The sequence below is a fragment of the Pantherophis guttatus genome, chromosome 3 (assembly GCF_059756535.1).
Source record: "Pantherophis guttatus breed Tessera chromosome 3, ASM5975653v1, whole genome shotgun sequence".
Lineage (NCBI taxonomy): Eukaryota > Metazoa > Chordata > Lepidosauria > Squamata > Colubridae > Pantherophis > Pantherophis guttatus.
The window spans coordinates 122,942,850-123,231,207 of NC_142065.1; the positions used below are offsets into that span (position 1 = coordinate 122,942,850).

Below are 288,358 nucleotides of genomic sequence, written 5' to 3' on the forward strand. Positions count from 1 at the left end.
TCTATATTTGAAAAACTACAAAAATGTTTTGCATCGAGAATTGACATCTGACAGGTCAGCAAGACAGGAAAAAATGTACCATTGTAGATTGAATGCAGAATTTAAAAAATTAATGAAGATAATCAAATGGATTTGAGAAACAAGTGAAAGAAAAAAGATTAAAATTAAACTCAAGCTAACAGTATCAATAATAACAACAATGATAATGACAGCAACCATACACGGAACAAATATGTGTTTTCTAGCAACTAATAAAATAACATTTGGTTATTTCATCATATATAAAAAGTAGGGGACCTAGATAAACAAACTAAACACAAAATTGGAAAAAAAACCTATTTCTTTTTTGAGTCTCCAAATCCCATATTTTCCTCATGCATCTCATATTGGATCTATCAGTTTGAAGCAACAGAATTGAATCTTTCCTAGCATGAGTCTGAAAACTAGAACTAATTAAAGCTAATTAAGTACAAGAATGGCCTACATGGCAGGATGAAGCTAGCAAACCTAACCCTCACAGATATCTGTCCATAAATTACATATTATTGAACCATGAAGAAAATCTAAAGTTGCTGATTCTTGTTAAATAATTGGCTTTCTTTTTTGGCCATATCTGGTTATGCTTCCATTATCAAGTCCCTTTTAGGATTTATAACTTTAGCCATAGCATTTTTGCTTTTCATTATGTAAGTTATTTAAAACAACAATTGCCAGTTCTATAAAACAATCGAAGTGACTTATTTGCCATGATGCTGTTAGGTTTTCAGAGGCAACTCTTTCATCCAGAGTAATTCAGTTGTCTATACTTTAAATTTGTATTATTTAAGTGTATAAAGGAACTTCACTGTTGTAAAAGGGCTTCTCAAGAATCAAATTGTAAATTACCTGTTATTTTAAAAATGTATTCAGTTTTAGCCTTTGCCTTATCATACAATGTAGGGTCATTTACATAAATATCTATCTGTACATTATTGTTTTCCATAGGTTTTTTTTTAATTTTGAGAGTAGACAAACTGAAGATTTCCTTGTTTGACAAATTAATTTAGCTGCAATGCACTAGTGCAAGGAACATATTGCAACATGATTATGGCCTGTTTTCTGGCTTTATTAATCCAGAAACCTAAATGATAAACAACACTTGTGTCATTGTCTACACAAATGTAATTTGTTTATGCAGAAGTTCAGTTAATCCTACCATCTGCTTTTCTCAAATGAGAACAGATAATGGAGACACAGCTCCTCACAGGTCTTCAGGCTTTTAAATTCTGATAAAATCAGGATTCTTCACTGGCTCTTGCCACAGCTCTGAATTAAGCCACTTTAAATGTAATTACTGAAGCTGGCTGTACATCAGGAACATCCATTAAAAGAATTGATTGACCATGCTGTTATGGCAGGCATTTTATGAACAAACTATCATGATGGGTCCAGAACTGTAATTTATGAAAGCAAAAAAAGCAGGTAAACACTTTATTAGCCGTTAATGAGAGGCACACTGGGTAACTAAATTTTGTCTTTTTTAACCAGCTACTTTAAGGAACCTTGGGCCTTGGCCATCTATCACGATCGTTTTAGTGATCTGAAGAAGGAACTACGTCAGATCTTAGTATCTGCCCAGGTAAAAAAATCCCTCCTACATGCATTTAATATATGCATTTATTATTGCTGATTGTTTGCTTTCATATTTCAACAAACTGGAAGTTTGTTGCTTCTTCTTTACTCTTAAACTATAAAGATTCAGAATATTATCAGAGCCAGGTTGGTCTAGTAGTTAAGGCACCATGCTAAAAAGCAGGAGACTGTGAGTTCTAGCCATGATAGCCAGCTGCGCAACTTTGGGCTAGTCACTCTGTTTCATCCCAATTCACCTCACCGGGTTGTTGTTGTGGGGGAAAAAACTGAGGGTTTTGGATATTTCTGCCACTTTGAGTTATTTGTTAAAATAATAAAGGTGGTATACAAGCAAACAAACAAACAAATAATTACTTTAGGAAAAGTTTTATATACAGCTCATATCAATTACAGTGCTCTGATGTTTCTGTTACTGTACGTGCATTGCATTCTTTTGAATGGATTAATTGCTTTAATTTTCTTAGAGTAATTACTTAAGAACATAAGAGGCCTACAGGATCAGTTCAACAGTTTATTAATGCAAAGTCCTGTTTCCATAGCTGGCACCTAGAAAGCCCATAGCCAAGCTGTGAAGGTAATTGTTAATAGAGCTGTGTAAAGCATTCAAATGAGGTACTTCTCCACGCATGGGAGCAAGAAGGAAACGGGAAACACCTCTTATTAACTCACAAAGTAGTGTCTCATAGCCTAGTATGATTGCTTGGAAAGTTGCTCCCACATGCCTCTACCTGTATGTCCATGCATAGTTATACTTGCTTTTCAGCAACTACTCAGTATATTTGATATACACTTCCCAGAGTCACTTGTTAAGATGTACAGCTATAGAAATAAAATAAAAAAAATAAAAAATAAAATAAAATAAAAATGGTTTTTGCATTCACTGAATTTTACCAGATGTAGAGTTATTTTACTTGCAGATGTTTAATTACCTGACTAGGTAACATCGTCAGTGCTTGTAAGTGTGGGGTTTGCTCTCTGTTTATATACAGTAACTTGCCCTACCAGTGTTGGTAGGGATGCCATTTTCTCCTTGGTGGTTCCTTGATTATTGATTACCCCTCCCCTGGATCCCTGCAGGCCTTTTCTCTCCCATGCCAGGTCCCCTCAGGCTTTTTCACCCTCACTTGGTCCCCACAGGGTTTGGGCCTCCATCCCACCCTCATTACCCATAGTGCACTTACCTTTTGAAGATCTCTGAAGCTCCAGAGCTTCCACAGTGCTGCATAGAGCGGTTTAGGAAAACAGAATGGAATGGCCCATCCTAGAAGTGGCCACCATTTCAGCGTAACCACAAGTAATTGTGGGCACACTAAAAATGGTGGCCATTTCCAGGAGTCAGCCACATGGCCTGGGAAAACTGGTCTGCCCTCCTTTCCCAATATGAGGTTTTGTGATCTTCAAAAGATAAGTGTGCAATGGGTGATGGGAAGTGGGGAGCAGGCCTAGTAAATTGGGATGGGGGTGAGAGAGATGGGGATGCTACACATTCCTGCAATTAGTTGTAAAGGCGAATGACCACTGAGGGCAGTGCAGAAGCTGTAACTTCAGAAACAGTATCATAAGTAGTTTTTGTGGGGTCTGGTTGTTAAGAGAGGGCAATCTGTGCTTGTTTATACAAAGTCTACATCTACAGGCAATATGCTTATAAGTGGCAAGTGCAATCAGATCTTCAATCTATTGAATAAATGGAACCATGCATTTATTTTCCCAAAACTACAATATCAGTCTTTTAGTCATAAAAGGAAATGGACAATCATCTGAGTCTCAAATATCATGTATTACGTATGGATAGTCCTAGACTTATAACTGTTCATTTAGTGACCATTTAAAGTTACAGTGGTACTGAAAAAAGTTACTTATGACCATTTTTCAGACTTATGACTGTTGCAGCATCACCAAGGTCACATGATTAAAATTTGAATGCTTGGCAACTGACTCATATTTATGACAGTTACAGTGTCCTGGAGTCATGTGATCACCTTTTGCAATTTTCTGACAAGCAAGGTCAATTGGGGAGCGAGATTCATTTAACAAACACGTTACCAACTTAACAATTGCAGCAATTCACTTAACAACTACGGCAAGGAAAGTAATAAAATGGGGCAAAATTCATTTAACATCTTGTTTAACAACAGAAATTTTGGGCTTAAATGTGTTTGTAAATTGAGGACTACCTGTATATAGTTCAAAAGAATATTATCTTCTGAAAATGTCCAATAAGTTTTAAAAGTTTTTTGTTGTGCAAAAAATAATTTGAGGCCCATTACACTTGCTATAAAAGTTAAACACCCATTGTCTAGGCAATATAAGAACCACTAATACTTTATTTCACTCATTACTAAACATCTGCATATCAAATTAATTTTTTGATAACATATATATATATAAACTAATAGGTATTTTAGTTTTAAAGGATTTAATAGTTGTTCTAGTATCCCAAGTGTTTCAGAAGCTATAATGCTACTGGTCCAAACAAAGTGGCTAACAAACGTTGTAATTGTAAATATTGCTATTGGGTTATATCTGGTAGATCAGGAGTGAAACTGGTGGCCTGCGGGCCAGATGTGTCACGTGCAGGCCACGCCCACCCCGGCTCCACAAAGGCAAAAAACATTGTGATACATCGCAATACGTCCCAGGATGCGATTGAGTTTGGCACCCATGTGATAGATTATATTTGTCTCTTAACACAGAGTATTTTGTGGTAGTACAGTGGTTAGAATGCAGTACTGCAGGCTAATTCTGCTGACTGTTGGCTGCCAGCACTTTGGCAGTTTGAGTCTCACTGGCTCCTTACAAGGTTGGAAAAATGAGGACCCAGATTGTAGGGAGCAATATGCTGACTCTGTAAACCGTTTAAAGAGGGCTGTAAAGCACTGAGAAGCGGTATATAAATCTAAATGCTATTGCTACTGCTATCTTCAAAATTCATCTTCAATATCTATCAGTTGGTCTAAAGACAACATCACAGTTTCTATTCAATTTTTCTAAACTACCATCTTTTTCCTAATTTTTGAAGTTAGGTTTTCCCATAAAGTCAAATTGGCATGAGAAAAAGGGTGAAATATTTATTACACATTGAGAGTTTTCTAATTGACATAATTGTTTCCAGAGATAGTAGATTTTTAGTATATTTAGATGCTAGTACTGTCCATCCAACCAAAGGTGTTATATATGTATGTTCCAAAGTTGTCCCAATTGGAAAACTAACAATGATTATTGACTTCCAATATTTAATACTTGACAATAGGTAAGCATGATAATATAGCTCCAGATTTGGAAAGCTAAACCCTCCCTCATTAACTCGTAACTGAGTTTTCTATTATTCTCTGAATTGAAAAACCGATAAAAATTTTCTAAACAGGAAATATAATTTCTGAAAATGTTTTCCAGGTATATAAACTGAAATTCCTTTCAGAATATAATTAATCTGAGAATAATATTCATTCTGACAGCATTTACCTTTCCCCAGAAAGGGTTATGTTAAGGTTTAATTACTTCTGTAAATCAATTTCTGAGGAAATCTCTTTATATATTTTATTTATTTAATATAATTAAAATTATGTGTTAGTAACCGAGATATTCTTTAGTATGCACATACCAAGATAATTAATGGAGATGGTAAAATGCAGAATTAATATTCCTTAAATGGATGGGTAACTTAACTTATTGGCATCAATTCTGATTTGGACCAATAGTAGAGTAATCTGTTATTTTGCTAAAGGCATCTATCTTTTGCATCAACACTGGGATAGTAGAGTGAGGTTTAGAAAATGGGTGTTCCAGATGTAAGAGAAATCTTTAAAAAATGCAATTCAGTGTTTGCCTTCTTTAATTAATCATGATTTTTAAAAAGAGGAGGCAATAGAAAATCATAGATACAGATGAAAATAACTGATATCTGGACCACTCTCCATGAAAGTTCTAATTTCAAAATATTTGTGAAGTTTCTGAATCTGAAAGCTCCTGGTAGCCTTCATGACTAATAACTCTGAATAAATCCATCTGTACTGCAGTCCTAGTTCAAAATACACAAATGTAATCTAAAATATACTTAGTACAGCATCTCTGTCATACTTTTTTGGAGGAAGAGCAGTGGTGGATTTCTACCAGTTTGCCCCAGTTCAGGCGAACTGGTAGTGGTGGCGGTGGGAGGCTCTGCCCACCCACCCGGATGTCATCATGGATGCTCTACGCATGCGCAAGGGTTGTGCACATGCGCAGAAGAGCCACGTATTTGAGCTCACAGTTCCAAACTGGTAGCGAACCCACTACTAGGGAAGAAGGATTTCTGTGCTAATCATTTTTAGCAAAAGCAGCAATAGAAATTGGGATAAAGATTAATAAATTGTAATGGGTAGTTTGCCTATAATGGAATAACCTGTACATTTTGAGGCAAAAATTCTGTAAGTAAATTAAAGATTCCATTAATAAGTTCTTTTTTCTATTGATCTTCAATTGTCTGTCTATCAGTTTTATAGTATAAGACAAAGTTCTGATCTCAGTTCTTTCAAAGTAGGGGACGGGAGCTAATATGTTATTTTTAAATGCGCACTTATTCTAGATTAAACCAAGATTTAGATCTTGGTTGCCTATGTCCTAGGATGTGAGCTCTTTACTCTGACTTCCAGCAGGGGGCTCTACAGACTTCAAGTCAAAAATTTAAACTTTGCTAAATTAGTGGTCCCTCATTCATTACAATAGTTTAAATGAAATTTGTTATATCTGGTGTGAATGGAACAAATGCATAACTTTTATTCAACCTATTAATTCATTTGATCCTCATTGCAATGCATCCCTTCTGAATCAGTATGGTGAAATTTGTCAAGATATATGCAGATGTGAGGAAACTATAAATCCAGGGTCAATGGAAGGTGACCACCATCTGGACTGTTCATTATCACCTAAAATGAGTCCAATAAGTTAAACTCATTGGTTGAAATAATGATGTAATCAATTGTGTTGGTACCCAATTCCCAAAAAGTGTTGTATAACTATTACAATTAACTTACAATTAACAATTAATTTAAGCCCAGTATTCTTCAATATCTTCATAAATTATTTAGATGAGGGAATAGAAGTGACACTCATCAAATTTGCAGAAGACACTAAGTTGGCAGGAATAGCCAACACCCCAGAAGATGAGCTCAGGATCCAAAAAGATCTTGACAGACTTGAAGAATGGGCCCTATCCAACAAAATGAAATTTAGTGGTGAGGGGGGAAAAAAGCAAGGTTTTACACCTAGGTAGGAAAAAACAAAGGTACAACTACAGACTAGGTGAAACCTGGCTCAGAAACAGTAACTGAGAGGGACCTTGGAATCCTAGTGGATGATCACTTAAATATGAGACAGCAGTGTGCAGCAGCTGCCAAAAAAATGAAGTCAATCCTTGGATGTATAAACAGAGGCATAAAATCAAAATCATGTGAAGTATTAGTACCACTTTATAAATCCTTAGTAAGACCACACCTGGAATACTGACTCCAGTTTTGGTCACCACATTACAAAAAAGATGGTGAGATTTTGGAAAAAATGCAAAGAAGAGCAACTAAGATGATTAAAGGCCTGGAGACAAAAACATATGAAGAACAATTGCAGGATTTGGGTATGGCTATACAATTATGTTAATAACTATCTTTTTATTTTTATTTTTGGAAATAATAGAGTAGATGTGAGTCATGAATACTGCTTTAAGTTAAGAGGAACTATTAGAGTATAATTGGACCAAAACATCTTTTAAAACATTCAAATTTAATCAGTACTGTCTAAATATATAATTCAACTATGAAAAGAGATTTCATTGTTTGGTTATTCACATAGAAACCCAAACAATCATTTGAAACCAAAAATCCTTAGCAAATTGTGGCTACTGTTCATTGTTTTAATGTTTTAAATAAGTGTTTGTATGAATGCTATAAAACTGTCTTCCTATTATTCATCTAATGGTGGAATGGAGGATTTTAGAAGGAAACTGCTGGCTCAGTTTTGGATTTTGGACCGTGGTTTACATTACATATAGGAAGGGCTTTGGGGAAGAGATGGGCTGCACCTCACAAGGACCGGGAAGAATGTGTTTGAAAAACAACTGGCTTGGTTCATCGAAAACCCTAACCCTAAACTAAAACCGGAAGGCGAGGGAGATCAATCTTTAAGACCAAACATAATCCACAAGTCAACCAATCAGAAAATGAGAAGTGATGAGAAGGAAGAGGAACTCATGTATAAAACAGGAGACATAGGATTCAAATGCAAGGTCAGCCATAAAAAGCTTTGATGCCTTTATACTAATGCTCAAAATGTGGATATCAAACAGGGAGAACTTAAAGTTTTAGTACATCAAGGCAGATACGATACGGTTGCTATTACTGAAACTTGATGGGATGGCACCCATGACTGAAACATGCTACTAGAACGATATAAATTGTTTGAAAGAAACAGGACCAAGTCAAAAAGGGAGGGAGAGGAATTGCGTTGTATGTAAAGAATTACTACACCTTTACAGAAATACACAATACTAGGGATGAAAGTCTTCTTGAAAGCATTTGGGTGACTATCAAGGGAAAAATAAATTAAATTGTAATACAGATCACCAACCAAGAAGAACTTTTTGCTAATCAATTATCCAAAGTACACAGGAAACATACCACTGTACTAATGTGGGACTTTTAATTACCCTAACATCGTGGGAAACAAACTCTTCAGTGAGTGGGGGATTAAACAGGTTTCTGATGTGCTTAGTTGACAACTTTGTCACTCAAAAGGTGGAGGTGGGAACTAAAGGGTCAGCTATATTGGACTTAATCCTAACTAATCGGGATGAAATGATTGAGGGATGAAGAAGTTGTAGGAACTTTGGGGGAGAGTGACCATGTCATACTAGAATTCACTATAATGCAGACACTAAGGGATTGAACAACTCAGACTCTTAGACTTTAGGAGAGCTGACTTCAACAAATTAAGAGAGAGATTAGGAAGTGTAGGTAGTCCTCGACTTAACAACCACAATTGAGCCCAAAATGTCTGTTGTTAAGTAAGACATTTGTTAAATGAGTTTTACCCCATTTTATGACTTTTCTGGCCACAGTTGTTAAGTGAATCATTATAGTTCATAGGTTAGTAACCTGGTTGTTAAGTGAATTTGGCTTCCCCATGGACTTTTCTTGTAAGAAGGTTGCAAAATTTGATTATATGATCCTGAGACACAGCAAAGGTCATAAATATGAACCACTTGCCAAGCATCTGAATTTTGATCACATGATCATGGGGATGCTGCAAAGGTCAGTACTATAAAAAACGGTCATAAGTCACATTTTTCAGTGCTGTTGTAACTTTGAATAGTCACTAAACAAACTGTTGTAAATCAAGGACTAACTGTGTTCCATGGATGGAAATTCTAGAAGGAAAAGCAGTTCAGGATGCATCGGAAACTCTGAAAAATGAAATGTTAAAGGCCTAAACAAAAATAATACAGAGAAGGAAAAACAAAAGACATCCAGACAAGACCAGTATGGTTTCTTGGTCTTACTGAGATTTTTGAATTGAAGTTGTTAGGATTAATTCTTAAATCTTTTTGAATGCTATATGTATATATTTAAATTGTTTTATTGGTTGCTTCATTTGTGTTGTCTGGAAAAGGTGCTACCTTTAATATAAAATGGTTTGAGAGTTATCTGGAATATCTGGCCTTAATTTATGTTACTTACTTTTGTTTGGTAGCCTTAATTTACTTACTGAGGATTTTACTGAATATTGTCTTTACTCTTGATGCTTTGGTATTAGCAGCTTTCTCCAACAAAATATAATGCAGCAACTTAATCCATTTTCGCAGAATGCAATTTTGTGAAATATCTTTATTACAACTCATCTGCATTATTATAATGCACTTTACCATGGACTATATTATTGCAATCTTTGCTTTTGTGCTATTATTTTATTAATGTTTTACTTTATTATTATTCATTGTGCCTTTTAAAAAGGTGGATATAAATATACAAACATATATTTAATATATATATATTTGATCTCTTAATCCTTGATAAATACATGTTTTATTTTCTGAGAAACTATTTTCTATGTCGCTATTTTCTGAGTAATTTCTATACTATTCAGTATGGTCTATTTTTAATGTATGGTTATTAGGTATTTCATTTTATTTTCTCCTTACTCTTTGTACTTGAGAACGGCAATTTTTCTCCATGTGTGAATTTTTCTACTAATATTAAATCCCATTGTGTTTAATTTTTCTCCTTGTGTGATTTTTCTACTAATATTAAATCCCTTTCTGTTTATATTCTTAATCCTCCCATTAAACCCAGTGGCATTCCTGCTTCCTTAGTTTTCCTTAGTCTGGATACTACTATACAATTATTATTATCATCATCATTTTCATCATGAGATTCAGCCTGATTGGCTGCTGTTCCAATATTTCTCTATTTCGATGGATTCCATGAACAAGAGAATAATCATGGAAACCATCGAAATAGAGAAACACCCCCATAACATGAATAAACGTGACAATACCTCCCGCCTACCAGACATCTGGAAACTAGTCCTAGTCAACAAATGAGCCCCAGGCACAAACATTGACACCAGACCCAGGATAACACATTATGCCACCACCAATCATCCTCACCAGATTCAAACCCAAACCCATCCCATAGACGAAATGCAGCCACCGTCCAAGGGCCAGACCGTGGTGGTATCGCCAGCTGCTGCACCCCCCTCGATCCCCACAGAAAGCAAACTAACACAAGCCATGAGCACATGACAAGACCTCAGACTCGAAGCCAAACCAGGGCCCGGGATGTTGAATCGCAGCCATCTGCTCGAGACAGTGCATCACAGAACTCAGGATGTTACAACACTGAAGCTCAGGATGTTACAACGCAGCCAACTACCCAGGATGTTGCAGCACAGGACTCAGGCTGCTGCCACACGGCCCATTACCCAGGTTGTTATAACACAAAAGCCTAATGGGCACACAGCTAGGACCTCGCCCACACAGGATGTTACGAAATAGCCGACTAATCTGCAAACATCAACTCCATCAACTAATCAAGATGTAACAACACAGCCAACCAACCTGCTTACAACAACAAAGCCAGCGCTCCACACCCCACCACTATTTATAGAGAGACGGCATCTCCGCTCACGCTTTGCTCACACATGCACGAAGCCCAAGACACCAGCCTGAATATGACGAGTGGGACCTCATCGAAACGTCGCCAAGATACTCCAATCTTACACAGGAAAAGACCTGAATACACCAAGACTTGCATTTTTTTATATATATATACACCCCGTATTTTCCAGTGTATAAGACGACTTTTTAACACATGAAAATCTTCTCAAAAGTCGGGGGTCGTCTTATACGCCAGGTGTCGTTCTCCTGTAACCAGGCAGACCAGCCCGAAAGACTCTGACGAGCCTTAAATGGCTCTGGCGATCCAAGCTCTGACGATCCCAGCTTTGCCTGCTAATCAGGCAACTCAGCTGGGATGCCAGAGCCCTGTAAAAGGAAAAAAGTTTTCCCCCTCCAGCTTGCTTACCTTAGCTGCTAATCGCAACGCTTGCCTTGCTTCGCTTGCCTGAATCCATTCCATCAGCAAGCCACTCCCTGCCTGCAATCAAGCAGGCAGGGAGTTGTGGACTTCAACTCCCAGAATTCCTCAGCCAGCAAAACAAAGCTGGCTGAGGAATTCTGGGAGTTGAAGTCTACAAGCCTTAAAGTTGCCAAGGTTGGAGACCCCTGTTCTATAAGTTTTTTCCCCCTTTGGGAGCTTTAAAAAAAATAGTTAATTGGTTTTTTTTTTAGTTGTTCTTTTTTAGACCTAGCCATTTAAAATTTAGGAAGTTTTAAATTTAGTTTTCATATAAAAATAAAAATAAAATAATATTTGTGCAGCTTTCTGAGATTTAGTGTGTTTCTGTAGTGTTTCACTCTAACTACACAAACACACAAAATCTCACAAAGCTGTATGTGGAATTTTGTGTGTGTAAAGTATGAAAGTTGTTTTTTTGGGCTTTTTGTGGCTGTGAGGTTCCTGCTTGTTGCAGAGGCCATTTTGGGTCTAGCACAGCTGCTTTTACATTGTGGGTGAGCCAGTTGTGTTGTGTGTGTGTAAAGTGTGAAAGTTGTTTTTTTTGGGCTTTTTGTGGCTGTGTGAGGTTCCTGCTTGTTGCAGGGGCCATTTTGGGTCTAGCATAGCTGCTTTTACATTGTGGGTGAGCCAGTTGTGTTGTGTTGTGTGTGTGTAAAGTGTGAAAGTTGTTTTTTGGGGGCTTTTTGTGGCTGTGTGAGGTTCCTGCTTGTTGCGGGGCCATTTTGGGTCTAGCACAGCTGCTTTTACATTGTGGGTGAGCCAGTTGTGTTGTGTTGTGTGTGTGTAAAGTGTGAAAGTTGTTTTTTTGGGCTTTTTGTGGCTATGTGAGGTTCCTGCTTGTTGCAGGGGCCATTTCGGGTCTAGCACAGCTGCTTTTATATTGTGGGTGAGCCAGTTGATGTTTTTTAATTTTTATTTGGTGTGCGTTGGAAGAGGGGTAGTCTTATACGGCGAGTATAGCCCAAACCCTATATTTTAACAGGAAAAGTCGGGGGTCGTCTTATACGCCCAGTCGTCTTATACGCCGGAAAATACGGTATACATATATATATATAATTTAATTAATTTCAATACAGTGACACATCTTTAATTTTTTTCCTCAGTTATAATTCAAATGGTTCTTTTGAAGAAAGCAAGTACATCTGGGCATTAATCCTATATGTATACATATATGTATAATTTCAGTCTGTCCTATTAATATGGTTTGAAACAGAAAATATTGTTTTTTGGTGTAATATAGTACAACCTTCATTAATGGTGCTTTACAAAATATCTTAAAAGTAAACCTTGTGAGTTTAAATAGATGATGTAATTGATAAAGGATTGGGAAAGAAAAATGGGGATGGAAGAAATAGTAATAAGAATGTAGCATGCGTACATTTTCCTTTCTCATTATAAATTAATGAGAAATTATCCTCTCGCACTCAGTTTATCACATGCTTGTGCGATAAACTCTGCACTTTCACTGGTGTCAGGCTTCCCCAAATGTGAGTAATAAAAGTGTTCTGTCAACAGCGATTCTATTGAAATGAACATGGCATGTGCTAGGCAGCACTTTGTGGATCAACTGGCATGTCTGCCTGCGTTCCAGGGAATGTGGTGAGCAGCTGCTTCTCTGAATTTGTTGTCAGGGCTTTGGGAATAAGTGAAGGTGAAAGAGAGGCTTAAGAGGGAGCCTGTGGCTAAAGACACAAAGCAATAAATCCCAGGTTGACTTTGGTTTTAGATTAGAATTCTCTTTTTGGTGAAGCATTTTACTAATGCGTGCTAAATTTATTTATCTGTGGGTTATTTGGAAATCCTTGTGCATTACTGTTATTAGACTGATAGAAGATGGTGATGCTGCACTGAACACTTCAATCTAGATAATGATTATCTTCAGACATTTACTTTTCTCATTTCTTGCTTGTAGGAAGAAGATATGCCTTCAATGCAAGAACTTGTGCGTCAAATAGTAGAAGGTGAAATTTCATTACTTGAAAGGCCAAAGACATATCTCAAACAATCCTTTAAACAAAGTATATGCAATAACATGGTACAAAAAAGCATTCTCAATTATCTGAATTATAATAATTATCATTTACCAATGTTTGCCTGGCCAGGAATAGTTTAGGTATAAATGACTAAATATGATTATTTTGCAATGAATATACAATTCAGCAAAGTGTTTAGGAATGAAGTGTAAATAGTTAAGCTCTAACTTTTTATGATTAGCCAATGAATAAGATAGAGCTTGCCATTCAAGTATCCATGCTATTTGTACATGTTAAATAATTAAAAATAAAAACAAAACCACCAAACTATACTGTTAGACAATGGTACATAACCATGCATGCAGATATATTAAAATAATAAAATCAAATATAGTTCTATTTATCTGATCTGAGGCCAACATCAATAAATAAGATATATCTAAGTGATACAAACGCAATGATGAAGTAAAATAAAGTATTTCATTTCATCAATCTGACTCTGCTTCTAAATTTTGCTGCTTTTAAATCCTGTAGCCTCCTGGGCAGTGCTGGGGACTCCCTCCCAAGCAGAACTTGACAGATGGCTAGTGAGATTTGCATATTGCATTTTAGCTTTTTAATTGTTCATTCAAAATGCGAACTTTGTATCTCTCTGTCTTCCTGGACAGAAGGTACATTGTAATAGGAGGAAGGTCAGTTTTCTAATGTACTGGTTAGTGACCTGGCAGCTGCAGGGTTAACTCTCTTTCAAGGGGCAGTTCAGAAACTCTGACCAATTGCAGTTTAGCTGCAGAAAGTAGTGGATTGTTTCAGCCAATAGGAAGGGAAAAACCACCAAAGTAAGGAAAATAAAGTGAATAAAGTGACTTCTATGTATACCAAATGGTGAAAATGAATTGGTATAGTCAGGGGCAGAACTAAAGAGTTATCAAGAATTCTGGAATAAACTAAAATCTTTTAAAAGAGATGGGGTAATAGTATGAAGAGATAGTCAAAGATGGAAGGTGGAGATTATAAAACAAAGTCTATCAAGTATCTGCAGGCATTTTCCCACTAACTGCTGTATTCAGTCAGAAAGTATAATCTTATACATATCCAGTCACAAAGCAATCCCATAACATCAGTGGGACTTATGAGGAATAGGATTATTTCTTATTTGAGGTCATGTCATGTAATGTGAAAAGGTGTGTATTGTTTCATTTTAACACTAAAACAAAAGTACACAAAAAGCTTTAGAGAAGTAAAAAAAAGGTTGCATATACTGTTTAACAAATTGTACAGTTTATTTGTTTGATTTAAACAATTTCTCTGTACTTGCCATATCAGTGACATCGCAAACCAATCAGTGTACAATAAATTTAAAAATGAAACAAGTTGAAACTATTAAAATAATAGTTAAATTAAAAAAAAATTAAAATCACAAATAAAAGAATACCTCAGCCTATGGAGCTAAGTAAATTGGTCTAAAGGAGCATGGATAACTTTCCTTGAATTAACACTCAGATGCAGTACCCAATTGTTGCATCAAAACATTATACAAAACTCAACAAAAATTTGAATTCTGAGTTTGCACCTAAATCTGTTTTCATTAAAATTATTTACCGATACTTTTTTTAAAAAAAAAAAGTTCATTAGAATTTTATTACATAAAATGTAAAAATGTAAACAAAAATAAGAAAAAAGGAAAAGGAAAAGGAAAAGAAAAAAAAAAGAAGCGGAAAAAGAAAAAAACACAGAAAGTTGACTTCTGCCCTTGAAAATTATGTACTAATTCCAAAGGATGGCTGCTAATGAGAGAGATATCTTATAATTTTGGGTATTGATTCAAACTACGCCAAGAAAAGTGAACTTCGGTTTAGTTACTCTCTGAAAAACTGATTGAAGGCAATGAGCTTAAGTGCTCCAAGTTCTATGCAAGTCTATACAATTTATTCAATTCAGGTAAACATATTTAGTCTGATTCAGTGTGATTATGGTTGATATTAAATTAAGATATTTGAGAACCTGTTCTATTTGCTAGGAAGAAAATTAGTTTTCCTTGCCTAAGGTATTTTTCTGCTTAAACCTGGAGATGATTGAAACTGGATTACAAAATAGTTTTTTCAAAATTATATACATTTAAATAAAAAGCAATTGGTCTGTGCTTGAAAGTAAATCAAGAAGTAAATGACATAAAAGAAAGATTTTATTAATAGTTAAGGTTTATAAAATAATTAAATAATAAAAATAAAACATTGGAAATTATAAGAAATTGTGATACTGATAGTATTATATCAAGAAAAACTAATTATTTTACATGACATCTGCATTTTGACCTTTCCATGATTTTATTTCTGAAATTATAACTTATATTTGTAAAACACATATTTTCTTCATTTTAATACTATATTGATGGCTTCTTTTGTTTTCTGTTTGCCTATCTTTTTTTCCTAAATTGACAAAAATAAAGAGATGCTAATTCCTTAGAGTTCAATAGCTTTTGTTCCTTTTGAAATAAAAATAAAAAAGAATAAAATCTATTGTTTGAATAAACTATTTACTAAAATGGGGTTTATTCTATTGCTTTAAATTTTTCAAAAGTGTTATATCCCTAGTCCAATTTCATTCAATAGAACATACTTGTCTGTATTCAGTTGAGTTTGGGGAGGGTGTACAAAGAGAAATTCTGCTTGCATTACTTCAGTTTCTTAGACTTAGATCAGGGGTGTCAAACTCTATTTAATTGAGGGCCACATCAGGGTTGTGTTTGATCTCGGAGGTCCAGGGTGGTGGTGTATGGCTGGCGGTGATGTGGCCATGGTGGATGTTTGACACAGTCTCAAGATGCATTTTTTCGCCTTCTTTCTTTCCACAGTTCTTTACTATAACCATTTTCCTCTCTCTTCTACCAGATATTACTGGCAAACATATATTACTTATTCTTCATACTCCACTAAACTTTTTATTTCTAAATTTATACCCCATTGTTTAATAGTAAATTGCTTTTCCAGGCATTATAATAATCCAGAATTATTAACAACTAATAATAAAAATACAATAGCATAAATAACATAATACAAGACCTAACAGCAGAGGTAAATTTCCAGGGTAGTAAATAGAAATGGCTGTCAATTATAGATAATTGATTGTAGATTAAATGGACCTACAGTATGTAAAATCTGGCATTAAACTGTAGGATTAATAAAGGATGTTGCTTGTTTTCTATCCAAATCAGGCACTTACTTGAAGCCACATAATTGTAATCCAGTCCAATCCAGTCCTCCTGCAACACTCTGCCGGCTGAAAACGGGCCACGTGGGAGCCTCGCAGCAGCCCATTTTCGGCTGGCAGAGTGCTGCTGGAGGCTGGGGAGGTGAAAAACAGGCTGCGCTCTGCGGGGCCTGTTATGGCTGGCAGAGGCACTGCAGACCGGTCCTTTGATATTTCCAGGCCAGCCTCGCGGGGCAGATTTAAGCACCCCACAAGCCAAATCCTACTCACGGCCCTTGAGTTTGTCACCCCTGACTTAAATAATTATAATTTTGGTTTGGAGTGATAATAAAATGCTTACTATCTACTGAAAGAGCCTCAATTTCTTTCAGAAGAAACTCTTTCTCTTGCTTGTTGTTCCCTATTCTCTACAAGTTTTCTTATAATATGCTTTTTGGTCTTTGTGTACATAAAACTGCTATCTTCATTAGTAGTGTATGTTGACATAATGGACCAATTGTACATCATCTGGGTATGCATGCCATGAAGCTTCTGAGGTCTCCAGAGTGTGTGGAGGAATGCTTGGTGTGCTGACTTATCAGTCCTGCTTCCCCATCACATTCTTCCTAGATTTAGTATCTTCTCCTTTTACCTACTCAAATGCTTCTTGTCCATCAGTTCCAGTATTTTCAATACAGTGCCATAGGCGCCATTCTGCTCATGGACATATTGAGGTTCCTGCTAGGCTATTTATCTCATATATGTGGTCAAAGGAAAATATCTATTTATTTGAATGGTGAGGAAGCATCCCAATTAAATATAATTCTGGGAAGTCAGAATTCCACTGCAGCAAGGATTCTCCCTTAGTAGGAAGCAACCCTCTCCTACCAGACATCAACTGAGGAGTTAGTTGCATACACATGCTATCTTCAATGGGAGAAGGCTTTAAATGATAGAATTGTTAAATATAATAAGTAAAAGTGAGTCACCATGGTGTAGTGGTTAAGATTCTGGACTAAAATCATGGAGACCCAGACTCTAGTTCTCCTATAGGTATGAAAGCCAACTGGGTGACCTTGAGCAAATCACTTCCTCTCATTCCAAATTAAGGTCAAGGTCAGTCTGCAAGAAACTGATTAATCACATCAAGCATAACATCAAGCAAAATCAAAATTTGTTGTAAGAAGTAGGCAAGATAATGCAAAAACATGCAGGATAGACAGTAACAACAACAATATAAATAATTGTTTCACAATGGTGGCAATTTTAAGATGTGTGGACTTCAACTCCCAGAATTCCCCAGCCAACATGCAAGCTAGGAGCTTCTGGGAATTGAAGTCTACACATCATAAAATTGCTAAAGTTGAGAAATACTGGTATAAATAAACAATAGTAGAGAATAATTATTGGAAAGCCAGAGATCATCTTGAAAGAGTTATAAGAGAACAGTTACAAAAGCACATTAAGACTAAGAAATGAAGAGAACCCTAGAAACTTGACTCCACCTTAACTATCTGGATATAAGAATGAGTGAAGGAAAAACAGAGACAGGTTTTCAAGATTAAAGTTAGACCCTATCAGGAAACAGACTCCACAGGAATGCTGAAACCTTATTGATGTAGGGCAGGCTAAACTGTACATGAAAGAGAACTTGAAAGAGGATTTTAGGTTTTTTTAACCTTTCCCCATGGATCCGAATTTATAAGTTTGTCTTTCTGAATGTATGTGTTTCATTGTGCATGCTCTTCACTGGCTGGATTTCCACATTAAGCTTCATTGGTTACTAAATTATTCCTACATTTTGGGTTTGCATGATCATTTAAAGTTCAAAATGAACTATTAAATATTTAGCTACAAAAAAGACAAAACAAAAACCACGAGTTCAACTTTTTATTGACCTGTTCAATGGCATTTTGCAAATTCTTTTTCTCTATGTGTCCCTATTTGCCTATCTGATCTTTATGTCTATGTGTGGTCCTTGGGCTCTTGTCATTATATGCAAAGTTATTTCACATTTGTACTTCAGTCTGTTAGGCTTCCATAAAGGGAACTTAGTTCCATAGAGGCTACAAAGAGATCTTCCCCTGAATAATGTCCCTCAACCTCTAAGACTAAGAGGTATATAGTGGAAGCATTCTTTACTTTTATTGGTTGACCATACTCCTGTCCATTATTTTATCAGCAGTGATGATCTTTCACATGGCCCTTTTAAAAAGTATCACATAGCAGACCAGATGTCCACAAGACGACCATAAAGACACCTCCCAATCAATCTTCAAAACAATTTCTACTGAGAATCCAACTGGCGGTAACACACATAGCTATTTTTAAAACTGCCTATTAACAGTCTAATTCCCATAAATTATTCTAATAATCTTGCTAAGATAAACAGATTTGTACTTTTGCTGTATTTAGCATATTTCATAGGATAACCATCTGTTAGAAAATATGTTATCTGAACTTAATTTCTCACAGTTTTATTTAAATGTTCTATATTTTAATATTCAAGTCTTTTTTTTTCACTGCATTTTTAAAAGATTTTTGGTATGTTTTTTCTGTTTTTCAATTGTAAGCTTCCCAGAGTAATTTGGGAGTCAGTAAGCTCTAAATCCAAAAAATAAATGAATGTATAACTAAAATGCTTTCATATATACAGAACATTTTCCATATCTACTTTCTCAGAGCATGGAGCTATTCTTTGTCCCTATTAGTTGCTTAATTATTTTGTGAAGGCAAAAAGAGCAAATTTGCTGCTCAATTCTCATTCTAGAAAATTAACAAGCAGGTAAAATTATTAATTCCAATACAGAGCCTTATTCATTTATTTAATCAATTGATATAGCTGCTCAATCAACATGCAGCTCAGGGCAGTTTACAGAATTGAAAAGAGCAAAGGCATTAAAATTCAGTAAAACACATTGCACAAAAAGCACTTTCAAGCAACCAAAGACAACTAAAACCAATTAAAAATTAGTCAAGACCAGCATAAAAACTCTCAACCTGGTGGAAAGAAAAAGGTCTTTGGGCCACCACAAATCAGTCAGGCCTAATACTTAAGAGGGCTATACATGCTTCAAAACTATTTTAGTTTTTAGATTTCACATGAGCACAGCACTTGGAAAAAGATGCATCTGGTTTAAGTAGTCAAATCTATTAAAATTAGTGCGATTTTTAAAGCAACTGCATTTTTATCAAAATGTCAGGCTCATGTAGAAACCTGAAAAAATATGGATTGATATATTTAGTAGCAATGAGGTGCTGTGCACAAGAACAAAAGCATTTTTCCAAATCTTCAAAGGGAAGAACAATGATTAACACTTAATCATTTGTTTTGTAGTAGCTTCACTAAACAACCACTACTAAGCTAACTCTAGTAATTTCCTGGATTCTTAAATCACATGCGTTCACAAATGAATTTTCTGAACAAAAAAACCCATGTGTTCTGTAATGTTCATTCTCTAAGAGCATACATGAGACAATTCCCTTATGGGATGGTTTTTTTTAGCAGGACTGAGGTCAGATTTAGCTACATTCAGTGAAAGAATCCTTCCCCACTGCTGAGTTAAAAGTTCTATCCACACATTCCTGAATCATTAGAAACCATTTTGGTATGTAATTTGCTGTTTTCATTGCTGATTTCAATTTTGGTCTGTTTCAAGTCAGTACAATAGCCAGACTTCTTTCTAAGGAGGTCAATGACAAAACCAAAATGAAGGTTGCACATCTTCAAGCTGCCTATGGACAGTGCCAGAATGGAGGCACTAATACCAATACAGCTAAGGGTGACTTAAGCCTATCTTATTGATGAGCTCGCAGCAAAATTAAGATCAACCATGAATGCAAGGAGGGAGAAAAAACATGTTGCCAATGCCAGGGCTTGTCTAATTGTATGTTTTACTAAAGAGCAAGACAGAAAAGGGTATTTTATATCACTTTCCCAACTAGAGTAGTGCAATGGACATGATTTGGTTCTATGTTTGCCAGTATCGGCAAGGTCTGAATCTAAAGAGAGCCCAGCTTTTGAGTGATCCCCAGTAGATTGTGGAGATAGGTGAAGTAGAACTGCAAAATGCCTCTTTTCTGAAAAGAGGTCACAGGTCACAAACTTAGCCAATCTTTTCCAACTGTGAATCTCCAACCACAAACCAACTCTGGCACAGAATCAGCGCTTGAGATGCTTGGAAGATGTTATACACTCTTCCTTCTCAGCAAGTAAGAAGGAAAGATCCGAAGAAGATGTAAACCACGCTTATGCTATTTTCTGACTGGGGGGGGAGAGAAAGGAGGCGGGCTGAGGGCAGAGCTGGGAGTAAACTCAGTCATGTATGAGAAGCTGTTGATTGTTCTAGTTGAGGAAAGAGATGATAAGGCCGGATAAAGTGTGCTTCGCCCATAAGGGAGGAGGAGGGACCGCAGCTGTATGCTAATGGGACACGAAGCGACGGCCTCCCTCATTAAGTAGAGACTAGGCAGGGAAGGCACACATCGCTGAGCAAACACATTTGCGCCGGACAAATGAAACACGCGCGCCCTTGACGCACCGCACTCCCGCACACGCCGCCACAGAGCAAAGGACAAAGAGCCCGCGAAGTAGAGGGCCAGAGATTCGGGAGGGGCGCCCAAAGCCTCGCTGCATCTCCTGCCGCGGGGGCGGGCAGCTGGCGCCTGACCTTTCCGCTGCAATTGCCTGGAACTGTCTGTCTCTAAGCAGCTTCACTCGAAAGTTAGCGCCGAGGTGGCTTGAGCTGCAACTCCACCAGTCCCCCCGCCCCCGCCCCTTCTGAGCGATTTTTTCCCCCCCAGGTTTCTCGAAACAGTTTCTTCAGGCTGAAAAGGGCGATGGAAATAAGGCTCCGCCTGTCGGGAAAGTCTTTGGCCCCGGCTTCGTTGAGGTGGGAAATACGGCCCAACGTATTTGCCTGCGGCCAACTGGGCTGTTTCTCTTCCTTATCTTCAGGACGCTTGACTCTGACCCTTCCCGTGGGGAGGAGAGGGGGGCCGGCGGCTTCAACCTCATTTGCCACCAAAGCAGTCAAATGTCTCCTCAGGGTCACCTAAATTGCAGTGGGACCCAAGTTGGGCCCGGCATTCAATGGGCGGACATGAAGATGGAACAAGAAAAAACAGATCTCTTCCTCCCTCCCTTCCTCTGTTTCGTGGGTTTTGTTTTTTCTTGTTTTCGTTCTTTCATATCCCCCCTTCTTTACGGCGTAATTATTTAAACGGGAGATCCGTGGCAGCTTTATGCTAATAGTGCCGAACAAAAGGGGGGGGGGGGATTGACAAGCGAGGGAGGGCGCGCAGCTTAGAAGGAGAATAAAGGCCGAGGCCGGGCACAGGGAGGCGGGCGGAGGACGTTCGCGTGTCTCTCGCGTGTCCCTCGGGCTGGCACAACAATCGCTAATTCCTGTGAACACAAAGGCCTCTCTCCCGAGGCCCCGCTTGGCCCGGGTCAAATAATACTCAGCAATACCACCATTGTTTCCGCCGCGCAGGGAGTAAGAGGAGTGGCTCCAAAGCCGAGGAAGGTGCAAGACTAGCCCGCCGAAGAACAGCAGGGAGGAGGTGGAGGACAGAAAAGATGCGGAAGGCTGCTCGGATCAAGGGGTAGGCAAATGCGGCCTTCCAAATCTACTCAGCGAAGTGCTGTTGCCCCTCAATCTGTACTGCATGGTTTCTTTCCCCTCCCCACTACACATAGATGCTGCTGGCTTTTGTTTCTTTCTTTAGCACATGTAATACAAATATTAAGTGTGACTAACAAGGTAATGACTCTTTCGATTTCTGAGATTTATTGTAATTATACTAAAACATAGCAGCCCAACTGGCAGTCAATGCGCATGTAAGAGGAGTTGTGAGGAGGGTTGGGAGAGCACCTTTCCATTTTATCACCTTCCAGCTTTTCAGAAAAGTTCTGCTCTTTCCACTTTAAATTATCCTCATCCTGAGCCCATATTAAGGAGATTGGTGGATGTCTTTCCATCCAGCAGGTGGATCTTGATGGAAGGGGAAACAAAGCCAGGGAATCAACAATCACTCTCCTTCAATTGCTTGGGCTAGAACAATGAGTAAGGGGAAGACCATTTGCCAACCTCATTATTATGACAGAACGAGGTCTGGCAACATGAGGAAACAAAATTTATGCCAGCAAATTTCTGATCCTCATGTATTGATGGAGAACAGTTTAACTTGGCTGTCGGGAACAATCCAGAGATAGAAGTCATTAGCAATGATTTGCACTATATTTTAAAGTGAACGAAAATACTAAGCTGAGCTTCTTGCAAAGCAAGAATAGTGGGAATAATGAGCATTTTTTGATAGATTGATAGCATAGATTGATTCTCGGTCATTGAATAGATGTTTCCCTTGACTTAAATGGAAGACTAGCTCAAATATGCTACTTTATATTAACTCTACTAAGTGCCTTCCTATCTAGTGATTGTCAGTCTCAGCTTCAGTTAAATTCTGAGTACTAGCTTATGTGCATGCAGGGTCAGATTTAGATGAAAAGAGGCCCTAGGCTATTCCACTTATGAGGCCCTTTCACCTATAGTGAAAGTGTAATTTTAATTTTGCTAACAATTTGAATGTAGGCCCCTCTTGATCTTGAGGCCCTAGGCTGAAGCCTAGTTAGCCTATAGGAAAATCCGGCCCTGTGTGCATGACATCTTTTTCACTTTTCAAGCTCCTTTATCGTGTACAGTTAATAATGGCCATTTCTTTTCTACTGATTTAATCAGCTCTTATTGTAGCAAGTTAATCCTGTGCTCATTACTGATGTAATCAACATAGTGATGAAGTCATAAAGCACTCATATATGCCTGATGCTGGAAACAAGATAGGAACAGTGTGCTAAGACAGAACACAGGAGATGCCAGGACATTCTGATGCTGATGTCAATTTTAAGTGAAAGACTTCAAGGCAATACATGGCCATACTTTGTTTATTGTCATCATGCTGGAGGTGGCAGAAACATTTGTGATATGGTAGAGAATTCTGGTCTTCCCCATTTTAATGTTTCTACCACACCAGACTTGTTTTAGTCCTGTTTTAGTGCCTAAAAAAACAGCCTCAAGCCTGAACATGGTGCATCCTAGTACAAGGATGCACCATGTGGCTGCAGAAAATCTAGGCAACATTTTTTTCTGCTAAACCAAACACTTCCCATTTTCATAGGAAGCAATCATAAAGTCTGCTGCAATAGGACCACAATCAGACCACAGGGACTCAACTAGAGAGACTTATAGGCTGCAAATCTTGTGTGTGCACTAAGGATGGAGCAAGAGTGGGCAAACTGAGAGAAAATGCCAAGGATCTAAACATTTACAGCCTCCTCTGTTGGAAAGGACTTTGTGACATTCAATAATATTTTGACTCCTATTAGTTAGCAATGCCAGTTGGCCATGATGCTGGAAGGCAAGCATAACAGATCAGATTTATGTCTTGCTGAACGTTCAGATTTCCTGGTACTTCTACAAATAAGAGAGACTTAATTATTGCCTTAAAAATGGCAATAATTCTGAAAAGGAGCTTGGAGTCCTGGCTTCCTAGTTGTCTTATTGAACTCCAATACATGATTTGTTTTTAGAAAGAGTATGATTTGTGCAAGTATGATTTTTTAAAGGCATATGATGTTAGTAAGGGGAAATTCATGTAAGAAATGGGAGAAAAAAATCTACTCTGCTCTGCCCACTTCAGTGGAGTGCCTTGGTGATTGAAGGGAAGCCTTCAGATGGCACCAATCTTTGTATGTACTCAGAGACACAGTATTTTCTATTTTAAAGATCCCAAGTACTGAAAATAGTATTTTCCTGTTAATCCTCCATTTGAATAACACACAAGTAAGCAATTTAGCTAAAAGCTGTCAGTGACTCATTTAATAATATATAGGTTCAAACAGCACACTGCATCAGGCTGAAATGGTGTTGGATAAAGTGTTCAACATATTGCAAGAAATTCTATGATTGTCTTAAGCATATTGAGTGATCCAGATTACTGTATTGAGCATAGCATGTGTTATAATCACAGCTATTGCATTTAGTTAACCTGGTTTAGGGCCAACTGTACTGTGTGAATCCAGCCAACCAATATTTCTTTACAGTACTTTGGCTTGCAAAGTACTGTAAATCTTCCATTAATGAGAGTGATTGAGTCACAATTCAAGCCAAGCTCAGAGCACTTCATGGTACAATGCTATACAAGTTTATTTAAGGCTGGCTGATTCCAAATGATGCTTAATTTCCAGGTAAATTGATTTAGAAAGTCTCATTTATTTTAGTGGGAGAAAGAGAAAATTTAGTATTTCTCATTGGAATGTTTTAGTGGTGGATTCTATTCTTTCTTAATCATGCATACATATGCTCAACCTGATACTTCTCATGTTTTAGCCTAAATTGATGGGATCTACATTCCAATAGACAAGACTGAAAATTCTCCAAGCTTTTTCCATTAGTGATTAACTATCTTTAGCATTATTTCACAGCATCACTGTGACATTCTGAAGCCCATTCTCAGGATTATTGCATGGTTGAATGAGCTAGAAGATGTCATAAATCACTACTGGGAATCACTCTGTTTGCATATTTTGGGGGGCTTTGTGCTTGACTGGAATGGCACAGGAAACACCATTTTTCATCCTCTAAGAGCCTTAAAATCCTTAGAAACCAACAGAGTTTTACTTCATAAATAAATAATTTGTGAAGTACAACATCTCTAGCCCTAATCTCTGCTACTTGCATTAGAGACATTCCTCATTGTTGTTGCTGTTCCACCTGTTTTATAAGCTGCAGAAAAAATTGCTTTGCCCACTGCTGATCCATCTGCTGCTCCTACTGCCAGTCTTCTGACTAGTGGCTGAGTAGTGTTGTTCTGCATGGACAGCATAGAAGTGGCAAGGCTGTTGGTTAAGATCTCTGAATCTACTGCCACCTCTTTCAGTATAACACCATCAAGCAAGAAAAACAGTCACTAGCACAGATATCTACTTATGGATTCCTCTGTGCTGTTTGGGAGGCAAGGTGGGGGAATGTACCATCCCATCAGTTTTATGCTATTTCAACCTATTACAATATTCTATTACATAATTTCACTGTTATTCTACTTCAAGCCCAGACAGGTAGTTGTGTTTCATGTGCTACAGTGTCCAGTTCCCTAGGGAGACAGCAGCAGAATGGTGGCTGGCAAGGTCAAGTAGGGACCAGGGAAGAGGGTGTGCCCTATTAGCCTGAAATGGCCAATAAGCACCTCTCTGGCCCCATTGGTTGCTGGTCACCTGACTTTGTCTCTGATATAATGGGTGGAGCTTTGACTCACACATGGTAAGGTGGAAAAGGCAATTTTTAACAACAGTCCAGCTGAGTTCATCTTATCTTAGGGGAGCAGAGAGCTTCAGAGTATGTTCCCAAAAGGGTTACATGCAAGTGGAGGAAGGCCTTAGGCTGCAAGGCATCCTAAAATGCTTGCTTGCAAAAATGAGAGAAACTGGGTTCTCCCTGACTAGTTGCACACATTTCTACAAGAGCTGCTTGCACTTGCTTTGAAAAATGATGCTTCCCATGTTTCTCCTTTTTCTCCCTTCTCATTGCAAAACAGACTGTTCTTTTCAAATACTTTTGAAAGGACAAGATCTTAAACTAAGGGGGTTCATATTTACTTTCATGTGGCATGGATAAAAGGCAAAAAATCCCAAGCGTAATCAAGAGTTTACTGTGTATTTTGTGTGTGTGTGTGTGTGTTAAAACCTCTTACATCTTTTGAGTCCCCAGTGATTTAAATTAAAATAACCCACTTTGTCTTTTAAATCCATCTAAAATTTAATAACTGTATAGTACAGTACAGGGATCAAATTTAATTGGGACAAATTACCAGTGCATTTAATTTCCTGGCAATTGGAAAGCTCCCTAAATCTAAATGAAGAGACTAATTACATTTATATTAGTGGTGTGTGTTGGGGGAGAAGAGAGAAAGTATCTGATTCACTACAGAGAATGGTTGAGAGAATACTTGGAATCCATACCCAAACTATAGATTACAATACTGAATGTTGATAAAGCTTGGGTTTAATATAGAAGGACATAACTCAATACAGTTAAAGAAGAGTTATTTTTCGTTTTTTCTTTATTTTTTTACCAGCTTTAAGTGAGGAAAAGGGTCCTTTTGAGGGAAACAAGATCTCCGGAAACGATTCTGTTCATCTCTTCGAGGTTTTGGGGAGAGATTGGGAAATTGACCTGCGTAGAGCTGAGAGACACTTTGCAGCTAATGTTTGAAAAGGTTGCTGATTGACTGACCAGGGGGGGGGATGTCACTTATAGCGGGAAGTACCGGGTTAGGTGGCTCTTATTCCTTTCTCTTCGGCTTAGTGCCGTAGTCGGCCCTGAACAAATCCACGTTCTGGTTAACTTCATAGCAGTCAGCAAAACGAAACGCGCGGGGCCTCGAATGCTGCCCATGAAAGCCCTTGAAGGACGGCTTGTAGAGGAGCGGGGCAGCGTCGGTAAAGCGGACAGGAAACCGCGCTTCTACTCCCTCTCCGCTCTTCTTTCCCCGATTACGCCGCCCGGTTTGCTTTTTTTTTTTTTTTTTAAACGGGCCAAGCGTAAGATCTGACAAGAGAAACTTCTTGTTCTAAGGCCTCCCAGCGCCCGAAGACCCGAACCGGCTAGTGGTGGCTTTGGGTTTGCGCATCCGCTGAGGAAGGCTTAGCACGGAGTCTCTCCAGTCGCTGCCCCCCCACCCCCCACCCCCCCACCCCCAGCAGCACGCGCCTCTTGCTGCTCCAGATTGGCCGCGGTTCCCTTTCAATACCCAGAGGTTAATTTCCTTGACAAAGGTGGCGGGGCAGACAGAGGAAGACCTCCTTGGGCAGACAGACCCTTTCTCTCTCCCCCGCTTTGGCTACTTGATTAGAACCCTTGATTTAGCATCAGATGTCAAACAGCAAAATGCCCTCACTGGATTAAAATGCATGAGCCCCCTCCGGCTCCGTCCTTTCTCTCGCTCCCTCCCTGAGACGCCAAGGGCGCCTTCATCAACTTTAAAGAGTCTGTATCAGAATGGCGACCCACCATCAGCCCACTTAAACCGAATGAATTCGGTTTTGAACCATCTGGTGCTTTGAGGAGGAGGGGGCGATTCTCTGCCCCTTTTGAAATGCAGCCCAGCTCCTCCTCGAAGATTGCTCAGGAGAATATCGGATCAAGGCCAGAAGGTGGAAAGAAACAATCCGATCTACCGACAGGAAGCCGAAATAAACGGGCACGGTTTCCAAAGAATTCGGCTCACTATAATTACACCTTACAGGGGGGCAAAGCAGTTAGAAAATAGAATTTCGAACCTGGCAGGCAGAAGGCAGAAGATTCCAGACGCGGCAGATTGGAGGGGTCCTGGGGTGTTGTTTGGGGGCCCCCGAGAGCCTCTGATTGCAAGAGTAGGGAAAATGGTGTCGCTGCTTCCCTAGCCGGGTGGAAAGCTAGCCAGGAGGGGAATTTAAGCCGCGGAGCTGCACAGTCGCTGTTGTTCCAGAAAGCCCCTGGGTTTTGAGTCGGACTTGTTGCAAAGACTTGTAGTCAGATCCTGTCCCTAACTAGAATCCGAAGATGGCTGGAAGAGAAGGAGCCCTCCCTCCCACCCGGATGGTCTTAGAAAAGCAAGTAAAAGCTTCATTACTCAGGATGCTCTTAGGCCCAAGGTGTTACCTGTATTTACAGTACAATTCCATATCAAAATGTCTTATCGAGTCAAGGCACAAAAGCTCATTCCACTCTGCTCAATATGGCCTGTACACATTTATAAATGCATTAATGCTTGAACGTGGTAAACAGTTGAAGCAGCAGGGACATGACATGCGCACCCTCCAAGGCAGCGGCGGTTCCTTCCTGAGCGTCTACGCTACAGCGCACATCTTTGCGGTCTGAAACAGCCACAGGTCTCCCCGGCTGTCCTCTGCCTGCGGTTCTTCGAACTGGAAAGGAAATCGCCTATGAGCGCCTGGGATTTCGCTTCCTCACCACCACCACACCGGTTGGCCTGATAAATTAAAAATGGCAATACCCCACTGAACTTTATGGGTTTACTGTTGAGTAGGTTTGCACAGGATTAAGCTGGACAGCAGGGAAGAGAGTTGCGAGAGGAGGCGGCTTTTTTCCTCAAAAGCGCCAGCGCAGCCGCAATGCTTTCTGCGGACAAAGCTCTTCGCCGCGAGAAACCTTTGCCTTGGCAAAGACAACAAGCGGCTGGAGGCGAGGCCGGGCTGGCGCGCGTCGCCTTGTCCTCATTTCCTCCCCTCCCCACCTCCCTCCCACCCCCACCCATGTGTGACGCTGGGCTGCTTCTGTTCCGCCACTAAAAGCTCGCGCGCCCCACGATTTCTATAGCCGTCCCTTTCCTCAGGATTTTCCTGGCCCCGGAGGGCTTTTAAACAATTGCCGCCCTTCTCTTGGTCAGCATCGTTCGTGGCTCCCTCCTTTTCTCCCGCCTGCATTTTGCCCTCTCCTCGACATATTTCGACTCATTCTTCTCTTTTGTTGCTATTTTGCTCGCGGAGGTGTGGGCAACTTTCCCCCCCCCCAACTGCCAACACACTCGTCCTCCCCATCCCTTATTGTCATGCTGATGGCTATTTCGATTTGGCAGCTCTTGTGCCCCGCCTGGAGAAAAGACACAAAAGGGAGGCACGTGCGCCTTCCCATAGAAAAGCAGCAGACCGTGAAAGGAGGCGGAGCTGGGCGTGTGCCTTTTGGGGGACGAGGAGGGGAGGGGGAAGGGAGGCCTAAGAAAAGAAAAGGAGGGGGAGGAAAAACAAAAAGAAAAGAGAAGCGCCGAACCCCTCAGGTACATCTGCTGCGCTCTACCTAGCTCAGCCACTCGCTCGGCGGGCGCCTGCCCCCTTTCTGCCTCAAAGCCAATGGAGCAGCCGCGGGAAGCGCTGATTGGCTCCGGGGAGGAGCAGGAGGCCAGAACAATGCTGTCCTTCCCCCTTAAAAAGCGGGCGGTGAGGCTGGGCGACTGGGGGGGCAACATCACCGAGACTCGGCGGCCGTGGCGCTCTGGCGGGGACGCTCGGGGAGTCCGCCGCAGTACAGACTGACAGCTGCGAAGTGAGGAGGCGAAGCGAGGCCTCCTCCTCCTCCTCCTCGGTTTCTCTCGCTCTCGTTTGGCTCGGCTGACGGAAGGAAGGCGGGCTGGTCGAAGAAGGACCCGGCTGGATGCTAGCACCGCGCTTGCCGCTCAGAGACTGAGGAAGTAGCATCACCAGCCGCAGACGCCTTCCGGAGCTGCCCGAGGATGCCCCGGGGCTTTTTGGTGAAGAGGAGTCGCAGACCTACGCCCATCTCTTACCGGACGCGTTGCTCCTGCTACCCGGCCGCTGGGCTGGAAGGAGGCGATCCGGTGCAGCTCTTGGTTCCTCCACCTTTTCCCGCCCCTCAGTTCCCCAGCGCGGCTTCTGTCTCGGAATCCGTTGAAGCGGCGCTTCTGCCTGCGCCCGCGGTGCCGCAGTTTGGGACGCCGGAGGGCCCCTCTTCGCCGGCGCCGCTGCACAGTCCAGCGCGAGCGGTGAGCGAGGAGCGTAGCCTCCACCTGGCCTCGCCCGTCTCGGCCGAGTCCTTTCCGGCGCCGGAACCGTTACTCTTGGGCCCTGGAGGAGAGCTCAAGCTTTGGGCAGTCGCGGCCGCCGCCGCCGCCGCCCTCGCTTCTGGCCCGCCGCCCGGCCCTCAGCGCAGCCATGGGCCGAGCCCAGGCGCGTCGAAGCGGTCTCAGGGCAGAAAGGCCAAGGCGGCGCGCAAGTTGCACTTCGAGGACGAGGTGACTACGTCGCCGGTGCTGGGGCTGCGGATCAAAGAAGGGCCGCCGGAGCCTGCTCTAGCCACGCAGCAACTGCAGCAGCAGCCGCCGCCTGGCTCGGCCGCGGGGCTGAGAGCGGGGAGCGCGCAGCCGCTGGGCGAATTCATCTGCCAACTGTGCAAGGAACGCTACCCGGACCCGCTGGCTCTGGCTCAGCACAAGTGCTCGCGTATCGTGCGCGTCGAATACCGCTGTCCCGAGTGCGACAAGCTCTTCAGCTGTCCGGCCAACCTGGCCTCGCATCGCCGGTGGCACAAACCGCGGCCAGTCAACGGCCCCCCGACCAAGGTCAAGCCTGTTCCGGAGGAGACGGCCAAAGGAGGGGGCGGCGGCGGCGGCAACAGTAGTAGCAGCAGCGAGCGGGATACGCCGAGTCCCGGGAGTGGTGGGGGCGGCAGCAGTGGAGAACCGGAGGCCGCCGGAGCCGAGGAATTCGCCTGCCCGCGTTGCGCCAAGCGCTTCCGACGCCAGAGCGCCCTGCGTAAGCACCTGCCGCTCCACCACGAGCCCCTTGACGGCTTGTCCCAGGCTCGGCCGCCTCCCGAGGCCTGTCTGGAAGAGGCGGCGGCCGGCCACAGCCCGCTGAGCTTGTCCGGGGAGTGCCACCTCTGCCCAGTGTGCGGGGAGACCTTTCCCAGTAAGAGTGGTCAGGAGCGTCACCTCCGCGTGCTCCATGCTGCCCAGGCCTTCCCCTGCAAATACTGCCCAGCGACGTTTTACAGCTCGCCAGGCCTCACCCGACACATCAATAAATGCCATCCGTCGGAGAACCGGCAGGTCATCTTGCTCCAGGTTCCCGTTCGCCCAGCCTGCTAGAGGGAGTCCCGCAGTGCCTTGCCTCCAGCACCAACACCACCGCCGCCCCGCCCGCCCGCCCGCTCGCTCGCTAGACCGACCTGCGGAATGGCAAGGACTGTTAGACTTGGCTGGCCCTTCCTGCGGGAATCCGGCCGGGTCAGTTTGCCAACCAGCGACGATCCTTCTTCAGCTGCTGCTGCTGCTGTTTCGTAGGGCTCCCACCCACCCCCGACCCCTGCCAGCCACTGAGCATCAGTTTGATGCTGGGGTTTATGGCGCCTAGCAGTGCCGCTCGGAGGGCGCGCTCTGGAGCAGCCCCTTCCCTCTTTTCCCTGCACCCGGGAGCTGCTCCAAGGTCCGAGCTGTTTTAATGGGAAAAAATCCCCGCTCTCTCTCCCGCTGCCCCAAGTGAATCTTAAGGAATGATGATGGATGCCTTTACATTTCACAGGCTGTGAACTGAACATTTACCTACTTGATTAGCTTTATTATGGCTTGTGAACTGCTGGGATCTGGCTTTACCTTTTCGTTGTTGTTGGTTGGTTTGTTTCCTTAAATTTTATTTTGTATGTGAACAAAATCAAACCGCTTAAAGATATAACTTTGGTTAGTATAGCCACAATTGCCTTGACTTTATTGTTGTTGAAAAATGTTGTAGACGCTGCCTTAATATTATAAAATGCCAACCGTTCCGGTTTCTTTCTTTTTTGAACTAGAGATATTTGTTGACACTCTGTGTATATGTTGATTTATGCGCAATGGTTATTTATTGGTTATTTATTAATTATGGTGTTTATATCATTTTTGATGTGCTTTGCCTTTCTCTTACCATTTCACTGTGCTCTTAAGTGCTGCAGTCCCAAACTCACCTCCCTGGACGTAAGTCCTTCTGAAATCTGTGGGGCTCATTTCTAGGTAAAGATACATGGGGTTGCACCATTACCTTCTTTTTAAAAAAAAAACAAAAAACAAATCTGCTGAAAGGGATTTAACTTTTATATCTAGAATAAACATACAACTGCAACTCTTATTCTTGCTTGGAGAGCTCTCAAACAGCTCAGCTTACTTTTAGATGCAATCTCTTTTCTACACACATTATTTTCTTAACTGTTAGCTATTTATAGAATGCTTCAATAGAACTGTTTTAACTGTATAATTATTTATTATTCAAATAAAATATTTTCAAATTCAAGTGTACATTGTTTCCTTTTTTTCATTTTTCTATGCTTTATCCATTCCTACAGAATGGCCATTAACCATTCTGGTTGGCCAAATTTACTCCATTGGGATTGCTGAGGCTTCAATTGAAAAAGAAAAGTTTTGTGCTTTTTAGCAGTTAAATAAGTCTGAGTTGGCGATCATGAATTATCTGCAATTTGAGGGGAGCATCTATTTCTTCAACCTAGGGGCAAACGCCTAAAAGTATCAGAGCTCATCACGTTCATTCCTGATTTCTTATTTCAGTGTCTTGAGCTCAGCCCCAGAAGCAGAAAGAGGAGGTAAAAAATGCTCTTGAATAAAATGCAGAGTAACCTTAATGACAGCACTACCCTGGTGGCCATTCTTTGAGTTAGACTAAGGGAGTTTCTGGTAGAAAGGCACTAAAAACAGTTAATAGGGTGCTTCTTAGAAAAGCCCTCTAGAGCCTTCAAGCTCTCTTTCCTGCTTCAGCTCACCTTTCAGAGACCTCTTTTTCACCGGCACCTAGATTTCATTTTCCTCTTATTGCTTTATTTTACTGAATGCAAGAAACCACTCCAAAGTCCTGAATTTATTAATATTTTACTGCAGAAAAACTTATTTTCGGCAAATTTTCCAAATGATTTGGAAGTTCTTTGTTGGAAAACTAGGGGTTTTCTTCTGGATGCTGTGGAGCATGGAAGGAGATGAAATGTCTTCCAGAACAATTCGTTGGGCACAACATACTAGCGGGAGTCCACCAGTTTCAGGGAAAGAAAACGCGACCAGGCTCCATAGAATTCAATGGTGAGTAGAGAATTACAGCCCAGTCCTTTGCGGGTTTGTTCCAGCTGAGTCTCATTCATTTTGATGGAGTTTCCTGGCTGGATGTGAACGTGATTGGTCAGAGAAAACAAAACAAGGGGAAAACTCCTTTTGGCTTGAACCCTCATTCATTCCCCCAAAAATCCTTTCCCCCCCTTGCAGACCAGTCTCCCTTCCATGGAGGCCTGCAGAAAGCCGCCTTCTCTTAGCTGGTGTCCCTTCCAAAGCCAGGGACTCTAGTGGCCAGAGCCGGCGCCCATGGAAGCCCTGCCTGCACACCCATTGGCCAGGGGGTTAAGGCTGCCCTCCAGAGACCGAGGCAGGAACTGCGCAGAAGGGGAGCCGCGCAGGTTGTGCCAGGCCAGGTGACCCCGAGGACCACTCTCTGGGTTTTCATATAGCTTCACCCATTTCCGGCCTGGCCACCGCCCCCTTCGCTACAGGCAGCTGCAGCTCCACAGCCGAGGAGACGCGTCGTGCAAGGCGCGCCTCAGAAGGAAGGCCACACGCAAAAGGCGGGGACTCCTAGTAATTCCTCCCAGATATGTCAGAGGCAGGGGATGCTGGAGGCGCAACAGCAAATCGGCAGGGCTTGGCTTGTTCTAAGAAATACAACCCCCCCCCAACGCTCCTGCCCGCCCTCCCCGCTTTGTCTGCGGCCTTCAGGAGCCCTTCCGCCTCCCCGAGGGCGAGGTTCGCCGCCGGTCTCCAGGGCAGCAGTTCTAGGAGCCCCATCCTCTCTCCTGAGGCGCTCTCGAGCTCAGCGCGGGCTGCCTGGACAGACCGCCCCCCCTCCCCCCGCACACCCCCCCCCCCGGGCTGTAAAATCTTTACCGGGCGTTCTGACGTGAAAGGTTAGGAGGATTGTTTCGTCATCCGGCGCTGTCTCTGGCCCAGGGCTGCCTTCCTTGCTTGATCTTAAATTTCGGAGAAAACAGAGAGCTCTAGAACAGGTTTCTCTTGGAAGTATTTTGTATTTTGCCAATACTACGCCTTATCCGAGAGGATTTTAGTTTTTTCAGCGGCACTGAGCAATTTCTATGTAATCTCAGACATTTCTCTCCTGGGCAGAGAGTTTAGAATTTCCTCTCGGATGGCTGCTAGGATGCCAGCAGGTGCGCTTTTCTTACCCTGCACCCACAAGGGCCGGGGTGGGTGGGGAAAGTGTCTGAAAAGTCAAATGGGTGGCCACTGCTACACAATTGAAGCCTCATCTCTTTTCACTATTTATAATTTGTGATAATTATTTCTATGCCAATAACTTGGATGACTTCAAAGGACTTAAAATTAGAATGAAAACCTTCATTAGGGCATTGGAATAGTCTTTTGTTTCTATTTCAAACATATTACTTGCACTCAAAATTATAATAAAAGAATAACTTCTGCTGTGACACTTTCAAGACAAACCTATTTAATGTTGCTTAAGTAACCATGGATCCATTTTAAGCAGGTGTATGTCATCCAGGGAATAAATTATGTGTTATATATGCAATTTATATCAACTTTTGTTGGGATGAGAAAAGGTATGTTCTTGCATTGTTGATTCTTGTGCTGGGCAGAAATTTTTGCATTAATGAGCTGGTTAAATGTAAAAAGGAAGAATCAAGAGAAGTATTAAATCTTCCAATGTCTCTTTTGTGGTGACACCGGTCCTATAATTATTTTCCTCAAGGTTGGTTTCTTTGAGGTCAATAATGGATATGCAGGGTTTTGTCTTCATTCAGAAAGAGGAAACAAATCCACCCGCATACCTAAACGTCAGCTTTGTAATAAGATGGCAAAAGTTGGAAAAATTAAAAAAAAATCCCTTTCCCCCTAGAACTATGTGCTGTTTTCTGAAAGTTACAAAAATGGAAAGATTTATTACTGATATTCAAAATTCAGGCCATAGCAGCGTCCCTATAGTCACGTGATATTAATTTGGGCCTACCCGCATTTACAATAATGTTCATTAAAATATACAAATATAAAGATAAAAATACAAACTTAGAAGAATATAAAAAGTAAAAATAAAGGGCAAAAAAAGAAAATAATGAAGAAAAAAGATAAAGAAATTACTTCTTCCTCCATCAAAGCAAATACAAAATTCAGTAACTTATCACCTCTGATATTTCAACAGAAGATACCTTCTTTAATCTTTAAAGCCTTATCATTCAATCTGATCAACAAAAGTCCATTAAGAGTTACTAGATATAATAACATATATTTTAACCTTAACCCCAAAAGTCGGTTTTACTTTCCTTTCCTTTTAATGCAGTAATTTACCGCTTTCTCTCAAAACATGGACCCCCCACCTTCTTCCAATATTTTATCTATCTATTCACATACTACTAAAACTCTTGTGTTGGTAACCTTTAACCAGATGAAGTGGGGCATCATAAGGCAAAGCAGAGAAAAAAATAGAGTATAGTGAAGGCTATGGTTTTCCCAGTTGCAATGTATGGCTGGGAAAGTTGGGCCATAAGGAAGGCTGAGTGCCAAAAAATTGAGGCTTTTGAACTATGGTGCTGGAGAAGACTCCTGCGAATCCCTTGGACTGCAAGGCGATCAAATTGGTCAATCGTAGAGGAGATCAACCCTGACTGCTCTTTAGAAGGCCAGATCCTGAAGATGAAACTCAAATACTTTGGCCACCTAATGAGAAGGAAGGGCTCACTGGAGAAGTGCGTAATGCTGGGAAAGATTGAGGGCAAAAGAAGAAGGGGACGACAGAGAATGAGGTGGCTGGATGGAATCATTGAAGCAGTCAGCGTGATCTTAAATGGACTCTGGGGGATGGTAGAGGACAGGAAGGCTTGGAGGAACGTTGTCCATGGGGTTGCGATGGGTTGGACATGACTTCGTGACTAACAGCAACAACAAAGGCAAAACATTTTCAACCAAGGTATTTCAAATGGGGTATTATAGAATGCAACCAAAATCTCGGACCTATGACTCATGTGGAATTGAAATTTGGCACATTATAAAATATGACATAAAATTTATCAGAAAGCATTTTATTATTTCATACAAAATGCCATAAAACATTTTCTGTGGTCACCTCCTGAAGTTTGACTATACTATACAGTTCAACATGAGCTACCTTCAAGGCAGATACCTCTCTGAATATTTCCCTGAATTTTAAAAAACTTTTCCAGTGAATGCAGTACATTAGAAGCCCTGGAAAGCATCATTTTCTGTCTCCTCTCAGAAACTCCTTTACAAGTTTAACACCCCTCTTTTGTAAACATAAGATAAAGCTATCCAAATCATTCTTCTGATGTATTACTTGTAGGTCCCCTTTAACTATTAAAATATCAGCTGGTTTTTCATTTATAAATTTAGTGTAACATTGTTTTCCATTTCATTCTTGTAGCCTGACATTTTAAAATCCATTTTCAGATCCACATTCAAACCAGTATCAATCTCTGTTTTATCCAGTAAAATCTTTGTCTTCCATAAATTCTTCCAAATCCATTTTTATAATAGCACACATTCTTAACAGTAATTTCCTGGTGCATTGTTCTGAAATATTAAATTTCAATTCTTCCAAAGTCAAATAAAGTTACTCCATTCTGTAGCAAAAGGTCTCTTCTTTTAGTTTTCTGTCTCCCTCTAGTCAACTTTTTAGGTCCTCTCCTATCATATTTTTTTCCAAATTCATCCAGCCCCATATTTCATTCATAACTTTTGGTTGATAGCTAGTGCCTGCCAATCTGTCTGAATCTGGAAGTCCCATAGGATCTTAGCTTTCTTATTTCCCATGATTTTCTGTGGAATCTCCCATCTGAACTTAGGAAGATCTAGCCCATATTCTGTGCAGATGTTTCTGTACACAATACTAGCTACTTGGTTGTGCTGTTCAGTGTATGCTGTTCCTGTCTGCATCTTACATCCCACCACTATGTGTTGAACTGTCTCTGAGGCCTCTGTACATCATCTACACCTTTGATCCTGTCAGGTGTGGTAGACCCTTCTTTCTATGGGTCTGGTGCTTAGTGCTTGTTTTTGTGTTGCTATGATCAGTGCCTCAGTGCTGCCTTTTAGTCCAGCCTTTTCTAGGCACTAGTGGGGTTCCCCCAAGTCTGCTACCTCACAGCTATCTGGTACATCCCATTTAGGGTCTTGTCTTGCCATAGCATTTCCTCTGTTTGATCTTCCTCCCATGTCTGCTGCTGCCTCAGGCATTTTCTCAGCAGCTTAGTTTTGGGTGCATCTTACTGATGTATTCCTGGATGCTCTGTGTTTTGTCTAGAATAGAGGTTTTGACCACGACTACCCTGTTTCCAGCTAGTGTACAGTCTCTAGGTGTTGAACTTGGGTGGAAACCTCTGTACATTGTGAGGAGCTACCTGATCTTCATATCAGCAGCTTCCATTTCTTTCTTTGGCCAACTCACTATACTGGCAAAGTAGATGATGATTGGCAGGGCATACATATTGATGGGATGGCTCTTGTTCTTCTCATTGAACAGGCTCTTAAGAACCTGTCAGAACTTTAGTGATACTTGGATTTTGCTGTCTTCTTGCCTCATCATCATGCTTTCCATGTGATTGGGATACCAAGGAAATTGAAATTGGCCTGTATATCTGCTATATATATTTAGTGGGAATATATGCACCCAATCAACAACAAGACAGATTTTACAAGTTGCTACATACAAAATTGATAAACTGGGACTATAAATCTTGCATAATGTTGGGTGACTGGAATTGAGTATTGGATACTAGAATGGACAAGAAGAGACTTTTGCAAAATACTCAAATGCGAGCAAGATTGCCCAAATCCTTTTTCGACATGATGGAGGATATGGAGCTGAGAGACATTTGGCGTGAACGGAATTTTAAAGAACAAGACTTTACATTTTTCTCAGATAGGCACCAATCTTTCTCCAGAATTGATTTTATATTAATTACAAATGATTTCCTTTCTAGGGTGAAGAAGACGAAAATATGTCCAAGAACTCTAACAGATCATAATCCGGTGTGGATGGAATTGGAACATGGAGAGGTGTCTAGGAGATCTTGGCGATTAAATGAAAATTTATTTAGATACGAGGGAAATGTGAGAGAATGTAAAAAATTAATGAAAGAATTTTTTGTTTTAAATAGTCCCATTAGTCTTAACTACTTTCCCTCTCTTGATCATCTGACCACATTTCTCTGCTTTGAATGACATCCCAATGTCCTGATTGTACATACATGTCAGATGCATCTGCAAGTTGGTATCTCATTCACTCTTAGCATATAAGTTGATGTTATCCACATATAGGAAGTGGCTAATGGAAGTTCCACTCTTGAACTTGTATCCATATCTAGTCCTTGTGATTATCTGGCCGAGGGGATTCAAGCCTATGCAGAACAGCAGTTTGGTATATGCATCTCTTGATGTTCCCTTGTGTGAGCTCTCTTGAGCTGACTTCCAATGTTGTCCTCCACAGTCACTCTGAGTTCTTGAGGAGGGCCCTGTTGACTTTGAATAGCCCCAGGCATTCACATAGCCCCAGATCCATATGTGTGGCAGTGAGTTGTAGGTTTTCCTGTAGTCCATGTCCTGTGGTCCTGTGCTCAGATTGGTCTGTCTAGAGTCTCGGACAACTGTTTTACCTATGAGCACCTGGTGTTTTGAGCCTCTGGTGTCATTGCCAATGCCTTTCTGAGCTGTGATCATGTATTGGTTCATATGGTCCTATAGCCTGGTGGTTATGATGCCTGATAGGACTTTCCATGTTGTGGGGAGGCAGGTTATTGGCCCATAACTGGTTGGTGCTGTTCCCTTGTGGGGGCCTTTTATGATGAGCACTGTCCTTTGTGTTAGCCAGTCTGGGTAGTATCCTGCTGCTGGTACTTGGTTTGTACAGTATGTGCTACTAGGCCTTTATGCACTGCTATTAGTTTGTTTAGCTAGTAGGTGTGGATAATATCCAGGCTGTGTTAATGCACTTTGAATGGTTCTTTGGAAAACAGGGCATTTATAGTCTTGGCCTTTGCTTCTCTAGTGTATCTTCTTAGCCTGGTAGCCTTTGTTTAACTGTCTTCAGGGCTTCAGATGAAATCAGGTTCTTTTTTCAATAGCCGAGTCTGATCCCTAATCTTCACACCTTTCTGTAATTCTACCAACCAAAAACTGTCCCCAAGTTGCCTTGATTTTAGCCTCTAACCTTATTTCCTCTGTGTGTGTGTGTGTGTGTGTGTGTGTGTGTGTGTGTGTGTGTGTGTATGTGTGTTATATCTCCAGCATTATAGCAGCTGTAGCATTTATCAGTTTACTGGTTTGAGTTATTGTGGTAGTAGGGTTTGTTATGAGGGCTCTATTGGCATCCTTTAACATACTATCTGATGTTACTTCTCTACTGACCCTTGGTAACTAGTCTCAAGGATTTATTGTATTGTAGCTAGTTTATCCATGTCCTTATACCAGCTGTTGTGCTCTGTAATAGAGAGGGTGGTAGTGACGGGTTGGCTGCATATCCAGTTGTTCTTTCAAGTCTTCTTGAGTATGGGATGTAATGTGTAGTTAGTGTATTTCAAGTTGTGAGAGCAGTTTCCCTTTTCACTGTGTTGAAGCACTGAGTAACTAGCTGTTTCTCAGTTAGTGTGGATGCAGGTCTTCTATCCATCCATAGTTCTCTCATATGTTTCATGTAACTCCCTTCATTAGATCTGCTGTTGTAATAGCATTCCCCTCCATGAATGGTTTGTTCCAGTAGCCCACTTATCATCAGGTTGTCTTGTTCTTCAATATCTGATGCAAATATCTGAGCTGGCATGACTCTCCTAGTTCATGTCACTCTCATACTTTGAGGTAGGCAGGTGAAGCATTAGGGAGTCTTTGCCCAAGGACTCAGGACCCCTACTAGGCAACATGATTTTCTCCCTGGCTCCAAGAGCTCTAAATCCTGCCAGAGACCACTGTTTTCCAATCTCCTCATGGGGAGCCTTGTGGGTGATCCTGGTTTTCTTCTTGTTCTGAAGAGGAATTATGAGGAGCTGATCCATTCACCAAATACTCTTTCTGCTATGGTTTTCAGTCTGCCATTGGTTCCTCAGAAGTGAGGAACGCTCCCTGATGCAGTGGTTGAGATGGCACTCTGGCTGGTGCTGGGCTTGAAGTAGAGGAGGAAGTGGCAGCAGGCTTAGATTGTTGAAGACTACCACTGCAGAGTGCTGCTTCGACCATCACACACCCATACACCCTGGTGCTTGCCCACAGCACCACCTCACAGCCTGTAGCTTTCACCTGCTGGCTGGCCTGTTTTTTGTTTTTTGTTTTTTTTAAATTTGATTTATATGCCACCCTTCTCCGGAGACTCAGGGCGGCTTACAATGCGCTAAGCAATAGCCTTCATCCTTTTGTATATTTATACAAAGTCAGCTTATTGCCCCCACAACTGGGTCTTCAATTTACCTACCTTAGAAAGGATGGAAGGCTGAGTCAACCTTGAGCCTGGCGAGATTCGAACCTGCAGTAATTGCAGGCAGCTGGTCTTAATAACAGGGTGCTTTAGACCACTGTACTACCAAGGCTCTGTTTGTCTTGGGTTCTTGTCTCTTCCTCATAGGAGTCACATGAGAGCCTCATTTAACAACCCATGTGGTTCTGGGTTTAGGACAGCAACTGTCACTGCCAGCATTTCAACTGCTAAGTGACATGGTTATGTGACATCACACTTTATGACCATGTTGCTTAGCAACACATTGAGGAAATTTGCTAGGGCCTAGTTATTGAGAGGTAATTTAGGGGAAAAAAGAATTTATCTGAATTGATTTTTTTTTCTTTGTCTTGCAAACAATCGTTCAAAATCTGTCTTCCAGTTAAGAGTAAAAATTCATATCAAATGAAAATGGAAGTTTTCCAGTAAATTAGGAATATATTTTTTTCCAAGCTGGAATGTTTCATTTTTGATTTAGTACTAAGATACTATCTAGCCTTTTTGGTCTGGTTTATGTAGAGCCTGACAGAACTGCAATTTTGGTTATCCTCTGCTATGTTTGGAGTTTTTGATTTAGTTGTACTGAAATTCTTGCAGTTAAGCACCTAAGAAAGCATTACATTATATTGATTCCTTTTAAATAGATGATAACTGGCATTTATAAATGACAATGTCCTCCAGTTTTTTTGTGGGCAATCTGCCTATTTAGTACAGAAGGAATCTGGATTCAAAATTTTATTACCTCAATGCAGTTCTAAGAATTGTGGCTAATGAATTTAGAATTGCAGCTGATGTGTTTTAGCTAATAAAGTCTTTAAGAATATCTGAAATATGGAACAGCAATATTACAAAGCATGTGTCAAAGTGAAGTTAAACAAGGAAAACATTTTTTAAGGCAAAGACTGAATAAAAATCAAGAAGTTATTTGGAAACTGTTAGGGATGTAACTGTTAATTGATTCTCTTTTTAAAAAATCTTTGCTGAAAATATATACCTTTTCAAAAGTTGCATTGGCATGTCCTGATACTTTGATATTTATCATTTTGAAAAGTTATTTTTTGTTGGAACCTATTGTTGCCTTATTTATCTATTTAGATAAACACCAATGCTGGTATTACATGATATATAATCTAGGACTTGAAATAATAGATATTTATAAAGGTATTTTAGAAAATGGGATGGGGGGAATCCAAAACAAGGACCCAACAAAGTAACTGTACACAGCTTGGTGGTGGAGTTCATTTTAAATCTGTACTGTTGCGCCTGGAAAACATCAAAGTATGTTTTCCTAGTAAAATGTCATAGCAACAGCAACTATTCTATTTTCTTGCCTATCGAGTATGTAAATGGTACAGCAATGGGTCTGTCACTAACATTTGAGAAGTTCCTATTCATCAGAATCTATTATTAATATTCAAATTGTGTTTCACAACACTGAAGACTCCAAAGCCTGGCATACCATATAATGTTAGTATTCAGAAATGCCCAAATTATGTTTGATATTCTATTCCTGCATAATAAACCTACATATCACAGACGCTGTATGTGGCCTTGAACACATGAGTGACTGATGATGTTACGAATGTAATCCACAAAAAGAAATAATTCATATGTTATAATTTCATATTATAAATTAATGCTTACCTGGAAAGAATGTACTCATAGTAGTTACAAATCAAAGTGAACACGATGAGAAAGACACATATAATTTGAACATGTATCCAGGAGTCCCCATCTTTCCCATTGGATCAAAGGCAGGCTGCTTCCCAGCCCTTTTCCATTGTATGTCTCTATTTTTCTTTTTCTTATTAAATGGCAAAGACGTATAGGTACATATTTAGCTTCATAGAAATAGCTTCATAGAAATGAAGTCAGGGATATTTACTATCCTTGAATACTTCATTTTTCCATTGCAATTAGAATTGTACTAGAGGAGCTTGCTCCTGACTGCTATCCATTGTCTCTTGAGAAATTCTGGAGAAAGTTTTAAATACCAGATGACAGAGGGTAGAAATCCCCTGTTTTCAGAACAGGGAAAAAAAAAGTGTCAAGAAACCACACATGATACTTTCAAAGTCATTGGCTTCATTCTCAGACTGTCAGAAATTTTTTTGTGGTACCCCTCAACCATCATCATCCTCAATGGGAAAATGAAGTTTCAGAATAACTGCATAGTTCTCCTAGACAAGCAATATACCTTGGATAAAAGAAATTCTTTTTACTCTTAAAATTGACACTGAATGGCTTAGAATATTCTAATTCTAGCAATTCTATAATGAGAGACTCGTTGTGGAAAAAAACAGATTTCCTTGATTCTGTACCAACAAATTCCCAAAGAGCAAAGACTGAAGTAATGGAAGAGGTCAATCTTGCAACATGAGCAATTTTAGGGTAGCAGGTTGAAATCTAGCACAGCCAGGGGAGCATTCTCAGCACTTGCATAGTTACCTAGACAAGGGAGGTTCAGGAATCCTAGTGTGTAGATGAATTGGTGATACTAGCTGAAGAGCTCTGAATTTTTTGGACACGGGGAACTTTTTGGACAAGCCAAACCGCTAACTGAGAGACAAGCTCCAGGTGGAATGAAACAGAATGAAATACTGGCATGTAATGTGGGAAAACATGTTCTTAACTAGTCTCTGAGGAAATCCAACAAATGCTGAACTAGCATAGGATAAGAGCAATGTTAAATTAATACACCAATAATCAGGAGATGGAAAGGAGATAATAAGATGACAAATGCTCATGTCAACAATATTATTATAAAATAATAGCCATGTTAACGTAATAGGCAAGACGGGGTCATTGCAATACTTAGTTAGATGGCCATATATACTTATTAAACAAACAAACAAACAAATAAATAAACTAACACACTGGTAAATCTGGGTGGCTTACAACATAAAACCCATAAAATTTCACACACCTCATAGCATAGTTATTCTAAACAGCCTGTTTAGGGTTACTCAGACCTTTCCCAGTAAGGGGGAACCTGAAGTTCATCTTCAGGGCTCTGCTGAGAAATTTTCAATATACCTGGGAAATAAAATTACTCAGATCCATTCTCAGTTGGAGACCAAGCATGGTACAGGGGCTTTGTAGATGCCTGGGGTACAGAATTTCTCAAGCCAGACAAAAGTGTAGATCAGAGGTGTCAAACTCAAGGCCAGCCCGTGGGGTGTTTAAATCTGGCCCATGGGGCTGGCCCTGGAAACAGCAAAGGACCAGCCCGTGGTGCCTCTGCCAGCGAAAACAGAGCTCGTGAAGGCCAAGTGACCCCCAGAGGGTTGCAGGAAGCTGTCGCAGCTGAAAAAGGAGCTTGGGAGCCCATTTTCACAGGCAGAGCACTCGGGCCACCATAGGTGCCCCTGACACAAGTAATGTCGAGCTGGCCATGCTCACCCTGGCCCCCTAAGGCCCCCTGATGCAGCCCTCAATGAAATCAAGTTTGATACCCTGGTGTAGATGATACTAAACTATTTAGTGTGTGAAAACTAAAAATTATTATGAAAATCTCCAAAGGATCTCTTTAAATCGGGGGACCAACAAAATTTGAAATATAATTCAATTTAAATATGTGGAAAGTACATTGGGGCACTTCCCTGACCTCCCCAATGGCCAACATTGTAGTGCCCTTATATATTTTTATGGTATTTCCATATCTAGAATAGTATGTATAGTTCTTGTCAGCATAGGGATATAATAAAGCTTGAAAAATGCAGATGAGGGCAACCAAGTGATCAGTGAGAATGAACTTTTTATAGAAAGAACTGAACTATCTAGCACTGCTCAGCTTGGTAAAGAGAAGACTGAAAGGTGACAGGATTGAAATATATAAAAGAAAAAGAATAAGAAATGAACCCAGAGAATGTCCCCCTCCCTTCCATTTTATAAACAATAAAAACCAGAGGTCAGCCAATGAAGCTGAATGGATAAGGATTTAGACCAAACAAAAAGAAATACTTCTTTACACAATGCATTCTTAATTTGAGATAATAGCCATCAACCTGAATAGCATTAAAAGGAATTTGCTACAGCCACTAAAAGAGCTACTTTTATTAGTACTTCCATGGTTTGACGGTCAATTAACTGGTATAAGTAAAGTTCTACAACCTTGTAAATTAACAACATAACTTTCAATTAACCAAAATTAACAGAAGTGCCTATTTTTCTAACATAAGGGAATTGTATAGCCATCTAATCAGTTTTCAGGTAGCCCTGTTCCTGGTCAGTGGAATTTCTTGAATGTCAGGCTTAGCACTAAAACATAAATCTCTTGATTAACTACAGCTGAACTTGGCCCTTAGGCTAGAACTTGGCAGAAATCTCCGGACTGCACCTTGGCTATGAAACAATCTCAATTGTAAAGAAGAATTAATAAAACAGTTGATTGCCCTTTGCCAGTATAAGGACACAGCATGATTTACACTCATTGCTTTTCTCTCTTCCTCTTTCCATGAATTAATAGCTACTTTACTTAGTCCTTGGTGGCCCTGAAGCTAATGGGTTATTGAATGTTTACATAATTGCAATTTTTGCTTAACTATTTTTGTCTGTCTTTCTTTAACTCTCACAGATGACCATTTGTTCTGGACTTCCACTGCCTACCTTACATTTCTTTGAAAGGAATATCTCTGCAAAATTACATCAGGCTACTAGGACCAATGTAACATCCATGTGGCCTCCTACACTTTCTAATTCCAACTAGAATTCTTCATGATTGCTGCTTGTACATTTCCAGGCAGACCTCTGCCAGTGTATCAGCATTCTTCATAGGTGAGCAACATTCAGTTAGAATGTTATTAGATGTCCCACTGGATTTAACCTCAGAATGAGAACAATAAATATTTCACTTCTGGCCATCTTATTTATTAATCAATGTGAGAGATGAACTGGACTGATCCAAAGGTATCTAAATTTTAATGCTGCATGTACTGTCTCATGTAATGCAGGTAAAATTATAGTAGTTTACAAGGTGGTTCCTAGATTAGAGGTCCTACCTTGCATAAATAGGATGCTTGTGGTAAATTTGTTGAACTTAAAGTATGTTGTCCAAAACATGCCCCAGCTGCCTAGCATTCTCTTTACTATTAACAGAAATAGAATAGAATAGGTATCCTTAAGATTTATATTGACTGTTTCCCTATGACTATCATTAAGTGTTGTACCTTATGATTCTTGACGAATGTAACTTTTCTTTTATGTACACTGAGAGCGTATGCACCAAAACAAATTCCTTGTGTGTCCAATCACACTTGGCCAATAAAGAATTCTATTCTATTCTATTCTAAATACAAAGGGTACTTACTCTTTGGGAGAGGGGGAGGAACTCTGGAAAGTCCTTAAGATGTGGTTCTGTTCCAGGCCAAAGGTTAATATGAGTGTGATCTGTTGGTGGGGGTCTCTCTTGTATTTTTTTAAATTTTATGTGGTCTATATTTGCTTTAATCTGGGCTGCCTGTCTTTGTGGGTTTTCATTGTTTTATCTGTTTTAGTGTTTCTTATGGATTTTGTAGGCCCAGAGTCTTCTGGAGAAGGCTGCCATATCACTTTGAATAAATTAAATTAAAAACAGGGAATGCTGCATGTGACCTCAGTATGATTAAGGCTGACAATTTATGAATAAAAGAAAAATAGATATGATTTATGTCTATAAAACTAGGAGAAATGAGAAGGTAGACTATATCTGAACATAGGATTATAGAGCTAGAAGGGACCTTGGAAGTCTTCTGATTCAACTCCCTGCTCAAGACAAGAATCCTCATACCATATTGGATAAATGGTTGTCCAATCTTTTCTTGAAAACCTCCAGTAATGGAACATTTTCAACTCCAGGAGGCAAGCTAATCTGTTGCTTAATAGTTCTTTTTTAAAAAAATATAAACCTTTATTAACATTTAAAATCCAAAAATACAAGTTAAAATACATCTATAACAAAAATACATCCGTAATAATTATACAATTCAACGTCTTTCTGACAGTACGTAATTCTTAACTTTGTGTTTAAAGATGTTGTGTTTAAATATGTTAAATAAGTAGGAATATGTGGGACTAGATGAAGAAAGTTGAGAATTGCTTAATAGTTCTTACCAGGGGTGAAATCCAGCAGGTTCTCACAGGTTCTGGAGAACCGGTAGCGGAAATTTTGAGCAGTTCGGAGAACCAGCAAATACTACCTCTGGCTGGCCCCAGAGTGGGATGGGAATGGAGATTTTGCAATATCCTTCCCCCAGGAGTGGGGAGGGAATGGGGATTTTGCAATATCCTTCCTCCAGGAGTGGGGAGAGAATGGGGATTTTGCAGTATCCTTCCCCTGGAGTGGGGTTGGAATGGAGATTTTGCAGTATCCTTCCCCTGCCATGCCCACCAAGCCACACCCACAGAACCGGTAGTAAAAACAAATTGGATTTCACCACTGGTTTTTACTGTCAGAAAATTCTTATTTCCAGATTGTATTTCCCCTTGATGAGGTTCCACCCATTGTTTCTTGTACTACCTTCAAGTGGTATGGAGAATAAATAGATGCCATCTGCCCTCTGGCAGCCCTTTAAGGATTGGAAAACTGCTATCATGTTTCCCCTCAGTTTTCTATTTGTTAAGCTAAACATACTTAGTTCTTTTAGCCTTTCTTCATAGGATTTAGCCTCTAGGCTACTTATAATCTTTGTTGCTCCTCTCTGCACTTGGGCCTTGGCAAGTTTTTTGTATTCTGGTGACCAGAACTGGGTGGAGTCTTCCAAATATGGCCTCACTGGTGTAAGCCTGTTTTTTCTTGCCTAAGTACAAAACCATAATTTTCACACCACTGTTGGAAAGGGTCCAATGCAGTGGTGAAATCTAAAATTTATTACTACCGGTTCTGTGGGTGTGACTTGGTGGGGGGGATGTAATGTGACTGAGTGGGCGTGGCCATTTTTTTTTAACTTTTAAAACCATTTTTTCTACAACCTCTTCAGTGAAGAGGTTGTAAAAAAATGCTTTCTAAAGGCTCTGACGATCCAGCTGAGTTGCCTTACCGTCAGAGGGTTTTTTAAAAACCCTCTGCCGATCAGGCAACTCAGCTGGGATCGTCAGAGGCATTTAAAAGAAAAAAAGCCTCTGATGATTGCGCGGCTCAGCTGGGCATGGGGGGGCAGGGATTTTTGCTACCAGTTCTCCGAACCACCTGCCTCCATCGCTACTGGATCGGGCGATCCGGTCTGAACCGGGAGCATTTCATCCCTGGTCCAATGCTTAAGTCTATCAAGATCCTTCTGAATTTTGAATCTATCTTCTAATATGTTAGAAATTCCTTCCAACTTTATGACAAATTTGATGAGCATCACTTCAGTCCCTTAGGATCTATAATCTAGATAATTTATGAAGATATTGAAGAACACAGGGCCGAAGATGTACCTCACTGCATGCTTCTCTTCACATAGAGACAATTCTATTGAGGGCCACATTCTGAGTGTGGTTGGTCAGACAACTGCAGATCCATCTGGTAGTGGTACCATCTATCCCACACTGCTCTATCTTACCAAGAAATAGGCTGTGGTCTATTTTATCAAATGCGTTACTGAACTCTAGGTATTCTGCATACACAGCATTTCCTTGGTCCACTAACAGTCACTTTATCAATGAAGGCAATAAGACTTGTTTGGAATGACCTGTTCTTAATAAACATGTACTGGCTTATCTTAGTCACTTTGTTCTTTTCTAGGTGCTCACAAATCTGCTGCTGCAGATGTTAGGTATTGATGTCAAAGTAGTTTCCTGGATCCATTCCCCCCCCCTTTTTAAAAAAAAGTTGGAACCACATTATTGCTGCCAGTTCCTTCCATCTCCAGGACCTCTCAAAGATTTCATTCATTGATTTCAAGATCACATCTGCCAGCTACCTCAGCAACCTGGGATATAAACCATCTGATCAAGGAGACTTGAACTCATTCAAAGCAGTTAGGGGTTCTGTTACCAATTCCTTACCTACAGTATATCTGACATAAAATGGTTTGATCTTGTAGAGTGGAACTGATGAATACTGACAGGGAAAGTAAGATGTAATTATGAATGAAAGGCCTAAAATATAATTGTATATTATGAATTGGTGTTATCTAAATTTTTGTGAATGTATAAAAATTGAAATTTACAGGTTGGTGATAGGTCTTTTTACGCTCAAGCAAACGGTAACAATGATAGAACATGGAATGAGTTTTGGAAAAAGTTGTAGAATTTTTTGAATGAATGCAATTTGGGGAAATATTCTGTTATATGATATAAATGGGGAGAAATGAGATGAGAGAGTACAGAAAATGTTGGAGACCCAGAATGAATAAAGAAGGCATCTGCTTAGAGAAAGATATTTGTTTCAACTATGTAGTTTAAATAAAAGTGTATTTGAATAGATAGAGACATGGCAAACAATGAACATTCATTTAAAAGTATTATTGAGTTACTTATTTATGATGAAAGGTTGAAAAAATGTTTAAGGATACGAAGATGATGTGAGATTCATTATTATTTTTTATGGTATCAAAAATAGATCCTGGGGAAAACATAATATGGAATATTGGAGGAAGATAAAATATAAGCCCAATCGAAAAAATGGTAGAAGGTAATCTCACAACATGAAAAAAAGGAAATTGGACATAAGGAAAGAGGATGTGGAAACAGCTTATTAGAATAATTTACTTTCCTATCCGTGTACTCCTAGAGGTCAGGATGTTTTATATACAGTAAGTCATCAGTGATGCTTGTTCTCTTATATTTAATTTGACTTTGGAACTTTACTTCTGTTTGATTTGAAATTTCAACTATAATTTTTGTGTGAAAAGTGGCTGGTGTTGAACATTGATTATTGCAATCATTGGCATCCTTCAGTCTCAAAAGACTATGATATCGTGCTCTGGAAAAAGGTCCTAAAACAGCATCTAGTGTGACTAAAAAGGCCAATTCGAGAGTGGCAATCCCTTCAACACTGAGGCAAATACATTCTGGACCCCAGATTTCGCTGGTTCCTGAACTGCCTCTTTGCCTCAGCCTGTCGAACAAGTGTCTCTTCGAATTGGAGAAGGCCATGCTGCATCTTTAGCCTCCAAGCTGAACGATCGGAGGTCAAGGTTTCCCAGTTGTTAATGTCCATTCCCAGGGCCTTTAGGTCCCTCTTGGAGATATCCTTATATCACAGCTGTGGTCTCCCTCTGAGGCGCTTTCCCTGCACTAATTCTCCATACAGGAGATCTTTCGGAATCCAACCATCAGCCATTCTCACGACATGCCCAAGCCAGCGTAGACGTTGCTGTTTCAATAGTGTTCATTATTGCAATAATCTATAGTGATATTCTACTCTTTATTGGCAAATGTCTAAGTTTTCTACTAAAATTTAAGAATAAAGTACAATAGATCGATAAACTGTCAAATTATCCAGTTAACTGATTCAGTCACACAGTCACCTTGTGGGGGAGATGGGTGGCATAAAAATTTAATAAATAAAATAAAATAAATTGGACTAGATGTTATATACCAGCAATGGCTAACCGTTTTGCCATCGTGTGCCAAAAGCGGGAGGAATGCAGGGGGTGGCACGCATGCGCGTGCCCACACCCATAATTCTATGGCCCTGTCCCCCCATGCATGTGCGCACAACCCCCCCACACTCCCACCACTGTTGGCACACGATGGCACGGTGGACTCATTTGCCGACTTCCGGTGGGACCAGAAGGCCCATTTTTTGCTCACCCCAGGCTCCAGAGCCTTTCTAGGAGCCTGGGGAGGGTGAAAACTTAAAGCTTAAGACACCAATTTAGCTCCTCGAGAGTTCCCACAAAGGGAAAAATCTGGATTGAAGGTGTCTTGAAATATAACTGCCTCAAGCATTTTTCTTCACCCCCGCCCCCTAAAATGAAGAGATCCAAAATGTTCGGCCTCACTTGCTGTAGGGAGTTCGGTGGTGTTTGTGTCCATCTGAAATGCCTAGAGTTGGATGCCACTCACTGTCTGTGGGATATCTACTGTATCCCTGCCTTAAAGACAGACTTTGGAGCTAAAAGAGCCCAGAAATGTTGATTGTAGATTCATGTGTCTTCTAAGAAAGATGCCCTACAGCAACAATCAAGTCAAGTCAATAGGACTGTGGGCACTGTCAGGGAAGTGCACTCAAATAGATAAATTCAAATATCTGTAATCAAACTGATTATGATTTGTCTTCCCAAATATCTACCAGTTTATCCAGAATAATAAAGGGATCATTTCCCTCCCATTTTGCTTCCCTTAAAAGCAAAATGGCAAAGTTGCCAAAGTCTTCAAAAGCTATTCAGTATTGAGCTGATAAAATTATAACTTGGTCTGTATGGCTTTCACTGGGGTTAAGATGCCAGTGGAGTAAAAAATTAAGAAGTTCCTCTATGGATTTAACTAAAATAATTTTATAAATCAGTAAATATATATCATTGCTGTCATTTTTAAAATGTATGAACGGACAGCATGTTTACAAATCAATTTATTTTAATATAAATATTTGAGATATTATCTACCATGATCTGCAAGATGAAATAATTTATTATTTATTAATAGAATAATAATTTCCTGCTTTAGTAGGGCAGATGAGCCAGTATTTAAATGAGTTCAACAATACCACACATTTCTTTCTTTCTTGAGCACTTTATTTTTTATAATTTTGTTGTACTTTCTCTGACTGTTAGTCACCTACATTTGTTCAGTCAAGTGGCATACAAATACAATAAAATATTACTTATTTGTAAATGGTTATTACCTGAAAAAAAAGATCAGTAGTTTGGAGAAAATATGTCTACAATCAGTGGCATCCCTTACAAGCTGCAGTGATGTGATGACATATGTTTCATGATGTCATTGTGCAAGGAACTTGGAAGTAAATGCCAGTAAGTAAATTAAATAATTTTCATCATAAAATAATGCAGTTGCTGTGCTTTGCTCCCCTCCCCCCGCAATCTCTTTAGGCATATCTGTGGTTAATATCATTCTGGTCCGCTAAGTATTTGTAAACTGCCTACTAGTCACTTAGGTGAGATGGGTGGTGTAGAATTTTGATAAATAGTACATGTAACTAATAATACTATATTGTGTTTTTGAAAACAATAACCTTATCTACTTGTAATTATAATTTATCACATTATTTATTAATTATATCAAAAATAAATTATTTTATCAAGAAAAATTAATTCTAGGCTATTTTGTTTAATAATGAAAGACTTTATTAATCATTAAACATATTTGGTTGCTTTTAAGTAACTTTATCCCTGAAGCCAACATATGGTTTGCTTTTTATCCCCCTATGCAGAGGTGGGTTTCAGCAGGTTCTGACCAGTTCTGGAGAACCGGTAGCGGAATTTTTCAGTAGTTTGGAGAACCGGTAAATACCACCTCTGACTGTCCCTGCCCCCATCTATTCTCTGCCTCCCGAGTCCCAGCTGATCGGGAAGAAATGGAGATTTTGCAGTAAATTTCTCCTGGAGTGGGGAGGGAATGGAGATTTTACAGTATCCTTCCCCTGCCACGCCCACCAAACCATGCCACACCCACCAAGCCATGCCACACCCACAGAACTGGTAGTAAAAAATTTTGAAACCCACCACTGCCCTTATGTAGTTATAGTCAGTAAGCTACAATGAACATATGAGAAGTTTTAGAGTGTCCCAAATATCATTAAATGCCTAGAGTTTGCTGGAAGAATGTGAGTTTCTTAACCACTTAAACAAACTGCTGTTAGTAGACTGTTGCAGTTTGATTCTTTGGTTTAACATATATGCAAGACATTCACAATTCTACCTCTTCTTTTATATGCCAAGCAACTGTCATAATATGGTAATATATTTCAAAGATGCAATGCATAATTGAAAAAGTATTTTTGGAACAACCATGACCTGGATGACTGAGAATCTCCCTAGACTATGCTATATTCATGATAATTGGCCCATTCAAACCTCAGTCTAGGACTATAACTTAGTATAATAGTTATGAATTAGGTTTGCTATATACAGTTCTATGTCAGGAAAAGGGCTACATTAACTGCAAATAGTACCAGAAATAAAATGAATTAAAGCTATGCCTTCAAACAATTTTTTTTTACTCAGTCCATTCCCACCAACATTGTTCCCAAATACTGTTACTTCATCTATAAGCTTTTTTGCCTGTTACCAATTATATAGATTTAAAAACTACATGCTGGATTTTGATTTTATTATAGATCCAAAGAAATTAATGGGTATTTGGGTGACTCATGTTTCTTCTCCTATCTTTATGGTGTTTTCCTTAAATCTGCTCTGGAACCCATTTAAAGAAAGGAGCAGAGAGAATCAATTTGGAGGGAACAAGTATCCATTCTATCAGATTCCGTGATATCAATATTGTACAGACCCCTAAGAGGCAATCTGTAGCAAACAAACTGATAAAATGACTGAAAAAAAGAGAGTACAGTACCAGGGGTGAAATCTAAAATTTGTTACTACCGGTTCTGTGGGCGTGGCTTGGTGGTGGTGGGGTAATGTGACTGGGTGGGCGTGGCCCTTTTTTTTTTTACTTCTAAAACCATTTTTTACATGATCGGCAGGCAACTCAGCTGGGATCGTCAGAGCCATTTAAAAGAAAAAAAAAAGGCTCTGATGATCGCGCAGCTCAGCTGGGCATGGGGGGGCGAGGGCAAGGATTTTTGCTACCGGTTCTCCGAACTGGCCTCCGCCATCGCTACCTACTCGCCTGAGCCAGTCCGAACCAGGAGCATTTCACCCCTGTACAGTACCCTAAAAACTATTACTCCAGTCATAGGGAGCCTTTTCATGCAACTGCAGTATTTTTAAAACAGGATTCTCATAAGTGAGACCAAAAGAAAAGATTCTACAGATAGAATCAATATTTGTAGCTCAGGGTTGAATTGTGGGGTCCTTGGTGTTCTGCCCTCCAAATTGCTCTCTAAGCTTGTGGTACCACCAAGTTCAGAAAACACCAAGACTGCACAGCACAAATTTTTGCTACTCTCTTGCATTTGTGTAATAAAACTTGGCTGTCTTCATTGTAGCTATGCATGGTTGGGACTGATTGCTATTTGAATACGAAACAATCAAGAAGTCCTGGGTTTGTAAGCTCTGCTGGAAAGTCGAAAACCACCCTGGCAGAAGGGAAGGGTCAGTTACCTTCTAATGAGGTAATAAAAAACAAATCCTGCATGGATGTTATCAATAAAGTCCTCAGATTTCAAATTCAGTTTGGAGATTTTTTCTACTTCAGCAACTATATTCAGCAAATTACTAACAGTGTCTATTGTGCAAGGGCTTTGGTAGTTTGCACCGATATCCCAAACAACACTTTACAAAAAGGCTTTGTATACCTGAATCAGACTGATTCCTCTTCATATAGAAATTATTCTGCTTGTAAATTCTGAACTGGTTTCAAACAAGCTGCCAGGAAATGCGTCTTGTGCAAACCTCAAACGGTATCATGAGTTTATGATTCAGTGTATTGCATGAATCCAGGCAGATGGATTGAGCAAACCATAAGTAGTGTGCAGTATGAAATGAGTCATTATATTGATCCATATTTCCCCAGGTGATCAGTTAAGTAGCTGTTCTGTGTTGATAAAGTATCCAATATTCATAATAACAATGGATTAAAGGATTTACTTTGTAGTTTTGTCAAACAGAACGATCAGAAATAGGATCCTTGAATTGGCACGAGCCGCTAAACTACTCAGTGTAAGATTTAAATGCCATAGGTGCACACTATACATCTTTCATATGAAATAGTATTTTACCAGGCAATTTAAATGTAGGCTTTACTACTGTTGTATTTATTTAACTATATAAATATTTAAAAGTGCTATTGATTGTTAAGTAGGCATTCTTGGTTATGTGCACAACAATAAAGTTTGGAAATAAGTAATATAAAATGATGGTATATTGGAAAAGATATTGTAAAGGCATAATCACTTTTCATCTATATACTATATAGTTTGTACTTTACAGCATTTTTTATTTAATATAAAAAGGAAGTTCCTAGTCAAAAGTCCTTCATTTTGGCTAAATGTGGCTCTCCATCAATGAAATAAAACAGTACTTTCTTCCAGTAAATTTTAAATCACACTGAGATTCCAGGGGCACCATGGCTCAGTGGTTAAAGATGCTGGAGCTGGCCAGCTTTACCTTTACACTGAGATTATTAATGTTACATTTTCGAGAAGAGGGGCTTTCAGTGACTGTTCTGAATCCTCCTTTAGATGACATATATTAAGCAAACTAAAATTAGATAAAGCAAATATTTTAGCACAGAAAGATGGACTTCAATCTTTCATAGCAGCAAGTTATTAAGTGAATTCCAAGAAATAATATTGGAAAATATGAAAAAAAATTAATTTTGAAATTTAAGGAATAATGATTTCATAGCAAAAACAGAAAATAAAAAAACCCTTCATTATGCAGTCTTCAAAATTACCACCTGGAAAGAGAGAGCAGATGTGCATGTAGGTTTCTTCTATTATTTCAAATTTCCAAAATGTTTATAACTTGAAGATTTACTGAGAGTACTGGTCAATGAGTACAACCTCCCAGAAACTTTTTTTTTTCCAGTTGCTGGTATAGGTGAAATCTGCTTTGTTTATTCGGTCCTTATAGGTGCAGTAAAGTCATCAGTCAAACGTCTAGTAATGTCTGCAAAAATGAAGAATATCATATTAAAACATTTATTAAAGAACCTACAACATAGGCAACTATACATTTATTGGTCAAAAATGTTATACAATGCATGGAAGTTCCAGGGGCTGAAATAGAAGCCACAGAAGATTTAAAGCTGATCAGCTTGCTTTCATATACCACCTCTTATGTCCAGCTTTTCCTTCTACAAGCAGATGGAAAGGGCTTTCAGGGAAGTGGCATAAAACAAATCTGCAGAAGCACTGCTCTTGCCAAATGATACCTAAACCTGTTGTCCAGCTGGCACATCATTTGCCCCCCCTTTGCAAACTTTCAAACTGTCACCAAGGCTGCAAACTGAAGACATCAAAAACTAGACGCCCCAATTGTACACCTCCATGGAGAAAATGCCAGATATTTGTTCTCTCTTCTACAGAGCCTTCACAAAAATGAGGTTTGTGCTTCCGCTGACAGTCCTAAAGGTCAGATTTCAAAACATCTTTTATAATAAATGAAATTATCCTCATGGATTAGGAATAATAGAAAATGCAATTTTATTCATAAGACTTTCTGTGAGGTTAGGAGAGTCAATGCTTGCATTTTTTGCAGAGACATAGAGCTGAAATTGGCAGCTAAGTGTGATATAAAGATTTCCAAAATTCTCTTTGGAAAAAAGACAGATCTGGAAGTTGTCCATATGTATTTTAGACAGCATTTTTGTGAGCAGACAGCAGAAACATTTATTTTGCAGCCACTGGAAGTCGTAGTCCCATCTCTGAGTCGCATACTCTGAGTAGCCTTTCAGGATTAAAGGTTAACAAAACTTCATCTTTTTAGCTTTAAAAATTTGGAATTTTATCTTTAAGATGGAAAAACCTTCAGAACCATGAGTTTACCAGTTGCTGGATGGATGGGATTCTTCATCCCATCAGTTTAAAAAGAAAGAACATCAACTTTGTACGATGTTTATATTTTTAAATTTCTTCTAATATATAGCAAAGATTCTATCAAGAGTTGTTGTTGGGAAGCTTTATAAATGCTAAGGGTTGTGAAACTGACTTAAAGATTACGTTAATTAGAAAATATATCTTGCTTACAAAACAAGATTTGAAAGTTGATTCTAGAGCACAAGATAGCTTCATCTAAAGGAAATGTTTGATTTATGGGCCTATGAAGTACCATATTTTTCACACTATAAGATGCACCAGATAATAAGGCGCACATTAGCTTTAGAGGAGGAAACAGCTTGGTCAGCTTCAGCATGTTACTGCAGCCCCAGTATGTGGCTGGACAGGGCTCCACTCCGTTGTGCCCACCACCAGTCAACTGACCTGAACTGCTGCCACTGGCGGGGAACACTGGAGCCTTCACTGCCGAGCAGCTGATTGGCAGTTGGATCGGCCTCCCCGAATACTGATCAGCTGTTCTAGATGGCAGGGATTGCTGCCTCTGTTCACCGTTCCTGCCATTTGGTGGCGGCGATTGGCGGCAGCAGCGATCCCTGCCGCCCAATAGTGGGTTCCACTTACTTTCACTATTGGTTCGGAACTGTAAGCACTTGTGTGTGCTCGCTTTGCTCGCATGTGGTGCTTCTGTGCATGCGCAGAGCATCCGTGATGATGTCCGGGTGGGTGGCCAGAGCCTCCTGCTGCCATCACTACCGGTTCGCCCGAACCAGCCCGAAACCTACCACTGCCACCGCCTAGAACAGCTGATCAGCGGTATTCCAGGAGACCACTGATCAGTTGCTCAGCAGTGAAGACTCCAGGGTTCCCTGGCGGCAGCAAATGGTGGCAGCAGTGACAGGCAGTAAACAGCACCACCACACCAACCCCTGCCGCCGCAATATTCACTATTCATTCTATAAGATGCACAGACATTTCCACCCAGGTTTTCAGGCCATCTTCAAATAAATTGCGTTTCAAACAAAGTCTTTTTTGAAACAAACTTCCATTTTATTTAGCACGGCAACTTTTACACTGACTCCATGCAGCCAGCACTGACGTGCTGACCCAAAATCCCTCCTCTTCCTTCCCCCACTCCTCTGCATTCATTGGCCATCTTCCCAATCATTCACCCCTAATCTACTGCTCCAATTCAAAGAATTTCCCCCCTCCCATCATCTCCTAGGGGACATTATCTCCAGCTAAAGTAAGTAGGTGAAAGGCAACCGTCCCGTTGCAGACACTTGCGTTCTCCTTCTCATGTCAGCACTAGGATAAATGCATCTTGACGTGCTGACATTGTCTTATAGTGCAAAAAATACGGTACTAGAATGTTTTTACAGGAACCAAAAGTTACCACTGAAGATGAACAAATCCCTCTGGACATAATTGAAATGGATCTAGGGTGATTTTAAAATTATAACTTGTAGACAAAGATAGAAATACTGGATTTACAAATGTAATTGGGCGATCATTTAAAAACTGAGTAATACATTAAAAACTATCCTTTTAAACTGAAATATAACAGAATTACTGGAGTCGATTTATTGAAATTAAAAGTGGACTTGAAAGAATTTTGAGAAAAAGAAAAAGATAGAAGAAAACAAGGGTTTTATTTATCTAATCCAAGAGTGGCTGGAGGAAGGAGCGTGTATGTGTGTGTGTTGCTTTTTGATTAAACAATGAGTTCTTATTTCTGATGATGCTTAATGGTTATTTGAATTGGATAATTTGTCTTTTGAAAATGTTTAATGGTATAATGGATTAGCTTTTGATATCTAAATAAAGAGCTATTATTTTGGTAATGTTTAATAGTTTTTAATCTATTTCTGCATGTTTAATTGTTAAGAGAGGGATGAGGGGAAGTTATATTAAATAAAAAGGAAGATTATATACCTCCATTATTAGGTATTTTTGTTAATTTTTATTGGATATTTGCTGATTTGTAAGGAGAATTGAAGATTTAGATATGTTTTTATAGAAATTAGGGTGAGGTATGGAATGAAGAGGTATTTGACTGTTTTGAGAGGCACTGATAAGTTATTAATGTTGAATATATATTTCTTGGGTGTAAAATGGAAGTTTCTTCTTATTTTTTATTTCTTTTCTTTTTTAAAGTTCTGCACTTTCTAATTTTTTTCTTTTATGAATTATTTTTGTATTGTTTTTATATTTGTCTTGTCTGTTTAATATAATCCATAATAAAATTATGTTGAGAAAATGCTACTTTATGGTATCTTTTACAGACTGCATTACACTCACCCTTTTGACTTTTCCAGGTTGTAAATTCTGACAAAAATCTCATTACATATAATGTCACAAAATTCTGTGCAATAGCACATAGAACCTGACATGAGATAATGCCACTTTTGTGAATCTAATTCTGTCTTATCAGTCTTGGAGCATTTTAAATTTTAAATGTTTTTGTTTATGTAGGTTGTCTACACTGGTCAATTCTCTAACAAATGACTTACTGTACAGACTTACAAACAACACAATTGCTTAGTTATTATGCATGCTATCTTGCTTGCTTTGGCTATAATTTCTCTTTCCACTCTTCCTTCTCTGTAGACTAAATAGTGGATTAGAAAAATTGATGTGGCTTGTGATTCTGAATATCTGAATGAATGCATTTAAAGTGGATCTCTGAAACATGTACAAATGCTCAGTTACAAGAGGGTAATATGTATAATATGTATATGTATTTTTGCAGCAATTCTTCTCAGCCCCACGGAGTTTACAATCAACAAGTCTCTGTCTCTCCCGTGCGGTCTGGATTAATGGCTTCGGTGGGCCGTATCTGGCCCCCGCGTCGTAGTTTGAGGACCCTGGTGTCAGACAAAGAGATGAATGCCATCCATTTTATACTTTTGTATCAAAAATTCAACTGGCAATAGTCCTCAGATAGCTTAGCAAATGATATTGGCAGCCATTCCAGACAAACATGAAAATGTTAAGAAGAAAAAAGGAAACTAGCTGCTACCACATGATGCAATTCCTAGAAGAGTAACATGCCCACACTAACATAACAGAGACAGCATCACCAGCAAAATTAACAGTTTACCTGTGATGTGTGTCTCTGTGTCTGCCAGCTGTAAAAATGTTTGGATTCAGGTGAGCAGTAGTAAATTGATACCAACTTCTGAGTTGGATTTTTCAAACAAATACTTCAGAAGGGAAACCCCAGGGAAATATAAAGTAGCTATGATACTTCTAATAGTTATGCTTCCCATCTAGAGCTTTTAGTTTATATTTTCACTATATTGTTGATCCAAAAAAATCTGTTATTTACTGTTTATATGAACATTTATCTAAAGTCAAATAAACTTACAGTCATATAAACAATTTGTGCTGATGTAAGACCAAGTTCATAATCTTGGGATGGATGTGTATATTGGGAGGTTAAATGTGGACATTATGGAATAACAATTGTACCCTATGTTCTATTTAAGATGTAATTTTCTCTATGTAGAAACAGTTCATTTTTATATAAAACTCTAATTTCCTAAAAGATATAAAGCAGTTTCTGTTTAAATTGATATTTCTCTTGTACAGACATAATAATTTACAATGTCTATTTATTTAGAAATACATTCTAGGCTGTTTAAAATGGTTGAGTTTTTATATGTAGAATTTCAGCTAAAATTGCATCTTGTCTAACTGAAGAGAAAAAGTTACTTAATTCAAAGGCAATCAAATTTATTTAAAGTGTATATATACAATGTACATAAGACAATGAGGATGCAAGACCTCTAGTTAGTTCCTTAGCATAATTATAATCAATGCTCCCAGGAACAGAGAAATGCATGTTGCAATCAAGCACAGTTGTTGCTACTGTGTCTTTGATCTGTCCCATGAGACTTCTGTAAATGCAAATGCCATTTCATCAGCTCTCTCCTAGTAAAGAACTTTTAAACAACGTTATCCATCTCCTGCAACGTCATGTGTATGTTTATGTATGCCAAATACAATATACACATTCCTTTGAGAATGGAGTTAGTTGTATGATTCCCATAAACAGAAGAAAAAGATGGACGTATTTGTATTTAACACTGCTAGCTCTTTTTTTTTTTTTTTAATACACAGGAAAATGTGTATTCTTAAATTCTTAAATGAAAAAGTTCATTGTACATAATGCTTCATCTTGATGGAATGACAAAAGGGAATTTGTTATCATAGCAGAATAGTCTAAGTGGCCTTGCATGTTCCTCTGATACCACTTTAAGCAAAAGGGGCTAAATCATTTAAACAGAGCTGCCCATCCAGCTCTCTGGGGATGTGACAATTCACACAATCCATGACAATCCACACATAAGCCCATTTTTAGATAAGCCAACCCTCATGCTGTTGGTATTTTGGTTAAAAATTTGAAAGTCAGCTTAATTGCAGATGGATTATATGTGAGTATATACGGGGTATATGGGTATTTGAAAAAGTATTATCGTATATACTTGGAGATAAGCCCATATGTAGATAAGACAAACTCATCATCTAAAATTAGTCTAATTAAAATTAGTTTAGTCTAAAATAAGACTAAAGTTCTATAGTCTTATCTGTAAGTATATACATTAATTATATCTTGCCACTCTTTTATCAACCACAAAATAAATCTTAATAAAGAATTTTAGCCATGGTCAGTTGAATTTGTTTTTCATTCTTTTCCAGGGGTACAGTATGCACCTCTTCTGCTACTTTATCTTCTGGAGTGCCTCTGAAAACCTGAAGGCTTGCCAGGATCCACAGGTAGTGGGGGTCTGCACAATTGTGATGTGACCTGAGCCAATCATCACCTCTGCATTCTAGACAGCAACTAAGGCCTTTGTTGATTTGTCATCAAAAACAGGAAATTCTCTTTGGAAGTGAGCAAACCATCAAGCACCTGGGATAAACTGATTGAATAGGACATTCCTCTGTTAGAGGAGTCTGCTCTCCCAAAACACCAACTCTCCCCCACTTTTACCTATCACATCCTCACGTCAAAAGGCTCCATCAATAACACAATCATGGAGAAAATCTATCTAAATAAGGCCAACAATTTACTGACATACTAAGAGAGGAGCAGTTTTGCTCTCAACACTATCTCCCAACAGTGGCACTTATTGCCACTATAGCTGAATCCAGCTAGTTTGCTGCTGGCCATCCTCTTCTTCTCTTTCTTTACATTTTTCCCAGCATCAGAGCCTTCTCTAGGGATCTAAATCTTTATATAATGTGTCTGAAGTAGGATAATTTGAGCCTGACCATTTGTACCTTGACTAAGAATCTGGGTTAATTTGTTAAATAATTATGATAATGTAATTGCTAAGAGTCAATATGAATTCAACAGCACATAATCAACCAATTACTGGTGTTATTGATTCTTATCTATCTTATGGTATTAAATTTTATCTTGGTGTTTAAATTATTGATTATATATTGCTGCTGCTTTAATTGTTTGTTGTTTGACAAATTATAGTGAATCCATAGGTAAAGATAAAGGTTCCCCTTGTTCAACTTGGTGCTTATCTCCGTTTCTTAGCCGAGGGAGCCAGCATTGTCTGAAGACACTTCCGTGTCACATGGCCAGCATGACTATATGCCAAAGACGCATGGAACACCGTTACCTTCCCACTAAAGTGGTACCTATTTATCTACTCACATTTGCATGTTTTCGAACTCCTAGGTTGGCAGGAGCTGGGGCAATTCACCCTGTCATGCAGCACTTGGGTCTGAAACCCGGGCTGTCAGCTTTCCATTTGACAAGCTCGCAACATTTGTGAATCCATACTAGATGTCTAATAGTAGATACCCCTCAACCATTAAGAAGGAGAGAAGGTGCCACTCAATATACACCTCTGAACGACTGAAAAATTATAATTGATAATTCATGGCATCCACTCAAAGCAAAATCTAAGACAAGGTGCCTTGTTTGTTGTTTTAACGATAACTTGAGACAGCCTCCTGATTTCATGGATTTCGTTAAATTTGGGTTCACTTTCTGAAGTATCTTCAGCATGGATGTTAAAATTTTCTAAGAACCATAGTCCTGCAATTCTGCACCATTAGATTAGCTCCAGATAACACAGATCCAGTGCATTATGTACTACAAGTATATATGTCATGCTTCTCAAGTATATATATCTATGCATGGTGCTTGGATATAATTTTTTAAATGAAAGTGATGATTGCTTTTGAACAAGCCTATTATCAATCACCATGATGGGCAATGTTGCAGATATCCAGTTTTATGTCAAAGCTAATGTTATCCTGACAAAAACAATTTATGATGTAGATTGGCAGGCAGTACATTATTCATCAAATCACCTAGGTAGACTGAATGTAGGGTTGAATTTAGGTTTCCATTATCTTAACCAATATATCACATTGGCTGTCAACTGTAGGTTTGACATTGTTTATGGCATTCTGACCGCCTGGTTACAACCTAAATATTTCAATTATTTCAGATATGGCTTTTATATAAATAAGCAGGGAAGTGTTTTTGTTATTATTGCTCTTTATATATGTGTGAGGAATGGAGATTGTGAAGAAATACTAAAACAGACTATTTAATTCTGCTCCTTTGAGGATTCATATCCAACCTCCTCTACTTTCTTATCAGATGTTCTACAGTTAAAGTACCTTTATTTAAGTTACTATGAAAGCAAATGGAATGGAGATTTATCTTGTGACGTGTTTGCTGGTGAAGAAATTTGGCTATTTCCACCAAAAAAATATTTTGGGACAAAATTCTCTGTAGGTGTACAAATACAAATCTGAGAACGCGTAAATTATATCTGAAGCACAATTCAAGGCTAGCAGTCTGCTGATATTTCTTTTGCTATTTTTTTTATCCTGAAACCTCTTTGTTACAGATGTATTAATTTAAGTAATTTAACATGGAATACTTTTTCTGTTTGAACATTTAGATATTTCATAGAATTAGAAAGATAATTTCAATTTAATCTAGGAAATTTAAGAGAGAGAGTTAAAACAATACTTTCCCCACTCCAAGTAAGGAAACTCAAGCAAAGCTCATTCAAAAATCTGGCAAGAACAGTTCAACAAATATGGAAAACATTGCAGGACAAATAAGGAAAGATGGTCACAAATGAGACATTCCATTCAGTCATAAAACAGGTCAGTCACATAATTTCATGATCTTTTTTGGAGCAGTTGTTAAGTGACTGCTTGGTCATTAAGTGAACCAATGCTTTGCACTGGGTGCAATTTTTGCTGAAAACCAGAAATAAATGCTGAGTTTTGGCAAAACCATCATAAAAAGCAGGCCATGTGACAGTGGGACCTTACAAATGGCTGTAAATGCAGCTCAGTTGCTGAGTGCTGTGTTTGGTCACATGGTTACAGGGAGGGGGGGGACTATTGGAATTTAGTATCTCAGTCATAAGTAGACCCAGGTAGGTCCATTGGAGGTCAAGGACTGCCTATATTTGAAAAGCATACATTTAATCAATCAGCATTTTCTTATGTCATGTTAATAGGGAGGAGTGGATTAATCTGTTGAATTTGATTTTGCCTAGTTTCTCAATTTTTCAAACTTAACATCACAGTCTCGTGTTCAATTTCACTACCCTTTTTAAAAGTTCATATGTAAAGGTTCTCATACACACTTACAGATCACCATATTTTTCCTAATGAACACACTTGCACATCGTACTTTCCTTTCATAATGCAATCTTGTATTGTTTTCACTGATATAAACAGTTTCCACACATTTTTGGTTTTGAAAAATGATTGTATTGAAATGTTACTTCATTCTGGTTTGGAAAATACAAATACATTTTCTCATGTGATTGATGTGTATGAAAAAGTTGCAGATTTAAGAATAAATGCAAATAATGCAGTCCTGTTATATAAATATTTCACCTATAAGTCATATGACACAGTTTTCAGCTGCTCAGGTTTTTTTCCTCATCATTAGGAATGGAATCTTATTCATATTCTTATGTCACTATGCCGAAAAGAACAGTGCTAATGCTATTCCCATAAAATAATTCAAATTTATAGTGAGAGATTATTACAATAAGAGGCAGATAGAATGCATTTTTGCCTGGTGCAAACTATGTAAACTATTAAAAACATATTTGGTTGGAAAGTATGTCTCAACATCATTCATCTTTGATTAATAAAAGACACTGTCTCCAAATAAAATATTAGGTAATTGTCTGATTTAAGTGGAATCACTTCCAAGGAAAGCGAGCAAAGTTAAATCGATGAAACATTTATAACTATTTTTTTAAAAAAATTAGATTTATATGCCGCCCTTCTCCAGAGACTCAGGGCGGCTTACAATGCGTTAAGCAATAGCCTTCATACTTTTGTATATTTTATACAAAGTCAGCTTATTGCCCCCACAAACTGTCAAACCTTGATAGGTTACCCTCTGAAACATAAATGGCTTCATCATAGAAATTTGCTAAATGATTATGTAACTCTGATACAGAAGGCTAGTTTTCAGTTGATGCAGGGATATAATGCAGACTTAATGACCAACCTGAAGAGCTGGCCATTTAGGCAAGCTGTTCTTTGAAAACTCCTCAATTCTCTTTATCTGCAGGCTGGTTTTGCAAGAGTTAAATCAGTGCCCCAGCAACCCAGTGAGTGCATCTATCCAGCAATGCTCTGCTGCCCAGCAGCTTCCTTCTTCCTTTTCAGGATTGCACTGGAAATTGCCCAAACAAGCAGAACCAAGCAGACTGCAAAGGTCACACCTGGCGTGTGGCCAGCTTGCTCTCTGGCTCCAAAACTGCACCCCCAATTGCCAGGTTCAGGGCAGTCTATGTTTTCCCTCTTTTGTTTCCCTTTTCTTCCCCCAGCTGTTCCATTCATAGGCCCAAGCTCAGCAATCTGCCCTTCCAGAAAAAGAGCCCCTTATTAAGCTGAGCTAACTCAAAGGGCCAGCTCAGCACGTGCCACTCCTTATCGGCACCATCTCAAGATCCTATTCCATGGTGCTTAGGCAACAAAAAAAGTAAATGGTTTTAACTCCCATTGGCTCCCCTGCAGCAATTCAAACAAAAGTGCAAAGCAACAAAGACATTTTCCACCATGGCAGGTGTTGGTGTCAAATTCTGCCTGAAGCAAACAGGCGCAAGAAAAAGAAAGAAGAAAGAGAGAGAGAGAGAGAAAAGGAGAGAGAAAGAAAGAAAAGAAGGAAGGGAGAGGGTTTTCTAACAAAGCTTAGAAATTCAGGGCCAGAGGGCTACCAATAATATTCTTCCTAGTGCTCCTTAGCGAACCAGACATAAACAAGGACCATTTGATCTCAGAGCAAACCCAGTGGAAAAGCAAGAGACCAATCAAAATTAAATGACAGCTATTTCAGCTTCATGTAAGCAACAGAAGGAATGTAGTTAGTAAATTGAGAATGACGCCATGTGAGCAAACTCTTACCTTTCTCAATTACCGTAACGAGATCATTACATATTTTAATCTAAAGGGAAAGAACACAAATGTATGTAAATATGGGAATAGTGCACCTGCTGCTCTGATGACAGTCTTATACACATATTATTAGAGTTATTAGAAGAGAAGAGGACACAAGTTGGAAATAAACCTAATGAGCATCAGCAACATTATGAAATAATATGTAGATTAGTAATAATTCTACAATGCTGTTTTCGCTTATTTTAATACATTGTCTAATATAGTTTATTAAAAGCTTGAAAATTGTACCTGGAGTTATCATGCAGATAGACTAGCATATTGGTATATTCAACTTTATTACAATCTTCCCCCAAAACTCAGAGTAATGTTTCTCTTTATGCAGTTGTGAACTTGTAAATAAATATTCAGAAATGGATATCACCCAATTAAACAAACAAATCCGTCCTTACTGTTTTGTTTTTACAGCATGGTGGAAGTTTGTATTTTTGGCAAATACGATAGAATATTGTTGCACTTGTTATGTTTTCCCATCCACTCAATTTTTAAAGATTTTACAGATAGTTCTTAAGTTACGAATGTAATGGAGCCTGTCCATTCCATTTGTAACCAGAGGATTCGTGGGAGTGAATCTCATACCTTGAATGTGATCACTCCCTTTCGCTCCCTCATTCACTAATCGACTGCGCAGCTTGTTAAGTGCACATGAGATATCTCGGGGTGGGGAAGGCCATGCGGGGGGGGGCGGCTAGTGATGGAACAGGCCACGTGCTTCAGACTACCCAAGGTCTCCCCCGAGCCGCATTCTCTCTCCCTGGGGTCCTCATAATTGGTCCCCCCCCCAACCTGCCACACCAGTTCACTTACCTGATGAAGATCTGTCTCCTCTCTAGTCTGTTTCTTTGCCTACTCTCTCCTTTTCTGTTGCCAAAATCTTCCTCAAGCAGTTCAGCAGCAAGAAAGGAGGCCCGGAAGGGCGCACATGCCCTTCCAGGCCTCCTTTCTCACCACCGAACTGCTTGAGGATGGTTTTGGTGACGAAAAAGAAGGCCCAGAAGGAATGCCTGTGAAGACCTGGCAGGGGGCTGAATAGGCAGGATGAATGTTACAGAGCCTCTGCGGTCGTTCATAACGGTGAACTGCCGTGGTGCTACAAAATTCGTAATTTCAGGACTTGTTCGTAAACACTAGGGGGTGCTTATTGTGTAACTTCGAATGTTCACTAAGGGAACGCTCATAACCTGGGGATTATCTGTATAAACTAGGTTTTATACTAAAAAATATAATTCAGAATGAAGTATTTCTTTACCACTTAATTTTTGAACATGCCCCATGACAAACAATAACTTTTTAGGATTTTGATGAACTAGCAAATAATGCAAGGGACGTAGCTTGGCCCTCTGTGATAATTTTATCATATGGGAAGTTATATATCTTATATATCTACGAGGTTAATAAAATACGTACTGTAGCACACAATCACGTTTCCCATACTTTCTATTTCTCTGGCTCATCATTTTCAATCTTTTGGGTTATTAGCAAATCTACCCTTCAGAGAACAGATGGCAAAACATTACAGTGTGTCAAAATGATTACTCCTTTGCTCACAGACATGATGTTATAAACACGATGTTATAAAGCTATCAAGGCAGGAGCGAGACATCTTTAACTCTCAAAGGAATGAAGTATGAGGGGAACTGGTTGATATCCTTTTGTAATTCAATAACCCTAATATACTGACTGAAGAACCATTTTGGCACTATCAAATCCCATTAACAACATTACAGAAGATGCAAGGCTGCAACAGGTTAAAGCATAATGTAAACATTTTCTTTGGACCATTTTATCATTGTAGCCTGTACTAAGTATTTTTGAGCATTCCAAGAGCCTGAGACTTGAAAAATAACTCCTGAATATATGATGATCTAAAAATTTCCCCCTTTTGCCATTTTGTCCACCTGGTCTCTTTGCAGACCCTCCACTGGTGGAGGATAATTAATAACCAGGTTCTCATTTACACAATAGGAATTAATGGCTCCCAAAGTTCTTCTTAATCCAATACTACAAACTGCATTTCAGCAACAGCACAACAAAAGATTTACTTATCTGGTTTTGCAGATGAAATTCCTTTATCATGCGTCTCTGCACCAAATGGTTAATAAAAATTGGGTAACAATGGATCTGGAATACAAGCTTTAAGACAGGAACGAGGCTAGGCAACTGCCCATTGCTATTGTTGCCTGTAGGTGTCTTCATGCAACATCTAAAATTAATATCAGAAGCCTCTGATCCATGATCTCTCTTCTTCAGAAGCTTATTCCATCAAATAATTGTAGAACTGAAAGCTGATTCAGAGTTTACATTTAAGATTTTTCAAGGTTTATGTGTTTGTGTTTTTGTGTGTGTGTGTGTGTACACACACAGAGTATATACGGTATACTGTGTGCTGTAAACCTGAACACTGATCAGTAACAGGCCTGGTCCTCAGCTAATATAGTCTGCACAGATATTCTATAAGTTACATATAATTCCTTTACAAAAGTTATGCTAGTCAGTTATCCTGTATTACCAAGCAGCCTATTTGGTGAGACCCTATTGTAAACGTCTGGTTGACTGTAATAAATTCTATTATTTGTGCCTGTATTATGCTTTTTTGCATATGACAATATAGTATTAACCTTTTGAAAATAGTCTTTCCTATCTTCCAAATCATTAGCCTGCTTATGAATGAGCTCTTCTTGTTCTTGTTGCTGACAAGTGTATCTCTTGTCTGGCTGCCGGGCCAAGCTGGGCTTGGCTTCTTCGGCTGTGGAAAAAAAAGAGCCAAAAGCAGCCCCTGAGCTACAAGCATGCCCTTTGCCTTCGCTGCTTTTGGCTTTTTTTGTGGAACAGTTCCCGCAGCCAATCCAGGCATGCCTTGTCTTGGATAAAGAAAACACCAAAGGTCAGTTTCTGGTGAAGCACAGGGCAACAGGGGGTCAAAAGGGCATAGATGGGGAGGAATCTAGGCAACTGGAGGGGAGTTGAAGTGCCTTTGTGGTTATAAGTGTGTTTGGGCTGCCCTGTATCTGAATTTTGATCATATGATAGGGAGGTGCTGGAACAGTCATAACTTTGGGCACAGGTTGTAAGTTCCTTAAGATCTGTTTAACTCATTCCTTGCATCAGACTTCACACAAAAAGAAAGTATAGCCCAGCCTACCAAAAACATAATTGTAAAAGACAGACTAGAAATAAAAATTAAAATAAGCAAGAAAATGGAAAGAAAACACCTGTCTGATCTTGATGAATATAAATCCCTAGATCCTGATGGATTACATGCCAGAGTTCTGAAGGAGCTGCCAGATATTATTTCAGAACCATTGTACCATATTTTCCAAAAATCCTGGAGCATTGGGGAATTAACAGGATTGGAAAAGAGTTGATGTGCTTCCCATCTTAAAAAAAAAAAAAGGGTGGGGGTGGGGGTGGGGAAATAGGAAACTACATACCAATAAGCCTAATATCAATACCTGGGAAGATACTGGAAAAGGTAATAAAAAACAGATATGCAAATATCTAGAACAGGGGTGTCAAACTCGCAGCCCCTGAGCTGGATGCGTCATGTGCCGGCCACGCCCACCCCCGCTTTAGCGAAGGGGAAAAAAGTCACAATACGTCACATGTTGATGATGTGATGACGTGAGTTTGACACCCCTGACCTAGAAACTAGATAGTGATTATTATTAAGCCCAATTAGGGGACTGAAATGATATAGAGTCTTCTGCTTGGGTAGGAGGTTGGATTAGAAGACTTCCAATGTCCCTTCCAACTCTTGTTATTCTGTTTCTGTTTCACCTTCATTCAGTGCCATCATAACAGTTGCTGAAAGTACTACCTGTATATGTAAAATTAATCAGTCACATGAAAATCCAGTTATCCAACCTTGTCAGGTGTAAAAGATACATTATTATGTTAAGTTGCACACAGATTTATTCCAACCTATATACAAGAATCTAGTCAACTAATGGTGAGAACTAAATTGGCACTAGATAAAAGTAAATGGAATTCAAGTGTGGATTGTTTGTGGCAACATAAAGACAGCTAATGACATGTTTAACTGCTTCCCCCAGCTCTGCCTGCTCTTCCCCTGCAACCTTTAGCCATTGTATAATTCTCTAAAAAGAGTAAAAAAATAGACAGAATCATAGAATTGTGGGATTTCAAGGATTCATAAAAGTTACAACACTCTACAATGTACAAGTAAATATATTTGATGTTTTGCTTCCAAGCCATGAATCCCCCACCTTATATGTATGATACATATATTTCCTCCTTAAATATATTGCATTTCTTTCTGTTGAAGAATACCTTTTTCAGATATCCAGATTAAATTTCAATCCTGACCTATCATCCTAGATAGTAGTGATTCTTAGTAAAAGCATAAAAAAGAGGTTTTTTTATCTAGCTATGTATGATACAGGATCCAACACCTCTATCACAGTGGCTTGCAACAAGAAATTATATTTAGTATACAGACTTTAGTTTCACAGAATACAGTATGCTCCAGATGTCGGACTGGATAAAATGTTAGGAGTCAACGCAATAAAGCTGATATTAGTTACCCTTTTTGCCCCGACATGGTGTGGAACAATATTGTAATAAATATTAATAGGGACAAGTGATGGCAGGATCAGGGAGGGGCTGGATTTTGTCTAAATATGATACCAAGACTATTCTAATCACTTTGTGGGGGATGTATATTGAAAATTAGATGGGTGATATTTTGCTATATCTCATGAATCTCTTGGTAGCTTTCAACACCATTAACCACAGCATCCTGGCTTGTCTTGTGGGCACAGGGCTTTGAGAGAGGGCATCCTTTCAGAAGATGGTGGTGGAGGATGTCTCTCTGATGCATCTCAGGGTTCTGTCTTGTCTTCTTTGCTTTTTAACATCTACATGAACCCAATAAGGCAGGTCATTTAGGGCTTTGATACAGAATGCCATCAATATACTGATGCAGTTCTATTGTTTCTTAAATCTAATTCTGAGAAAACAATCAGTATCCTTGAATGTTGCTTAGATTTAATAATAGTCTGGGTAAGGGAGAACAAGCTGAAAATAAATTCAAGTAAGATTAGACAACCAATGACCTGTTCAGTTATCATTTTAGAGATATTTCCTTTCCAGATTCCTCAATGCCTTTAATAATGGCATTGCTTCTAATGCACTTTAAAAATAAAAAATCAGTCCTTAAAAATTCAAGGACATATTAAGAGATGTATCTGTCTTGAAAGTTAAAATGGGACAACTTGCTGCTGCCATCTTGCCACTACCTCACCTCCAGCATCTATCCATGGCCACCTCACCACAAGACATCTCAGCCCAGCCAACTCACTGTGGGGATAACTTGCTGCGATCCTGGCTCTTCCACTCTGGTTTCCAAAGCCGGCCCAGTTTAAGGGAAGCAAAAGTTCCAGCCAGACCGCACTCCTCTAAAGGCTCACTTTCCAGCACCCATCAATAAATGGCAGGCTAAGTGGGAGTTATTGTTCCGTGCATGTGCCCACTCACACACACACCCCATTCAGAGCTTGGGATCTTTTATCCGCATCCGAGCTGGATCCTGACGGCTCCCGGGTAGGGAAAGGGGCAAACAAGGACAGTGATAGGACCACTATACCTGGAACAATGACTCCCGCTTAATCAGGAGTCCCACTCAGGGTCCAGCCCAACATGCTGAAGGAAAGGTCCTTTTTCCCAAGCCCAGGCACAATTGGCAGCTTGCCAGTTTGGATGCCAAAAAAAGTCCCCAAGCTTAGAATGGTGGGTGTCTGTGTGTATGCACGGAAGAATGAGTCCCACATAATAGGCAAATTAGCTTATTTGAGGTATCTTGGTTAAAAAGGTTTTACATTATAGTGCACCATTTCACCCTGTTAAAGATTACAGACATGAAGGTTTTAGTAATATATGGATAGAGATGCTGTTGGTAAGGAGACTGGAATCAGAGACTGAGATAACCCCTGATTTGATGAGGTTGCACGCTACTTGTAAGTAAAAGTTTATCGTTTGGGGCCACTCTAAATTTGCAACTTATTCCTCCTCCCACTTTTCTCTTTCTAATTTTTTAATTCTCTCTATTGCATTTTTAAATGTACTTTTTTAGTATTTCAAGTTTGCTAAACTTGTTTTGTTTTAGTCCTTTTTTCTTCTCTTATCAAGAGCCCTTAGTCCTTCGGGAGAAGGACGGTATAAAAATTAAACAAACAAACAAACAAACAAGTATACAACACATAATCCATATTCATTCATACACATACTGCCCCCCCCCCCAGTAATAACACAATGTAGATTAATATAAAGGTATTTAGATTAGGAGATACATCTTTATTGGAAAATAAATACCTTGATATATGTTTTTTCCTTAATTTCTAAATTTCATTTCCAATGTTCTACTTAATTTTGAAAAAGTCAAATAATCATAATATATGTAATATTAATATCTTCAATTATAATATTGGTAGAAAAACTACTTTCTCTTATCTGTATACATTATTCTAAGGCACATAATTGAACATTAAGAATCTAAGTATATTATATAAATATCACTGTGTTGAAATAACATATTTCATTTAATTTGAATCATGTACTTCCAACATTTGCTCTCTTTATTATTTTTGTCAGCCAATCTTCAACTCCATATTAATCAAGACATTCCATTATTCAATTCAATCCAACACAAGTTTATTATATCTTTTTTTGAATCAACAATTGTAAAATAACCTTTCATTCTCACGTTCATGCAATTTCAGTAAGCTGTTGAAGAGCAAAAACCTAGTCTAACATCCTCTGCCCAGCATAAAACTGCACTGACCTTCCCAAATTTTGTCCATTCTAGCGCTTGTACTCTTTCAACCAAAATTCTGTCATACACCTTCCCAGCTTCACTTAATAGGTTTCTCTGTTGTTTTTGCATTTTTTCTAGTACAAGGGAATACAGCATGGACACACCATAAGTACACTTGATCTTAGCCAAGAGGCTGAGGACCAATGACATGCCATAAATAAAATCCATATTTTAACTTTTTCCCAATCACATCACCTGTACCTGCAGTCTTACCATTAAGCATGTTGAATATTCTCTCACTGCATTTAACAATGCTTGTTGAAAGGGAGAGAGATTTGATTGGCTCATTAATTTGAATTTTATGAGATTTGCTGCCCTCTATTTAAACTGACTAATTAACTTTCATATCAAAATTGCTGGGAATGTTTTCTCCCCTTCATTAATAATAATAATAATTTTATTTCTATACCGCCCTTCTCCCGTAGGACTCGGGGCGGTGTACAGCCAATTTAAAAACACAAGACACAACAATGATTAAAAATTAAAATAATTAAATAGATTTGGCTGGTTTAAAACCCCAAAAATTTAAAATACCCCAATTTAAAATCATTATGTTGATAGCCCGGCCTGGCGGAAGAACAGGGTCTTCAATGCACAACGAAACACCCGGAGGTCGGAGATCTTACGTATTTCCGGGGGCAGTTCATTCCACAGGGCTGGGGCTCCCACAGAGAAGGCCCTCCCCCTGGGTGTCACCAGCCGACATAACTTGGCCGATGGCTCCCTGAGGAGACCCTCTCTGTGGGAGCGGACTGGCCGGTGGGAGGCTACTGGTGGCAGAAGTCGGTCTCGAAGGTACCCGGGTCCTATGCCATGGAGCGCTTTAAAGATGGTAACCAGCACCTTGAATCGCACCCGGAAGACCATTGGGAGCCAGTGTAGCTCGCACAGGAGGGGTGTCACACGGGCGCAACAAGTTGCGGCCATAACCACCCGCGCGGCCGCATTCTGGACCAGTTGGAGCCTCCGAGTGCTCTTCAAGGGGAGCCCCATGTAGAGAGCATTATTATTATTATTATTTTATAATGTATTCTTTTTAATCATTCTACTACTATTGTTATATAAACAGTTCAGTTGTTCACAATGCTCAAATCATAAATTGTTCTATAAAATTATGAAACTCTTTCATAAGACAATGACAAATAATCTGTGTTTGATAGAATATATAAATAATATATACAAATCAAGTCACAGCTGCACATTTTAATAGAGAAAAGATTAATCAAAGCTTTATTTATAAGCTTGCCTAGTATTGTTTAGTATTCCAGTTCAACAAAGATCAATAGAGGCCATTCCCGTCTCTTGACGCCTCTCCAGGAAACAGAGGTGCGATTATGTAAATAGCACTAGTTCCTCTATACTTCTGCCAGCTTGCTTATCTCCAAAGCCTTCTGCCTGCTGCCATTGGCGACCAATACAGTATGTGCATCTATCCCATATCTCTTAACAAAGCTCGAGAAGTACAGCCAGTCATGTTAAACTGTGATGCATGTCTAGTTTTATTTGTAAAGTGATTCATTTCAATACCTTTAATCTCTGTTGTATTTAGTTCATATATAAAAAATAGCTGATCAGTTAGAATAAGAAAGAAAACAGATGCATCCAGACATTCACTGATGCTAGGGATAATCCATTGATTTAACAATGCAACACAGCATTGCAATATAATTAGGAAATGTCAGTGTCAGAAGATGGACATTGACTATACGGAATAAAGGAATGTTCTTCTAGAAAGGCACCTGGTTGGTTTGCTATTCTTTTGCAAGACAGCAGTAAATCAAAAAATCAAAATAAAACAATTATGTTTTAAACATTACACAATAATTAAATAAATTTATCTCATAATAAAAACAGGTTTGCAATAAATCAAACATCTAAGCACTGATATTGCCTGACAAAACATTGTAGTTATCTTGCACTCTCCTAACCTAATCTCCATTTAACATTACTAGCAATGGCTCCTACTGTGAGGGAATATTTTTTTATAAGAATGCACTGATTCACAAATAGCTTTTGCACAACATATTCTCAGCTCAGCAAGAAGTCTACACTCTTGAATGAACCAGAACACATTAGTGAGAGAAAGTTCATTAACCTTGCTAGATTCGGAGGGTTAACAGGGTACTGAAAAAAGGAATTGAGTGAAAAGCTCTGTTGCAAAACAAATTAAAATGAATGTCATCATTCCTTTTGATATTCATTAGCTAATTCACAGGGAAAGTGGGTTTTTTTTAAAATTTGCAGCTATTTATCAGTGAAAAACAGGTGAACACCTGCTGTTCAAGTCATTCTTAGCGATGATGATGATAATAGTAATAGTAGTAACTGCAGTACTAATAAATACAATACAGAGACTTACCGCATCCACTATGGGAGTAACTGGGAGAGGGAGAGAAAACCTGAGCAGCAAAATCTTCAAATGACAGTAGTTCTTTATGATTCCGGATTATTTCATCAAGATATATTGCTCTTTCCTCATAACTGTTGGAAATAGGCTAAGGAAATACATTCTGTAACCAAGCCTTAACCATTCAGCTTTGTATTTAATACATAATATACAGAAAGAAAAGTCTACCACAGTTGCTATGGTATATTTCCAAAACTACAGAATTCTAAGTGTTGCAGTAATTAACATTTAGACTTTTTCACATAAATGTAATATTTTCAGTACTAAGCAAATTATAGTATTAAAAACACTGGTTTTCAAATTAAATGTAATGGGTCTTTGTCAGTGATAAATTGATAAATTAAAATTATATAATAATGACGAAAAGTGTTATAATAGATATATACATGCAGACGTATATCTTAATATGAATATGGTCATGCACATACATTTGAGATATTATGACAGAAAAAGAATTAGAAATGTTAATTACTTCATTTAAAATAAGAATATGCTCGACTATAAGACACACTTTTCTCTCCCCCCAAAAGTGGGTGGAAATGTCTGTGCGTCTTATAGAGCGAATATGGCGGGGGAAGGGGCATTGATGCGGCACCAATCAGCTGTTCTACGTAACGGGGATTGCTGCCACCTATTGCCGCAGCCGCCCGTTCACGGCAATCTCCGGTGAATGGGCGGTGGTGGTGAGTGGGCCATGGCAAACGGGCAGTGGCGGCAAAGGCGAACAGGCCATGGCAAATGGGCTGTAGCAGCGGCGAATGGGCGGTGGAGGCAGAGGCAGATTTTTTATTTTTTGTTTTCCTCTAAAGCTAATGTGCATCTTATAGTCCGAAAAATAGGGTATATAGCTATCAATTATATTCTTAAGACATGCTAATGTTTCATGCCTGAATCTTTCCAGAAATATTGGCAATTTCTTGAGCTAGTCAAAATTTAAAAATAGAACATGTGTACACTTTAGTCTTAAGCATCTAAAATTAAAGATGTTGCCTTTAATTAAAAACCGGCAACCTGGAACACACACCATATAAATGCATAATCAAAAGCCAGTCACCAATAAAGCTTACAAGCATAACAAGCAGAAGCAACTTTCCAGCTGTCTTAACTGGACCCCTGCTTGTGATATCTTTTCATAGGAAAGACAGCAAACCTCTCTCTTTGTGTGCAGTTTCTAATTTCTTTGATGATGAGTATAGTGTTATTTACAAAACACTATTGCAGACAAATTTATCTTATATTGGATTTTATGACTTCAGTGGTCAGTTATTATGCGGTCAATCAATAATCATATATATTGTTATTTAGATTGAAAATAGGTTTTCAGTTGTATCCAATGTTTTTTTAAATATGAGAAAATTGCTTACTTTTAACTCCTTCAGGGGTGGGAACTAATGGTAAATCCTTTACTACACTCTTATCTGTGTATTTGTTACTCCTTAATATTTTACAAATGTGTTACTTACATAGCACATTCCACTTTAAAAATACAACAGAAGCAACTTGTAAACCATTTCAAAAAGGACGAATAACTTCTTTCTTGGTCATTATTATTGAAATCAACTGATTATCACATAAAACTAAATAAGGTGAATATGGTTTTTTAAGGGTTTATCTCTCTGTGTCATTATTGTGCAGTGATAGAAACTAACAGGGTATTTCACACTACATACCTGTTTATTTTTATCCCATTCCTCTGGTTTATTTATATCCCATTCCTAGGTATAGTTAGATATGTGTTTTTCTTACACGCTGAATTGCTGATGATTCGATGCCAAACTTCCTAGGAGAGAGAGCCATATGCCTAGAACCTATTCTAAAGGGACTGATGGATGCCATTCACTTCTCATTATGAACATGCTTATTCTGCCTGGTGCTTGGCTGTTGCTAGGGATCTCAATTCCACACTGACACAGCAAGTGCTGGTCCTGAACAGCAGGATGTTAGGCCTGAGTGGCCGTCTGGTGCACAGACTTTCTGACACTAAGCTGGCACGTGCTGGCGCAGCAGGGGAAAGCCAAGGCGTGACAAATTACTGAAAGAGCTAAGCTAAACTTATGGTTGAAAACCACCTGAGCCTGTGGACCTCTGTGGGCTTGCCATCTCTTCTCAATTCCTTTTCCCCTCACCCTTTAAGTCCATGGTCTGCATGCGTCCTCACTTTTGTGAAAGCAGTTAAAATAAACTTGTTTCTGTGCTATGTCGTGCTATAAACATAATAAATGGAAGAGAAGACATAACAATTTGGAGGGAGGGTGGGGATGCATTGTATATCAGGAAGTCTGATTAGGCAATTATTTTAAACAATGAAATCAATAATAGTACTTCAGAGGGGGATAAACATTCACGCAATAGTAACTTCCAATGATTAGCAACCACATCTGGAAATTATTATAGATTTACAAAATAATATCTCCTCCCCCGCCCTAGACATACACTGGGATAGGCAAAGATCCCCTTCAGTGGAGCTAATCTCATAATACCGCCAAGCACTCTTCCAAGTAGGTAGTTTTCTTGGTAGCTATGTGGAAGTGTTATTGCTACTGTCCTCTGATTTAAATTTCCCTTAAATTTCTCAGTCTAGCATACAACGGTTGTATTTCCTAGTTAACTTTCATCAAACTGAATTCTGCTAGGGTTAGGCAGTTTCAAAATCTACTAAGATCAGCTAAGTATTTCCAGTGATAAATTGTCTAAATAATAATAAATATAATATATTTTAAGTTTCCTTAAGTATAATATAGGGAAATTTTCTAATTAGACAGTAATTAGAGAATAAATTTAAATCAGTATTTCCTGCATATTGAAAAGGTAAGAATGTAAAAAAGCAGCTAAATTCACTAGCAGTGAAGCCAACAAAATTTTAAATTCCTGTTCATTTTTTATCCTAATTTTAGATAATTTATATATTCTTAGATTATTCTAGATGAAGTAATCACTAGGTATTAAGTAAGACATAGCATAATAAAGTTTAGCTTACTTTCATTTTAATTAAGTCAATGAATGTTAAAAATTTAAGGGAAAGTAAGATTTCAGTATATTTGGTGTAGTAGTTAAGGTACCAGACTAGAAATCAGGAGACCGGGAGTTCTAGTCCTGCCTTGGGCACAAAGACAGCTGGGTGATTTGGGCAAAGATTTCAAGGATTCTCATAAAATTATACCCAATTTGGCTGAGTTATTTTTTGAATGCAAATCATGCATAGTGATTTAGAACTGGCTGCAGTAAGGAAGCTGCCTGGCCAGGCGTATCTTTTAGTCTGACATATCTAAGAACTGTACTTGGAAATCATTACCTGTCTTTTGGACCAACATCCTTTCTGGTTATTAAAAGCTGTTAAAAGAATTATCTGTGTCAGGGACGGAGAACTTTTTTTGGCCATATTTTTTAGTTGCATTCACATGTGTGTAACATCCTAGGAGCTACGTGCTAGGAATGATTAGTATCTAAGCAACGTTCTGAGTGGCCCTTTCTTTTTCTCTCAGCATTAGCCATTCACAATTTCCCTGGTATTATTTGCTGCCTGCCAGGAAAAGAAGTGGAGGGGCTTGATCATAGGAGTATTCTAAAACAAAAATGGGCAACCTTTTTTAGCTACTGCAGCTGCGTCAGTTGACAGATTGATGACAGTACACATGTATGTGCATCCATTTTCTCTCTCACTCATTCACCACTGCATTGCCCTCTCTTCCCAACAATCTTGATAAGGGGCATTAGGAGGAAGTGGGAAGCGTTCTGTATTTTTTTATTTATTAGATGTATAACCTATGTTTTGTTTGGAAGTCAAGGCAGCCAACACCTTAATCACTTCACCATGCTCCACTGGTTCTCAGTAGTAAATAAGGAAGAATTCTTTCAGGTAGCTGACATCATGCTGTAGAAAACCAGTGATTATAAGCCGGATAGCTGAAGGAAGATGAATTTCTTTTTTCTCGTTCTGTGAACTTTTGCTCAAAGTATACTTCCCATACCAGTAGCAGCAAGAATCAGCATTCCTGCACAAGGATACAATGGGGGGAAGCAACAAGTTTTCCCCTAATATCCTAGTTAACATTTCCTGTTGTCAATAGCAATAGAAAATGAATGATCTATCCTTTACTGGCACCTATATTGTTGGATTGCAATACTGTTTTTAATGTTTTAAAAAGAAGATTGACACAAATAGAATGGGTTAATGTTAATGTCATTAATGTTAACATAATACACATCATGCATAACAAAAAAACAGCATACAACTGTGAAGATTTTGCTTTATTGTTTTGTGATAGTCTCTACCATCTTATGCAGCATCTGCCCTGGGCACCCTTCCATATGAAGCACCATGGCAGTGTTTTTTTTCCAGAACAGCACTACTGCTTACTAGGCTTATGATAAACAATACTACCGGTATATGATAGCTGAATATTCAAAATATGAGCACAAGTTATACATTTGTAATTGCAATATTATTTGTATTTTGTTGTAGGAAACTAGTGTTTTTTCTGAAGTTTTTTTTGGGGAGCAAGAAAATATTGTTAGTGATTAGCAGCACTGTGGTTGCAAACTCTCATTACTGTTTTCTATGAACATGCGTAGATTTTGAAAAATCACTTCAGGTAATTTAAATTTTACAAGCATATATTACCTCCAAACTCAGTAACTTCCATAACGTTTTTCAACGATTGTGCTCAGATAACTTAGTTAACCCATTTTCTGTATTTGTGCAATACTCTGAATAATAAACAAGTCAGATGAACTTGGCGTGGAAAACAAAGTGTTACAAACAATAACAACTCTAAGGTTAATACCATCAAAACTTAATCTGTACAAATCTTGCCGCTAGGTTTAAATTGATCTGGTTAGTATGTTGTGCAAACATAGCCAATGTCTACAGAAAATTTCCTATAAGGACAATAATAAATCTTTATAAAAATCAAAATGTTGAAGGCATGGGAAAAAATATTGTGGAAGGAAAACACTGCCACAATGACTGGCTAGAACATGTATTGCTCTAAGTGTAAAGTAATCCTAACACTGACAGGATATTACTCCCTATAGATTTAATTGATATAGCTAATCATCAAACAACAAACTATTATTGATCACATTAACCTTTCTGATGACTCATCAAATTTGCAGATGGCACTAAACTGGCAGGAATCGCCAATGGCCCAGAAGATAAGCTCAGTATCCAAAAGGATCTTGACAGACTTAGGCCCTATCTAACAAAATGAATTTCAATGTGGAGAAAAGTGAAGTTTGATATTTAGGCAGGAAAAATCAAAGGTATAAGTACAGATTAGGTGAGACCTGGCTCAAAAACAGTAACTGTGAGAGGGACCCTGTAGTCCTAATGAGTGATCACTTGAATATGAGCCAGCAGTGTGCAGCAGCAGCCCAAAAAGCTAATACAATCCTGGGTTGTATAAACAGAGGCATAGAATCAAGATCACGTGAAGTACTAGTACCACTTTATAAAACCCTAGTAAGACCACACCTGGAATACTACAACCAATTATGGTCACCATACTACAGAAAATGTTGAGACTTTGGAAAAAGTTCAGAGAAGAGCAACTAAGATCATCAAAGGCCTTGAGAGTAAAACATATGAAGAACGGCTGCAGGATTTGGGTTTGGCTAGTCTAAAGAAAAGAAGAATTAGGGGTAACATGATAGCAGTATTCCAGTATTTGAGGGGCTGCCACAAAGAAGAGGGGGTAAAATGATTCTCCAAAGCACCAGAAGACAGGACAAGAAACAATAGTTGGAAACTAACCAAAGAGAGAAGCAACCTGGAATCAAGGAGAAACTTCCTAACAGTGAAGACAGTTAACCAGTGTGTTCTGATCCAGCTCCCCAAACACGACAAACCCTCTGAAGTGAACTCAAAGATTTATTAGGAGTGCCAGCAGCCCCGGCAAGAACTTTCTCTCTCAACGCAGGCTAACAAGTCCGTCCTGCCAGAAGATGAATAGTTGTCTGCCACATCTATTCATCTCCATCCCCTAGGTTCTATCCCCAGAGCTAGGGTGGGGCCTCAATAGCAGTGGTGGCTCTTCCTTCCCCAGGATCGGCCTACGGCTTTCCACTGCTCTCTTCTTCTCTGCCTTCTGTGCAGCCAGCCGCGCGTCAGGCACTGGACCCAGCAGTTCATCCACTTCTTTATCAGCCACTTCCAGACCTGGGGGCTGTTGACTCTTCAACTGAGGGCTGACAGCTGGCCCAGGCTCTGCCTCTGTTTCTCACTCTGCCAGCTCCATTCCCTGTTCCCACTTGGAGCTCTCAGGTTGCCTTGATGCTGACTCTGACTCCCATGCCTCCTCCTCCTCTGATTCAAGTGCTGGAGGGGCCGGCGGCTGACAGGCCACAACACAGTGGGACAGCTTGCCTCCAGAAATTGTGGCTGCTCCATCATTGGATGTTTTTAAGAAGAATCTAGACAGTCACTTATCTAAAATGGTAGAGGTTCTCTTGCTTCAGCAGGGGGCTGGACTAGAAGACCTCCAAGGTCCCTTCCAGCTTATTCTATTCTAAAGAATGATGTCAGAGAAAGTGCAGACATTATTTTTATATTGTTTTGTAGCTAATCAGGGGATTTTACTACACCTTGAAAATAAATATAACATGTCATACCCTTAAAAGTATGATCTCATAGGTAGTTTAACTGTGAAATACCACTATGATTATAGCCACCAAAAACTATAGCTATATAATTTTAAAAAATGGTGTAAACAGAATTCTTTTCACTGCAAAGCAACTGTTACTTAACTGTTACATTTCCAAAGGAGTCTGCAAAGGACCTACTGATCAAAAATCTCAACTTATGTAATTACATCAGACATTAAATATGTACAGGCAGCATTAACATCATGAACTTACTGAACATGTCAGCATTTTGCTATAATTTGTTGCGGATATCTGTAGGTATGTCTCAACTGACTTAATCACTGCAATGGCACCTGGCATTGAGATAATGCTTTAAAATGCTTTCAACCAATTACTGTAAATCAATAGCACAAGACTAATACATGAAATTTATAATCCATTTCCATTACCTGGTTTTAGATTTTTCTGTTGGTACTGTATATGCTCCTAAAATATGCTGATGCAGGCCTACTACTGCAGGAAATAATCGTGTGAAGATGCTAAAAGGTGCGCATGATTTTAGAAGATGTGAATGACTTGGATATACAAGTAGTCCTTGAATAATAACAGTTCATTTAGTGACTGAAATTGGCATGGAAAAAAGTGATTTATGACCATTTTTCATATGATCATTTCAGCATCCTCATGGTCACATGATCAAAATTCAGACACTTGGCAATTGACTCATATTTATGATGGTTCAGTGTCCCGGGATCATGTGATCACTCATGTGAGCGTCTGACAAGCAAAGTCAATGAGAAAACCAGATTCACTTAACAACTGTGTTATTAACTTAATAACTGCAGTGATTCACTTAACAATTGTGACAAGAAAGATTGTAAAATGGAGCAAAATTCACTTAACAAATATCTCACTTAACAAGAAAAATTTTGGTGTCAATTGAGGTGGTGAGTTGAGGACTACCTGTATAAACAATTATTTGTTAATTTGGTATAGTTCCACTTAATGGGTTTGGTGAACTTGACTTTCTTCTATTATTTAGCTCTATAAGCATAGAAAACTTTCTGTTTGGTGCCTACCAAAACATCTGCATGTTTCTTTTGGTAACTTATAATTGAAAACTGAAAGGTATAATCTTGCTATATAAATCCTGTTTTTGCGTGGCTGAAATTTGGTAATGTTTATACAAATACAAATAGCAACTCAAATTCTGAATCTAAACTAGGTTTAGACTTGAAGCACTTGCCTAAAATTCTCCTACAATATGTGCAGTATGTCTCAGATACTGAGCTAAGTTTAAACACTAGAGGGGTTTAAATTGTTCAAAAGAAACAGACCTAGTAAAAGAGGAGATGGAGTTGCATTTTAAGAAATACCTACATCTGTATAAAATGCAAAAAAAAAAAAAAAAAAGCATGAAAAACTTGTGTGCATTTGGTTAATATAAAAGGAAAAAGGAATGACATCGCCGTAGGTGTATACTGCAGGTCACCCAACCAACCAAAAAAAAAAAAAAAAATAGAACTTTTTGCTAATGTGTTAGCTAAGGCGTGCAGGAAGCACATTACAATAGTAATGGGGGAGTTTGACTACCCTGACATCAACTGGAAAATAATCAGTTTTGGTCATCACCATACCCCAAAAAATGTTGCAACTCTAAAAGAGTAGAGAGAAGAGCAAAAAAATTGATTAGAGAATTGGAGGATAAAACATACTATGAATGATTGCAGGAAGTGAGTGGTGACTTGATAGCAATTTTCCAATATTTTAGGGATTGGCACATTCTAGAGGTTTTTAAGAAGAGATTGGACAGCCATTTGTCCAAAATGGTATAAGGTTTCCTGCTTGAGCAGGGGGTTCCCTTCCAACTCTGCCATACTGTTACATGTTTAGAGAACAGGATGGTAAGGTTCATAATGTCACTTATGGATTCCAACAGGGAGTGGCAACTCCATTGCTAAACAGCATGGTAGTTAAGAGTGATGTCATATGACCATATTGACTTATGTTAGTTCTGTCAATTTTGGTGTCGTTATGAAGCAAATGATTGCAGGTTGTTAAGCATGATGTCATGTGACCACAACTTATGACTTCCTACTAGCTTCCCTATTGACTTTGCATGTTGGAAGCTAGCTGTGAAAGTTGCAAATGGTGATTACATGACTGCTGGATGCTACAACTATTGTAAATGTAAGCTAGTTGTTAAGTGCTCACATCATGATCAAGTGACTACAGGGATGTTGTGATGGCTGCAACTTCAAGGACTGGTTGTATGTTTTGTTTTTCAGTACTGTCAGTGTAAATGGTCACTGAACAAATGGTTGGTAAGAGAGGACTACCTGTATTGAAGTACTCTAAGCATGAATTTCCTGTTAATTCTTGTAAACTAGTTTGTTGCTCTTACAGGTAGTTCTTGACTTACACTACAATTAGGAGTTTCTGTCATTATGGTCAGAAGTTGAGTCATCACATGACTGTACACAATTTTACAATAATTTTTATGGCAGTTATAAGTTGAGTCACTGTGATCCTAAATTGAGTCGTATAGTCCTAAGTGTGAATCCAGCTTAATCAATTTTCTGGAAACTGGCAAAAAAAAACCTTTGCAAATCATGATTGTATGACCATAGGACAATGGATGTAAATGTGAGCCAGTTGCTAAGCACCTGAATTACGACTATGTGACCGTGGGAATGGAGTAATGGTTCTAATTTTTATTTAAATTGTAAGTGACCTTTTCCATGATTAATTTAAACTGCCATTCAGTAAACAGTCATAGGTTGAAGGCCACATAGTTTTATCCCAAATATTGGCAATGAGCTAACTGAATTTAAAAGCCCATTTCATTCACTGCAATCATAATTTATTTATACAGTAAGTAATTAAGGGACAATATAGATTAAAGTGTGATTAGGATTAACATCCCTCCCCCAATTATCTAATTAATATCCTATCTGTAAATAGTGCCCTCAGCAGAAGGTACTATTAATTATAGGTAAGATAGTCATGGGACTAAGAGAAGACAACTTCTATACATGAGAGGAGGAAAAAATAGGAGGAACAAACAAATGTTTACATGTGAGCATACTAAGGGATCTGTGGATAATCTTGTAGATAGACAAGGATTTCTATTTTATAATTTTTTAGTAATACTAGTGGTAGAATAGTGAGTTCCCCTCTCTACCAATTATATTGTTGAAATAATGTAAGCATAGATGATAGGTAACAAAAATGCTTTTGTTTTGCCTTTGTTCTTCTATGGAACACTTTCATGCTCTATTCAGTTAAAACAGTATAACTTTTGCACTAGGGCTCTGTTTGATGGGATTCCTGGTTGTTCCAACAAAGTTGATCCTGTGATTCATAAGATTGCCTACTATTGATAAATGGTTAAGACTGCTGTCCTTCTCATGGTAACATCATAGATAGGTATTACTAAAATAGCATGGACCTCTCTAATCTTTACCAAGCAGATGTTGATTCTCATCTAGGGCTTGAAAGGAATCCATTGTTATAAAGAGGCTCCAAGTGACTTCATCTAGATAATGTAAAATAAAAGCAAACTAAATATAAATCAATGTATTTACAGCAGCTGCTGCTTGTGTTCTGCAATTACAGACAAATCAAACTAAGTAATTATAATTGTATAATTGCATAACGAGAGAAGACATATCACACAGTAGCCAATATTTATTCCTTGGCTGGAAAAAAAAACTGATCCACTGAACTCCCGGTGAGGTAAGGCAAGCTAGTGCCCACATTTTCTCTGCTCCATGCGGATTGCAGAGGCATTTCAGTCAAAAAGGCAACTAGATGTAAGATCCACACTGCTGAAATTCTCCCTGGAGGAAGAGAGATCTGGAGATTGCCCACGTGTATTTCAGACAGTTGATTTTTATGAGCAGACAACAGAATCCATCATTTTTACAGCCACTTGCGATCAGTCAGTAGTCGCGGGTTCCATTGTGCTCTGAGCCATAGTTGCAGCCTTCATGGACACAAGACTTGATTAACCTTGTCTTTTAATCATGCTGGAGTTTATTTTTTCTACTGCCTGTTTAAGATTGAAAAAGCCTTAGGAACTACAAGCCTACAAACCACTAGCTGTAGTTCCCTTCAGTCCATTTAAAATAAGAAAACTACGTCTTTTCAGTTTTGTAAGGTGTTTTGGGATAATCTTTTGCAATATACAGTAAAGAAATGATTTTAGAGTTATTTCTAAACAGTTTAAATGCTAAGGCTCTGTGAAACTGATTTAGAGATTTAAACAAAGATTTTGAAATTAGAGATCCCCTCATGTAAGAAAATTCTGTTTTGTTTACATTTCAATGCAAAACAAGATGCTAGAGGTCAGTTCTAAGGCATACTGTATGATGGCTATTTTAAAGGACATTTTTGATCTATGGATATATGAAATGCTTGAGTTTTTTTTAACTTTACTGGAACTAAAAGTTGTTATGGAACATGAACAAACTCTTTTGAAAATGACTAAAATGGAGTAAGGTGGACTCCATCTCCATCTATCTTTGAGTTCACAGGAAATGATGCTGGTATGAAATCTGTTGCCCAACAGATCAAGTTCTTTCTGTCATAACACAAGTTTAATATTGTTTTTAAAAATAATGAAATCAGAATAATAAAATGAATTGAGTCCCTTGCGATATATCATAAGAGTGTTTTTTTGTCACATCATTTCACTGTTCAGCCTTGCATAAAACTAGTAAGGGCAGAGAAAAAGTACTCACAATTCTAGTCTTACACATTTGTCCTACAATAAATAATTCTAAAGTTCTCTTAAATAAGGTACAGTATATGTCAGACCACAGAATTGCATTCTAATGACCAAAAGGATGCACCCTGATATTTAGATTAAGGGCATGCTTGGGAATAGAGGAAGAAATAGTGACCTGAGATTAGTAATCTCACTGACAACAAACAGACACAGATTAAGTCTTAACCTTTGACCTATACCATACTGCCCTTACAGTCAATAGATTATGAGATGCTGATGAATCAGTGCTGAAGTCACACTTTCAACTAATCTGCAATTTGCTGTATTTGCAGCATTACATCATGTCACATTTTGTCAGTTGCCTCTGCAGATGCCCATGATGCTATATAGCAGTCCACCCCCCAAAATCCTCTTGATTTTGCAAGGGCATAGATGTGCCAGGAACTACTTAAGGGCATAGCTTTAATATATGAAGCAATTTCATCTGTCCTCAGGTAATAGATGGACTATTACATCTAAGAATAGCAACTAAGGAGAAGAGAAAAAATATTTCACATATAGTTGTATCTTTCATTTGAAAGTGGGAAACCCACATCTGCTCTACAATATAAAATAAAACAGCTCATAAGAATGCAAAAGTAGCATGTTTACTTCCCTGTAACATTCAGTGAGGCCTAGGAGAACATCTGTATTCTCACATTTAGTGGCTTTTTGCCTGTGGTTGCATTTGAATATGCTACTCATATTCAAAATAACAAATTCCCCAAGAATGTTTCATGTTAACTTTTATTGAATACTTTAAACTATTGCTACTTATTTGATAGTATGATTGCTAATAGGTATAAAGAACTATCACAATGTACCCAATCTTTACTGTAATCAGATTTGAAAAGTTAATGTTTTATGGATTTGCTTATGGATAAGGGATGGGAATGTGGGCTGAAGAGATAGTGATAACCTTATGTAGGCTGAAGAGTTAATAACTTTGCCTATACTTGTTATAATGAAGGTCGGAAATCACTTCTTTAAAATTCCCAATAAAAATTATAAATAGAAACTTTCTACAGCCAAAAGGTCTGGGGGCAAGAGAGTTTATCCACCACCAGAAATATTGAGCCCTTATAGATTGATGGTGGGCATGGGGTTCCTTTTAAGTTACTTCCCCCTCTCTCTCCATGCAAAAAGGAAAATTAAACTATTAAAAATAAACATATATTTGATTGCTATGCATTGGCTTCCTGTAACGTTACAAATAAAAAGAGAATTGCTGTTATATCTTTGATTCATATTTGACATATATCAAAACTTTCTGAAATAGTACTAAATTTTTTTTGTTTTGGGTTTAAGATTTTTCTGAATTAATTTCCTAGCATGAAGCACATTAGTAAGATGGTATGTGCTCCTATTATCTATAGAACTGATGGTGAACCTTTTCCGCACTGAGTGCCCAAACCGGAACCCGCATGTGCGTGCTGGAGCCCCAGAAACTCGAAGGCCAGACCTCTCTGTGGGTATACACACGGTTGCCACCAGGTCTTCTGGTTTCTGGTTTGTGCATGTGTGCCGGCCAGCTGATATTCGCGCGTGCCAGAGCCCCAGAAACCCGAAGATCAGCTGGTGACGGTGCACATGTTCACAGAGAGGTCTCTGTGTGCCACCTCTGGCACGCCTGCCATAGGTCCACCATCACAGATCTGTAGCCTGGTTAACATGATCTTAGTTTATATAGCAGGCAAGGATGATAGTTTATGTGCAACTGTGGAAAAAAAACCCAAACCAGGGGTGAAATGCTCCTGGTTCGGACCGGATCGGCCAATCTGGTAGCGATGGCGGCGGGTGGCTCGGAGAACCAGTAGCAAAAATCCCTGCGCCCCCCCCCAATGCCCAGCTGAGCCACGTGATCATCAGAGGCTGCTTTTTTTTTACTTTTAAAAGCATTTTTTCTAAAACCCTTTGGCTGAAAAAATGCTTTTAAAAGTTAAAAAAAAGGCTCTGATGATCGCACGGCTCAGCTGGGATCGTCAGAGGCTTTTGAAAGCATTTTTCAGTCGAAGAGGTTGTAGAAAAAATGCTTTTGAAAGTAAAAAAAAAAGTTGGCCACACCCACCCAGTCACATTACCACCCTCCCCACCAAGCCACGCCCACAGAACTGGTAATAACAACTTTTACATTTCACCACTGCCCCAAACATTTGTCATTGCTGTAACAATACTTATTCTTGTTTTGTTGGAAGTAAAAGCCATGTTTTATCCAGAAATTGAATACACAAAAGATAAGCCATGCACATAGCAATGCTCTCTTGTACAGATTCACTTTCTTCTCCCCCACCCCCATAAACACAGAAATCACTGAAAGAGATGAAGACAACCAAAACAATAAGAAGGCCATGTGGAAGGAGGGCTGACAAAAAAGCATCAGTGTCCAGGATGAACTACAGGAATGCCTCCCATCTTTCACCAAATGCTTTAGGACAATTGTTACTATTAAGCCAGTGTACTTCAGAGGTTTGTTGTGAGAATGGAAATGAAGGAGAGCTTTTGTTTCCCAAGAAGATGCTGGATACAAGTTTAATAAATACATACACTATGTTACTGAAGTTCAAAGTTGGACTGATTGGCATTTACATTACTAACTATATAAATCTGATGTTTAGAAATAGCAGCTTGAGAAACACCTAGTTATAGAATAGGTGGCTTCAGAACATCCACCACTTTCCTTTGGGAAGCTGTCAGCTGTTTTCACTTTATCAGAGCAATCACCATTGTGTTGCGCTTATTGATAGCAAGGAAAAGCAGCTGGACACAGAACATTTCTGTTAGGGATGAAATGGGAGGGAGGGGTAAAGATTCTTCCATGTTCACCAGGTGACACAGGAGGAGTCAGAAAAAGGGAATAAGGGATAGGCTAGATAGGCTAAAGTGAGATGAGAAAGCAACAGGTCTGGTTGGATATGTATCATGTGGCAAGTTATTTATTTTATTTGAAGAGATTTGGATAGCCACTGGCTTTATCCCCATCAGTATTAGAGATAGAAACCATCAGAACAAAGCTGGCTTTCACTTTCACATTTCATTCTATAACTATAGAATGCAAATCACATGGCTTCAACATCAATCACCCCCTCCTTAGCTTATCTCAGCCATCTCATTCTGTGAAAATAATTCAAACATTTGCACATTATTTTCTGACACTCTGATTAAGCTTAATATGGAAATAAGCAACCTGAGCTTTAAAAAGCTATACAGGTTTTTTTTTTTTTTGTAATATAATATAATCATTCAAAATTTACAATATAAAGAAAGGTATGTTGTAATTTTTAACATTTTCAATTTTCTTGACATTTCAAAGCTCAGGCAGCATTGCTTCCAACAACATCCCTATTGAGGATGTTCTTTGATCTGTACTTTTTTGTTCTGGCTATTATTTAGTGCTAACATATTCATAGATTAACTAGGATCACACATTCATATTTTGCCAAGCTCAAGCAAAGAACTACTACAACTAGAGCAACGTTTCTATATAGAGAGACAATCTTCAGATGAAAACAATGATGGGCAGTTGTCAATGAAAAGAGTGAAAGTGAACATTAGCACATCAAAGGCACTTGTCTGTAAAAATAAAACATGACACACAGTTTAATCTTTTTTGACAACCTATTCATGAATGGAGAGACTTCTGACACAACTGTGAATACAAGGGAATCTTCGCCAAAATAAAGGATGTGCACAGTCCTACAGCTTTCAAACAGTTAATTAAGACCACAGCTTGCAAATACTCCAAATTAAAAATTATTTAATTGCAAACATTATCAGAAATTTCAGTTTCCTTAATAAAAATATGCAAAATACTGGCATACTTTAGACACAGAAACACACACACACACACACACACACCAACTGCATTACTGAGATTACAATAGCTCCAATACATGGAATCAAAAGCTCAGCAATAGATTTCCTTTCTGTGTGGCCAGGACTGATGATTGTACACTGATAGTAAACACAAAATCCCTCCTGCCCATAGTATGCCTGGTCATTTCCCAGAAAATTATTGCCCTGTGACTTGCTCATATAACAATACTTGCTGGACAACAATAGGAAAATAACGTATTTATTTGGGTATTCATCTTTTTATTTCGGTCATGGTTGATTTAGTGCTTTTATAAATTGTTACATTTTCTTATTTTTTAATTATATTGCCATACTTTGATTCTTATATTACTGCTATCATAGCATAAAGTAAAATTTATTGGTAAACCTTCAAAATTATTTGTTGTTGGTTCTTCTAGTAATATGAGACGTTTTATTGTGCTTATGGCACATATATTAACATCTAATATTTTTGCAAAAGAAACAAAGATATTCATTATTTACCAAGTATTGTGTTTAAATGGTTAGTTTTATATTTAACTGGTACTAGTAGCAAGTGGAGAGTCTTTGTTTTATAATGAAACTTTGTGTAATAATAGCTTTGGAGATAAATAATTTCTATTTTTATATATGTAGGATTTACAAGATGAAAGCTTACACTGAAGCAGAGTGGATGCCTTTTTTTAAAAATATATAATCGAAATTCACAATTTTACTTAATCATCTAAGTGCTTCATTTTGTTCTTAGATCTCTGAATTGTCATGTAGGGTGGTCTCAGAGAACATGGGTAGGCTCTCCCCCCCATTAACTTCAGTGGGAAACTACTGTCACTGCTGCTATGAGGAACTCCAAAAGACAGAGCCAGATGTAGCAGCAATGGCTCTGATATGGTATTTATGTAATTAACCAATATTGATTGCATAAATCTTTAAATCACTATATCTAAGAGTGCTTCTTTATCTGTATTAAAGACAGGATTTTCCAATTAAATCCGGAGATGTAATATTAGCGGACTTGTGACACAATACTTGGCTGTATTATTAATCATCATTATAGAGATAATGCTGACTGCAGAATGTAGCTACAGAATTTTGTATTCATCTTTACATACAAATTCTGAAGATGGAAAACCTGTTGTTTTTAGTCAATAGGAAAAATAAGACCTAGTTCCTATGATACATACTATTGGATAGTATTTATAGGGAATCAGGAGTCAACATACATTTTATAAATTGTTTACTATACACAAAAATGTGAAGTCACAGCTGCCAGTTCTTTAGCTGGTGTTGGCCTTCATATGCATTAAGTCATTTATTTATTTGATTTTTATCCCACCTCTATTTCTTTATAAGTAGCTCAAAGTTTGTTAAAGTGACAAACATACCTAATATCTTCTTCCTCCTATTGTTCCTATAACAATCCTGTCAGGTGCTTGGACTGAGAGTGAGTGAGTGACCCAAAGTCACTCAGCTGCCTTTCATGCTTAAAGTGGGCCTATAATTCATCTCCATTTTTCTCAGCCAGCAATTTAACCATTATGCAAAACTGGCTCTCTTCCCAGTAACCTAGAATGTTCTAACATATTGGCGTAATATATGTGTGGATTCAAGCACTGTGAACTAACAGGTGGAAATTTTGCCAATGTGAATATTTTCTGGGTGCCATCAGGGCCGGATTTAGATGAAAAGAGGCCCTAGGCTATTCCACTTATGAGGCCCTTTCACCAGTGGTGGGATTCAATTTTTTAAACAACAGGTTCTGTGGGCGTGGCTTAGTTGGGGGTGTGGCTTGGCAATCATGTGACTGGGTGGGCATGGCTAGCTGGTCACGTGACTGTGTAGGCGTGGGTAGCTCGTCATGTGACCGGGTGGGCATGGCTATGTGCATAGGGACTACTCAGAGGGCTGAAAAAAGTCATTTCTGACTGGGCCTCGCACTTTTGACCGGTCCTCACACTTATGACCATCCTCACATTTATGCCCGTGCAGCTTTTTTAACAACCATGTCACTCATTTCACAACTGCTTCTCTTCACCATGGTGACAAGATAGGGCAAAAACTTAAATGTGAGGACAGTCGTAAGTTCGAGGACTGGTCAAAAGTGCGAGGACCAGTCAGAAATAACTTTTTCAGCCCTCTGAGTAGTCCATATGCATAAAAGGATACAGCAATAGAGAGGGATGAAGGAAAGGAAGGGAAATTAGAGTAGGAGTGAGGGTAAGAGAGGGAGGAAGAGAGGAGGAGAAGGAGAAAGGAAGAGGAAGTAGGGAGGAGAAGAAGAGGGGGAGAAAGAGAAAGTAAGAAGGAAAGAAAAGAGAGAGGTGGTAGGTTTGAGGAGAAAGATTGCTGTACAATAAAAAAGATGAAAGGGAAGAAAGCCAACCCAAATATAAAGATATTAAGATAAAGAATGAATTGTTAAACTTTAAAGAATAAAAGAGAATAAATATGAATAAATAATTAGAAACACACATACAAACATACAATGTATTTTCTTTGAACAGAGTATTTGGCCGGTTCACAAATTTAAACAGTGTTTAGTCATTTCAATTAAATTTACAATTTCTATATTTCCTTTTTGCCATATTTATTCCTCATCTATTTTTGTAAAAAACCAATATTACCCTTCATCCTCATCTCTAATCTTAATCAAATTCAATTTTTCCCTTCTATTCTATATTATACCCCTTCCCATTGTCATCTATTTTTATATCCATCCTCACATTGGTTAATTATGTAATATTAGTTGTTTAATATAAATTCAACATTTTAATATAAATCAATTAGTTATATAACTACCTTTTTTGTATATTAATCAATATGAACATGAATATTCCAATTATTGCCATGCAATCCAATTTCTTACAAATCAATTAATTATATTTACCAATAATAATAAACCAAATAATTTCCCCCATGTATTCCTCCAAACCACAACTTAACCATTTCTGCTTTCAGAAATATACAATCAATAGTATCTCAATTATTACAATTTCCTAGTTAAATAGAGCTTTTTTTCTTTTGTGTTTTAAAATCCTGAACTCTCCTCTTTTTCCCTAAATTTCCCATTGTTTGCACCTACCTTTCTTGGTGAGGAAAAAGAATAGAATTCTGCCTGCCTAATTTTCCAACCTTGCAGCAACAGCAAAGCAGTTTCAGTTTCGTTTCTCAGCATAGCTAGGGGGAAAAAAATCAGCACTCTTTGCAAGGAAGCAGAAGAGCCCTGAGCAAAACAGCTGAGACAAATCAGCTGAGAGCAGGGAGGCCAATTAGCCTATGCTGAAGCTCCATGGGCCAATAAAGTTACAAAAAAAAAACACCGAACCCTTTGTTAAATTGCTGGCTCCCCCGCCCCTCGCCCACCACTATTTATTGGCAATAAATAGTGGTGCGGAGGGGCGGGGCAAGCCAGCAATTTAACAAAGGGTTCGGCTGCACCACTGGCTCTAGGGCGGCCCTTTGAAGACCCGCGGCAAGAATTTGAAGTTTTTTTTTCCTCTAGCCATCAGAGGCAGCAATAGATTGGGAGTGGGCGGGGTAAGCGAACGGCCGGCGATCCAACAGAGCAGAGAGTGAGGGTGAGTGAAGGCGTGGAAGCTACTTTCTCCATCCTGCTCTCTTGCGTCCGGAGCCGGTGGGGAACCACATGGCAGCCCACATGGATCCCAGGCAGCAGAACTCAGGCTAGGGAAGGGGTGGGCAATTGTGGCTCTTTTGCAACCTGTGGCCTTCAACTCCCAGAATTCCTGAGACAGCCAAGCTGTCTCAGGAATTCTGGAAGTTGAAGTCCACAGGTTGTAAAAGAGCCACAATTGCCTACCCCTGGCTACGGTAGGCTGGCGCCGTGCGGGTGGGAGGCGAGGGGCGGGCGAGCCAGCAATTTAACAAAGGGTTCGTCCGAACCCCCTAGAACCCCCAGAATCCCACCACTGTGTAGGCCCCTCTTGATCTTGAGGCCCTAGGCTGAAGCCTAGTTAGCCTATAGGAAAATCCGGCCCTGGGTGCCATCCAAGATTTTTGGATATGGCACCCAATGTGCTGACCACCATGGCTGGTTTACGCCATAATCTTTCAATTTCTATTTTCAGATCTTGATGTTTTTATGACCTTCTCCAACATTTTGTCCTCTATTCCACTACCTCTTGGCATTATGTTTATCTAGTAAGGATTTTGTCTGTTTTATCAGAAGCAGACTTAGCCGAATTATGATATAAAGGCAACTGATGCTTTAAGGTTTTCATGCACTGGAAGCCATCTTAGAGCCAATGAAATGTTTGGGCTAAGAATCAATATAACAGTTGAATCCCAAGATTGTGCTACCAATTAACTGAGATGTGACTTGTAGTTTTTGAAAAAAGAGGGGGAGAATTAGTAAAAAATCACCAGATGTAGACCCAGTAGGAAATATCAGCAGAATACTGAATTGAGCAGAGTTCTCTCAAGACCATTGTCACACAATGGACCAGGGAGATGAAAGGGATTATTGGACACTATTGTTCTGGAGTGCCATTTCTGGCCAGAGGGAGCTCAGAATGCTTCCTATTTTTGAGAAGATATGTGCAGCGAAGCAAACTGATAGATGATTAGAGTGCAGGTGGCATAAATCATGCAGCAAATACAACTGAGCAGAAGTGGGAGTGCATAATCATATCTGCCACATGGCAGTGGAAGTACTTAAGAGGGCTGACTTCTATAGTATTACTGCATGCTCAGTGAACTGCCCAGTAGTGCTTTCTTTAGTGGTGGATAGCTAATCAAGATTAGGTTAATCCAAAAGCAGCTGTCCACTTAATTAAAAATGCAATAGACAGAATGCTTACATTCACACCAAATCAATTGGCACAGTTCATACAGAACATGTGGAGATCATGGAGATACTACTAGATTTGACTTTGGAACAGTTTGTTACTGCAGCTTAAAGAACAGGACAAGATGCTGGGGTTGGTGGTCAGAACTATTACCTGACCCTTTGATCAGTTTTTCCCAAAGCTGGGTATCATTCAGATGATTGCCTATAAACGTCAACTCCCATAATTTTCTTTAATGCCCATTCTGGCAAGGAAATTCTGGAAGTTGAAATCCACATGTCTGGAAGGCTCTAGGTTGGGGGGGGGAAGCTACTTCAATTCTTACTAATAAAGGGTGGTAAAATGAAACAGAAAGGGTTTAACTGTATGGATCTGTATGGATAGATTAGGCATTGGCTAGTCAGTGATGTCTTCAGAAGAAGCCAATTTGTAGTTCTACTTCTATGTGCTAGAGGGAAAGTGTTATCTACAATTAAAACAAACAGGCATAAACATAATAATAATGCTCCAGAATGATATTCATCTATCATTGCCAAGATTAATTTCACTAATATTGACCTACATCTAATGAATTAATGATTTCAGAAAGTAGCTCATCATCTCCAGAGAATTAAATGAAATGGAAAACCAGATGTGAATTTTCTCTAAGATGATACCACACACGTCCCTCCATCAGAAAATCAACTATAAAGCCTGTTAAAGGTTCAACTCTGGATAATGTTAAAATGGTACAAACCCTCAATGATGGCAGATAGTTGGAGAACTATGAATGATACCTGCTAGTGTTTGTAGAAATTGGTGAGGGAACATACACCTACATAATTTGTTTGTAATTTTTAAAACACAGATTCACAAGTATAACATATTCAATAGTCTACATGATGCAACTTTACCATATCATCCTCATTTTTCTACAGTATAGCCAGTTAACCATAAACAAGATTAATATTCCTCTTTCTCTTTTGGAAAGAGACTATCAAGATATAAAAGGAAAAAATGTATATAAATTTGAATCTTCAGTATGTATCAGAACAATTCTCTGACAGTAATCATATATTTCAATTTTCATTCATGCCTCTCTTTCTCAGTAATGACAATTTATTGCACTCAATGTCAAATTATCATAAAGACAAAAATAAGAATTTATAAGAATTTACATTGGTGGATTCATGCTAGAAAGACTCCAATAAGATTGCTTTTTCAGTAGAATGTACAGCAAAATATGACTCTAAGAATTTTAAAAAACCTGTACAAATGTTCGCAAGCAGGTTCTGTTTAACAGTTGGGAAAAATTATATGCCTTTTACAGTGCTCAGGAACATTTAAGAATTTGTTAATTAAACTGCTTGTGGAACAGATGGAATGGTTATTTGGAATCTAATTATGTTAAGTTGTCTAGAGTTTGCAGATTTTAACAAGCTCAATAAAATGAATGATTACATATCAATCACAATTAGAGATACCAATAAGATAGACTGAATAATAATGGTAACATGTCAAGCATGGAAACACAAAGAACAACAGGCACTGGAAACTCTAATTAGGAATTAAACAACCCATCTTTACCCCTGGGAAAAAAGACTGAGGATATTTGCACAATTTCTTTCATTTCATGTACCAGTACATGGATCAATTCTTGCATTTCCCTTCTCCCATTATTTTGTCCATAACCTGAATCCACCTGCAGAAATGAACAGACTGTCAAATTTTTAATCAGCATTAAACATCCTGAATATGCTGGCTAGTAATGGCATTGCCATCTGACTTCTTAAAAGATTACGTTTCAGTCATAGGTCTAAAAAGGCCATCGTCAGTCAATTATCACTTTTATTCTTGTGTATTCTGGTATATGTTTAGATACGCTAAACTCAAACTAATCTGCTTTAATAAAAGTTTTTGATATCTGGAAATAATGTAAATAAAAAAATATGACTAATGATTATCACCTCATTGAAGACAGGTAGGTCCAGTTTCTATTAAAAAAAATTTTTTTTTGAAAAATTGTATGCAATAAAATTTCATGTATTTAAGTGCCATCTGATTTATTTATTTATTTATTATTTATATTTCTATGCTGCCCAACTCTCTGAGGACTCTGGGCGGCTTACAACAAAGACAGTATAAACAATATACAATAAAAGATGCTAAAAAACCCCATACACACCGCTCATGGCCGGATCTCGCAAGATCGCAGTGGCTAGATCAATGGCCCCAAGCCTGCTGGAAAAGCCAGGTTTTCACCATTTTCCGGTGATTTAAGACAAGTCTGGGTAGCTCACCATGTAACAAAAATAAAAACGCAATATGAATAATCAATGAAAAAGAAATAAATATAAGTAAAGAAATAAAGCACATTAGGAAAAAAATGGTGACTGGCAGCCACACACAAAATACACTCCACAAGGGCTCCATCTACTGCAGCTCAATGCTGGGAAAACAGCCAGGCCTTTAAGGCCTTCTGGAACATCATCAGGGTGGGGAGCTACACAAATTTCCAATATAGTTTCCAATTCTATTGTTATAATCAAAAACTAAAAATAACTTTAAAGCAAGTTTCAAAAAGAGTCTTATAGTATTATGGTATGTGCTGTTGTGAAGGGTTACTATAGTTTTAAAAAATTATTCTATAAACCACGGGCTTGAATATCTAATGTCACAACATGCTGCATTTCTTTATTCCAGCCATTAAGCAACATGGCTTTAAAGTAGAGCTTGGTTTGCTACTTTACATGAATGAGACATACATTGTCTTATTATCACAGTATGTTGGGCCTTATGATTGCAATTCAACATTGCATTAACTGGTTTCCACTAATGCTGATCATTGTCTTTCTTTTATTCCATCCTGCACATTCTCAATACTGAAAGTGCAAGTGTGTGTGTCTGTGTGTGTCTGTGTGTGTTCAAGGTGATAAGGGACACTGCCCCCTCCTTCCGTCAGTTTAAACCTTTCCCATTACTGGAAACATAGTATTAGATTTTATTTTTAATGTTTAAACATCACAACAAAATTACATAAATTTTTTCTTTGCGTCCTCCACCTTTTTTTTTAAGCTTTCTCCTCCCTAAATTGTGTTTATTCTCTATTCTGTCTCACGAATTAACATGCATATCCCCAGATTAAAAAAAACTGTTAAGCTGCCTCTGTATCACCACTTCAAAACACCAAAATGCAGGCATTGCTATTTGTCTTTCCTAAGATATGTACATAGCCCAAGGCTTTGAGGAACCTTTGCCCTCCCTCTTATTTTGCCAATTCTTTTGTAGTAAGCCCTTAGAAACTCTTTCTCTCTGGGTTGAGGGCTACCAGTAGTTATAAGAATTTTTTTAAAAAAACATCCAAGGCATATTTCAGATATATGGTTAAACTATGCATTTTGAATTAATTTGTTTATATATAGTCCTCAGTTAAAGATCATTCATTCAGCAAGTGTTCAAACTTCTGAAGGCGCTTAATGAGTGGTACTTATGACTGTCAGTCCTCAAGAGTTCCAGTCGTCCCAGCAGCCCCAGTCACATTATCACAATCTGGGAGTTTGGCAAACAGATGCACTTAACAACGGTTGCAGCATCCCATGGTCAAAGGTTTGTCATTTGTGACTTTCCCTGCCAGCTTCCTACCATCAAAGTCAATGGAGAAGACGGCAGGGAAGACTGCAAGTGCTCTGTTAAGTCACACTCCTGCAGTCTTTTCTCCTGAGCAGCTCCGCTACAGAGTACAAGATCAGCACACATACCACAGCACCTTTCTACCTGCAGCAGCCACCTGCGCACCCTCCTCACTTGGCAGCAGCCATTGGGAGCTCCACTGCAATGCCACAGCAGCCATTTAGCTGTCATCGGCTTGCTTGCGAGCTCCTGGGACTTGCAACTTTCTGCCAGCTTCTTTGCTGACTTTGCTTGTTGGAAGTTGCAAGGAGGTCCTCACTTAATGACAAGGACTGCTATCACTAAGTGATACGATCACGAGATTTAGTGCTTTATGACCGGATTGCTTAACAACAGAAATTCTGGTCTCAATTACCATTGTTAAGCAAGGACTACCCTGTTTCCCCCAAAATAAGACATCCCCTTATAATAAATCCAATCGGGCTTTTGAGGGCACGGCAATAAGGCCAAGCACTTATTTCAGGGTTCAAAAAAATATAAGATAGGGTCTCATTTTCAGGGAAACACAATATCTGTTTATGTTGTATATTTCAGTTGTTGTTGATAAAATGGTTTGTTTTCTTCAATTTTAAGAAAAGATATTGAGCAATGATGGCAAAGTATGATAAATGGCACAGGCTTATGATTTTCATGGCTTTCTTATATACTATTTGGACGCACTTGATTGACTACAGGGAGTTAGTACTTTCTAAATGTATTGTCTATTTACTAGTCTGCACTAAAACAATTTTATTCTAGAACTGGTTATTTTTTAATGCTGTTTTTAGCATGTCACATAAGACTGAACAACCTAGTGTTGGCTTAAAAGGGCTAGGCACCCATCATATAACTGAAACAAGAACCTAACATTCTGGTTTTGCAACTATTGATAATGACAAGATTTTTCATTTCATATTGATTATGCTTTTGTGTATTCACCATTGTTCCGATGCAATTTTCAGTGGCAGAATACTTGAACTACTGCAGACATAAAAACAAGGGTTTTAGTATACATTCATATATTGAAGGCTGTTTTAACCAACACTGACTTTTCAAATTAGTTCTTCATTACTTTGTATCAGACAATTGCAAAGCCTCTTCCTATTAATCAGAACATAACCATTTTAGATAAGCATAAGGCTGCAATATATAAGAATTCAACTAATTATCCAAGTCTAACTATATTGTTTAAAACCAGACTTTTAACAAATGTATTTTCAAATGTATTTTCATTAATATATTATTCCACTCAATGAAATTTATGGTAAAATATTTCTCATACATTTTAATTCACATTTTGTCTAAGAAGTTATTCTTTAGATTTCCAAAGATCTGTGACTGAAGCAAAAGATTTTCTCCCCGAGGGGCTAAAAGTGTGGGTGTGGAAGAGGGCTTTTGTTTGAAAAATTAGCAATGCTATGAGTCATTGTGCATTAGTGCTAGAATAGTTTTGCATCTTGTATGAACCCAGACACCATATGTCATGCGAGGACCTATTACTTTATTCGGTGCTGTTGCTGACAGGCAGACACGTGGATATCCCCAATGGAAAGACTGTCTCTTCTCTGTAGTGAGTACAGGAACCCAGTGATCTGAACACATCAGACATTGTAACTAGCAGCAGGAACAGCTGGTAAGCTAGGAAGAAGCAATGGCAATACCAAACTAGAATGTTAATGAGAATGTATGAGCTAAACCACAGTGCTAGCCTCAAAGGGGGAAAAGTCAAATTCATTTTATGTTACTCGTTCATGTAACATATCATTTAGATTTCTTTCTTTTTGAAAACATACTATTTCCTTCCAATTAAAGCATTAGTTCATATAGTTATAAAACAGGTAACTATTAATGAAGATTCTCAGGATTTCAAGGCATCTTTAGATTTACTTAAGTTGCGCTTTCCTCTAAAAATAGGAAGGTACTTTTTGAACTGAAGAACATAATTTATTTGTTTTCAATATCACAGAACCAACACTATTTTAGCTTAGTTAAGTAAATATTAAAAGGACACTAAAGGCTACTACAAATAGGAATGCAATTCAAAATACATTCATGTACCTGGCTATATATAATTAATATAATTATTCATTTGGAACAGCAAGATAAACCTTTGACTATTACTAACTTTATAAAAACCAAAGGATAACTACTTCTTTATACAAGTTCCTGTGCATGTGTGTATATGAGTGTGAGCTACCTGCTTTTTAAAAATAAGTCCACCAGTGTTTTCTCAATAATTTGAGGTGGAAGAACTCGGAACTGCAGTTTCCAGTAGAGAAACCAGTGGCTCAGAGACAGAAAAAATATTAATTCAAAACACAATACAAATACAAGAATAGTATATTTCAAGCCAGGGACATCGTATATGACAAGCAACGGCCTCTACATTTTATATGGCATTGCCATTGAGAAAGAGAAGTTGCAGCAGACCTTCTTGAGTAAACACTGGGAAAATGAGGTGAGGGAGCATTCTTGTCCCCAAACAGTAGCTGAAAATGCAGGAGTGTACAACAAAGAAAAGAACAGCAGACAAAATAGACAGCAATGTTTAGGTGACAGGCTGGAAAGCATTACATTCAACTTGGAGCAGGAAAACACGGATGGAGGCCTGGAAGCAAATAGAAAATGGCAGGACCAATTCCTGTCCTCAAGAATGTTGGAGAGGGCATGATGGAGCAACCTGGCAATATGTGGATATGCTTTGCTGTAGGAATACTGAAGCCCAATATTTATTCCATTTTGCCTATTGGTCTTTTAAGGGAAAAAGAGTAGTTGAAAAAAACAAGCCTCACTATTACATAACTGACTGTTATGGCCTGGCAGGAATGCATCTCCCAACCATGACTGACTGTAGTAGCCAAACTCTAACTAATGGTGCCTGACTGATTAATGGGGAAAGGGGGTTTGTAATATCACAAAGCCTTGCCAGTATTCCCCTGGTGCAAAGACTCATTGGGTACTAGGCACTTCCCTCATAATCCTCTCTATTATGAGCATCCATGCCCTGCTGCCTTTGCTGCTCTTCCATCTGTACTCAACAGAAGTAGCAGCAAAAAATGGGCATTTGAGGAGTAAGGCTGAAATTTTCCATCTGCTGAAACTCTGCCCTCAACATGTCACTGGAAGTGGAAAAAAGGGCCTGTTTAACAAACTTTCAGTAATTCAAGACCCATTGCCCCATTCTAAATTAGCTTGTTTTGACTTTAATCATTATATAAACAAACCTGATTTGTTTCATGCTGAAGTATTGACTGTTCACTATATAATTCCTGATTGGATAGAATTATCAACATTATTTCTAATGTTAATATTAAAAAAAAACACCAAAATGGCACTGAAGCAGCAGCAAGAAAATAACAATTTAAAAGCATGAACAATTGCTCAACTTATTTTTTCTTTTCTGAAAAGATTTGTGCTTAGACATGTAGATCCACATACAGCCACAATAAAAATGCCTTAATATCAGGGGAAGACAATGTCACTTATTGGGGAAAGTTCGACTACTGGACCTAGGTTTTCTTTTCCTGGGTCTAAACAAGTGGTCCCCAACCTTTCCGGCGTGATGGCCTGAGGGGGAGGAAGAGGAGATGGTTCCAAGTGAGTGGTAGATACTCACACAAATGAAACTGTGTGAGTGCACATGCTCACTGCTTGCACAAGTGGGTCTGTGAGTGTCTGCTGGCCTGCCACTTCCACAGCCCTGTTCCTAACGGGCTGCTGTTCTTACTGAAAGGAATGACAAAGTTTTGGTGCCTAACTGCAAAACTGGATAGTTGATACACTGTTGCAAAATTTCATAGAATATCTGGACGCCCCAATGTTCTACATGCAATGGGAGTGGGCATGGATGTCATGAACTTTGGCAGTGATGTCTGCAGTAACTTCCAATTCTGGCTCCAGCTGCTACACTCTATAGCCCTGTCTTAGGATCTTATTAGCATAGTTTAAAAATTACTCTGAAAATATTACAGAAAAATATTCTCATGGAAGCTTGACAACTTGGCATAAACTTTTCAGATTGCTCATGGCAACAGATTCTAAAGCAACTGAAATTGAGAAGCAAATTATACATAATTCTAATCATGTGGCTGACTCCCTTGAATGCAGCATTTTCTTTTTTTGCCAATAATGAAAGCAGCCTCACTATCTGGAGGACCACATTTTTCTACCTTTCAAGAAGAAAATAAATTTTTTCCTCTGTCATTCTCCTTTGAGCACATTAACAGTTTGTACCTTTTAGTCATCCAGAGAAAGAATCCAGGCAATTGATTCAGCCAAGGCAGCGCTGGGCTGGATTAGATAGCTGAGATGAATTGATGGAGATTGCATGGAAATGAATGGGAAGAATATTTGAGATAGATAGATGTAGCAAAAGAGGGAAAGAGAATATAAATAGAAGGAGTGGAAGATGTCCACGGGTGGTAGAGATGCTGACAGACTTGTAAGAGTAAAGAGAATGAGAGCTGGATGAGGATGAAAAGTCAGAAGACTGACATGAAACATAAAGTCACAACATGCAAAATGATGAGGACTAACAGGAAAGCTGGGAAGAATTGCTATTGCTACAATTTGGTGGAAAACTGTTGCAGGATTAAAGTCTCAGTTAATATAGGACTGAGGCCATGAGAGTCAACATCGGTCATTCATGCCTGTTTCAAGCCCTGAACTCCTGTCACAGGTTCCATGTGAGGGATTGGACATCACAGGACCTGGCTAAACAACATAAGAAGTATGTACCAATCTTCCTTAGAGGTTGGGGACAGTGATACCGTATGATGAAGACAAGAAGACCTACTTGTGGAAAATGGGAGAGAGTAGCCTGTGCTCACTTGTACTTCAGTGAGGAAGGAACAGTTGGTGGGAGAAATAGGAATAAGGAAAAGTAATTGGGATGATAGGTGAGGATGAGAAGACAGACACAGAGGAAGATGATAGAATGGTTATGACAGACACTGTGTCTGAGTGTCTAAGAGGTGGTACAGATGAGGAAAGGATGTGATAGGGATGATTATAAGCTATAAGATCTGGTTGCAACTGCCAAGCCTGGAACAGGAGTGTCAGAGATAGGATATTTATTCATTTATTATTATTTTTAATAAGTAATTCATAGTGGCAAAAATACATAATACTCCTTCCTCCTTCTTTTTTCCCCTCAACAACCTTATGAGATGTGGCATACTGTTTAAGACAAACCTATTGATGTGAGAAATTGGCAGGCCATTCCAGAGAAAAGAGCTTGACTATTTGATTCCTATCTCCTCTTCCTGGTCAATTATTTCAATGCAACAGCAGTACTGGCATCAAATTACTGCTATTAAATGCTAGATTGTCATGAAATAAGATCAAATAGTGTCCATAATTTGGCCATTATCTTTACTGGGAGAGGTGGCATATGTCCTCTTTCAAATTCAAATTCAAATTCAATTCAAATGAACAATGCACAAGCAGGATCCCAAAATGATTCTGCATCAGCCATATTCCCAGGGTAGGGAAAGTAGGTATTACTACCTGAGATGATTTTGCAGCGACCAGGGATTATGCCCTACAGATGACAAGATGTAAATGTCTGTGATATTGGGCCACAGGCACTAGCCTTGGGATCTTCCTTGGGTACTCTTATTCTCCTAGATCTCCTCTTGGGAGTGGTGGTGAAGTATTATACTCTGGGGGAACAATTTCTGGAAAAATCTCTTCTCCCAGAATATAAAAATAGAAAATATATATAGATAGTACATATACAATGAGAGTTATTCTAACAGAACACAAACTTTAATATACACAACAACACTTTAAAAATTCTACTGCTCTTTCAGCACAATGCCCTCAAAAGGGAAAAAAAAACCCATCCGTGACCTACTTGTTTTTGAAATTTCTCATATTTTTCTTTATGAGAACATTGAAATATATACAGAAACAAAATCCTGTGGGCACATGGTACCATAATTTCAGAATTTCACAATTAAGAACATGTAACTAAGGAGAAAAGCCTAAATAAATTCTGTAAAGTTTATAATTCGGCTGCATGAGATTCCAAAATCCAAAAATGGAACCTAAAATAAGAGCAACTAACATGTATAATAATAAAATGGCTTCATATCTTTGAGGGATATTAATTTCTTTATAGTACCTATGAAATATATTAGTTCTTTGCAAACCTACATCACTCAGAAATAATAATACAATGTTAATGCTGCTTTGAAAGCTTCCCATGTTATTTACAGGTTGGAACACATTACAGCTATTGATTACTGCCTAGAGAATGTTCTTTCTGTGAGAAGTCAGGCACATGGAAGTGACAGTCAGCTGAGCTATTGATCTACTCCAACAAAGAAACCACACTCCAAAAGAAGGACAGTACTTCTTCACACCATTTATTAAACCTTCAATAATACTTATCTAGACACTACAGAGATTGGTATGATACGACTGAGCAATCACAAGCCTAGTAGCTTATAAGTACCATTCAGAGTTTTGGGCTGACAAGTTATATTTCTTTCCCTTTGGTGAGATAAAGCTAATAATTTTGAAAGACAAAAAAGTGAGGCCATTTCAATTTGCTGCATGGGAAAGGTAAATGCAAAATTTTACAAGTCTGAAAAGGATGATTTTTTTATTGACTCACTATGTTAATGTATTTTTGCCATATAATTTATATTTCATAATTTCAATCAATTCAATCCTTGAAGCACAAAAGTCTACACTGACCATTTATTATAATGAAATTCTATAGGAACCTACCTAACTCAGAGCCTTCCCAGAAAGAGATCAGGGAGACTGGGGGAAGATGTTCATGTAACCACACCCTAGATTCTAGGGCCTAGAACCTTTCAGGATATATGTAGTAGGTTAGGTTATAACTACAGTTTGGCAAGATTCTGTCCATTAAGTGAAATCAAATAAAGGGTTAAACTCCTCTGCCAAAAGACAATGGATCTCACTGTCTAGTTTCTGAGCTTGGGCCTGACAGTATCTCATTCTTCCTTTTTTCCTGCATACATTGGACCTTGGAAGGCCTTCCATTATCAAGTCAATGTTGAAAACTTACTCCTCCTCCTCCTCCTATGTTGAATTGCTTACTCAAGGCCTTTTCCAGTCTTGTCCACTCCAGAGAGGTCATCTCATTCTCAATATTTTTATTATTTTGTAAAGTTTTTCTTTTTGTTCAGTAAAAATACAGTACCTGGGTGAAAAAGATTGCTTACATTTTTGCATAGTAGTATTAGCAAAAACCTCTAAGACAGGGGTGTCAAACTGGTGGCCCACAGGCCGGATGTGTCATGTGCAGGCCACGCCCACCCCAGCTCCATGAAGGGAAAAAAGTTGTGAAACATCATGTGACGGCAACATGATGCCATGAGTTTGACATCCGTGCTCTAAGATCAGGAACCTCAATATGAACTACAGCAATGTTGCTTTTTTGCTGTGGCAAAGGGATCCATATTTTTTGTAGCCTTTGAAATATTTAGGATCCATTTAATATTCAATTCCTAAATGGCTCTCTTCCCCAGTTCCCCATGTTATAGTTTCCTTGCTGGTTTTCTGCTTTGATGGACAAGTGATAACTTTTTGCCTATTTATGTTTCCTTGTTCAAGAAACTGGATTTTGTTTTGTCCTGATGATTGACATAAGGCTTCACAGAAATACGGTATATCTGAAGAAAGACAGCTCAGAACTGACTTTAATGGAACTTTAAAGCAAATTCATCTCTTTACAGCCAGACATATTACATTTCTGGTTCTGAAGGTGCTGACATGATTACTAGGTAATCTTTAGAAAAACCTACAGATAAGATGAAGTGCCAGAAAATTGCAGAAAAGTGAACATAGTTTCAATATTCCAAAAAAGAGAAGAGAAAAAACACAGGAAATTATGGACCAGTTTTAAAAGAGATTACCAAGTAGAATGCCTGCAACCGTTACCAGGAGCCAACATGAATCTGTCAAGAAGCTATACCAAAGCAATGGTATCTCCTTTATGGCAGAATAAATACTTAGGTAGACTAAGAGAAAGTTGTAGATATAAATACATTGATCTCAATAAAATTACTATGTTTTTCATAGTATCCTTGTGGACAGCATGGATAAAAGTGGGCTAGAAGATAGTGTGGTCCACTGGATTTTCAACTGCTTGAATAATCATACCGATGTTATAAATGGCTCTACACTTACGAGGATGAAGTACTGAGTGAGCTCCCCAGTTCTCTGTTCTTAGTCCTTGTCATTTAACATTTTCCCCAGCAAAGTGACATGGTATATATGAATGTACATGTTGAGACAACTGAGAGTACTGAAATGGCTTTGCATAAGTAAGGAGTCAGGTGGAACTGTTGAAGCTTTCTGCATGAATCCATGTTATTCATGGAAACACACTATGCAATGCAGCAGCTAAAAAGATCAATGCAATTTTGTGCTTTATTAACAGAAGCACAACATCCAGCTCATGGGAGATAACAGCAGGACTGTACTCAGTTACACACAGTTGTATCTAGTTCTAATTACCAGACTAAAAGTGACATGGGAAAGCTAGAGTAGGTTCAGAAGAGAGCTACCAAGATAAATAAGGGACATAGAAATCAATCCCTTTGAGAAGTGATTAAAAGAGCTGAGCCTGTTTAACCTGCATATTAGAAGACTGAGGCACGATAGCAATTTACAAATATCTAAACTGTTTTCATGTATAAAAGGAGGTTGGTTCCTTGTTAAAGTTGAAGATATTCAAAGCTCTAAGAGTCTGAAATTAAAAAGTTTAAAATTAAATTTAGAATTAAAAATTAAAAGGACAAGATTAAAGCTGAATATTAGGAGGAATTCTCTTATGGTAGAAGTTTATTTTTTTTTACATCAGCAATGGATTCATTCTCACTGGAGGTTTTCAAGTGGACTGGATGACCACTAGGGATGGTTTAGTAAATTCCTTAGTAAAGATGACTTTCAAGATTGCTTCCAATTCATTTCTTTGATTTGATCATGACAGATTGCTCTAATATATAATCTTTAATAGTTTCTACAGCTAACCCAATGGGTCAAAAGTTTAGACATTTTCTGGAATTCATGTACTATATGTGTCAGTGTAGCAAATCAATGATACCCTTGGAGAAACTAATCAAGGCTGTTAGAAAAAAATAATTTAAATCCAGAAGACAAAGAAAATAATAGAAACTCAAACAATCTTTCCCTTAACTTTCTTGAGTATAAGGAGAGAGTTAGACTTTCATATACTATTAGGCTTTCAAAATTATATATTGATGAAGTTCCAATCATTCTTATGGAGTCTTTTTTCTGACCTGGCTACCTTTAAGAGCTTATAGCCAAACATCTGGATCATTTTGTTTCAGAGGAAAATTCATTATTTAAAAGATTTTTGCATCCAGCTGTAATCATCATCCACTTGTGATCTACGATGAACAAATACAAACATCACTGTAGCTCCTGCATGATTATAACTGGATTTGAAAAGAGCAGTGATATACTATTTTTCCTGATAGGGAAGAAGACATCAAGTCATCAAGATGATGGCTTTTCACAAGACAAGGTATCAGGTTTTATAGATCCAAAATGTGCTCATTGAATTGGAGGAAAGCAGACTAAGAATCCTATTTGAGAAAAACTCTGAACCAAAAAGTGTCCAGAATTATTTCCATTTGTTGGGGGAAAAAAACTTTGTATTTATGATAACATATTTCAATGTTTAAACAATGAATTGGATACTATCATGACATGTTATTTGATTCAAATAAAAATATGGAAAAGTTCTATTTAATGGGATTAAAACAAGCATTTGAAAGAATTTTAGTCACTTTCACTCTGAGTTGTGCCCCATTAGGCTTCACATCAAAACCAATCTCCTCTTCCTAGGATCCAAACTTTTCCAGCTCTCTGCACCAATGGATGTGTCATCATCCTTGAAGTAAAAGACTGAACAGGAATGTCAAATCTCCTGCACACATTTTCTCCCCTTCTAGTGAAGGATGGAAGGCAAATGAAATAATTTTGTTTTACAAGTATCAGGACAAACTAGTGTTGAGGCCTTTGGCTTGCTACCTGATTTTCAGAGGCCCATGCCAGATTCTGGGTCACTATCAGTTATTAGGGGATGCAAATAGGAATATATTAAACTGAAACACTCCCAATGATGTTAAGAGCCTTTTGACTCTTAACCAGAGACTGTATATATGTCAAATATATAAGCAATAAAAAGTGAAACTGTTACGTTGTTACTTAAAGTGATTCATATACAAATTTGCATTGAGAATTTTGCCAGATTTTTTTCCTTCCACATATCACATACATATTTTTCTTCTATATCGGCTTACCAGTTTTGAGGAAACCTTGTAATCTTGAATGCAGCTATGTTTATGCACTCTTCTTCCTATATGCATTAAATGTATCAGTAGGTTTAAACTTGATTGAATCTAAAAATACTGTTATTAAAGAGATTGAGATATACCATGTTTTTCAGCACATGTACTCCAAAGATAGATGAATTTTTCAATCCTGATTTAGAAACAAATGAAAAAGGATACAAGCTCTGATAGAGAGTTATAAGAGATTTCACAGCTCTGCTGGCATTGATACATGTGGCCCGTATAAGATTTGGCAACAGTTTTCCAGTCACAATTGCTCCATTAAACAAAGGACCAAAAAATGGGACCTGTCAATAAACAAACAACATGAATATAAAGCATTAAAGAAGTGAAAGAAATTCCCGTGGAAGAATTTGTATTATATTTGAGTTTTTAGCAGCAAAAGTGTAACACCTATGTTCACACATACTACTGTAAAAGTTTAATTTCCCTATTTTTGGTGGAAATCTTTGCTAAACTTGACTGCTATTACATAAATCAACCAATATTTACAGCATTTGAAAATAATCTTTAATAGTCTCAACAGAGTTGCCTTTATGTACTGGTTCTAAAACAAAATCATCATGTCAGAAACAACGAATATAATTATATATTATGGTAAACACATAGCCTATTAAATATGAATTCTGAATTTAGATGAAACTACATCCCTTAATAATCATTGTCAACTTTCAACATGCATGCTAGATCAATGAGAAAAATGTAAAAATAGTGTTTCCTGTATCTGAAAACAGCCCCTTCCCTCCTTACCTTTTCTATAATGTTCCATAATATATTTGGGAGGAATTTGAGATGGCTTTTCTTTGCTGCTTTTGAAACTAAAGCAATCTTATTGTATGGCATATATTACAAGACTTTTTTGTGGAATGTTTCCATTCTCAAAATGATAGGAAAGTCATCTTTCCTATCTTTGTTTTTTGGTGGTTTATTCATAATATGTGAAAATAACTTTTTGGATGAGATTGGTAACGAATTTAATGGGCTAGGATATTTGGTGATTCCAAAAGTTGTGCTTCTAGCAGCCAATAAAATGTACAGATATTTGAGTTTTCTTCAACATATTCTTTCTGTTTACATGTGCGTGTGCTTATATGAAAAGCAGAACCCAAAACCTGTGGTGACAAACTACCCGAGGGCTACAAGCAGATGATAATGGTGTCAAAACTGCACTCTAGGTTCTAAGGATGAAGTCACAGATATTAAAATAATTATAAGATTTCAATTTGACAAACCATCAAATAAAATGGATCATGTTTAATAAAATGATACTGTAGTCCATTAAAACATATATAGAAAGCATGAGAATGTCCTATAGATTTTCAAAATTCTTGTGATTGTAAAGCAATATTATCTTCATTTACATTTTTGCTTATTCAGTAATTATCGAGCAAAAGTAGTGCTATAACTCAATTAAAATACAGTTAAGTTTAAACAAACCATTTTAGTTAAGAGACCTATCTTTGATAGCAAGCAACATAGATTAAAAGCTTGTGAATGAGAAAATTATTGTACCAAATGGCTGAGCATTAATCTCTGACGACTAGCTTCAATATAACGAGGCATCTGTGTCCCAGGGACCTCTCAGTGTGTCCCTGGCGGTATGCACACTGTATGAGTCTCTATGGCATTCTTTGTCTGCTTTTACAGGCAGCTTTTCCCCTCATTGTTTAGAATATCTTAATGCATCTGTGATGGGTGGTATGCATTTATACTGAAAGACTTACTATTGTCTTCTCTCAGAGGCTTTGTTGAGCAAAAGACTGAATCATAGTTCCCAATAATTATATTGGTTAATTAAACAGACAAAAAAGTTTGTCAACCATTCAATGGCTACCAAGCAGGAAGATAAAAGTGAAAACAATAAAGCTGTAGCAATAACAAAAGTAACAGCTATCGCATCAGAGATTCTTATATCATGAAGCTATTAATACAAAATTGGTAAATGTTAACATTACTCCAGGTGTCTCTACTTGGATGCAAACAAAAAGGCTAACATTATGAATGTAAAAGACCAAATGTTACCATGGACCCTGAAACCGGAAAAAGAAGTGACAGCTTTTTCATTTGATTAGAGAACTCAATTTAAATACCAAGAAATGCTACTGGTTTGCACCAGTTTGGGCGAACTGGTAATAATAAAAGCTACCAGTTTGGGTGAACCCGTAGTATAAAAAACCTACTGGTTCATCCGAACCAGTATTTCTGACGATCAGCTGTGCCACGCGATATTCGCTAGAAAGCAGGAAATCCTGCTTTCTAACAAATCTAAATCGCGCGGCACAGCTGTTTCCCCCCTCGCTGTTCTACTTACCTTTAAAAGGCTCCTTTTCCCATGCAAAGTGTGCGTTTGGTGCGCACTGCATGTGCACAGCATGCATTTGGTATATATTGTGCATGTGTGTGCAATGTGCATTTGGTGTGCAGTGTGCATGCACGCGCACAGCGTGCATTTGGTGCATATCGCACATGTGCGGGCAGCGAACCAGTGGTAACCCGTGGAGGATTTCACCACTGGGACTGCCTATGTCAAATTACTGGTTTACAGAGATAAGCTCCAATAAAAGAAAATACATATGCTCTGGCAGAGCAAGCTACTATGTATAGGGAGCAAAACCTACACTAACTTGCACTGATGATTTACTTAATTGAATAATGGATGTCTACAAGCAAGCAACCAAGCTCAGAAAGCACTTAGGTAAACTGTTACACTGACTACAATCTCCTGAAATCTCTTCACAAAGAGGTCATCAACAAAACTTTCAGCAGGTTAAAATTGAAATTTGATTCTTCTGCTTAAAAGCACAGTGTTCTCTATCTTCTCTTTTTTAGTGCTAGACTTTTCATTGGTCCAAGCCTATCTTTTTAATCAAGTTATACATCTGAATTTTAATAACATAAAAGAGGCTCTGGAAGCCCCCTGCTTGAAAAAAGGGCAAGAGGCTCAGTTTAAAAACCCACGTGACAAATTAATAGACTTTAATATTAATAAACGTAATCTAAAAGTGTTATGTAAATACATTTCAATGAAAGAGATTTAATAACAGAGTGCCAAAACAGATGCTTGATTCCAACAAAATTCAGTATGTCAGATATTACTACTCTTCATTCTGATGCAAATTTCTAATTGCAAAATGTCTTTTAATTCTCTTCATGTCATCTGCTTCTGAATCTGAACTCCTTTTCTTTTTCTCTCTGAGTGCTTCAGTGCCTCAGGGTAACAGCAAGAACTATCCCAGAAGGCTGACTCAGTGTGCCATTCTGACATCACCTTAAAATGAATTTATTAAGCAGCTGAACATTTTCCCCACACCAAACAGTGCCATAGGGTGACATTAATAAACACACACTGAAAAATCTGTGTAAACTGTGAAAAATTACAGCAACTGAACAGGTGAAAATTAAATTCATCAATTTTGCTACTGGATATGATTGAAGGCACTAAAGAGTAAAGTAAGAGAACAGAAAATAAGAGCACATGATTATTTTTGCTCATCATATTTGATATGAATTCTTATATCAGATCCTTCTAAAAACATAAGCAGGTATTTTGAAGTTATACAACCATGTATTATTCAATCAAAAATAAAACTAAATAAAAGTGCATTTTTTTCTCTGAATGTTACCCTCAAACTATAGACTGTTCTTCATTTTTTTATTCTTTTTTATTGAAAATTAAGATAAAAATGAATACAGAATTAAAAGGAAAATAAAAAAGCAAAGGCAACTCTCCCCCCAAAAGAAAAAAAGAAAGAAAATAAAAAGAAAACATCTTGAATTTATTTTTGGGATTCATTATAGAGTGCGAAGGGCTTTTTTTCAAAACCTTTTGAGTCAGAATAAATAATTAACTGGGCGATGATATGCTATGTAAATTTGCTTACTGCCAACACATTGTAGAAAGGTTCAATTTAATGCACTTTAATGCCACATTGGATTATTTTCATAGATTTTAATGACAATGAATCAATTAAAAACAACACTATGCCACAAAGAGTTCCAATGACATACATTGAATTTAAATTCCATGCTCTCAGTTTTTTCAAGATTTCCAGAAGAACCTGTCATAATAGATGTATGGATTTTATGTAATACTGAAAAGATTCTCTTAATTTTAAAAGAACTAGAACTAGATGTGTATAATTCTTCAAACATGTTAATGGTTGTACGTTATGAGTTTTAGCAAGCTTAAAAAAGGAATGATAGAACTTGACTCATCTGAAATAAAGCTGAAACATGATTAATCCTTTTGCAGAACATATTTAACAATATGAATTTTCATAAATAATAAAACATTTAATTCTATTTAACTCAGTTCTTTGTATTACATACATCTGCCTTAGTAAGAAAATGATTAATGTCAATGTCAACCACATAGATAATACTTTCAAATTTCAATTAATTTTGTAAATATTTCTAAGCATTTGTGATAAAAACAAACCCTGCTGCTTTAACTCTGATGAACATGTCTATGCACAGAGAAAATAATAATAATATGGGAAGCAGATACGCCCTAAGAATCTATTCCAGAAGCTCTAATAGAAGAAAAAACTACTTAACTTTACGTCTAAGAAGTTAAGTAACCTTTCTCAACCCTGGAAGCTCCAATAGAGCCATCACCTTCTCTATGCTGGCATTTGCAATTACTGAAATAGCCTCTATCTTTCTCCTAGGTAGCACACCATAGCAGATTTAATCACACAAACTGCAATTGCTCTAGATTTTGTTCATCAGACCAGCTTAAGCTTTGCAGGGAGCTATCCAGGGTGCTATCTGATTTTCTTGAGTTTGCTTTACTTATTTTTGGTTTTTAATGATGATTTTACACCTTTTCAAGCATATTATTAGGACAGTTTTCGACAAAATGTCAAAAGTATGATAAATAGGAAGAACATGTACTAAATTAAAAGTAGAGAAACTGGACAAACAGAAAAATGTATCAAAGACAAAAACTATCAACGCATAACGCATCAACAAAACAGACTGCAGAAATAAGTGAAAATACTTGTGGCTTTTAAGTTATCAGAATGAACAAAAGGAATGCCCTTTTCAAGACAGAGTTCCATGTGCAGGGTTTCATCTCTTGTACATAGTCCCAGCTATACAGAAATTAGAAGACCAGGACAAATTGTTTTCAATGAAGTAGGGAAAAAGAGCAAGAGCAAAAGCAATTCATAAAAGTTCATTATAGGTTCAAGTACCCCAATTCCAATTCCGAAATTTGCTAAACAGGCCTGAGGACTGTGTGCAGCCCTCACAAGCTCCGTTTTTGTTGGCAGAGGGTTTCAAGGAGGCCGTTGCCGCTGAAAATTGAGCTTGGGAGCCTGTTTTCACTGGCAGAGCACTCAGGCCACCACAGTGATGTCGAGCTGGCCATGCCCACCCTGGCCACACCCACCCACCCCGAGGTCAAACACAACCCTTAAGTGGCCCTCAATGAAATTGAGTTTGACATCCCTGGTCTAAAGGGTGGTTCACCACAAGCAGTGTGAAATGTCTTGCTATATGCAGGAGGATTCCTGAATAAAACAACCCCAAATATCTTATTCTGAAGGAACTTTTCTTTTCTGGGTAATTATAAAGTGGCATGCCAATTACAGGAGCTGAAAACCAACACAAATAGAAGGCAATATTTGATTTAGTTACAGTACTTACAAGAGTAGTAAGAATGTTTTCAAGAAGTACAATATAAAGACAACGGGAAAAATACCATGCATCAATACTAGTATAAATGTAAAAAAATGCCATGAGATTATATCAATGTTAGTTTCAACTACAGAAAGAATTCAACATCATTTCAAACTCATTTTAACATCAAACCTAACTTTTGCATTTTTTATTTTTATCTGATTTTACTTTTGTAGTTGCTTTAGATTCATTTTGATGGGGGGAAAAGCAGGAACATGTTATTAATTTAAAATTTAAATGCTGAACTTTTTTATTTTTTGTACATTTTGAAGCCATGTGTGCACATTAAAGGAAATAATTTTATTTTACTTTCTCTCATTTTTCTACAGTTCCTGAATGACCTCGTAATAAATAAATGAATGTGTGTGTATATGCATATGTGTATAACACATATACTTTTTTCTACAAAGTTACTAAAGAGGTATAAGCTACTCATCTGTAATTAAATCAGTTCATTTCCACTCATAAATATAAGTCAGACTATTTAACATTAAATTTTCCATTTCATTAAGGGAAAAAAACATTTTTTAAGAATCTATTTTCTTTAGAATTAAGAATGATTCTACTATTATAAGAACCTGACCATGTTGTATTGAACTTAAAGACTTACCTGTGGTTTCTTCATAATCTCGATGTAGAACATATGATTCCTCATTGGATAAATAATAATTAAAACATCACCAAAATCTGTTGGTATAATGCCCCTGCGATAATTTCTGGTGTGTTCAGACCAGATAACATGAACTTCATCATTTCCCAAGTGACGAAGCTGTAACAGCAAATGGATTTGCTATTAATCAGAATGATAGAAGGGTTTGAGAAACTAGGCTATAGGAATGAAATTACAATGCCAAGTGTATCTGCTTCATCAGAGAAAATTGTATAAAAATTATTTTCTGCACGTTAAATAACTTTCTTTTTTCAAATATTATGAAACCTCACATGGATTACTATTTTGTGATAAATGAGTAATAATATATAAATGACTGGAACATCAAGAAGATGGGAGAAGCTAATAAGAGATAATTCACAATAGATGTGCTTTGTAATCTTAACAAAAGGCACAGAGAAAGCAAATAGGAAAAATACAATTTGTTAGTTCAATATTGCCAAATAGTATACAAGATAATTTCTTTCTTATAAGTTTTTCTATGCATATAAAAAATTTAATGCTTATTAGTATGCAAGTATGCAAAGTTAGTACAGATAGTCCTCGACTTAGAACCACAATTGGGACTGGAATGTCAGTCATTCAGCAAAGTGGTTATTAATCACCCCATGACTGCTGCACTCAATGACTGCAATCTTGGCACTCCTGGTTACTGTCATCAAATGATCTCCTGGGTCATTAAGGGGACCTAGCGAAAGAACTGCATGTTCAGTTCAGCTCTCCTGTGTGCATGGAAAGGAACTGCTCTAATGAACTGCAGGAATGGTATTGGGATCTTTGGGATCTGACCTCTGTTTCTGCAGTCTTACAGAGGAGTTAACATCCCACCCCCCACCTCGTGTGTGGAAGAGAACGGCTCTGGCAGGCTGCAGGAATGGAGTTCTTTCCTGCAAGTTTGTTTCTGCAGCCCTTTGAAGGATTTCATGAATGGAGAATTCCATTGAAGGCCTGAAAAACAGAGGTCAGTTCTCTGAGATCTGAGTTCCATTTCTGTAGTCTATCAGAGGAGGTCCGCTCCCCTTCGCAGGCAATCCCTTTCATTCTTGAAAGCTGCCTACCAGGACGGAAGCTTAAGTTTCATGGCAGGTGGCAGCAGCTTGCAACCTTCCCTGTTGTTTTCCCCATTAACTTTCTGGGGAAGTTGGAAGAGAAGATTGAAAAAGGTGATCACATGGGCACTTAGAAACTGGTTGTGAGAAAAGATTGTCAAGCATCCAAATCATGATCATATGATCACTCTATGATAGCTGAAAGTGCATTATGGGTCGACAAGCACCCTTTCCAAGGCCATTGTAACTTCAAATAGTTGTTAAACTGCCTGTCATAAGTCAAGGATTACCTGTATTAAAAATGGCCTAAGCTGTTAATGTTTAAGAAAGCAACAAATGCTTATACTGGAAATAAATGAATTTAAAATACTATTTGTTTATAATAATTTACAGATTATATATAAACATGTTCTATGTGTGCATTAAAATACCAAGGGTTTAAAAAGCAAGTCTCAGTTTTTGATAACAAATATTGAGTTCTAAAATGCAGACATTAAAATTAGAAACGGGATCCATATTTTAAATGATCCCAAATAGAAGAACATCTTCAAAGAACAAAAGTTAGTAAAGAGTCTAACTTAAATTTTGCTATCAGCCCTATCCAGAACTATTACATTTCTTCAATATATTTGCATAATAATATATCCTGTAGTTTTTGAACATTTGCTATTTTTTCAAGTCTTTTAACAAGAATTGCATGTTTGGGCATCCAAGTCTATGTGTCATTCGGCAACTACTGCTTAATAAATAGTGATAAAGGATCTCTAGCTATTCTCCTTGTCTGCCAGGCTTGCACACTAATGCTGACTGTGGTCATGGTATAGACACCTAATAGTCTGACCTCTTTTCCCTACTAATTGTATTATGGAGCCAGCTGGCCTCAGAAAGGAGTTGTCTGCATGATTGAAGAACTTCTGCTAGGGTTAGGCATGGGTGCTACTTTTACTGAGTAATAGCCCATTCTGACATCCCCATTGTCTGCCTGACAGAGTACCCATCCTAAAATCGAAGTTTTATTTGTAAATTAACCAAGAAACTTCCTGCCAGAACAGTGCTGCCTGGAGACTGATAATGTGTGCCTTTCATTCCCTTTCACTCTTACTGTATTCACTGCCAATTTGTTTTCTGCTGCCAGCCAGCCTTAGGCTATAAAAAGCCTTGTAAGACATAAGTGCAATTATAGTCCTGGAGTCAAATGAATTGAACAAATCCAATAGCGCAGCTCTGTCTCCACTTTGCAAACCCCTACAGCAGTTAGATTAGCTGCTAAAAATCTAATCTAGCTATAACTAATGAATTTCTTGAGTAAAGAGCAAAAGTTCACTGGGGGTGGTGGTAGCCGTGTTTCTCAGCTGAGTGGTTTTCTGTCACTAATTGATTTTTTAAATAAAAAAGCTACATATAATTTTGACAAGGAGCTGTTAGTTAGCTATGGTGCATGCATCTCTACTATGGTTACAAAATGATTGGATTGAAAACGAAAATGAAATACTGTACATAATGACAAATCCTTAAGACCAAAAAATACCATCAAATGGTTATTTCACAAATCTGTCAGCAATTGCAATTAGGGTACTTTACTGTTTTTCCACCAGACTATGAAGAAAATAGAAAACTGAGTTGCCCTGCTGGCTGGAATTAAAGAAACATGTCTTTAATTATTTTATTCTAAACCAACTAGTAATATTCCTCAATAGTTGTCAAATTTACAGTACTTACTTTAGATGTTATGTGCAGGTGCAACTATTTTATGTACAAAAAAGACTCTCTTATCATTAAATATTTCTATGACATCTGTCTTATTCTGTGGGTCAAAAAAATATACTGCCTGCCACAGAATTGTCATATTTACAGGCAGTTTTTCTGGGCAGCAGGTGGTATGACCTTCTGTCATGTTATTGAGTTTGTCAGCTAAGCAAGTTATTCAGCTTTCTCCTTCCAATGCTTGGAAATTGGCAAATTAAAAGGAAGGGGGAATGATAATAGCAGGAATACACGTATCATCTAAATAGCTGAAGAGGCAAAATATATTGTTAAATAGAGAAGCAATCTTAAAATCTGTTAACTTTTTAAATCTCTAACAAGAGATTTAAATATACAAATTTATATAATACATAATCTAGAATATAAATATTAAAAATGTCTGCCTCTATATATAGACTTAAAAGATGTTATGGAAGAGAATCAAGTTCTACTACACAAGATCAAGACTGATTTCAAACTGGATTTAAAAATGATAAGGCTACAAGAATGACACACAAAAAAAATGTTACATTGGACATGCAAAACAAACCAGGTGATGTCTTAATAATTAAAAGCGATATGCAAATAGCAAAGCAAGTAAGTGATTGTAATTGTAATCTTTAATAAAATTACTTCACAAAACCCCCAAACACAATAAACAATCATGCTTCTAACAGGAGGCAACAGGCACTTCTGAAAAGATAATACTATATTATTTGATATTTAGGTTTATATTTTACCTTTTTGGTCAGTGAGTCATCTGAGTCAGATGGCATTCGTGTAGATACATGAAAAATTACTTCTACAGTTGAAGTAGCATAATATGGGGCTGTTTGTCCTGTGCTACCGTTACGTTGAAGGCCACCCATAAACCCACAGTGAATTGAAAGATCAACCTTAATCAAGCAAAAAATAAAGATGTTAGCCTTAATCTGTAATTCTAAACAAAGATAAAGGAAATATGGAACACTTTTACTAAACAAACTTAAAATTAATGTTTCGTTTTGGTTATTTTAGCTGACTTGTAAGTCAGTCTAATTGAAGTCCACTTTGATGACATATATCTCAGTCTTCATAAATTGGTATAAAACTAGACCTTGCAATAAAATACACAAACCTTAAAGTAACACTAAAGCAAAACACATAGTACTAGGCACATAAATCAGTTTGTTTTATAATTATTCCTATACAGAACACTTCAGATTAGATATCAAATATACTACAGATATCAGATATCATACATGTTATATTATAATATATAATATACCATTCAGATGTATTAGAAAAGTAAATGATTTCAGTGACAACTAAATAATGAGGTCTGGAATCAGTGACTACCAGTGCATTAACTAATGGGTTGTAGAATATCTAGGAGGGTGCATAAAGTTATCCTTATAAACATTTTATGGTAGATTTTCTGAATGAGGGTAACTAAGTGCTCAGAACTAAAATTCTTGCAGTAGCCATTGGTACTATATTATTTAGTAACATGATGAACATTATGTTGGGGTTTATAGATACTCTGAGTAAAGAAAAATTATAGGATTAGCTTTCTTGGCTTCTTTGCTAAGTATTAACCTAAGTGATAGTACATGTCTGTTGAGAAAATGTGAGAGTTGCACTCAGGCTCAGTAACAAAAGAAATGCTGGATTAAATGGATTGGACTAGACCAGTTAATCTAAAATGTGGAGAAATTAATATCACCAGCTCAAATATTCCATTACCACCATTAATATTATTATTTGAAACAAGATATTTGGGCAATATTTACCTCCCAACCCAATCCAGCAATAAAATCTTCATATGCTTGGCTTCCTTGTGGATTGGACAATATTGAACATTTATCTTCTTGTCCTTCAGCAATGTAAACTACTGCAATCTTGTGAGTTTCACGGCTGCAAAAGCAAACAAAAAACATTGTGTTACCTTTATATATTTCTATTCTGAAGAGTTACATGAAGTGTAAAATAGATTTCAACAAAAATAATGAAGAATGTGTAATTAAAAATATACAAACTATAATTTTGTTGACAACTGAAGAAAATATATACCCCCCAGGTTTAGTTATTGGCACTTTACATTTTTCTTAAAAATAAACAATTTTTAAAAATGTAAACATTTCTCCCTGCATGGATTGTATTTTCTTTTACTCATTAAACTGACCCTCTGGAGCTCACATGCCTTTTTTCTTTTACTATCTGTTTTCCTTTTTTGAATTTGACATATATGTAAGCTATGAAATATAATGTTACAAATATTCCTACAACTACTGAATTCTACTTCATTTGGCATTATTTTAATCTTGGCTAGGAATGTAAACCAAAGATCGTGCAAACCATCCACTAAAAAAATCACAAATTTGTTTCCCAACATTCTGAAATAAAGCAATACAATGATTCAAATATATGTTTACTGAGTATTGATTATATAAACTCAATTTATAACCACATCAATTTTGCCCTTTTTATTTTATCATATGACCACGATTTACAATATTTTTTGCTGGAAACTGTCCTTTACTTCCAGTTTACAGCAAAAAAACCTGAACAATGGAAGTTTTTTTGCACTGGGTTGCAGACAATTGGTTCACTTAATGACTGTGATGTTCACTTAATGACCTCTGCAAAGAATGCCATTAAGTAAAGGGATTCACTTAGTGACCACTTCAGAAAAGGTCATAAAATCAGACACAGCAACATGCTCACTTGCTTAACGACTGGCGTGATTTATGGCCATAATTCCAGGCTCAATTACAGTCATAAATCAAGGACTACTTGTAGGCAAAACCAATCCAAAACTGTCCAAGGATCAAATTTGTGTGGATAAATAAATTTTATTTATGTATGTTCAAGACTAACATGGTTTTGTATGGAATTTGTTCATAACAACGGATTTATATTTTGTAATTATAAAGAAAGAGTAAGATATGTATTTTTAGAAAACATTAAAAAATGTTGCAGCTGATACTTTAAGCATATTCATGAATTGTAAGTAATTAGAATGTTTAACTTACCATTGTCTGGAGTCTAAATTTTTCAGCTCTCTCAATAACTTAGAATTTTTCTTCAAAATATTAAAACTTTTTCTAAAATAAATAAAATTATGGTAGAATATCTCATAATACATAACTGGTATATTTTGTAACTAACCAACTAGTGTATTTTGTTAATTTAGCTACTCTGAAGTCCTCCTATCTGACTGCTTTTGGCTCCCAATAATCCCTCCCTCCAAACCTATTAACTTGTGTTTAATGGTCTAATACCAGGATCTAGAAACCATTTAGTATAATGTACCTAAGTAAGTGGGATAAAACAATCTTCTATAACTATTTACGCAGTTTAGTCAGAATGGAAATAATTAGTTACTTGATTTTTCTATAAGCATGTTATCTAGTACATAAATTTTCTATTTTCAAACTATATTTTCTATCTTACCTATAACATTTCAGTTAGGGAAATTCATTAAAATTGAAATATTTCCTGACAAAATAGTTTGTGTATGTATTTATGGATGCACACATGCACACACACAAACTTATCTGAAAGCAAAAATGTGCAAATTTCAATTAGGTGATATCTGGAAAAATAATACAAATAATTAAGAAAATTGTGACAGTTAAAGAATAACATACATCTTATGGTATAAATTCTTAGATCAGAGGTTCTTAGGTTGTTACTGTTGCTTTGCTGAAGGCTAAAGTGGCAGTGCCTATGCCTCTGAAACTTGAGAGTGAAAACCTAGGATCTACTTTTAAAGATTTATTATGGCAATGATGACCTAGTTCAAATGTGACAATTTAACTTTTGGGGTACTCTGGTTCTTATAGGAGCTAGACATCAGAATAAACATTTTTCAATAAATACCTTTTTATACTGTATTGGAGTAGGGAAATCCTTACCATTGAAAAATAAATAGGGAAATAATTATTTCCTATCCACCCCGATGTATTACTCATAAATACTGAATGCTGAAGCCAAATGACAACTATAGTTCATATCAGAATTTTAATTAGTAAATAGCAACTTAAGCATGGCCCATTAATTTGCCTATAATAAAAATTTAATCCATTTAGGTTGAACAAACTAACTATGCCAAACTAAACTCAGGAGAGGCACTGAGATTATTTTTAGAAGGCCCTATTATCACCCTTTAACCAGATGAATAAAAGTAGCAATCTCACTTGAATTACACTAATTATTGCAATTTATTTTCCCACTTTTGTGATCTTTGTTCAGATCTGTCCTTTATTAAGGAGGCCAAGAAAATATTAAATTGGAGGAGAGGAATGACTTTACTGTTAATTTTTATTCTTGAATTACCCAGGAGGCATTTTCCACCTTGTGATAGCATTCCTTTTTGTGTTTAAAGACTCCAATCTTTAAAACCTCCTCAGAGGGAGGAGCTAGCTGGCTCCCAAAGGAGACTGAGAGAACAAGATTGGCCCTCAGCCTCAAGAACATGTTTTTTTAATCTGTAATTTACTTCAGTGAAATGAAGAATCTCAGGATGCATACAGTTAAAATATGAAATTCACTGTCAGAAGTTGTGGTAATGGTAGCCAAATAGGTTTGTAGGGGTCAAACTATCAATGCCTATTAATATTTGATATTTGTTTACTATCTTCTAGTAGGCAGAAAGCTTTAGATACTGGCTGTTGAGAAGCAATCTAGAATAGAATAGAGCTGGGACCTTGGAAGTCTTCTAGTACAGCCCCCTGCTCAAGCAGGAAACCCTATACCACTTCAGACAAGTGGCTGTCCAGTCTCTTCTTAAAAACCTCCAGTGATGAAGCGCCTACGATTTCTGAAGGCAAGCTGTTCCACTGATTAATTATTCTCACTGTTAGGCAGTTTCTCCTTAATTCCAGGTTGCTTCCCTCCTTGATTAGTTTCCATCCATTGTTGCTTGTCCTGCCCTCTGGTACTTTCAATAATTATTTGATCCCCTCTTCTTTGTGGCAGCCCTCCAAATATTGGAATACTGCTATCATGTTTTCTTTTCTCTAGACTAGCCAAACCCAAATTCTGCAACAGTTCTTCATGTTTTAGTTTCCAGGCCTTTAAACATCTTAATTGCTCTTAGTTACTCTTCTCTGAACTTTTTTCAAAGTCTCAAAATCCTTTTTGTAGTGTGGTGACCAAAATTGGTTGCAATATTCTAGGTGTGGCCTTACTAAGATTTTATAAAGTGGTACTAATATTTCACATTATTTTGATTCTATGCCCATTTATACAACCCAGGATTGTATTAGCTTTTTTTGGCTGCCACAGTACACTGCTGGCTCATATTCAAGTATTCCAAGGTCCCTCTCACAATTACTGTTTTTGAGCCAGGTCTCACCTAATCTGTATTTATACCTTTGGTTTTTCCTGTCTAAATGTAAAACTTTGCTTTTTTTCACATTAAAATTCATATTGTTGGATAGGGTCCATTGTTCAACTCTGTCAAGATCTTTTTGGCTCTTGAGTTTGTCTTCTGGGGCATTGGCTATGCCTGCCACCGTAGTGTTATCTGCAAATTTGATGAGTTCTTCTAATCCCTTATCTAAGTCATTTATGAAGATATTGAAGAATACTGGGCCTAAAACGGAACCTTGCGGTACCCTACTGTTTACTTCTCTTCATGTAGTCCTTTTCCAATCCTCAAGGACTTCCCCGAGATGCTCTGGGATTTTGAAAGATATGGTACAATTATTCTGAGGTAGTATCTATTTAGATTGTCTAAAAATAGGTACAAAAACTGGCCCCTCAGCCCCTCCAGTTGAATTCAGTCATTTTACTTGTCCCAAAGATTTTGCTTTTAGTCATTCCGGTTCTTAACTGTTGTACAGAACCCTTCTTTTAAGACAGGCCTGCCTGCAAGTTCCAGGAGGAGATATCATTCCAAGGTGGAAAACTCAGGAAAATAAACAGGTGACCAGGGACCCAAAGAAAGAAAAAGGAAACAGCAGTAGCAATGAATAATAAAAAAGTAATGGTACAGAGAGCTCTGAAAAACTCCACAAATTTAGCAGTTGATACTAGCTGATGAATTATTTTGAGTTGAATTGCGAAAGGGAAATAGATTTTTCCTTTTCTTTTACAGAGAGTAGAAGATCTAACTGGAATTCTGGAAAGGCACCAACTATATTTTCTCCCTTTCCTCAATAAAGAGCTCCCTATACCCTGTTCTGCAAGTGATGGAAGAGCAGTCCTAGTACTTCTTTCATAATAGATACTGAGTGCCTGACCATTTAGAGGCAGCTTTTAAAAATAATAAACAATTCCCTCCCCCTCACTGTACAAACTAAGTTGGAAGAGGAGGTTAATTTGGTTCTTCCCTAAATTAAAAAAAAGGCTTAGCTTTCCTCCTCCTTTCTTCAGAAATAAGTATCACCTGAAGATCCAACCTTACCTAAGATAACTGTTTACTAAGGAAGAATAGAGAAACCTTTAGGAAACTTGTGACTAAACATTGGGCTATCTTAAAAGAGAGAGAAAGAGAGTGAGAATGTAAACAAGGGTAGAATGATCTCCTTTTCCTTGAATGCTAATTAAGAAGTTGGACCTTAACTTAGTAAAAATTGCTCTCTCCCATTGGGTAAGGAAAAGTAAATAGTTTTTTAGTCCATCACTACTGGGAAAGGCACTAATGTTCCTCCCCACCCTCTCAAAATCCTTAGAATACTGTGAATGCTTACCTTTTTTCCCACGAATTCATTCCTAAGCCATTCAGCAAAAGCCTACATAAATGAAATGGTGACTGTAGCAGAGCAGATCTTGGCATCTTCTGATTTTCGCTTTTTGTATTATGATTCAGATGGTATCCATGAGCATATTCATTTTCTATGCAACTTTGCTGCATTATTGCTTCAATGATATCATTAGCTTGGGCATGACTCATGACAGACGGGGATGGGGATGGCTCATTTAATTTTATTTGTGGATGTAAAAGACACTCAGGACTACTACTCCCGATCTTTTCTAGCAGCTTATCAAGAGCATCTTCTCCATCATCTATCTGAATAAAATCTGTTGGAGACTCAAAGTTCTGCTTATTTTTTCCCATAACCACAGAGAATTTTCTGTTCATCTGATCTACTGAACAAACAGCTAACGGTCCATACATCAAATGTCCATCCCATGAATATTTTCCAGAGATATCCCTAACAATTACTCTTACGTCTGAGAAAGATTCTTCCAATTCATCATCCATCCCCCTTTTTGAAGGAATCTGGAGGTAAGAAATGACAGCATTGCCATTAAATTCAAAGATCTGTAAATTGGGGCTTCGAAAGACTTCAGGTGAGAGTTCAGAAGATTCCATACAAGAATTATTGTGATTTTCACTAATAAGACTATGTAGAACAGCAGGTCCTTCAGTCAGAGGATAATGGCCCAAATTGTTAACTAGATGTGCCATAATCATTCGTGCTGTCAGTGGAATTAACTCCAAGCTCCTCCGCTTCATTTCTGAAAATAGTTAATCATAACAATGATTATAATTAAAAAAAATAAAACAGCCGACAAACACACACATATACACATGCCTTTCTCAATTTTGAAACTTAGGATAAGATATATTCTCAATTTTTATAAGTTTCTAAAATGAGAAAGGTACAAGATGTACAGATGTCCAAATGCATCAAAAAGCACCACAACTGCTTTTAAAATAAAAAAACCTGTTTGTGAACCATTTGCTCTGTAATAATTTCTAGACCTTCCCTTTAACATCAAAAGTAAAATAGCACAGAGGCTAATAGCTTCACCTAGTAAGAGTTTATTAATTCAGAGAAAAATGTTATTCTATCAACTATTAATCTCTCCCTGCTGCTTTTTTAACTGCAAGCTCTCTACAATGATTTAAGATTAATAAGCAAACTATTAAGATATCAATTATCAATTGCTTACTTTAAAAGTTGAGTAGGAAAAAATCCTTGCACCAATTTCAACTGCATTTGTAGGAAGGGAAAGTTAACAGATTTGACTATTTTAAAAAAGAGATACATTGACACAAAGGAAGACTAAAAAGAAATGAACTTTATGAAGTGGCAAAATCTTAATATATATTTTATATTAATAAGGAAAAATATATATGAACTGTACGGTGAATTGTCAAAGTAATGGCATCTTTTATACATGATAATTGAGTTTATCTATTAAAATACTGGATGTATTTTATTTGTAGAACAATAATAACCAAATTATTTCTGTTATTTGTTTCAGATAACAGTTTCATTTATGAAATCTGGTTACAAAGAAAAAAAATCTTCAAATTTACAGTGATATGATAAGCCTGTTGTTTCCAATTTTTTATTTTTATGCAGATATTATCATCTTTAAAAAATATTTGAAAACCACTGCATAAGCTAGAAATTAGTTAGCAGTGCAGCAGTTATGTATTGGATGATACACATGTCTTCCCAGTATGTACAAATTCTCCAATTTAAATAAAAGTGAAGCACACACACACACTTATTACTTAAGTCTCACAAGATTGACAAACCTCATGGTGCTCTCATCTTAAGCCTTAATTATTTATTCATACATTTTCTATTACACCTTCTTCTCTGGAAGCTCAAGATAGTATGCATGGTAATCTCCTCCCCCCTCAGATTATCCCCAATTAGACTGGGCTGAGAGTGAGTGATTTGGCAAAGGTCACTTAATGAGCTCCACAGTGAGATAGGGATTTAACCTTGATCTAAACCAATACACCACACTGGCCTTCTGGAGATACGGGACAAAGAATAGCACAATTTAGTGAGGTTTGATGATTCTATAATATTTTGATTATTTTAAGCACAACTTTGATACCATACTAAGAACCACCTGCAGTTTTCTAGTAGGGTACAAATGTCCCTGGAGGAGAGACTAAATGTAACCATGAAATATTATTCTTGAGGTTTTTTCTGGGTAATTATAAACCATGAACCTCAGCACAAACAACTAAAATTACTGGGTCCTAGATTATTATTGAAAAAGCCCTCTATAAAACTTCGTTGCCAAATATAATGAAACAATGATTAGGTTTCCCGTGCTTGCATACGTCAGCACAGGATTTTATCTAAGTATGAAAACTATTCCAAAAGTAGTATTTATTGAAAGGGAAACTCCCCCCTTGTCTTGTTGTAGCTCTTTGAGAAAGTATTGCATGATGGTCCCCAAGAAAGATTTGAAATGTGGACACAAAATTATAGTGACAGAAGAAAAAGAAGTCAGGTGGAAGCAATTTGCATTAGTACATACTCCAACATGCTTCCTCCAAATTAAAGATTTATCATATCTTAAACATAATGCTTACAGTTATTAGGGCTCAGTTCTTGTAAAATATATATTTTTCTTTTCCAGAAAGTTTTCAATGAAAAGTAAAAGATGCTGTTCCCTTTCAAATTATTTGTTACCTTCAGCAACAGTGAGCAAATTATTCAGGTCTGCAGAAGACTGAACCAGAATCACTTCAGAATTCCTAACATTTCCTAGGGGCATAAAGGGATCATATATCTCACTGGAGAGGTCGGCAAGACTTAAAAGATAATGGCTTTGCTGGGTATACAGGTTTGAACCATAAACACAACAGTTCAGGATCTGCAATAAAACAAAAAACATATATAAAATGAAATACCACAAAGTTATTCAAGAGAAAGCACATTAGGAATGTTAAATCACTCTAACTTGAGCTTCTAATTGTTATGAACACTACTAAATTAAACCTGAAACTGCTTGAGTAATTCCTAAAACAATATCTATTAAAATGGAAGATATAGATATAAGGAAATAGCCATAATCTCAAATGGGGTCCCGAAATGATACTGAAAACTTGTTCTTTTTCACATTTGAAATACATCACGAATATAGAAAATAAATGGGACAATGATACATTTGAAAATGTATTTAATACAAGAGCAATAAAAAAGAATTAATAATGTCCATAGCACATGTGTTAAAGACAAAACTGGTGTTAACAGTATGGGCAGGATCTCAGAGAGCTGTACACAAAGTCTGGCGTAGTTCATCAATCAAAATTATGGCTTTTTTGTAATTTTGTTTCGATTCAGTATGCTGCTATTCATATACATAGGTATTAGGAAGTGAAGTATTAGGTAGGACCATTCATGCTTACCCTATAAATATAATCCAGCAGTGGAATATTAGAAGAATACTGATTTTCAAAACTGGAAGTAAATACAGGCTCCAACAGTGTCTTCACTGGCAATGTCATGCACCAATCCAATAAACAAAGTAGCAATGAGACTATAAACTAAAACAGAAAAATGTCCAAATATTAGTTATACTTAGAAAGTTGGAAAACCTGATTAAACAAAATATAATTTACCAGAAAATATATGATATGCAATCAAAAGAATATGACCTGAACAAATACCACCCATTCATCAGCAGTGAAGTTATTACCGGTAATCTATTTGAACTCTAAAACTGAAATTTGCTCTCTTCCCTCAAAAAAGGAATTATCAATTATACAAACCAAATTGCCCAATTTAAACATTAGCTCTTCGTGTTAACTATGCAATATTGAGACAAAATGAAGGCATCTAATCATTACACACCTTTTTATCACTTTCCACAGAAGAGTATTCTGCACTTGGTAACAGAAATGCAATAGTGGCAACAAGGACCTGTGACAAAGCAATTTTAAAATAAATTTAAAGAAATGTTTAGTTTCCCAATCAGTCAAAGCATAGGGCAGCTCAAAAATATCAGTGAAATATGAATTATTATTGTGCAATTATTTACCCTTTACCTTTTTTCTTCAACTCTATTGCCTAAAATGATTACCAAAGTTTCTAAAAGGAAAAAGAAAATTTTGTAGTATTGTGATTTTCTTTTCCTTCAGAGATTTGCAGTCAGCTAAATCTCTTGAATTTGCAAAGATGAATTTCAGCAATCAGCAGCTTAATGCCTAGAACATCCTGCAGCAGCTTTTTATCAATGTTGCAGAAGCTGCTGATATGTTTATAATGAATAATGATTGTGTGAATGGATATATGAGTAGCTAAAATAGAAAAGGCAGTCCCAAAGATAGCAGACTATCTCATCCCTGGCTAATGAAATGAGTAAAGATTCCCCTGACACTTAATTTCTGATGCCTTGATATACTTGGAATGTTTGCAAATGATGGACTTACATAGATTTTGTCCAACATTTTCCTGTTAAATGAAAGCAGGCAAAGATTTATACAATCTGAAGAGAAGCCAGAATAAGAAATAAGTCCCCAACTTTCTAAATTCAGGTATTCTGATCTAAATAAATCTATGTCCAATATATCAGCACTGGTCCTTAGAATGAACTAAATTCATTGTACTCCAGAAGGAGGGAGGCAAAGTTTGGTATGATAAAAAACCAAATTAACTTTTGGCAGAAAGGAAGGATTTGGATGCAATTTCATTGTCATAAAAATGCAACCCTCAGGCAAAAATACAACTTTAAAAATCTGTAAGTAGATGCAACTGCCATTAAAATGAGAATGAACTGTTTCTACAAATGACTAAAGGCTACAAAGAGCTAGCACCATTAAAATCTAGCTGAAGTTCCAAGTAGAGAACTAATTAATGTAATAATCCTTTACAATGTTTTAAATATTAAGATATGAAAGGAAGCTAAAAATCTCCATTGCAACTCCTGAAATAGGTATATTTAAAAATGGAACCAGCAAAATATTGGTTCCTGCACCATATTTTGTGGGTTATTAGAAAGAGAATAAACCCTAATTAGCTTATATGTTTTGTAGTAAATTGCAGCCAGATGGCTTTGGCAGCAGAGGGAGAGAGGACTCAAATACACCACTACAGAATTACTAGTGCTATATTTGTTGAGAGGGACATAGAATATGAAGTGGCTTGTGTTTTCTAAAAACATTTTATAATTATTTTAAACAGCTATTGAAGTGCACAGCATCTCCATTAGCACAGGAGGATTAAAATGTGTCTGCTCCAAATAAGACATTACATTTCACTTAAAAAGCAAGCATTATAAACAAATACCAATTTCCATATATAACTATTTTGGAAATGAAACATACTTCAATAATTTTTTGAGGTAGAGAAATGTTGTATTTCTGTAGTTTTTCCCAGTAAGATGTCAATAACTGAAAGATATCACAGGCTGCTTGTGCAATCTGCTTGTTAGAAAACTGCAAAAATGAAAAACAAATTAATAAGAAATAAAGGACCAACACCATTACAAGTGGATTGTTGTATTTCTAAAAATTTCTTTCTCACTATCATTACATAAATTAACTAATAAATAAAGTAACACCGTGTTTCCCCGAAAATAAGACCGGGTCTTATTTTCTTTTAACCCCTGAAAAAACAACTAGGGCTTCTTTTTGGGAGGGTCTTATTTGCCCCCCATGTACCAGTATGAGGCGGGGGGCCCCTTGCACCAGTTTCCTGAAGGGTTGCAGCAGGCCCTCCGACCATCCACGAAACAGCTGTTTCACGGGTGCTGCTCAGGCCACTGCCTCCAGCAAGCGCGGCCACATTTGCAGCCACAAAAGCAGCAGGAGGCCAAGCCCCTTGCGCCCTCCTTACCTAATGGTGTTATGGTTGCAGCAGGCCATCCCACCGTCCACAAAGCAGCTGCTTCGTGGGTGCTGCTCAGGCCACCACCTCCAGCAAGCGTGGTTGCTTTTGCAGCCATAAAAGCGGCAAACCAAGCAACGTGCCCAATGCATCACTTGGCCTTCTCGTTGCTTGCCATATAGACAAAGTGAGGCGGCGAGGCTGGAGGAGGGGGGAAAGGGGGGGAGGAACATGCTCCACTCGCCCTTACTTAATGCTCGCACCTGCCATCCACATGGAACAGCCTTGCGGCAGCAGCTCCCACAAGCCTAGCCACAGGACCCATTCTGTTAATGGCAGCTGCAAAAAGAGTGGTAGGCCCAGCAATGCACCTAGTGCCCTCCTTACCTAACAGTGTGATGGTTGCAGCAGGCCATCCCAGCGTCCATGAAGCAGCTGCTTTGCGGATGCCGCTCAGGTCGCCGACTCCAGCAAGCGTGGCCACTTCTGCAGCTGCAAAAGTAGCAGGAAGCCAAGCAATGTGCCCAACGCGTTTCTTGGCCTCCTCGTTGCTTGCCGTGCAGACAACAGAAGGTGAGGAGAGGCCTGAGGGGGGAAAATGGAAGGGGAAACTTGCCCCATATGCCCTTACCTATGTCATATTTGACAGTTATAACCTGGGGTCTTGTGATCCCCTTTTGAGACCTCCTGACAGGCAAAGTCAATGGGGAAATCCAGATTGATTTAACATCCGTGTTGTAGTTTAACAACTGCAGTGATTCCCTTGACAACTGGCAGGAAAGGTTGTAAAATGAGGCAAAACTCATTTTTTGCCTTATTGCAAAAACTGCCAAATCCCAACCACCACCACACCCAGGGCAAGCATAATTGAAAATCCTAAACCCACAAACAGGGAAACCACAATGCTCATGTATGGTACAACAATAAATAAATAAATAAATAAATAAATAAATAAATAAATAAATAAATAAATAAATAAATAAATAAATAAATAAATAAATAAATAAATAAATAAAACCATTGGTCCCAATCGTTGATGTCTAGTAATAGAGATCTCCTTAAAAGAGTATCTCTTGTCCATGTAGCCTGCTTGTATTGCATTGGCAACACAGGTGTCACTGATTTTGTCCCATGCTTTCTTGACCCAAGTCAGAGGCTCTGGAAGGTTAGGCTTTATGAAGTTTCCACGCTGGTTTCTCACCATTCTATTCTCAATGTACTTATTGATTTCGATGTGCAGATGGTCCTTGAATGGCTTGTTAATTGCAATGTCCACTGTCTGGAGGTATGCTGTCATTCCTGCAGGAATCATTATTTGGTCAATTCTTCTCTGTGCAAGAAACTTTTTCATGTCTTTGGGACGGTGAGTGCTGGCTGAATCCCAGACTACCATACTTCTTTGGCCACCTTGCACAACAAGTGGCAGCATTAACTCAACCCACTTCCTTATAGCTCCTTGTGTGCACCAGGCCTTTTCAGTTTCAGGAACATAAATCCCTGAAACACATTCAATCTTTTCTTTCTTGCCCTTGGTGACGATTAGAGGTGGGGCTTTGCTTCCATTCAGGTGAATTGTCAAAATGCAGGTAACACGTACACTTTCATATCCAGTAGAGAGAATGTAAATTGATGTGGCACCCCTCTGATCAATTGTTGTTTGAGCTCCTTGGCCCATAAATACTGCAGTTTCATCCCTGGCAATCATGTTGGAGAGCTGGTATTTGGAAAAGCCAATACCATCAACGAAGGACTTGAATGCAAGTGCACGTATGACAAGTTCAGCATCTTCCAGATTGAACAGCAAGGTGGACCTCCTCAGAGGCAGTTCATATTGCTGAAGGAAGCCATCCATCCAGTGTTGAGAGGCTTTGAATTCTTCCTAGGGAATTTGTAACTGTGGTGCCATTGCAAGGGCAAATGCTTGAATATCAGCCTTACGTACAACCAAAGCCTTTGCTCTCCTGTCAGCGATCCATTCAGAGATGCTGTCTTCAAGTTCAGGAAATAATGGTTACCGACCTGATCCACACCTGCACTTCTTAGCATTTCCCTCGTGCACCTGTTGATTGAGGTTACCGTACTCTGCTCTCCATTTTCAGACCAACATCTTCTCTTATCTGCAATAAACAAGCTATCAGATTCTTGCCCTGAGAATCCTCCACGATTCCTTTCTTGAATTCCACAGAGTAGCTCTTTCTTTTTGAACTCATCTTGTCTGGGGATCAAAATAAAAGTCATTTTAAATCATTAATTCCATTAATCCATTAATCCAAAACCCTGGGTGTGGTGGTGTTTGGGATTTGGCATTGTGGTTGCCCTGGGTTGTGTGTGTGTGTTGGGATTTGCAATTTTTGCAATGAGGTAAAAAATGAGATTTGCCTCATTTTACAACCTTTCTTGCCAGTTGTCAAGAGAATCACTGCAGTTGTTAAGCTACAACACGGATGTTAAATCAATCTGAATTTCCCCACTGACTTTGCAAGACAGGAGATCGCAAAAGGGGATCACAAGACTCCAGGTTATAACTGTCATAAATATGACATAGGTAAGGGCACATGGGACATGTTCCTCCCCTCTTATCTCCCCCCCTTTGGCCTCGCCTTCTCACCTTGTCTGCACAGCAAGGAACAAGGAGGCCAAGTGACACGCTTGGCCTCCTGCCACTTTTGCGGCTGCAAAAGTGGCCACGCTTGCTGGAGGCAGTGGCCTGAGCAGTACCCCTGAAGCAGCTGCTTCATGGACAGTAGGATGGCCTGCTGCGACTATCACACCATTAGGTAAGGAGGGTGCTTGGCCTATTACTTTTGCAGCTGCAAAAGCGGCCTGAGCAGCACCTGCAAAGCATCTCTTTCGTGGACAGTTGGATGGCCTGCTGCGACCATCACAGAGTTAGGTAAGAAGGGCGTGAAGCGCGTCGCTCGGCCTACCACTCTTTTTGCAGCCTCTATTAACAGAAGGGGTGCGGTGGCTAGGGTTGCGGCTGTTGCAAGACTGTTGTGTGGATGGCAGGTGCGACTGTTAGGTAAGGGCGTGTGGGGTGCATGGGGCATGTTCCTCCCCCCTTTCCCCCCCTCCAGCCTCGCCTCGTGTTGTCTGCATGGCAAGCAACCCGAAAAAATGGCAGGGACTAGCTGCGTAGGTGCTTAAATATGGCTTATTTTGGGGGTAGAGCTTATTTTAGCACATGCACTCAAAAGCATGATAGGGCTTAATTTTGGGGGAGGTCTTATTTTTGGAGAAATACAGCATTAAATTGGCCTCTGTCCATTATGTGACTTTATATCCAAGGGTAAATGATGCTACAATCTCAATCAACCGTGATTTAAGCCAGCAGGTGGCTTTTCCCATTTGACTCTGTAAACCTCTTAGAGTGCTGTAAAGCACTATGAAGCAGTATATAAGGGCTATTGCTAAGTGCTATTTTCCTTAGAATACCTTAAGATCCCTTAAGAAGGAATGGGGTTAACAATTCTCAAAACAGTTGTGTTCCTAACAAAATATTATGCTAAACCCATCTCAGTCACAAGAGGGTAAGAAAGTTTTTTGCTTTGTTTTTAAACATGAGAAATTGAAATTAGGTTATTATTTCAATAGAATTACGTAATTCTTTTTGCTATGGTGTAACTCAGCAAATTATACACACACACACACACACACACACACACACAGTGGGGCAAAAAAATATTTAGTCAGCCACCAATTGTGCAAGTTCTCCCACTTAAAAAGATGAGAGAGGCCTGTAATTGACATCATAGGTAGACCTCAACTATGAGAGACAAAATGAGAAAACAAACAATCACATTGTCTGATTTGGAAAGAATTTATTTGTAAATTATGGTGGAAAATAAGTATTTGGTCACCTACAAACAAGCAAGATTTCTGGCTCTCACAGACCTGTAACTTCTTCTTTAAGAGGCTCCTCTGTCCTCCACTCATTACCTGTATTAATGGCACCTGTTTGAACTTCTTATCAGTATAAAAGACACCTGTCCACAACCTCAAACAGTCACACTCCAAACTCCACTATGGTGAAGACCAAAGAGCTGTCGAAGGACACCAGAAATAAAATTGTAGATCTGCACCAGGCTGGGAAGACTGAATCTGCAATAGGCAAGCAGCTTGGTGTGAAGAAATCAACTGTGGGAGCAATAATTAGAAAATGGAAGACATACAAGACCACTGATAATCTCCCTCAATCTGGGGCTCCACGCAAGATCTCACCCCGTGGCGTCAAAATGATCACAAGAGCGGTGAGCAAAAATCCCAGAACCACACAGAGGGACTTAGTGAATGACCTGCAGAGAGCTGGGACCAACGTAACAAAGGCTACCATCAGTAACACACTACGCTGCCAGGGACTCAGATCCTGCAGTGCCAGATGTGTCCCCCTGCTTAAGCCAGTACATGTCTGGGCCCGTCTGAAGTTTGCTAGAGAGCATTTGGATGATCCAGAAGAGGATTGGGAGAATGTCATATGGTCAGATGAAACCAAAGTAGAACTGTTTGGTAGAAACACAACTCCTCGTGTTTGGAGGAGAGAGAATGCTGAGTTGCATCCAAAGAACACCATACCTACTGTGAAGCATGGGGGTGGCAACATCATGCTTTGGGGCTATTTCTCTGCAAAGGGACCAGGACGACTGATCCGTGTACAGGAAAGAATGAATGGGGCCACGTATCATAAGATTTTGAGTGCAAACCTCCTTCCATCAGCAAGGGCATTGAAGATGAAACATGGCTGGGTCTTTCAGCATGACAATGTCCCAAACACACTGCCCGGGCAACGAAGAAGTGACTTCGTAATAAGCATTTCAAGGTCCTGGAGTGGCCTAGCCAGTCTCTAGATCTCAACCCCATAGAAAACCTTTGGAGGGAGTTGAAATTCCGTGTTGCCCAGCGACAGCCCCAAAACATCACTGCTCTAGAGGAGATCTGCATGGAGGAATGGGCCAACATACCAGCAACAGTGTGTGCCAACCTTATGAAGACTTACAGAAAACGTTTGACCTCTGTCATTGCCAACAAATGATATATAACAAAGTATTGAGATGAACTTTTGATATTGACCAAATACTTATTTTCCACCATAATTTGCAAATAAATTCTTTCCAAATCAGACAATGTGATTGTCTGGATTTGTTTTCTCATTTTGTCTCTCATAATTGAGGTCTACCTATGATGTCAATTACAGGCCTCTCTCATCTTTTTAAGTGGGAGAACTTGCACAATTGGTGGCTGACTAAATACTTTTTTGCCCCACTGTATATATATTTATATATATATATATTATATATATAGTCATGGCCGTAAATGTTGGCACCCCTGAAATTTTTCCAGAAAATGAAGTATTTCTCACAGAAAAGTATTGCAGTAACACATGTTTTGCTATACACATGTTTATTCCCTTTGTGTGTATTGGAACAAAACCAAAAAAGGGAGGAAAAAAAGCAAATTGGACATAATGTCACACAAAACTCCAAAAATGGGCTGGACAAAATCATTGGCACCCTTTACTTAATATTTGGTTGCACATCCTTTGGAATAAATAACTGAAATCAGTTGCTTCCGATAACCATCAATAAGCTTCTTACACCTCTCACCCGGAATTTTGGACCACTCTTCCTTTGCAAACTGCTCCAGGTCTCTCTTATTGGAAGGGCGCCTCTTCCCAACAGCAATTTTAAGATCTCTCCACAGGTGTTCAATGGGATTGAGATCTGGACTCATTGCTGGCCACTTCAGAACTCTCCAGCGCTTTGTTGCCATCCATTTCTGGGTGCTTTTTGACATATATTTGGGGTCATTGTCCTGCTGGAAGACCCAAGATCTCCGACGCAAACCCAGCTTTCTGACCCTGGGCTCTATAGTGCGACCCAAAATCCGTTGGTAATCCTCAGATTTCATGATGCCTTGCACACATTCAAGGCATCCAGTGCCAGAGGCAGCAAAACAACCCCAAAACATCAGTGAACCTCCACTATATTTCACTGTAGGTACTGTGTTCTTTTCTTTGTAGGCCTCATTCCGTTTGCGGTAAACAGTAGAATGATGTGCTTTACCAAAAAGCTCTATCTTGGTCTCATCTGTCCACAAGACGTTTGCCCAGAAGGATTTTGGCTTACTCAAGTACATGTTGGCAAACTGTAGTCTTACTTTTTTATGTCTCTGTGTCAGCAATGGGGTCCTCCTGGGTCTCCTGCCATAGCGTTTCATTTCATTTAAATGTCAACGGATAGTTCGCACTGACACTGATGCTCCCTGAGCCTGCAGGACAGCTTGAATTGCTTTGGAACTTGTTTGGGGCTGCTTATCCACCATCCGGACTATTCTGCGTTGGCACCTTTCATCAATTTTTCTCTTCCGTCCACGCCCAGGGAGATTAGCTACAGTGCCATGGGTTGCAAACTTCTTGATAATGTTGCGTACTGTGAACAAAGGCAAATCTAGATCTCTGGAGATGGACTTGTAACCTTGAGATTGGTGATATTTTTCCACAATTTTGGTTCTCAAGTCCTCAGAGAGTTCTCTTCTCCTCTTTCTGTTGTCCATGCTTAGCGTGGCACACACAGACACACAATGCAAAGACTAAGTGAACTTCTCTCCTTTTTATCTGCTTTCAGGTATGAGTTTTATATTGCCCACACCTGTTACTTGCCCTAGGTGAGTTTAAAGGAGCATCACATGCTTGAAACAATCTTATTTATCCACAATTTTGAAAGGGTGCCAATGATTTTGTCCAGCCCATTTTTGGAATTTTGTGTGACATTATGTCCAATTTGCTTTTTTTCCTCCCTTTTTTGGTTTTGTTCCAATACACACAAAGGGAATAAACATGTGTATAGCAAAACATGTGTTACTGCAATACTTTTCTGTGAGAAATACTTCATTTTCTGGAAAAATTTCAGGGTTGCCACATTTATGGCCATGACTGTATATATAATATATTTAATACTATATATAAAATCCAGGTACATCATCCCAATGCAGTCCTTCATATGTTTTATGAACTCTACAAAAACTTGAATTATAACAGCTTTGTTTAGATATCAGAAGACTTGTTGCTCTAAAAGCTTATTCATGGTAAATACTTTGTAAATACAGAATTCACTGTCTCTAATAAATGACAAATGTTTCTGATATTTTCAAAAACATAATAATAGACCAAATAAATGAACCTTGTAAATAACTTAAAGAATTCTAAGTGAATACTCTCTCTTTGTGGTTAGCCCACACAGTTGAACACACTTAAAATCATTTGCTATGCTTGTACCTTTAGTGTCACACCAAAAACATTTATTGCATCTTTTACTTGAGGATGGTTGGTACAGTGCACAAGTTCTTCACATATCCAAAGCCCAAGACAGCAAAGGGCTAGATACCTTAAAAAAGAAAATTTACTTTGATAAGTCACGGAGTCATCTATATATTCTTATACTAGTAGGGTCTTTAAATTGAATTATAAATAATCACCATGCATAAGGTTCAGATTGTCTCTATTTTAGGGTAATATTTTTTAAATTTTAGTGCTAAATGCAAGCCCTAACATTTCTGCCATAAAAAGCAAAGTTTGGTGTTTTGCCAAAGTTGTATTCATTTTTTATATTTATAGTCTAGCTTTACGATGTGAAGGGTCTTATTCTACATGTAAGGACAATGAAGTTACAATTATTTTTTGCCCTCTTCTGTGAACCATTGGCTTTACTTTTTTTGTCTGTAATTTACTTTGAGCTGAAATAATTTTTATCTTGGACAGGAGACATGTCTTTCTTTCACCAATATACTGTATGTTCTTTAATTATATTTTGTGATATTTTTTTGTTTCATTCAGGATTTTACCTTGAAGCTTCGCTTGGTTCCTCTGTGGCATTCTTTAAAAGAACATTTATGAGGCAAAACTAGAAGAAAAATTACAAGAATAAAATGTTTCTTCGGACAGACGTATTATAAATTTTTGCTTATTTTTCAATAAAATTAAGTAGCAAAACGTAAAGATAAATAAGGTTAATAAACTCATTGGGCATTTTGTAAATCAACAAATGAAAAGTATTTGATATCAATTCTGAAAACTACTACTTAATAAATAATTACAAAATAGAAAATATTATTCTATTAAAACACATTAATATTTGTTTTTGTGGGGAGATAGCAACATTGACCCTCAAATAGCACATCTGACCGCACCGTAACTATCCTTTCTCTGCAAAGGTGTAAACTCTTCTGAAAGCTACTAACAGCTTAATTATTTAAAAGTATTTTTTCAAATTCAGGGATCCATAGGTGTTATCCATTAGAAATTCATTATGCCTGTTATAAATTTTTAAAAATACCATTTCCTTAAAGAATCAGGAAAAAGTAGAACTTCCAGGTGGATACTGGTGATGCTACCAAATAAATACATTGTGCAGCTCTTTTAAAGTTCTTCCACTTTTCTGAGCCAATGGATGAACTTAAAATTTTGAGATGATGATTTAAGTAATTTCACACAAGAGCTGCCATAGGAAAATAGTATACACCAGCAGGCAAACAAGGCATCAGTGTATACATCCATCATCTTATTTTCGAAGATAAAATTCAGCAGTACTATTGGCAATGAAGTTATTCTGGAAGCTGTACTTTGAATGCTATGCAAAACATTTAAAGGAAAACTTGTGGGAATATTATTGAAACATTTCTATGATATTATTAAACTTGTCTGTATCATGAAAAACTATCTCCACCAAAACAAAAAAGCTGTGTAGAGGTAAGTCATCATGTGGATGAGGCAGAGCAACTACCTGCTTTGGAAGTATTCTTTGAGCATATCTATACTCACACCCTAACTCTAACTTTAACCTGATTTAAGAAAATCTTGTTTGGACTGTGACATCATGGCAATAATGTGTAAGATATTTAGTCTGAACCATAGGCTTCCATATCCTTCCTAATGGCTGTTCCACTGTTGCTGTGCTCTCCCATCTTTCTGGTTCAGGAAAGCAATAGCTAATCGATTTCCTCTCTACGGACATGTCTTTCTACATACACACGTGTGTGTGTGTGTGTGTGTGTGTGTGTGCATGCATGTGAAAACAGAAAATGGGACTGTATATGTGCTGCTGAAGTGAGTGTAGACACACACATATATATATATACACTCCATCCATCCATCCATCCATCCATCCATCCATCCATCCATCCATCCTTTAAGGTCATTTAAATAGAGCATAATTACCATTCTAGGTAGCAGAGAATTCTATAGTTTACCTATATAATAGATTCACTTTATTTTAGTTATTAACCAGCCCAAAAGTATCCAAAACTAAATTGACAATGTCAGTAAAATTAAGAAAAGCATACATTGACAAAAAAAAAATAAAAAAAAAATGGCTAAAAGACAATATTAAATCAGAATATACTAAAGGACTTGCTTGGGCTATACATATACAACAAGAATAAATTAAAATTATCAAACTGGATAATATAAACTTGGAATAAAAGTAAAAAATAGAAACACTAAACAAATGCATATACAAACATATGAATATATGCAGATATAAATAGCAACAGCACTTGTATACCATTTTATAGTGCTTTACAGCCCTCTCTAAGCCATTTACAGAATCAGCATATTGCCTTCAACAATTTGGGTTTTCATTTCACCCACCTCGGAAGGATGGAAGGCTGAGTCAACCTTGAGCCTGGTGAGATTTGAACTACCAATTTGCAGTCAGTGAGCAGTCAGCAGAAGTAGCCTGCAGTTCTGCACTCTAACCACTGCTCCACCGCAGCTCTTATACATATACATATACATTCATAATTAAAACAATTAAATTATCCAAAAAGCACTTAAGAATTGCAAATTTTTCTTACAGATCCCTGTCAAACCTGACAGAAATATAGTATAATACCTGACATGGCAGGTATATCCCAAATCCACTGGTTAATGCTAAGCCTGAGGTTAATGTTAAGCCTTAATTATATATTATATTGAAAAATATTTTATTTTATTTGTCTTATAATTTCATTCAATTAGCTTCAGTGGATAAAACTAAACACTGAAGGATAAATATGCATACACACAAAACCATTTTTCTTTAATCCCCCCCCCACACTATTCATGATTCAATTTCATTCCAAAAAAACTTTAAATTCTTTGGCATTTCCTCATGGGGAGCTGTTTCAATGCCTTAATCATTTTGGTTCTCCTTTGCTCCATCTTTTCCATCTCTAAAATATCCTTTAAGATATGACTACTCTGGTTCTAAATTGCCAATAGACTGTTTATCACCTGTGCATTAAGATCTGAATCCCTTTTTGTACCTCAACACAAATAATTTTTTAAAAAGGTCTTTTCCATATCATTTAGAAGTAAGAGAATAGCACAAGTTAGATTTGCAGAGCACCCTAACACACAGTATACATTCTATTAAATGCAACATTAATTTCAGGAAGGCAGCCTGACTGCCTGTTATCATATAGATCAGCTCACAAAGAAAAAATATTACTTTGACATCTGCAGTTCCTGTTGTGATTCCTGCTTCAGTAACAGATGATAACAATGAGATGTCTTGGTAAAGGTTAGGGAAGCAAATCAGAGATCCAAGAATAGTATTTGCTTCTAAGCGAGGAGCCTGTAATAAACAAACAAATGCATATGTTTATATTGCTATATTAATAAAAAAAAATTAGATCCTGGTAATATCAAAACAGAAGCCAGTGGTTAAGGCCCCAGTCTAGAAACAGGGAAACTCTGAAGCCTAGTACTGCCTTAGGCATTACAGGCAGCTGGATGACTTTGGGCCAGTTGCTCTCTCAGCCCAAACTACCCTCACAGAGTTGTTGTGGGGAAAATAGGAAGAACTTTAACACTAAAGCTTTGATAGTATAACTAGAAGAACTTCCAAATGTCACAAAAGGAAGGATTGGGATCCATAAATTCCTTTCCCTTGAACAGTTTCAACAACAGTCAATATACCATAGAGGGAAGAACCCACAATTTCCACATACAGTTTGATACCATTTTATTCATTCATCAATGTTTTGCTTCTCTAATGAAATTGGTTTGAATTAAAGAAAGCTTCAGTAATTAACAAAATCCCTTTGGAATATTTAATCTTTGATGCTTGAGGACACCTACAGGACACTGAATTCCACTGCCAATTTCTGATATCACAAACAGTCCTTGACTTAGGACCACAGTTGGGACTGGATGTTCCACCATAAATAAGTGCAATCATAAAGTGAATCATCATGTAAACTGGACCTGATTTTATGACCATTTTTAAAGTGGCCGTTAAGTGAATCTGACTTACCAATTGTCTTTGCTTGTGGGAAGCTAGCTAGGAAGGTTGTAAAATTCAATTACATGAGTACAAGATGCTACAATCACCGTAAATGCAAGCTATTTGCCAAGTACCCAAACTGTGGTCGTGATTGTGGGGGTTGTATGACAGATATAACTTTGTGGATGGATCATAAGTCATTTTTTCCAAATCATCATAACTTTGAACCATTGTTAAATTATCAGTTGTAAACTGTGGACTTCCTGTACCCAGAGCCCAGTGCACACCTTTGCTATATAGCTCATGCTGTTCTGGTAGGTCACTGATTACTCAGAAAAACAATTCAGGGAACAAATGTAATTTGAGGGAAGAAAAAAAAATGTTACCACAAAATAACTTTCAATTGAGCAATTTTTGAATTCCTTATATGTTTGACTAAACTGTATGATATAGAAGAAAAAAAGTATGTTTTTTCTTTAAATGGTATTTTTCATCAAAATGACATAACATATCCAGATGTTCTTCTGCAACTACAAAAGATTGCACCTGTAAATGTAAGATGGACTGCATAAATTGCCCTCATTCTATTTTTGAAAATTTCTCTTTCACGATGCACAAGTGATTAAATTCTGACCAGATCAGAAATTGAAACATGAACATAAAAACGAATGAATTAAAAATGAGAAAAATATTCATATCTCAATCAAGTGAATTATCATTTATTTTCATAGCTAAAACAAATGAAATCTAGAAAGCTCATTTGTTCTGTTTATATTTATTTTAAAAAAGACTGCATTTCCTAGCATTCAACTTAATATTATGTAATAAAAATATCCTACTTCAACAACATGAGTTCTGGCTTGGCTATGTAACTGACAATGAGGTGATCAACAAGATATTAGTTCATACTGTCAATCAGAAAAGAGATATCGAAATGAAAAATATACTGCTACCTTGAATTTTGAGATGTTTGGCAAGTTCTTATTTGAAAAAAAAAAATCCAAATTTTGCTCCAATGTCACACTGCACTAATGAGTTAATACTAAGAGTAAGGAAATCTGCACATTGTTAACAATCATACACTGAATGCTGACATACTTACCTCCAACATGTTTGTACTCAGAACTCTAGTTGCCGCGGTTATGAAGTCTCTTATTAGCAGTGTAAAGCCGGGTAAGCCCAAGAAGAAAAAGAATGGGGAGCAGTGTTTGATGATAGTGTTCAAAACATCCTGAAAAGGGAAAACAATGAAATATGTGAATAAGTTAAGAACTTTTCATTTGTCCTTAAAATCAGTATCCTATTCTTATGTAATAGATCATAGGAGAAAGATGCTCTGGTTCATGGTTCATGTACTGCACACTGCAAGAAACCTAGGGTTTTTTTTATATATAACTGGCTGTTATGTGCAGAGTGCAGGTAGGGATGGGGAGCTGAGGTCATCTTCATTCTGGAAAGGAAAGTTAAACATATAGATATAATGCCTACTTTAAAGTAAATATATTTCAATATTAAAAATGATTCTTTCAGTATTTATATATGAATTTTAAAATACATACATGCATGAAGGGTCCTTGGTGCTCTCTGAGCTTGGCTGTTTTCTTGCAAATATTTTATTATCAAACTAGGTAACATCATCAGACTAATACTGAAGATGTTACCTCCTTTGGGTAATGAAACATCTGCAAGAAAACAGCCAAGCTCAGAGAGCACCAAGGACCCCTCATTTCAACTCTGAGCTACAAATATTCTCCTTTATTGATAAACATGCATGTGTATCCACATTTCAAAATAACATATTGCCTGAGGAAATATCACCAATACACAGTAAACATCAACAAATAGGTATCTACAACATTCCAATAATGTTCAGAGGTGCAAGAAATGTACTAACATGGGGAGGAAACAACCCTAATTGACAATATTTTTCTTAAATTCTCCTATCTCAGGCTAGTAAACGAAACTCATAGGCAGAAAATCCATAGTAACAGCTCTACCCCCATCCATATCTACAAAGCTACCACAGTAAATAAACTTTTTGCCAAATAAACAATAAAAATAGTAATGTGGTGTTACTCCTCTTTTTTTTGCCACCATAAATCAACACAGCTCTTGTCCGATGTCTAAAGCCTGAAAGGCTTATTTCAGGTTTTGAAGGTTAGTCTTCCAGCTTCTGTCACAAATGTAGAGCTATAGATGACATGTGACATGTGTTATGTCAAATGGAAGTGCAGAAATGCATATGGCTTGTCCAACTCTGACTGCTTTTCCCATAATCAGAATACCATGTCTTGGCCTCTTGAATTAAATTTTAATTCTTTAGGTTTGTTGCTAGAAAGCTGATCAAATCCTGCCTCAACAAGAGTGACTGTTGGAAATAATCTAATAATCTGGCTCTACAAGATTTTTTCCACTTCTGTTCTGCATTTATGTTATAACCATTCTCAAGGTAAGTTTTTCAAATGGAAAAGGGAGTGCTACTTCTTCTAACCCTATAGGCAAAAGAAAATAATTTATTAGACAAAAAGGTAGAAAACAGAATAGACAGGAGGCAAACTTCATAGTTAAACCTTCATATGAAAATAATTTAAATCAAAGAAAAAAATTAAAATATTTTGTTTGATTTAAATTCCATTCTTCCTCCTCTATGTTATGCTTCCACTGTGGATTTGTAAAAGCCCTACAGTTTTGTGGGGTTTTTTTCTCCTAACAAGACTGATATTCAGGAAATATTAGATCAAAAATGTTACTCCATATGACTAAAACTTTACTGTTTTATGCACTGATAATAAACACGAAACAGATTTTTCTCAAATATTGACTAAAAGGTAAATAAATGTTAGCATCACAACACACAGCATTTCCCCGTTGAAACATCACTTCAGTTAATGTTCAAACTGGTTTTAATCACTTCCCATGTTACAATTTAAAGGCAGTATCAGTCAATGCAAACATTCTAAAAGAATGAGCAGATGGAGACTGGAGTCATGAAGTGGCTGGTAAACTCCTGTTCTGAAGGCAGAACAAAAGACCCACCTTTTCCATAATTACTGGACTGATTAATGCATTGCGTTTTCTCACAGCACACCTGTAATTATTGAGAGGTAAGCATTGTGCTGTGTGCCTAGTGTCTGAACCAGCTCTATAGCAGCAGATGGGGCTACATCTCTGTTGACATATGTTACAGTAAAATGACTCATGAATCTTGGCATGAAAGGCAGAGTGCAGCATTTTAAAAGATTAATAAATTCTAATTGTTAATCTTGCTGGTTTTTTTCATTATAGCCTTGTCTCCATAAAAAGATTCCAGAGTATTTTTCAAGTAGAGGCTAAAGCCACATTGCAAGAATGACTAAAACTTCACTTTGCTTCTAAAGTGAGAGGTGTTTGGGTCTGGGCCCTTTGGGAGTCTATGAAACAAAGGGCACAAGACAATGTAAAGTTCTCCTATGCAAGTCTTAATTAAATGAATGGAACTTGAGCAAACACATTCATGGCACATTGCAGCAAGTTGCTTCTATAGCTGAACCCAGTTATCATCTAGGCTGTGTATGTTTAAAATCATTCACTGGTAGCATAGAGGTATACATTATTTTAAAAATAAATCATAATAAATTATTGTAAGCTTTTTAATTTCTATGGTTCAATATACTGATTTCCTTGAATTGCAATATTGTGCTAAATATAATAAAACTGATTATATAAAATTTAAGAACAACAATATACCCATTTGTGAATCTCCACAAAATCTCTTCTTTGAGATTAAACTGAAGGACCAAATAACAAGATAATGAACATGAACATGATATTCGGTATCAATGTAGTGGAAGCACACTATTGCTGATATATACAAATCAATTTAGTCATTAGGGTGTCATAGGATCTTAAATATATTTGTTACTCATTTGTTCAGTTACGTCTGATTCTTCATGACCGAACAAGCATCAATTATCTAGTTTCATTTATGAGTAATTGTTTAGGTTCTTGTAAGCTCATGTTTGTTTCATCAGTAATAGTTTGTAATCACTTCATCTTCTGTCAAGCTTTTTTACTTGCCGTTGATATTTACAAGTGTTAGGGTCATCGTCAATAACTCTTGTTTTCACATTAAATGTCCAAAATACTTAAGCTAGCTCCAATATTCATGCTTCCAGTGAAAACACTGCTTTTATTTAATCTAGTATTAAATTATTTATTCATCTAGTAGTCCAAGGTGTTCTCAACAATTTTTTCTAGCACGAGAATCCAACATCAAACTTTTATTTTGGATTTTCTGTTACTATATGCACAGAGAAATATGTATGAACAGCAATGTGAATAGTGAATCCAATTTGTAAGACTACTCTCAGGGCTCACGTCTCTGTAGTATTTGCATTTGATAAAACAGAAGCACTGCTTTAAAAAAAAGAATGATGTTGAAGAGAAAATGTTGATGTTGAGAATGTTGTTGTTTAAAAGTTTGTAGTCCCTTTTGAATTTTTACACACACACACACGCACATTTTTGACTCATTTAACAGGGTTCTTTATCCAGTTTTAAGACATGTGGATCACCAATTTTTAAACATTGTTGTTTATGCCTAGAAGCTTTTATATTACATTATATATTAAACAGCTGAAAGAAATAAATTTAAAAATAAGTCCCACTAAATTCAGTAGGACTTATCCCTGATACAACTTCCCCAAAGATACAGTACTGAAATCAGTGCCATTCCTATTGATCTCAAAGCAGATCTTTAGCTGTTTAAAGGGAGTAGGATGTTACTGCTTGAAAGCTTGATTATTCTTTATGGAAGATTCCCTTAGAACTGCTCTCTCTAGGGTACAGAGAAATATTCCTCTGGGACTAAATGATTAATTAAATTACTGACCAAATCCAGAGGGTATAGGAAGCAGAGAATTTAAACCCAGAAAATGGTTAAGTGAACTAATGTTAGCTTAAACATACACAGGTACTTGTGGATGAAGATCTAGCCAGAAATAAGAGTAGAAATATTTAACAGTAGAAACTATGTAAGAACTTCTACAAAGCTTCTGTGATCTGGGACTCCTAATCATTGGAAATTATGCCATTCTACAACTCTCTGATCTTGCTATGCTACTACGGTAGTTCTAGCCACGTATATAATCTGGCTTTGATTATCCACAGATTTTGTTCTCCATTTAAAAACAAATTCTACAGCTCAGTCCTCTCTTTGAAGCGGATAACCTCAATAAAGATGGATTACATAAATGAACCTTGGCCTGCCTACTGACAGTGTGTAACTGACCTTCTGAATACCTTTGCTAATTACTGTTTCAACCTGACTATGTTTTAGATAGAAGAACTACCTTTCAACAAGCTTGAAAAATAGCTGTCTATAATACCAACTTAATAGCCATGTCTGATCTTGTCTCTTATACTGAAAATTAGAGCCTTATTAAATCCATAACACTGGATTTGTCTACTGGAAAGTACCTTAATTTTTCTTCTATGATAAATACAATATATTTTTCAATGACAATAGACTTGTCTAAATTATTTCCAAACAGTCTACAACATTTACTAACTTAAAATGAAAAAAAACCCTAGCTACAAATATAGGATCCTATTATATATTACTTTATATTTATCATCTTGTTACCTTTTCAGTTCAAAAATATCTTTCATTTTGTTTTTAAAATCATAACTGCCAATACTTTGTTGAACAACTTTCTCCAATATGGTGCCAGTTGTGTTGGATTTCATCTCCAGTAATGCTGAATGAGGAGCATAAGGCTGGATGAGCCAAAGCAACACTATAATTGTAGTTTTGCTATCTTTTCCATAGCAGTATGATGCCAAATAGAAAAACAATTCAAGGAAGCATGGGAAAACTGCACTAGATAACAAATTGTGTAAGAAAATGTTTTTTTTTCCATTTTAGGGCTGGGGGTGCAACTCTACATATTCCAAGTCTTATGTCTGGTTACAGCAGTGGTGGGTTCCTCCCGGTTTGGCCCGGTTCCATTGAGCCGGTAGCGGTGATGATATGACGTCACCGAATCGGTTCTGCCCCCCTGCCCCCCCTGCGTTATTCTTACCTTTTATTTGGCCCCACCCCCAATCTATTGCTGCCTCCTGAGTCCCAGCCAATGGGCTATAAGGAAAAAAACTGTCTAAACTCTTGCCGCGGGGCTTCAAAGGGCCGCCCTACAGCTGATCACTGGTAAAAGGCAGTTTGGTGGTAGACCGGTGCCTGCAAAAATACATGAGTAAACTGGTGCCTGCAAAAATAAATGGGTAGACCGGTACAGCTCTGCAAGCAGTTAAAAGCCTGGTAGACCAGTGCCTCTGCTAAATCCTAAAGAATTGTCATATGACCATCAAGCCACGCCCACAAAATAAGCCACGCCCACAGAACAGGTAGTAAAACATTTTTAGAAAAATTTTAGAAAGGGCCTGGTGGCTCAGCAGACTGATAGCATTGTGATTAACACCAGCTGTCTGCAATTACTGTAAGTTCTAACCTCACCAGGCTCAAGGTTGACTCAGCCTTCGATCCTTTCAAAGGTAGGTAAATTGAGGACCCAGTTTGTGAGAGCAATAAGATGACTTTGTATAAATATACAAAAGTATGAAGGCTATTGTTTAATGCACTGTAAGCCGCCCTGAGTCTCCGGAGAAGGGCGGCATATAAATCAAATTTTTAAAAAAAAATCAGATGCAGCTAGTTATTTCCAGCATGGTTTGTTAAATACCTAATCAGAATGTTTTTGCTCTTCAGTTGTCATATCCAATTCTCAGAGATTGCCCTGAGAAGTCTCTTGAAGTGTTTTGGCTTCTTTTCAGAAGTGACTTGCCATTGCCTCTTTCTTACAGCTGAGAAAGAGTGGCTGGCCCAAAGTCACCTAGCTGGTTTTATATCTAAGGTGAGACTACAAATGAGAATCTCCTGATCTAGCCCATTCAAAGACTGACTGTACTGCTGAAAACAAGATGTACAATAATTTTGTAGTACCATATTCTTAAGTATCATGAATCATATTACTGGCTTTCAGATTTTTATTTTAGTATTTTATGAAACTATATTTGCATTCCCATCTTAGCTTAGTGATTCTTCTCAAGTTTGTGGGTTGAATCTAACATAGGGGTGTCAAACTGGCAGCCTGCGGGCCGGATGCGTCATACACAAGACCATGCCCACCCCAATCCCACGAAGGCAAAAAACATCATGATACATTACATGACATCAATGTGACACGGCGAGTTTGACATCCGTGATCTAATACATATTGCTTCTGAAGTGTATGGTTAATCAGTAATTCTTTAAAAATTCATTTTGCTGAATTTGAATTCCTACATTCTCAAATCAGTACTCATATTTGGTGAGTTTTGAATTCATCCCATTTGGATTAACCTTGATAAAATACCTGTAAATATGATCTTGTTAATGGACAAAGCTTACTGGTGAGCCAAATTTAAGCAAATTGCTATTGGTAGTAATATTCCAATTTTTTTTACAACTAATTACCCAAAGGTTTGTACTAATAATTTCTAAGAGTCAAAGGCAAATATCATCCACATGTCATCCTTCACTGGAACCTTTTCAAAAATAGTCCCTGATGGTTTAGATTTATGTAGCTTTTCACACAGTGCCTAGCTAGGATGAATTCAAGGTAACCAAATATTTTTGACAAGCTATTGCTGCCAAATGTTTCAAATCTTCCCTTTTATAAAACAATACACAAAACCGCCAATTTAAGAAGAGAATTCACCTCCAAGGAAATTGCAACATAAGAACTTCTGTGTAATGTCAGTGAATTTACAAATACAAAAATAAATAAGGTAGTTCAAACATACTAGGTTGTTTCCTTCCTTCAAAGTACATGTAAATAGCATTCAGCAGTCTGCAGCCTAGCAAATCAATCATTTTAATTGAATGCTAAGTACACAGAAAGAGTAAAACCACAAGCAACAGAAATAGGTTTATAACTAATCCTGCCACACACATCCTTTACCATGTTCATAGCTGATCTATAAACATGCAAAATGATTTTGGATTATTATACTTCCAAATCATTCTACAATTACCAAAATGAAAATTTCAAATAAGAGATTGGTTCTGGAAGCGCTTTCATTGTTTACATAATTGCAGAATATAATTTAGCATCAGTGCTGTTATAGAAAAAAAGCACTGCAAACCATTGCTATACAAAATGTTGTAGAATCAGAAGAGAAAGAAGGGAGAGTTCTGCTTGTGATTAAATATCATAATTTATGTTGATAAATTTTCATTTTCAAAGCACCAATATATATATTGCATATTTATTTAAATATCTTCTTTCAAATTTACTGAAAGGTTATAAAATACCTTTTTCTTATATTCATTATTGACTATTGACATTTATACATGTAACGTGATAGTCTGCCATATGTGTTCAGAAAGATTCTGAGTTGTTCCTAAGCGGAAAGAAGTTAACAGATTAATTCCTGCCTTTAATTATGTAGACCAGGTTTGAGGTACTAAAGAGCTTAACATCATTTTCCTTTTACAATAAAAAGAGATATTTAAATAATAAACTATAATAGTGTGGAAAGCAGCTAAGCAACATCATTATTTAATGAATTATTTTGGTAAAATACTCAGGTAAACCCAATTCAAATATTTTTTAAAAGACTACTGAAAGGTTTATTAAGAACAGTTATATAGCACTAATGAACTAGGTCTGTGATGGCGAACCTATGGCATGCGTGCCAGAGGTGGCAGACAGAGTCCTGTGGGTGCGCACACCGTTGCCAGCTGCTCTTCAGGGTTCCGTCACGCACATGTGTGCCGGCCAGCTGGTCTTGCGAGCATGTGCAGTGGCCAGCTGGGTTCCAGAACGCACATACAAGCTGGACCAGCTGTCTGGTGTGCATGTGCATGACAGAACCCAGAAGAGCAGCTGGCCGCAGCACGCATGCGCACCAGCCAGCTGCTCTCTTTCGGATTCTGGTGTTCCGGCACACGCATACGTGCTCAGGTTTTGGCACTCAGTGCCGAAAGGTTAGCCATCACTGAACTAGGTTAAAGTGTTTGCACTAAGAGTTTAGAAACTTCCTTGCATGTTCTCTTAATTGTTCTGAGCCATTAGGTTAGGTTCTGAGCCACACATGCCATAGGCTCACCATCATGGCATTAGGTTTTTATCTGCATTCTAGTTTAGTATTTAAATTAGGTTTTCTGTATAAAAAATCAAAACTGCAAACTCCACGTTCAAACCCCAATTAATTGCATGCTACTGTTTCTAGTGAAAAGACAAATAATTAAAAGGTTTATAGGAAATTACATTGTTGAAGTATTTTTGGACTTTGTCAGCTACATTATTTTCCTCTCTGAATGCAAGAATAATAAATATGTAATTGCAGGAATGCTTTTTCTAAAACAGGGCCTCTAATTCTAATTGCATCTAGAGTAGAGTATGCACAAAAAAAGAAATTAAATGATGCAACTGTTGCATGATGTTGCTCTTTTAACTGGGAGATGTTGCTAGAATAAACTAAGGGAAAAAAAGAATACAAGACACAGTGAAAAAGAAATCATTTTCAATTCTTACCAAACATCAGAACCCAGAAAACTCCTAAAGCATAACAACAAAATAATACTAATGTATTATTTAAAAAGTATTTAAAAAGTATTTAAAAATACTTTTTTAAAGTTCAGTTAGCAAAACCAGCAAAACCTGTGTGCTCAGATGTCTTCCCACATTGATGGGATCTACTCTCCTTCCACTTTGTTTATCCAGTTAGTGGTAATGGCATCTTGTCATGCTTTGTCTCTGATACTTCTAGGCAAGCCCCTTCACCAGGGCTATATTACTGCCCCTCTGCTCCTCTCACCACATATCTGAGGAAGGCCAAGCAGAAAGTTGCCCTTTGCTTTATAAATAACATGGACAAAATTAGTACCTGTTTATGGACATGAATGATGCAGAATGCTGTCTTCCACTGCTTGCACAAAAAAAATAAAAAAAATAAATAGCTAAGAGTATTTTTCTATAAAGGAATCTATTCAACAAAGGGCTGTAATCAAGTGAAACTCATGATTACTTCAGAAGTTTCATGTTTTTGTATGGAAAATTAAAAAAAAAAAAAAAGAATATGAGAAGTTTTATGGAACTAGTGCCGTACAGTGACTATGAAGTTGGACTAGAGGTTGAGAGATGCAGATAATAATTGTAAACTTTGTTGCTGACCTTTACATTTGTTTGCGGGAGCCTCAAAAGTTGATTTCCAGAAGAGGGCATTAGTCTCACACATATCCGTATTCATATACAGCAGTATCTTTTAATCTCAGCTATCTCTGACTGTTGCCATAGAATAGCTAGGTCATACAGTAGAACATAAACTAATAAATATAGTGTGTTATCCAAATATTTTGTGAAGGTACTTTTGATACATTTACTTTTACTAATATGAAAACAAATATTCATGAATGCAAACCACTGATGTAAGTGCAATAGAGTAATTTATATGAAAATACCACTACATAATAGACAATTGTGACAAGGTATAAATTAACATTTCTTTAAGTTCCCATACAAAGCAGCGGGACGTCTCTTTCCATTTAGGGAGAATTAAATGGCTAGAATAAAATACCTGAAAGAATTCAATTAGATACACTTTTCCTCTTTTGACAGTGAAATGCATAACTCCTAAATTTACTCAGGAGTAACTGACACTTTTTGCAACTGTCACTGCAAGAAGAAAATCAAACTTGTTAGTGCAGTCTTACAATCCAGAATATATCCAGGCTATCCCTAAATGGCAGACTTTGATTCCGAGAATGAAAAATTCAATTCAAGGCCTAGGAAGACTTCCTTCACTGCGAATGGTAGACAGAATATAACATAATACAGGTAGTCTTCAAGATACGACCACAATTGGCCCCAAAATTTATGTTGCTAGTGAAACATTTGTTAAGTGAGTTTGCTCCATTATATGACTTTTTTTGCCACAGTTTTTAAGTGAATCATTGCATTTGTTAAGTTAGTAACATGGTTATTAAGTGAATCTGGCTTCCCCAGCGGATTTTGCTTGTCAGAAGGTCACAAAAACTGATCACATGACCCCAGGACATTGCAACCATCATAAATATGAACCAGTTGCCGGGCATCTGAATTTTGATCATGTAACCATGGGGATGCTACAACAGTCATAAGGGTGAAAAACAGGCATGTCACTTATTTCAGTGCCTTTGTAACTTTGAATAGTCACTAAATGTACTGTTGTAAATTGAGGACTATCTGTATATCATGAAAATAACAGGAAGGTCAACCTGAAGAAAATGCAAAGGGCCTATGATAAAAGGTATAATAGTACTGAGAACACTGTTTGCTGAAGGGATTAAGGTACAGTCTTATATCTGTTAAATGATAATGCTAAGATTTTAACAGATATGCTGATGAGAAGTTTATGGAAGATATTACAATAATTTGTTTTACATAATCTACTTTTACAAAAGTATGTCAATACTTTAGATAATAAAAAGAATTCTGGCTTATATAGTATAATACTTTATATATTAATATAAGTGAATCTGTAACACCACTTCCCTTGGATATAGAAAAATCTTGCAAAAAAGTTTTTACTTTGAGTGTTGTGGAAATGTAGGTTATGTAGAAAATTTATTTGTGGGATTACAATTTACTCTGCTTAATACCTCTGCCTGATAATCAGTTAGATAATCAATGAGATTTCACTAGCAATTAAAATGAAATATGGAATTTGTCACGGATGTCTCCTCTACTTTTAAATTTGGAATTGGAACTCCAGAAATGTCTGATAATTTTATGAAATCAGAGGAATTTTTGTTTATTTAAATTTGAATAGAAAATATTGTAATAAGCAGATGATATTTTCAAGTTGTATTTGAATGATTACCAACAGTAGAACCTCGATTTTTTAAAAGTGGTACAATAATCTGAATTAAGTCAAATATTATATCAACAGGCAAAAAAGTACTGAAGGGTGTAAGAAAAATGTGGGTTTTGTCCAGAGGTTAATATATACCTGGGGATAGCTATTTCCAGGAAAACATCTAGATTCATGGATAAGAACAATTTAAAATATATAACCTATCTATATTAGGATATTAACAGGTGGATGAAAATATTGAAAGTAATGCTTATGTGGGTTTCACTTAAACATTTAAAACACATTTGAACAGATCTTTTTTTCTTACTGCATAGCTCTTTATATAATAGGTTAGATCTCTTATATAAAATATATAGTTATATTGTTGTTTAGTTAAACTGTTACTCATTGACATATGTGATTAACAATGGAAAAAATGACACAGTATCAGATTTGACCCATCATAGATGATCACCTCAATTCCTGAGAACACTGAAGTTTGAGACTGAATTTATAAGAACTCAAGCAACATGTTTTTTATCTAGATTTTGCAGGGCAGTAGAGGAATTTTTAACATTGAAAAAGGCACTGGCCTTTGAAACAAGACTTTTGCTACTCTTAAATATATACAGTATATCATTCTCCCTGTTTCATATAGTGTTTCATTTACTATCACCAAGTCTCAATGTTTTACTGTCAAGTAGTAACCTCCTATTGCCAATTAGAGTCTGTCACTGCCTGGAGGAAGCAGGTGAATCAATAAGACCTGTTTCATTGAGCTATCCACAGTACTTTTCATGGCAATCTGGATTACTATCAACCCCCACCCCATTGTAAATCATTCCAGCATTCTCTGTAAGAGAATACTTTTTCTTATCTCCTAAGAATCCACAAAAGGGATGTATGTATGTATGTATGTATGTATGTATGTATGTATGTATGTATGTATATATATATGTATATATATATTACTATTTCTTAATGAGTTCTGTGGATCTGAGATATCAGCAGGAAAATATTGTCATAGTGGCAGCCCTATGTAGAATTTCAGTAGCAGATCTGTATTTATGCATGGGGGAGGATTGCCACTGTAGTTCCTCTGCGAATACTTTCCTCTGACATATATACTCAGTGAGAAGATATATTCCTCCTCTGCAAACAAATAACATTTAAGCATGCAGAAATTTGCTTTGCATGGAGTATAGTGAATGTTTTGATTTCAGGGGTAAAAGTAATGCTTTAGGAATCTAAATATTCCAACAAAGGCTTGTTACCAACAATACTTTACTGTTCTATACTTATTTATAGAGGTCAGATCCCCATATCTGCTGATTATGATTATTAATCCTACCCAAGAAAGGGCTGAAAAATGAATTCTTGCATTTTAGTATGAATCATCATTTGCCTTTTTTTATGTTATGTTATTGGTAAGGGAAAATAAAGTTGATTTATCATAAAGGCAATGCTTCCTAAACTGATTAGGTTCAACATGTGACCTCTCACAAATATAATACATAGTAATTATCTGAAGCTTTTTTTCTTTTGAATCAGATGTAACTCATGTGCACTGATCCAAAATGTCATTGAAGTATATGTTGGTTGAGAAGATCCTTTAATTATTGTCAAATAATTAAATCCCTTCTTTAAATCCCCTGCTTTTATCTAACCCTTACAGGTAAACATGTTGTAACTTTCCAGAACGTTTACATATATAGTCTTAAAAGTCTCATTATCTTTGTTCAGATTTAGATAAAACACAGCGTATTCAGAATGGAAAATAATACATGAAGAATCACAAAAGCAATTCTGTCTCAGAATTGCATGTTCGGCTTACTGAAAAATCTGAAGCTAAGTCTGCCACCAAGAGGAATAAAAGAGAATTATATTTATGTTGCTTACCAGAAAATTTAGAAATATTGATTTAACTTCTTATTCTGTATGTATTTTGCATGTTTATAAGCTACGTAAATTTATTTGGAAATAGAAGCTATGTTAATAGTCAAACTTGGAATTTTCATGTTTGGACAAAAGTATAGTTATTACATATAATATTTGACACAGTCAACTGTCTTAATAAAATTATCTTCCTCTATTTTACCTTATGCTATTTTATCATACTTTTTATCTCCACTTTATATTTTAGCTCACTTCACTATCTTATCTCATTTTATTGTATTTTATTTTATTATGGCTGATGCTCATGTTTGATATGGTCAATTCCAATTGACTAATCAATAAAGTATATCTTATATTATGTTTAATAATAATTTTACAATAAAATACAAATATTCCTTTTAGTACTAATTTTTACTGTTGCATTCATTCAGTCATAATAAACAAAAAGCGAATATGCTACCTGAGCAGATTTCTATTTAGGAAGATCTTCAAAATGCAAGATGTCAACCTACACTTGCATCATGAGTGGCTACCATTTCAGAGTTATCTGATAATAGTATAATTCACATCATATAAGTAAAAAACCCCAAATGGAGCACATATAGCAAGCAAGGAGATTAAAAAAACCCCCAAGAAAGACTATCACACAGAACTAGATAACATCATCTCTATAACCGAAACCAACTGGACTGTATAGAAGTAGAGACATTTTTTTAAAAAAAAGTTTGGTTTGTTTATATTTCAACCTTTTTCTGCATGATTCATATTTTATGAACAATATACAGGATCTAGTCTACCCAATAAGACAGTTATTGAAAGAAAAACTTCAGAGACATTGTATATGCTAACTTGTTGGGCTACAACAGAGAAGAGCCATTTTCAGTGAAGCCCCTGAGAGAAATCAGCATGGCTTCACAAAGATCTCTCTGATAAACTAAAGGACAAAAAGGACAGGTACAAAAAATGGAAAGAGGGACAAATAACTAAGGCAGAATATCAGCAAATAGCCAGAATCTGCAAAGACAAAGTCAGGAAAGCAAAGGCTCAGAATGAACAAAGACTTGCAACAAAAGTCAAAGATAACAAAAAAAGTTTCTTTCAACATATAAATAACAAGAAAAAAAAATCAAGGAAACAGTCCACTAAAGAGAGAAAATGACAAGGATGTAACAGGCAGCAGAGAGAAAGTAGAGCTGCTTAACTCATTCTTCGCATTGGTCTTCACGCAAAAAGAAACTATAGCCCAAACTACCAAAAACACAATTGTAAAAGGCAGACTAGAAATAAAAATTAAACTAAGCAAAAAAAATAAAATAAAAATGGTAAGAGAATGCCTATCTGATCTTGATAAATATAAACCACCGGGATCTGACGGATTACACGCCAGAGTTCTAAAGGACTGGGAGATGTCATACCAGAACCACTATACCATATCTTTCAAAAATCCTGGAGCACTAGGGAACTACTAAAAGACTGAAAAAGACGATGTGTTTTCCATTTTCAAAAAAGGAAAAAAAAACAGACACAGGAAATTACAGACCAATCAGCCTAACATCAATACCCAGGAAGATACTAGAAAAGATCTGCAAACTTCTAGAAATGAGTAAAGTAATAACTAGAAGACAGCACAGGTTTGTTAAAAACAGATCATGCCAAACCAATCTTATTTCATTCTTTGACGAAGTGACTAAATTATTAGACCAGCAAAATGCTGTGGACATAGTATATTTAGACTTCAGCAAGGCATTTGACAAAGTAGACCACAATCTACTTCTTGGTAAGCTAGAAAAATATGGGATAGACAGCATCACCACCAGATGGATTTGTAACTAGCTGACAAACCATACTCAATGAGTAGTCCTTAATGGTACTACATCTACAGGGAGAGAAGTAAGCAATGGGGTACTACAAGGTTCCCTTTTAGGCCCAGTACTCTTCAATATCTTCATAAACGATTTAGATGAGGAAATAAAAGGGGAATTTATCAAATTTGCAGATTATACTAAACTGGCAGGAATAGCCAACACCCACCTAGACGATAGGTTCAAGATCCAGATGGATCTTACAGATTTGAACACTGAGCCCCAACGAACAAAATGAAATTCAATGTAGAGAAAAGTAAAGTCCTACACTCAGGTAAGAAAAACAAAAAGTACACATATAGATTGGGAGAAAACAGACTCAATAGCAGTAACCGTGAGAGGGATCTTAGAGTCTTAGTGGACAACCAATTAAATATGAGCCGCTGTGGCACATTGGTTAGAGTGCAGTACTGAAGGCTACTTCTGCAGACTACGAACTACCTGCAAGTTGGCAGTTCAAATCTCACCAGGCTCAAGGTTGACTCAGCCTTCCATCCTTCCAAGGTGGGTAAAATGAGGACCCAAAATTGTTGGGGGCAATATGCTGACTCTGTAAACCTCTTAGAAAGGGCTGTAAAGCACTATAACTCATGCCCTGGTTACTTCTCGCTTGGATTACTGCAACTCCCTCTACATGGCGCTGCCCTTGAGGTGCACCCGGAGGCTCCAGCTGGTCCAGAATGCGGCCACGCAGGTTGTTACGGGAGCTCCCCATTACTCCCGTGTAACACCTCTCCTACGCGAGCTGCACTGGTTACCAGTGATCCTCCGGATCCGCTTCAAGGTGCTGGTACTTACCTATAAAGCCCTTTGTGGCTTAGGGCCGGGGTACTTGGAGGACCATCTCCTACCCGCCTCCCACCATAGCTCACACAGGGCTACCCTCCTCAGGGTACCGTCGACCAGACAATGTTGGCTGGCAACATCCAGGGGTAGAGTGTTCTCTGTGGGCGCTCCTGCCCTCTGGAATGAATTACCCACCGAGTTCCGGACGGCACCTGATCTCCGCTCCTTCCGTCTTGGCTGTTTCAACAAATGGGCTGATTCTGATTCTTGGATTTTATTATTTATTTGTCCCTGTTTTAACTGGTTTTAATTAGGATTTTCCTTCATTATTGTATGTTTTTAACTTGTGTTCGCCACCCTGAGTCCTTTGGGAGAAGGGTGGCATATAAATATTTGTAAATAAATAAATAAAAATAAATAAATATAAAGTGGTATATAAATCGAAGTGCTATTGCTATTGCTAACAGTGTGCAGCGGCAGCAAAAAAAGTAAATGCAATCCCAAGTTGCATTAACAGAGGGATTCAATCAAGACCACACCTAGAATATTGCATCCAGTTTTGGTCACTGCACTATAAAAAAGATGTTGAGACTCTAGAAAGAGTGCAGAGAAGAGCAACAAAGATGATTAGGAGACTGGAGGCTAAAGCAAACGAAGAATGGTTACAGAAACTGGGCATGGCTAGTCTAGTGAAGAGAAGGACCAAAGGAGATATGATAGCAGTGTTCCAATACTTGAGGGGCTGTCACAGAGAGGAGGGGATCATTCTATTTCCCAAAGCACCAGAAGGCAAAACAAGGAATATTGGATGGAAACTGATCAAAAAGAGATTCAAGCTAGAAATAAGGAGAAATTTTCTGGTAGTGAGAACAATCAATCAATGGAACAGCTTGCCTTCAGAAGTTGTGGGAGCTTTATTACTGGAAGCTTTCAAGAAGAGACTGGACTGCCATCTGTCAGAAATGGTGTAGGGCAGCGATGGCTAACCTTTTTGCCATCGCATGCCAGGAGGGGGGGCGAGGGAGGTTCGCACATGTGCGTGCCCATGCCCATAATTCTATGCGCCCCACCCCACCCCACGCATGCGCGTGTGACTCCCCTCCCCCCGCCGCTCCTGGCACGCAATGGCCCAGTAGGTCCTTAGCCTCTCTAGGAGTCTCTGGAGACAGCAAAAAAGTCACTTCCTGTGCAACTGGAAGTTGGGAAACGGTCTGTTTCGGACCTCCGAAGGAGTGGGGAAGGCTATTTTTGCCCTCCCCAGACACATAGAGAGGATCTGGAGCCAGATGAGAAAGAAAAACGGGCCTCCCCCCCACCAGGCCCTCTGTAGGCAGGAAACAGCCTGTTTCCCTACTTCTGGTGGGCCCAGAAGGCCTGAAAATCAGCTGGCCGGTGCGCACACGAGCACTAGAGCTGAGCTGGCGTGCCCACTGATATGGCTACTCGTACCATAGGTTCGCCATCATGGGTGTAGGGTCTCCTGTTTGGGCAGGGGTTATTCTACAAGGTCCCTTCCAACTCTGTTATTCTGTTAAGAGTTGGATATAGTGTATAAAGAAGAAAGTAAGAAGTATACGAATAATCCAGAGGAAAATTCTGAATCTTGATGGATAGAATAATATTTACACTTCCATATATGTTCTTATATAACAGACAGTTTCCCCTACAACAGCAACTCTGTGGGGTGGGTTGAATTGAGAGTGAGTGACTTACCCAAAGTTACCCAGCTGATTTTTCATGCCTCAGATGAGACTAGACTTTACAACTTTATTGTAAATTGTGAACAATCAACCATAAAGGCCAGACAAGGAATAATGGATGGAACCTGATCAAGGAAAGGTTTAACCTAAAAATGAGAAATTTTCTGACAGTGAAAACAATCAACTAATGGAACAGCTTGCTTTCAGAAGTTTGGGTGCTTCATCACTGGAAGCTTTCAAGAAGAGACTGGACGGACATCTATCAGAAATGGTATAGCGTCTCCTGCTTGACCAGGGGTTGGACTAGATGACCTACAAGTTACCTTCCAACTCTGCTATTCTAATTCTTGGTTTTTAGCCTGATGCCTTAATTATTAGACAAAATGGGGTTAAGAGTGATCCCATCCATATATGTATGTTTGATCATGAGATTGTCAACAAAGGAAGCTTAAGTAAGAAATTTAAACATTTGGATTCAGAAATTGAAGGCATTAATCCAAATTGTAAGAGCAGCAATTAGTTTTGTTGGCTTACAAAGAGTGTTCTCTTCCTCTGGAATAATTCACTGAAAACTGCAAAGCAATTTGGAAACTGAAAAAGCAAGACAATTTGTCTTTCTTTTGCCAGATTCTGAAAAAAAAGGAACAGATGAACACTTTATTTGCCATTCACCAAAGTTTTCAATGTCTTGTGCTGACTTGATTGAAATTGCTTATTCTTTCTAACAAAATGTACTTTAAATCAGAAGAGCACGTTTTAAGTAATAATCTATTTTTATTGTTTGCTGAAGAAAATTAGTCAGAACAAGCCAATTTAAAAGCAGCTGGTGGTTATGCTGTTATAACATGGCAAATGTATCTCCAAATACCCACAAATAATTCAACTGAAGCTGGTTCATCTCCTAATGCTTCACAAATACATAACCGCTAATTTGCTATTAATATTCTAATTTTATTTTATATAAACATGATTTTTTAAAAATCTGACTAAAATTATATTAAATGTAAGTACATTCTAAAATTTATATATATATATATATATATATATTTATATATATATATATATATACACACACACACACACACATACATACATACTATATGTATGTATGTATGTATGTATGGTTATACATATATGTGTGTGTGTGTGTGTGTATCCCTGAATAAACCATTGTATTCATACTGTATCAAACAAGCACTTTTACTAGAAATGATGATTGCAATCATCATTTAAATCATTTCATAAGTGAAATGATTTAAAACATTAAATTGGCTCTCCCTGACTAGTGAATTTAATTATGAATTGAATCGATTTAAATCAAATCCATCCTATTTATAATTATTCAGAACTTCAGGATCTATTTTTTAAGGAATGTTCTCGTGGGACCTCTTATAATGAAGTTAAGATCATTCTTTGTAAGACCAAATTTATAACTCCCAGATCCATCTGAGCATTCTATTCTTACTAAAGATTACATTACTTATAATACACTGAGGGGGATTATATAAATTAGCAATAATTGGTTCCAATTCCAGCTTCTTTACTTCCCCTCTCCTCTCATTTCCAAGAAAACTACAATACTTTGCCTAGCCCAAAATCATATCTTGCTCTGATGCAAGGACGGCCCACTAACCATTTCCCAAGCACTTGTCCACATGCCTCTAGCTGTAATTCAGTGTTAATCTGCAGGGGACCTAAAATGCTATCTGAAAATTGTGTTTTCCTTAAAATCCTGCTTCAAGATGTGTGCAAGAAATAGAAGGTGTTCTGAAGTATATTAGGGGAGGCAGCCTAAAATGATGTGTTCTATTCGATGGTTCCAACTGATTCTGCTTATTTCCTATATGTTGATCCCCTTCCCTGATCTTTTTATATAGCTCTTGCTCTCTTTTGCATGAATGGAAGACTGTATTTTTAAAAAAGAAAATGGATCGATCAACTGGTTAACAGAAAGTGCAAATGTTTGAAATTAACCACTCTGAGTCTGTAATTAGAAGCATAACAAAAAAGCATTGTGGTGCTCCCAGGAAGAAACCCTGTAAAATTTCCCATAACCACAAATTACAATTGGTTTTAATGAACAGAGATATTTAGCTATATACTATATCCAATATATTCAAATATCTTATAGCTGAATAAGGCAGAATTTCTGAATAAACTGCAAGAGGTAAAGAATAATTGGAAAAGTATTTTGCTGAACAGAGAATTCAATCAGATGCTTTTGACACCTCTATTGTCTAAGACAGGCTTTCTCAAAGTTTGCAATACTACAAGCCCCTACAAGCCTCCAGGCAAAGTGAGATTGTAGAAGCACTGCTGTTTCTGGAAAAGCAACTAAAAGCTCTTTACACTAGGGATATCTAGAACAACCAGTTTTCAGTAAGAAATGAATTGAAAATGGTTTGATATTAAAGCCCTTCTATTAAAGGCTGTCTCCTATGTTGGAAAAAAAGTTATTCATTTTTTTCCTATTCATTCTTCCCCTTAGCTTCATTTCAATCCACACCAGAATTTCCTTTCATTTACAAAAATTCTTATGATCCAAGTTATGCAAATTGTATTAATTAGTGCAATTCAGTTTTAAAATTATAACTATCTCATTAATACCTGATCTTTATTAGTTAAGCCAATGTGCATGATAAGATAAAAATGCACCAGGTAGTCAGGATTTGGCATAAAATCTTGACGTCTTGTCATCATAGCACATATCAGTTTGTAGGCACGAATCTTTCCTTCTTTATATTCATCGCGTAAAGTTGTAGCCTAAAAAAAAAATTGTTAAATCATTTGTGAACTGTGAAATAACCAGACCATTATATATTAAAGTATGTAAATATTCTCACCAGAGTGGTTTTGATTCTATTTCTGATGCTAGTCTGAAACATTTTTAAAAAAACTCAAAAGAAAAAAAATTAAATTGTTGATCTTAAATTGTTAATTCATAAATGGGCAAGTTTATAAATCTTAGTGTAAGCCTCCAGTGTGATGATACAAGTTTTATATATTCCTTCACAACAAGTAGGTTTCAGCAAATCTGTTCATGTCCCCACAATTCCTACCTACCTGTGGCCCACTACATTCGTACAGGGCAATGGCTAAGCCTCAATCGTTGACTTGCCTGGGTAAACAGGATCCATTGCCTCTGAGGTCACACCCCACCAGACATGCTGCACTGTTTCTATATAGGTGATTCTTGACAACCAATCTTAGGCTACACATAGTAAGAAAAATGCTCACAGCTATCTTTTTAAAATCTTTGCTATGGGGAAAGTAGGATTTATGGTTTATATGCACATACAGTTGCAAGAAAAAGTATGTGAACCCCTTGGGATTACGTGGAGTTTTGCATGAATTGATCATAAAATGTGCTCTGAACTTCATCTAAGTCACAACAATAGAAAAACACAGTCTGCTTAAAATAATACTACACAAACATTAGATGTTGTCATGGTTTAATGGAACATAACATATAAACATTCACAGTGCAGGGAGGAAAAATATGTGAGCCCCTAGCCTAATGACTTCTCCAAGAGCTAATTGGAGCCAGGAGTGAGCCAACCTTGACTCCAATCAGTGTGATGATATTGGATGTGTTGCTGACAGCTGTCCTGCCCTTTAAAAACACACACCTGTTTTGGGTTTACTGGTTTCAAGAAGCACTATGTGATGTGAACCATGCCTCGCAGAAAAGAGCTCTCAGAAGACCTACGATCAAGAATTGTTGACTTGCATGAAGCTGGAAAGGGTTACAAAAGTATCTCCAAAAGCCTTGATGTTCATATGTCCACGGTAAGACAGACTGTCTACAAATGGAGAAAGTTTAGCACTGTTGCTACTCTCCCTAGGCGTGGTCGTCCTGTAAAAATGACTGCAAGAGCGAAGCGCAGAATGCTTCATGAGGTAAAGAAGAATCCTAGAGTGTCAGCTAAAGACCTACAGAAATCTCTGGCACATGTTAACATTTTTGTTGACACATCTACAATAAGGAAAACATTAAACAAGAATGGAGTACATGGGAGGACACCACGGAGGAAACCATTGCTGTCCAAAAAAAATATTGCAGCACGTTTGAAGTTTGCAAAAGAGCACCTGGATGTTCCACAGCACTACTGGCAAAATATACTGTGGACAGATGAAACCAAAATTGAGTTGTTTGAGAAGATCACACAACACTATGTGTGGAGAAAAAAAGGCACAGCACACCAACATCAAAACCTCATCCCCACTGTAAAACATGGCGGGGAGCATCATGGTTTGGGGCTGCTTTGCTGCCTCAGGGCCTGGACGGATTGTTGTCATTGATGGGAAAATGAATTCCAGAGTTTATCAAGACATTTTGCAGGAAAACGTATGACCATCTGTCCGCCAACTGAAGCTCCGCAGAGGATGGGTGATGCAACAGGACAATGACCCAAAGCATACAAGTAATTCAACAAAAAAATGGCTTCAACAGCACAGAATACGCCTTCTGGAGTGGCCCAGTCAGAGTCCTGACCTCAACCCGATTGAAATGCTGTGGCATGACCTTAAGAGAGCGATTCACACCAGACATCCCAAGAATATGGCTACACTGAAACAATTTTGTGAAGAGGAGTGGTCCAAAATTACTCCAGATCGTTGTGCAGGTCTGATCTGCAACTACAGGAAACGTTTGATTGAGGTTATTGCTGCCAAAGGAGGGTCAACCAGTTATTAAGTCCAAAGGTTCACATACTTTTTCCTCCCTGCACTGTGAATGTTTAAATGTTATGTTCCATTAAACCATGGCAACATCTAATGTTTGTGTAGTATTATTTTAAGCAGACTGTGTTTTTCTATTGTTGTGACTTAGATGAAGTTCAGAGCACATTTTATGACCAATTCATGCAAAACTCCACGTAATCCCAAGGGGTTCACATACTTTTTCTTGCAACTGTATATGTTGGGTTCTATAGTATATCTTCTTGCACACAAAGGTAGACATTAGGTAAAATACAAAGTTACATGTATGCAGTAAGCTATACAGATAGTCCTCATCTTACAACAGTTCATTAAGTTACTGTTCGAAGTTAAAATGGCACTGGAAGAAGTGATTTATGGCCGTATTTCACACTTACGACCTTTGCAGCATCCCCATGACCACGTGATCAAAATTCAGACCTTCTGACAAGTAAAGTCAATGGGGAAGCCATATTCACTTAACAATTGTGTTACTAACCTAACAACTGCAATGATTCAATTAACAACTGTGGCACGAAAAGTCATAAAATGGGGCAAAATTCACTTAACAAATGTCTTGCTTAGCAACAGAAATTTTGGGCTCAACTGTGGTCATAAGTCGAGGAATACCTGTACTTACTATGTTGGCTTTGTTAACTTTTGGTTTGAGTACAGAATATAAACTTCATGCTACAGTGGTTAGCAGTATATTTTCATTGGAGCTAGTATAACTAAGGAAATAATTTAACTTTTTATTTTTTCAAATTATACCTAATACAAATAGATTTGTTTCTGGATTTGTAGTAAATAGACCACTTTTTTTAAAAAAATGTATTATAATTGCTGCTTCCATTGGGTGTTAAGAGAAATTTTAATTTATTTGTATTATTTTAACCAAAAATGCCCCTCACTTCTTTTTAGATTGCCTGGTAGGAGCAGTCAGCATACAATATCATCCCAACTATTTTGGGAGGTCTTTTAAATTCTCATTATATTACGTGGTCGGTAGATTCGGAAAGTTTTCAGGAGTTTTCTATTTGGAACATGGATCACTCAATATGTCAGAGTGGTATCTTTATTAGGATACAGTTGACTCAGAACATGCTGAGTAAGGCTACTTTACCCAGTTTAAAACAGAAACCCATTTTCTCTGTCATGCACACCTCTTGTTGAATATTCGAAATGTTTCTGACTTTCTTCACCTGGAACACAAGACACTAGAAGCATTCTGAGGGAAAATTCCAAGTAGGGCATCTTGTTTGGCAATAAAAAACTTTTCCTCTGTTCCAAGTCCACCCATGAACTGTTTGCATTTTCATGCAAAAGCAAATGAACAACTTACCTTGAACAACCATGATGCAAATATTCTAAGTGGTGGAATTAAAACAGGAGGGGATGGAGTAGACTGGTTATCCAGACTTATTGCCAGATTGTCTCTTATCTAAAACAAATAAACAAGAAACAATTTAAGTGTTTTAAATTTCATCACCCTTATAAAGTTAGTTGCATTCTTTTTAAACATTTACATGCAAAATATTGGTTCTCAAAGTTATTTGCTAGTTGATTTGAATAAATTTAGCTGATGAGACCAAGACATGAGATAGTCTATGCATGTTTTTTCATTTCTTCATTTTACAGGAAATCAATGGAATATTAAATACTGTATTTTTCGGAGTATAAGACGCACCCGAGTATAACACCTACCTTTTTTGGTGAGGAAAAAGAAGAAAAAGAAATCTCCCTCTGCCTCTGAGCAAATTTGCCTCGTTGCAGCAAATAGCAAACAGCTTGCTTTACTTTCATTTTCGTTTTCAGCATAGCTTGATTAGCACAAGGAAAAAAAAATCTGCTCCAGCAATTTACCTCTTTGCAGCAAGCAGCAGAGGCCTGTGCAAAACAGCTGAGAGCAAATCAGCTGAGAGTCGGGAGGCCGATCCAATCAACTTGTGCTAATTAGGTTGTGCTGAAGCTGAAAGGAGCTGTTTTTTCTTGCTGTTTGATTGCAAGGAGGTAACTGCTGCATGGCAGAGGCCAAAGGGTGGGGGCCAGTGGGCGGGCGGGGCTACATTCGGTGTATAAGATGCACCTAAATTTTCACCCCCTTTTAGGGGGGAAAAAGGTGCGTCTTATACTCCAAAAAATACGGTATGTATTTCTCCTATTGCCTTTTTTCATCATTAATCTGTGATGAACAGGGTTCTAAAACTGGAGCAGTTGTTTGCAATTCCATATTCTATGGAACAAGATCCATTAGCTTGCCACAAAGAAATATACATTAAAACTGTCCTAAACACGTTAGTGGAATGATGGAGAATCCATCTCTTTCTACATATTGCTGGATTTTAGTTCATTTATTCCTTATTTAGTCCAGTGTATTTGTTTAGCGAATGTCTGCTATTGGAGACCATAATTCTTTAGCAACATTTTGTTTGCTAATTATATCATCACACTAGCTAAAAATACCGGGTTCCAAAATGTTTGGTTTAGGGACCACATTTAGCTCTGTTTTTTAACATGTGTGGGGCAAAAAATGTGGGTACTTTTGTGCATTTTGGGTGGCTCACTGCAGATAGTCAAGACATTCATTTAACAGCTTGAAACTTTCTAAATTTGTGCTCATTTTGGGAGTATGGCCTTCATCATGCCATGAAAGTTAACGTGGCTAAGTAGGAAATATTTAATATAAGAGGAGAACATTATGAAGTTATGAGTAGTCATAACAATAACCTTATTATCCCTTAATATTGCATATCTACTATAATTTATTAATTTCAACGTATCACTTTCATATCATTATTTCTATCATTAAATTATACTGTTAATTATTTTTCAGGAACTATAAATTAGGGATCAGCTAAAATATTTATTTCATTCCAAGAGAATTCCAGCAGCCTAAACAACTGTTGAAGTCTTAATAAATTGGGTTAGTAAGGCTATTTTAAAATTCTGAAAATTTCATTTGATTTGAATATATTATACGTTTATTTTAGCTGCTTACCTCACAGTAAATTCATCATAACATTCAACCTTACCTTTGCTAATTTGTGCCATAACTCAAAGAGATATTCAACAACTCTGGCATGTATTTTAGGAGACTGGATATTGTTCACATCTCCAAGAATTCCTAATGTTCTTCTCCACAATACAGCTGCAGAGTCAGGATGCCATCCAGTCAGAGTGCCGCCAGCAATTATGCTACAATCATCAGCAAGGAATTCACTGCTGTCTAAAAGAAAGAATGGTTTGCATTAGCTTTTTTAATATATATGCCCAAAGAGAAAAAGATATCAAATTTTATTTATTTAAAATTTAGAAACCAAGATAAAAAAGCTATAAATTTTATTTTTTCCCTATCTTTAAAGGTATAAAGTTAGACCTTTATAACATCAACAATGCTTAAATACCACTTTATTGAAACCATATACACGTCTTATAATGATGATATAAAGTATTTTTTAAAAAAAGAAACCAGGTTTTCCATTTAGTTATACTGGAGTAAAATCATACAAATTTCTAGAGCAATTGAAATATATAATACAATATAATAAGAAAAGGGTAGATGATAAAGACAATAAAACCATAAATGCAGCAGCTTGAATAAAATGTTTTTGAACATCAGCATGTTAAAAATTAACATGTTGATTAAAATTCCCAGGAGAAAAAACACATTGGTCTTGTATCTTAAAACAATCAAGGTATGCCAGCTATTTCTCACTTTGGAGGATATTATTGTATCAATAGAAAAGTATATGCAAAAATAAAAGTGTACACATATACAGACATACACTCTTCTATTACATATATTAAAGTTAATACAGTTTTAGGCACTTGAAATATGACAATACCATATATGTTCCCCTGTCTGGGAAGAAGTAAAAGGACTAATCACTAGGGAAGGCAAAGCAGAAGAGCTGATACAAGCATCTGAGCATGGAATGAATGAATGATGTCATGTTTACAAACATGTCTACAAACAAGATGGTAGAAAGCTCAAGCATTTCATAACTCAGTTTCCTTAGCTGAAGTGTAATGTTACAATTAATACCAACTCAGTTTATCTTTCCCTCTTTACATGCATACCTGAGAAGTTGGTAGCCAACCACTGATGGGCATCTGGATCAACAGAAATGTCAGCATGCATGGATATATCATTATTTTCTTCACAGGTTTGCCAGGTAGCCAAACTCATGCCCATTTCATTGTTGTATCCAATAGAAGTATCACTGCTAATACTTTCACCTAAATAAAAAAGTGATACATAAAATAGGCTATAGTAATACAATCTGAAAATATGATGGAAGTAATTAAAACAGAAAATGTTACTATATGAATCTGGTGACATCAGTATACAGTATTCTATTTCACCAATCATTTCAATAAAGTGATTTTTCTGAAACACTCACACTTTTCTTTCTCTTTCTGATTTCCATGTAACTGCTGTATGTCTGTCTTGAGATTTAATTCAGAGGGAGTGTTGCTTGCCTGCATGATTTTGTGAAAAAAATGTGTTTTTTATATTAATATAATTGCAATATAGCTTCATAATTTGTCTCCTTCAAAGCACTGATCAATTTCACACACTATTACAATATAAGCTTCACAATATTAGACATCATTCCTTAATTATTTGATTTCATTTATTTGTTCTATGGTCAGAGATGAAAAGGACAGTAAAACTTCTTAAAATAATTAACAGGGATAAAAAAGAAAAGAAAAAAGGACATGTGAATGTCTGTATATGTAAAAAAAAATGATAACACTATGTTAGCTGCTGAAGGTGTCAAATTCTATTCTTGTCAAACCCCAAATTATCTAATTGTAATTGCAATGAGTTTTAAAACTTTTTGTATACTTTTCACAGCACTGATTTTTTAATAGGAAAGACATGATTTCTTATTGGGGCCAGTCCAGGTATATGCTGATAAGGGGCTCTGACTTTGATATGGCAGTCTAAAACTGAATCATTAAAGAGGTAAGTATTTCATTCACATAGCTTGCTACCTAGCCTGGTTAACATTCAGTTTTAAAACTGCAAACTATGCCTTCAACAGTGATTGAGGGTAGATAGCTTCACATTCCTGTTCTTCCCTTTTCAAACTGAACATTTGCCCAATAAACTTTTATATCTTAAATTGTATTTATCAGCCTGTGAGACATATATTGAAAAGGTGTGGATATCTCTCAGTTCAGATAATTTTTTTTATTCTTTCATCTTATTTTAAACAACTACAGGATGTAACCCTACTTGCATTAACTGCAGAAAGGTTTATCTAAATAAATGGAAATTGAACAGTGATAGGTATGGGCCAGTGTTGTAGTTCTGTTTTAATTCTACATTAAATATTTGTAATGTTAATGTATGTTATGGGCTACGGCTATAGTGTGTTTTCCCCAAAATAAGACTTGGTCTTATTTCTTTTTGACACTCCTCCCCCCCAAATAGCTAGGGCTTCTTTTCAGGGGTGTCTTAATTTTTTTGAGGTGCAGGAGGTGGCGAGCACGGTCACCTCATGGCTGTTCAGTCCTTTAATCGCTGCCCGCAGATCACCTGAGCCAGCGAGGACTGGGACTTCTGTCTCTCCAGGCACCTGGAGATATTTCCGGAGATGTTTCCATGGGCTGAGATTAAAAGGCAAACGGGGAAGGGAATGCCTCCTGTGCTGGCCATGCCCATCCCCTTCACTAGGGCTTCCTTTTGGGGTAGGGCTTATATTAGGCCCACCCAAAAAAATCAGGCTAGGACTTATTTTTGGGGTAGGTCGTATTTTGGGGGAAACACGGTACATATTTAATAAATTAAAGTTTAAACTTAATCATTCTTCTGTAACTGAATATGTTCCATATACCGTATTTTCCGGTGTATAAGACGACTTTTTAACGCATGAAAATCTTCTCAAAAGTCGGGGGTCATCTTATACGCTGGGTGTCATTCTCCTGTAACCAGGCAGACCAGCCTGAAAGGCTCTGACAAGCCTTAAATGGCTCTGGCGATCCAAGCTCTGACGATCTGCTAATCAGGCAATTCAGCTGGGATCGCCAGAGCCATGGAGAAGGGAAAAACTTTTCCCCCTCCAGCTTGCTTACCTTAGCTCAGTGGTTGGGGGTCAAACAACCCTTTCACAGGGGTTTTGCAGGTGGTGCAATACATAAAAACGAGCGCAGCCCTCGCCATCTGGAATGAATGGTGCTGTTGTGGCGGTGGGGGAGGGGGCGGCAGAAGCGGGAAGAAGCGGCGTTTGCGATGGCTGGAAGCTGTGGGAGTGAAGCACTATTTTCATTTGTATGGCAACAGCATTCCGCCTTGGTATATTTGTGCCAGCCAGTGGCGCAAGGCAGCCCTCCTCTCTTGCTGCCTGGGACTCAGAGTGGTAAATGGCGTCTGATCCGGAGAGCAGCTGGATTGTGCTCTCTAATCCGGATGCCAGATCAGCCCCCTCCAAACTCTTGTCTCTCGAGGAGTGCTCCCTGAAGTGGGGCTGGAAACTTTGGTTGGGCTGCTTGAGAGAGGACAGCTTGCAGGGGGGCGATCTGGTGTCTGCAATGGAGAGCAAAATCCGCCTTTTTCTCTCCGCTGTAAGAGCGGCATCTGGCTTTTTCTCTCTGCTGTAAGAGCGCTGTAAGAGCAGCAGCCCTCATCTCCTGATGCTTGGGACTCGGAGTGGTAAATGGTGACTGGTCCGGGGAACAGCTAGATTTTGCTCTCCATTGCGGATGCCAGATCAGCCCCCTGCAAGATCTCATCTTTCAAGGAGCGCTCCCTGAAGCGGGGCTGGAAACTTTGGTTGGACTGCTTGAGAGAGGAGAGCTTGCAGGGAGGCGATCTGGTGTCTGCAATGGAGAGCAAAATCCGCCTTTTTCTCTCCGCTGTAAAAGCGGCATCCAGTTTTTTCTCTCTGCTGTAAGAGCGCTGTAAGAGCGGCAGCCCTCATCTCCTAATGCTTGGGACTCGGAGCGGTAAATGGTGACTGGTCCGGGGAGCAGCTGGATTTTGCTCTCCATTGCAGACGCCAGATCAGCCCCCTGCAAGATCTCGTCTCTCGAGGAGCCCGACCAAAGTTTCCAGCCCCGCTTCAGGGAGTGCTCCTCGAGAGACGAGAGTTTGCAGGGGGCTGATCTGGCGTCCGCAATGGAAAGCAAAATCCAGCTGCTCCCCGGACCAGTCACCATTTACCGCTCTGAGTCCCAAGCAGCAGGAAATGAAGGCTGCCTTGCGCTGCAAATACATACCAAGGCAGAATCCTGATGCTGCACTTTCAGCAGACAGATGCCTTGGCCATCGGCTGGCGCAAATATACCAAGGCAAATGCTCATGCCGCACAAGTTCAAGTAGTGCTTCGCTCCCACACTTCTTCCGGCCCTCAGTCTCTCAGGGAGATGCTTGACTTCCTCTCAGCCCCAAGACACTGGCTGGCCCATGAGATGAGAGAGAGAGAGAATGAGAGAGAAAGAGAGAGAATCAGAATGAGACAGAGAGAGAAAGAGACAAAGAATGAAAGAGAGAAAGACAGAATGAAAGAGAATGAGAGAAAGAGACAAAAAGAATCAGAGAGAGAGAGAGTGAGAGAGAATGAGAGACAGAGAATGAAAGAGAATCAAAGAATCAGAGAGAGAATGAGAGAGAGAGAGAAAATGAAAGAGAATCAGAATGAGAGGGAGAGAGTGGGGAGAGAGAGAGAAAGAGGGGGAGAGAGAAAGAGAATGAGAAAGAGTGGGAGAGAGAGAAAGAGGGGGAGGGAGAAAAGAGTGGGGGGAGAGAAAGGGGGACAGAGAGAAAGAGAGAATGAGAGAGAGTGGGGGGAGAGAGAAAGAGGGGGAAGAGAAAGAGAGAAAGAGAGAGTGGGAGAAAGAGAATGAGAGAGAAAGAGTGGGAGAGAGAGAGAAAGAGAATGAGAAAGAGGGGGAGGGAGAAAGAGTGGGGGGAGAGAGAGAAAGGGGGACAGAGAGAAAGAGAGAATGAGAGAGAGTGGGGGGAGAGAGAAAGAGGGGGAGAGAGAAAGAGAGAAAGAGAGAGTGGGAGAAAGAGAATGAGAGAGAAAGAATGGGAGAGAGAGAGAAAGAGAATGAGAAAGAGGGGGGAGAAAGAGAATGAGAGAGAGGGGGGAGAGAAAGAGAAAGAGTGGGGGAAAGAAAGAATGAGAAAGAGAGGGGGAGAGAGAAAGAGAATGAGAGAGTGGGGGAGAGAGAAAGAGAGAATGAGAAAGAGTGGGAGAGAAAGAAAGAGAGGGAGAGAGAGAGAGAGAGAAAGAGAGAGAAAGAGTGGGAGACAGAGAGAGAGAGACAGAGAGGAGGGAGAGTGCCTGAAGAACTCCATCCCATACTGGGAGTCCAGGTGCTTCAGCAAGTGGCGCACTGGATTTGTATTAGTGGTCCGCGAAATTTAAAATTATGAAGTTGGTGGTCCCTGAGGTCCAAAAGGTTGGGGACCCCTGGCCTAAGACCATCTGAAAACACATATTTTTGATGGTTTTAGGAATAACTTTATCGTTGGGGGTCACCACAACATGAGGAACTGTATTAAAGGGTCGCGGCATTAGGAAGGTTGAGAACCACTGCCTTAGCTGCTTGCCTTGCTTCGTTTGCCTGAATCCATTCCATCAGCAAGCAACTCCCTGCCTGCAATCAAGCAGGCAGGGAGTTGTGGACTTCAACTCCCAGAATTCCTCAGCCAGCAAAACAAAGCTGGGTGAAGAATTCTGGGAGTTGAAGTCTACAAGTCTTAAAGTTGCCAAGGTTGGAGACCCCTGCTCTATTGGGTAAGTTTTTTTCCCCTTTGGGATCTTTAAAAAAAAAATAGTTAATTGGTTTTTTTTTTAGTTGTTCTTTTTTAGACCTAGCCATTTAAAGTTTAGGAAGTTTTAAATTTAGCTTTCATATAAAAATAAAAATAAAATAAAATAAAATAATATTTGTGCAGCTTTCTGAGATTTAGTGTGTTTGTAGTGTTTCACTCTAACTACACAAACACACAAAATCTCACAAAGCTGTATGTGGAATTTTGTGTGTGTAAAGTGTGAAAGTTGGGTTTTTGGGCTTTTTGTGGCTGTGTGAGGTTCCTGCTTGTTTCAGGGGCCATTTTGGGTCTAGCACAGCTGCTTTTACATTGTGGGTGAGCCAGTTGATGTTTTTTAAATTTTTATTTGGTGTGCATTGGAAGAGGGGTAATCTTATACGGCGAGTATAGCCCAAACCCTATATTTTAACAGGAAAATTCGGGGGTCGTCTTATACGCCCAGTCGTCTTATATGCCGGAAAATATGGTACTTTGACAATAGGAAACCCTTAGATATAAAAAATATTCTATATTTCTCTTAGTTCTACATTTTTTCACAACATGCTTCCATTATTTACATTGTCAATTGTTAACATAAAACATAGCATAACAGCACGATACATTATTTTAATATAATGAAGTTTAAACATATGTCTTATTTTAATATACATTGTGATCCTATTTATTTGTACTTACTTCTTGTAGTGTACTTTCCTTGTTCATGGTCTCATTTTTTTGAACAAATCTGGATCCTGAAGTTAAATTTTGTGAACTCTCTGTTTTTCTAACTGTGAAGTACGAGTGAAATGTTATGGATTACAAAATTAATAAATTGATTTGAATATGTTTATTTTATTATTTAAAATATACAATTTTATAAGTTAAAAAAATATATGTGTGTGTATATATTAAGTATTTACAAAAAGAGCTGACTTTGAAACATGACAATTATTGCCTTTTGATGATTCAAAAATACTACCTAAAATATCACTGAATATCGAGATCTTGCATAATGTAATGGTTTCCAAATGACTGCAAATCTGCTACATATAAAGGATGCCCCATTTATAAAAAGTCATTTATAACATGGTTGATTAAAATGTTTCTTCTGTTTTCACATCCTTTTCACAGAGTCAGTTTGATGTAGAGATGAAGGTGTTCTAGTCCACCCTTAGGCAGGAAAGCCAGATGCATAACTTTGGATTAGACACACTCTCTCAGCCCAATCCATCTCATGGATTGTTGTTCGCCATCTTCAGTTGTACAGTATATAAAAAAGTGAGATAAAAATCTAATAATATATATGTTCGTTTATTATTGTAATAAAGATTTGTTTTGTTTTGTCTTTTATATCTGGGGTTGTTGCTTTGTAAACTGGGACATTTCTACTCCAACAAGAAAAGCTGTTTTAATAAGAGCCTTGGTGGCGCAGCAGACTAAAGTGCTGTTAAGTAGCTGCCTGCAATTACTGCAAGTTCAAATCTCACCAGGCTCAACGTTGACTCAGCCTTCCATCCTTTCGAGGTAGGTAAAATGAGGACCTGGATTGTGGGGGCAATAAGCTGACTTTGTATAAAAAAGAACACCGCTTAATGGGGGCCAAAAGCCCTACTAAGCAGGTATATACAAAAAGTATGAAGGCTATTGCTTAATGCATTGTAAGCCACCCTGAGTCTCCGGAGAAGGGCGGCATATAAATCGAACCAATAAATAAATAAATAAAATAAATGAGTAACCTGATTCATGTTTATTCAAAATAAATTCTACTGAATTGACTGGGCTTTATTTTTGCTACAACGTTAACGTATGTTTTACAGAAATGGGTTAGAATTAAAAATTGCTATCAGTCTTACTGAAGTATAAATGTAAAAAATGAACTTTTAAACCATTGTTATTATAAAAATTAATAATGAATTGTATTTTTAAAATGCTTGGATGTAACTGTAAATAATACAAGACAGAAAATGGCATAGTAAATAAATTTAGCACATGGTATGAATAATGTTTCAGATGTTACATACAGCGACTGAAATATGAAAATAATTCTTTCTCGAAGTATTTCTAGATTACCTTGGAAAATATCGGAACTGCATTGATCTCTAATATCCGAGGTACTACTGCTTCGAGTTAATTGATCCAGGTCTGAAAAAGGACTTTTATATTCTGCTCCCAATAAGTTTACTGGTTGCTGATTCACAATTCCTGATCCATTTTCTGATATTTCATGTTGTTCATTTTCTATAGGGATTGATATAAAAGTTTTATCAATTACATTTTTAAAATGTTCATCTCTATTTCTAATAAAGGTCTTTGACTTATTAAAATATTTACATACTTATCATCAATTGACATATAAAACATTGTCATTTAGCACAAGGTAAACATATAATACAGTTTAAGCCATTGTACTATTGACTTGTGATGGCAATGTCCTATGATCTGAAGTATGAAGGGATATCTAAAACTATTAAGAATTTATCAGAACACTATTTCTTCTCAGCAAGATTAATTTTTTCCAACAAAATGAATTCCTTTATGTTAGAAATATGGTAGCTGTAAAGAAATTTCAAATATCAACTTTTGTTTTATTTGCTTTTTTAAAAAAACGTATGTTTTGAATTTTGTGTGCAAAAAATACTTGTACATTGATTGATATAGAAACATTTCTAATTATGAATCTGATATCCCTGTATGTGATTGGAAGTATAGTCTGGCCATTTACTACAAAAATAGCTGGAATATCATAATGGGAAAACAAAGGCTGACAAACTGCTGCTGGCATATATTTGTTTGATTGTCTGAGATATGAACTAAAAATTATGCTACCATGAGAATGCAGCTAGAGTATGTCCCAATATTACCCAGAGCTATCCATAATTCAAAATAATCCTACTGGCAGCTTTTATAAAAAAAGTACGCTTAAAAGTACTCTAACTACATTGAATTCTGCATTTATACACATTGTTAACTGTTCTTTGCTGTGGTATCTATGATTTACTTTACCCATAAAGTGAAAGCATATAAGAATACATTAAACTGATATATAATATACAATTGTAATATAACATTGCCCTCCAATTTTTCATTTTTACTTAGTATATCTAGTTACAAATTTATTTTTGCATTGGTTTAATCTTCATATCTCTGTTCAATTATATTTACACAGAAATAAGTCTGACTACATCTGCAAGGCTTTCTTCCTGAAATATTCACACCCAATACTGTATTTCAGTGTAGCATTACATCTTACTATGTGCAGTCGTAAAACCCAGAGACATGAGTTTTTTGGGAAATGCATTAATTCTGGACCTCAAGATAAGAAGGTACAGTTTTTTGTATATAACAAATATATATTTTGAATTCATTAGATGTCAAAATGTTATGTGGACAAATGAACCAAGTTGATTTGTGAAACCAGCTTAAGCCCATTTTTTCCCATATTTTTCATAACAAAATGTGAGTGTCAAATTATTTAATAAAATTTTCCTTGGGAAAGTGGTTTGTAGTATTCTGGTTGTGATCAGGGTCCAAAAACATGACTACCTCTTATTGTTGCCATGCTTCCAATACCTCTAAATTTAAATGGGAACACTGGCACTTGTAGTTGTATCTGAAAACTGTATCAATCTGGGAAAGACAGGAATCCTAGCAGACCTGCATCCTAGTTGATTTGTAACTATTAGTCTACAGGCAAAGCAGGACAGCCTCATAACCTCTCCATCTATGACAAGAGTGGAAGAGGCAGTTATGGACTTGGCAGCTCTTCTATTGAAAAGCAGCATTTCTAAAGGGGAAGGTATTAATGGAAAAATAAAATCACATCAATGAACTCAGTGCTTCTGCCATATCACTCAACAAAAGCACTCTCAAATCCACCAGCAGGTAGCATCCATGAAAAGAGGATAGACAGTGGAGATGGCAGCAAGAGCTGGATGATTTAACAATGGAAGCAGAACTTAAGGGTGCAACGAGAACTTACAATATCAGCCGTCTTTTGATAGATCTCTGGTATCATTTGATTGCTCTGTTTGTGGTAGAGCTTGGAAATCTTACCGTGAGGACTTGCATCCAAAAGAAGCAGAACAAATAAAGTATGTGCATTTCCCGTTTGCCCTTCCTCTTAAAATAAACTTATCTTGCTAAGCTGATTGACCTCTGGTTGACAAACATGGGTTCATCAGTGGACATTGCCACAATTCTCTTAGCAGGCTATCTATCCAAGTCCAATTCTATAAAAAATTGTATGAAGATTAGGAACTAGAATCATAGCTAATTATCTTTCCTCATTTTCTCAAATACAATTGGCTAAATTGGAAAATGAACTTAAAGATATAAGGGAATTGGAATAGATATGCGCCCATGATGTGATTTCCTGTAGGCTGGGAAAAATTAGCTGCTGATTTAGCTACATAGAGAGAAAAGGGAGGTGTCAAGAATAAGTAGTATAGGAAGTGTGAGGATTTATCTCATTCAAAATGTACTTCCCAAGTATTATTAACAACTTGAGAATGTTGTAGAAGTCTAAGAAACTGCTATATTTCAAGATCAACAATTAGTCTCTCACAGTATAAAAGCATATACTGTGTATACATATATGTATATATATTCACTGACAAGTGAGTACTGTTCAAAGGAAATTGGTATATGTCTAGAAAAAAATTGGTTTCAGTCACAAAGAAACTTGGGAATCTGAAGCTGCTTTATGTAAACAAAATTTCAGATTGTTAATGCTTACTTTCTGACATACTTGGAAAAACACTGATGTTTTCAATCAAAATACAATATTATGTAATATTAGGATGTTGTATGTAAGATATAGAGTAAATTAAAGCAGAATACAATCTTGCTAAATTATAACAACTGTATAATATCATACCTGAAAAAGTGCAAGAGTAAGAAGTGTAAGAGATATCAGGCAAGAGAGAGCTCACAGTATGAAGGAGAAGAGGCACACTTTTAGTGGCTGGCAAAGCCTCACAGAGACGAGCACAGTTGTTGATAGACAGACTTCGCTTTGCTTATAGGGAAAAATAAATTAACAGAAGTAAGAGAGTAATTTTATTTTACTTAGCAGAATGATGTTTTTTCCACATAAAACAAAAAATAACAGAATCTCATAAACATGCATGCTGTGCATATACAATTCATTAAGGTAAAAAAGCAGTAGAGAAGAAATTCAGTAAAGTGTATCTATCTCCAAGGTTATCTAATATTTAAGAGTTTTTTTTTAAGAAAACCAGTTTATTAGAAAAAAGAACTAGAGGATAGAAAAAAAATCTTGTTTTTTGAGCTTCTGTAGCATTAATGTTGCTCATCATCCTTATTTCTCTGTGTTACTGATTCTATAGAGGGGCTGCAGTGGCTCACGTGGTAAGACGATGGGCCTGCGCACCGCTGAGGTCAGCAGGTCGATTCCCGTGAGCAAATAAACCGCCCGAAAACTTCCTTTCACAGAGGCAGCCAGCCACCTTGGTGATCCCTGGCTAACATATGCCATACATTTTAAAAACAAACAAACCCTGATTCTATAAAAAGCACATCTTATGATTGCACGTTGTATTACTGCAGAGAAAGTGGCTACATCATCATTTAGGAATCTGTTAAGAAGATGGCAACAGAACATTTATGGCATAAAAGTAAATATAGTTTCCCTGGTGATATCAGCATTGACAAAATCATCATCAGTCAATTAGAGCTTTATTTAGAACAGCTTATATCCTGCAACAATTTAATACTTAACACCATCAAATAATCTATCCCAAATCCTAGAGAAAGATGGCTAAAAATGCCAAATCGAGTCTAAACATTTGGCTAACTTTGCAACAAACAATAATCCATCAAAAACAACATCTGCCTATCCCAGGTCCTTGGGAAGCACTTGATAAGGGGGTTAAAATGCCATATACAGTATAAACACCTGACTGACAAACTGCAATCATCATCATAATCATCATGTTATCTTTGCCAGAGCCAGAAACTGCATTGGCAGTGGTGCAAAATAATTAAGACTTTAAATGGCAGTTTTGAGTATCCTGAACATAAAACAACATTGGGAATTTTGATCCTTACTAGTTCAAGTTTCTCAGTGTTCCAAAATGTTTTTTTAAAAAAAAGAATGAACTGTTCTAAGCTACAGAAATGTGAAGATAATCATTATCCAATAAAAGAGCAAGCACTAATTCAGTCTTGATACTACCCATTGAAGGTAGCTGAAGGACAGAAAGAAAACAGGTTGAGGGGAAGCCACACAGACTAACAACCATTTTGGGTATAACAAACAGGCTGTATTTTTTAAAAAAACTATTGCTATGAAGAAATGATGCTGATTATATAATTCTAATATAATATATTGTCCCTACACATTCCCATGTGGTTTCATTTTCAAAGAAATGTTGCCAAAACCAAAAAAGTATGTATACCGGTAATCTTGATTTACAACCATATGCTTAACAACTGTTCAGATTTAGGACAGTGCTGGCAAAGCTAATGGGGGAAGTTGGATTCACTTAATGACAGCATGATTAACTTAACAACCACAACAAAATGGTTGTAAAATTAATTAATTAAAATTAATGAGTTGCAACTCATTTAACAACCATATCGCTTAGTGATGAAAGTGCCAGTCCCAACTGTGGTTGCAATTTGAGAACTACCTGTGCACATAGAGTAGTAATGTGAAATGAAGGCTATGCAGCTGAGCCTTTAGACTGCTAAATGCAAGAATTGTTGTGGTTGATGAGCTTTGCATGTTGGACAAAAAAAATACGCTGTGCAAAATTCAAGTCAGTTAAGTGCATAGTTACTGTTCGTTGTTCATTATTTATCCATTGCTGTTGTTACTTTAAAAAACAATTTTCAGCAGGTTTGACAGTAAACAGCATTCAGCGTGGAATACCATTGTATCTATCTAATCAAGGAATTCAAGCAACTGCTGTAATTCAAGAGCAAGCACTATATACAGAAAGCATTCAAAACATTTGCCTCCTATTCCCATCGTATGAAATGAATTATCAAGCTCCTTCTTTGTTTTAGAAGGTCCACTTTTTCACTAACTATAAGAAAATAAACTCTCACAGAACTCTTTCTGTTTCTGAGTTCCTTCCCTATAACAGAAATGCTGACAAAAAGGATTCTGAGTGAATGGGAAAAGATAAATAAAGGGAGTCTCTCACAAATTAAATATTGTCCTTGATGCACCAACAGATGCAGATCTACTTATAAGAGATAGAAGTGTGAAAACAGTCCCACTCAATCAGTCTTCTTGTTGCCAAACCCTAAGAGGCAGATAGCTACCATACAAATGTTACCCTGTGGCAGAGGCATCAATCTCATCTGAAAAAGCTTAGACAATGCATGCTACATTATTTATTGATGTAGAAAACCATAATCATGTTGTTAGCAGTGACCTGATAATTTTGTTCCAAAGGATGGGTTTGAATGTAAGGCTTTGAAAATTGCAAAGGTCCAAATAATTAACTTGATGTCTTCATTTGGAGAGGAATCATATCTTATTTCCTCTAATAACACTCAAGAGAGAAATCCAAATTCTATTAAAAGATTTGCTGACACTATCATAAAAAGAGGCTTGGATGTGAAGGAAAAGCCTTCTATCAAAATATTCACCACAGAAGAGTGGTGAGTTACCTGGAAGGTTTGCAAATTAGGTATTACCAAGAAATAGAATAGGAAGAAAATGGGTCCCTTTGTTTCTCGAGGAGCTACATGAAATTGTTGGGAGCATGGGGGAAAGGTGGAGAGTGGTTGTGCACAAAAACTCAATACAGGTAAGTCCTTAGTTAACAATGACAATTAGGATCAGAATTGCTGCTGCTAAGCACTGTGGTCATAAAGCAACATGCCACTTGAAGGTCCTGCTTAGTGACAGCAATTCTAGCAATTTTGATTTCCATCGTTAAGTGAGACATTACATGGTTGCCATTTGCAACCTCTTGCCAGACTCCCCATTAGCTTTGCTTGTTTGAAGTCAGCAAAAAGGGGGAAAAAGTGGGGGGGGGGGAAAGTCAACCACAGGCAACTGTGACATTACTATTGCAAGCCAGGTGCCAGAATTATGATCATGTGAATGTGGAGTCAACTGAAACTCTGAGAACTGGTTGCAAGTACCACTCATTTAGTGCTATTCCAAGTTTGAATTGTCACTAAATGTGTAGTTGTTAACTACCTGTAGCATAGCTAAAGGAGACAATAGTAAAAAACCATGAATTTGATACAATAGTTTTCCAAGCTAAGCAATAAGTGGTAAGTTCTTGTATCATGGTGGAGAATAAGAAAATAATTTGCTCCTGGACATGTTTCACAACTAAGATTAACCATATTTGTACACAGGTGGTTGATAATAGAACTAATTCCTTCTGCTTAGTAATACTTTTCAACTGTGCACCTTCTCCAAGGCACAATGTTTCTGTACACTGAGCAAACTCTATCACATGGGAGATCAGGGTGGATAAAAATCAATGATTTTTTTTAAAAAATCAAAAAAATCAGATTTTTTTAATTTAAATCGGATTTTTTTGATTTTTATTGAATTTATTTTAATAAAAAACTTTTGGGGTAAAAACCTATCGTAAGATAGTTTTCTATTTAAGATACATAAATAATTTAGTTTATTCAGCATGAAATGGAGCTTAGTTATGTAGCATGAGGCTGTATATTCTGCAACACTGGGACTATCGGTGAGTCAACAGTGGGTCAAAGGAGTAGCAGAGATGACAGTTGCTCTTTAAAAATTATGATTTAAATCGAGTTGATTTAAATCAAGCCTTTTTACTAGTGATTTAAATCATGATTTAAATTGTGATTTAAATCAACTCGATTTAAATCAAATCCACCCTGTGGGAGATGCTAAGTTCTTCTCTTATCTTACTCCAATATTCCTATGGAACGGAGCCAGGAGTAACTACAGAGGGAAATTAAGCCTACTAAGAGAGGTACCAGTAGATTTATCTTTTCAGTATAAATCTGTTACTTTGAAACTGGAAAAAAACCACCCCAAAAAGACTACATGATGAGTTATAAAACCAACCTCCTCTAACTATAAGTAGCTACAGTATAACTAACAAAAATAGGGAAATAAGATAGAACTGAACCAGTGTATTTTGGATAGTTGAAACAATAGCTGCAGTTCATCCGAAGGCAAATGTTACCAACAATTTTAAAAACTGTTTGAAAATCTTAATTCTAAAGGGCCTCTGGCTGCAGCCAGGACACTTTTTCAGAGAGTTGATGTTAAGAAAAGTAATTCTTCCTCATTCGCTCTGCAAACTTTTGCAATGCATACAATTTTGTACTACATGATAAAGGTGTGATGGGTAAGGAGAATGCCTGTCAGTAGCTGGCAAGTTGTAACACATTTAATAAAGGCCTACAGAGTCATTTTGATGCTGTATGCCAGCATCCCCAACCTTTCTAGCACTAGGGATCGGTTTCGTGGAAGATAATTATTCTATGGACTGGAGGGGTGTTTTCACATGCAACCTAGATCCTGGGCATGCACACATGGAAGTTTCACTAGCTTGCCCGCCATTTGCATGGCGTGGTTCCTAAGAAGCCATGGACCAATACCAATCTGCAGCCTGGGGGTTGGGGAACCCCTGCTAGACCATACCGCCATTACAAATATAGAAATCTTTGCAAGAATTTATGAAAAGTATCTGGAATTGATGAGTAGGCAACATATGTCCTTATGAAGCATGAAAGATATAACTAGGAAGTGGCCAACTAAACATGAATTCTCTGTGGAGACTAACTCTGGATTTTTCAAGAAACCATGAGTAAAACAAGCCATGATTTAAATTAGTAAAGATGGATAGTAAAGAAAAGTGAACCCCACGCCCTGCAAAAAAATGGAGCTCAAAATATCTTACTAGCAACCCCAGAAAAAAGGAACTGGGTGGAAATCAGAGTAATATATTTTACAGTAGAGGTCATGTTACTAATCAAAGTTCCTGAAAAATTACAAGCATTTTTGAACACTGAAAGAATGCAAAAGTATTTGTTATGGATTTTACAGGAATTTTGTTTTTACTCTTAGAGCTCCAACTATTTAAAACTACAGTCAGGTCCAGAAATATTGGGACATCAACACAATTCTAACATCTTTGGCTCTATACACCACTACAATGGAGTTGGAATGAAACAAACACAATGTGCATTAACTGCAGACTGTCAGCTTTAATTTAAGGGTATGTACATCCAACTCAGGTGAACGGTGTAGGACTTACAGCAGTTTGCATATGTGCCTCCCACTTGTTAAGGGACCAAAAGTAATGGGACAGAATAATAATCATAAATCAAACTTTCCCTTCTTAATACTTGGTTGCAAATCCTTTGCAGTCAATCACAGCCTGAAGTCTGGAACGCATAGACATCACCAGATGCTGGGTTTCATCCCTGGTGATGCTCTGCCAGGCCTCTACTGCAACTGTCTTCAGTTCCTGCTTGTTCTTGGGGCATTTTCCCTTCAGTTTTGTCTTCAGCAAGTGAAATGCATGCTCAATGGGATTCAGGTCAGGTGATTGACTTGGCCATTGCATAACATTCCACTTCTGTCCCTTCAAAAACTCTTTGGTTGCTTTTGCAGTATGCTTTGGGTCATTGTCCATCTGCACTGTGAAGCGCCGTCCAATGAGTTCTGCAGCATTTGGCTGAATGTGAGCAGATAATATTGCCCGAAACACTTCAGAATTCATCCTGCTGCTTTTGTCAGCAGTCACATCATCAATAAATACAAGAGAACCAGTTCCATTGGCAGCCATACATGCCCACGCCATGACACTACCACCACCATGCTTCACTGATGAGGTGGTATGCTTAGGATCATGAGCAGTTCCTTTCCTTCTCCATACTCTTCTCTTCCCATCACTCTGGTACAAGTTGATCTTGGTCTCATCTGTCCATAGGATCTTGTTCCAGAACTGTGAAGGCTTTGTTAAACGTTGTTTGGCAAACTCTAATCTGGCCTTCCTGTTTTTGAGGCTCACCAATGGTTTACATCTTGTGCTGAACCCTCTGTATTCACTCTGGTGAAGTCTTCTCTTCATTGTTGACTTTGACACACATACACCTACCTCCTGGAGAGTGTTCTTGATCTGGCCAACTGTTGTGAAGGGTGTTTTCTTCACCAGGGAAAGAATTCTTCGGTCATCCACCACACTTGTTTTCTGTGGTCTCCCGGGTTTTTTGGTGTTGCTGAGCTCACCGGTGCATTCCTTCTTTTTGAGAATGTTTCAAACAGTTGTTTTGGCCACGCCTAATGTTCTTGCTATCTCTCTGATGGGTTTGTTTTGTTTCTTCAGCTTAATGATGGCTTGCTTCACTGATAGTGACAGCTCTTTGGATCTCATCTTGAGAGTTGACAGCAACAGATTCCAAATGCAAATAGCACACCTGAAATGAACTCTGGGCCTTTTATCTACACATTGTAATTGGGGTAATGAGGGAATATCACACACCTGGCCATGGAACAGCTGAGAAGCCAATTGTCCCATTACTTTTGGTCCCTTAACAAGTGGGAGGCACATATACAAACTGCTGTTAAGTTCTACACCGTTCACCTGAGTTGGATGTACATACCCTCAAATTAAAGCTGACAGTCTGCAGTTAACGCACATTGTGTTTGTTTCATTCCAACTCCATTGTGGTGGTGTATAGAGCCAAAGATGTTAGAATTGTGTCGATGTCCCAATATTTCTGGACCTGACTGTATATAACTTATAACAAGATCGAACCTACCAGTCACAATAATCTTGCAATTTAATAGCAAAGGCATTTACATTATACACATACAATCTTTGAATCTTCCATAAAATTAAAGAATCAAATTACATTCATATATAGTAACTACAGGTTGAACCATACATATAGGAGTTTCAAAGGTTGTTTCAATCAATGCAATGCAACCCTCCACTGAATAATCAGAATCAAAAACCAAGTAAAGTAAAGGTAAAGGTTCTCCTCGCACATATGTGCTAGTTGTTCCTGACTCTAGGGAGCGGTGCTCATCTCCATTTCAAAGCCAAAGAGCCAGAGCTGTCCAAAGACGTCTCTGTGGTCATGTGATCGGCATGACTAAATGCCAAAGGCACATGGAACGCTGTTACCTTCCCACCAAAGGTTGTCCCTATTTTTCTTTGCATTTTTTTACGTGTTTTCGAACTGCTAGGTTGGCAGAAGCTGGGACAAGTAACAGGAGCTCACCCCGTTACATGGCACTAAGGATTCGAACCGCTGAACTGCTGACCTTTGCCAAGCGTTAAGACGCTCAACGTCTTAACACTGAGTAGTATGGACCTTGAACTTGTTTGGAGGTTCTAGCAGGGGAGCGCAGCTATCGTATACCCTTGACCGAAGATCGGTACACTCCTTCTATCTGGGATGGTTGTCCTCTTCCACCGAGCACGCAGCTTTGGGAGGGACGCACATGGAGCGGTGAGGGAGGAAGGGGACACCCGCCTAGCCAGCCAGATCAGCCGAATCAACCCTGGTGATCAATGGGGTGACAGATGTCACAGCCAGATCGCCTTCACATCCACTGAGTAGTATGTGCTGCCAAATTATGACATCATGATGATTGTATTAATGACTCAATTATTTTTAGACACAGATGTGTGAAATCTCAATTAGTCTGCAATCCCAACTACTATTTTGTACCATCTTTAAAATGCTTAATTTACATATTGATTATTTCTATATAATTAATAATGAATAACCAAAATGGAAAGTTCCCCTCCCTACCCCCATCCAAGTTAAGCGTCTTATACTAATTGGACCAGAAACACGCATTCCAATATTTGGTTGATAAACAAATTCTAAGCCAAAGGTAGGGTTGCCAGATCTTTAGAAGAGTCCTAGGGCAATGAAAACAATTTACATGCAGAATTATATAAAAACCACAATAAAAACCAGATTGTTTAAAAAGCAACTCAACAAATCAAAAGAAATATGAAATATTAGAAATTAATTTTAAAAAATCACTGATATTTTTATTATTAGACCACTAAATTGCCTGTTTCTAACCTGTTGTTCTCTGACGCACTGTATTTCTTGCTTTCTCAATTCCTGGTACTCCTGAGGTAGTAGCACTCCTAAATCTCATAGGTTCCGCAACATCAGGATGATCTCTCCAGCTTAAAGAAAATGATCTTCCAACTGCAGCTCCTTTTTGAGATTCCAAAATGCCACCTTTCAATAATGGAATGTACAGCAAAATTAACCTTTATGTACTTAGAGAATTCAAAAAGATCAGATTGTAAATAAAAATCTAATTGACAAGAACAGGTAACCAACAGATTAATTTCCAATACAATTGGAAATTTAAATTGTCATTTAAATTGTTTAAAATGAATTCTAGCACCAAAACTGTAAACAAATTCTGATTTCAGGAATGTAATTAAGGACAAGAAAGTAACCTGCTTATACATGTTGGAGAATGTCAAATTCCACTGAGTAGGTAAAATAGGTACTTTTTAGGGGAAACCATATATAGAGTGCTCATGTAAACACATGGTCCCCTTGCATGACCTTTCAAACGAGCCCTTTATATACTGTATTTAGAATAAGCTATAAAATTGCATTAGAGTGTAATATTTGTTTTTAGTAAATAAATAGCATTTATTATTTTTCTCATTTCATACAGATAATTTCATTCATTTCTTTATCATTTACCTCTTCCTTTTTGTATTTTCTCTTTTTGTTCACTTAGCTTATCTAGTGGCAAGTTGGTCATTTCAACACCGTATACTGTTCTTGCTAAAACAGATGTTAGAGAATCCATTATATTAGCCCATTCCATTATTAGTTCTTCCCAATCTGTAAGGGATGATAGCACACGTAGCAACTCATCCCAGAGCTCACGAGAAATATAAACACTCAAATTTGCCCGGATCCAAGCCACAATGAGAGTCTGCGGTTAAAAGACAAAGAAGAAACGAGAACAGATTGGATTCTCATCTTCAAAGGAATGAAATTCAAATGAACCGATTTTTAGGTAAACCCTGATTTACAACCATTTGTTTAGTGACTGTTCAAAAGTTACAATGGTTCTTTAAAAAGTGACTAATGACAGTTTTCACACTTATGAGAGCTGCAGCATTCTCCACAGTCACATGATCAAAATTTAGATGCTTGGCATTTATGACAATTGCAGTGTTTCAGGATCATGTGATCACCTTTTGTGACCTTCTGAAAAGCAAAGTGAATGGGGAAGCTTACTAACTAACAGCTGCAGTGATTCACTTAACAGCTGTGGCAAGAAAGGTTGTAACATGGGGCAAAAATCATTTAACAAGTCTTGCTTAGCAATGGAAATCTTGGGTTCAATTGTGGTCGTAAATTAAGGACTATCTGTACATATTTCTAAAAAAAGGAAAAGATAGATACATTTATACCAGATTAAAGTGTTATTTCAGGTTGATTCTCTAACTTAAATAAATATACACTTAATATTAAATGATGTTAATATAATGTTCCCATTGTAAAACAGTTTATTCTGACAACATAAAAACCTGTTGCAGAGTTGAGCCACTTCCAGAATTGTGTCTCTGAATATATAATATATAATGAGATCAATACCTATAAGCCTATCCCTAAGTTATTTAGTGGGGAAGTAAAACTGTTATTTCAAACAATTTCCATCTAGTTTTGAGAAACTATTTCAGTCTTAAAGCATGAAGAGGCCTATATTCATATATTCAACATATATGCCATTTATTCCACCTCCATTTTCCTGTTCTCTATGCTGAAATCGTAGGAATATTGCAATATATTGCAGTATTAAAACTACAAATTTAATTACAGGAAGTGACTGACATAAGACATTGTGTTTAATGATAATTTAAAATTATATAAAGCACATCTAGCTGTTGTAAAATGTTGCACAGCCCCCCCTGCAGACACATGATCTCAATCTAGGTATCTGGCAATCTGTTGCACTTACGAATAGTTGCCAAGCATCCTGCAATCATTGATCACCATTTGTAATCTTATCTGCCAGCTTCCTCAGAAAGTCAACAAGGAAGGTGGCAGGGAAGGTTACAAGTTGCTCCTACCTGCTGAGAGGACTCCCTCTCGTCTCTGTGGGCTGGCTGAAAGAGCTGCCTGCTGAGGGGAGTGAAACTCCTTTAGCGGGATGGAGAAAGGGAGCTTAGATCCTAAAGGGCTGAACTCCATTTCTCCATCCCACCGAAGATGTCCCCTTCTGCGCGAGGAGAATTGAACTCATTTAGCAGAAACAGAACTCAGATCCTAAGTTCATGCAAGGAAAGATATTCCTTTCCTTATGTGGAGGGGAACTCAACCCCTTCAGCAGAGTGGAGAAACACAGCTCTGATCCAGATGATTTGAATTCCATTTGTGTACTCCAAAGTACACAATGTCAGGCACAAAGAGGAACTGGCATCCTTCAACAGGCAGCTCTTTTAGCAAGAGATGAAAGGGAGGCAAGATCCAAGCAGGATTTTAAACTTCTGATCAGAGAGGGAGCATTATAAGGTAAGAGTATGCGATGCCTCAGGCAAGTGGGGGAGGCCCTGGAATGCCTGGCACACGCCATACACAAGTGTCTCTTTTCAGCCTCCTTTTCAGGGACTGAAAATTGTCATTGCATTTAGACAGAGAGCCTTTTCACCTTCTGAGTGGAAGCATCCTGCATCCCTGGCATGGGACTCCCTCCATTTAACAACCTCAACTGTGAGTACTGGGACTGCAGTCTTTGAGCAAAGCAGTCATGTGGGTAGTCATATCACTTAATGACCACTTAACTCAATAACTGAGATTTCAATCTGAAATTGTGGTCATTATACAAGGAATAATGAACATCATATATTACAACATTTAATGTTCTTGTCATTTATATGCTTCTAAATGTATGACAAATATATGATCTTGCTGTATCTTGTTATATTGTGCTATAAAATATAACTCTGCAATACAATTATTTTCTGTGTAGCTGAGACTAGATAGCATATAAATTTAATTAATTAGGTATAGCACTTCAAATAATGTTTAAATTACTTGAGACATACCCGAAATAGTGAACCTGCTAAACTTTGACCAAATGCATCCTTTATTTGATCATCTTTGGAGTTGCTCATGACAGCTTCTGTTATGCTAAGAAGCATTTGCAACATATGCTCCCTAGGATAAAATTAAAAATATATATTATACTTATGAAAAATGTAGAAATTTGCTAATGGTATTTATATTAACATTCTCTCATAATAATGTTACACTACCATCATAGGTACGTCTAACAGCTCTGAAAAAGTTACAAAGTAAGAGAAGTAAATATTAGGATTGTGCACACTTAAAAAATTAGTACAGGTAGCCGTCGACTTACAACACTTAGTTTAGTGACCGTTCAAAGTTACAACAGCATTGAAAAACGTGACTTATGACCATTTTTCACAGCATCCTCATGATCATGTGATCAGAATTTAGATGCTTGGCAACTGGTTCATATATATGATCGTTGCTGTGTCCCGGGGTCATGTCATCACCTTTTGCAACCTGTTGACAAGCAAAGTCAATGGGGAAGCCAGATTCAGTCACCCACCAGGTTACTAATATATCAACTGTAATGACTCATTTAACAACTGTGGCAAGTAAGGTGTTTTGACCCAGCCTTAGCAGAAGCAAGAAATAGACTCCTTGTCACAAAAAATCCCTCTTTATTTACTTCTTTAATTGCATTCACCCACCGAAAAGTCCCAGCAATAGTCCTTCAAAGAGTTAACTGCAGTAACAAATCTTATCAGTTCCTTATGATAACTGCAAGGCCGTGAGCTCCCAGCTGAAAGACTGCAAATTAAGTTCTGGCAAGCAGTCTTTGTGGCACGAAACACAATGAGCAAAATCTTCAGAAATGTGAACTGTTGTCTCCTACGATAACCACTCCCCTTTCCTTCTATTTATTCCCCAGCCAGGGAGGGGTCATTCAGTGTCCATGTGTGCTTTGCTTCCCGAGTTGACTCCTTGTCCTCCGTTGTTCCCCTCTCCTAACTGCTCTGCGCATACGTGCATCTGGAACAGGCTCCAGCTGTTCTTCCTCCTCACTCATATCAGCCTCCAAAGGCAGCTGCCTCTCTGTGGCTGGGAAATGTTGGATGGCCCTGGCTCTATCTCTGCATCTGACACAGAGCATCCATCAGAGCCTTCCCCAGAATCCAGAACTGGCCCAAGTTCCTCCCCAACCCCCTCATTGTTCAAGTTTGCTGCCAGCTCTGCTGGCAGCTGGCGGGCCATAACACAAGGTCATAAAATGGAGCAAAACTCACTTATAAATCTCACTTAACAACTAAAATTTTGGGCTCAATTGTGATCATAAATTGAAGACTACCTGTACTAAAAAGGGATTTGGGCCTTATATAAACACAACGTCCCTTTACTAGTCATTAAAGGAGCCTATCTTGTTTTGAGGCATCAGTACCAGCTTGAAAAAAGATCCTGTTGTTTTAAGAAGCCTGCTCCTTAAAATTAGTGCAACTCTTAAAGCAGCGTAATTAATCTTTCATTCAGACCCATATGGAAAGCACATGCCGGCAGAAAAATATTATAAGCACAAGCATTTTAAGTATTTCTTACTACTCATTTTCTAAGAGTGCACAACCCCAAATAATATTTTACCCAGGTTTCCCCAACTTAACTATCCTAAATACAGGCGATCTTCATTTAACAACCATTTTTGTTTGGTAACCATTCAAACTTACAATGGCACTGAATGAGTGGTACTTACAAGTGGATCTTGTACTTAATCAGCAGTGTTCCATGATCATGGGATAGCAATTTGCTATTTTTCTTGCCAGTTCCCACAAGTAAAGTCAGTGCGGAAGCTGGCAGGAAATTGAAAATTTTGGTTCCATGAGATCTTCGCTTAGTGACCTGTGTGGTCCTTGCTTAACTGTGGCAACCTGAACTGTAGGAACTGCCATCACTAAGTGGCACAGTCACACGGTTTCTTGACTTATTACAGCACTGCTTAATGACAGAGTTCCCAGTCCCAATTATTGTTGGTAAGTGGGGTTTACCTAGATGTAGTTTTTACCTTTTAGTATTCATAATAATGGCAATGCCAGCTGGGAATTCTAGGAGGTAAAGTCTACATATTTGGACAATACACAAGTTAGAGAAGCTGTATGATTTTGTATTTAAAATGTTTTCATTTAGACATGTAATCATTTTACTAATAAAGGTAAACATAATGATCCCTTTATGAAAACATCAAGATATCTATTTTTGTTAACCAAAGAAATAGTAATATTATGACAAGTTATTTAGATTTAACATTATCAAAAGAGATTTCAATTGAAATACAATAGAAAAACATTGCTGAATGTCAGAAGTGAAACTTTTGGCCAAAAGTGTATTATGCCTTCTATAGCAGGGGTCTCCAACCCCCAGTCTGTGGATTGGCACCAGTCAGCGGCATGCCAGCAAGCAAGCAAACAAACAAGTGCAGCCCCATCCACGGGATGCAGGCAGCATGCAAAATCACTACCCTCCGGTCCATGAAAAAACCTTTCTCCATGGAACCAGTCCCTGGTGCTGAAAAGGTTGGGGGCCACTGTTCTATAGGATTCAGACTCTTTGAGGTCTTTTTATAGAAGCTCTCTATGCTATAATAGCACTCAGAAATTAAAAAGAAGAAAAAGTAAAGCTAAGGACTTCAATAAGAAACATACTAACCACCCCTGGTTCCTGGCTTCTTTATCTTATTATTCTGATAGTTTTGTCCAGGAGAAGGCTGCATAGAGGTTTAGAACCCAAATGGGCAGAACTTGGTAGATGCAAGACTATTTATATGGATAAATCAAAAGCTGTGTCACTCTAATATGCTCTATCTGTTACTACTGTGATTTGCAAACCGCATTATAAAGCATTTGCTTTATTTTAAATATATTTACATTACTTAAATATTTAGCATTTCAAATCAGGTCTTACCTAAACCATGTAATAAACCATGTTTTATAAAACAAAGTATAATTGTTGAGTAAATTATTTTTATTAGCATTTAGTTTTATTTTTTATTTATTCAATTTCTACGGCCACCCATCTCAATCAATGACAATAATTTCAACTATGCTTTGAGTTTTTAAAAACAATGTCCTAAAAACAAAAGTCCTGAATGAATACAATCCATCATGGAAGTTTTTCATTCATTTCCCTATGGTTTGGAAAGATCACAGTATAATATTGTATTTGTTCCTTATGGGAAGAAAGGCACAATATAAATTAAAACAGAAGTGGTAATAATTGACAGCATTCTATTTGTTCAGCCATGAAAAACATGTATTTCAAATAATCTTGCCATATAACAATATGTTTTTTTCCTAGAAAGCTTTGGGCAGGTCTTTCCTAAATTTCTTTCTCTGATCATTAAGTGACTGCCAGCTCCTACCTCTCTTGTCTGATTGTTTCCTAGGCAGCATTTCCTCCTCTTTCCCCAAGGTCATTCACAACATTCCATTACAGATAAACATACCAGGTCTTTTTATTCATTGAAACTTCCATTATCATGCGCCTATATATACTCAAAACTGCTCTGCAAGAAGTTATCTGCTCTTTAAGTAGTTCAGGGGCTTCATTGCATGGTTCCAATAAAAATATGTTTGCAGAGTTTGTCAAAAATACCTTTATATTTTGAAAGAAAGAGGGGAGGAGGAAGAGGGAAAGGGAGAAGGAGGGAGGGAGGGAGAGAGAGAATGAATATAAATTTATTCAGGTTATTTTGAATAATTTAACAATATATTCTTCACGACATTTAGGATTAAATTAATCTATTCACAAACAAAACATCACCCTTACAATAATTTCATACTGAGAGTTATAAAGAGCACAGTCTTTTGCACATATTACATAATATATTTAGATAACTCTGCCATTTTTTATCATTCTGAGTTTAGAGAATTATAAATCCATTTTATAATAGTATTTTGCTTTCTAATAAAAATGGCAATTTACTCATTGAACTGTTTTAGATTATAAAACCTAACAGTCCTGAATTGAAACGAGAGCAAATATAGTTTTGGAATAGATATGTTATGGAGATGTGCATTAAATATCTTTTCTAAAAATCTATACATTAGGAAATGATCTGTATTTCGAAAGTTAACAGAATTCACCCTAGTTGCAAACTAACCTCACTATAAAAAGTCTCTGGTGACCCCAGTAACTCTAAAAAGCTTATATAGCCAGATTGTCTCTCTGTATAAATTTCAAAAACATTCTAGAACTTTGTTAAGAGCAGTGCATGCCTTTCTGCTTAATTCAAACTGTCATAGTGATCTGAGAACAGGAGAACTGTTGGCAGTAAAGAAGGAAGATGTACAGGATTATAAGCAAACAGCATAATTATCTCTGTACAAACCAACATAAAGATGATTAGCAAGCTAACCTACCCAGCAGTGATATCATTTAAAAAAAAAATAGTTGGGTCCAAAGCATTATGCAGTGAAACAATTGAAAATGGTAGCGTATGAACAGACTATCATAGCACAGAATTTTACATAGGTGAACTGTGACCATGTGCCTTTCTTGCAAAAGTTAGGAGAATGCTTGAAAAAGGACGTAATGATCATGGGAATAAGCCCTGATTAACTAAAAAGAGCCATCATAAGAGAATTTAATCATAGTAACAATACAGAGAAACAGTTGTTGCAGTGACTCATGGATATTCTCAATCCTGGATTACATAGAAAACATTATTCATTATTCAGGGGTTTTAAACAGTTCATTTTCAAAATGCTTTGAGTATAAAATTTCTTGCCTCAAACATGAATTGATTATTTTCAGCAGCAAAATGAGCTGCATTTGAGTACTCTGGAGTGTACAGAGGATTTCTGTTTATCTTTTAAAAACTACCTCTTCCAAGCCTTTTGATCTTGGTTCTTTGATTTTGGGGAGGGGGGGAGGGGAGATAATTTTGAGGAATGTGAAGGAGAAAGAGGACAAAATATGGATGTTGATCAGAACTCTTCAGATTTCTGGGGCCTTCTTTGCTTTTATGTTTTTAAAGTACTTCTGGAGCTATTTGTGCTTCTTTTCTGTTTCCTTTTACATTTTTTGCAGCTCAATATGGTCTCTGAATATTTTGATTGTCTATACTTTTGCTCCACTGCAGGAGTCCATCCCAAATTTAGAATAATTCTAGTTACAATTAAGGTATGTGTCTTTTGCATTGCATTTTTTGTTTATCACTTCTAAAGGAGCAATATATTTCCCTTTGTCCAAAGCAAAATTTCAGTTTAATTATGATAACAAACATAAATACAATTAACAAGTACAAATATATATTATACAAAGTAAGAAAGCTATTTCTTTTGTATCGTATATGTAATACCTGCAGTGTAGCTTGAAGACCTGCTTTAACATTCTTGTTTTCATCTTCTAATAAGCATCCTCTGGTAACAGCACTAGAGAAGGAGTAACTTCTTCCCCAACTTGAGGATCTTTTATGTCCAGACACAAGCTTTAGGAAAACATATTAGTCAACATGTGCACCCAGAATATAACCCACAGTTTGCTCAGTGTAAATTTTAAGAAAAGAATTAGTAGCTTTAATACTTTTCCAAAAACAAGCAAGCACTTAATGGTTAAAATATTTAAATACTCTTTATATAATAAATTATTTAGTGTGTGTGTTTGTGTGTGTGTGTGTGTGTGTGCCGCTTGCAATATGTCACTACTAATTTACACATGCTTTTTACAATACAAAGTACCATTTTGACAAACTTAATGGGCCTTATCCAACAAAATGAATTTTAATGTGGAGAAAAGCAAAGTTTTGCATTTAGGTAGGAAAAATCAAAAGTGTAAGTACAGATTTGGTGAGACCTGGCTCAAAAACTGTAGCTGTGAGAAAGACCTTGGAGTCCTAGTGAATGATCACTTAAATATGAGCCAGCAGTGTGTAGCAGCAGCCAAAAAAGCTAATACAGTACAATCCTGGGTTGTATAAACAGAGGCATAGAATCAAGATCACGTGAAGTATTAGTACTGCTTTATAAAACCCTAGTAAGACCACACCTGGAATACTGCAACCAATTTTGGTCACCATATTACAAAAAAGAGGTTGAGACTTTGGAAAAAGTTCAGAGAAGAGCAACTAAGATCATCAAAGGCGTGGAGACTAAAACATATGAAGAATGGCTGCAGGATTTGGGTTTGGCTAGCCTAAAGAAAAGAAGAATTAGGGGTGACAAGATAGCAGTATTGCAGTATTTGAGGGGCTGCCACAAAGAAGAAGAGGGCAGCACAACAAATAATGGTTGGAAATTAACCAAAGAGAGAGGCAACCTGGAATTAAGGAGAAACTTCCTAACAGTAAGGACAATTACCGTACTTTTCAGAGTACGAGACACACTTCCCCCCCCCCAAAGTGAGTGGAAATGTCTGTGCGTCTTATACAGCGAATGTTGCTGAAGCCCCGCCCACTTGCTGGCCCCCACCCTTCGGTCTCTGCCTCCCAGCAATTCACCTCCTTGCAGCAAACAGCGTGGTCAACTTCAGCACAGCCTGATTAGGACGAGCAGCTGATTGGCGGTTTAACCACCTCTTCCCCGGAAGAGGTTGCAGAAAAAAATGCTTTAAAAGTCTCTCTGACGATCCCAGCTGAGTTGCCTGATCTTCAGAGAGACTTTTCAAAGCATTTTTTAAACCACCTCAGAAAAAATACTTTGAAAAGTTAAAAAAAAAAAAAAAAGTAGGCCACGCCTACCCAGTCACATTACACACACTCCTCCCCCCATCAAGCCATGCCGATAGTAACAGAACCAGTAGTAACAAATTTTACATTTCACCCCTGCCTGAGTAGCAACAGATTGTTAGGGAAAAAGTGGAACCAAGTTTTCTATATATACTATTTACATTAGTCTGAGCAACATCTCTGCTCAGATTATACACCTATTTAGAAACCTCAATTGATTACATCACACAAACGCACTGCCTATTCATAAAGACTGGCAGCATACCTGTTTGCCATCGGTCTCTTCTGTTGAGTGTTCTGTGATGACATCATCATCTTGAATAGTCTCCTTTGCATCTGGTTCTTCCATGAAGACAGGTTTTTCATGTAGTATCCATTTCCTATAAACTTTCACAATCTTTTCAGTTAAGGATATCTCTGATGGTGGCAGCAAAAAAGCCTAAAAGGGGAGTAATAGATATGAGGAGATTGAACTCAAAGTTTTCCACTTATCTACTTTAATCCATCAAGCTGTCATCCATAAAAGGAAAAACATTATGATGTCATACAGAGTTATGTAACAAAAGCACATCAAGAGTTTAGAGATGGTTAGACATATATATTTAAAAGTATAGCTTTTCTCAACTTTTTTCAATGTCTATGTGATGCATATGAGTTTCATTACTCTATCATCAGACGAGCTTTAATATTTTCAAAAGGCACATGATTTAGGACAATATTATAGTTGAAAAACTAAGACAAAGGAATTCAAATAATGTGGCAACAATTCTGGCAGAAGAGATATGTGGTACATTGTGTCTGTTAAGGAGCTACATCTGGAGACAGGTCTTTTCTGCTGTGGCACCTGCCCTATGGAATAACATTTCCTCTGGAGATCAGACTGGACCCATCCATGGTAGCCTTCCAGAAGTTCCTCAAAATATAGCTCTATCAATAGACTAGGGGTGGGGGTGGGGGTTCCTTAGGAAAATGGAGAATTAGTGGGATGGCTGTATTGTTTGTAACATCAAATATGCTCTTTTCTAGTCTTTTAAAATAATATTGATATTCTTATTGTGGAATATTTTGATGTTTATTTTTTAATGGTTTTTTAATAGTATACATTTGTCAGATAGGTGGCACAAATAAATGAATTAAGTCTTGAGATAAAATTTATAATACTATATTAAATTTAAGTACCTAAAATAAGCACTTATTACTGTACTATATCTTATTAGGTACTTATTAGGCTGTGCAATTTTTTAAAACTTTTTAAAATACTTTCAACTAAAATGATTAAGTAGATATTGGTACCTGTTATTATCTGATTGCAGAATAGAGTACTTTCAATACAATCTAAAAATATTTGTATTTATATAAATGCAATTTTATGTTAAATTCCTCGACTGATTATATTTGTTTATTAATTCACTGAAAAATTGGTATTTAATAAATCATGGGAAAAGGGGACTTCAGTGGTTGAAAAACATTTTCGCCTTTTTCAAACTTCTACACTAATAGTTCAGCTACTTATAGAAATGTTTCTCCCATACTCTTCAACACATAAGTATTTCTTGTATCCGGATTGGATTCATGGGTTAGGGAAAAAAGATAGCAACATGCTACAAACATACTATTGATCTTCAGACCTAAACAAGGATTTACTCCTGTATCTAAACAGTAAATTAAAGCACTATTTGCCACAACGATACTGTATATACTCCAAACCTGTTGCCAGACTGTCCATGAAGATAGTGTTCCGAGACCTTGTGGAGAACAAGTGGCAGTTGTGGCTAGGAGGGCCTTTGCTTTTGCTTCCAGGTCTAATTCAAGATGTTAGTTACAACTTTTAAAGCCTACATGACATGGTGCCAGATTACCTATGGAATCATCAGAATATCCCCCCCAGTCAGGCAGGAAAGGTACTGTATGTTGCAGACCCTGTCAGTTAAAGAATTCTGACCGATGGGATCCAGGAAGAACCTTTTTTGCCATTGCCCCCAAGCATTAAAACATTCTCAGAGGTGAGACAGGACTGTAGTCTCCTGGCCTTCTGGAAATGTCTAAAGACCTGGCTCTACCATCCCCCTTGGGGCTCGCAGAGGAGAACACAGCTATGGGGCTCGTTAGCACCCTAAAAATCTTCCCCCTTAACTTAAACTTTCATTTAAGTTAAGCACTTAATGACACTATCTGAAAGGATGTGTGCCATGAAAGGCATAGGTAATATACTGTTAAGGATTGATTCTTAAAATCTTTCACAGATATTACAGAGTCCCACAAAGAGAAAGGTACGGAACTGATACTCTACAACATATAAACAGATGTCAATTTATACCAACCTGATGAAATACTTCATTAACAAAATTCACATAATCTCTTGTAGACAAAAATATTTGTTGCACCATTTCATATGCAGTTCGGTGCTGCTCTTCAATGCTGCAAAAACTGGAATCACTGAGTATCCCGCTGTAGTTGATATGATTTTTCTCCTGATCGGATGGGACACTATTCTCCACTTCAGGATTTTTATCTTGCGCTGTATTACCCACTATCTTAAGAAGATATGAAGAAACAACTATGATAATTTATAGAAATTACTTAAGAGAATTTAGTCTAACTTTTAATTATTAACAACTAACTCCAGCACCCAAACCACAGAAACCACTGAATTAAAAGTTCAATAAAAAATACGTGTGTGTGTGTGTGTGTGCGCGCGCACATATACATATACATATAAACACATACACACACAAGCACACACAGTTTTACCTGGCAACCATTTGCAGAGGTGTGATATGATTTTGGGATTATGCAATGATTACAGCCGTGGCCACTATTTTATCAATGGAAACCTCTGGACAATCCTAAATGGTAGCCTGCAGTTAAGTGGCAATTGCCATAACCTGGCCACTGCTACTTTCAGTGATTACCTTAGATCAGGGGTGTCAAACTCGCTTTGTCACAGCATCATCACATGACATATTGGGACTTTTTTCCTTCGCTAAACTGGGCATGGCCAGTGTGTGATGCATCCGACCCACGGGCAGCGAGTTTGACAGCTCTGCCTTAGATTATGTAGCAAGCATCCCCCTTTCCTCTCAGTATGGTAATCTGGAACAACAGATATTTATTAATTAGACATATTCAGAGTAGGTGGCTTCTCTTTACTTGCCATTTTTTATTGTAGCCAGTGAAATGCATGTGCATACAACTTAGACATTCGGGTGCTAATTTTCCATCTCCATTAGTTTAAGCTAACCTGAAATAAATGTTTAATAATGCTAATTATTAAAAGGATGTCATTCCATTACTAAAATTGATGACTAGATACATGATACTTATTTAAGGTATCAGGACTCAAAATATGTAGCATTTTTCTAATGAAATTTAAGTTCTCAAGCTCATGTAAAAGTTATAGTTTAACTAATGTAACTTGATATTGCTTCAATGTCAGAAATGCTAAACTTGCAACATACTTGAATGATTCTGGGTAGAACTTCCACACCATTTTTGAAAGTTTGTGCTGCTGTAAGGTATTTCTTTTCCAGAAAAAAATTTACAAGCCATTTTATAAAAGTTACACGAGCATCCAGGTATGGAATTTTTGTACTATAAACATTTCCACCATCACAAGTTGTACTAACGTATACTGATTTGGGGCGCAGACCAGGGATCCCTGTAAAACACAAAACATTAAATTGAATCTTTAAAAGCCTTATAAATAGAAGTTTACATTTCAGGCAGTGTAAACTGGGCTGTCAGGGCAAATAAGGGAAATACAAAGGAAGATAATAATGTGCTTTCATAGGCAAAAAAGATCCAAAGGATGGTTGTAGCATACAATAAGAACTGTACATAGTGAGAGTAATGGGAATTAAGAGAAGTAAAATAAGTTCCATGGGTGGGTTTGTAAAGCAAACCTTGACCCTAAATTTCCCCTCCAAAAAAATTTAACCTTAAAATACATTTTATAAGATAGATCGATATTTTATTAACTTTAAGTTGCAGATCAGAAGCCATGATTAAAAAAATAAGCCTATCTAGTAAGCCAGTTTCTGTAATTAACATTGTTCTCCAGAGTAGAATGAATTTAAATTTTAAAATAGAGGGGAATTATAGGAGGCTTATCAACAAGACAATATGTTATCTACATAAAGAGATCTATTTAGCAGAATAACAGAATTGGAAGGGACCTTGGAGGTCTTTTAGTCCAATACCCTGCCCATGGCAGGAGATCCTATAGTATAGGACCGTGATGGCGAACCTATGGGACGCGTGCCACAGGTGGCACGCAGAGCCATATCAGTGGGCACGTGAGCTCAGCTCCAGTGCCAGTCAGCTGATTTTCGGGCCTTCTGGGCTACCCAGAAGTAGGGAAACAGGCTGTTTCCTGCCTCCAGAGGGTCTGGGGAGGTAGGGAAAGGCCTGTTTTTTGCTCTCCCAGGCTCCAGAGCCTCTCTAGAGGCCTGAGGAGGGTGAAAACAGCCTTCCTCATCCCCCAGAGGTCCTCCGGAGGCCAGAAATGGCCCGTTTGCCAACTTCTGGAAGTCGGCAAACGGGCTGTTTCTGGCCTCCAGAGGGCCTCCACGGGGTGGGTGGGGAAGGCCGTTTTCACCCTCCCCAAGCTCATAGAGAGACTCTGGAGCCTGGGGAGATCATGTGCCAAAAACATGGGGAGTGTGGGAGGGTGTTGCGCGCACATGCGTGGGACACATAGAATTATGGGTGTGGGCATGCGCGTGTGTGATCCCCCCCACTCACCCCGCTTTTGGCACATGATGGCAAAAAGGTTAGCCATCACTGGTATAGGACCTATACCATTCCAGACAAATTGCTGTTCATTCTTTTCTTAAAAACATCTAGTGATGGAACACTTACAACTTCTGGAGGCAAGTCATTCCATTAATTAATTGTTCTCACTGACAGGAAATTTCTCATTAGTTGTAAGTTGGATCTCTTGTTGATAACTTTTCATCAATTACCTCTTGTCCTGCCTTCAGGTGCTTTGGAGAATTGTGACAGCCCATTAGATATTGGAAGACTGCCATCATGTCAACTCTAGTCCTTCTCTTTGTTAGATTAGATATACTCAGGTCCTGTAACCACTCATCATATGTTTTAGCATCCAGTCCCCTAATCATCTTTGTTGCTCTTCCCTTTCCAGAGTTTCAACATCATTTTTGTATCAGTGACCAAAACTGGTTACAGTATTCCAAATGCGGTCTTACCAAAGCATTATACAGTGAGCCTAATATGGTACTTCACGTGATCTTGAGTCTATCTCTCTGCTGATGTAGTCTAGGACTATGTAAGCTTTTTTTTGCAGCTGGAGCACACTGCTGGTTCATATTTAAGTGATTGTCCACTGGGACTCCTAGATCCTTCTCACAGTTACTGCTATTGAACCACGTACTATCTATTCTATATCTGTGCATTTGTTTCTTTTCTTGCCTAAGTATAAAATCTTACTTTTCTCACCACTGAATTGTATTTTGTTGGATAGGCCCAGGGTTGAAGTCTGTGAAAATCTTTCTGGATCTTGAATCTATTTTCTAAAGATTTCAATCTTAATATTAGGGGAAAACTTTTATTCTAATGTTATTAAAATAACTGAGGTAAAATAGTTACTTACCAAGCACAGGATTGTAGAGGTTGGTTAATTTTATAAAAGAAGGGAATAAATGAGGAAGATAATACTTTCTGAAGAGGGCAAAGAGAAATTTAAATCCTGTGTTAAGGTTTTCCTTATTCTTCCATTCCACCTTTGCAGCCTTTGCCAGAATTAAAAAAGAACTCAAGTTAAATGAAAGAACACTGAAATATTTGTGCAATGAAAAATTCTATGTATACTTTTTTAATGCAATCTTTTTTCCTAAGCCTCAACTTACGTTAAATATTATGTAGGGGATAGGATAGGATAGGATAGGATAGGATAGGATAGGATAGGATAGGATAGGATAGGGCAGGGCAGGGCAGGGCAGGGCAGGGCAGGAATTAGAATTGGACTAGACTAGACTAGAGTAGGAATAGGAATGGGAATGGGAATGGGAATGGGAATGGGAATGGGAATGGGAATGGGAATGGGAATAGGAATAGGAATAGAATTCTATATTAGCCAAGTGTGATCAGATACACAAGGAATTTTCTCCGGTGCATAAGCTCAAAGTGTACCTATAAACAGCAAGTAATAGGTCATAGGTCATAATCATAGTTACAATCATTAATCATAAGTTTCAAACAACAATTGATCATAAGAAATCATAAGAAACCAATAGGAGAAGATAGGAAAGATGAGAAAAAATGAGAAATGATTCAGTGCAGTAGGAATTAATATGTGAATACATGAATAAATTAAACAATTTCAATGAAATTACTATATGTGTGCTCACCTGAATTACCATGTATTTTAAGAGTATCTGAAGAAAATAGCAAGTTGGGTCTTCAGTCTTTTCACCAGTAGCATGTGGTAAAAGTGGTGTTATATCTTCAGGATATATTTTCCCTAAATAAGACATAGAAAGATTTTAAATGATCACACCATAAAATTTGTACCCCCTGAAAAATCTGCCTATTCCAGGTCCTTGGGAAAGACTTTAGGTGAACAAAAAATGGCAAATCTAAACATCTGGCTGACTGTGCAACCAACCATTGCCCTCACCATCACTACCATTATGAGAAATGTGTTACAATAACAATTCGGTCCAGTAAAATTACAAATAGTAATGGAATTGAAATGCCGAATGGCCAAATCATCAGAAGCCATCAGGATGAAGTCTACAAGAAATTGGACATTTTACAGTTAGATAACATCAAGCGTGGCCCGTGGGCAAATTAAAAATGTAAATAGTAAAGAATGCATTCAAAGAGTGAGAAAAAGACAGAAGACAAAATTGAAATGGTGAAAATAACATCAAAGCCATCAATACTTGGGCCATACCTATGATATGACATACAGCTGGAATTATTAATTGGACACAAGCTGAACTGGACAGTTTGGACCAAAAAACAAGAAAGCTCATGACTATTCATTATGCATTACATCCTTGTAGTGATATTATACTGGCTCCACAAAAATGGAGCCAGAGGTTTACTTTCAAGTCAAACAAACTATTGAAGAAGAAAACCACGCATTGGCTGTAAATGATCACCAAGACCAAGTACTGATGCAACTTAAAAACTGGAACTTGGACAGAATGTACAGGAAACAAAAACATGAATATCAAACTAATATGATAAAAATACAGACTACTATCAAGGAAAGCATTACATGATCAATTTCTACAAAAGACTGTGGCAAAAGTTTATACACATAAAACTAGTCAATGGCTTACATCTGGAATATTTAAAAAAAAAAGAAACTGAAGGGTCAATTTTGGCTGCAAGAACAAGCTATTCGAACTAAAACAATTAAGGCCAGAATTTAAAAAAACATCAAATGATTCAAAGTGTTGATTGTACAAAGCTGCTGAAAAAACAATAGATCATATACTTGACTTGTACAAGATGATTGAAGAAACTGACTATAAACAACAACATAACACAGACCCCAAAACAATTCACTGGAACATCTTTAAAAATTATCATGTGCTAATAATAAAAAATTAATGGGAACATAGTGTTGAAAAAGTAGTAGAAAATGAGCAGGTTAAAATATTGTGGGCTTTCCACATACAAAGTGATAAACTCTTGGATCATAACACACTGGATTTAACTGTGACTGAAAAGAAGAAAGTTAGGACAATTGATGTGGCAATACAAGGGTATAGAAGAGAAAGAATTGGAGAAATATCAAGAAACACAAATCTAAGTTAAAAGATTATGCCATAATTTTTTAATTTTGATTTGTGTATTTTGGTATTTCTCCAGTTTCTCCAATTGGCAGCAGTGGTCCCAATGGTTATTTGCCTATAGGGTGCCATATCAAAAAGACTTTAGATAACTCTTGGAAAATCTGTGCATTGATGAAATTTCCATCTTACATATGCATATATCCACACATATTTTATGATATTCTAGGCTCTTGGGACAAACTCAATGCATATGAAGACCAACATTAGCTAATGAACTGGCAGCTGTGATTTCAGACTGGTGTGTATTTACTACCACTATTACAACTGACAAAAGAATCATCAGTCAATAGCAAAGGGCAACTTTTCTTGGAACAGCGTACATCCTATGACCTTTAACACCATCAAATAACATCTGCCTATCCCAGATCATTTGGGATGGATTTGACAAGTGGATGAAAATGCCAAATCCAGTCCAAACACCTCACTGACTCTGCAAACAACAACAACAACAACAACAATAATAAAAATAATGTAAAACATATGACTTTCCTGTATCCAAAAAGTCATGGGAACATAAAGTGGAAAAAGTTACAGAAAATGAAAAGGTGAAAGTCTTGTGGGACTTTCAAATACAGACGGATCGTCACTTGGAACACAACACACCAGATATCACAGTTGTCGAAAACCGAAACGTACAATTTATTGACATCGCGGTACCAGGAGATGGCAGAGTCGAAGAAAAAGAACTGGAAAAAATCATGAAATATTGCGACCTGGCCACCGAAACTCCACAGCAATGGATGAAACATGTAACAGTGATATCCATTGTCATTGGGGCACTTGGTACCATGTACAAGAATTTTAAAAGATACATCAACAAATTGCAGCTTCCTGCAGTAACACCAGCAGAACTGCAAAAAACTGCGCTACTTGGAGCATCATACATCTTAAGAAGGTCCTTGGTTGATACTTAGGACGCTGGCAGCAACCCATATCAACCATTAGCACGAGTCAATGGTATTTGTGATGCATTTTTGAATATTCAGTTGACTGAGTTTCATATTTAATGAATAAAGTGAATAATAACAATAATAATATTTTATAAATGTGTATGCCCACAACCCTAAATAACTCTGGCTGGCTCACAACAAAGAAATTACAATCAAATCAAAAAACATAACGCATAAGGATAAAATATGGCAAGCCTGATGAAGCAAGGGCCCTTACTCTTCCACGTGGCTTTTTTAAACCAGCAATATCTAGCACTTCCCGTTGCATTAACATACTTAACAGGAGATTTGTCTTCTTAGCAGGGTGGATTTGATTTAAATCACTAGTAAAAAGGCTTGATTTAAATCGATTTAAATCACAATTTTTAAAGAGCAACTATCATCTCTATCCCACAGCAGCTCCTCCTCTGACCCGCTGTTGACTCACCGACAGTCCCATTCATTTTAATGGGATGGCTGGTGATGCGGCAATGACACAACAAGATGAGGGATGTGGCAGGCAGCAGGTGAGTGGATGCCCACTAACAGGCGCTGCCATGATGGATCTGAAATGACAGGTGTTCTTTAATATTATATTTATAAACTACTTAGAAGGCTTCACTTTCATTTTTACTGCTTACCCTTCCTCCTCACACTTAGAGCCCGGTGATACAGATCAGTGGTGAAATCTGAACTGGTTTGCTATTGTTTTGCTGGCTGCACATGCGCGCTGTGCGCAGTTTGCACCAAACATGTGCTGCACGCACATGCGCACTACACACCAAAAGGAGGCTTGGGAAGGTAAGTAGAACAGCGAGGGGGGGGGGGAAATCAGCTATGGTGCACAATCTTGGGAAACTTTTAAAAACTTTTTAAAAGCATTTTTACTACCGGTTCAGGCGAATAGGTAGTTAAAAAATGCTTTAAAAAAGTAAAAAAAGGCTCGGACGATCACAGCTGTGTCGTGCAATCACCTGAGCCTTTTTTTTTTACTTTTTTAAAGCATTTTTTTACTACCAGTAGTAAAAAAATGATTAAAAAGTTAAAAAAAAAAGTTCTGATGATCACCTGAGCGACACGCGATCATCAAAACTTTTCTTTTTACATTTTTTTACTACTGGTTTGGTGAACCAGTAGCATTTTTTACTACCGGTTTAGGCGAACTGGCCCAAACCGGTAGCATTTCACCCCTGGTACAGATGCATTTCTCTTCAAACAATCATAGTTTGTAGTGTACATAGATTTGCAAAACAATGGGATAAAGGAATATTCCTGAACTTTGTTTTATGAATGGTTACTGTGAAATTGTGTGAATGCATTAATGGAGTGTATATTATCTCAGCTTGCAGAGTTTGGATTCATTGAATGAGTTAACCAAAAATGTAAATATTGCAGAATATAAAGTCTCATGCTATATAACTAAGCTCCATTTCATGCTGAATAAACTAAATTATTAATGTATCTTAAATAGAAAACTATTTTTTAGATAGATTTTTACTCCAAAAGCATTTTATTAAAATAAATTTGATAAAAATACAAAAATCCTATTTAAATAAAAAAAAAATCATTGATTTTTATCCACCCTGCTTCTTAGCTCTCTCTATGCTTTCTTCTTAATCACAACTTTCATCCTGATTTGGGAAAATCTACATTCGTTGTATGGGTATAATGTGTATACCGGTACAATGACAATAAAATTATTATTATTATTACATTACTAATATATCACCATAAACAGTTAAGTCAAAGATTCAATTATGCTATATATCAAGAATTTTTTTCTAATTATATTGAAAACAAGATCCATTTGAATCTTTAATATAACATTTCATATATCAAAAAATTATGTATGTAACAAACCTGTGTTAGCAAGCTCTGGTCCAGTCCAAACTTTAGCAGATGGCATGATTCAATTTTCTACTTTAAGATTGAAAGGCAAATCAATTCAATTTAAGCAGTTTCAATTAAAAGCTTGGACCATAGAATGTATTGGGGAAACATCCTTTTAATGACTGCAGCTGCTTCATTTTTTGGCATAATAATGGAATGAAAATTACGGGACAGTAATTCCTGCCAAGTTTCAGCCAGACACCTTCAAGGATTTCACTACAATAAATGCATTCCCTGTTCAACTCTTTTAAGGCATTAGGAATGAGGAACAAATAGCACACCAGCTTCAATTGTCCAGCAAAGAGCCTATAAAGAAACTGCATAGAATAAATGCATAAAGTACCTTACTGCAACTAAAAAATAAATGCTTTGAAAAATTGTGAAAAAAAGCTATTGCTTTTCCACCTGCTTTTCTGGGCTAGCCCACACATACTGGCATAACACATTGGCAAGGACACAAAGTAATACCAATTTACACTCATTGGATGATGTACCTTTATATGCTCTACACACTGTCTTTTGTCATGGCCATAACTGGATGGCAAGCTGGTTGGCAAGCTTAATATCTTAAGTGTTTAATTCAGGCAATTCTCAAACTACAATAACCACTCAGTGAAATACAAAAAGGTAAGAGTTCCTAAGAGCAATCTTCTATAAGATACAAAGAACAGAATAGCGTTTGTTAATTAATTTATTTTTTATTTATTTGATTTCTGTAGTCACCCATCTCAGTAAGTGACTTTGAGTGGCCTGCATCATAAAAACATACAAATAATTTTATAAAATAAAACGATACAAAATAAATATATCTGATTGCTATATAATTCACATTCCTCGGCTGACAAGACCTGTAACATGCCCAACCTGTTGAACCAAAATGGACAGGTTGACCAGAGAATACAGTCTCTTATAGCTCCCAGCTAAAACCAGAAACATATAATCAAAGGTGTATCACACATCCTGGAAAATGATATTTCCCTTTCAAAAACATTGCACAATTGACCAACTAGGTACTATAATCAGGCACCAATACTGTAACCAAACTCTATGGAAGATATACAGATAGCAATAGCACTTAGACTTATATACCACTTCACAGTGCTTTACAGCCCTCCCTAAGCGGTTTACAGAGTCAGCATATTGCCCCCAACAAGTTGGATCCTCATTTTACCGACCTCGGAAGGATGTAAGGCTGAGTCAACCTTAAGCCTGGGGAGATTCAAACTGCCAAAATGCTGGCAATCAGTATTCAGCAGAAGGTAATTCTGTCCACATAACTTGTTGCAACATTAAATCAGAACCTAATAATGTTACTCACAAAATGAAAAGAAGAATATTTATTTTAAGGAAGTGAGAGGAACACAGATTTCCTAAATGAATAACTAGAAGTTTTTTCTATAGACACATTAATTACAACTATTATTCAAAACTGCAATGCATGTCAATTGACTAATATTTCATTAGCATGGCAAGTAACTTTCACTATCTAGAAACCTAATTAAAAAATCAGAAGAATATAATAACTAACCATTAGGAAGACTAGAAGGAGGGCTGATGAGGGTATCGAGTGTACATGGACCTTTTGAAGACATCACTGCAGGAAAACCAGGCACAAGACAAGCAAAAATCAACAGCTGCTCTTCTGCACAATTAGTCTGGAGAGCTTGCAGCCAAAGAAGAAATAATCGTATTCCTTCACATCTTATCTGAAAAGAAGGCATATTTTAAAAACCAGTATAAAAATAAATTTTCAAAAAACATGTATTAGAAACCATCAAATTTTAAAACAAAAATGATGAAAATATTACAATTCAGACTTCAGATTTTAATGAAAATTCTATATGAGAAGGCTAATAATGTCAGTTTAGATTTAAAAACTATACAATTCTCATATTATTATGTGTCATCAACTGTGTCAACAATGATTTAATTTCCTAATTAATGTGATATGATTGCTTTTCTTCTTGTACACAACATATGTATATAAGATACCTATACACTGTATATAAAATTTAAGTAAATATCAAATCTTCCTTTTGTTTACCAATGTATTTATTTGAAAAAAATTGCAAAATCTTTTTGTTAATTAGTATATTGTGGATCCTTTAATAGTGACATATGAAAATGCCAATTTACACCAGCTTAATATTTGTTACCAAAAATCATAAATAGTCATGATCAAGATAGAGAAAACAGCACAATTCTTGTCTTATTAACTATGAATCAAGAAAACAGTAAAACACCCAAATATGAACATTTGTCAGGATAGGTTTTTACAAGTATCTTGAGTCTTTTATCTCCGTATATAAACCAAATTAAATTTTTTAATAAACGTACTTTCAGCTTCTACTCAGTTTTTTTTTAGAAATATTGGTCAGCTGAAGGCTCCAATACCAAATTAGAATTCCCAGTTAGAATTAGACAGAACAGCTGTAAACTAATGAAAAAAAACAGAACCAAACAAAAACCAAACAACAATATAGAATAGGCTTATCTCTCACTGGACTGTAAATTCATGAAAAACACCTGACTACCATCACTATTTCAAAACTAAAAATTCAAAAAAGAAAACTATAGAGATTATATTAAGTGAAGATGAAAATAAAAGTAATAAATAATATAACAAACAATGGCTACAGGAAAATAAAGTCCTGGATTTAGTTTAGAATAACATTGAAATCTTACTTGGATTTCAGGCTGTACAAGTACAGCTTAATCTTTCAGTTTTTATTCTACTAAACATTTCTCTACAAGAGCCACTAGAGGTTGCTCATTCTCTACACAAACAGTATAAGGATATTCTGCAGAGGTAGTTTTGAATCTGTCCCAGCTGCTCTTAACAAGTTGCCAATTTCTTTCCAAATGTTATGTCTTTTGTTTCTGGTGCTGTGATTTTTTTCTCACATGATTTAAACAGTTACTTTCCTAAGCTCTTTGGTTTCCTTCTGCACCAAATCAAATTTTCTTTTAAGTATATCAATTTAACACATATTTTGTGATCCTTCTTATGGATTGCATTACAGTAAGGAACTCAAAATTAGTTTTTCCTCTTGGCTCAATTCCATCAGGAAGTTCACGGGTTATATTTCTTTGTTGAATGTTGCCAACTGACATTCAATTGGATTATCAGCCAATTGCCTCTTCTAAATGCCTTTTCTGATGCAACCTAACTTTCAGGAAGAGAAATAAAGGTGTCTTTTTTAAAAATCCCATAAGTGAGGCATTTTAATGGGTTAAATTGAAGGGGAAGTCTGTTTTTTATTTACAAAGCATAATAGCTCCCCAAATATGTTTTGACTAATGCTACTGCTTGCCAATTCCTTTTAACAAGCAATTAAGATATAGTTATCAGCAAACAGACAAGAACAAACTGCAAATCACTATTTATTCATCTTTATCAGAAATGCACAAAAAATCCTTGGACAGTCAGCAACCATAAAGTTGGGGCCATGACTTTGTAGGAGCAAGAAAGAATCTATCTATATACCTGAATCTTTCTATCTATATGAATCCATCCATCCATCCCTCCAACCAGCCACCCATCCATCCACTACAGTATAGGGGCAAAAGTTATTACTATTACTAAATTTGCAGATGATACAATAGTGGTGGGACTGATCTCCGGGGGGGTCTGCCTATTCAGATAAGGTGGAACGGTTGCTTTTGTGGTGTGGAGACAATAACTTGGTCCTTAACACAAATAAGACCAAGGAGCTTATAGAAGGAATAGATCAGACATCCAGCCCTTGCTTATCAATGGAGACCGACTGGAGCAGCTGACCGAGTGGCCAGTTTTAAGTTTCTGGATGTTATCATAAAAGAGGACCTGACCTGGGGCACTCACATTGCAGCACTAGTCAAAAGGGCTCAGCAGAAATTATACTACCTGAGACTTCTCAGGAAACTACAACTGAATGAAAAACTGCTGATGGCCTTCTACCGCTGCACCATAGAGAATATTTTAATTTACTGCATCTGTGTATGGTTTGCCAATTGCACAGCAGCAGATAGGACAGCACTCCAGAGGGTCAACATCATTGTCCAGAGGATCACTGGTTGCCCTCTCCCCACTTTGGAAGAGCTTTGTAGCTCCCGCTACCTTAAGAAAATTCAAAACATTCTTAAAGATCCATCTCACCCTTTTTTTGAACTATTACCATCTGGCAGACGATAGTAATAAAAACAAGGACAAATAGGCTGAAAAACAGCCTCTATCCCAGGGCAATAACCATATTGAATTCTACGGTATAGTGCAATATCTGGTTTTCAATTTCAATTATACAGAATGTAAAGGATGTATGTTTGTGTTTTTATTTTTATAATTATAATATACACTGAAGACAGCATTTAATATCGTTGTACCATGTGCAATAACAATAAAGTAAACTAAACTAAAAGTTAGACCTCTATCCACCTTCCAAAACCACCAATTGCAACTGATCACTCAGGAAGGATGTAAACAACCACAAAACAGTGTCCTCAACTCTTAAATCTTAAAACCATTCTGAAGGATACCATGGTTGATGGCACTAAAAACTACCAAGTGATCCAGGAGAATCAGGACAGTGTCCAGAGATTATTCACAAGGGCAACTAATGCTGTCTCAGTACTATCACCCAACCTGAAGTTGACTGAAAAGAGTCCAGATAATTTCCTTCATCAAAGACCCTTTGAAACTGAGTGCCTATCACCCTCAACCACCTTTTCTAAAAAGGGAAGACTGGAGATTGAACACAACATTATCCAAGACTAGCCTATTGAGAAGGTGGTGAAACCACCTCTTCCTTCAAAGAACCTATCCAACCAGAATCCAACTCTGAGTGAAGCCAAGTGTCTTTATCTAACAGAGATCTTTTAGTCCAACCTAATGCCCAAGATAGGAATCCCTATTCCATCCCGGGCTAATGGTTATCCAATTTTTTTTTGAAAACCTCCTGCAATGGAGCACCTATGACTCTGAGAGGCAAGCTACTCCACTGACCATTGTTCTCGTTGTGAGGAAATTTCTCCTTAGTTCCAGGTTGGATCTCCCTCTGATGAATTTCCACCCATTGCTTCTTGTCCTGCCCTCAAGTGCTTTAGAGAATAAATCAACCCCCTCTTCCCTATGACAGCCCTTATCCAGAAGTGGCACTCAAAACAGGGCTATTACCCAGCTATCTATCTACAAATACATTAAAAGTAAAATGAAACTGGACTTTTCAAGACGTTTCAGTTCTCATCCAAGAAGCTTCTTCAGTTTGGATGAGAAGTGAAGCTTCTTCAGCTTGGATGAGAAATGAAACATCTTCAAGCAAAACAAAGAAAATCTAGTTGCCTTTTGAAAAAACACCTTGGGATGTGAAATCACTATGCTGTTCTAATCACCACAAATAAGTCCTAATATGATACAAATACCCTGCAACCATCCAGAACACCAGATACAACATCTTTACAACATCATCCAACAAAAAGGATACTCATATAACTTTACCAAAAAGTGCCTGATTGTGCAAATTATACAGGCGGGTCAACACATGCTCTTCATCTTTTGTCAGCAGTGCTCTAGACATCTCTTCCATTGTTTCATCTTCCAGAGTTCCAGGGAACTTGCAGCATCCATGATCACAGAAGTACACACACTCCAAGAGGCCTTTATCTCATGTTCATTCCAAGCCATTACTAGAGCTTTGGCCAAACTGCGCATCAGAATTTCAAAAAAACCTCTGAGTTCCCTCTAAAAGCTCATTGGGTTCATTTGTCACTAGATAGGCTGATTGAATAGGTCCCACCTTCCTGATATGTAGGGCAATTGCAGAGAGCTACAGGACCAAGTGGGTGTGATCTAGGGCCAAGGGACTAATACAGGGGTGAAATGCTCCCGGTTCAGACTGGCTCGGGCGAGTAGGTAGCGATGGCGGCGGGCAGTTCGGAGAACCGGTAGCAAAAATCCCTGCCCCCGCCCCCCCATGCCAAGTTGAGCCACACGATCATCAGAGCCTTTTTTTTCTTTTAAATGGCTCCGAGAGCCCAGTTCTGACGATCCCAACTCTGACGATCTCAGCTGTTGCCTGCTAATCGGTAGCAAAAATCCCTCCCCCCGTTTGTTTACCTTAGCTGCTGGTCGCAACACCTTGCTGTAATCCCTGCAATCCACTGCATCAGCAAGCAACTGAATCTCCCTGCCTGCAATCAAGCAGGCAGAGAGTTGTGGACTTCAACTCCCAGATTTCCTCAGCCAGCAAAGCAAAGCTGGCTGAGGAATTCTGGGAGTTGAAGTCTACAAGTCTTAAAGTTGCCAAGGTTGGAGACCCCTGTTCTATTGGGTAAGTTTTTTCCCCTTTGGGAGCTTTAAAAAAAATACTTAATTGGGGGGTTTTTTAGTTATTCTTTTTTTAGACCTAGCCATTTAAAGTTTAGGAAGTTTTAAATTTAGCTGCTTTTATATAAAAATAAAATAAAATAATATTTGTGCAGCTTTCTGAGATTTTGTGTGTTTCTGAAGTGTTTCACTCTAATTACACAAATACACAAAATCTCACAAAGCTGTATGTGGAATTTTGTGTATGTAAAATCTGAAATTTGGTTTTTGGGGCTTTTTGTGGCTGTGTGAGGTTCCTGCTTGTTGCAGAGGCCATTTTGGGTCTAGCACAGCTGCTTTTATAGTGTGAGTGAGCCAGTTGTGTTGTGTTGTGTTTTGTTTTGTAGGTTAAAAAAGGGCAAAGAAGTGACATTGACTTGGACACGCCCACCTGACCAACAAGCCACGCCCTCCCATTCACCTTACCACCAAGCCCCGCCCACTAATTAAGCCACACCCACAGAACCGGTAGCAAAAAATTTTAGATTTCACCCCTGGACTAATATTAACACATGTGAACCTCTGATAATGATGCTATTGTCCCAAAACAAAACTTATGCAGAGTGAGTTAGGCTCCGAATAAGTTGGACCACTTCTATAGGTACCATGAACTTCTGAGCCATCTCTGACTCTGGGGTTAGAGAAGGCAGGTTGAAAAACTATGAACTGGGAAACTCAGCTGCTAAATGAATTACAGATCAAGGAGTTTGGGCAAGGACACTGCTATGTTGCAAGAACGAAGGTGAAAGGAAAGCAATCCCAGCTAATCCCTGTGACCTAACCTCACAAATAGGGTCGCACATTGAGCTTTATCTGGAGCAGCATCCTTAAAGGTCATCAGAGATCTGAGCAGAAGAAGCTTGAGGAGCAAAGGTGACAAAGAATTAATGGATGAAGAAGATAGGAAGCGCAGAAAGAAAATGAAGCAAGGTTTATAATAAAAGGGTAGTAGAGAGGCATGTCCAGGAGACAATACATTGTCCAAACTCTCCTGGAAATCAAATTGGGACAATTTAAGTTTTTAATTAGATTTTAACTATATTTTCTCATTAAAGAGAGAGTAATAGGGAGAAGTAATGTGAAAATATTCATAGTTGGAAAATGACAACCAAACGTTATTTATGATGCTGTATATTTTAATTACACCCTGTTTAAACCATTACAAATTCAGTTACACAACTTAATAGTCTTATGAATATATCAGTTTGCAAATAAATACTGTTGACCAAATGCATAATTCCATCCAGGAACAAGTGAAACATTTTGAATAGATTTTAAGCTATGGAAATCTGAATTTCCATAATTTAATAGATCACAAGTAGTCATAGATAAATAAGTATTTCTAGAAATATATTTGGCCATAAACAAAATTATCAGACTAGCCCTTCCCCCAAAAAATAGGGCCCATAAATCACTACTAATCTTAGTAGCAGCAGCAGCAGCCAGGTGTATGTATGACAAAAGTGGAAGATGGCAGTTACACTCTGTACAGCATTCATACACACACAAATGGGGTATGTGTGCTCAAACCACACTGCTGCGACTGCCATCTTGCAATGTTTTTGAGCCTCCTCCCACCACATGGAGATTGCTTCTACAAAGAAATGCAACAAGAAGATATGACAATCAAAAGGGCACAACTAGGACCAAAAAGCAGTGAAATATGTGTAAATAGCATATCACATGTTGCCTTGTATCTAACAAATCATTTTCTTCTAATAAAGAAAATGTTATCAATATGTATTTAGAGAAACACAGAATTTAAAACAAGCACTAAAATACCTTAAGGCAGTTTCCAGTGTGCAAAAGTTTCTTCAAAATTGATCCTAAAATAAAGAAAAATGGATTAGGAAATTTTCAAATTAAAGATTCACTACAATTAGTCATGGTCGATAAAAATAAATGTAAATTCAAGAACTAAAATAGTAATGCCTTTAGTGGCCAAAAAGTACTGTATACTACTATAACTACTATATAATTAAAAAATTTCACATGCACATGGCTTAAAATTTTATTTTGTTCAAACTTTCTAAATATATCGTGCAGCTCTTAATGTAGGAAATACAATAGAATTATGGCTAAAATTAAATTTCCTACCTTTGTACAATAAGCAAGTTTTTTTTAAAAAAAATCTGAGGGTTATCCTTGCTATAAAAAGTTCTTAATATCAAACCGTTTAAAATAACTTTCATTTGAAGTAATTCAAAGTGCTGGTCCCACTTCTACGAAGTACTGTATGCTGTAGGGCCAGGATATCTGGGGCGCTGTCTTCCTCTGATTGTCTCTACCCAGTATGAAGTCCCATCTATTAAAGAAGGTCATCTAGTGGGACCCAAAAAGCATGCCTTTTCAGTCATTGCGCTTGCCATTTGGAACACTATTCCCCCAAGGTTAGATTGACTGCACTCCTGCTGCCTTTTGGCTGCTCTTCCAAGTGTAAAGATTGGGAGGTTAAGTGAGCCTGTGACACAGTTAATTGTTGATGACTATATAAATTGAACTAAATAAATAAATACTGTAAATAAGTTAAAATAGCTACCTCTAAAAAAACACACTGATCTTGAAGCAATGCTCATTTAATTACCTGTTCTCATAAATTTATTACTCACATTTATTTTCATTTGTGATTTTAAAAAGATACCTTGTAGGGTTTTCCATACAGGTATTAGAACCTATTGGAACCCAATAGAATTCATTCCAGTTAACTGGCAATCATTTGAACAACAAATACATTTCCAAACTGTTGATTAAAAACAATACATTTTGGTGTAGATGATGCATGTTATCATCACGTAACAGATTAAATTTACCAAATTAAAGAGATAAAGACAAGAGATTATAAAGTTTACCTCAATATCTTACATTTGACATTTTGGCATACAAAAAAGCAATCTAATATGCAAGTATTGTAGTGCAAAGCGTAAAATATCACATGTCAATCCGATTTGTTGTTTCCCATTAAGGGACAACATCTTTTTACCTTAACTGCACTACAAAATAAAATGGGGAAACATATCAAACTGGACTTAAAAAGTATACTTACCTATGCTATGAAAATGCCATCGACAGAAAATTCTCTCAGGTAATAACTGTAGTATTCTCTGGAGAAGTTAAGAAAATTTGTTGTTTTACATTTACATAAAGCAGCTTCTTAGATCTAGTGATTTAGTCTAATTTACATAGCGCCAGTGCTGTGGAGTAGGAGTCAGAGTCGAGGAGTCGGGAGGAAATTTTGGGTACCTGGAGTCGGAGTCGGAGTCGGCAAACAATGCACCGACTCCGACTCCTACTAAATTTAGATTGGAATTAAAAAAAAAAGCAAGTTTAAATGTCCCAATTCACAAAAAGTTATAACTAATGACTGTATTAATGATATTAATACAGAGGAGTCGGAGTCGGGGAGTCGGAGTCGGAAGTACAAAAAACTGAGGAGTCGGAGGTACAAAAAACTGAGGAGTCGGAGTCGGAGATACAAAAAACTGAGGAGTCGGAGTCGGAACATTTATCTCCCGACTCCACAGCCCTGCATAGCGCACAGTATAATCCAATATAGTCAGAACAGAAACCACAGAATTCAACAGGGATTATTCTGAAGTAAAGAGCCACAGAATCCTCAACTGCAAAGAGAGTTTAAAATTAGAGCTCAAGCATCACTGACATCTAGTTACAGAGTCACTGACTAGATTCACACATTATACTCCATGATAGTTTCATAAAGCACTATTTATTAAATAAGCCAAAATTGGTTTCATACATAGTTTAGATCTCTACATTATAATTCATGAACCGCAAAGCTAGAATCACATAACATTCTAAGAGCCAATTAACTTTATTATAATTAAACATATAAATCAGTCTCCCAATCTGTATACAAATCAGTGGAACCCAAAACTTGATAAAAATCTGACGCTTTAGGTAACCATAGGTAAGACTGTTGGCATTTTCCTAGAACCCATGAGATGCTCTGATTTATTGCTGTTAACCTGATTCCTAAGAAAATACTGCAATATTCCTTTTTTTAAAAAAAATGAAGAAATATTTATTGTTTACATTTGTGTGTAGGCAACATTTCACAAAGGCAGCCAAGTGACTAATTTGTCAGATCTATTTTCTTGGTCAGATTCAGACACAACTTCTAATTAATGAACCAATCAGTCTTGTCCTGGTTAATTAGAGGCAAGAATTTCCACTTAACTTCTTCCATTTGATCATGTCATTATTCATGTCATTGCCTCATATTCTGACCATCTAGGTATCTACTTTAATAGGTATCTATAACTGCTCACAGAGCTGATTGACAACTTCATAAATGTTCTGACTAGAATCTGCAAAATGGAAATCTATGTTCTTAAAATAGTAAATTGTCTGCTTTTGTCTTTGCTTTCCCTCTTTGCATTACACATATTGTCTAACAGCAGGATGGTCTAATTACATTGCCATATTTTTATCATTTATTTAAACAATTAAAAGAGAGGGACCCCCACCTCCACTACTTAGGATCATACCATTGTGCTTGTAAATAAAATATGTGTTTATTATTATAAAGAACCATATAACTATAATGCTCAGTATATGTTGAAAATGGGTAACTTACTTCAAAAAGAAAAAGAATGGAATCCAACTCTTCCCTTTGCGATTTATTTCCTGAAGGGCAAAGAAAAAGAACATTCCTTCTCATTATGCATAAAGAGAATATCACTGATAATATAATTCCACAGAAGTACTGCATTTGCTTGAAATAAGGATTTTTTTTTTTTGCAGTTTAGCAGTATAACAGGCATGGAAGGCTGTTACATTCACTGAGATTAAAATGAAGGAAGCAGATAAACATTTTTTCCTAAACTTCTCTTGATTCTTTAGGAGGTGATACAGGACAGAGAAATACTTCAGAGATGCCACAAAGAGCTTTAAAGGTCAAAAACAGCACTTTGAATTGGATTTGGAAGCAAACTAGCAATCCATGGAATAGAGGTACAGTATAACGTGCCATTCTAAGGGTACACATTAGCTGCACATCCCACTGCATACTGCATAATCTGAAGCTTCCAAACACTTTTCAAGGACAGCCCCATGTAAAGTGCATTACAGTAGTACATCCGGGAGGTCAGCCAGGTCGTCATCAGGGTATGAGTGACCATGAGCAAAACTTCTCAATCCAAGAACAGATGTAACTAGTGCACAAAACAGAACCGTACAAAGGCCTCCTAGCCACAACTGCCACCTATTCGTTGAACAGGAGTCATGAAAGTCTAGGAGGATCCCATATTGCACACTGGGTCGTTTGGGGCAATGTAACCCTGTCCAGTACCAAAGACAGCATAGTCCCTGAAGTGGAGGGCCCCAAAATCTATAGCCATTCAGTCTTGCAATTCCAGGGTGGCGAGATAACATTAGCTGTGGTCTCCAATTCAGAGTAAGTTTCCTAACATCTTAGAGACTATATATCCAACTCATTTTGTCACTCTGCACCCAAAATTTGTAGTTTAAATACTACTCTAGCTTGCTCATAATTCATGGACAAAAAAAGTATAAGTCCACACTTTGACCAATAGAAGTTTCTCTTCCAGACTGATGATGGCCTGGATGTTCTATTCATCTTGGAGTTTGGGGAAATAATTATAATCTTCTGATAATTGTTTAGAAAATCCATTCCAACACAATATTGAACAAAGGCTAACAGTGTCTATAAGAGGATCATAGCAATGTAATTATATGTTCAGGAAGCTTATGGTACAATAGTTAACAAGCTCCAATCTACTCATTTTTTAAACATTTAGCCATGGTGACTAGTAGCACTTTATATTTGTTCTTTTTGTTTTGTTTTCAAATATTCCTTTAAATTACTTATTATGTTTATGCTTTCATTCTTTTGAGATGACTAAACCTGAAAAGGATATTTCCTAGTTTTCCTCAATAGTTTTAAATGTGAGAAAGGATTAAATTATGGTCTAAATGACTAAATTAAACACTTTAGCTATTAGTAAGTAAATATACAGTAGTAAATCTCCAATAAAAAGCATTTAGTCATATACAATGACAGAACAGAGAAAGAGCTTCAAGGATAAAATTGACAAATTTGATAAAAAGCATCCTATATTCTTGATACCTAGAATTTGATATGAAATTAAGAGTCAGCTATGGTGGTTATACAGTTATAAATCTACAGATTTCTGGAAAATGATAGAAAATTGTAAAAGAAAGCAACAAACGGGTATTTCAGGCACTTGAAGTATCATGCAACCTGATACTGATACATTGACTGTTCAAACTGTGATATAGAGACTTTCATCACATAAATGCTATTCTTAGTAATTTTATTTTAAGTTTGTTTTAATGAAGCAGAAACGCCCCCCCAACAGTCCAGATCATGATTTAAACGCAAAATGCTGTATATCTGAGATCCTCACTTATTTCCAAGATAGCTTTGATAGTATACTTCAAAAACTGTATCCAGCAATTAATGAAATAATGGTTATTAATATAGGCACCAATGATTTAATTCCACTAAAGTTCAAATTGAATATATATTTATAGACTTAGCTTCTCCCAAAACGGTGCCCAAAATTTATAACAGGGTAGTTAAAACACTAATGTTATGTGGTTAATCGTGATATGCTCATGCTGAAACAGGTTGTACACAGTAACTTACTATATTTTTTTAAAAAAAGCTTTTCTTAAACTAGACTGATTGAGCATATTAAAGTACTATGCATATGCCCATTACTTGCATCAGCAGGAGAGGCTATTTTGAAGATTTTCCTATTGCCAGAAGTTTACTAATCTATACAAGGTCTTCACTTGTATGGAATCCAGATAACAGAATGCATTCATCAGAGAGATGTGCATGGCTCTACACTACCAGCTCTAAGAAAAATGGTAGAAATTTCACCAAGCTTTTAATTGTTAAGTAAAATTGATTTTAATGATATTGATTTTTAATTTTTATAATTTTAATTGTAATAAAAATTGTTAAAAACTCATTGTTATTGCTGTACACTCCCTTGAGCATTATATGGATAGAAAGGCAGGAGAGAAATTTAATAAATACCGTGTTTCCCCGAAAATAAGACCCTGTCTTATATTTTTTGAACCCCGAAATAAGTGCTTGGCCTTATTTTCGGGGAGGTCTTATTATTTTGGAGTGCATGGAGGAAATGGCGGGGACTGGCTGTTCATCTGTTTAAATATTTTCAGGGAGAACTTATTTTCAGGGGGGACTTATTTTAGTGCATGCGCTCAAAAGCCCAACTGGGTTTATTATCAGGGGATGCCTTATTTTAGGGGAAACAGGGTAGTTAAACCACTTGTAAACAATCTCAAAGACTATTTTTGAAACGTTAGACATTCCTAATTTCTAATGGTCTTCTGATTAATTACTAAAGTTATTTGAAATATACAGAGATTTATATAATATTAATCATCTTAAAAGACAACATACTTACCTTTTTGTTTCAAATTGGTTTCCAGTGTTACAAAGCTTTCATAGAAGATAAGATAAATTTGAGAATAATTGATCTCAAAGAACTGTTTGAGTTCACTTCCATCCACAACATCTATACAAGAAAAATTAAAACAAAAAGTTACTGTATGTGAAAGTTATAAGAATACATAAAATATTATTAAAATGCATAAACAAAATAATGTATGGAAGAAAATCCTGCAAACCCAACTATGTGACACAAATACTAGCATTAAAGGACAGTATTTAGATTATCTGGAATTTTGGAATTGTCTAGGTACTTCTACATTTATAAGTAAATTCCATTTTAAGATAAACATTTAAAATACTTGAAATTTCTGCTCATGCTATGAAGTTTAGGATTACAATTAACGTACAGTAGAACCTCTGGTCACGATCATAATTTGTTCCATGACCGATTTGGTCATGACCCGAACCTAATTTTGGAAATTTGGCGCTTACAAAAAAAAAATGGCACAGAAGGGGAAATCGGCTGCGAAAAAAAAATTGTGAATTTTTTGGTCGGAACCCGATTTGGTCATTGTCAAAAGCATTTGTGACCAGAAGTTCTACTGTATCTTAAATTTCATTTTATGATGGATTTAATTCACTTTTCTATTGCTTCACAAGTTAGTTCCATGTATTCAGTTTGCCTTGGTATTTCAGCTCAATAACGGTCTGGTGAATGAGGCATCTAACAAAATTTTCAATGGACGCAATTTATTCAGTGATCTGAGTCATGCTTGAAGTATGTCTACAAATGTGTACAATTCTTCAAAGTTCCACCTGTTATAGTGGTAGCTTTCATGTTCTTCCACACACTTCTATCAACAGAAAAAAGAGAAAAAGTAAACTCACACTTTATTAAAGTTAGGCTTCCTACCCCACCCCAAGCAACTGGGATGAAGAGTCCTGGAACTATGCCAAGTGACTACTATCTGAGACTTTTAACTCTTTAACAGAAGAGTTAAAAGAAAAAACAATACCTCTCTTTCTGTTTTTAAATCAGCTGAACTAGCTTCCCAGAACAGGACACTTAAGGAGGAAACTGAGGCACTCAGTGTAGCTCAAGACAGCATTGTCATGCTTGATATGTTCTTTCACAGTTACTTTTGTGGGAGGGACAATTTCAGCCTCACCTCCTTCATTCCTTTCCATGCCTGAACTAGCTTTCTATTTTCACAAGCCACGATTCTAATTTTAATTTCAATTTATTGACAACAAATAGAAACAAAAAATACAAGCAGAACTTAGAAATATATCCAGCCTTATATCCAGCTTTATTTTTCCACTTATTTTTCAGCCTTATTTTTCACTGTGGATCCCTTGTCTTAAAACTAGGTAACAAAGCCTTGCAACATTCTATGTTACATAAAACAACTTATCTGTCCAAAGTACCGTAAATCAGCATAAAAGTCCTCTGAATGGTCAGAAACTGCTATTAAAAGAGGGAAAATAACTTCGGCTATTGTGTGGTTTAAAATTTTTAATGTAAATAAATATCTCGTCATGTATATCTTCCTCTTCTATCATGTTAAACTTTGCAATTTGTTAACAAATTGTGTACTTTCTTATAAAACACGTAGATCTGCTGGAGGATGCAATCAAGAGTTGTGATTAGTAACAACTCAGGTCATCTATTATCATAAACATAATTTAAAGAGCACACAGAATGAATAGGAAATTGCTGCAAATTATGTTCCATAAAAGCAAAATGCACATTTTATTAATCAATCTATGTAATGGAGAGCCCCTAAGGACATGAAAGTATATCAAGGCAGAAGTAACACTGAAAGGAAAGGAAGTTCATGTTGACCTTCCTAACAAGATTCTGCATTTTTTACACGATTCAATTTGTCTGAATAATTCATGACTGCTAACAAAAAAGGAAGTAGATAGTACTTCCTCTCATTTTACAGTAACTAAAAATGAATGGAATAAAGAGGGCCAACCAGTTTCATAAAGGTTGGGTGAAAACACACAAAAAATCTTGAGTGAGAATACCAAAATCTCACAAGATTTGCTGATCCTCTCAGATGTCAAATGTTACAATACAAGTGACTACAATACAAAAAATGTAACTCACACACCTTCTCTCTCTCTCCCCCTCCCCCCATACACATATACATGCATAGACATACACATACACACATGCAGTCAAGCAACCATAATTTTATAATGTGGTCCTCAGATTACATATTGGAATACACTAAGAAAATAGCTAAAGAGAAAAGATTCTAATCATAAACATGTAGTTTTATCATCAGATTAAAATAATTTAGGATACAGTTAAATTCTTATAAATTATTTACTAGAATTTGTTTTTCAAAAATCTGAACATGTTACCATCAGACAAATAAGAATTTTTATAACTCAAAAGGAAGGACAATCAAAATCTTTTTGGGGACAATTATTATTTCCAATTCTTTTACTATTCAAACTTTCACAGTACTTAATCTGCCTAAGATTTCTTTTTCTTATTGGTTCATTATTTTCTGAACCACATGTTTTCACAAAGGTAGGTAAAACTATACCATCAATAACTGAAATGTAATACTGTACAATAATTGCCTTTATCAAGGTAGAATTTATCCATAGCTTCTTTCCCACGCACATACAATAAATTGGTATCATTTTTAGTACAAGTTAAAAATAATGGCACTAATAACAGGAACCACCATCTTATTTTCAGGCAAACTTGTTTTCCAATATTCAGGATTAGAAGGAAATATGGGTATATATTTATCACTGAGTTACATGGTAGGAATAAAGAATAAGATTTGAATTCTAAATGTTTTAAACTCAAACACCTCAGATCTTAAGACTTTGAATAAAATTCTGAGCTTCAAACAGCCCATTTCAAGGTCAAAGTGTCAGCTTGCAATTAAAAACAGAGTTGAAATATTTTGCATGCCCCTCTGACATACCATATCTTAGTCAGCAGATAATAAACACTAATTACAGTTCAGTTACAAGTCCAGCTACTTTTAGTATGGACTAAAACTGCATGGTTGTTGTTCTTAGCATTTATCTCATCTGACAGCAGTGGCGGCTTGTTTTTGCACTGCACTCACTTAGCTCTTAGGGTGAATCTATCTGCATACTTTATATGACAAGGAGTTTGTTTCTCATCCAGAAGACGATACTGATTAGGGATGAGGAGGAGTGACAGGCCAAAGATCACCAAGATGGCTTCCATTCCTCAGGGAAAACTAGAACCTGAATATTCATAGTCCAACACCTTAACCACTACATGATGAAGGCTCTCTCAGGAAATAAAATTCAGTAAAATACAACATCTGTACTTGCTATTATACCAAAATAATACAATTTACATTTTAATGAACAGATCCCAGCATTTTACTAAAAGGATAGGGCAGCTCTTAACTCATAAAAGTATATATATATCTATGCTTCATTGTTTTGGGGATATCTAAAAACAGCACAATGTTGCTTTTATGAGTCACATCTTTTACATCAACTCCCTCTGAAGAGAATATTAATCCAAAAATGGACAGATTTCAGGGTTATAAATACTGCTTTTAAATCTTTAAGAAGTCAACAATTATTTATTCACTCATTTATTAATTTGATGCCCCTTGATTCCAACCAACTACCTTTCCTGGCACTTTCCAGTACTTTGTAATTTTCAAGAGTATATACTTAATAGTGAGTGAAGAAAGAGATTCTGTTGGTCTATCCATCTCCCTTATCAGTTAGCAGAATGAATTTATATGAATAGTCAATGAAGATGATAGTTGAGACTTCAAGATTTTTGGTCTTGGGGCTCATCAACCATTTAATTCCAAGATTCTCCTGACAAATGAAATTCAGACTCTTAAGAGCTGTCATGGGACTTTACTAAGATTGTTTTAGCATCTACCCATGAGATAGATAATTTACTTGATGTGGTTTTCAACATGGAAAGCAATAGTTTACATAGAGAAGTACTAGAAAAGTTGCCTTTTACCAGGGGCTAACAGTATCTGAGAAGTTTAGAATTGTCCATGCCTCCCTCTGCAAGCATGAAGACTAGATTAAATCAGTATACCCTAGGGATAGGTAGATCAGGTAGATTTCAGAAAATTCTGAGGGATATTCTCTCAGGCTTCGTCCTTTCAGCTGTCCCCCAGGCATTTTTGGATGCAGCATCTCCTAATTGCCCACTGTCCAATGCTAAACCCATACATTTTACAAGCTTGAAACAGACATCAACAAGCAATTTGGCCTTCTATATTTGGCCCATGTTATAAAATCAATTGCCCCTAGAGTTAAAGCAACTTCATTCCTTACAACTCAGACAGGGTAGCAAAATATATTTATTATTTCAGGTTTTTTGACACTAGTACTATAATTTCTATTTTATATATTATGTTTAATATTTAATTGGTATTTTCTCCAAAACTGTTAATGGAGTGGAATGGTAATAAATCTATCTAAATACTATAAATAAACATGAGCAAGATGCTGAATTTTATAGAAATGAGGCCATCATAATGACATTTCCAATGCATGTGTGAAGTCAGAAGTTAGGAGACAGTGAGGCTTGTTCCTTGAAAAGATTTTAGTTTACTATTTAAAAGGATTTTCACAATGCAAATTTTAAAAGGTCAAAATTAAAATGTACAAAAATAAATAAACTTCAGCAATCCTTAGAAGCTGCTGCTAAAAGGTAAAGCTATAAATAAGATGTATCGCTTCAATGTTGAGATGAAGAATTCCCATGGTGGAATGTTATCTCACTGCACAAAGTATTACATTTTTGCTTCCCCTTTAATAGTATCTTGTGTAACTTCCTGGAAGATCACTGCTTTATTATTAGAAGCAGATAAGGTAGCTGAAAAATGCTGCTTTTTGCTGCTTTTAGTTACTAGAAGCACTTGTTTAAATTGAGAGAAAAATCCTCAAAACAAAATTAATACTAGTGCAGAAAACCATTCTGTTCAGCTTTCAAGTATTGGAAACCATATCACTCACCGTAATAATACTTCCAGGAACAAATTATTTATTTGTCCAATATGGTCCCTGTTAAGAATGTGTGTCTGTGTGTGGGGGATCACTAACAACCTCATACAATTCTTCATGAAACCATTTCCTATATTCTCCAATGATTCCCTGCACCATTATGACACTGGTAAATATCCAGTCATCAGAGGACTGAGAAAATAAATCAAAATTCTGGTTTGAAGTTTGAGACCATGGAGGATCCTGTAGTATGGCTTTTAAACTTTACATTGCTATCACTAACTTTGTAATCAGCACAGTTTGAACTGCATAAATAAAAATGTATCATCAATTCTCCAGGTTATTTTGCTGTATCTAACCTTACGATTTAGGACTGAACATAGGGTTTTTTTAAAGCTGCAATATAACAACTTCTGGAGCTGGGCTTTTTTTTTTTTTTTCCACAACAATCCAATAATCCGATGGACAGCAATCCAAAATCAGGGAGGGGGACTAGAGAGGGAACACAAGCGGTGCATTGAAAGTGGGTTCTAAGGCAATGCTTCAAGGTATGAAGCTTTTTTTGAACCTGCAGCAAATTTCACGCGACGATTGTTTGACTGCTATTGCTAAGGCTCCAGAACATTTAAAGCGCTTCCTGTAACCTCTACAGTACTATCAGTAAGCTAGACCAGGGTAACTGCCAGCTGGTGCAGGAGGCGGGAGAGACACGCTCGCACCTGAGACGCCCGCCTCCTACTCCCGACCTATCTTTCAGGCCCCCTCCCCCTCCCTCCCGGGCTCGGAGCTCCTGGCGCTGCTGCCGCCGCCGCCGCCGCCGCCGCCGCGGGCTCGCGCCACGCCACTCACCCATCAAAGCCCGAAGGTGCTTGAGGCGGGTCAGCGGTTCTTTCCGCGGGTCCAGCGCCTTCTGCGCAGACTTCTTGACATCCGCATGACCCCTCCGCGAGAACATCTCGAGGGCGCCTGAAGGAGGTGCAGCCGCAGCGGCGGCCTCCCGCCTTTGTCCTCGCTCGGCTTCTTCTGCACCGACCCTCGCTCTGAGCTTCGCTGCCCTGGCCAGTCTCGGGGGCTGAGCCGGACGCGTAGCCACAGAGGGAGAGCAAAGTTGCGGGCGGGGAGGGAGGGAAGGAGGAGCTAAGCCGCGGGAGGGGAAATAGGCGGGGCTTGCCGCCGTCGCTGGGAAGGGCATAAGGTAGCGGTCAGAGCAAGCCTGCTCGTTGCCTTTGTGAGAGGCGGCGCCTTCAAGGGACGGAGAGGAGTTCGTTCCTGTATTGCTGGAATATGTTTCATTTAGTTAACTTATTTATAAATAAGTGGTTCCTCCCCCAGGGCTGGAAGCTCTAGCCACCCTCATTCGCATGACTTAAGTTTTAGAACTACAAAGTCCAGAGGGCTGGGTGGGAGGCCATCTTAGGCGCGGGCTTGTCCAGAAGGCGCAGCCTCTTGCAGCAAGTCCAGGGAGCGCCTTTCGTGTTACGTTGCTCCTGCGGACGCCGGCAATTTCTTATTGTGACCTTGATATGAACCCCGCAAACAAAGCCGTGATGAATAGTACTAAATTACAGGGATTTTCTTAATGGTTAACCAGATATCATTAACTGTAAATTCAGAGTTGTGCGGAGGTTGTTGAAATAGATCTAAAATTGCACTTTGTTTGCTAGCTGCCTCTGTTGGGAATAAAGTGTGCAAAATCATTACAGTCAATCAGATTCAGATAGGCGTAGAAGCAGCTGAGCTCCGGGCCAGAAAATGTTTGCTTGAGAGAAAACTTACACCATATATTTTGGATTACAATTCCCATGATTCTCAGTTGATGTATCTGGAGAAGGTTGTTTTTCATTGCAAAGATGAACTGTACAGGGCATTCTGAGACCTCTAAGGAATTTAGAACTATATAGGACTCTTAAGAAAGAAGCTGATTTCATTTCTAGAAATTATATACCATTCCTATTTTAAAAAAAACAAAAGCAATTTTTTTAAAAATGTAATTTGAAAATCAGTAATGATGAGAAATCCATCATCATAAATAAATGTTGAGTCACTCAGTTCCTAGGTTAAGGAGGAAGTGGATCCAGTGCAAACAGTTATAGTTACCTGACTGACTCCACAATCTCCTGCAGCATGATCGACTTCCATGACAGATGCACAAGGCTGATGGATTCCTTAAATTGTTTTAAACTACCTGAGGTTAATTTTTAAATGCATTTTTCAGCATTTGATGCCTGTTTGAGGAATAAATGTTGCTACAGTCATGACACTTAGGGGTGTCAAACTGGTGGCCCACAGGCGGATGCATCATGCACAGGCCACGCCCACTCCAGCTCTGCAAATGGGAAAAACGTTGCTAAATGTCATGTAAGGGCATTGTGGTGCCCTGAGTTTAACACCTGTCCTGTACATCAAATTCTCTTGGCTTCTTCCCCCCCCCCCCAACATAACATTTTAAAAAAATATATCATTATCCTTACTTGAAAGCAATCCTGTAGTGCCTCAGAGTTTGTTCTATATAGTACTATCTGTATTTCAGGATTACAGGTAGTCCTTAATTTATGACAGTAGTGGGTTCCATTTATCTTTGCTACTGGTTTGGAATCGGGTGCTCGCGCATGGCACTTCTGCGCATGCGCAGAGCATCTGTGATGATGTCTGGACGGGTGGGCAGAGCCTCACGTCACCGCCCCAAACTGGGGCGAACCGGTAGAAACCCACCACTGACTTATGACAATTATTGGGACCAAAATTTCCATTACTAGCTGGGAAGGTCACAAATAGTCATCACATGAGCCCAGGATTCTGCATCCATCATAAATACATGCCAGTTGCCAAGTACCTGAATTTTGTTCACATGACTATGGGCACAATGGTGAGTTTATTATTTATTTATTAATCCAATTTATATGTCCCTGGTTTGGACTGGTTTGCAAGAACCAGTAGTAAAACTGGTGGGAGGCTCCGCCCACTGACCTGGACATTATCATAGGTGAACTGCGCATGTGCAGAAGCTACTGCACATGTGCAGAAAAGCGCGCATGGGCGCGGGCGTGATGCGAACCGGTAGTAAATATAAGTAGAATCCACCCCTGCATGGGCACTCTGTGACAATTTTAAGTACAAGGACTGGCCATAAGTCACTTTTTTCAATGCCGTTTAATTTCAAAAGGCCAGTAAAAGAACGGTTGTAAATCAAGTACTACCTGTGTATTCTAAGTAATATCAAGACTTCTTGTGATCTCTGAAAAATAATATCACTAAAAAATATTTTGAATTTCTTTTGATTTCTAACAATTAAAAAAGGTGTTAACAAAAAACCTTAATGGACCTTCAATCAGTACACAGCACTCACTGGAAATAAATTCATGGTACTTTTTAATACTGCTATGTGCATATTACCTCATCACAAGACAGCTATAATAAAACAGCCAAATTTAATTCCAGATAGGTAATGATCTGGGTTACTTTTGAAATTTAATGTACATATTCTGAATGTCATTGATCAATTGATTTATGTTTAGAAATAAATAGCATGCATGTGACCTGCATTTTTACAATATTCTCTGGTATTTCTTTAAATGTAAAACAAGTTTTACAACATTTAAAATATTTTGTTTTTCTACCATATGATGTCCAGGTCAGTGGGTGGAGCTTCCCACCGGTTTTACTACTGGTTCTTGCAAACCAGTCTGAACCAGGGACATATAAATAAATAAATAATAAACTCACCACTGTGCCCATAGTCATATGAACAAAATTCAGGTACTTGGCAACTGGCATATATTTATGATGGATGCAGAATCAATCTTTCTAGACTGCACACAGCTTTTTATTTCAGCAATATAGTTTAATTGTTGGTCATTTTCATCCTAATTTTAAATTGCAATATTTTATCTTATTGTCCTTTAGAAACTTACTTGCTGGTTCTCTTCAATTTGTTTCTTTTTTTGTTCTCTTTGTTGTCTTTTATGTAATCTTAATAAAAGTTTAATTTTCCCCAGGTTTAAATGTGCCGTAGAAGCATACCTCATGCTTACACTAGGAATGGAGACATCCAGGTTTTCTCATTCAGGCTTACTGTGTGACATGGAGTCAGTTAGTCTCAATCCAGCCTACCAGACAAATTTCTGGTTGTGGGGAAAATGTGAATTACCTTTTGCTCTGGAATGAAAAGTAAAATAGGAATCAAATAAATACATAAAACTTGTTTATTTTTGTATCTTACAAAGTTCTAGTCTGGGATCTTTAGCTTTCTTGCAAATAAATTATTCATACTAAACGGTGACTTCCTGATAAACATATACACAATTGTTAAATTAGTAATTTAAATATTTTCTAAATAATAAATGTTAGCAAATGTATTTGCTAAATCTGAAAATTAGTTTGTGATTTTATACGGACTGCCAAGCTTTACATTTTCAAAGAAATATTCTTATTGTCCAGAATTGCTACTATTCATATTTTGGTATGGACATTTTTATATTTATATTTGACAAGGCGTTCAAGACTTAAATCAGTTTTCCATCACAGTACAGGCTGCAGAGGTGGAATATATGTTTGTTGACATTCTATATAAATAAGGTCATTAATATTTGCTTCAAAGAGGAACTAGTTCGGCACATTTAAAAGAAAAGGGGTTCCATTATAGCAAAGCATACCACATCCAAACCTTTCTGAAGCTATCCATGCAATTGCCTTTACTGATGGCAATTGCAGAATATTGAGAACAGAGAGGGAACATCATGACTCAATCTGTGGTCCTTCCGAATAGTTAATAGGAATTTTTTAAAAAGAATAAATTATTCAGTGACCTGTGCTTGGGGCTAGGCAGCTCCTGTAGTAATAGTGGGGGTTTTCCAATAGTTGCAATCAAAATTATTTTTACATTAGGTTATAGCTAAAGCCTCTTGAATTGGAGTAAGAGAAGAAAGCCTTGGTTGAACCCAGAGCCTGGAAGTTGGAGTGAAGTAACACTTAGGTACCTGTCATCCATTCCTGAAGCTCAGCACAGACTGAAGGAAGGATGGCAGGCAGGAAAAAAAGCCTCCCCATTTTCCTCTCGTTCACCAAAAGCCTCCACTCCGAACGCTGAAGGTCGGAATGGAGGCAACGGTGCATCCACGTTGTGTCCAGCTCACCGAGTCTGGCATGCTGCACCTCAAAAAAAGTAAGACCACCTCAAAAATAAGCTTGTGCTTATTTTCAAGTCTAAAAAAAAATAAGACTCGGTCTTATTTTCTGAGAAACAAGATATAACCAGAGAAAATCAATCAGGCAGCTATTAAGGGGATATAAATTTAGAGCCCACCAACCACACTGTTGTTTTTTTGATAATGATTTCTTCAGGCAGTCAGGTCAATTGTTTTCTATTATGCAATGCTGAATCTTCGCAGAGCTTACAGCAGTTATTGAACTTCTTGTTTCACCCTACTTCCTGCTGCCTGAAAATTAGTGTGCCCAGGATCATGGCATTCTCTTTCAGGTATACATTGTTCCCCAAACATCCATTCACTTTCCCAAACTATACAGCTATATCTCTGTATTCTCCCTATCTGTCTTTTTCAAGTAGGCAAAGGGCAATATTTTCAGAGGTGGCATCATGCAATGAGATTAGGCAGCCTCCATAATAAAATCATCAGTAACCATCCTTCTCCAAATTCTGCCTCCATCTAGGTAAGCTATACTTTCCTTTTAAATTGCTTTGCTGTTTGTAAAAAAAACATTTACGGTATATGAGTTATTTACATAACATGCTAACACCCTAAGAAAATATTTAGGCAATGAGAAATATAAACACTAGTTTAAAACCTGGGTTATTCACTAGTTTCCTCATCCTGAATGTCCCTATCAAGAGAAGAGCTCTGACTGGTTGTTTTGCATGATTGTCCCTGGGGAAAAGACAGTAATACTATCTTTCTTGAATTGTATTTGCTTAATTTGGCACCAAATGATCTGTGGACAGATTATATCTGTCAAAACTAGTGTAACATGTTGATGGCATCTGATCTATTCATCTATTCTGTTCTAGAGATACACAAAGTGTCTCGCTAACTTCCCTAACTGATGAGTATCAATAATTATCTTAGCTGTATTTTGGGTCTTACCCAGTGGTGGGATTCTGGGGGTTCTAGGGGGTTCGGCCGAACCCTTTGTTAAATTGCTGGCTCGCCCCGCCCCTTGCCCCGCCCCTCCACACTACTATTTATTCCCAATAAATGAGGCGAGCGAGCCAGCAATTTAACAAACGGTTCGGTGTTTTTTTGTAATTTATTGGCCCCGCAGCATACTGAACCATTTGTTAAATTGCTGGCTCGCCCGCCCTTTGCCGCCTCCCACCCGCGCGGCCCCAGCCTACCATAGCCAGGGGTAGGCAATTGTGGCTCTTTTACAACCTGTGGACTTCAACTTCCAGAATTCCTGAGACAGCTTGGCTGTCTCAGGAATTCTGGGAGTTGAAGTCCACAGGTTGTAAAAGAGCCACAATTGCCCACCCCTTCCCTAGCCTGAGTTCCACTGCTTGGGATCCACGTGGGCTGCCACGTGGTTCCCCACCGGCTCCGGATGCAAGAGAGCAGGATGGAGAAAGCAGCTTCCACGCCTTCGCTCACCCTCACTCTCTGCTCTGTTGGATCGCCGGCCGTTCGCTTACCCCGCCCACTCCCAATCTATTGCTGCCTCTGGAGTCCCAGCTGATGGCTAGAGGAAAAAAAACTTCAAATTCTTGCCGCGGGGCTTCAAAGGGCCGCCCTATAGCCAGTGGTGCAGCCGAACCGTTTGTTAAATTGCTGGCTTGCCCCGCCCCTCCGCACCACTATTTATTGCCAATAAATAGTGGTGGGCGAGGGGCGGGCGAGCCAGCAATTTAACAAACGGTTCGGTGTTTTTTTTGTAATTTTATTGGCCCACGGAGCTTCAGCATAGGCTAATTAGCCCCTTGATTCTATCGGCCTCCCGGCTCTCAGCTGATTTGTCTCAGCTGTTTTGCTCAGGGCTCTGCTGCTTCCTTGCAAAGAGTCCTGGAGCAATTTTTTTTTTCCCTTAGCTATGCTGAAACACGAAACTGAAACTGCTTTGCTGTTGCTGCAACATTGGAAAATTAGGCAGGCAGAATTCTTTTCTTTTTCCTCACCAAAAAAGGTAGGTGCAAACAATGGGAAATTTAGGGAAAGATTTTAAAACACAAAAGAATAAAAGCTCTATTTAACTAGGGAATTGTAATAATTGAGATACTATTAACTGTATATTTCTGAAAGCAGAAATGGTTAAGTTGTGGTTTGAAGGAATATATGGGGGAAATTATTTGGTTTATTATTATTGGTAAATATAATTAATTGATTTCTAAGAAATTGGTGAAGGGAAACAATAATAAGGATATAATAAATAATACTAGAATATGATATACTGGTATACTAGATTCTGTAACCATTAGGTTCCTGTAATACACATATTCTGCCTTTATATTTGAATCTCCTGTAACAAACATATTCTGTTATTAGGCCTGTAATGTATCTGGTATTTGTCAAACATATGTCCCTGCCATTTGACCTGAACCCATATCAATCTTCTCCCTGTTTTTTTCTTGTGCCATCTAAGAGCATGGTACATATCTCCAAGGCATAATTTACACCTCAGTCTTAATTCATGTTGATCTGGATAGACTCCTACTTTCCAGGGCCAGGGGGCCTAAGTGGCCAATTGAGTAAACAAAGAAATGCTCAAGATGACTAATTGGGAAGTTTCTATTCCCCCTTGCAGGGCAACAAGGAATGCACGGGCCTGGATTGGGAGGCCAGAGTTGGGTACTAGCTGACGTCTCTGAGGGTATAAAAGGACGCCATACCTTCCCCAAGGTGTGGCTATCTCCTCACATGCATTGTATCTGTATGTTCTGGATATAGTTCCACCCAGTATTTTGTTTTTGGCCATAAATAAAATCTGTTTTTTTTTTTTTTTGCAAGCCTTGTCTTGAGTCTCTCTCTTTGGCATTCTGGTGACTCAAGTGTATTTTGGGACCTTACATTGGATTGCATGGAAATAATTGGAATATTCATGTTCATATTGATTAATATACAAAAAAGGTAGTTATATAACTAATTGATTTATATTAAAATGTTGAATTTATATTAAACAACTAATATTACATAATTAACCAATGTGAGGATGGATATAAAAATAGATGACAATGGGAAGGGGTGTAATATAGAATAGAAGGGAAAAATTGAATTTGATTAAGATTAGAGATGAGGATGAAGGGTAATATTGGTTTTTTACAAAAATAGATGAGGAATAAATATGGCAAAAAGGAAATATAGAAATTGTAAATTTAATTGAAATGACTAAACACTGTTTAAATTTGTGAACCGGCCAAATACTCTGTTCAAAGAAAATACATTGTATGTTTGTATGTGTGTTTCTAATTATTGCTATTTATTCATATTTGTTCTCTTTTATTCTTTAAAGTTTAACAATTCATTCTTAATCTTAATATCTTTATATTTGTTTGGGGTTGGCTTTCTTCCCTTTCATCTTTTTTATTGTACAGCAATCTTCCTCCTCAAACCTACCACCTCTCTCTTTTCTTTCCTTCTTACTTTCTCTTCCTCCCCCTCTTCTTCTCCTCCCTACTTCCTCTTCCTTTCTCCTTCTCCTCCTCTCTTCCTCCCTCTCTTACCCTCCCTCCTACTCTAATTTCCCTTCCCTTCCTTCATCCCTCTCTATTGCTGTATCCTTTTATGCATATGGACTACTCAGAGGGCTGAAAAAGTTATTTCTGACTGGTCCTCACACTTTTGACCAGTCCTCGAACTTATGACTGTCCTCACATTTTACGTTTTTGCCCTATCTTGTCACCATGGTGAAGAGAAGCAGTTGTGAAATGAGTGACATGGTTGTTAAGAAAGCTGCACGGGCATAAATGTGAGGATGGTCATAAGTGTGAGGACCGGTCAAAAGTGCGAGGCCCAGTCAGAAATCACTTTTTTCAGCCCTCTGGGTAGTCCTTTTGTGCACATGGACTACTCAGAGGGCTGAAAAAGTTATTTTTGACTGGTCCTCGCACTTTTGACCAGTCCTCGAATTTATGACTGTCCTCACATTTTACGTTTTTGCCCTATCTTGTCACCATGGTGAAGAGAAGCAGTTGTGAAATGAGTGACATGGTTGTTAAGAAAGCTGCACGGGCATAAATGTGAGGATGGTCATAAGTGTGAGGACCGGTCAAAAGTGCGAGGCCCAGTCAGAAATGACTTTTTTCAGCCCTCTGAGTAGTCCCTATGCACATAGCCACGCCCACCCGGTCACATGACGAGCTAGCCACGCCTACACAGTCATGTGACCAGCTAGTCATGCCCACCCAGTCACATGATTGCCAAGCCACACCCCCAACTAAGCCACGCCCACAGAACCTGTTGTTAAAAAAATTGAATCCCACCACTGGTCTTACCCTATTAAATCCTCATGGGGGATCCAATATATATTCTCTTAGGAGCATAGGTCATAGTCCTGGATCCCATTTTAGAATTTGAGTCTGCTTTTGTCTACTTGTGTGCTTCGATTTCCATTTAACAGGCTCCAAACTGCCATTTGGCATGCATTCAGAGAGGATCAGAAAGGAGAAGGGGACAAAGAATCTGAAATTGTGGTTGGAGATTGGGTATTTAATATGTACCATCAGAAAATTAATCACATATTGTTAACCATCCTGCAGTAATCAAATGCTCAGGACTTTTGAGGTAGAATAGATTTACCAGTCTCTGGGAATCCTGAGAACCCTTCATTACACTTGCATAGGTGCAAGTACTCTATTTGTGCGCATGACAGAACCTTATTAAGAGAAGAGAAGAGAACAGGCTTTCTAAGTACCCAGTAGGACAAACTGTAGGAAGCATTACTGTAATATCGATATCCTTCCTAATGGAACGGATAATGCAAAAAAGCCGGATGTATTGATCCAAAAATATCTGTATTCCTGAAACTGCCTTAGATTTCATTCCCTTAGCTCATGATGACTGCTGGATTTGAGTTTCTTCAGAAATTGTACCCAGCCCTGTTCCAATGCTGATCACATCAGGATCATGCATTGAGATATGGTATGGCAGATATTTTGGGCAGCACCTTTGAAAATATGACCAGGATGGTTACAGACAGGAACAAACAGCACTCTGATAATTGCACTATTTAAATCTGAAGCCACAAACAGGCTTCTTGGTCACCTCCAAAAGCACTCTGGCTCTCTGGGTGAAGCTGGTTGCCATAGATTATGTATGAGTAAGGCCCAGAAAATATTTCCAGGTAATCTGGAAACAGTTGTATTTTGGGGTGTGACCTCTCTTTTCTATGATGAGACCTGTAGTCCTCAGCATTTGTGGTTTCCTAGAGATAGGAAAAAATAATTTGAAAGCAAGCAAGCACTGTTGGTCTCAGTGAAGATGAGAATGTCTAAGATGAGGATCTAGTACTTGGAACACTGACAGTTGGTATATTATCTTGCAGGTCCATACTTGGGATGTATGAACTCCAGAAGTCAATTATTAATGTCTCTGCCAAGCTGGAGCTAGGTTTTTAGGCCACAGCTGATTTTATCCATATCTTTTAGTACCCATTGGAAAATATAGGGCATATCGGTATCGACAACACAATGGCCCTGAATTATTTGCTGATATTGCAAGGTGGTGGTTGCAAGCTAATCAACTCATCCTATTCTTTCTAAATAAATGGACATAAGCCTATAAAGTCTGATAGAGTCCTCCATATGCAGACTTATCTGCTACATGGTTGAATCGCAGATGTTGGATAGTCATAAATTAATGTAACATGTTTTAGATTCTTGGCCTTATGGATTTGTGTTAAAGAACTGCTTTTTGTTGGATTTGTTATTATAGCTATATACTTAGTAGCATATACCTGTTTTGCTTTTAGATCCACTTGGTGTGATAAATCCTTTGTAATGCATGTTGTCAACACTGTAAAACTTCTTTTCCCAAGGCCCCACTCCCTTCTCCAATAGATGTGTCAATTATCATGCTTGCTCACTTCTTCCTTACCCTCTTTAGAGGGAGAGAAAACAAGAATGGGGGTTATGTATGTATGAATCTAACCAGTGTTTGATTTGTGTTTCACTAAGGTAGGTCTATTCTTTCCATATCAAGTTTCTATAAGGATGAATGAGGTTTTGGCCAGTAAACTGATTGCAATAATCTCTCAGTGGAGTGATGCAGGTAATATTCCCAATATATACCTGAGAGGTGAATTGCTAAGTAGATAGATAACAAAGCATGATATTTCCTGGGAGAAGTTTGAAAAAAGCTCATCTCCCCACTAGTAAAGATAAGTTTATTCTAGAATGCTTATACAGTAGCATTGTATGGTTGATAATTAGATTGTGGATGACAGGAACATTCTATGCAGACTTAAAGAATAATGAGGACTGTTTTACCCATACAAAAGTATGAAGGCTATTGCTTAACGCATTGTAAGCCGCCCTGAGTCTCCGGAGAAGGGCGGCATAAAAAAAAAAAATTAAGACAATTGTTGCTTGTGCATCTCATAAATTGTTTGTGACACCTTTAACGTTCTATTCTCACTGGCTCAAGGTTGACTCAGTCTTCTATCCTTCCAAAATTGGTAAAATGGGGACCCAGATTTTGGGAAGCAATATGCTGACTCTGTAAACACTTAGAGAGGGCTGTAAAGCACTGTGAAGTACTAAGTGCTATCAACACTTTTCTTATAACATCTTTATGTCTTTGAATGCTTGGATTCTTTGGCTGGAGCCCAGTGATCACTGTATTTTTATTCATCCTGCTAAAGTTACTTTGTTGTGAGATCTTCAAATACTAATACCAACCACTCTGTGATCCATTTAAGATGGTGCTTTACTCCATTGACATATCTTTGGAGACTTACCTGGCTTTCAGTCCCACTATGCTTTTAAAAATTAAATACAGTAATATAATTAAATGCATGGGAAATTAGAGTATTGCAAAGCAATAACATTATTTTTACTTTATTATTATTATTATTATTATTATTATTATTATTATTATTATTATTATTATTATTATTATTATTAAAATTTCTATACCGCCCTTCTCCAGAATAGGACTCAGGGCGGTGAACAGCCAGAATAAAAAACAATACATACAAAATTTAAAAACAATTTAAAATAATTAAATATTATTGGCCGTAAATTAAAATAACCCAATTTAAAATCATTTTAAAATTAACTCAAGCCAGCCCCGCTAGTTGAAATAAATGGGTTTTCAGGGCCCGACGAAAAATCCGGAGGTCTGTTATTGTATACTTTCAAAGTATAAGCCCTACAGTAGGACTTCCAGATCTGATCAGCAAAGATCTGGATGTTCCTTAAATACGCAGAAAACACTTGTCATTCTTTGCTCCACCTAGTGGTCATTCTAATTTTTAGAGCTTGCTTCTTAGCCTTACCCTATACCAGTGATCCCCAACCCTTTTGGCACCAGGGACTGGTTTTGTGGAAGACAATTTTTCCATGGACCAATGGAGGGGAGAATGGTTTTTGTTTCATTTGTTTGGTGCCACTCATCTCCAGCTGTGAGGCCAGTTCCTAACAGGCCATGGACTGGTACCAATCTGTGGCCCTGCCCTACACAATAGTGATTCTTGGAGAATAAAAATTGTGCATGATTGTAGCCCGGCATTTTGTTTAAAACGTGTCTGCATACCAAGAAGAAAACCAAATAAACCAAGGCAGATTGAAAGGAAGAGTTAAAGAAATGTCAGAGAATAAATTTACCATTTCCTTTAATAAATGGATATTACAACTCATCATGCCAATTAGATACATAAATTATTTTTTTTTCTTTTTGTGTAAGGACAGGTTCCACCCTCTGTGATGACCATTAAAGAATTTTCAGCATAGAGATGTATAAATGTGGTATTTGACAGAATAACAGAACAGAATAACAGAGTTGGAAGGGACCTTGAAGGTCTTCTAATCCAACTCCCTGCTACAGCTGGAGATGCAGTGGTGGGATTCAGCTGGTTCGCACCAGTTCAGTAGAACTGGCTGAAGCTTTGCCCCTCCCTCCAAGTCTCTCTTCGCCGGGAGACTAGTCTTGCCACCTGGCCACTTGCCTGAGCTTATAGAGCCGCTTCGTGCCGTGACACCACCCAAGGGGAGTGGAGCAGGAGTAGGGAGGCTCACTTGCTCCCTTTCTCTGTGCTTGCGCCATTTGGCCTTTTGTTTTCCTTTTCAGCATTCAAGCCATGCCACTGCCTCCATAGGCCACCAGCAGCTGTACTGGAGCCACCCCAGGAAGTTCAGGCACGGTTTGCACTCTTGGTAGGTCTCTGACCCTCCTTGACTCTCTCTTTCTGTCTCTGCTGGGCCCAGTGCCAATGCTGTCTGGTGCACACCGGCCTCTGCAACCAGGCCTGGCAGTGGAGGGAACATGGAATCGCCCAAGGGAATACAAAGTATAACTAGAGAGATGTAGCAGTGTTCGGCCATCCAGGCTTCAAAGAAAAGTTCACTTCAGGGCAAGGGGTGCAACCAATGCCGATTTCTAAAAGAGAAGATCCTGCTAAGCTCCAGATCCTACAAAATAAGCCATGGTGTTCAGTTTGTGTGCCTACCTCCAGTCTTTCTAAAGGGATACCTCTCCCTGCACTGCCCCGCTTGCTCCTGCATGTTTCCACCGCGGTCTCACCTTTCACTGGGTTGGCTCACTTACCTCTGCCCCGTATCCTCTCCTTCAAAGGCTCCTTACTCACTCTCCCTGCTTCTTCTCTGATGACTGCCTCTTTCTTTGTCCCCCCTCCCCTTGCCACCTGGCTTCAGCTTGCGAAGCGACTGGGACCAGGAGAGTTGAGCCCGTTTCCTTTGGTGGTGGCGGCCCTACTTGGCTGCCTTTGTACAGGGCCAGATGGTGGGCAGCATCGAAGTACCTTAAAAGGAGAGGCTGGAGTAGCTGCCTTCCGAGTGGCTTTGGTTGCGAAGGGAGGCGAGAAAAGTTTGGCCAAGTTGTCTCCTCCTTCTCGGCCTTAAACATACACATAGAACAAATATGACACATCTCACAGCGCCAGAGGGACTTGCCCATGCGCCATCTCCTTGCAGAAAGTCCCAGAGCACATCGCGAAATTCGGCCTTTTGGCACTCTTGAGCAGGAAAGCACCGGTGGAGAGAAGTCATCCCGATGAGCCCAAAGGAGAGTTCCATGATGCCAAAGAAAGGGCCAGGTCACCACTGAGGCCAGTCCTGGATGGGCAGGTCTCTCTCCCCACCGACCAAATTTTGTGATGTCCTTCGGGACATTCTGTGAGGAGACGGCGCGTGTGTGAGTCCCTCCGGCACTGTGAGGTGTGTGCATGTTTGCTCTGTGTTTATGTTTAAGGCCGAGAAGGAGGAGATGGGGAAATGGGGCGGAGGTAAGCAAGTCAACCCAGTGAAGGGTGAGACCATGGTGGAAACATGCGGGAACAAGTGGAGTGGGGGGGAGGTGTCCCTTTAGAAAGGCAGGAAATGGGCACATGGACTGAACACAGATCCTGTTTTGTAGGATCTGGAATTTAGCAGGATCTTCTCTTTTAGCAAGAGGCATCGCTTGCACTCCTTGTCCTGAAGTGAACTTTTCTTTGAAGTCTAGATGCCCGAACATTGCTCTATCTCTCCAGTTATCCTTTGTATTCCCTGCCAATGCTGCCGCCTGCCGCCTTTTGCTGGTCCAAGCTAAGAAACTTGAGTTTACTTCATGAACGTTGTTCTGCTGCCTTTCCGTCCTTCTGCCCTCTCTCACCCTTTAAATTTCTCATCCTCCCCCACACTCTAGACCCAATTTAGCGAGGTGAAGCAGACGCACTGGGTGGAGAGGAAGGAGCTGCTTATATGGCTCAGGATTGGATCTTGGCTGCTGCATTGGAGGTTTCATTAAAATCCTTTTTAAAAAGTGCGATTGTCCTCTTCTTCACACAGGATCATCCGGCAGCAAGGAGGGAGAAGAGGGCAGTCACTAGCACAGAGGAGAGTGCTTCTGGGATGAGGGGAGCTGGGAAGAGAAAAGGCAGCAAAATGTGCAAGAGCAGAGGCGGGAGAGCAAAGCAAGCGAGTGAGTGAACCTTCGGTCTGCCAACTGTGTGGCCTCTTTATTCCCCCTCGCTCCCAAGGCAGCCAGGTAGCACCCGTCTCCTCATGTGAGAAGTGACCAAAGGGCCTTCTTGCCCTTGTTCAGATTTCCCGCCTCCCTCCCTTGGCTGAGCACGGCTGCCCCACTATCCGAGGAAAGAAGCGGACCACCACCACCACTTGCGCCCAAAATCTTTCTTCTTGAACTGTTTCTTGAAATCTACCCCAAAGAGGTGAGCAAAGTAGGCTCCTTATCCTACATTCTCATTAGGGGTAGTCCTCAACTTATGGCCATAACATAATTTCTATTGCTAAGCAAGATTTAAATGAGTTTTGCTCCATTTTGTGATTTTCCTTGCCACCATTAAGTGATATTCAGTAGTAGTAAATAAATAGAGATTGTATCTTGTTGAGGCCTTTGAGGGAGTGGCCGGGAGGTGGAATCAGGTATGGTGAGTGACGTTGAGTTGTCCACGCCCACCCAATCACATGACCACCCAGCCATGCCTACCCAGCCAGTCATTAGGGCAGAGAACCGGTTATTAAATTATTTGAATCTCACCACTGAGGAGACCCTATACTATTTCAGACAAATAGCTGTACAGTCTTTTCTTAAAAGCCTCCAGTTCTGGAATACCCACAACTTCTGAAGGCAAACCATTCCACTGGTTAATTGTTTTCACTGTCAGGAAATTTATCCTTATTTCTAGGTTGCTTCTCTCTTTGATTAGTTTCCATTCATTGCTTCTTATCTTGCCTTCTGGTGTTTTGCAAAATAGGTTGATCCCCTCCTCTTTGTGGGAGCCCCTCAAATATTGGAACGCTGCTATCATGTCACCTCTAGTTTTTTTTTCACCAGACGAGACATACCCAATTCCTGCAACTGTTCTTCATATGTTTTAGCCCCTGCCTCCCTAATCATCTTTGTTTTGTTCTCTGCACACTTTCTAGTCTCTCAATATCTTTTTTATATTGTGGTAATCAAAACTGGATGCAGTATTCCAAGAACTGTCTAAGCAACACCTTATAAAGCAATACTAACCCTTCACGTGATCTTGATTCTATCCCTCTGTTAATGCAGCCTAGGATTGCACTGGCTTTTTTTGGCAGTTGCAGTACACTGCTGGCTCCTATTAAAGTGATTGTAATTTTTCTACCAGGACTCCAAGATCCTTCTCGCAATTACTGCTATTGAACCAATTTTCACCTAATCTGTACTTGTGCATTTGGTTTTTCTTGCCTAAGTGTAAAACTTTACTTTTCTCTACACTGAATTTCATTTCGTTAGATAGGACCCAGGGTTCAAGTCTGTTGAGATCCATCTGGATCTTGAGCCTATCTTCTGGAGTCTTGACTATTCATGCCAGTTTGGTGCCATCTGCAAATCTGATGAATTTTCCTTCTTTTCCCTCATCTAAATTGTTTATGTAGATGCATGTAGATGTAGTTCCACTAAGAACTATTCATTGAATGTGGTTTGTCAGCCAGTTACAAAGCCATCTGGTGATGATGCTGTCTATCCACATTTCTTGGCTTACCAAGAAGTAGATTGTGATCTACTTTGTCAAATGTCTTACTGAAATCCAAGTATACTTTTTCCACAGCATTTCGCTGGTCTGCTAATTTAGTCACTTTGTCAAAGAATGAAATAAGATTTGTTTGGCATGATCTGTTTTTGCCAAACCCATGTTGGTTCCTGGTTGTAATCTTGCTGGCTTCTAGGTGTTCACAGATCTGTTGCTTGATTATCTTTTCCAGGATCTTCCCAGGTATTGATGTCAGGCTGATTGGTCTGTAATTACCTGGATCTGTAGTTACCTTTTTTGAAGATGGAAACCATATCAGCTCTTTTCCATTCCTCTGATAGTTCCCTGGTGCTCGGGATCTTTGAAAGATATGGTTCAATAGTTCTAAGATCAAGTCTCCCAGCTCCTTCAAAATCCTAGGATGTAATCCATCTGATCATGATGATTTGAACTCAACTAGAGTGGACAGGTATTCTCTTACTATTTTCTTGCATATTTTAATATGGATTCTTAGTCTGTCTATTACGGTTATTTATAATTGAATTGAATTATAATCAAATATAATTGTTTATTATTGAATAAATAAACAGCATTTATAAGTTGTTTATCTGTTTATTCAATTTAGATGCCACTTGACACCAAATTTATTAGCCAGTTCACAGAAAAAATAATATAAAAACAACAATTTACCTAAAAGAGTAAACAGGTAACAAATGTGATCAATACATAAGAAATCATACAGCCAGGAGGGGCTTTACTCATTCTACCCCAAAGCCTGGAATATTTTTCAGAGACTATCCACATAAGAGAGAGTTCTCAAAAGAATCCAAAGAATTTTAAAACTCTTTAAAATGTTTATAACATACATTACATAAGGATTTGGCAGAAAATCCTGGGTATAAGGTTTTTCCAGGATATTTTAATGGAAACTATATTTATGGTCTGACTTATCCTAAATTTCATATGCTGGAAAGATGTTTGGAGGATTCTGCAAAAGTATTCCTAGTTCACCTGGAAGTCAGACAGGTGGTGTCGGATGGTTTGTTAAAGAAAATGTTTGTCAGTTTAAACAATGTTGTCTGAAACAAAAGTTATGAAAAGTTCACCTGTTCTTGTAAAACTGGAAATTCCAGGTGAACAAAATAAACACCATTCCTGATGCATGGGTATCTTTCTTCATGTAAAGACACTTTATGATCAACTTTTCAATTGGTATTCTCAAAAAAACCAATTAAACCATTACAAAAAAAAAGGTATAGAATCATAAGAAAGAAAGCACTAAAGAAATAATAAGAGACTTCCGGTTGGCACCGCAGGCTCCGTGGACGGTCATTTATGACTGCCAGCCCTGTGTCTCCGTTAAAGCCGCTTTGACAGCGCAAATCAGCTGTCAAAAGGCTGAAAAAACTCTCCTTCAGGAAAAGAAGGAGAGGAGAGCCGGTGGGTGAGAGTAGAGCCCCTGAAAGTCCTCTGGATCATTTCCAGAGGCTTGGAGGGTGAGAGCTCCTCAGGCAGCCCGCCAAGAGCCAGGACGACCCTGCAAAAGCAGGGCGAGAAGCCGCGATCCGATCCTGCTTTTAAAAAGTGAGTTTGACTGATTTCAAGCGCAGACAGAGCGGAAAACAAGAGAACAAGCCTTAAAAATACAGAGCTTAACTCCAAAATTACTTTGTTTCAATCTGAATCTTGAGTGGGAGGCGGAAGATGGTGTCTTTGTTAGGGCTTTGAAAGTGAAAGCCTGAAACGAAAGTGCTTGAGAACTCTGCGCTGGGAGAGTGGATTAGCTGCCTATTAACTGCTGGGAACTGAGAGTGCGGAGGGAAGAGAATAAAGGAAAAAAACTACCTTGTTTGGCAATTTAGAGGCTATAATTTAACATCTTTAAAGACTTTGTTGCTTTTAAAGAAAAGAGGGGGGGGGAGAAAAAAATGGCTTCTAGACAAGTGAAACCAGGAGTTGCTAAAGGAGGGGGAGGCTCCCCAGCTGTGTCACTGGTGACACAGAAAGTACAACTTCCGGCTGATTCACAGAGCCAGAACCAGAGTCAAGACGCAGCACTTAATGATTTTAAGGAAGCTATGAAAGAAGCCATGAATAATCAAGCAACAGCAATGAGAGAAGCAATGAACAATTTAACATTACTTGTTGAAGGGAAATTTAAGAAAATAGAGGAAGACATAGGTTCGATCAAGGGAGCAGTTGCAAAGGAGCATGATAAAATAAGAGATGATATTGTTTTTGCTGTATCAGGACTATCAAATCTTGTTATCCAGCTTGATGGGAAAGTTGAAGAAATTAATGAAGCCAATTTAAATCTGGAGAGTAAAATGGGTGATGTCATGACCAGAACAGAGAAAGTGGATGATGAATTGATAATGTTACAATACAGATCTATGGAGTTTGCTTTGAGACTGAGAGGCCTGAAGGAAAATAGTAAAGAAAATTTAAAAGACATTTGTGCTGATGCTATGGCTGAGATAATTAAAGAAAGACCAGAACATTGGCAATCCAAATTGATAGAATTTACAGGGTTAATTCCTGGTTGGCAAAATAAAGACAGCTGCCATGAGATGTGGTGATTTACTTTACAACTAGGAGGATCAGAAATGAAATTTTACAAGCTTCTTACAAGAATAAAGTTCAGGTGGCTGGGCAAGAGGTGGTGGTTTTGAAAGAGATTCCTCCAAAGATGTTGAGAAGCAGGAAAGACTTTGGTTTTCTGGTAAACGAGTTGAGAAATCAACAGGTGGCATATAGATGGGACGTTCCAATTGGTTTAATAGTGACTTATAAAGGAGAAAGATACCGGTTAAACACAGTTTGGAAGGCAAAAGGTTTTTATGTAAATGTGTTACAGGCTGGATACCCTCCCTCACCGGGGTGGGGGGGGGAGGAAGAAAATGGAGATGTTACAACAAGAAAAAGATGAAAAACAGATACAAACCTACGCTGAAGTTGCAGCTGGAGGAATTATTATGGAAGAAGATTTGGATCTTGGGGGTTTACCCCCAACTTTGGAACCACCTAAGAAGGGAGAGCTGAAAACACAACGACTGACCCGATCAACTTATAAATTGCAACAACAACAACCAAAAGGGCAGCAATTTCAAGATTCATCTCAAGAAGTACAAAAAACAGAAGCAGTGGGGGGAGCTAGGCCGAAGAGTAAGGTGGAGGAGGAGCTTCAGCTGATGCTTACAGGGCTTCGAAAGGCTAAAGATGGCAACTAAATTCCTATCTTGGAATGTTAATGGCCTAAACTCACCTCAAAAAAGAAAGAAAGTATTTCACTACCTGAAACAATTTAACAACGATGTTATTTGCTTACAAGAAACACATATTAGATTATCAGACCAAAAATATTTGATAAATTCAAGATTAGGTATAAATTTTGTGGCATCAGCGCCAGAGAAGAAAAATGGACTAGTTATATATGTAAGGAAAGGACTATCAGCTAATCTAATTGAGGCAGATGATCAAGGAAGATATATTGCAATTGAATTACTGACACAGTCTGGAAAAATGCTTCTTATTGGAATATATGACCCTAACCAGCAACAAGACAAGTTTTATAAATTTTTACATACTAAAATAATACAGTGGGACTATAAATCTTTTATACTAATGGGTGATTGGAATGGAGTAATTGATATGCAGAAAATTAAAAAAAGCTTATGAAAGACTTCAGCACATGCAAAACTACCTAAATCTTTTTTTGACATGATGGAAGATATAGAATTGAGAGATATCTGGAGAGAACATAACCTGGAGGAAAAAGATTTTACTTTTTTTTCTGATAGACATCAATCCTTCTCCAGGATTGATTTTATACTAATCACAAATGATTTTATTTCCAGGGTGAAGAAGACGAAGATATGTCCAAGATCTTTAACTGATCATAGTCCGGTCTGGATTGAATTTGAACAGGAGAGGGGAGAAAGGAGGTCTTGGAGGTTGAATGAAAATTTATTTAGATATGAAGAAAATGTAAAGGAGCTTAAAAAACAAATGAGAGAATTTTTTGTTATTAACATGAATAAGGGTACTCCTATGGAAATGGTCTGGGATGCTAGTAAGGCTTATATGAGGGGTATCTTAATACATATGAATAATAAATACAGACTAAAACAACAGAAGAAGCGTAAAGAGATAGAGGAAGAAATAAAAAAGAAAGAACAATTATTGATATCTAATCCAGGTGATAAGAAAGTAAAAGAAACAATAAACATACTACGAGGGCAATTCAATATGTTAATGGCTGATCAGGTGGCAACTAGTTTACAATATGCTAAACATAATGCATTTTGTAATTCCAATAAACCAGGTAGGTGGTTGGCCTACATGTTGAGGAAAAAACAGAAAGCACGAGTCATTAGTAAGATAGAATATAGAGGTAAGGAAGTTTACCAACAGAATTTGATTAAAAAGGCTTTTTTGGAATTTTATACAAAGCTATATGCTAGTGACTCAATACAAGGTATAGATATAGATAGATATCTAAAGGAAGGGAATATTTTGGAACTAACGTTGGAACAGAGGGAAGGATTGAATCAACCAATAACTTCTGAGGAGATTGTTGCGGCAATTAAGCAGTTAAAAATAGGGAAAGCTCCAGGAACAGATGGACTAACAGCTGTTTATTATAAGAACTTACAGCTTGAAATGGTAGAGCTGCTTAGAACTTTATTTTGTAAAATTCAATCAGGGGGAGGAGTTCCACCCTCTTGGAGAACAGCCTTTGTTTCATTGATTCCGAAGGAAGATCAAAACTGTATCAAACCTGAAAATTTTAGGCCAATTTCACTTTTGAACACGGATTACAAAATTTTTGCTAAAATACTATTGAATAGACTAATGCCAGTTGTGCAACAAATTATTCACAATGATCAATCAGGTTTTATAAAAGGGAGACAGATGAAATATAGGCAAATAAATTTAGGCAAATTATAAATTTATTGGAATATTTGGAGAAAAATAATCAGGTCCCTGCAGCGTTTATATTCGTGGATGCAGAGAAAGCAGTTGATCGACTGAACTGGCAATTTTTGTTTAAAATAGTAGAAAAAATGCACTTTGGGTATTTCATACACTCAATTAGAGCAATATATCAGGAACAAACAGCACAAATAATAATTAATGGAGGTTTAACAGATGTGTTTAAAATTGAGAAAGGTACGAGGCAGGGTTGTCCATTGTCGCCATTGCTGTTTATTTTAACTTTAGAAGTCTTGTTGAATAAGCTACGTGATTCTGACAAAATAAAAGGAATTGTAATTAGATAGCAGGATTATAGATTAAGAACGTTTGCAGACAACCTGGTTCTTACTTTATCCCAACCTATAGAAGTGGCTCCCTATATGTTGGATATAGTAGCTGAATATGGTAAAGTATCTGGATTCAAAGTAAATCTACACAAGACAAAGATGATAACTAAAATTTATCTATAACTCAAAGAGAAGAGTTAGGGAGGATAACGGGGTTTGAAGTAGTTAAAAAGGTTAAGTATCTAGGAGTATATATTGCAGCCTCAAATACGAAATTGTATAAAAATAACTATGAAATTCTTTGGCAAAAAGTACAGAAAGAAATGGAAAAATGGAAAAAGTTACAACTATCACTACTGGGAAGGATAGCAGCAATAAAAATGAATGTATTACCTAGATTTTTATTTTTGTTTCAAATGATACCAGTGCTTTAAAAAGATGGAAATCTGTTGGAATGGCAGAAAGGGGTTAATACTTTTATTTGGGCTGGGAAGAAACCAAGAGTGAAACTGAAAATTATACAGGATATACGTGAGAGAGGAGGTCTTAAAATGCCTAATTTAAGATTGTATTAGGAAGCAGCAGCTTTATCACAAATTAGTGACTGGTTTAACTTAACTGAAGAAAGAATGTTAAATATAGAAGGTTATGATTTGTTATATGGATGGCATGCTTATTTGTTGTATGAAAAAAAGTGGATAAAGTGTTTAAGGGTCATATACTTAGAAATGCATTGTTGAGGGTTTGGAAAAAGTATCAATATAAGCTGAACTATAAGATACCTATATGGGCAAACCCCAGACATGTAATAGAAAATATAAGTACAGAGCAAAAAATAGAGGTGATTACATATAAAGAGCTGCTTCTTTTGGAAAGGGGCAAGTTGCAATTGAAATCTCTAGATGAATTAAAAGAAGAAGGGATAATTTATACTTGGTTTCAGTATGGTCAGCTTCAAGCTAGATGGAGGGAGGATCAAAAAATTGGGGTTATGCAAAATGAGAAAAATTTGGTGAAACAGATTAGAGTTCAAAGTCAGATGCATATTAAAAGGTTGTATAATGCATTACTGGAAATAGACTCAGAATCTGAATTGGTTAAGGATTGTATGATTAAATGGGCACAAAACTTTCAAGAACCAGTGATGATGGAAACGTGGGAAAAGATTTGGGTCAGAAATGTTAAATTTACGCAAGCACAAAATTTGAGAGAGAATTTTTATAAAATGTTTTATAGATGGCGCTTAGATCCTAAGAAATTATCATGTATGTACTCGAATTTTCAAGCAAAATGTTGGAGATGTGAATGTATTGATGCAACCTATTATCATATATGGTGGACTTGTAACAAAATCAAGGCATTTTGGATAAAAATTTGGTGGGTGATGCAGAACATTTTGAAAAGAAGGTTGAAATTTACTCCTCAATTGTTTCTATTGGGTATAACTACGGACTGTACAGTTTCAGAGACTAAATTGATTTTGAACTTAATATCAGCAGCTAGGCTGCTGGTAGCTCAATATTGGAAGAAGGACTCTTTGCCTACTATTGAAGAGTGGATATTGAAAGTAACAAACCTAGCAGAAATGGCGAAAATCTCAGCGTACTTGAAGGACCACACGCAAGAAAGATACGTATCGGAATGGAGAAGATGGATTGATTATATTCAAAATAAGTATCAGACAAGAAAATATCAAATAGCTTATGAATGAATGTTAGTATTAGAAGTATTTGGTTATCCTGTTGTGGAGTTAAGGTTTCAGTGGGGGAGGTAGTACTTTGAGGATAAGTAGATTAATCTAGTTTATGTTTGATTAAATGAAATACCTTGTATTTTGCTCTGGGAAGTTGGGGGGAGGGGGGATGAAGGGGGGGAAAGGGTGGGGGGAACAGGGGAAAAAAATTTTTTTGTATTTTTTTTTTTTGTAAAACTTTTCAATAAAAAAAAAAAGAAATAATAAGAATCGGGAGACAATACAAAATTGAAGAGTTGCCAATTCCAAACAAATATTAATAATAAAAGTCTTTGTTTTTTTTAAAAAAAAGACAACAGGCAAAAGAGAAAACTGATGGCACAATGGCTCCCAAATTTGCCATCCTAAATCTGCACATTGGAACCTCCTCTAAATTTTAAATGTCTGAAACATATGGGTATGTTCACTTTTGCTTATAATCATTAATTTGCTCTCTTTTTTGCTGCTATTTCAAGAATATATGCTTTTAATGTTTATATTTTACTTAATATATTTCACATTTATTTATTTATAAATAAATAAATAAATAAATTTATTTTATAAATTTATTATAAACAAACAAACAAACAAACAAACAAACAAACAAACAAACAAATAATATGTACATATCCTTTACAGATGGCTCAGGTGTTCAATGAAAGAGAAAGAAAGTATGCTTAACATCTGCCCATCTCCTTTCCTACTTGCTAGGTGTGGAAGCGGGATCTCTGTAGTATCATGTCCTTAACTGTGAACTTTTTACTCAGAATTCTCAGACAGGATTACATCCTGAACTAGCTGGGATGTTCTTGGATAGGGTGCTGAGTTACCCTTTTGCTTTTTGTCATGGAGGTTTTCAAGTTCATGCTGGAGTTGTCCAGATAGCTACTTAGGAATTCAAAACAATTAGTCCCTTTTAATAATTTAAACAATACAGCCAAAAGACAAGCAAATGTAGATGCGAGCATTTCGTATTGACTCATCAAGTACCTACATTACAATAACACAGTTAAAATCAGCCTCAAATATAAGATCTAGCAAGAGCATTAATTAAACCTATAAAGTATGCAGGAAAGCAACCAATGGCAAGCCTTATGCCCACGGGAGGTGTAGATTGACATAAAGCCATTTCTGCATGCACAGGAAGGCTTCAAACGGCTAATGGCAATTGCCTCAGCAAACCGCAGGAAACAAGGGTTCCTGTGGTGCAATAAAACTTTAAACACAGAATTTGGATCCATTTGGATCCATCTGCTGGCCATTCCACTTAAGAATTCACTTCTTCCATGATGAACATGGACCTGACCCAACTAGTATCTGCCCCCATGAATGCAATAGATCACACATTAAATTTTGTTTTTTTGCTGTAGTTGGTGATATAAAGGCCGAGAATATTTGGACATATCATCATAGACCGATCATTCATACAAAAGTGGAGAAGTGCTTAGAATGGTCTGACCTAAATGCCTGATGGATCTGGTTTCCCTAATGTATTCCTTGATATACTGTGGAATATAGTCTCTGCCTGGATTGTTGAACCTGTTGTTCCTCAGCTTGCTCTTCTGATTTGCAGAGCCTTTGTTTAAATGGGAACTGAGAATGGCAAAGTGGATTGGACAACTGAAATGCAAGTGAATGAACTCTGGAGATGGATCAGATCAAGGAAAAAGTCAACTGCATTTCAACTGCTATTCTACTACAATGGAGGAATCAGAATGCTTATTTCTCCACCACCACTGATTCTACATAGACAAGTTGGTGTTGCTTTTCCATATTATGCAGTATTTACCACCATTTCAATGATGTGGAAAGAGGGAGTTGGAACAGACAATGGCCCGCTATGATGGGGAATGGCCTTGCTATGCCATCCAGTTTCACTCAAATAGTATTACTGAATGAAATGTTTTATTTCAATCAAGATACAGTAAGTCTTCTGGGGAAGTTACCTGAACAAAAATAATTAGTCAAGCAAAGCATATTGTTGACAAATCCATGCTGATTCCTTATATTTATTGCATTATCTTCAAAGTTCACAGAGATGATTCTTCTATCATCTGTTCTAGAATCTTAGAGCAAATAACATAGATATCAAGAGACTGTGGACTTCTGTTTTTTCCACTTTTCCCCATTTTTGAAAACAGGCGAAATATGTGTGTTCCTCCAGTCAACTGGCCTATCACCAGTTTCCCAGATGTCCACAAATTTCATATATATATATTTATTTATTTATTTATTTATTATTTATTTATTAATTTTATTTCTATACCGCCCTTCTCCCGAAGGACTCAGGGCGGTGTATAGCCTGATTAAAAGCACAAAGACAGACAAAATTTAAAAATAATTAAAATTATTAAATGATAGGCTCAATTATAAAACCCCCAAATTTAAAAACCCATATTTAAAAACCAATTAAAATCTTTACATTGATAGCCCAGCCTGGCGGAACAACAAGATTTTGAGGGCACAGCGAAATATAAAGTTTGGTTAGATCATTTCTGACTTCTTTCAATATCATTTAGCCTGGAGATTTAAATTAATTTAAAGTAAATAGATATTCCCAATGGGTATCAAGTTTCAATTCTGCCGACTTGTCATAATTGCCTGGTGGGATACATACTTCTTGGTAGAGAATGAAGCAAATAGTACCTCTGTATTTCTTTATTACATGCTAGCCATTGCTAGCCTCGATGACTAGCAGGTGTATTAATTTTTTCCTCTCTTACTTTTAACATCTTTTTAAAAAATATTTTTGCTGTTCATACTAAGTGTTGCCAACCTCAATTCATTCTTAATTTTCAGCTATTTTATATAGTCTCTCTTGCTAACAAGTTTTTTTTTACAACTACTGTGTATACTCTTTTTTGTTTTGTTCACTGAGTTTTCTGTGTACAATAGAGACACTGGTCATCATTCTTTTATCATTGGAATTGTTTGCCTCTATGGCTTTTTTTTCCTTTGGTCCTTTCAAGTCATTCTTGACTCCTGGAACTGTTTGGACAGGTTTGTGCAGTTTTCTGGCAGCATTTTTTGAAATGGTTTGTCTTTGCCTTTTCCCTAGGGATGAGTGAAAGTGACTGGCACAGAATTACCCAGTTATTTTTAAACTGAACTGGAATTTACAATCTCTTAGCTTCTAGCCTTAACTATTATGCCAAAATAATCAGAATCAGAATAGAGTTGGAAGGGACCTTGGAAGTTTTTATAGTGCAGCCCCATGCTCAAGCAGGAGATCCTATATCATTTCAAACAAGTGACTGTCCAGTCTCTTCTTTTTTTTTTTTTAATTAGATTTATATGCCGCCCTTCTCCGGAGACTCAGGGCGGCTTACAATGCGTTAGGCAATTGTAAGCAGCCCTCCAGTGATGAATTGTAAAACCCTCCAGTAATGAAGCACCCACAACGTCTGATGGCAAGCTGTTCCAATAGTTAATTGTCCTCACTGTTAGGAAGTTTCTCCTCAATTCCAGGTTGCTTCTCTCCTTGATTAATTTCTATCCATTGTTTCTTGTCCTGCCCTCTGGTGCTTTGTAAAATAATTTGACCCCCTCTTCTCTGTGTCAGCCTCTCAAGTACTGGAATACTGGTATCATGTCCCCCCTAGTCCTTCTTTTCTCTAGACTAGCAAATCCTGCAATTGTTCTTCATATATTTTAGTCTCCAGGCCTTTAATCATCTTTGTTGCTCTTCTTTGCACTTTTTTTCAAAGTCTCAACATCTTTTTTGTAATGTGGTGACCAAAACTGGATGTAGTACTCAAGGTGTGGTCTTACTAAGGTTTTGTAAAGCAGTACTAATATTTCATGTGATTTTGATTCTATGCCTCTGATAATACAATCAAGGATTGTATTTTGGCTGCTGCCACACATTGCTGATGCATGTTTTAGTGATCATCCACTAAGATTCCAATGTCCCTCTTACGTTACTGTTTTTGAGCCAGGTTTCCATTTACTGCAGGAATGATGTTAAAGAAGAGAGAACAATCTAGGCTAGGCAAATCCAGAAATAGGGAGTTTTGTCTCTATGGTGTTTTACAATCATGGTATATTTAACTGTTATATTCCTTTATTTTTAGCACATTTTTGTACTTGTTTACATTTGTTCTTTAACATGTCCAGTAAAAAAAAGGCAAAACAAAAAACAAACAAACAAACCCAAAAACACCCACCTTAGGATTTTGGGTGTGAATTTCAGGAGCTTGGCTCTCCAAAGTTTGAAATAAAGTGTCTTCAGATGATTTAAGACCAGAGTTTTGGAAAAGATATTTGGAACAGCATTAAAACTATCGTGTTTCCCCCAAAATAAGACCCTGTCTTAAATTTTTTTGAACCCTGAAATAAGCGCTTGGCCTTATTGCCATGCGCTCAAAAGCCCGATTGGGCATATTGTCAGGGGATGTCTTATTTTGGGGGAAACAGGGTACAAACAAGAGGGAAAAAAACAAGATGTGTATCACTATACAAATCAATCTTTGGAAACCAAGCCAGCTGCCCATTATTAACGATGAAAAGCTCATTTCAAGACCATGGTTTGAAAGAAACAATTACAGTGTCTTGAAACAGTAATCTAGACTTCAAAACTCTATTCTTTTGACACTCCTCCTTCTTCTTTAGCCACCACAAATCCACTGTCAGGAAAGTTAAGAAAGCACCTATAAAATTTTCAATGCAAAAGAGCAGAGTGCTGAGCAATAAGGAAGCAATTAGGCCTATGCATCACCCCATTCTGGGATGTGTGCACACACATACCATCCTCCCTCAGTGTAAGAATGAGCCAACTGAAACATTAATAAACACTTTTCATAAATAGCTGTTTTAGCAGTGCAGAAATATATTCTGCTGGCACAGTCAATATTTATTGCTACACTGCTGATTGTAAAACCTTTGCTTAGCTTGAAGTCATGTATAAATATTTATTTTATTGATTAGATTTTTATTCTGCTTGTATTACATTATAATTATCTCAAGGTGGCAAGCATTTATAATACCCCTTCCTCATCCTATTTTCCCCAATAACAACAAGCCTGTGAAGTGGGTTGGGCTGAGAGAGCCCAAAGTTACATATATAGCCATAGTTGCCACTTGAGACAATTCTTATCATAAAGCTCATTAAACAAACAGAACTTTCTTCCCAGCATTTACATCATATTCTTTATACAGCGTTACTCTAGAATAATTATACTGCAAGAATGTAAGAGATGGAAAAATTATTGGTAAAGTTCCTGGCTTCACCTGGATTTGCTATATTTTCCTTCCTCACCTGATTTATTCCCCCTTCTCTGGTTCCACCTGCACTTTACACATGAACTAGCAAACTCTTGCACAGAGCTGGAAAAATGCATAAATCCCCACAACCAAAGAGTGGATTTTGAAATGAATGGAATTAATCAGAGATGGCAAAAATGACCGCTTTGATGAAAGACAAAAACCTATCTGGTTTTGCTTCTATTTGGAGACCACTTTTGGACTTCTTGCTTGAGAATGATAAAAATGAAGTTTTGTACTGTACTGAAGTCAGTCCTTCCCTTTTTGTCACTCTTTTGGTTTTTCCCTTTTGAACCTTCCCCCCCCCCCAATTTTCCTATTTTTGTTATTTTGTATTTTATATTTTTTTTAATCTAATAAAGTTGGTGAACCAGCATGCTCTGACAACCCCAATCTTTCTCCTTGATCACATGCTGTTAGTCTTACCTCATTCCCAGCCCATGAGTTAAACAGTCACATACATTGTATACCAGAATAAAATAATGAATCATTTTTATTTTTAATCCACCACCAAATCTGTCATGTGTATAAAATCTATGATATTTTCCCACTCATTATCTTGCTGATAAAGCCAAATGACCTGTTGTGGGTGTGACCCAATTATATTTCAAGTATGTTTGAAGGTAGAAGCATTCTTCCTTCCTGCTGAACACTGGCCAAACTTCGCTGCAGCACCAAAGCTTTTGTTATTGCAGCATGCAGAAAGGGTGGATATTGAGCTTAGCTTCTACTGACTCTTTGCCAGTTTCCCAGTATAAATCACTTTCTGTGGTGAGGTAACAAAGGTGGTTGCCTAAAGCACAATCAGATTCTGTCATACTATTCTCCAGTTAGCCCGGGTGTCCATTTTCAGCATGTAATTGGCCAATGAGAAGACATTCCACCAAGTGGGGCACTGTAGGATGACTGAGAAGGGTCTGCTGTTGTTGAGTTGTATTTGTCTGCTGATTTGTTTTCCCTGCTTCAGTGCTTCCCTTACCCTGTTGAGGCACTTCATAATATGAAATAAAGGGAGATATGAGAAGCTTGCACCCGCTCATAAAGAGGTGGCTAACAAAAATATTAACTGAAGAACACTAGATTCATTCAGGCAATATAATCAAACACATACACACAGATTCACGGGGAGAGAGAGAGAGAGAGAGAGAAGGGGGGAGAAAGGGAAAGAGAGAATTAAAAACAGAGGAGATCGTCTATCAGTCTATCACCTTGCATATAGTACCTGGTATACCCATAAATCTGGACAGCAACTATCAGTAGGGAATAGGGAATTGTAGCAAAAAGGAGCAGGGGTTGGCAATTATGTAATTTTATAATGACAAATTGTACAAAATAAAAGCTTATTATTATTGGTGGTTATATACTGTAGTTCTCATTTACTGATCAGATTTGAATGATCAGTCGGAGTCTACTGATTCTGTGATTGTCTGCTGGAAGACACGCTGTCTAATTGCTTATCTAATGAGGAGGCCAACTAGGCAAGTTGATTGTATTGGTGGGGGTTTCTTAGAACTTATCCACCTAGCCTCCTTGCCCCAGTGTGACTGCTTTCTGATATGTCCGCTATTAAGGCAGACCATCTGTAATGGTCTAGGGTGGCTGAGATAGAAGAATGTCTGTTATATGGCTGTTCTGTTTTAAAGAGAACAAGAGAAGGCTGTTCTTTGTTGTCCCAATGTTTTAATCTGTTTGGAACTTTTGAACTGTTTGAAACATTTCATCTGTTTGGATTAATTGTGCAGCTGAATTATTCATCATGTTATGAAGGATATGACCATAGGTTAGGGTTTTTTTTGTTTGGTGCAATCCCTAAATAACCAACTAACCCATTTATCAGGTATAAGATGCTAAGAAAGCAATAGCTGTGATATTTAACTTGGATATCCTACTTTGGGGGCAGGTAGTTTTTGTTTTTACCCTATCTGGAAAAAAAAATGAAATCTCCAGTGACTTGGCTTGGGAAAGAAATCTCAAAGGCCAAATAGGAGAAGACTTGGCTCCCTTCCCACTTTTCTGTTCGTGTTTCATCTTCTTGTCCCTTGCTGGGAATGGAAAAGAAGGACATAGATTTCTACAAGTTACTCAGATTTTTCACCTTTGAGACAGAGACCAGAAAAGTGAAATAGCTTGTCAAGTTAACTCTCTTTTCCAGAACAAGGCAACACACAGTTTGAAGTGTGACTAAGCTTGGGTACCAAGGGCACATTTAAGGTTTAACAGCCAGCCTTTTAACCTCCAAATGTTCCAGATTCAAGCAATATGGTGTCGATTTTCAGTACTTTTGAGTTTTTTAAAAAATAACCACTGTTTATGATAAAATGTTCTTTGTTTATTGTGACATTTGTATTTTATGATTTACCTACCTTTGTAATGATTGATGGAGTTATGTACCTTCTGTAAAATATTTTATACTAATTTTCCTTTAGATTATTGCTTGGGATGAATTGTATTGATTTTTCCCATAGTTCTTCCCATTTATAAGTTTATATATACATTTATGTAGATGGTCTTGATTGTATGTAGGTTGTTTAAATTCTGTCATCTTTCTTAAAATCTCTCCTCCTTTCCCATTATAACTTTTTACTTTTCTGGCAATATGTAAGCACATCAAGCATGGTAAATTCCTGCCCTCGTTGAATAATTCTTGCTGTGCCTATTTCTAAGATCTGAATGTACCCTATTTGCATATGTAGTTACATATTTCCCTAATTATTCCTAAAATAGAAAGCACTTGAAGGTGAGGTGAGGGATGAAGTTGTTGAATTGATTATTTTTAAAGAGTTCCGTGTTTTTATCAAACTTTGTCTTATGATCTGTCTTTTAAAATGTTTGTTTTGTTTCCTCATGCCATAAACACCCATAAACACTCCTTCTATTATTGATATTCTGCTAGTTGGGGGTTTCATCTATTCTGTTATCCTTTGCAAGGAACTTGCATGGCAATATAGTTTAAAATTTGGAAATGTCAGTTCATTTCTTTCTTTTGAATCTTGTAAAAAAAAAATTTCTGGATGTTTTCTCACTCTCTGTAAATTTATTGTCTGTTCTTTGCCAATCATATCTGGGACTGAAATAGATGCTATTTAAATAAAAAGTTTATTTTCAATAGTATGTTAGCCAGTACTTGTCAGTTGCCATAGATTCCAACCAGGAGAGTTAATAAAAGGAGAGATGAAAGTAAAACTATGGAAAATCGTAATCAGTGGCTCAAAGAGAAATTGACATGAGCGGGATATAGATCAATAATCGAAATGAATATCCTCCCATAAGTTTTTTCTTTACCTGTGAGTATGCAGTAGGGAGGGTCTTAAATATCTGTAGGAACCATGGTACAGAAGCACTATATTGTGTATAACCCAAGGACACTGAAAAGATGTCATTATTTGTGCATGTATTACTGGTACATATCCATAACCATAGGAGATATGAGGTATACTGCATTTTAAAACATAATTATAAACCTGTGCATTGGTAGGAGCATCCAGAAAGATGGCTCACTTTAGCTGAATAGAATATTCTGTTCCACAAAGCCTACGCAAAGAGCCTGCAGATGTCACTTCACAAGAAGCTCCCCCAAGAATTAGAAGGCAGCCAGCCTAATGCGAAAGAAGAAAGCTGCATCAGTATGTCGGTGAGTCATAGCTCTATTGCTCCTTGCCATCTGATTCCAAGTGGTACTTTTAAACATTACCTAATAGGCTGGATAAAAGAACAAACTGAGAAATCCAAGCATGATGGAAATGTGATAGGAAAACAGGAAAGTGGGCTTGGGGATTGAGGTTCAGGTTGTTTTGAACAGATTTGCATTTTCAGTAATCTATTAACTGATGCAAGGTACTGGGTTCATATAAAGAGTTCATATTGAAGTTTCAAGCCTAAACCACTTATGGCCTGATGATTTAAGGGACCTGTCCACTGTTAAGACTGCTTGAAGATACCTTCACTACTGAATTTTGTCTTTCTGACGCCTAGAATAGAGTTTCTCCTTTATTATTCCCAAGCTATGGAGTGCACTCCCTCAACAACTGCATTTTGCTTTGATTCTCTCTCTCGGTATATCAGAAATCTATAAAAACCTGCATTGTTTGATGGGTTCTGTGGGTAGGAATTTAAATAATTGCCCCTGAACATTATCAGAATTTTTTTTTTTAAAGAACCCATTTTGACTTCTCTTTGTTATTCTGGAAAAAAAATTGTTTAAGGTTGGTGGGAGTTGTAATTTGAAAGAAGTGTGAAAGTGAAAGGACTGTGTGGGAAGAGGTGCTAGACTAAAGATGGTACAGAAAAATGTTTATTTTAGATGGTGAAATGCAAATCAGTAAAAATCCTGTTAACTTTATTATCCAAATTAATATGGCAATAAGGTATTCCAGCCCGGAACATCTTTTTTTTTCTTCTTCCAGCCCGGAACATCTTTATCCTATGGATAAAACAGATGCTCTTAAATTGCATACCTGGCTTAATGGCTGTGGGTGTGGAAGCTTGCAGCTTTGTATGGTAGGACTAGGAAATAGAGAGTCCTACTTTTAGCAAATCCAAAATACTGGCAGATATTCTTCCAAATGTTGTTTATTTGTGACTACACTTTTTTCTTGTTCTCAGATACAAATTGCTTATAACAGTGTTTTACATAATATCTTTGCAATTTGTCCTTTCTTTGGAATTACATCTTTCCTGTGCTAAGTGATGTATAATACAGGTATTCCTCGATTTACAGCAATTCATTTAATAATCGTTCGAAATTACACTGAAAAAAGTGACTTATGACAGATTTTCACACATATGACCATTGCAGCATCCCCATTGTCATGTGCTCAAAATTCAGATGCTTGGCAACTGAGTCATATTTATGACCATTGCAGTGTCCCAGGATCATGTGATCACCTTCTGACAAGCAACGTCAATGGAGAAGCCAGATTCACTTGACAACCAGGTTACTAACTTAACAACTGTAGTGATTAATTTATCAACTGTGGCAAGAAAGGTCGTAAAATGGGCAAAACTCACTTAATAACTGTCTCTGCTTAGCAACAGAAATTTTGGGCTCAATTGTGGTCATAAGTCAAGGTCTACCTGTACATTTAATTCTCTGCTTTTAATTTGCATTTATTTGGGCTATGGACTTTAGCTGTAAAGTAAAAGGCAAAGGGCAAAGTAATAGGAGCAATTGCATAACCTTCTCTTAAGATCACTTTTTGAATAGCTGCTGTGTTGTTGCCTATTGTAGCAAAAATGAGATTGCAGAATGACAGGTTAGGATAAAAGTTCCCTGGGAGATTTTGAACTGCAGCAGTTGGAGCTATCTAGAGCAATTCCTGTAAGCAAGAATTTGTCCCACATTTATTTATTTATTTAATCTAATTTTTATACCGCCCTTCTCCTGAAGGACTCAGGGCAGTGCACAGTCAAAGATAAAACAAGCACATATATAAAATTTAAAAAACAATTAAAAAACATATTAAATAATTTGGCCCCAACATCATTAAAACAAAAACAACCCATTAAAATTAATGTTTAGGCCAGCCCAGCTTGTTGGAACAATAACGTCTTGAGGGCACGGCAAAAGGTGGGTAGGTCAGGGATCATCTATCTCTCTGTGGGCAATAACATAATATAATCTATTCTGGATTTGAGCTTCATACCAAACTGGTGCACAACCATATATGTATTATAAATATATTAATGTATTTTACTATCATGGGAAGCAAATCCATTGCCTTCAGATATTGTAGCCAAAGTATGCCTCATCTATAAAAGTAATAAAAATATAAGTAAGAAACAAAAACCCACTCTGTGATAACATCTCTAACTGTTAAAACCATTGAGAGCCACTTCAGTATCACTGCAGCTTCATTCTTGGCCTAAGCAAAGTCAAGAGACTTGAAGGAATTGGCAGATGTCATCTCAGAATGGTAAATGTGATACCTATCTTTCGTGTGGAGTAGAAAGAAGGCCCAAGCAACTCAATAACAGTTAGTTTGATGCCAATTGTAGGTAAAACTATGGAACAGACTGCTACATAGTCAGTTTCTGAGCATTTTTTTAAAAAAAAGTGTTTTGTCTTATCTTGTTGTTTTCCTCTACTTGTTTCCCTCCCTTGCTCAGAACCTTTGGTGATTGCAAGACTGCTTTGCCTCCAGATGCACTCAAATCCAGAGACCCTGAGAATTTATTTTTATTTATTAGGATTTCCTGAAGCAATGGACAATCTGGAAATGAATTAACACACCAGACACTTCCGGTCATCACATGCATTCATCTCTCATCCTTCTGTTTCCTATATGGTAGATAACCTTATGTCTCTGGAAATATTTTATGTACTTTATTTATTTATATTCATTGCATCACTTTCTATCTTGCCCTAAACTCTAGGTGAATATTTGCACTCTTGATCCTATTATGTCAGTGAAGTGGCCTAATATGCCAGCAACCACTGCAACAAACAATCTCCGGGATGTGGCCATTGTGTTTCCACTGGCAAGGACTCACAACAATCAGTCAAAGTAGATTGGATTGAAATCTGCAAGAGCTCGAGATCAGGCTTACTCTGCTCTCTAACTTTGAACATTCTTTATTCTCTGTTGGTTGCTGCAAATATTTATCCTTACTTTGTAGAAGAAAGGTCCTCAATGCTATATGAGTTGCTCTTGTTTGCACAATCAGCTATACTGCAAGAATTCTCTAGAAGTTCTATCTGCAGCTGTCATGCCTATTTATTAGTTATATACCTAAACATACTTAATAAAAAATTGAATCAGATGATTCAATTCATTTCTTGGAGAAGGGGAAAAAATAAAGGTGCCTATCATTTCATATTGGGGATATAGAGAACTGAAAGGTGTGGGACCAAGAAAAAAGTCTCATTACATGAGCAGGCTTTTGTCTTACAAATCTGGAATTCTAGAAGATGGGCCATCTGTTAATATCCTGGACTCTTATAATTGTTACACTATGTAAAGGAAGAGCAAAATATTGATCAATGTAAATACAAATCATTTTTAAACCAATAGTTAAAGCAGGAAAGCAGAAGACAACACCTCTTAATATGCTACGGTATCTTAAAGACAAAGCAAATAAAATGCCTATCTTCCTATCTTCAGAATATTACACTTAAAAACTTGCTGAAAGGGAAAAAAAGGTATTTCTGAACATTAGCAAAGTGAATTTGTGATGACAAACGAAATCAATCTTAATTATAGCTGCAGGATAATTCTTCACTAAATGGAGGTAATAAATTACTCTGAGTTACCAGGAGAGGGAGCTACTAGTTCATAAATGGTTTATCACTTCTGTTCCAATAATCAAAGACAACTCCAAACCATAAAGGAAGTTTGAGATAAAATCTAAATGTTTTTAACTTTATTTACAAAGTGTTGCAAGGAACTCCACTATTGATCAGAATAGTGATGCTATGATTAGTATTTTTATTTCTTTTCTCTATACTATTTTCTAGATCTAAATCACTCTTCCTAATTCCATTATTAATTTTCCTATAGCATTGGGGAAAGGTATTGTGCACTCAGTCAGTTAAAGAATAATCTGTTTCTAAATAAACTTCAAAGTCTTTTAATATTCTGTCCTAAATAAACAATATGCTGTTGGGATTACAGGGACCAGGGCTATCATATGTGGCCTCCAACAATCTGGAATACTGCTACATGGTCTCTTTATTTTTCTTATTCGTTTATCACATTTATATGGCTGCCTATCCAAACCATTAAACCAAATCAGAAAAGGCGAAGCCAAAAACCAAATAAGAATCTCAGTACCCACATATCCACCCTGGAGCTCTAAGAACTGAGTGAAGTGCCTGAAGGGAAGAGGCTCAGAGAGTTTATTGCTATTTAATTATTGCCTGATTTTTGAAGCCGAGATATAGAACACCTCAAAGAGACAATATGAACAAAGAGTTGCTATTATTGGAGAGATGAGTATTCCATGGATATGGATCAGGGCCGGATTTCAAAACGTGTTGCTACCGGTTCGCTCGTGGGTACGTGCGTAATTGTGCGCACATGTGACACTTCTGCGCATGCGCAGAAGCGTCTGGGCAGATGGGCGGAGTTTCCCTCTGCCGCCGCTACTGGTTCAGCCGATCCAGGGTGAATCGGTAGCAACCCACCACTGATATGGATGAGAGAAACATGGGTAACTAGTAATATTTCACAGTGTACTTTATAAATTGACATGCTGAGCATACCTGATTTGTTTCTATTGAGACAGATATTCAGGTAGACAAAACCTTTCAGCTCGGAGAAACTACTTGATAGTATTAATGCCAACTGCTGCTTAATTGCTACATAGGAATTAAAAACAATGGACAAGCCAAGCCAAACCAAGCCAAGCCAAACCAAGAGTTGAATGGCTAATAAATGCAAATAAACAATACGTAGCAATGGAAACAGAGATGCAAATTTGGGGTATGTAGGAAGTCTCAGAAGGTTCACAAGACTTTCAATCCCTATAGCAGTGATGGCGAACTGTTTAGAGACCGAGTGCCCAAACTGCAACCAAAACCCACTTATTTATCGCAAAGTATCAACATGGCAATTTAATCTGAATAATGAGGTTTTACTACCTAAAATAATGATAAACAACGCAGAGTTCAGCTAATTGGAGCTGGGCTGGGGCAACTGCTCGCGTGCCCATAGAGATGGCTCTGTGTGCCATGTCCTGTACGTTTGCCATAGGTTCGCCATCATGGCCCTATAGCATGCTGCCTTCCAACTCATGTTCCTTTTTATCATCTCAAGTGAGTGAATGCAGAGGTCTGGATATAACCCAGAACATCTAATATCTTGTCATGGATAAAAGCAATTATTTAACCCCAGTCCATTCTGCAGAGAGACAGGTGAAATTTTTATTTATACTGTTCCCATCCCATTCCTCATCCTCAAGTAAGCTTTAAATGAGTCCCATTCTTCATACAGAACTTCTCATGCTAATAAAGTTTACCAGATTAATTAGGTCTCCACATGTGTTTGGTCCTGCATGTTGTTAATTGCAGCTATGTTCAGGACATCCTTTAGATTTAAAACAAAGCTGCTGATTTCCATTGATTCCAGAGTTGCTATTTTTTTCTTCCTCGCCTTATTTGCTGTGGACTTGTTCCCCATTCCCATTACTCTTTTGATTCCAAGCCTGTTTTCTCATTTCTCAAGAACAGCCTTTCAAAATAGTGCCTTAGCAAAGCAATAGATGTTCTTGATGCTGAGCAGCCTCTTTTTAACTGGACAAAATCCAGTGTTTTGTTTTGTTTTGTTGTTGTTGTTATTCTTGTTGTTTTTTAAAAAAAGCCAAAGCTCTTATACAGTCAGTCAATTCTACATGGGATTGCACATAGCTGAAGAAGAACCAAGAAACTTTCCTGAAAGATGAATGACAATAACTACTCTTTGTGGGCATCCACCACAGGAACTTTCCTCAGGAGGGGAAAGGCTGCAGTATAATAGGCCATACAAATTTCATAGGAAGTATCTGCTGCCCCCCAAAGATCTACACTACCTATTTTTCTTCTGTGTCCTACTACATATTCCATAAGACACACTAGCACAACCTTAAGAAAGTGCAAGATAATTTTTCATAAATGTGACAATTTCACACAAGCCGTCTGGAAAGTATTATTTACTTTGGTTTTGTTTTGGCCTTTTGTTTTTCCAGTGAAAGAGAGGGAGGGAGGGATTAGTTTTCAGTTCTAAGCTGCCCAGAATTGTAGGAGTCAGCTGGCCAAATAAATAAAAGTTCCTGGATTATTATTATTCTTTTCCATGGAAGTTATATTACAGGTTAGGATCTTTCAGAATTCAGATTTATCTTCCATCGTGCTTAATTTCTACATGAAACTGCTGTGGGAAGTTGTCCAACAGTGAACATGCTGATGCTGATGATTGTGATGAAGATGATTGTGGTGATGATGATGATTGTGGTGGTGATGATGATGATGATATCACTCAGAGAATTGTGTTGGGATCTCACAGCATACCTATAATGGTACCTATAATACCTGCCTGAACAGTGTAATAGACTCTGTGAGGACCAATAAGCTGAAGCTCAGATCCGGCAAGGCAGAGTTTCCATTGGTGAGTGGATTATTTTCCTGGTGAGAGGTGTTCATTTGTTCTGCAAGGAGTTGCATCTCTTTGAAGGCTTAGGTGCACAGTTTGGGGATATTTCTGAATCCTTAATTTTACAAGAGACTTATAAACTCTCCATTTGAATAGTACAATTGGATGTTATCTTTGACATGGTTCAAAACTTCAGCTAGCCTAAATTAAATCTGCTACATTTCCAGTTGGGGCTGGATGAAGGGATAATGTGTAAAGGCCTTGAGATACAGGGTAGAGAGATGCTGCCTGGGGCATCATCAGGTGAGAGACAGCAGTGGCCTGATGGGTGCAGAAAGAAGCTCAGGATGTACCCTCCCTAAGTTCTTGAGCTGTAAAAGTGATGGGGGAGAATTTTACTTTCAGACTTGTAAGATTCTGTTAATATAGCTTTACAATAAAGTAGAATTTGTTTAGCTGGTCATGTTTCTCGTCTGGTCTACCTGGAAAGTCTGACATAATATAATATTAGCTGGACTGACCACTGGTCCATTTTGGGACCTAATTCAGAGAGTGGGGATTGACCTCTGAAGTCTTGAACTATTTAAAACCAGAGAAACTTAAAGATGGGCTCTCCAAAACTGTATGTTCCTGTCCAAGCATCTTGCTCATCTGGAAACACTTCCACTACATGAAATGGCCCAGGGGTGGGTTCTAAATTTTTTTACTACCGGTTCTGTGGGCGTGGCTTATTTTGTGGGTGTGGCTTGGAGGTCATGTGACTAGGTGGGCATGGCTAGCTGGTCAGAGTCATTTCTGGAAGGTCCTCGCACTTACGACCAGTCCTCGCACTTATGACCCGACTCATTTGTTTGCTTTTAACACTGATCAGCTGTAGGATGGCCCTTTGAAGGCCCGCGGAAAGAGTTTAAACAGTTTTTTTCCCTCTAGTCATCAGCTGGGACTCAGGAGGCAGCAATAGATTGGGGGTGGGACCAAATAAAAGGTAAGAATAATGTGGGTGGGTGGGGGGGGGTGGGAGGGCGGGGGGGAGAACCGGTTCGGTGATGTCATATCGTCACCGCTACTGGCTCGGCCGAACCGGACCGAACCGGGAGGAACCCACCACTGAAATGGCCAGATGATTCCAAAGGATATTTGCAGAATACTTCCTGAATGATAATTTTTTTTTTAAATTTTATTTCAAATTTATATATCGCACCTTCTCCCAAGGGACTCAGGGCGGTGTACAGCCAGATAAAAACATACAATACAAACATTAAGAACAATTAAAAGAATATATATTAATTTGGCCCCAGTTTAAAATGACAAACCAATTAAAAATTTAAAATTTAAAAATATGTTAAGCCAGCCCGGCTTGATGAAAAAAGAAAGTTTTAAGGGCACGGCGGAAGGCACCGAGGTCTTGGATTCTCCTTATCTCAGGGGGCAGCTGGTTCCATAGGGTAGGTGCCCCCACAGAGAAGGCCCTCCCCCTGGGGGTCACCAGCCTACATTGTTTGGCTGATGGCACCCCAAGGAGGCCCTCTCTGTGGGAGCGCATGGGTTGATGGGAGGTTGTCGGTAGCAGCAGGCGGTCTCGAAGATAACTAGGTCCTATGCCATGGAGCGCTTTAAAGGTGGTAACCAACACCTTAAAGCGCACCGGAAGACCACTGGGAGCCAGTGCAGCTCGCGCAGGAGTGGTGTTATGTAGGAGCGCCATGCAGCTCCCGTAATTACCCACGCAGCCGCATTCTGGACCAGTTGGAGCCTCCGGGTGCTCTTCAAGGGGAGCCCCATGTAGAGAGCGTTGCAGTAGTCCAGGCGAGAGGTGACGAGGGCATGAGTGACTGTGCACATGGAATCCCGATCAAGAAAGGGTCGCAACTGGCGAATCAGGCGAACCTGACAAAAGGTCCCCCTAGCTACAGCCATCAGATGTTCTCCAAGGACAGCTGCGTATCCAGGAGGACTCCCAGATTGTGCGCCCTCTCCGAGGGGGCCAAAGACTCGCCCCCAATAGTCAACAATGGAGTCAGCTGACTATATCGGGATGCCGGGAACCACAGCCACTCAGTCTTGGAAGGGTTGAGCTTGAGCCTGTTCCTCCCCATCCAGATCTGCACAGCCTCCAGGCACTGAGACATCACTTCAAGGGCATTGTTGGGGTGGCCTGGGGTGGAGATGTACAGGTGGGTGTCATCAGCGTACTGATGGTACTTCACCCCAAAGCCACGGATGATCTCACCCAGCGGCTTCACATAAATGTTGAACAAAAGGGGCGAGAGGACCGACCCCTGAGGCACTCCACAGATGAGAGGCCTCGAGGTCGACCTCTGCCCCCCTGCCAACACAAACTGCGACCGGTCAGAGAGAAAGGAGGAGAACCACCGTAACACGGTGCCCCCCATCCCCAACTCTTCCAATCGGTGCAGCATGATACCATGGTTGATGGTATCAAAAGCCGCTGAGAGGTCTAACAGGGCTAGAACAGAGGAGCAACCCCTGTCCCGAGCCCTCCAGAGATCATCTACCAACGCGACCAATGCCGTTTCCGTGCTGTGCCCAGGCCTGAAACCTGACTGGAACGGATCTAGATAAGACGTTTCCTCCAGGAATTGTGGAAATTGCTTTTCTTTCAAAGAATAATCCTCCCTCCCCCCCTCTCTATATATCCATTTTTCCCTGTAGTATTTACCTAATTTACTACTATATTTACTGATTTATTGCTTTTACGCTTTTCCTGTTTTGCATTTTCAATTATTTTGTAATCTGTCCTGAGAATTTCAGTTGGAAGGCAGTTTTTTTAAAAATGCAATGTATGAATAAGTCTCTGCGTTAGCAATATCTCAAATATGTTTGAGTTGCCAAGAGTTTTTGACAACTCTTGGCAACTGGCATAGATTTCTCTACAATAACCTGAAAGGATTAGAGCCGTGATGGCGAACCTATGGCATGTGGAGCCATATCTGTGGCACGCGAGCATTGCCATAACTCAGGTTCAGCGCGCACCGGCCAGCTGATTTTCAGGCCTAATGGGCCCACCGGAAGTTGGGGGGTGGGAAAGGCTGTTTTCATCCTCCACAAGCTCCAAGAAAGCCTCTGGAGCCTGGGAGGGCGAAAAATGGGTGTACTGGGCCCACCATGCCATCACGTGCCAAAAATGGAGGTCCCGCAGGGGGGTCGTGTGCACATGCGCAGGGGTGGGGTCAGGGCCGGATTTTCCTATAGGCTAACTAGGCTTCAGCCTAGGGCCTCAAGATCAAGAGGGGCCTACACAGTGGTGGGATTCTGGGGGTTCTAGGGGGTTTGGCCGAGCCCTTTGTTAAATTGCTGGCTTGCCCGCCCCTCGCCTCCCACCCGCGCGGCGCCAGCCTACCGTAGCCAGGGGTGGGCAATTGTGGCTCTTTTACAACCTGTGGACTTCAACTTCCAGAATTCCTGAGACAGCTTGGCTGTCTCAGGAATTCTGGGAGTTGAAGGCCACAGGTTGTAAAAGAGCCACAATTGCCCACCCCTTCCCTAGCCTGAGTTCCGCTGCCTGGGATCCACGTGGGCTGCCACGTGGTTCCCCACTGGCTCCGGATGGAGAAAGCAGCTTCCAGCCTTCACTCACCCTCACTATCTGCTCTGTTGGATCGCCGGCCGTTCGCTTACCCCGCCCACTCCCCATCTATTGCTGCCTCCGATGGCTAGAGGAAAAAAAAACTGCAAATTCTTGCCGCGGGGCTTCAAAGGGCCGCCCTAGAGCCAGTGGTGCAGCCGAACCGTTTGTTAAATTGCTGGCTTGCCCTGCCCCTCCGCACCACTATTTATTGCCAATAAATAGTGGTGGGCGAGGGGCGGGGGAGCCAGCAATTTAACAAAGGGTTCGGTGTTTTTTTTGTAATTTTATTGGCCCCGGGAGCTTCAGCAGAGGCTAATTAGCCCTTGCTTAGATCGGCTCCCGACCCCCAGCTGATTTGCTCTCAGCTGTTTTGCTCAGAGCTCTGCTGCTTGCTTGGAAAGAGTGCAGATTTTTTTCCCCTAGCTATACTGAAAAATGAAAGAGAAAGTAAAGCAGGCTGTTGGCTTTGCACGTTGGAAAATTAGGCAGACAGATTTCTTTTCTTTTTCCTCACCAAAAAAGGTAGGTGCAAACAACGGGAAATTTAGGGAAAAAGAGGAGATTTTAAAACACAAAAGAAAAAAAGCTCTATTTAACTAGGGAATTGTAATAATTGAGATACTATTAATTGTATATTTCTGAAAGCAGAAATGGTTAAGTTGTGGTTTGGAGGAATATATGGGGGAAATTATTTGGTTTATTATTATTGGTAAATATAATTAATGGATTTGTAAGAAATTGGATTGCATGGAAATAATTGGAATATTCATGTTCATATTGATTAATATACAAAAAGGTAGTTATATAACTAATTGATTTATATTAAAATGTTGAATTTATATTAAACAACTAATATTACATAATTAACCAATGTGAGGATGGATATAAAAATAGATGACAATGGGAAGGGGTATAATATAGAATAGAAGGGAAAAATTGAATTTGATTAAGATTAGAGATGAGGATGAAGGGTAATATTGGTTTTTTACAAAAATAGATGAGGAATAAATATGGCAAAAAGGAAATATAGAAATTGTAAATTTAATTGAAATGACTAAACACTGTTTAAATTTGTGAACCGGCCAAATACTCTGTTCAAAGAAAATACATTGTATGTTTGTATGTGTGTTTCTAATTATTGTTATTTATTCATATTTGTTCTCTTTTATTCTTTAAAGTTTAACAATTCATTCTTTATCTTAATATCTTTATATTTGTTTGGGGTTGGCTTTCTTCCCTTTCATCTTTTTTATTGTACAGCAATCTTTCTCCTCAAACCTACCACCTCTCTCTTTTCTTTCCTTCTTACTTTCTCTGTCATGATAAAATGCCTAACTGCCATGTCTCCCTGATCCCCCGGACCCTCAAGGGTTAACTAACCACATATCCCATAATCCTCATAACCACTCCTTACCTCTTAACCCCTCCTCCTGGGTACAAAAGGTCCAACCGCATGGTCCACAGCACATTCCAGATGTATACCTGAAAGAGAAAGGTACAAGGTCAGTGACCTCCAGTACCAACTGATCAACAATAAAACTACTGAAAAGAATTGGGCTATGTCTTTGAGTTATTGGGCTAGATCCAGTTTCTAACAAATTGGTAGCAGAGGTCGGTTGCCCATAACTCCAGACAATGACTGAACCCAACACCTACCCAGAAGAAGCAAACAGAGCACAGACCAGAGCTCTTACCAAGAAGATGGCTGAGAAGCTTCCCACCAAAGCCACAGCCATGGAGGAGACAGAAGCTGGAAGCGAGCAGGACTCCAGCCTGGACTCACAATCAGATGAAGAGGGGCCATCCAAGGAGATCACCGCCCCGGAAGAAGAAACAGCACAAAAAATGAAAAAATTCAAACTCTCCATCCTGAAACTGATGGAGGGAAACAGCGACAAAGAAAACCTCATCGCGGACCTTCAAAGCCTCTTCGAACAACAAGAAGCAGCGATCGAGGCCCCAAAAACAACCGAGAAAGAAAAGCCAGCAAAAAAGGGTAAGCCACCCCAACCCGATGATCCTGAGCCGGCAGAATCCATTTCCGTGCCCACTTCCCGGCGGCCATCTTGGGACGAGCACCAGCCAATGGGAAGCCAGGATTTGAATCCCTTGGCGCGAAAATGCCCGAACCCCGAAACAGACGAGGGGAGCTCAGAAAGCGACTACGAAGAACCCAGCTCTGAGAGCGACCACGAAGAGATCGCAATAACAAAAAGAAAAACGCCTACCGATCTCGAATTGCAAAAGGCAATCGAGACCATCACCGCTGCCCTAGGCTCCGCTTTCGAGCCCCCTGCGGCACTCAAAAAATCAAAGAGAAATCCTGGAGGGCACAAGAAGGCCAGGACAACCAACAAAGACCGGGCAACCGAGTCACAGCCAACTAAAAACACCGCGCACACCAACAACCGGCACAAAAGACCGCCCACCTGCAGGAAAAATCAACCGCAGGATTCGAACTCACCACCCGCTACACCGGCAACGCGAGGCCCGAGGCAGAGAAGAAGAACCGGCTACTCACCAACGCCACGACACCCATCAGGCCAGTCCACACGACCAGGGACCAGCGACCACGAGGGAGGATCAGCCGCCGTCGCCGCCATCGCCGCCGAGCCGCTGGGTGCAGGGAATCCTCGACCTACGACCTCCGCTGCTGCCGCGCCGCCGACCCGCGAAAGTCCTCGACTTACGACCGCGTCGCCCCCTCACCTTCTCCCCTTCTTCGCCGGGGATCCGGCCGTCCAGCAGTGGTGTCCAGCCTCAGGGGGGATCTTCGGACCCACCGGGGGCGGGTCCAGCCTCCCACCGACAGGCCTAGGCCTAGGCCTGGGAGCTCCAGCAACAGGAACCTCACCCGATGGACTCCAGCGCGGAATGAGCTTCGCGCATGCCCAGTACCTGCCTGTAATAAGAGAAGCAAATTGCATAGATCCAAGCAAGTACAGAATGGCCACAGACATCCCAAAGCCTTATTGTGAGTTTAATCACAACTTGGACCATGGACAGCTCCCCCCAGTAAGTAACCTTACTAACATTTCTGGGGCAAATTATGCCAATTTGCCAAAACTGCAGTTAGATGGGGGTAATATTATAGAATGGAGCCAACAATTAAGGGTTGCTCTCATGAGAGAGAATGCACTGTTCCTAGCTAACAAACCTCCCCAAAAGCCCTGGTCATTGGAAATTGACTGCATTCATCACAGGGCATTTTGTATCATGTTAACCTCCATTCCATCTGCTATGTATCCATCTATTGAGGACAATCTAACTGTTTATGATATTATGCAAAAACTATGTAACCTGTTTTATAGTCAAAGCAGAGCCACCACCACTAGACTATCTAGGGAGTTCCACTCTACCAAGCATAAGGCAGGGGTCCCCATGAGTGAGCACATCTTAAAGATGAATGCTGCAAGGGCAGAACTCATGCAGAGGGGGGAAATCATCACTGAAGAGAGCATGATAAGCATAATCATAAACTCTCTTGATAGCAGCTGGGACATCTTCATGACCCAACTAAATAGCCTCAACTTGCAATACCTCACACTAAGCGCACTGACCAGTCAGCTCGTTGCAGAGGACACCCTGAGGAGGGAACGCCAACTAGCCAAAGGGGACCCTAGACCCACAAAAAGGGTGGATTTCCAGGATAGGGCCAGGGATACCTCAGAATGTTATTCTTGTGGATCAAGGAACCACTTAAAGAAGGATTGCCCCAGGAACCATAGGGATAGGGGACAGCACGACAGTAGAGGGGGAAGGTCACCCGAACGCAGGCACCCAAAGGAAAGAGGGCGAGGGTGGTCACCCAACCCCAGGAAACACCATGAGCGCAGAGACCACTCCAGGGACAGTAACTCTGGCTCCATGTATGGGATCAGGCACGATGACCCAAATGACAAACATAAGGCAGAGAGAAACACATGGCTCCTGGATTCAGGGGCCACAAGTCACACTACTTGTAACCCAGAGCTGCTAGATTCACTCACAGAAATAGACTCAGAAGTAAAGGTAGCAAACCAAAGCAAGGTCAAAGTAGTGGGAAAGGGAAACGTACACATCACACAGGTAGGGGACCTAAAAGGAGTACTGTACGTACCAGAAATCCCCCACAACGTGCTAGCCATCACAAAGCTGACACGAGACACAAATATAGAAATAAAATTTAAAGATGGAAAGGCACACTTGATCAAGCAAGGGAAAGAGATAGGAAAGGTAACCATACACGAGGGGCTTCCCTACTTCACACCCAACGCAAGGGAGGAAGAAGGCATTGATGCCAGCACAAACCACGAGGTAGATAAGTATCCAGAAACAGAGGGGGTGCAGCAGGAGGCAGGGTGTAGCCATGAGAAGACAAACAAGTCTGTATCTATCGGCAAACCATTACATGATAACTGCGCCCACCTCCTACACAGGAGACTGGGACACATAAGCTTCCCCATTGTAAAGAAAATGACGGAATGTACCGAAGGTCTCAAAGTAAAGAACTGCGAAAACTACTTAGAGTGTTCAGTTTGTAAGCGTTCCAAGATCAAGGTTAAGGCCATCCCCAGGGGATCCAAACGAACCACGGAATACCCCTTCCAATTGGTGCATATGGACTTGGTAGGGCCAATGAAACCCTCTGTAGGACATAGGAAGCGATTCTTCCTCACGATTGTAGATGACTACACCAGATACGGGTATGTCTACTCCCTCAGACACAAAAACGAAGTGTTCCAAAGGTTTAAGGAATTCCACAGAAGAGTAGATATGCAACATAACATGAAAATAAGGCAGATAATGACTGATAGGGGGTCAGAATTCATGGCCAAAGAATTCACAAGGTGGCTGAGGGAGCAGGGCATAGCGCATTACACCTCTTCACCTTTCTCTCCCTTTCAAAATGGAGTCTCAGAGAGAAAGAACGGAGTGTTGCAAACCATGATGAGATGCGCCCTGGAGGATGCTGGGATGGGGCAGCATTTCTGGTCAGAGGCAATACACTACGCTAATTACACCCTGAATAGACTGTGGTCAAGCTCTATCAATAAGACACCATACGAGATGCTATACAACAGAAAGCCCAACATCGCACATTTACACATATTCGGCGCCCCAGCTGATGTCCACATTCCCAGACAGCTAAGAAGAAAAGGGGAAAAATTATCAAAAAGGTTAAGGTTCGTGGGTTACGAACCGGGCACAAAGGGCTACAGATTTGTCGACAACAATAACCGTTTTGTGGTTTCCAGATCAGCCAGTTTCCACGAAAACGCAAACTGGTCGAGGGTACACTCCAACGACATCCCAGCCAATAGAGTCACGTTCGAGCATGGCCAAGAGGAAAGGGAGGTCAGAGAGGTCACAGGGCACAAGGCCAACCATCGCAAGACAAGCGTCAAAGGTTGGAAAGAAGGGCACCCTTCACTGAAGATAGATGACCTGACGGACAAAGAGGCAGACATCATGCAGGAGACCGAGCCAACCCCCAGTAGGCCAATCAGAGAAACCAGAAACAAGCTACCAAAGAAGCTAGAGGACTACGTTATGACCATCCACAACACCCATTTCACGCCCAGCTCATACGAAGACATCCTCGAGCTCCCCCGGGAGGAGAAAGAAAAATGGATGCTTGCCATGGAGAAGGAGATGGAAAGCCTAAAGGACCTTCAGGTATACTCACCTGCCCAAGTTCCAGAGGACAAAAAACCAATAGGAACCAAATGGGTGTTCAGGGTTAAAACATTAGAGGACAACAAGGTCCTATACAAGGCAAGACTAGTCGCGCAGGGTTTCGCCCAAAGATACCCCGAAGACTATACGGACACCTACTCGCCAACCGTCAGGGCAGAGAGCGTCAAGAGCGCCCTGGTGGTGGCCACCATCCTGGGCTTGGAGGTCTTCCAATTCGACGTACAAACAGCATACTTGCACGCCGAGCTGGATAAGGAAATATACGTCAAAGCCCCGCCTGGGTACAACAAAGACAAGAACCAAACCTGGCTGCTGAATAAAAGCCTGTACGGGCTCAAGCAGTCGGGCAAAAGGTGGTACGACTGCTTGGCCAAGGCCCTCAGATCCATGGGCTTCGAGGCCACCTCAGCTGACAAATGCTTCTTTACGAGGAGAGAAAACGACTCATTCGAAGGTGTGCTCGTTTACGTGGACGACATCTTGTACATCAGCAAGCACAAGGACAGGTGTGACAAGTTCGCCACCGACCTAGGTAGCCACTTCTCCTTAAAGTCACTTGGAAAGATTGACAGATACCTAGGGGTCCAAGTGATAAAAACCAACAAGGGCTTCCGACTCTCCCAGAGAGAAAAGATCATCGAGCTGCTGTCCAAATGCAACATGTCCGAAGCAAAACCCAGCGAGACCCCCATGCAACCCGAGTTCCTGAAAACCATGTATGAGGAATCTGAACCCTTCACAGACAACAAACTATATAGATCAACGATAGGGTCACTGCTGTACATATCCAACTGGACCAGGCCCGACATCGCCTTGGCCGTCAACCTGCTGTCCAGACATGTAAGCAAACCTACGGTAACACACTGGAACGCCATCAAAAGACTACTTAGATACTTAAAATTTAGTGCAGATGCCCTACTCTGCCTAGAACCAGAAACATCCAAGGAACCAAAGCTGACCTGCTACGCTGACGCCGACTGGGCTGGGGACATAGAGTGCAGAAAAAGCACCTCAGGCTACGTGCTACTACTCAACAATTGCCCCATCCACTGGTACACTGGAAAGCAAAAACTGGTGGCCACATCAACCACGGAAGCAGAATTTGTTTGCCTATCAAAGGCCGCAAACAATTTAGTATGGTTCGATGACCTGCTCTGCGACATCTGGGCTGAACCCTCATATCCAATAGTTATCCACGAAGACAACAAGGCAGCGATAGAAATCTCTAGGGCCGATGCCATAGGTCAGCGTTCTAGGCACATTGACATTAAATACAAACACGTCAGGCAGTTTTCAGAGATAGGCTTCATTAGGGCAGTGCACTGTGACACAGAGGAGCAAACAGCAGATATTCTCACTAAACCCCTACCACATAAACAACATGCTTACCTCATGTCAAAAATGCGTGTTTGCTTATAATTCATGCCTGTACCAGTGTATTCTCTGTATGTATGCTAACACCGCCTCAGGTACCCAGTTAGGCATTTAGAGGGGGTTTTGTCATGATAAAATGCCTAACTGCCATGTCTCCCTGATCCCCCGGACCCTCAAGGGTTAACTAACCACATATCCCATAATCCTCATAACCACTCCTTACCTCTTAACCCCTCCTCCTGGGTACAAAAGGTCCAACCGCATGGTCCACAGCACATTCCAGATGTATACCTGAAAGAGAAAGGTACAAGGTCAGTGACCTCCAGTACCAACTGATCAACAATAAAACTACTGAAAAGAATTGGGCTATGTCTTTGAGTTATTGGGCTAGATCCAGTTTCTAACATTCTCTTCCTCCCCCTCTTCTTCTCCTCCCTACTTCCTCTTCCTTTCTCCTTCTCCTCCTCTCTTCCTCCCTCTCTTACCCTCCCTCCTACTCTAATTTCCCTTCCCTTCCTTCATCCCTCTCTATTGCTGTATCCTTTTATGCATATGGACTATTCAGAGGGCTGAAAAAGTTATTTCTGACTGGTCCTCGCACTTTTGACCAGTCCTTGAACTTACGACTGTCCTCACATTTTAGGTTTTTGCCCTATCTTGTCACCATGGTGAAGAGAAGCAGTTGTGAAATGAGTGACATGGTTGTTAAGAAAGCTGCACGGGCATAAATGTGAGGATGGTCATAAGTGTGAGGACCGGTCAAAAGTGCGAGGCCCAGTCAGAAACGACTTTTTTCAGCCCTCTGAAAAAAGTCTATGCACATAGCCACACCCACCCGGTCACATGACGAGCTACCCACGCCTACACAGTCACGTGACTAGCTAGCCACGCCCACCCAGTCACATGATTGCCAAGCCACACCCCCAACTAAGCCACGCCCATAGAACCTGTTGTTAAAAAAATTGAATCCCACCACTGGTGAAAGGGCCTCATAAGTGGAATAGCCTAGGGCCTCTTTTCATCTAAATCCGGCCCTGGGTGGGGTGCATTGAATTGTGGGTGTGAGCACGCATGCATGTGACCCCCGCACTCCCCCTGCTTTTGGCATGCAGCGGCAAAAAGGTTAGCCATCACTGGATTAGAGCACACACAGAGTGTACCTTACTCAACTTTTGATTCCCTGCTGAGCTCCATTGCAACCTAATGTGCCAACTGCAAAGATGAAGCCTCTAGGCTAATTGCCAGATAGCCTCGCTTGTAACTTAAAATGTGTATTTTCAGCAACCTAATGTGAGATAGCACCCCCTAACAAAACTCTGGGCTATAGGCCAGAAAATGTATTCCTTTCCCCTTCTAAGGTCCTTTGTTTGAAGAGCGCTGAGAAAATCATGAGGTTTGCATGAATGAATGGATATGAAATTATGTTTCTAACACTATGATGATCTGGGCAAGCTGTGTAAACTATAACAAGTTCGAGAAAAAGTTTTTGCATGTGGCGGCTTCGGCTTTTTCTTTTTCTCTGTGCCTGCTCTGTTTAAGGTGGGAGATAAAAGGTCTCCCAGTTTTGCTTTGTTTTGATCAAAACAATAAAACTGATTATCAGTTTCCTCGTGTTCAGAGTTTCATTGGATTTATCAGATTCTGAGCTCCACTCGAAAACCTTACACTACCTTAACCTGATTTCAGGTCTCCCAACAGTACATTCATTGTGATTGTAAGTGAGACCATCCACCTTGTTCCTGCTTGTTCCTGCTTGTCCTATTTTTCTCTTTCCTTCCACTTTTCCCAACAACATCACCTTTTCCAGAGAACCAAAGCCTTTACTTTCGGTTTATTCTTTTATCAGCTTTTCCTTCCGCGATGTATTTTATTGCATCCATATGAAATATTTAGCCACCAGGTGTCAGTATTGGCCTGCTGATGCTGCAAGGAAATTCAGTGAAACTTAATTTAGATCTCTAGATTGTTGGTCAGGGTTGCATAAACCACCAGCAGGGGTGAAATCCAGCAGGTTTTGACAGGTTCTGCAGAACTGGTAGTGGAAATTTTGAGTAGTTCAGAGAACTGGCAAATACCACCTCTGGCTGGTCCCAGAGTGTGGGGGTAATGGGGATTTTGCAGTATCCTTCCTCTGGAATGGGGTGGAAATGGAGATTTTGCAGTATCCTTCCCCCGCTACACCCAAGCCATGCCCACCAAGCCACGCCCATAGAACCGGTAGTAAAAAAAATTGAATTTCACCACTGACCACCAGGATAGATTCATAGGGCTGAAAGGGACCTTGGAAGTCTTCTAGTCGAACCCTCTCTGCTCAAGCAGAAGTCCCTATACCATTCCAGACAAATGGCTGTCCAGTCTCTTCTTAACACCCCCAATGATGGACCATCCACAACTTCTGGAGGCAAACTGTACCCCTGAGTAATTTATTATTACTGACAAAAATTTCTCCTTAACTCTAGGCTGGATCTCTCTTTGTTAAGCTTCCATCTGTTACTTACTATCCTGCCCTTAGGTGCTTTGGAGAATAGAGTGACTGTGACCTCTTCCCTTGTGTGACGGCCCTTCAAGTGCTGAAAGGCAACCATTATGTCATCCCTAATCAGTACTGGGGTTCAATTTCGGCTGCTATCGGTTCACTCGTTGGCGCATGCTTGCTCGTGCGATGCTTCTGCACATGTGCAGAAGTTTCTGCACATGTGCAGAGACGTCTGGGTGGGCGGGTGGAGCCTCCCGCTGCTGCTGCTACTGGTTCACTGGGGCAAATTGGTAGCAACCCACCACTGCCCCTAATCCTTCTCTTTAATAGGCATACACATATTTAGTTCCTGTAACTATTCATCTTTACCTCCAGACCCCTTATCATCTTTGCTGTTCTTCTCTGCACACTTTCTAGGGTCTCGGCATCTTTTTTTGTATCACCATTGGATGGTTTTCCAGTTTTTCATAAAGTATAAATTCAAAGATTGGGGATGAATTTCCTCCCAATATATCAGACATGATGTAACTGATCCTAAATGGGGCATCCAGACTTTTGTTTTGCACTGCTTGTATGGTAGAAGTCAATTTGGCCTTTTATTATCTTAAATTCAAGTAACTAATTTTTATTTCAATTCCTTAAATATTTGAAGACTATTAACCTCCATTTGAATTTTCCATTTCACAACTGATACATACTTCCCCAACAGACCTTAACATTTGTAAGTATATATATATTGGAGGGAACCTGTATTAATATCAAAACTGAGGAATTCCACCATCTTTTCCTGTTTTTATTATTGTAACAAAATATGGCCCTTCTGCAGATCTTTGAAGAAGGCTAATTCTTAATGTTGTCTTCTTTCTTTTTCCTCCCTCCCTCCCTCCCTCCCTCCCTCCTTTCTTCTTTTTCTATAGGAATAGGAATGATTCTATATTATTTTGCTGACCCAAACCTTAATTCTAAACCCAGCCCTATTTTTAAATTAGTGCTTACTTAGCTTACACTACAGAGTTCATTACAAGCAATCTTTTTAGTTAATTAGTTAGTTGGTTCGTTGGTTAGTTACTTACAGGTAGTCCTCTGCTTACAACCACAATTGAGTCCAAAATTTATGTTGCTAACTGAGAAATGTATTGAGTTTTGCCCCATTTTACAACTTTTCTTGCCACATTTGTTAAGTGAGTCACTGCAGTTGTTAAATTAGTAAAATAGTTAAGTGAAACTGGTTTCTACATTGACTATGCTTGTCAGAAGGTGCCCCTGGGATACTGCAACCATCATAAATGTAAGTCAGTTGTCAAGCATGTGACCATGGGGATGCTGCAATTTTTAAGTGTGAAAAATGGTCATAAGTCACTTTTTTCAGTGCCACTGTAACTTTGAACGGTCATTAAATGAACTGTTGTAAGTCGAGAACTACCTGTAGTTAGTTAGAAAGGAAAAAGAAAGAAAGAAAGAGAAAGGAAGGAAGAGAAAAGGAAGATGTCAATAACATAGCTTTATGCAGTTTGAATTTGGATCAGGCTGAATGTTCTTTCCCATATTGACTAATACTGAAGATTTTAGCAATGAATTTTAAAAATTAGTGTATGTTTCTAGCATCAGTCCATTTCTTTTATTTAGATGTCTGAAAGGAAGTAAATGCATCTTCTATGTTGTACACTTGCATTGAATGCACATGTGAACACTCAAGCAAGATACAGTATATAACTTTTTATATCATTTTCCAGAGATGGTCAGGTCATATTTATTTAACAAACCTGACTCTGATGCTGAGGGCAATTTCAGTTTAGACTCATAACAAAAAGACTCTTAAGATATCAAATATAAACCATTACAATATCAACATTTAAAACATTAGATATGTAAAAACATTAAAAGAAAATGAGCATTGGTGGATATATACATATTTAATAGCATGTTCAACTTTGACACTAGGAAAACGTAGGGAAATGACTCTCCCAAACGTACTTCAAATTACTCACCAATGGGTGACACAGCAATGTTTGCAACCTTCCACATGCAAGGAGGAAGGCTCTCTTTGATTATCTGTGGTGAAAAGAGGCCTTTATCAAAGGCGAGGATCTGCTGGGTAATACAAATATTCAGAGTTATATGTCAAAAAGAAGAAACTTGTTTGATGTCATGAAGATTATGAAATATTGATTTGACTTAATCAGATCTGACCTCATGACAGATATCATCTTAGTCAGCATTGTGTAATATTATTTATTTATTTATTTATTTATTTATTTATTTATTTATTTATTATCAGACTTATATGCTGCTCTTTCTCCACAAGGACTCAGGGCGGCTCACAGCAATAAACAACAACAAGTCCAATTAAAATTCAACAATAAAAACTAAAATTCCCATTAAAACCCCATTCAGTCCAGGCCAGCTTGGCGAAACAGCCATGTTTTAAGGTCACGGCGGAAGGAACAAAGGTCGGGGGCTACCCGGAGCTCCAAGGGGAGCTGATTCCAGAGGGTAGGTGTGCCCACAGAGAAGGCTCGCTCCCTAGGGGCCGTCAGCCAACATTGTTTGGCCGACGGGACCCCAAGTAGGCCTTCTCTATGTGAGCGCAAAGGGCGATGGGGAGCTGTTGCTGGCCCCAGGTGATCCGCCAAATACCCCGGGTCTTTGCCTTATATATATTACAATATCCCTATTATGTCTCATTTTCCCTATATAAGGCAAAAGTCTCCAATTTGGGAATTTTCTGGTGAGTGGAATCTCTAGCCTTGGCTGATGTTGCTTTGAGAATTCAGTTGAGTGAAGCTAGGCCAGATCATTTCCAACCAGCCTTATCACCTATTTTCCAATAATATTTATCATGTCAGTTCTTTTATTCAGAATCAACTAACGGATGAATGAATAAATAGCAATAGCATTTGCCCTGTTTATTTATTATTTATTTATTATTCGTATTTCTATGCTGCCCACTCTCCGAGGACTCTGGGCGGCTTCCCCCCCAAATAAGATATCCCCTGATAATAAGTCCAATTGGGCTTTTGAGCACATGGCAAAAAGGCCAAGTGCTTATTTCAGGGTTCAAAAAAATATAAGACAGGATCTTATTTTCGGGGAAACACGGTAGTATTTAGAATTATATACCACTTCATAGTGCTTTACAGCCCTGTCTAAGCAGTTTACAGAGTCAGCATGTTGCCCCCAACAATCTGGGTCCTCATTTTACTGACCTTGGAAAGATGGAAGACTGAGTCAACTTTGAGCCGGTCAGGACTGAACTCCTGGCAGTGGAATGCAGAGTCAGCCTGCAATACTGCATTCTAACTACTGCACCACCAGGGCTCCTGTTCCTAAATCCAGCATATAATGCCACCAATGAAAAATTGGAAGGGAGGAAATTATATCTGTAAATCAATACCTTTTACTCACTACCTTATAACATTTATGATGTTAGATTACTGTTGCAGAGTTGCATTTATTCTCCACTCTGTTTTATCTTTATTCCAAACCCATAAACTTTTTCTTATATACACATTCCAAATAATACCTGTTTTGCCCCCAAAGAACCAAGCTTGTAGGCAAATACTCTTTTAGGCCCATCAACAACACCTATGAGATGCATTTTAGAGAAAATGTCCAAGACCTCCCTTAAGCTACTTTATGCCTTTCCCATAAACTCAGGCCTCGCCCCAGCAGTAACCTCTGGAATACCTCAAATGCACTAGGTTGCCTTCCTTTGATTTAAAATATGTTTATAAAGCAAATTAATGCATGGCAGCTGACAGCAGAATATAATTTATCAAAAAGCTCAGCAAGTTTATAGATTTAAATCTACAAATTATGGAGCAAACATGACATTTTGTATGTTTTATCCAGCAGGGGGAGAAAGTGCTACACCATTAGGCTCAAGGTATTTGCTATGTAGTTGTTAAGGGAGTGGTTTTGATTTTTGTTGTTGTTGCCCTCTGGGGAACAACAGAGGGAAAAATTCCTCCCAGGGCAAGCCCAGGTTGATCTCTGCTGGGACTGATTTTGTCTTGGTGTTTCCTCCATCTCTTTTCAGTGCTTCACCTCTGATTGATGAATATCTAAATAGTGGTTTGTGTTCTTAGGACAGATTAGAAATTTGTAAAAATAGTCATTGGATTTCTTAAATTACTGAGGTTGTCAGGTGCTTATGCCTACATGCATGCACACATACAGGCACTCCCACAAAATTGGGAAATTTGTTAATCAGGATTTTATAGAATTCAGCTTTAACAATATATATGTAACTCAGAAATGGAATTAATAGTAGCAAGATGGAATAGTTAAAAAGGAAAAATACGAATCATGGAGGAGATAGGAAAGAAGAATAGGCTAATAACTCTTTCTTGACACCCAGTGTAGTGTGCTGATTAGTATGTTTGACCAGGACTGATGTCGGGCTGGTTATTACTTATCAACCCAGCCTAAAACAGAGTTATTGTGAGGGAAAGAAAATAGAAAGCTGTTTTGATATCCTGGAGAAAACGTTTAAACTGATTTCGACTTACAGCCAAGGACTCTAAAGAAAACAAGGTAAGGAATTAGCACATCAGAAGGACAGAAGTTAAAGACAAAGATTAAATAACACAAGGCATAATTATTCAGGCAATTAACCTTAAATATAATTCAAATCCAGCATTATCAACAATTGAAATTAAGCAGAATTTAGCAATCTTCATAGAAATTTTGATAGATTCATCTGCTAGCAAAAAGAATAGGTACAGCTCTATTTCAATTTCTGGGTAGTATTAAATCAGCAATTATGACATAAGGAGCAGCATGACAAGACATTGTGAGACTATTCTGATGACTTTATCCAAATATGGACAAAGGCACCCCAAGTATGGGATGTTACTGAACCTCCTCTTCAACATACTCAAAGATATTCAGACTTGCTAATAGAAATGCCCTTCTACATGGAATAGAAGAATAGTCGAGAGATATTTGGCACAAAGAAAAGTCTGTTATAGATGCCCTCACAATAATGGTTTCAAACTTTGGATCCTGCAATCCAAATCTCTGTTTGATTTCTCCATGGCTTTCTCTGGCCTAAGTATTAGTGCAGACTGAGTTGAGAGGATTCAGTAGGAAAAATCTGAGGTGACACTTTATTTCCAAGGAGGTAAAGTTACTTGTAAGTATTAGTCTGCACCTTACAAAATTAGTTTTAGCCAATATTTCAAGCAACAAATTCTAATTTGTGGCACTACAGAAGCCCAGCCCAGAAAAAGATGGACAGACAGATAGGTACTGTAGATCTAACAAATAAATACATAAAACGAAGGTTCATTAAGTACTTTGAACCTTAAATTCTGTTTCATGTGTGTGTGTGTGTGTGTGTGTGTGTGTGCGCGTGCGTGTGTACATGATCTATATATACTGTAGATCAACTGCCTCTTCCGCCCCTTTCCTCTTTTGCAAATATTCCCATTCACTTTTGAAACAAGTCACTACATCGTAAAATGTCATTCTATGTTGATTCTCAACAGATATGTTCCTCTGGATATTATGGCTCTTCTTACTACTAAAAAAAAAGAACTAGGGAATTCAGCCAGGTTACTTTGCTGGAGAGAAACTAGTTGATCAATTTGTGGGATTGTCAGACTTAATTTATAAGAGTCTTTTTCAATAGGGTTTCCTCAGATATGTTGAGATTACAATCTCTAAGCAGCATGTCCAGAGAAAGATAGCAGGTCAAGGAAGGCAATTGAAAAAGGAGGATACTTACTTGGAATTTAGAAATCTGGTCTTTGCTATCTTAAAAATGGTTGTCCTTCTTATTGTCAAAAACAATAATGGGCACCGTTATTCATTTTTATTCTATTGACGTAGTATCTTCTATAAGCTTAAATAGGTATTTTGCCTGGTGGCAGAAATTAGTGAACCTTATTTTAAAAAATTAGACCTCCTTTCATTTTGAATCTTATCCTCGGGGTTCTCTATTAGGACAAACCTCGGAGAGAGAAGGTATCTTCTATTTCCACTCAGAAACAAATCTATACATTGGCCATCCAAATTTCAATACATCGCTTCATTTGTATATTACTCAAAGAGGATATTCATTGGAATCATATTCCTTCTATATCCAGCCATACATTCAAATCATTCAAATGATTATAGAGTTATAACCCCCACATCCATCTTTCTGGCAGAAACAACTCCTTATATTGAACCTTACTTTCACAAAAGGGATATAATGGTGAACAATATGCACATCTTTCCATGTGAACTTGTGGGGGGAAGTGGGTTAGTTGATGTGGTTACAAAATTCTAGACTCAGTATTCTTTTGGTATAAATCAATATAACTCCTTTATGTTCTCATGTTCTGATAAAGAGCAACACATTCAGTGCAATAACTCTATAGTAAGTTGCATCATAATTATTCATTTGTTGATCAGGCTGCAATATTTTGCTGCTGTAATAGAAGATTATGTATTCTTTAGAAGATGACTACAGCCTATGCAATTAAGTAAAGTTAATTAGAAATTGTGTACAGAAAAGGACTATCCACCCATTAACTGTTCGTATCCAAGTTCATTAATAAGAAAATCAATATTAAACTGGACAGTGTTCTTAATCTTTTAAGAATACAGTAATGCTTGCCTGTAATTAATTCTGACAATGTCCTGCTTGATCTCCGAAATAGAAATACAGTACAGCTTAGGATATTGATGAAAACATTGCAAAGCACCTTCTCTTTTTTTTATAAGAGGTCAAACTGGCTTATTGGTCTGCTGGGAACTTGATGATTATGGGATAGCAATACAATACAAATAGGTGTTATCCGGACAAGATCACTGTTTCAAAATCCAGAAGAGCTTAAGGCTTTATCCCTGGCTCCTTGCACTGCTCTCCCCACAGCAGTGCTGCAAGGGAAAATAGAGGAAAATCCCCTTTGCTATGTGATGGTGCCCCTATGATGAGGGGCAATGCAAACCACTGCCAGTTCCATAAGGCACTGCCTGCAGTTGATCTCCCTTTCCCTCTCTACATTCCTCAGGGATTCTGATTTATTTTATTTGCATCACTAACTAGATAATTCTAGAGAAAGGCAATTCTCTATCCTTAAATGTTGCCAGGTTTTGTTATACTGTGTGTAGATGCCACCCTACTATGAATTGGAACTCCTAATAATGATGTAATGTTTTATTATGATGGTTTTAATTTATGTACATAATATAGTCTCACTTATCATTTATAGTATAGGAAGAATAGTAGCTCAGCAAGGGCAGTGGGGAAAAAGTTCATAAATCCAAATTTTAAGATGCGCTCTGAAGAAATAAAACTTTACATAATCTATTATGGCATCAATACACTGTTTCATTTGTATATTACCAAAACCTGCTGAGAAATCTCATCTTCTGTCACTCTAGCTCTAATAAAATCACCATTTATTATTATGGACGAAATCAGTAATATCAAAGGGAATAAAACAAAGCTAATAAATTAGCTAATAAAATAGATTCAGGTTGGAAAATGTATCATTTTTGTATGAATTGTTGTCGTGTTTTAATTGCAGCCTGACAAATTTCAGTTATTGCATGGTTGGAGTCTGAGAGAAGAAAATCAGATAGTATTCTTTAGTGGTTTTGGGAGATTTGCAGCAAGGGCAATACAGCATATAATGCTTGCAACGAAGCATCACAAACTGGACACTTTCTATTTCCCCTGAGTCAGGTGCATTCACAGTGGAGTTTTGGTAAACATGCTCTGTTATAACACTGATAGTAGCATTAGTGCCTTACCCTGAAAAAGTCCTCCTTCAACCTGAGGAAAGTTAGTGTGAGAAAGTAACTTGCAGATTATCAAGTGCCTTTACCTACTAAGGTTCTGCTATTCTAGAGTGCTGATTTTAGATTTGGTAAATAATTTGGTCAGCGTAATTCAGTCTTTGGAGGATCGTCTTCCTGGTAAGGTCAAAATTGGAGAACAATAGTAAATTTATGACTAATGCAGAGACCCTTAGTTCTGATTAACTCCATGGGGAGAGGGAGCCATACATCAGAAATAACAGGGGGAAGAATATTTATCCAGGATGACCTTAACCTTGCCCTTATTTGGGGCATTCCTGTCTTGATCCTGGGTATTCGGAATGGAGACATTCCTTGGGGATATAAATATGGACTTCAACATTTTTGTTTGTATGGGATCAGTGTATAAAGTCCAAAGCCTCTATATACACTTTGAATAAGGGTTTTAGCTTTAAACAGGTTTAGGGTTACCAATATTAGTTCCTCTTGTTTGGTGTAACCCCCCCCACCCTCCACCTTAATAGCCATTGAAGATTTTGACGCCATTTGGATAATGTGTTCCTGATGGGTTTTTCAAGTCCATGAAAGATCCCTTTCGATGTATTGGCAAGTTTATGTTGCTGAATTCTCTTTCTGGAAGATCTTCTCTGAAAGTAGCTCCAAGTGTCTTCTGTTCCTTCCAACTTTGTTTCTTTTGGTTTTGAGATTAAAGTACTTGAAACTAGTGATGTATAATTGCTGGTTGTGAACATAATGCACGATTATCTAATTTAATTCAATCTTAGAATTTTGTCAGGTAGCAATATAGTCCCAGTGGTCTGTAGCACTGTTTGTTAAATTTATTTGCCTCTTATTTACTACAGAACCTCCATTGCCCCTTCTTGATGATAGGGATGTTGCACAAATGCTCCCTGACCTGTTCTTCACAGCTGCCTTGTGGAAACACATACCCTTTTCTTGGAGGAGGCAGAGATGAAGCAGAATTAATTAGCTATGTCTTTTCTTTCTCATCAGTGTTACATCATCTTTATAAAACATCTGAGATATGTATCCTTTTCATTTTATTTTGAAGATATCTGAAGTTTTTCCCCTGCTTCTTAGCATCCTTCACCAAGCTCGGCTCATTCCAAAGTTTAGATAAAATTTCTTTAATTTGGGGCTATTTCATGTGTCCTTCATCTTGGTGACCACGGTCTGCTTTTTACTATCTATATATGCTTCTTACTGGTTTTGAATCTTTACTAAATTTACTAAAGTGCAGAAATAATCATTCCATTCTCTGCCTGCCTTGATTAGGCCCTGGTTCGAATACTGTGTCCAGTTTTAGCCAAATATTAGGGGATTCAGAGAAGGGCAAGAAAGATAAGGAGGGCACTATATATATAAAGATGTTGACATTTCTGCTCTTCTTGTAGAGGCATAAATGCAGTTTTTCCTTTCTGTTCTAGGCCGGATATAATAGTGCTTTTATAAGTTCTTCTACACATCTGGAGAGGGTGCCAATAATGTTAAAATGGTAAGTGTGGCCTGTCAATTGAAGCCCTCCCCTTTTATTATGTGTTATACATGTCACAATGATTTAAAAAGGGCCAGGATTTTCATAGCCTAGTAGATCCTGGCTTTTTGAGGATCATCATTGACACCCATTTCAGATACCATTTTACACTTATTTTAGCCCAGATGAGCCAACAAAATCATTTTTTGGATTTTTTTAGCAGTAGTAAATATTATACTCAAAAATAGCTCTATATAGATGCTAAATATACAGTACAATATAATCCCTCCTTTCTTTGTCTTTGGGGCTTTTGCTCATTTTAAATGAATTGTATGGTGTCCTCCCACCAGCTATTACAAAAATCGTATTTGCATTCCTCAACTAGAAGTTCAAACTCACTTTATTTATTTCCTACCTTAGTGTATAGATAATAAAGCCTAAAACAGTGGTTTTTCACCTAGTTGTTTAAAAAAATGTATAGACTACCAGCAAATCTACCTGAATCTGCAAGGACAAAATTAGGAAAGCTAAGGCTCAGAATGAACTAGTAAAAAATGCCAAAAATAATAAAAAAAGTTTCTTTCAACATATAATAAACAAGAAAAAAGTCAAGGAAATGATAAGTCCACTAATGGGAGAAGATGGCAAGGTGGTGATGGATAGCAGGAATAAAGCAGAGCTTAATTCATCCTTTGCATCTGTCTTTATGCCAAAGGAAAAAATAGCCCAACATATCAAAAGCAGTAGCATAGAAGACAGAATAGGATTACAAGTCAAAATATGCAAGAAAATGGTAAGAGAACACCTACCCACAGTAGACAAGTTCAAATCTCCGGGACCAGATGGGTTACATCCCAGAATCCTGAAGGAGCTGACAGATGTGATCTGAGAACCACTGAACCAACTGTTTCCACACTACTGGAGTACCACGGACTACTAGAGGACTGGAAAAGAGCTGATGTGGTTTTAATTTTTAAAAAGAGGAAAAATGGATCCAGGAAACTACAGACCAATCAGCCTAACATCAATACTGGGAAAATCCTGGAAAAGATAATCAGCAGATTTGCAAGCACTTAGAAATGAGCAAAGTTATTACTAGAAGCCAGCATGGGTTTGTTAAAAACAGATCATGCCAGACAGACCTTATTGTCTTCTTTGACAAAGTGTCTAAATTAGTGGATCAAGGAAAGACTGTGTACATAAATCTTATTTAGACTTCAGTAAGGTATTTGAGAAAATAGACCACAACTTACTCTTTGGTAAGATAGAAAAATGTGGGATAGACAGTATCACACTAGATGAATTCACAACTGGCTAATCAATTGCACTCAATGTGTAGTCCTCAATGGAACTACATCTAAATGGCGGGAAATATACAGAGAGGGGATAGACTCAAGATGCAGAAGGATCTTGATAGATTTGAATATTGGGCTCAATCAAATGCACAGGCATAGAATAGTGGTACCTGGTTCAACAGTAGTGACTGTGAGAGGAATATAGGTGTCCTAGTGGACAACCACTTAAGTATGAGCCCGTACTGTGCTGCAGCTGCCAAAAAGTCATAGGCTGCACCAACAGAGGGATAGTATCAAGATAATATGGAGTGATAGTACCACTTTATACTGCATTGGTAAGACCAGGCTTGGAATGCTATATTCATTTCTGCTCACCACAATGCAAAAGAGATGTTGAGACTCTGGA

At 38.1% G+C, this 288,358-nt stretch overlaps 3 protein-coding genes across 7 annotated transcripts in view; 2 read left to right on the top strand and 1 right to left on the bottom strand.

Annotated features, from left to right (window-relative positions):
- The window catches only part of CFAP61 (cilia and flagella associated protein 61), a 160,497-nt gene extending 146,795 nt beyond the window's left edge, over positions 1 to 13,702 (top strand). Inside the window, exons 26-27 of the mRNA XM_087891278.1 lie at positions 1,528 to 1,618; positions 13,150 to 13,702. Coding sequence (XP_087747404.1) covers positions 1,528 to 1,618; positions 13,150 to 13,350 — 292 coding nt within the window. The 3' untranslated portion in view covers positions 13,351 to 13,702. The remainder of the gene's footprint in view (positions 1 to 1,527; positions 1,619 to 13,149) is intronic.
- Positions 13,703 to 28,938: 15,236 nt separating this feature from the next.
- INSM1 (INSM transcriptional repressor 1) lies at positions 28,939 to 32,236 on the top strand. Its single transcript, XM_034411763.3, has one exon. The coding sequence runs from the start codon at positions 29,684 to 29,686 to the stop codon at positions 31,055 to 31,057; it is 1,374 nt and encodes a 457-aa protein (XP_034267654.1). The 5' UTR covers positions 28,939 to 29,683; the 3' UTR covers positions 31,058 to 32,236.
- A 22,553-nt stretch (positions 32,237 to 54,789) lies between these two features.
- On the bottom strand, positions 54,790 to 226,815 carry RALGAPA2 (Ral GTPase activating protein catalytic subunit alpha 2). Of its 5 annotated transcripts, XM_034411754.2 has the most exons (41): positions 226,194 to 226,815; positions 220,363 to 220,473; positions 217,515 to 217,564; positions 215,964 to 216,021; positions 214,703 to 214,746; positions 208,109 to 208,286; positions 202,301 to 202,413; positions 201,544 to 201,682; positions 199,388 to 199,587; positions 198,251 to 198,463; positions 196,195 to 196,368; positions 194,565 to 194,693; positions 192,708 to 192,856; positions 189,253 to 189,364; positions 186,896 to 187,133; positions 186,248 to 186,412; positions 178,089 to 178,229; positions 175,283 to 175,450; positions 173,909 to 174,000; positions 168,846 to 168,924; positions 168,523 to 168,681; positions 167,475 to 167,668; positions 165,785 to 165,883; positions 162,352 to 162,507; positions 142,747 to 142,875; positions 140,868 to 140,993; positions 138,223 to 138,281; positions 137,657 to 137,765; positions 129,885 to 129,995; positions 128,413 to 128,481; positions 127,968 to 128,105; positions 127,249 to 127,432; positions 124,546 to 125,317; positions 120,880 to 120,951; positions 119,638 to 119,761; positions 118,606 to 118,761; positions 115,014 to 115,172; positions 108,878 to 109,005; positions 74,667 to 74,788; positions 65,425 to 65,464; positions 54,790 to 55,108 (listed from the first exon to the last, which is right to left on the bottom strand). In XM_034411754.2, exons 1-40 carry the CDS (start codon positions 226,534 to 226,536, stop codon positions 65,460 to 65,462), a joined length of 5,967 nt encoding a protein of 1,988 aa, XP_034267645.2. In that variant the 5' UTR covers positions 226,537 to 226,815; the 3' UTR covers positions 54,790 to 55,108; positions 65,425 to 65,459. The 5 variants fall into 5 exon arrangements, with proteins under 5 accessions (XP_034267645.2, XP_087746331.1, XP_034267644.2 ...); XM_087890205.1 differs by lacking the exon at positions 178,089 to 178,229; XM_034411753.2 differs by lacking the exon at positions 65,425 to 65,464.
- Between the last annotated feature and the right edge of the window lie 61,543 nt (positions 226,816 to 288,358).

Coding starts and splice junctions, on each gene's coding strand:
- RALGAPA2 (XM_034411753.2), bottom strand. CDS start 226,536: ATGCCCTTCCCAGCGACGGCGGCAAGCCCCGCCTATTTCCCCTCCCGC. Junction 128,106..128,412: donor CTGTGGAAAGTGATAAAAAG/GTGTGTAATGAT, acceptor TTTCTGTTTTAG/TTTATAGTCTCATTGCTACT. Junction 125,318..127,248: donor TTTGCTCACTGTTGCTGAAG/GTAACAAATAAT, acceptor AACTATTTTCAG/AAATGAAGCGGAGGAGCTTG.
- INSM1 (XM_034411763.3), top strand. CDS start 29,684: ATGCCCCGGGGCTTTTTGGTGAAGAGGAGTCGCAGACCTACGCCCATC.